Source organism: Callospermophilus lateralis, chromosome 1, assembly GCF_048772815.1.
Source record: "Callospermophilus lateralis isolate mCalLat2 chromosome 1, mCalLat2.hap1, whole genome shotgun sequence".
Classification (NCBI taxonomy): Eukaryota; Metazoa; Chordata; class Mammalia; order Rodentia; family Sciuridae; genus Callospermophilus; species Callospermophilus lateralis.
This window is the reverse complement of record NC_135305.1, coordinates 95076327-95346188: the sequence shown is the minus strand read 5'-3', so window position 1 is coordinate 95346188 and position 269862 is coordinate 95076327. Positions and strand designations below refer to the sequence as shown.

Sequence of the window (269862 nt, the reverse complement as noted above, 5' to 3'; positions counted from 1 at the left end):
ACTCCATGATGTATTTATACCATATTTTCTTCATCATTCATATGCTGACACTTAAGCTGGTTCCATGACTTGGCTGTTGTGAACTGTGTCTGCTATAAAAATGGGTATGCATGTATCCTTGACTTAATTCTTTCGAATAAATACCAAAGAGTCATGTAACTGGGTCGTTTGGTGGTTCTATGCTTAGTCTTTTGAGGAACCTCCATACTGATTTCCATTTAATGGAGACTGAGCATTTCTAATCCAAAAATCCAAAATCCAAAAGGCTCAAAAATATGAAGCTTTCTGAACACCAACATAACACAAGTAGAAAATTCCACATCTGCCATCACATGACATGTTACAGTCAAAACATGGGTGCACTAAAAATAGAATATAAAGCTACTTTCAGGCTATACATACAGGTATACATGACAAAATAAAGTTTTTTTTTTTGTTTAGACCTGGGTTCCATTCCCAAGATATAATTACATATATGCAAATATTCCCAAAAAAATCTGAAATCCAGGATATTCTGATTCCAAGCATTTCAGACAAGAGATGCCCAACCTGTATGATTACTATTTTAATCAGTAGACTTTGAAGTCAAAAAATTGCCCTCCTTCATGTGGGTGGGGTTCATCCAATCAACTGATAAAAAGAAAAAAGATTGAGGTATACCAAAGAGGAAAAAAACACTGCCTTTAGATTCAAGACTCCAACATCAACTCCTGCCAGAATTTATAGCCTGCTGGCCAGTCCTAAAAATTTCATACTTGCCAGTCTCCATAATCATGTGACCCAACTCCTTAAAATAAATCTCTTCATATATTAATGCATATCTTATTGGTTCTATTTCTTGAAGTAACAGCACCAAGATATACAAAAATATCAATGAAACAGAAAGCTTAGAAGATGTGGGAACTTTATATAGGATAAAGATGGCACAACACTTTTATAATATTTTATAAAATGTAAATATGCCATTTTCAAAAAAAAAAACTCTTGAGGAAAACATTCTTGTAAATTTCCAGTGTACTCGACTTCCTAAACTTAAGACAAACTACTTTCCTTAAAAAAAAAAAAAAAAAAAAGCCACCAAACAGACACACTTAAAATAAAAAGAACACAGAAAACCAAATTGAAGAACAGGCAAAAGAAATGGAAAAAACTAACTGGGTGCAGTGGTGCATGCCTGCCATTCCAGCAGCTTAGGAGGCTGAGACAGGAGGATCTCAAGCTCAAAGCCAGACTCAGCAATTTAGGGAGTCCCTGAGCAATTCAGTGAGACCCTGTCTCTAAAATAAAATACAAAAAGGGCTGGAAATTTGGTTCAGTGGTTAAGTGCCCCTGAGTTCAATCCCTGGAGAAGGAGAGAGGGAGAGAGGAAGAGAGGGGGAGAGGGGAAGAGGGGGAAGAGAGGGGGAGAGGGGAAGAGGGGGAAGAGAGGGGGAGAGGGGAAGAGGGGGAGAGAGGGAGCGGGGGAGAGGGGGAGAGAGTGGGAGAGGGGGAGAGAGTGGGAGAGGGAGGGAAGGAAGGAAGGAAAGAAGGAACGAAAGAAAGAGAGGGAGGAAGGGAGGGAAAAAGTTATCTATGACACATGAAACATTAAGATCTATAAGTTCTCAAATCAGAAAATGTCAGAGGAACAGGCAATTACAAAAGAAATGGCAAAAATACAATAAAACATGAAACCTCAACATATGGAAAAAAGTATTAATTCTCTTATTAGTTGGGCAAAATGGAAAAATAATAAGACTTTCAGTAAACAAGGTACTCACAAAATTTTTATTAGAATGCCAACTGGAATAAGCTTTTCTATGTTAATTTTTGGCTATAACTATTAACATAAAAAAGCTTTATCATTTAATCTAGCAATTCCCTTTTAGGAATATATGCAATACAAGTCTAAACAAACACACACAGATTTACAGTGAATGATGTTTGGTAAAAAACTGTTAGTGAAAGCTAAAAATCAATAACCTAACGAATTGGTAGAGACATATGACCTACCCAAATTGAGCTGGAAGAACATAGAAAATTTAAAACAGATCAATTTCAAGCAATGAAATTGAAGATGCCATGAAAAGCCTACCAAGAAAGAAAAGCCCAGGACCAGATGGGTTCTCATCTGAGTTCTACCAGACCTTCAAAGAAAAACCAACACCAATTCTCCTCAAATTATTCTCAAAATAGAAAAGCAGGGAACCCTTCCAAATTCATTCTATGAAATTAGTATCACCCTGATAGCAAAACCAGATAAAGACACATCAAGGAAAGAAAATTTCAGACCAATATCCCTGATGAACATAGATACAAAAACCACCATTTGACATAGCTATGCCACTCCTCCCATATATCCAAAGGACTTAAAATCATTTTAATATAGTGACACAGTCACATTATTGTTCACAGCAGCTCAATTCACAATAGCTAAGCTATGGAACCAACCAGGGGCCCTTCAATAGATGAATGGATAAAGAAAATGTGGTACATATACACAATGGAATATTACTCAGACATAAAGAACAGTTAAATTATGGCATCTGTAAATGGATGGAACTGGAGGCTATCATGCTAAATGCAATAAGCCAATCCCAAAAAACCAAAGGCCTAATGTTCTCTGATATGCAGATGCCGACCACAACAGGGGGTGGGGTGAGGGGAGTACAGGTTCACCACACTGGATAGGGGGAAATTGGGAAAAAGGGAATAGGAAAGACAATAGGATGAATCTGACATAATCTTTCCTATGGTCATGTATAAGTACACAACCAGTGTTAACTCCACATCATATACAACAAGAGAGAATGGAAAGTTATACTCCATGAATGTATAATTTGTCAAAATACATCCTACTGTCATGTATAACTAAAAAGAACAATTTTTTTTTAAATTTAAAAAATAAAAATTAAAATTTTTTTTTAAAAATCAATAACCTGAATACATTTACAAGGGAAAAGTTAATAAAATACATCCAAGTTACAGAACTACAATATTCTTTTTTTTTTTTTTTGGGGGGGGGGGTAGTAGAAAGGAATGAACCCACAGCCTTGCACTCAAAACAAGCACTCTTTATCACTGAACTACATACATCCCCAGCTCTCTTTCTAAATTGCTATATAATGGTATAAAAAGGTGTCTATTTAGCACAATGTCAAAGTGGCCCTCAATTTCGTAAACATTAAAGTATAAATAATGTGTATGCTTGTTATGCACCAAAAAAAAAAAAAAAAATTGGAAAGTAACTGAAAGATGGAAAGACCCATGACTCTTCAGGCACACTACAGTATTTGTATCTCCTACATTCTACATATGCATATGTTCCCCTTCTACTTACTTATGATTTTTATTTCTATATTTCCAGTGTTTACTAAACCAAATGTTAAATCACTACATTTAAAAAAGGGTTTTTACCTTTTTGAAAGGTAAAAAAAAAAAAATCCCATTTAAGTTACATTTTTTACAGTGAGGCTTTTTTTCTTTCATTTATTTTTTTCTTATTGCTTGTTTACATCCTCTTATGGTAAACCTAATACGAACTATGCCTGTTTAAAAGAACAGTTATGTCACAGTTTATATTTCTCTTCAACTCCTCAAGAATGACACCTGGGGTCTGGGGTTTTGGCTTAGTGACAGAGAAATTGCCTAGCACATGTCAGGCACTGGTTCGATTCCCAGTACCACATTAAAAAAAAAAAAAGTAAAACAAAATAAAGGTATAAAAAATACTTAAAAAAAAAAAAAAAAGATATGACACCTGGCACAAAACCTCTCAACCTATAACATGTGACAAAAACGGAAGGGGGTTGCTGTCTTATGTGGACTGCATAATGGCTCAACTATTATATAAAGTCTCTCCTATGACATGTTATATTCTAAGAGAAATATTCCAAAATATGGGCTGACTCTAATGTTAAGCATAAATAAAAAATGGTTAACTATTTAATAAGTTTCATATGTTGTCACATATAAAATACTTTCAATACTTTAAAAAAAGCTGAAACACGTAATTATTTCCTTGTAACACACAAGGCTCAAAGAAAATGAAGAACTTACTCATCACACTACTGCTAAGAGGCAAAAGTAAAACAATTGCTTGACTGTCCTGTCCCTCTTTTCACCATAAAGAAATAGTGGCTAATTATTTGCTTCCTCTTAAGAAGGTTCAACAATTGTACAGCAAGGTAATAGGTCTTTATTTTTTTTTTATTTTTATTTTTTTAGTTGTAAGTGGACCCAATGCCTTTACTTTATTTGTTTATTTTTATGTGGTGCTGAGGACCAAATCCAGTGCCTTACTCACCCTAGGTGAGTGCTTTACCACTGAGTCACAACCCCAGCCCAGTAGCTCTTTTTAAATTACATGCCCCGCTGGGGTTGTAGCTCAGTGGTAAAGCACTTGCCTAGCATGTATGAGGCACTGGGTTCGATTCTCAGTACCACATATAAATAAATAAATAAAATAAAGGTCCATCAACAACCAAAAAAATATTTTTTTAAAAAATTACATTCCCTAGGACTGGGGTTGTGGCTCAGTGGTAGAGCACTTGCCTAGCATATGTGAGGCACTGGGTTTGATTCTCAGCACCACATACCGATAAATAAATAAAATTTAAAAATTTGAAAAAAAAAATTACATTCCCTAAATGGTACTCTGCCACTTCCATCAGTCACCACCTGCATTTCTCCCAATGTACAGTTTACCTGCAGAAGTCTGTCTTATTAGAGCATCTGCTCCTTAGCTTTCTCTTGTATGCTCCATTTCTAACCCACATAACTGCTTGTTATTTATGTTTCTCTTATTGCCTGATCCAGACTTTTACTCATCTGACTTCCTTTCCATGCCTGTGATCACAATCTGTGTCTCACTTTTCTCCTTTTAACAGGTTAATCAATCACTCACAGCTAATCAGATGTGACTGAAGTTTTTCATGTTTCTTGAAAACTTTTACTACTAATACAGACTGAGTACAGTGCAGTGTCATGACTGTTATCCCAGCAACTTGGGAAGTAGAAACAAGAGGGTCACAAGTTCAGGGCTAGCCTGAGCACTTAGAAGACCCTATTTCAAAAGAAAAAGAAAAAAAGACTGGAGACAGCTCTATTGTAGAGCATCCCTGGGTTCAATTCCCAGAACCACTGAAGAAAATGGAGATGTTCCCAAACTCTCAAAAAGTTTTTTAAATTTATTTTTGATGATTTCTGGATAAATACCATTGCAGATGTGTGATCTCCACATAATGAAATTATACTACAGCAACTTAGCAAGGCTCTAAGCAACTTAATGAGATCCATTTCAAAATAAAAAAAATTAAAGGGGGAAGGCGTGGGGTCTGGGGATGTGGCTCAGTAGTTAAGTGCCCCTGGGCTAAATCCCTGGTACCAGGAAAAAGAAAAAAAAAGGGGGGATGGGGAGAAGAGGAGGAGGAGGAGAAATAAATTACACTAGTGAACTAAAATATTCATTTTTTTCAAACCTCCATCCTTTCTTAAAAAAAAAAAAAAAACCTACTTAGTTATCTAGTCCTGTCCTCATCATCAACCACCTAGCACCAAACTATAATAATAGCTTATTTATGTTAAACGTCACATTCAGGGTGAAGTGCTTCACATGTATTATTAAACTGAAAAACCACAACAAACCTATTGGGTCGGTATTATTGCTCTACTTTTCCAGATAAGGAAAACACAAAGTACAAAAAGAAACAAGGATTCAAATTCATGCTCATATTATACATATTACTATTATCTTTTAACACCTGTACCAAAATCACATACAGGTTTTAAGTAACTCTTACTTGAAATATTAGGGACAAAAAACATGTGGATTTCAAAATTTGAAATATTTATATGAATAGAATAAGGTATATTGGGGATGGAACCCAAAATGTGAAATTCATTTATGTTTCATATATGCCTTATATGCATCACTTGAAGGTAATTTTATAACATATTTTTAATAAATAATTTAATAATTAAACAAAGTTTTATGGTTTGGAGTTTGCCATCTCTGGTACCACGTTGGTGCTTAGTTTCTGATTTTGGACCTTTATTTTATTTGTTTATATGTGGTGCTGAGAATTGAACCCAGTGATTCACACACGGTCAGCAAGCGCTCTACCACTGAACCACAACCAAAACTACTCTTTATGTTCTTTCAAGACAGTGTTCACTCTACATTTCCTTGTAATCCAGAAAAGGAAGCCATTCCAAACTGATGTGTTTTTTTTTCCCTTCTAATACAATTATTTGGCATATCTTATTAAATATAACTAAAACATCTTATATCATCTGGCTTTACAAAGACACAATCATGAAAAGTTTAACCTAATGTCAGCACCACAGTCCTAATTACTCTAGCTCTACAGTAAGAACTGAAAAGCGAAAAGTTCAGAATCAGTTTGTCAGTTTTGAAAAGAAGCCAGCTGTAATTCTGAGATGAACTGTGTTGAATATGTAGATATTTGGTAGCAGGTGCCATCTTGATAATATCATATTAAGTCTTTTAAGCCATGAAGATGTCTTTCCATTTATTTAATTTCTTTCAATGTTGTTTTCTAGTTTTCAAGATATATAAGTCTTACATTTCTTTTGCCAATCTAATCCCAGATATTTTATTATTCTTTATGATCCCCTAAATTAAACTTTTCTTAATTTCAGATTGGTTTGTTAATTACTTTTATACAGAAAATCTAATTTTTGTATGCTGATCTTGTATCCTGTGCAATCATGCTGAACTCATTTGTTAGTTCTAATGTTTTATGGAATCCACAGAATATTTCTGTTTTCTATACCATGTGCACATGTAAAGATACATACACACACAAAAAACAAACAAACAAACAAACAAAAAAACATTTTACTTCTTCCTTTCTAACTTAAGATACCTTTTATTTCATTTTCTGAAATTTTCATTTCCTAATTACCCTGGCTAGTACCTACAGCACAATGTTAAATAGAAGTGACAGGAGCAGACATCTTGTTTTTCATACATGCCTTTTATCACTGAGGCATTCATTTCCCTTTTCTTCTTAAGCTGCTAAGATACAGTCCTATAATTGGGAATGTACTGCAGCCCTGCTTTTTCTCTAGTTCCCTTTTCTGCTGTTTCAGTTAACCCTCAGACAATCATGTTCAAAAATATTAAATGGGAAATTTCAGAAATAAACAATTGTTAAGTTTTTAAACTGCACATCACTCTGAGTAGTATAATGAAATCTTGCACTGTTAATTCTTCAAGACAAGACTGATCCTTTGTCTCTGGCATATAGGTACTTGTCCATTAGTATTTGTGCACAGAAAAAAGCATAGCTAATACAGGGTTCAGAACTATCCATGATTTTAGGTATCCACTGGGAAGCTTTGAACATATCCTCCACAGATAATAGGAGATTACTGTAAATTGGCACTTTTTCTCTGGAATACAAGTTGGTAAAATATGCCAAGAAATTTCAGAGTGAAATATAATTCCTCCAGATGACATTTGTCATTTCAATAAGCATGTTATTAAATAAGGCAATGAAAGAAGCAGAACCTCTATTCAGTAATAAATAATCATATGTATGTGAGAAAAAAGACACTGGGAAAAATAATACCATCTGGGTCATTTTTCTTTCTTATACTTTATTTTCCAAGTTTACAAAAATAAACATTACTTTTGTAGTCAAGAAAAGAAAACTTAAGCATTCTTCTTTCTCCTCTTCTGTCTGTCCAAAAAAAGGCACTAAATTCTACATAGTAATAGTGATACACAAAAATAGAGTACAGGAGCGTCAAACCATGAAGCCCTGAGCAGAGACCTTCACTGGAAATTTCACATATAATCCCAGATTAAAAAAGAATGTCTAGATGTGACAATTTTATAAATTTTATCTTTTATATGATATCATGAACAAATTTACGTGTGACTTTCACCTTAGGTGGAGGATCTTCTGCTACTGGAGTATTTTATTTTTAATAACAATAACCTGAAGTTCATCTTGTTTTTTGTTTTGTTTTGTTTTGTTTTATTTAGGGGAGAGAAAGAGAGTAGGCCAATTTACATTGGCTAAGGAAAAATTCCATAGCAAACCTCTTACTGGTAAGTCCAACAAGCCTATATTGCTTATTTTTTTCCACTTCATTTGAAACTGAATACCAATAACTAAAACTTTAACAATTATAGGCTAACTAAATTAACTTTATTAACTTGGAAAATGATTATAATAAAAAGTTTATAATAAAAGCATGTTAACTTTTTGGGAAAGGGCCTAGACAGAAACAGGTTTGTTATTCCTATATATTAGTGTGATTTGTATCCTAGCAGTGCTGATCCTTCTGGTTTCCAGAAACTAGTTTGAGTCATGAACCAGAGAAGCCTTAGATTCAATGCTGGGATGATGGAAACATTCCATAACTACACTATCCAAAATGTAGCCAGTAGGCATTTGTAGTTACAAAGCATTTGAAACACAGCTAATGGAAATTGAGCCAATAAGTCAAGAAACCGTACTTTTAATTGTATCTAATTTTAATTATTTTAAATTTAAATAGCCAAATGTGGCTGGTAGTTACTTTACTGGATAGCCCAAGTCTAGGACCTGGCACAGTATACATTTATGGAATGAAAGAATAAAGAAACCAATCAATCTTAAAAGAGTTCAGGTTTTTAAGAAAATGAACAGGTAACTTTGAAGCAAGGTATTCTTTAAAGAATATGTGCCAACCTTTCACTGCCTCAGAATGCTCTCTTCTCTTGCTATCCAAATTGTACCCACTTTTAACATGTTACACTCATTCCACATAATTTTTCCATCTGTACATTATTAAATTATCAATTGTGTGCTGCACACTATGAACACAAAATAAAATTCAGTCCCTGGCCTCAGAAATGCAACATGAATAAGATATAAATACATACAACATGTTGAAGTAGAAATTACTAATATCAAACTATGTACAATATGCAATACAAGTGCAAAGGAGCACCTAATACTCCAGTAGGAATCACAAACTATAGAAGTGACAACTGTTAACAAGAATACTTCCCTGAAAGGCAGTGACATGATGCCACAATCATTTACTTTTGAATATTATTTTCTTTATTTTTAGGAAAATTCTAAATTAAAAGAGTATTCAAATTTCCTTGTTATACAAACACTAATCTTCAAAGTATCATAGCTAAATGAATGAGAACATAATAACTATAATGGATTGTAGTTATCCAGGATACATGTTAACAATGTTTTTAAGTATCAAAACACTGTTTTGTTGAAGTGATATTAGCATTTTTGTGTTTTTAAATCTGATTACTAACATATTTACATCTTGAAGTGGCAATCAATGACTCACTTTTTAATTTTATACTGCACACAACTATAAAACACAAAATCTCTACCTAGAGAATTGTAAACCGAGTTAAAATTTCTAATATTAATTGAATATTATTGTACTCAGAAGTATTTTTATTTAGCTTTATAATTCTCATTGGAAGGAAGAAAGTAACAAAGCTTCTTTTGCAAAATAACTCACAATCAAGTTCACAGACTTCTTTAACAGTAAAACATGAACACAAATATTAAAATTATTACAAATAACTGCCATCTCACTCTCTTTCCATACATGAAGAAACTGAGCATTATAAGGAACAGGAAATGTTTTCTTTGAAACAAAATCCCCACACCATGCTAACAATAAAAAGATTTAAAAACAGACAAAAGGTAGGACTGGACTGCCCAAAGATGAACAAAGTACTTGGAAAAAATTTAATTTTAATTTCAAAAAAACTTCGTTAGCATTTGTAAAGTGTTATATTCATGACTTGGTATAATAATTGTTCCAGTTTTTAAAAATGTTTTTAATTGACATAAAAATAGCACATATTTATGGAGTAGTATGTTATACTTCAATGTATACTATATAATGTTCAAATCAGGGTAAGTATACCTATACCCTCAAACATTTCTTTGTGGTGAAACTTTCAAAATCCTTTCCTCTGGCTTTTTTGAAAACTACAATACATAATCTACAGTCAGTCACCTGTGCAACACACATCAGAACTTACTGCTCCTATTAATTGTGACTTAAGACTCCTTAATCAACTTTTCCCCATTCTTCCCTCCTCTCTACTCTCACCAGCCTCTATTCTACTGTAAACTTCCAGGAAATCAACTTTTTAAAATCCCACGAGTGAAAACATGTAGTAGTCGTCCTTGTGTTTGGCTTATTTCACATAACACAACATCCATGTTGCCACAAATGATAGGATTCCATTCTTTTCTATGGTTGAATGATATTCTACTGTGTATATATATCTAATTTTATCTACTCACCAGTTGATAGACTATTAATTTCTTTCATTTCTTGACTATTGTTAATAGTGCTACAATAAACACAGAATGCAAATGTTTCTTGAATGTACTGCCTTCACTTCTGTCATTTATGTACCCACCAGTGGGATGTGGGACCATGGTTTTATTTTTAATTTTTTGAGGACTCTCCCTACTGTAATGACTACAGTGATTTACAATTCCACCAATAATGTATAAAGGTTGTCCTTTCTCTACATCCTCACTAGTACTTATTATGTTTTGTCTTTTTGGTTAATAACCATTCTTACTGAAGTGAGGTGATATCTCATTCTGTTTTTTTAATATACACTTTTTTAACTTGTAGTTGAACACAGTACCTTTATTTTATTTATTTTTATGTGGTGCTGAGGATCAAACCCAGGGCCTTGCACTTGCTAGGCGAGCACTCTACTGCTGAGCCACAACCCCAGCCCCATCTCATTCTAGTTTTGATTTGCACTTCCCTGATGCTCACTGGTGTGGAGCACTTTTTTTCATATAACTGTTGTTCATTTGTACGTCTTCTTTTAAACCCTTTGTGTTCATGACAATGATATTTGTTTTTAAGAACATATTTCTTTTAACTTTCCATGATTAATTTTTCCTCATTTTTAGGTATAGCCTAGTTTTTATCATTGTTTTTCCCCCTTTTGCAGTGCCAGATATTTACCCCATGGCCTCACACCTCACATATAAGTGGTCTGAACCGAGCTATAGCCCCCAGTCCCAAACCAAGTTTTTAAAAAGCACCTTAATTTATATATATATATATGTGTGTGTGTGTGTGTGTGTGTGTGTATATATATACACACACACACATTAGTTAATGGCCTGTGCTATAATGCTGCAAATGTTTATTTTCTGTAAGTTAGTATTTTTACTTAATTTTTGTATTATTTATAATTTCCATATGTAAATATATAGTCTTACTCTTTCACATATTATTAATCCTATCAAACTTATATTAGACTAGCCCTCAGAGTTAGAAACATACCCAAACTGTTTTCCTGCTCCTGTATGGCAATCACAATTAGTATAATGTCACAGAGCTGGCATGATCAGGATTAGAATCCAAGAAACGCAAACCTACTTCCCTTTGCACCAAATCATGCTGCCCCATAACAGGTCTCATCAAATTTATTAGATTAAAAAAAAGGATTATGTTTCAAATTTTACACTTCTCCTTATTCTATTAATAATATCCTTAACTAATACCTGGTACCTAAATGTAACTTTCTCACTCTAATTTATCCTGATTTATACAATTACAAATAGGATTACAGTAGAGAAATTGGGAAAGGTACAAATATATGAAAATCTGTAACTACAGAGCTATATATATGCAGAATTCAAATCAAAACAAAACAAAGGCTTTAAAGAATTTCTAATCTGGTAAGAAAAAATAATTATGATCACAAATATAATATACTTGAAGGTACATAAATATTTTATAAGTTCAGAGGTTGTAGCAGTCTTTTTTTTTTTTAATATTTATTTTTTAGTTTTTGGCAGACACAACATCTTTGTCTATATGTGGTGCTGAGGAACGTACCCGGGCCGCGCGCATGCCAGGCGAGCGTGCTACCACTTGAGCCACACCCTCAGCCCTGTAGCAGTCTTTTAAAAATAATAAAGCATAGATGGAATTATAATAAGTAGCTTATTCATTCTGCAGCTAGTCATTTAATACCTTCTATGGTCAAATCATTGAGCTAAGTAGGGGGCATAACAATAATAAAACAAATATGCTTCCCATCTTCATAAGGAGAAACAATTAAGTAATAAACTAATGTAATTAATCTCAGTGGGAAAAAGATATTTTAAACTGTTTATCTACAAGCCATAGAAAGTGGGAAGACTGGTCAGGTAAGGCCTAATGAATGAAGCATCATTCAGGATAAGACCTGACCTTGATCTCCAGGTAAGAAGTCAGCTTTTCACACTGTGTGTGTGAGCATGTATGTGTCTTAAAGAGGTCTAATCCCATAAAGCAGCACATGTAATGAATTAAACATAATGACTTGAAGGTATAAAAAGTTCACTATCCATGTGATTGAAGGTTGTTGAGCAATCAAAAATGATAAAGATGGATTGAGAAAAGTAGTAATTCCACAGATGAAAGTGATTGAAGGTGATTCCACAGATCAAAGAAGTGGCAGATTCAGGATATATTGGGATAAAAGCAAATATATTATTTGGCTATAGGATGAGATTAATGCAAATAACATTTCTAAATCACCTTCTTGTTTAAGGTCTTAACTCAATATTTACTACTTGGTAAGAGATAGGTTTCCCTTTCATGTATAAAAGGACTAAAAGCCTTATTAATAGGATCATAATGCTAAAAATTCAAGTTACACATTTTAACTTAACTCAAACCAGTACCCTAGTTTCTACTGCACAATAAATAATAATGGGAAATAAGTTTAAAAGATAAACCATGTTAAATATCAAGCTAAGAAATACAGGCTTTATTTAAGGACAAAAAAATTGGTTATTAAAATCTACATACATACCTTTGTCCTTCTTAAAATCCAAAGCATCTTCTTTATCAGTCACTATTTCCTTCATATTGATAATACTCTGGTGTGTAAGCTGCCGGAGAATTTTAATTTCTCGAATGGCTGTAATTGGAAAGCCTTCTTTTTCATTATCCAAACGCACTTTTTTTAAGGCTACCATTTCTCCTATTAAAAGGTTAAATAAAATCAAGTTACCAGCTAACAAAAACAGATGACAATTTGCTTAATTTTAAATTTATTTTAATTCATAATTTCTGTTTTTATCTCTTAAAATTATAAACCCTAGGGCTGGGTTGTAGCTCGGTGGTAGAGCACTGGCCTAGCATGTGTGAGGCCCTGGGTTCAATCCCCAGCACCATATAAAATTAAATGAACAAAATAAAGGTATTATGTCCACCTACAACTAAAAATATTTTTTTAAAATTATAATCCGTAAATTACACTTTAGTTTCCAACATACCAAATAATAATTGTAGTTTAAGAAATTAAGTCTCTCAAATAAATTACAGAATATTTATACAACTCAAGAAATACAACTATTGGGAAGAATGAGCTAGGTCTATACATTTGTTGTTTTATATTCTCCAGTGGATATATTTAGTGAAAAAAAACAAGATGCTAAAGAGTGAATATATTATACTACCATCCGTTTTTTTTACAAAGAAACAAAGGGTTAATATTCTTATATATACATAAAATATGAGAGAAAATATCCTCAAATATATCACTTAACCAAAGCTAACCAGTCATCTAGTAGTAAAACTGAGATTTAAAGTCTGGTTAGCTGTCTCAAAATATGTCTTTTTTCCTCCCACTATATTAAACTGTCTCATAATTTAGATATGAGTAGAATGTTTTCTTTAAGGAGGCTGACACACAGTGGGGTAGGGAGGGGGAGCACGGGAATAACAGACGAACTCTAGATAGGGTAGAGGGGTGGGAGGGGAAGGGAGGGTGCAGGGGGTTAGCAAGGATGGTGAAATGTGATGGACATCATTATTCAAAGTACATGTATGAAGACACGAATTGGTGTGAACATACTTTATATACAACCAGAGATATGAAAACTTGTGCTATATATATATATGTAATAAGAATTGTAATGCATTCTGCTGTCATTTATTTTTTAAAAATCAACTAAAAAACAAAAAAATAATTTAGATATGAAAGGGTTTTGTATCAGACAAGATCTAATTAATAACACACATGGACACACACAAAACCTATCACAAGCTGCGTATCCATATTTAAAGGTTGAGTATCAACTGGTATAAGAAAAAATTCATACAAAAATAAAAGTATGTTCATTTCACTTTGGAGAAAAAAGAATTCTGTTCTTATAAATTTTCTGAAAGAAAAAAGTTTAATAATTTTTATCATTAAATCTTATTATATTTAATTTTACATCTTTCTATAACACAGTATGCTTCCTTGGTTTATTAAAGTTTTTTAAAGTTATAATCTAATCTCTTTTTGCTAATTGTTATTCTATACTGTAACTGATACATTACAGTTAATTCCCATACAACTGCCTCCTCTATTCTAAATGTCCTCAAAGAGCTGGCAATTTTAATCTATTGGTTTATGTCAACAAAGAATTGTAAGTAAAGAAATTTAAATACTACTTCTATGCATTATTGAATGCTTCCGACACAGCTACATTTTCTCTCCTTGCGAGTCTTATAAAACTTCCTCCCAGGTTACATTCTGAAAGATTAAGCTGGCAAATCTGGCCTCCAAGGATAATTTCCACAGGGGGGAAATTTTTTTTCTTCTTCTTCTTCTTCTTTTTTTTTTTAAACTATAGACAAATTCAAATCAAGATACTTTTCCTCCAATTACTAATAGGTTAAGGGTTTGGAGGTGTATGTATGTGTGTCTGTGTGTGTGCCTATGTGCGTGTATTTTATTCATGAAAACAGGAAAAAAAAAAACCCTAAACTGCATCATACAGAACATCACAAATATTAAAGAAACATTTTTGAAAATACATATGTATATACAACCACTTACATGTACACATTTCTTATGTAAGTGAATACAAAATAAAATTAAAACAAGATAAAGAAACAGTAAATTGGAATTTCACATTTTTGCAAATTCCTAAAGCTATATATAGAAGAGAAACACAAAGTAAGTATATTCCACAGACCCAAAGATACCCAGAACTTAGCATTCTTACCAGTGTCTTTATCCCTGGCTTTGTAAACTTGTCCATAAGTACCTTCTCCAATAATTCCGATGATATCAAATTTATCCACACAGCGTTTTCCCCAGTCAATATCTTTTTCTTTGATTTCTCCATAGCGAGGCCCACATATTCTATTAAATACAGTTCTTAAGTTTTCATATACAATCAAGCAGATTGAACCAACTTTTTAATAAATCAATATCCATCCTGTACCTAATCTTATATCCATTGTTTTCCATTGAATATAGTGATTGTCTATTCAAGACAAATTAGACTGATTGGACATAAGCTATAAAAACCAAGGTATGATTTCAACATACTGACTCTTCTGTAGACTAGTACTTAAGCCAGGAAAGAGAAGTAGCATAGCATTTATTAAGGGATTTCAGAAATAAAATATAACTCCAATCAAAGCAACAATAGTAGAAAGAGTCAAAGTTCTGTACCCTAACCTCCAGAAAATTTTATCTTTCATTCACTGACAATATATTTATGCTATTGAAAACAAACACAAAAATCTAACTATAAACCCTAATGACAAATTTAGATTTTGAAACTAGATGAAATAGTCTTAAAAATGGAAACATTAGAAAAGAATCTGTTTAAGAGGCACCAACAGCAATCCACAGAGAATATATGATACTTATGCACTGTTCAAAAAAGATATTATTTTGTGAAATTTTAATATTGCAGAAGATCACAGAAAGTCAAAGAATAAAGCTGTGATAATTAAGGAGGCCACTTTTAAAGTTTCCTAGCTTTCTACTTACACTAAAAAGACTTCCTACTCTTATATTAGATGCTACCTAAATAGGAATTCTAAAGTAAAATATAACTCAAAAGTCTCACACTTTCCTTTGGTTAAGAATTTTTAAAAGTTAGTCAGTGTTTTATCTCTTAGAACTAATGAGAAGGTTTCAAGAAAAAAATTCTACCTAGGCACTTGTAGCTAATTTATTATACAGGTTTCAAACTTTCTCCCATACAATCTCTTGCAAAGAATGCATTTAGTTATGTGGGAAAGGAGTTGTACACATAGCAAAATAACAGCTTGCCCAGTACTAATTTTGTTTGAGTTCAATGAACACTGACTTCCACCTTGTCTAATTTCAGTGTTTCTGTGTTATTTAACTCTATTATAAAATTATCTTTAACACACATAATACCCCAAGAAATTAATACATTAAAAACACTGAAAGAAAATTTAACTTGGTTTTATTAGTTAATATAGATAAGTTTACAATTATAAAATTTTTTATTCAAAACTCTAATGAAACTTGTTTATCATTTTTACGTTGAAAAAATAAATATACTTTACATTCTAAATTTTAATTTTGTGTTTTGTAAATTTATAATGGCCAGAATTGTTTCTGGTCAATTTAAGAGCAGGTAAAAAGCAAGCACATACTTAGGCCTCCTTTTACTATGTAACTGTGTTGCTGTTTTCTTTTCCTCTGGACTCTTTGAAAGATCATCTCCTCCTGGTAGCTCAGGGGGCAGTGGTAAATCAGCAAGTAGACATCGGAGTTTCTTCTCTACTTCTTTTTTAACGGCTTTTACTGAAATATTTCCTCTTAAGCTTAAAAAAAAGGGGGGGGCGCACACAAATAAAACACCAAAATTTTTTTGTGCTCACATTTTTACATTTAAGCAGCATGCAATGGCCATGACTTTTCCATTCTATTTCACATTACAAGACACTAACTGGAGGATAACTAAGGAGGACGACGACAACGGGGACGACAGTAATCCGAATTTCTCTACTTTCCAACTAAATTATATACTATATTCAACTGAAAATTACAAAATTTAGAGGTAAAATGACAGAATTAGGAAAAAACTAAAGAAATCTGTACAAAGTAGGAACTTGAGTTAATATATTAATATTGATTTGATTATAACAAATTTAGCTTACAAAGATAGGATACTAATAAGAAAGATGGAAATAAGGAAAATGAGGACTCTACAGAATCCTTTTAACTTTTCTGCAGATCTAAAACTGCTCTAAAAAATAATGTTGATCTTAAAAAACAATATATCCTTAATTTCAAAACTGTAATTAAAACTGAAAAATCAACTAATCAACTAACACCCTTGCAGAAAAACTCATTCATTTTGTTATCATCTAGACTGATTTCAGTGGAGAAGCAAAAGATGTTTTCCTATAAGAAATAAATAAAACTACATGCTACATATAAATAACATGCTATTTCTTATCATGCATCTAAATAACTATAAACAACAACTAATTCATTTTTAGGTTCTCTAAATTAGCCGACGATTCTTCTAAAACTTTTTTTTAAGCCTCCAGCTCACTAAAATTACATGTGAAACTTAAGCTCAGTGAACTCGTAAAATTATCGAACTAACTAAGAGCTATGATTTTTATATTATATCTTAACTTGATGCTTGATGATTTTTAAATTTCCCAGATAACCAGAAAATTCGTATTCTGATAATGGCATGTTAAAGAGAATCTTATAATCAAAATAAAATTTGGATTTTTATATACTTTCAAAGCAGTTATGCATCTGATAATGAAAAAAATTAGTGAGACTATAGTGCTATGGTCCAAAATTAATAAAAATGTTATCAATGTAAAACCTTTAAGTTTTCATTTGCTCCTCTATTCATACTGAACAATATTATTATGAGAACAAATAGATCCTTTCACACCATCTGATAAAAACTACTTACCAGAATAAAACTGTACCTTTTCTTAATAACCCTGTTACTCACTGGAAGATTCTTTAATGAGGAAAACACACTAAAGAGAAATCAGTTAAAGCAGTATATCACACAGCCCACTCTCAATTTTACTGACTCTCCATTCAACAAATATTGTGAACTTCTACCTACTAGGTGTTATAAGGTATTTAAGACTTAACAACAATAACAACAAATATATTACACTATAGTTCCTTTGAGATAGGACTTTACCGTTTGTAAGACAAAATCAGGTAAGTAGAAGGATAAAGTACTACACAAATGGATTCCCAGAATAGTGTGGTAGTTAAAGGAGAGAAAAGCTTCTTTCTAGAAAATATCCCACTTGAATAATGAAAATATGCCTATCTGAAATCATTTCATTAGAAAACTGTAGCCTCTGACCTGTAATTATACTTTAGCCAAAAATTTTAATTTGTGTGAAGATTCAAATGTACACTGGAAAGAGAGATTACAAGTCATAATTTAACTTACAATTCAAAAAATTTTTAATTTAAAAAGATACTTCTATTCAGATGTTATCACATGAATTATCAAATACTACATTGGAAGAATAACATTACATAACTGAAAATACTGCATTTTTACTAAATACTTGCATAACAAAAAAGAAAATGATTTTTTAAAGTTTCCATATTCTATAAAACAAAGCTTAATAAGAAATGTCAGACCAATATAAAAATAAAAATAAAATATTTGACTACAGAACATAAAATTAGAGCTGAACAAATGGAAAAAAAGAATGTTTTTTTGTTTGGGAAATGGTGAAACTGTAAAGCTGTCTGTCTATAAAATACCCTACTACATTTAACAGAGACCCAAACAAAACCTAAGCAAATTTTTTTTTAATGCAACTTAACAAGCTGATTTATTAAAAAATCTGTTTTTAAGAATAAGGTCAAAAGCACCAATCACAGTGATGCACACCTGTAATCCCAGTGACTCAGGAGGCTGAGATGGGAGGATCACAAGTTAAAGGCCAGCCAGAGCAACTTAGTGAGAACCTTTCTCAAAAAGTAAAAAGAGCTGGGGAAGTAGTTCAGTGGTAGAGTGCCCCTGGGTTCAATCCCAGTACCAAACTAAAAAAAAAAAAAAAGGGGAATAAAGGCAAAATAATTACAAAGAAACTTTCTGAAAAAGAAAAATTAAGAGATATTTGTCCTGTCAAAAAAAGAAAATGGTGAGGGTTGGGACTGTAGCTCAGTGGGTATGAGCCTCAGCACCATATAAAAATAAAATAAAGTCATTATATCCCTCTACAACTAAAAAAATATATATTTTTTAAAAACAGCTAATTTAAAAAGATCAGGAAGGCTGGTTGAAATCAAAGAACTTACTTGATGTATCCAATGTTCTCTAATAACCTATAAATTGTCAATGTTTTTAAATCAGAAGATTTACATAAATATTCAGATTCCTGGCTTCCATTTTAAAAAAACAAGCTTGGGGGGCTGGGGTTGTGGCTCAGTGGCAGAGCGCTTGCCTCGCGCACTGTGAGGCCCTGAGTTCGATCCTCAGCACCACATAAAAATAAACAAACAAAACAAAGATTTAAAAAAAAAAAAAAAAAAAGAATAGAAAAGCAAGCTTCATAACACTGGGACCAGTCTTGTACAGCAGCATTCAAGTTGGGTCTCAACAGCAGAGATGTTCACTAATCATTAATTTATTCCCGTCCCTTCAAATTTATATTATGTTTGCCTCTAGTGAAAGCTAATATTTCATGTAGCTAAAGATGTTAAAACAGTAAGGTACTAGCAAGGGAATAAAACATGTCAACAGAAAAATTATAGAGTTATCTGTAAGAATATTTATACATGGAATTTCAAATTAGTCAGGTTCTATAAACAATATTGGTAACAACACTGAATTGGGTGAGAGTAGAGAATCAACTTTTTCCTTGTTCACACCATAGCTAAAAACAATGTATGAGTTAATCTTTTTTAACTTGATAAATCTGCAAATTTTAAAAGAAAAAAATAATAGGTTTGATTACATTAAAGTGGAAAATATCAATATAACAACAACAAAATGTCAAAAAGCAATACACTCTAAGAAGCAAAGGTCAAAATTCCTAACGTAAGAACACCTAAAAAGATAAATTATTAAGCTAAATGTGGTGGTAAATGACTCTTCAGTGACTCAGGAGGCTGAGGCAGGAGGATCACAAGTTTAAAGCCACTTGCAAATTAGCAAGGCTCTGAGCAACTTAAGGAGACTGTCTCAAAACAAAAAAATAATAAAGGACAGAGTCACAGCTCAGCCTTTAAGCACCCCTCGTTCAATGCCTGATATCAAAATATAATAAAACAAAACCCAATTATTAAAAGGGACACAACTTTAAGAAAAATTCAGCAAAGGACAGTAACAAACAATTCACTGGAAATAATAACCAATAAATAAATATACCCCATTATCAATCAGGAAAATGCAAAATTCACTATCCATGTTGTTAAAATAATTCCACACATATGATTATATAAATTGGTATACAGCATTATTAAGATACAATGTGGGCCAGGTGCAGTGGCACAAGCCTGTAATCCCAGCTTGGAGGCTGAAGCAGCAGAATCCAAATTTCACAGCCAGACTCAACAACTTAGAGAAACCCTGTCTTAAAATATAAAATAAAAATGGGCTGGGGATGTGGCTCAATAGTTAAGTATCTGTGGATTCAATCCCTGATAGAAAACAAAAAACAAATAATGAAGATACAACTTAGCAGTGCCTACCAATTTTTAAATGCATATACTTTAACATGCACCTATCCTATAAAATTACTATCACATAACTGTTAACATATAGATAGTTTATAACAATTATAGAAAAAATAAATAGTGAAAAGCATAATGCAGCCATTTCTTTTTTCTCCCTTTTCTCTTATTCGAGGTACTAGGGAAATGAACCCAGACCCTAGCAGGTGTTAATAAACAAGTGCTACACCACTTAGCTACATCCCCAGCCCTTTTTATTCTATTATTCAGACAGGGTTTCACTAAGTTACCTAGACTGGCCTAGAACTTGGCATTTTCCTTCTCTGCCTCCCTAGTAGCGGGACTATAGATATGTATGTGCCACACCTGACTTATGCATCCATTTCTATAGATAAGAATACTGGACGTAAACCTATCAAAACCAACATGGAAAGATCTAACACCCTAAATGCAAAAAGAAAGAAACATTATACTTGGTATGATCCTAAAAAAAGAAAAGAAAATGATATTACATGAAAACACGATGATAAGAGTCTATCTTATATTGGACAAATAGTCTACAGTTTTGGAAGAGAAGTAGAATTCAAAGTTATCTGGCTAAGAAGCAATAAAGCACTAAAAAATAATGAGGTCAGCTGGGCATGGTGGCACACTCCTGTAATCCCAGCAGCTTGGGAGGCTGAGACAGAAGGATCCCAAGTTCAGAGCCAGCCTCAGCAATGGTGAGGTACTAAGTAATTCAGTGAAACCTCCCCTCTAAATAAAATGCTAAGCAACTCAGTGAGACCTTCTCTCTAAATAAAATACAAAATAGGGCTGAGGATGTGGCTCAGTGGTCAAGTGCCCCTAAATTCAATCCCCGGTATCCCAAAAAATAAAAAATGAGGTCATTGGGCTGGGGATGTGGCTCAAGCGGTAACTTGCTTGCCTGGCATGCGTGCGGCCCGGGTTCGATCCTCAGCACCACATGCAGACAAAGATGTTGTGTCTGCCGAAAACTAAAAAATAAATATTAAAAAAAAAAAAAAATGAGGTCATATATAAAGTATAAAAGAATCAGTTTAAAGGAGCTCCCCACTGGCCAAATTTCAGATAATTCAAGCATCAGAAATAACAGTGATGATGGGCATGGTGGGACATGTCTGTAATCCCAGTAACTCAGGAGGCTGAAGTAGAAGGATCACAAGTTCAAGGCCAGTCTCAACAAATCAGAAAGGCCCTACACAACTTAGTGAGACCCTGTCTCAAAAGAAAAAATAAAAATGGCTGGGGATGTATTTCAGTGGTAAAGGGTCACTGGGTTCAATCCCCAGTACCAAAAATAAAAATAGTGACTTACAGTAACAGAGAATAAAATTCCACAAGACTAGAACGATTAAATCAGGTGGAGAGGCATTTATATTAGCTTTATTAACAGCTGGTATGAAGAGGAATGATAGAATTAGAAAAACACTATCTGTATGGAGCCCCTACTATAGTTTTAACTGATTTAAGACAAATATCAATAATGGGTGTGAAATTATTAGATGACAGGTTGTTAGAGAAAAAAATACTCAAAACACTACAAAGTACAACTTACCTCTACTTGCAAAGAGGAAAATGTACCTTATATATGGGGAGATCTTGAGTTTGGTTATCACCTTAACCAAGTGACTGCATCACTATTACTAAAATAGACATGATTTTTTTTTCTTTTTCTTCTTTTTTTGGGAGGATGGGGGCAAAATTTTGAGGGGATTGAACCCAGGACTTGGTCAGTGTCAGGCAAGGACTCTACCACTGAACTATATACCTAGCCTCACATACAACATTTTGTTCCTCCTGTAGTAACAGTTTTAAGTACACAAAATCACCTAAATATTCTCGCAAAAACAATAACAAAACGTTTATTCTTAATCCAATCAAGGCCTACCTAATCTCCAATTCACAAGAAATAGAAGGGCTCGAGAGGAACAAATTAAATGACAGTAAGAATAATCAGACAAATCCAGAAGTTTCTTTGAAAAGTGGAGGGGTTGGGTGGGGGGTTCCAGACAAATTTAAATATGAATAGGTAGTAAATGATGTTATGCCACTCTTAATTTTCTTAGGTAATTGATGGTAATATGACTGAAAAGGAGCCTGGACTCATTCTTGAGAGACAAATGAAGTATTTAAGAGTAAAGTATCATGACAGCTACCACTTATCTTCCTATAGTCTAGCAAAAAGTACTACACACACATACATCTCCTATATTAGTCCTCTTAATTAACTAGAGATAGAACATGAGCATATAAAGGAAAATGCTAACACCTGCTGAATATATTTAGAGGTTATACAGATGTTAGTTTTATTATTCTTTCAACTTTTTAAAATTTCTGAATATTTATTTAAAAAAAAAAAGATGTAAGAGAGAAGGAGATAATTGACTTGGTCATCCAATAAAGTGAAATGTAACAATGTACTAAAGGAGTACAGATTTGCAAAATCGAAAGGTCATGCAAAACACAAAGTCTTTTGCTAATTTTTGTGAGACATAAACAAAAACAGTTCACCAGGAATAGGAGAGGCATATTTAAAGAAAGCAAAAATAAGATACTTTCCCTAAAATATGCCTAACAAGATCATACAAACCATTCTCTTTTAAAATTTACATGGAATAAGTAAATAAAGATTTCTTCTACCTTCAGGTTTCCTAAAGCACATTCTAACAGAAAAGATGATTTCTTTAAAGTATACAAGATTATAAAAACAAAATTTTAAACACGAAATGACGGTTACTTTAAGGTACATGGGGGAGAAGAAATGGGGAGGCTGGCTGTGAGTGGTTTCTGCATTATAAAAGGATGAAAGAAGAGCAGGCAGGAGCCAACAATAGTTTCTCTCTTACAAACAGAGCTCTAGGTCTGTAATACAACATTGTTACAGTATTAGACAATATGCTCATTTTCACTTTCCTAGTTGTAAAATAATCTAACATAATCTATAATCTGAGTTAGGAAAAGATTAAACTAAAAAGTAATAAATCCATAAAGAATGTGATAAATTAATAAGGCCACCAAAGAAAATTAGAAATAACTGAGATAAGGCTGAGGGTGTAAAGCTCTGTGGTAGAATTCTTGCCTCACATGTACCAGACCCTGGGTACAATTTCCCAGCATCACAAAACAAACAACAAAAAACAGAAACAAATAAATGAGAATACAATTATGAGATTCATATCACACAGGGAAGAGTCTCACAAAATGACCCAGTTATGATAGTTATCATAATGGATAACTAAGTCAAAGAGAATATTGGCATTTCTAATACTCATCTTAAGATATTGTATTATATCCCAAGACAGTGGCAATTTTTTCCAAACTTCTCAGCATAAACGATAATTCTGATATGTTATAAGCAAAGATGTACATAATAAAGAAAATTCATTCACTTAAGTCTTTCTAAACTAACTTTGGAGGTAGGGATTAAGGGAAGTTAAATCATTTCTTACTCCAAATGATATTTTTCCTTTTAACAGTTACTGTCAGTTTGTTTGCACTTACCTATCAGCATCTTTATCTTCAGGCAGCATAGGAGGCAAAGGTAATGGTGGTAATGTAGAAGTCACTAAAGACACATGTTGCTCCTTCTCTTTAGCTCCTATGCTTGGCGTAAGTGGTTTGGTTTTCTCTTTAAGAGATACTGGTTCCTCCTTTGTAGCAGCAGATTTACTCTCCTTCCCAACTACAACTGTTTTCTTGGTGGCTTTATCTACAATCAAGTTATTGTCTACCTTTGTTACCTGAAGAGGTGGCTTTGTTTTTGCCTTATCATTTTTTAAAGTTCCACCACTTGAGGGAGAAGGTGCATGCTCAGTTTTAAGTTTCTTCACATCCTTCACATGGTTTGTCTGTGATACACTGGCACCAGTTTCTGTGTTCCCCTTGGTAGGTGTAGAAGTGTTTGAGGCTTTTGCAGCTTTGGCAGCTGCTTCAGCAGCCTTAGCTGCCTCAGCAGCCTTAGCTGCCTCAGCAGCTCGTGCTGCCTCTGCAGCTCGTGCTTTTTTATTCTTGTTCAATTCAGCTGCCAGGCTACTCTTCAGAGTTAGTGTGCTGGGAGAAATGCTAGAATGACGACTTCTGGATCTAGACAATCTGTGCCTGCTACGAGATCTTGAATGCCTAGATGAATATGGACTTCTGCTTCGGGATTTAGCAGATCGTCTGGTGGAAAATAATTAAGATTTAGTTAGTAACTGAAAAAGTTAGTCTAAAATTTACAAAGAGTGCTAACTTAAGTTTGTGAAATGAAATGAAGCTTATTTAATTTCAAAATTATAATATAGCTTTCCTGGAAGACTTTTTAAAAATCAAAAAATGGTTTATAGTTAAAATATGATCCAGTGAGGTTGGGGATGTGGCTCAGCGGTAGAGCACTTGCCTAGCATGTACAAGGTTCCAGGTTCAATCTCCAGCACCACCAAAATAAATAAGTGTGTGTGTGTGTGTGTGTGTATGAATGATCCAGTAACTATAATTTTCTTGAAAATAGAATGTTCCTTCTCTGGCCTATAAATGCTCAAAGGTGAAACTGGATTAAAATATACCTTAGTAATAAAAAGAAAAGACTGTAAAAATCAGGAGGAAAAAAATGACAAAGCATCACTGTTATCTCGGAAAACAGAAGTAAGCAATGAGGATATATCAATTTACCAGGAAAACAGTTTCTACATTTCCAAATACCCATAAGTTCAGAAGTAAGTAGTATTCTGCCTATGTCAAAAATGAAAAAGACAAAAGCTACCATCAGGGAATGAATGAATGAATGAATGAATGAATGAATAAATAAATTAAAAAAATAGTTTCTGAAGATTAATTTCAGAAAGATAGTTACACACTGACTAAAATATGCATATGCATTATCACTTCACCCACATAAACACAAAATGGCACAAAATGTATACAGTCAAAAATTATACAAAATGGCTTATATGCATGACTTCATTCAGGAAATACAATGAAAAAAACCCATACAACCATTCTCAATCTGAAGTGCTATTGATAACCTTTTCATAAATAAATGGCAAAAAAACTTATATGTATGTATAAAACTGAGTCTTGAAAGTGTTTGACAATTATTACTTTATTTTACCATAATACAATAAAAAACAGGGGCTGAGATTGTGGCTCAGTGGTAGAGTACTTGCCTAGTACATGTGAGGCCCTGGGTTCGATCCTCAGCACCACATTAAAAAAATAATAAACAAATAAAATTAAGAATTATTAAAAAAAAAAAAAAAAACTAGGTAAGTGTTATACTCCAAGGCCCGGAGTTCAATCTTCAGCACCATAAAAAATATACCTATATGTATATATATGATGGAAACCAAAGTTCCAAAACAAATTAGCACAGCATCAAGTGAAATGAAGCTGAGTTTTCAAAGCTTTTCAAAGCTTTTCCAAAGCTTTTCAAAGCCACACATTATGAAAATAAAACAATTTAATACACTCACAGGACAAAGACTCTTGATACTATTTCTGCATGTTACTTAATGGCCAAATTAGCCTAATAAAGTACATACATTTAACAGATGAGAAACTTATGTGTAATATTGTTACCTGAAATCAGAGTCACATTCCTTAGTAGTTGTGTTGGTTATTATTTTATTACTATCTTATCTAGCAAATACTCTTCTGCCTTATTCTGTACCCAAGTACACTAACTACAACAGATTCATCTGGGTTCCAGAGCTGTCTGACCAGAAGGCAAAGAAAGGCTAAATTATCTCTTCCCAGCTCCCTCTCTTTTCTCCACAGTTCTAACCAGACTCCAACAGCACAGTATTTTTCTTGCCACTTCAAAGTTCCTTGTTACTAGCAAAAACATACCTTATAAATTCCCTTAATCCACACCACCTCTGCAGTTTCTTCATTAAAACCTCTTGAATCATCTAAATTGGATCCCATTTACTTCTAGAACCTTGACTGACCTCATTGTATATCAGGTCTTAAAATCAGATTGTTAAACAAAATTAGGTAGGCCAACCCAATGAACATATTGCCATGAAAACAGCTCTTACTGAAATTCTGTAAAAATTATAGGAATAAGGTAATTGAAATTTTGTAGAAATTATGGGGAGAGGGTAAGTAAATGAAGAAAAGAAACTATAGGGGCTGGGGTTGTGGCTCAGCAGTAGAGCTCTTGCCTAGCACATTCGAGGTGCTGGCTTCGATCCTCAGCACCACATAAAAATAATAAATAAAATAAAGGTATAGTGTCCAACTATAACTAAAAAATAAAATATTTTAAAAAAGAAACTATAGGACTCCATAATTAAAATCAGACAAAGTAAGACAAAGTAATTGGAAATTTCTGTGTATAGCTGACACTAATAATATTGTGGAAGGAGGTGTTAAAAAATATTCTGCACCGGCTGGGTCCAGGAGATAGCTGTGTAAGTTGAAGGACGTCGGCTGTCGAATTTGTGGCTTTAACAAGATTGAAATAATGGCAGATCCAGAAAATGATGCCCAATTCCAGTTCACTGATATTAAAAAATATTTCAACTCTTATACTCTCACTGGTAGAATGAATTGTGTACTGGCTACATATGGAGGCATTGCTTTGGCTGTCTTATACTTCAAGCTAAGATCTAAAAAAACTCCAGCTGTGAAAGCAACATAAATGGATTCTAAAATGTGTGACCTCATCTGTTAAGTTCCCATCCCTGGAGAAGCTAATGTCAACTCATTATGTAATACTCAATTTGTACAATAAATTATGAACCTGGAAAAAAATTTAAAAAAAAACATTCTGCATTATAATATGAAAACAAAATGATGATTAAGGTTAGGTTAAACTCAAATGCAATTCAATTTTTCTCTCATCCTTTCAAAAATAAGTATGTGTGGAGGGCCAATTAGTGTTCAGCATTGAGACAGCACTTCAAACAAACTGGGTACTTTATGTTAAGATTGTTTCAGATTAATGGGAACACTATCTTAGAAAATAATCCAATACTTGCTTATTATTAAGTATTCTTATGCACCAATTTAAAATTACCAATAAGCTTACAATTATTCATGCAAATTAGCAGAAATGCTTGGTTAAATGTGAAGTCATTAAGTTGGTTGCAAAATAACTTGGGTATCTTTAATATGGAAACAAATGTTATAAAACATCTGGCCATATTTTTAATTTCCTCTCCCTTCAAACTCTGTTGATTTTAAAACAAGTCTGGTGTAAGTCACATTTCTATCCCCTGATTATATATTGGAGAGCAGTAGGAGAAAGCAAAGAGACCACCATCTCATCAAAGGTAACAGGACAAAAGGCTTAGAAAGCAACTTTTCTAAAATGAACTTTCCAACACTAGCAAAACTATCAGTTTCGTACAAACACAACAAATTATATTTAATGGAGATATTTATGAATGAATCCTGTCTAAGAAAAGACATATAAAAACAGGTCAAATCCCAACAAATTAATTCTTCTGGTTTATTGAAGTATTCTCTTACAAACAAGATCTGAATAAAAGAACTATCAGTTAACTTAGAAATTTTCTATTCTATAAAAAAGGGTATTCTGAATATGACATGGTACTTGAATGCTATACCAAATGATTTTAGATTTACCCTCCATTCCTCCCAAACGCCTCTATTTCTTTACAAAATTTCCTTATCTTATATCCTAAAAACTTTCATTCTCTCAGAAATTGCAAACTTGCTAATAAATTCTAATAATATATTTACTGCTTAAAACAAACATGGTCTGGGAACGTAAAATTAAGTATAAACACAAAACTCAAGTTTAGGTCATTATCTAATTTAATACTTAAGCCATACAAAGTTATGAGGGTGAGAGAGAAGTGTTCTTTAAAACTTTATTAACAAATTATACCATTATAATGTCTTACTAAAAGACTTGGAACAGGGTAGTACTACACATCAAGTCTAACCTTTTAATTATTTTAATATTTCTATTTTCTATTTTCTTGAATCCACAATGAACACATATTAGTTGTTTCTTGATTGTTTTCAATGATTTTAAAAGGACCTCTTTAAAAAAGTTAGTCAGGTATGGCAGCATACACCTGTCACCTCAGCTACTCTGAAGGCTCAAGCAAGAGGATTTCAAGTTCAAGGCCAGCCTCAGCACTTTAATGAGACTGTTTCAAAGTAAAAAATATGTAGTTCAGTGATAAGAGTGCCAGAGACTCAATCTCCAGTAACACACACACACACACACACACACACACACACACACACAGTTAAGAAAATTCACTATTTTTATAAGAGTTTTTCCTAAATTCACACAACTCAAATAGAACCAGGATTAAGCTAATTAGTCTTCCTTAGAAAGAGAACATGGTATACTGCTCACTCAATTATATTAGGCTCTCCAAAAATCCAGGTCTTCTGAAAATTGTGCCTAATAAGCAAAAACAAATTCTGACAGCTTTATCCCTCACACCACCACTACCACACCACCATCACAGCTCCTGTCATGCAAACTTTTCTCCACAGTTATGACCAGACTCCAAAAGTACTATATTTTTCTTACCCCTTTGGAGTTCCTTGTTACTAGTTAAAAAAAAAAAAAAAAAAAAAATCCCCAGTGAGTTCCTTTGACCTACCCCCTTCTGTGGTTCCTTCATTAAGTCTCTTGAAATGTAAATTGGATTCATTTCTTTCTACAAACTTGACTCATCTAGCTGTACACCAGGACTTAAACCCAGATTTTTAAGTGCCTACATCCAAATTTTGAGCTTCCTAAGAGTTTTACTATAGTAATGTCCAAATCTTTATTATATAAAATATTTGAGAACAGAATCATCCAATAGACCTTTATGGGATAATAGACATGTTCTACACGTGTGGTGTTCAATACAGTAGCCAGTATCTATATTATTTTTGAACCTAAAGTTTCTATCTGCTTTTTTCACGTTCTAAAAACTCTGTTGATGGCAAGACACGATGGTACACGCCTATAATCCCAGCATCTCAGAAGGCTGAGGCAGGAGGATTGGAAATTAGAAAGATTGCCTTAGCAAGATCCTCAGCAACTTAGCAAGACCCTGTCTCAAAAAAATAAAATAAAAAGGGCTGGGGAAGTAGTTCAGGGATAGAAAGCCCCTGTGTTCAATTCCCAGTACCAAAGTAAATTAATATTAATTAAAATTTTAAAACCCTGTTAACTTCCTAAATAGGGATGCAAATGCTTACTGAACTGAAAAGCACTGTTGCACTAAATATAAAGTGGTATTACTTTTTCAAAAACTCATTTCCCTCAAGCATCCCTTTCACTACCTTCTTAGTCAAAACTCTTTACATATTATATCTCTGCTCCATTTATTTTTACAGACACCATAACCAAACTAATCCATACTGTTCACTGATTATTACATGTCCCACACTCACTCATTTTCCTTTCTCGCTAGCTATTCCAAACTTTCACAATTTTCTTCTAACTCACAACCTCTTTCCAAAACTATCAGGCATGACCTCTTACACGCAAATTTTATATTTCCATCCACCTCATTTCAGAGAAGTGTTCCTCTACCTCCTAAAACTAACTCCTCTGTATTGCTATGGATCCCATACTCTGTAGAATAGTATTGTCCAAAGACCAGTAGCAGAGCTTGCCAGAAATGCTGTCCCTCAGACCCCAGATCAGACCTACTAAAATCACAACCAGCATTTTAACAATATCCCCATTAAAGTTTGAAAGACAGTATGCTAGACTCCACTATGGCTGTAACTGGCTTACTTACTCGATCACTTCTAAATCTTTGCCGTTCAATTCTATTTTCCCCTCAAGAAATAAATAATCCAAGTCTTTAAGAACTTTAAAAACAGACATGGGATGGGGGAGTAAGTGATGATACTTGCTGTTGTATTTTTCTCAATCCTTCCAGTTATAGAAAAATTCTCATTTCCTATAAACTTCTAAAAAAAATACAATCTGGGTTATATCCTCACTGAAATCTTACTATATTCTTTCTCTCACAACAATTTATTTTATAATTATATAACTTAAATGATCACCTTAATATTGCTGAATAACCTATCACCCTCCTCACTCCCAATTATCACACATGTACCTTCAGCATAATATAGCTAAAACTATTAGATATCCTCTTCAAATCCACCTTCTTTCTCCTTAAATATATTCTATTCCTGGCAATGGCACACAGCAAAGGAGCAGAAACATGGAAGTTATTCTATATTCTACATAGTCCCCTTTCTTCCCTTCTTCCACACCCAATTGATCTCCAAGTCCTACCAACTCTACATTTTAAACATCTCTCCAATTTTCAAGACAGTTTATTCCAAAACTACTATTACACATTTGCTCTACATCAACATTCACTTGGTCCAGTGCAATAGTTTCTTTACCATCTTCCTTCTCAAATCTACACCCTTTCTAATTGACTCCATCCTGCCACCTAAATAATCTTTTAATTACCACTCTAACAAAACTTTAAAAAAATTTTTTTCCTACAAAAATTCTTTCTAGCCAGGGCATACACATAAAGTCCTTGTCCAGTCAAGCTAAAACATAAAATGCCAGGCTTATAACATCTCACACTTCTCTCTTCACCTCATTTATCTGCTAAATAAAGGAATTTTTTTTATCTCGACATAGTGTCTACCATCTCTATGAGTCTTCCCTTAATGTAAGGCAGCCAGAAATGTTCCTTGTTCCATGAACCTATGACACTTGGCTCAAATCTCATCGGAAAAAAACATAATTAAATAAGCTATCTTCCCCAATATAACCGAGATTATTTTTATGTTCCTAGACTTGGCCTAGCACAAACTTCATAATTGCAGGTGCTCAATATTTGCACCAGTAAATACACTGTTAATGGTATTCCTATTGAATGGAATTCACCTCCTTAGCCCACCAACAAGGTGTTGCATGGTCTTTCTAGTCCTAATCTCACTTTCTCTATCAAGTACTAGATTTGCCCAACAGTTCCATGTCTTTACTTCCATAGATTTGCCCCCAAGTGTACCACTTTTCCTCTATCTTCTACTGAAATCTTACCCATCTTTTAATGCCTAGAACAACTGTCCTTCCTTCTTCAAAAAGCCTTACCAGGCAGTGTGAGGCACTGCATTTGATTCTCGGCACCACATATAAATAAAGGTCTATTAATAACTAAATATATATATATATATATATATATATATATATATATATATTACAAAAAAAAAAAAAGCCTTACCACTAGCTCCAAGCAAGAAGCACACTCTCTTTTCTTTGAATCTCATAGCATTTTACCTTTTTTTTGAGGGGGTGGGAGGTGGTACTGAAGATCAAACCCAAGTGCACTCTGAGCTACATACCCAGCACTTTCTATTTTTTGTTCTGAGACAGGATCTCATTAAATTGCCCAGGCTGGTCTTGAACCTGCTGTTCGGCACTCTGAGCTCCCTGAGGAACTGGGATTATAGGCATGTAACCCTGCACCTGGCTTTTTCTGCATTCTTATTATGGCCAGGTTCACTCTTAACTTTGTATTTTAGATATTTATCACATTCTTAGAGGAACAGAATCTGAGTCTCATTTACTTTTATATCACTCCACCAGCCAATAGCTTAATGCCAGACGGACGGCGTTTTTTTTTTTTTTAATAAACAAATATACACACTGAACCTGACAGTCTATGAAACACATTTATGAGAATATTTAATTTGCCTTACTCTTCACAGCAACCAAACTTCAGAGAAAGATGATAGCAGAACTAAAATAAAGAGATTAAGAAATTTCTTTAGAGGTTACAAACCATGAACAGAAAGAGCCTAAGTTTTCCAATTCAAAGGCTGCAACTATTTATTGCCATCACACCATTCTATTTCTCCTCCATTTATTTCTTACATATCTTTTACAGCTAAGGTTAAATTCTGACCTCCTCCATAACCTCCTCATTTGCTAAAATTATATTAGCATTTATCACAGATTGTCTTCTATTTCATGTCTTTATCTTTTAACATAAACCAGATTATGCCACACCTTTGCCAAAAATTCTCCAATGGATTATTACTGCAACTAGAATAAAAACCAAACTGTGTACTATGACTCACAAGACTTAAATTGCCTCTCATCTTTATTACACCCTCTTTCACTCACTAGTCTCCAGGCACCCTGACCCTCTTTCTGATTCTTTGAAAAAACAAGCTTCTTTCTGAATTGGTGCCTTAGAACAAATTGTTTTTTTTCCCTGGAATTTATTTTCCCCTTGTGCCAGGGATTGAACCCAAAGACACTTAGCCACTGAGCCACATTTCCAGCCCTTTTTATTTTTTGAGACACTAAGTTGCTTAGGGCCTCTCTAAGTCGCTGAGACTGGATCCTCCTGCATCAGCCTTCTAAATCACTGGGATTACAGGCAGGGGCCGCTACTCCTGGCTATTGGAATGTTTAAATCATCACATGACAGGCTCTTTTTTAATCATTCCAACATTAATGCATACATTATTCATTACTAAACATTGTCCATAGGTTTCTTCAGGGCACAGAATATAAGGATACCAATATGGCAAATCATTACACACTAACTAGAAAATAGGAGCTTTCCTCTATTCCAAGCCCCTAGGATAATAGTGGATAGTTATATATGCTTAAATAGGAGGTCAACCAAGGCACTTAAAAAAAATCTTTCTTGACATAAAAACCTAGATTTTTCAAAATACCGATTCCCCCACACACACCCCCAGCATTGGAGATTGAACCTAGGAGTGTTTTACTCAGCCCCTTTTATTTTTTTATTTTGAGACAGTGTCGCACTAGGTTATTAAGGCTGGCTTCAAACGGCAAACCTCCTGCCTCAGCCTCCTGAATAGTTGGGATTACAAACATATGCTGTTGCACCAGGCTCATGGCCATTATTCTTCATTAAAAAAAAAAAAAATTAAAATCCAATGCTAAGTATTTTGTGTAGAAAGTCTAAATTTCCCTCCACAATCAGGAATAAAACAAAGTCCATTCCTGCCACTTCTGCATCATACTTGAGGTTCTAACCATTGCAACAGGCAAGAAAAATAAATAAAAGGAATCCAGATTGGAGGGAAAAAAAAACAGAAGTATTTTCACTTGATAAATTTTGTATGTAGACAAATCCTAAGGAATCCACTAAAAAAAAAAAAAGAAGAAGAAGAAGAAGTAATAAATGAGTCAGCAAAGTATCAGAATTACATGGTCAATATAAGAGGGTACACAATTTTAAGTCTACATGCTGACAATGACAACCAAAATGAAACAATCCCCATTACGATAGCCTTATTAAAAAAAAAAAAAAAAAAAAAAGTTGGGTATGGTCAGGCATAGTAACTCACTGCTATAATACCTTCAGCTCAGGAGGCTGAGGCTGGAGGATCAGATCACAAGTTCAAAACCAGCCTCATCAACTTAGTAATGCCTTAAACAATTTAGCAATCCTGTCTCAAAATAAAAAAAATTAAGCTCCCCTGGGTTCAATCTGTGGTACCTCATAATAATAATAATAATAATAATAATAATAATAATAACAACAAGAAAAAGAAGAAGAAGAAGAAGGAGGAGAAGGTGGAGGAGAAGGAGAAGGAGAAGGAGGAGAAGGAGAAGAAGAAGAAGTAATAGTAGTAGTAGTAGTAGTAGTGTAGTAGTAGTAGTGTGTGGTGGTGAATGCCTGTACTCTTAACTACTAGGGAGGCTGAGGCAGAGGATTTCATGTGTGAGGCCAGTCTTCGAAACTTAGTGAGACCCTTTCTCAAAAAAAAAAAAGGACTAGAGGTATAAATCAGTGGTAAAGGGCCAATAGGCTAAATCCCCAATATGGGGTAGGGGCTGACAGACAACAGCCTTAAAAAGAAAAAGAATGCCTAAGGATTTAATAAAAAAAAGTTCAAGACTTATACCCTGAAAACCACAAACACACTGAAAGACATTACAAAAAGTCTAAGGGCGGGGCTGGGGATGTGGCTCAAGCGGTATCACCCTCCCCTGGCATGGGTGCGGCCCGGGTTCGATCCTCAGCACCACAAACAAACAAGGATGTTGTGTCTGCCGAAAACTAAAATGTAAATAAAATATTAAAAAAAAAAAAGTCTAAGGGAAAGACATTCCATGTTCACATATTAGATGTTAATAAATTTAAATTCAATGTACTCTCTCTCTCTTTTTTTTTTTTTTTTTTTTTGGTACCAGGGATTGAACTCAGGGGCACTCAACCACTGAGTCACATCCCCAGTCCTATTCTGTATTTTCTTTGTAGACAGGGTCTCACTGAGTTGCTTAGTGTTTTGCCTTTGCTGAGGTTGGCTTTGAACTTTAGATCCTCCTGCCTCACCCTCTTGAGCCATTGGGATTACAGGCGTGTGCCACCGTTCCCCGCTCAAAGTACTCTTGTATCTATAAACAAACTGCTTTTTTTATTTTTTAGCACCAACTGTCAAGTTGATACTAAAACTGTGGAAATCCAAAAAACCCAAATAGTCAAAATAATCTTTTTGGAAAACTCACTTCCTAATTTCAAAACTTAATGCAAAATTAAATAAGACTATGAGGTACTAGCATGAGAATGATTAAAATAATAAATCAATGGATTAGAACTTAGAATTCAGAAATAAGCCCTCAGCTTATGGTCAGTTGATTTTTTTTAATGTGTCAATATTCCTTTATTTATTTTTTAGTTGCAGATGGACCCAATACCTTTATTTCATTTATTTATTTTTATGTGGTGCTGAGGATCAAACCCAGTGCCTCACACGCGCTAGGCAAGCGCTCTACCACTAATCTACAGCCCCAGCCTGGTCAGTCGATTTTGACAAGAATGCCAAGACAGCTGAATGGGAAAAAAATCTTTTCAACAAGTAGTAATGATACAATTAAATGTCCACATGCAAAGGAATGAAAGTAGATTTCTTTCTCCTACAAAAATTCAAAAATGGGGGGTGAGGGTTGCGGCTCAATGGTGGGTTCGATCCTCAGCACCACATAAAATAAATGAAGGTATTGGATTTAGGCAAACTATATATTTGGTAAAGGACTTATATCTAATACTTAAAAAAAAAAAAAAAAAGACCTCCAAGACTCAGCAATAAGAACACAATCAAATTTTTAAATGAAAAAAGGATTTGAATAGACATTTCTCAAAAAAAGATAAAACAAGTGGCCAAAACACATGAGAGGACGCTCAACTTCACTACTCATTAAACAAATGCAAATCAAATAATAATGAGATACCATTTTGAAAAGGGTTCTTTTTTTTTTTAAATCTTATTATTTATTTATTTTTTGATGGGGTTCTTCTTTTTTTTGAACTGGGGGTCAAACTCCAGGGCTTTGCAAAATGAGATACTATTTTCAACACCACTTTTGTGGTAGATGTGGAGAAAGGGGAATACTTATCTATTGCTGATGTCAATATAAAAATGATGCAGCCACTTTGGAAAACAGTGTGGCAGTTCTTCAAAATGTTAAATTACCATATGACCGAACAATCCTATGGAAATATCCCAGAGAAATAAAAACATGCATACACTCATGTGAAGATTATACACAAATACTCACAGGAGCATAAATCATTACATCCAAAAAGCTAACAACCCAAATGTCTATCAATTGACCAAAAAAAAAAGGTGCTATTATCCATACAGAAAAATCTTATTAAGCCATAAAAAGGTATAGCTTACTGATATATGCTCAACACAGATGAGCCTTGAAAACATGTTTAAGTTAAAGAAGCTAGTCACAGAAGACCATGCACTGAATGATTCCATTTAAATGATATGTCCAAAATAAGTAAATCCATAAAGACATAAAATAGATTGACGGTGGCCAGGTGTTAGAAGAGGTGGGAATAGAGTCTATAACTGGAGTTTCTTTTGGGGGTAATTAAAATGCTCTAATATTAATGGTGATGGATGCAAAACTGTGAATATACTAAAAACCAATGAACTGTACAATTTATAAGAGCAACTGGCAGCTAAGTAAGTGATGCACAGCTATGGTCCCAACAACTTGAGAGGTTGACGGGAGATTCACTAGAAGTTCATGACTAGCCAAGGCAAGACAGTAAGAGACTATTAATAGCCTCAAAACTAATAATAATAAAAATTAAATTAATAAGAATAAACTGTATAGTATATGAATCACATATACTATGTTATTTTTAAAACTAGAAAAAAATTTTAAAAAGAAATATTTCATGTTGATTCTAAAAGTTTACTTCCTTCTGCCACATTAAAAGCAAAAGGAAAAGAAAAGACACATGGCTGACTTTCTGCAGATTAGCTCAAACAAACAAGTTCTGGTCCACTGAGCATAAACTGTTTCATGTTTCAATGAACCATGCCTTGAGATGTATTTCTGAAAGTGAGAAAAAGGAAAGTTGGTAAGAAGAGTAACAGGGGATGGCGCAGTGGTGCACACCCTATAATCCCAGTGGCTCCACAGGCTGAGGCAGGAGGATCTCAAGTTCAAAGCAACTTAATGAGGGCCAAAGCGACTCAGTGAGAACCTATCTCTAATGAAAATACAAAAAAGGTCTGGGTATGTGGCTCAGTAATTAAGTACCCCTGAAATCAATCCCCAGTACCAAAAAAAAAAAAAAAAAAAAATGTAGTAGTAGCAGGAGACTTCATACTTGGAGGACGCCACACTCCACACTTGATTTGTACAAAGTCACATACTTGGTCCCTCTCTAGTCACTGAGAGTTTATTCATGGTCTATCTCTAAACCTTAATATTAACAGGCTTAAAAAAAACCTTTGGCACTGGACATTTTCTTATCCTAATAAAGTTAACATCACTTGCTGAGTACCTACTGAAACCTACAATACTAGGTGTGTACGAGATACTAAGATTACAAAAGAAGCTCATAGTATTTACAATCAAGTTGCTAAAGCAAAAACAAGACTAGAAATTCTCATCAAACTATGCAAAGCCAGACACTGAACAAGCTGAAGTAGCGAAAGGAAAAAATGTTGATTCAGGTTTCCATATTCTGCAAAAGCATCTTTCAAAATACATACATACTTTCAGACATACAAAACAGCAGACTTGAATAATAAAAAGCTCATTCCTCTGGCCAGAGGAAAAGGACACTATATGTAAACTTGAATCTACACAAAGGAACAAAAAGCATCTGAAAAGGTAAATAAGTAAATAGTGACTCCACATTTTTAAATTTCATATTTATATAACATGAATGTGAACAATATTTAGAAATAAAACACAACAAAAGTTGTACAAGAGTCAGGCCCAGTGGCATGTGCCTATAATCTTGGCAACTGGGAAGGGTGAGGCCTTCCCAACTTAGCAAGACTGTCTGAAAATAAAAATAAAAAGGTTGCGGATGTAGATCAGTGGTTAAGCGTCCTTAGGTTCAATCCCTGGTAACAACAACAACAAAAAAGAATTGTACAAGAGAGGAAAACAATGAAAGTGTGCTACTGTGATGTCACATTATACATGAATGTAGACAGATAAATGAAAGATGAGGGGGCTGGGGATGTGACTCAAGCGGTAGCGCGCTCGCCTGGCATGCGTGCAGCCCGGGTTCGATTCTCAGCACCACATACAAACAAGGATGTTGTGTCCGCCGATAACTAAAAAATAAATATTAAAATTCTCTCTCTTTCCCTCTCTCACTCTCTCTTTAAAAAAAAAAAAACAACCAAGGAGAAAATTTTTGTGACTATGGATTGGGCAAATTCTTTTTTTTTAAACACAAAAAGTATAAGTCATAAAAGGAAAAAAAAACTGTTGGCCTTCATAAAAATTTTAAACTTTTGCTCTTCAAAAGTGTTGTTAAGAAAATTGATCAAACTGTGAGAAAACATTTGCAAAATACTGTGATGGGCACGGTGTCACACACCTATATTCTAACTATTCAGGAAGCTGAGGCATGAGGATTGAAAATTTGATCCTGCCTCAAAATAAAAATAAGAAGGGGTGGATATGCAGCTTAATGGTAGAGCACTCCAGGATTAAATTCCCAGTGCTTTAAAAAAAAAAAAAAATCTGTATCTAGAATACATACAGAATTCTTACAATAGCCCAACTTTAAAAGATGATCAACATTATTAGAGAACTGAATACAAAACCACAATGGGATAACTTTACAAATCCACTAGAATGGCTAATTAAAGACTGAAAAAAAAATGGAACTCTTGGTGAGGATGTGAAACATCTGTAAAGCTCATACACAGCTGATCCAGAATACAAAATTGACAGCCATTTTGGAAAATTTTGCAGTTTAGAAAGTGAAATAATCAAAATACAACACAGCAATCCCACTCCTAACTTCCTCAAGACAGCCTGGATTAATGACTTAAGTTCTAAAACTGCAAAAGTAGAAGAAGAAAAAAGAGGGGAAAAGCTCCCCAACACTGATGTGAGGAAAGATTTTTTGGCTACAATCCCAAAAGCACAGTTAATGATGGCAAAAATAAACAAATGGGACTACATCAAACTAAAAAGCTTCTGCACATCAAAGGAAGAAATTAACAGAGTGAAGAAACAATCCACTACTTGAGAGAAAATATTTGTATACCATACCTGAGAGAAGTCAACATCCAAAATATATAAGAAACTCCAAACAATTCAATAGGGAAAAAAAATTCCCAAATTAAAAAGGTACAAAGGACCTAAATAAACATTTCTCAAAAGAAGGCATACAAATGGCCAGGAAGTAAGTACATGGAAAAAATGCTCACCATTACTAATCATCATGGAAATGCAAATTGAAAAACCACAAAGGAAAAAAAAAAAAAAGAAAAACCACAAAGAAATATCACTTCACATCTAGCAGAATAGCTATTATTAAAAAGAGAAAAGGTAAGTGTTGGTGAGGATGTGCAGAAAAGGGAACTCTTTTGCATTGTTGGTACAAATATAAATTAATATAGCTGTTATAGAAAACAGTATGGAGGTTCCTCAAAACAATAAAAATAAAATTACCACACAATCAGCAATTCCACTTCTGGATATAAATCCAAAGGAACTTAACTAAGTCTGCTAGAGAAGTATCTGTACTCCCATGTTCACTGCAGTTTTACTCACAATAGGAAATAATTCACAATAACTCACATAGGTGGCCATTCTCAGATGAATGAATAAAGAAAATGTGGTATGGGCTGGGGTTGTGGCTCAGTGGTAGAGCACTCACCTAACAAGAGTGAGGCCCTGGTTTCAATCCTCAGCACCACATAAAAATAGATAAATAAAACAAAGATATCGTGTCCAACTGCAACTAAAAAATAAATATTTAAATTAAAAAAAGAAAAAGAAAAAGAAAATGTGGTATGTACACACTATGGAATACTATTCAGCCTAAAAAAAAAAAAAAAAAAAAAAGGAAATCCTATCATTTACAACAAGGATGAACCTAAGGACATTCTGCAAGCCAGGCACAAAAAAGACCCCATTGCATGATTTCACTGTTATACAGTATCTTAAAAAGTTGATTTTTGACTTTATAGACTTTCTACAGAAGCAGAGACTAGACTGTTGTTTAAAGAGGCTGGAGGAGGAGGATAAATAGGGAAAGGGGACAGGCTGAGCAAAGTTTCAGCTAAACAGAGAAATAAGATTTAGTGAGCTATTATTGCACAGAATGGTGATTATTATAATAATGCACTTTGTATTTCAAAATTGCTAAGTGTACATACAAAATGTTTTCACCAGAAAAATTTAAAGATGTGATTGATTTTTTAATTACCCCTAATGCAATCATTCCATAATAGAAACATATATCAAAACTTCACGTTGTACCCCCAAAATAGATACAATTAATATTTTGATTCAAAATAAAATTTGGCCAGGGATGGTGGCACATGCCTGTAATCTTAGCAATTCAGAAGGCCAAGGCAGGAGGATCTGAAGTTCGAGGCCAGCCTCAGCAAATTAGTGAGCTGTTAAGCAACTTCATTAAGACCCTACCTCAAAATAAAAATAAAAGAACTGGGGATGTAATTCAGTGATAAAACATTCCTGGGTTCAATCTCCAGTACCAATAAATAAATAAATAAGTTTTTTTCTGTCAGTAATTTTTAGAAGGGCTGGGGTTATGGCTCAGCGGTACATATGAGGCGGTAGGTTCGATCCTCAGCACCATATAAAAATAAATAAATAAAATAAATATATTGTATCCAACTACAAATTAAAAAATAATGATTTTTAGAAAAAGAATACAATGAAAGTGGTATTTTAAGACCAGTCTAAATGCTGAAAATGGGAGGGTTCTACAGAAAGTCCAAAAGCAAACAATAAATCCCTAAACTATGGAGTTTCCAAATTAAGTAGAAGTGGACTAAAGCCAGGCATGGTGGCACACACCTGTAATCCCACTGGCTCTGGAAGCTCCGACAATAGGATCACAAGTTCAAAGCCAGCCTCAGCAACTAAGCAAAACCCTAAGCAACTTAGCATGACCCAGTTTCAAAACAAAAATATAAAAAAAGGCTGGCCCTCAGTTCAATCCTTGATACCAAAAAAAAGTACTAAAAGTACTAAAGACCACTGTAAAAGGAATTACGAAATAAGTAATTCATTAAAACTTGGCAAGGATAAAGATAAGTATTACTAAAGTTTTAACATTGGCTACCTGGGAGAAACTACTGTTTTACTTAATACAGGTGCTGACACACAAATCAAAAACTTAAAAATAAAACATTACATAATAAGTTAAAAGGAAAAAAACCTCATGCAATGTTCCTGCAATGCAACAAAATAGTATCTAATAAGCAAAGGCCTCTTTTAAGAAAAATGAATCAAGAAAATAAGAGTATCCAACACATGAAAATACATTCAAGCCTTTTTAGATATCAGAGAAGTACGAATAAAAACAATATGGAGTGTCTGACAAGTCCAAGTGTTGGTGAAACTGAAGAACTGGCACTAATGAGAAAAGTAAATTGGTAAAACCGCAGGGCGATTTGACAAGTCTATCAAAATTTCTAACATGCGTACTATCATTGACTCAGTGATTTTACTCCTAAGAAATCCAATCTAGAAGACAGTTGGAAAAATTTACAAAAAATTTACTATTAATACATAACACATAGCAAAACTAATAAATATACTAAAAGTTCATCATAGTGGATTTGGTCAAATTATGCTACACTCTTACAACAGAATGCTAGAAGCCAATGAAAAGAATAGACTAAGTAGTACTTTGGACAAAGCAGCACTGTAGCATGTTCTTTTTTAAAAAATATTTTTGTTTGTTTTAATTAGTTATACATGACAGTAGAATGCATTTATGCACTTTGATATATCATACATGGATGGGATATAATTTCTCATTTTTCTAAGGGCACATGTTGCAAAATCATATTGGTCATGTAGTCACATATACATAAAGTAATAATGTCTGTTTTATTCTACTATCTTTCCTATCCCCACATCCCCTCCCTTCCCCTCCCACCACTTCCCTTTACCTAATCTAAGGTGAGGCTATTCTTCCATAGTCCCCCACATCCCTGCCTTATTGTGAATTAGCATCCGAATATTAGAGAAAACATTTGGCCTTTGGTTTTGTAGAACCGGCTTATTTGGCTTAGCATGATATTCTCCAACTCCAGCCATTTACAAATGCCATAATTTCACTGTTCTTTAAAGCTGAGTAATATTCCATTGGGTATATACATACATTACATTTTATTTATCCATTCACCTATTGAGGGACAACTAGGTTGGCTCCATAGGCATTCATCAAGAATACAGGCAACAATAAATGTTGGCAAGGATGTGGTGAAAAAGGTATACTCATACATTGCTGGTGGGGCTGCAAATTGGTGCAACCACTATGGAAAACAGTATGGAGATTCCTCAGAAAACTGGGAATGGAACCACCATTTGATGCAGCTATCCCACTCCTTGGTTTATACCCAAAGGACTTAAAATCAGCATACTATCATGATGCAGCCACATCAATATTTATAGCATGTTCTTATTTATGTAAGTCTAGATGAACGTTCAAGATGTAAAGTGTGATCATCTCAGGTGGCTGGATTTAGAGGCCCTTTTTCTTACACTTTTCTATGCTAAATGAAAATTTCTGCCATGAGCCTGTATTGTCTTCGTAAACAGGTGAAAAATAATAGTAGCAGCAAAAAAAAAAAAAAAAAAAGGAAAGACTCCAAAAAGAGATGAAATAGTTAATCTTAAATACATTGTGTTTAGAGTGCCAAAATATTCCAGCAAAAGTGCTCTATGCAATGGCAACAAACAGTAGAGAGGCAGATAACCCATTTACCACTTTCAGTTCCTCTTACTACCCTTTTCATTTCCATTTTATGCAAACTCCAGTTTTTATTTACATTTTATTCTCTAGTACACACCCATTTTATCTTCCAAATATGTTAAGAAAAGTAAATTATCCCATAACTTAAACATGTAGAAATTTAAGAAACAATGTCATTGCAAATGAGTAATGTATTAAAGCTTGATACTTTTGCTTCTAACACCTACTTCAAAGCCTTTAAATCTCTAAATATAAGGAAAAAAAACAAGACCAAAAGTAACAACTACCACCACCACCAAAAACAAAAAAGAAAAAAGAATATCCACAAAAAAGAACAGAATAAGGGATTAGATTAGAATAATCTTAAGTATAAATCGAAAGCAACAGTCATTTTCAACTGATTTTTCAGAACCAGTTACACTTTTCCAGAGTTGGAAAATAAAAAAATTTTGATGTAATCTGAATTTCCACCTTAAAGATTAATTCAAATTCACCAAGAAAAACAGGTCATTTATCTTGATCAGTGTAACAGAATGCAAATATAAAGAGTAGATCTGAACACATATTCATAATAAAGTAACTACTAGCTCCCTCTACTCATTCCAGTAAAGCAGAAAAGGGAGATTCTTAAATCCCTTATTTATAAATTAGAACAATTATTTCCCCAATCCTAGAGTATACATGAACCAAATAAGCAAGGAAGTTTAGAGATAAAACTGGTATGTGTTGATTATTTTGCATTACTCTATGGAGAAAAAATGTGTTTAAAACTACTTAAACTACTACTAATAAATGTGTCTTGGAATTTGTCTTCTAGAAGCTTATAATCTTGCAGGTAAAACACAATTGAAGCTGTCAAACTAATTAAAATATTAACTAGAATTTTTAAAAGTTCTATAACAAAGATAAAGCAAAATGCTATGGGAACACAGGGGGAAAATTACAACTTTTTCAAGATGAATGAAGAAAGTCTTCAAAATGGGATCTGAAATGCGTTTTTGAAGGCAAAGAAGATGAAAAGAGTTTGAAGTTATCTCTTACCATTTCAAGCTAAAAGATCAGTAAATATAAAAATACAAAGAAGTAAAAGTATGTAATAAGAGTTCTGATGAGGGGGCCAGAACTTGAAGTCATTAACTGACAATGCATTATGAAATTCAGACTTAATTCTACATAATGGAAGGGACATTATCTAATCATGTTTCTAAACTAGATCAAACTAGGAAGAACAGAATGATAGCGCTAATAGGAGGTTCACTGATTTAAAATGATGGCCTGCACTAAAGTGCTAGAAATGGAAAAGCAGGAATAAATATTAATGTTTAGAGAAAAGAAATATGAGGAGGACCGACTAGATGTAAAAGTGAGATCTAGGGGCTGAGTTGTAGTTCAGTTCCTCTCACTACCCTTTTCATTCCATTTTATGCAAATTCCAGTTTTTATTTATATTTTATTCTCATCAAAATAAAAAAAGTAGCATTTTCTCCCTTTTCTGATAATTTACTTTTCTTAACATATTTGGAAGATGAAATGGGTGTGTACAGTACTTGCCTAGCATGTGTGAGGCACTAGGTTTGATCCTCAGCACCACATAAAAATAAATGAAGAGTACTGTGTTCATCTACAATTAAAAATATATATACTAAAAAAAAAATAAAAAATAAAAAGCTAGGTCTATAAGACTCTTGAGAGAAGGAGCAACATATAAGGACATCTTCTGAGAGACGACTTTAAACAGCTCAATCCAATTTCCAACTCGTGAGAATTTATCCACTTATTCTAGTATCCTATATTTTTGATACTTTTTCTACCAAGTACATATCAAGACAGTAAATTTTATGAGAAATACGAGTTCTTTTAAAATTTGAAAATATCTTCATTTTACATAATTTTGAACAATAGTTTTCAGGATAAAACATTCATAACAGAGGTACTTCCATAGAATAGGCTAAAAAGTAACATAGTTCCACTTATTATATTTAGGATGGACCTATATTCTTAAGATTCTCAGTGTCTTGATATTATTCCATAATAAAGCTTTCTGCTGCTTCTTGATGATATGGAATTTCCAAAGATAAAAAGAACCAATTGTATATAAAAATTAATCATACTGACTTAAGATCAACACATCCCACAGCAAAACAATCTTCAAAAACTAATTATAATATCTTAAAGAAATATTTTAGGCCAATCTTTGTGAAGACAAAGTAGAAAAGTAGAATATCCAAAAGCTTTAAATCCTCTCAAGTGTTCATAAAATTACAAATTGGAGCTGGAGGTATAGTTCTAGGTAGAGAGGTGGCCACAAGCAAGAGGTTCCATTTTAGTACCTCAAATACAACAACAAAAAAAACCTATGAATTAATAAAGATAAGCTGACACGTGGAAAAATAAGAATTCATACCCCATTTGAATCAAATGTATGATATATGTCAAGATCACTGCAATGTTTTGAGCAACCAATTAAAAAAAAAGAAAAAAGATAAGCTGAATGAATGTTTAGAGAAAAAAAGCATTTTTTAAAAAAATTCTCAAAACACTGAAAAAATGGTCAAAGAATAGAAATTAACATATAAACACCCAATGGGTTGAATGTTAGCAAAACAGGTCATTTAGAAGATAGCCAGCTTCCTGAATGCCAGATGAGGCTCAATACAACACAATATGAAGACATGTACTTTTTTTTGGTTGTGATAGTAGGGAGTAACTCAGGATTGAACTCAGGAGCATTCAACAACTGCGCCAAATTCCCAGCTCTATTTTGTATTTTATTTAGAGACAGAATCTCACTAAGTTTTGTAGTGCCTCACTTTTGCTGAGGCTGGCTTTGAATTCATCATCCTCCTGTCTCGGTCTCCTGAGCTGCTAGGATTACAGGTGTGCACCACGGTGCCCAGCAAAGACCATGTACTTTTTAAAAGGCTCAGGATTTGAATCTAAGCTGACCTTAGAACAAATTAACTTTTTAGAGATTCTATTTCCCACTCCATCAATAAGAATGCTTCCAACTATCTATCACAAGGATTTGTAGGCAAATGTAATGGTAGGTATTTATAAATGCTTGGCAAACAGTAAAACACTATACTAAGTACCATTTTCTCCCTTTCCTGAACAGCCCTTCTTTTCAATACACTTCATATTTATTGTAAGGCCAATCAGAAAGATTAAGTGACTACACACCTCAATCAAGTATAAAAAAAATTTAAACAAGTTACAGAGGGGGAAATAAAGCTAAGGAAGAATTGATGAAAAGAAATGCACCCATCTGATTCTAATGTATGATATGTCAAGATCATTGTACTGTCATGTGTAACTAATTAAAACAAATTAAAAAAAAAAAAAAAAAAGAAAAAAAAAAATCCAGACTGGAAAAGAAGTAAAACCGTCTCTTTTTGCAGGTAACATGATCTTATATACAGAAAAATCCTAAGGAATTCCCAAATAAAATATTAGAGATAATAATTGAATTCAACAAGATGACAACATCAAAGGTCATACACAAAAATCAGTTGTATTTCTGCACACTAACATTGAAAAAATAAAATTATAAAAAACAAAACAACAACAAAAAAAAGAAATGCACATGCTGAGGACTGAAAATACAAAAAAAAAAAAAGGGCAAAAAACAGGTTGTGAAGTAGAATGGAGAAGAATAATTTTCTAGGATGTAACATCAAAAAATATCTTTTTCCCATAGTTTCAATACTAATTTAGATGAGTATGCATTTCCTTAAAAATATCTGCACTGACAATTCATTAATATGTAAAGTCTGCATGGACAGAAGAAAAGATCACAATGCTTTTTCTTACAGCATAACACTCAGTCTATAATAAACATTTAAATGAAGTACATAATCACATCCAGCAAACTGGGGAGGCTGAGGCAGGAGGTCTACAAGTTCAAAGCCAGACTCAGCAATTTAGTGAGGCCCTAAGTAACTCAGTGAGACACTGTCTTAAAAATTAAAAAAGGCTGGCAGGGGGTATAGCTCAGTGGTAAAAGCACTAGGGTCCAATCACTAGTCTCCCCAAAAAGTATGTAATCCAGATCCACAATAAGTTTGCATATTCAATAAAACACCATCACCCATTCACTTGCCTATTCAACAATTATTTATTAAGCACCTATATGTGCCAAATACAAAACTGAGCACTAAGAATTCAATAGTAGGCAAGACAGGACAGTCTTCATGGAGCTTATAACGGAGCAGTCTGCTCATTAACAAACATGGAACACCTACCATTATTATTACATTTTAGAAGTAAATATAAAACTTTTTTGCATTAAACTGGACAAGTGAGTTCAATTATTTGTTCCTAAACAATAATAATTACATGTGTTAGCTTTAAAAAATCTTTCAGTTTTTCAATCAGCTATTTTAACTGTTAATTCTGGGTACCACATTTGAAGTAGGACATTTAACCAATACATAATATATTGTAAAAAAAAAAAAAAAAAAAAAAAAAAATCTGAACCACACCTTAAGAAAAGTTTTATGGCTCAGTTTTAAAAAACTAGTTTGCGCTGTACCATTCCAAAGTTACATGGACATGGATTTTTATTTCATATGAACAATTCTAACAATTCAAGCTATTCAATAATAATTCAACCATCTTAGATTTCCATAGGGCTGTTTACAAAAAAGTTTTTCACTTGCTCCTTAAAAAGCCAAAAACAAAAAACATTTCCCCATTACAGTTGAGTACACTCAGTTTTCAAAAGTCTTGCTAAAGAACTAGCCAAACCAGTGCCAGAACTCAAGTCCAAAATGTAATGGAACAGGCCGACTCAAAGGAATGTATTTCCTACCTCTAAATGTACTCAGTACACACCAAATGGTCAACTGTCAGGAATGTTGGCCAAGATATTCAAAAGCTTATTCCAAACTCAATTCTTTAGAAATATTGATGGTCAATACACGCACCATGAAATGATTCAGTAATGAATATCCTTTAAAATGTAAGCTCCATGAGGACAATGACTTTGTCTTTCTCCCCCTCTATATTCCAGTCACTAAAACAGTACTGAGCACATGTGTTCAGGTATTTGCAAAATATAGATAAACCTAATCATATAAACCATTACTAAATAAAATACTTATAGTATTATACAAAATAAGGCCTTACTAACACATCTAGCAACTAAAAATTTTAAAAATACAAAATCATTCTTTTGCACAGTCCAGCCCATCTAGGAGGCTGGGACGGGGGATTAAAGTTTGAGGCCTGCCTGGGCAACTTAGCAAAACCGTCTCAAAATAAAATTTTAAAAAGGGTTGGAATACAGGTTAGTAGTAGTGTACTCTGCATCCATTTCCCAATACTGTGAAAATAAATAATACAAAAAATGAAAAAATGTTTAATCTATTCCTAAAATGACATCACATAATTAAAATCACTAACTGAAATCCTGAAACTTGCCCTATTCAGTTAACAAAACAAATCCAACTGTGAAAATGCAAACCATTTGCCAAATCTAAAATACTATAATACAAAGTAAAATATAAAGCTTCATATAATGAACAAAAAAGTATAGAAACAATAAAAGATATAATTGCTAAATTTGTTGAAAAAGTTGTCAATAAAGATGTTCTTTTTTTTCCCCCTTTGGTAGTTATAGATGCCTTTATTTTATTTGTTTCATTTTTATGTGGTGCTGCCTCGAACATGGTAGGCAAATGTTCTGCCACTGAGCTACAGCCCCAGCCTTCAATGAAGATATTCTTAAGCTATCAACAGGCCACGTTAAGTATTCGAACACTGTAAGAATAAAGAAATTTTTGTAGATCTTTTGATTTAAAGACAAACTCACGTTCAGATTTCTACTCTCATCACATCCTTATAAACACTTATGATGCTGACACTTCAAAGAGATCTGCAAATTTTACAGATACACAGATTGTATTGAGTTAGATTCCACATACCTCATACTTGATGTACTTAGTACCCACCTGGGCTTACTGAAAACTAAAAACAATAGGAAAATAACAGCAATCCAAATGTTATTTTTGCAATACCTTAAATCATAGGGCCTACAATTTCCAAATAGCTTAAGGAAACTAAGAATCACAAAACCTACAAAATATTCAAAAAGGTTTTAATTCACTTGGCTTAGTGGCTAAGCATATGTCAATACACTTTTTTTTTTTTTTTTTTTTTTTGGAGAATACTATTGCATCACAAGAAGGCAGAATAGCTACATAAAAGTTTTACTCTAATTTAAAGATTAAATTATAACCCTTTAAATTTTTCTGAACAAAGATCCTGATACTTAAAGGCCTAGTTAACTTTACAGTAAGCAATTTCAGGTTTATATGGTAGGCAAATGTTCTAATCCATTCACTTGTTTACACTGGGTTACACTACCTAGATTTATAACGTTATTGGCAATTGAGAGTGATCACAAACCAACAGAGAAACCACAACCTTGTCGTTTTCTACTTCTTAAAATGACGACTTTGAAAGATCACGTAAAAAGCTATACCCACACAATATCACAAAATAAATTATTTTCAGAATTTATTACTATCAACTTCCACTTAAACACCTCACATAGTAAAAGGATAAACTTTATAGAAAAGCTGCTTTTCCCTATCCCTGAATATTACAAAATATTTGCAATCCATTTCTAATTCTGACATCATCACCCGATTGTGATTAGCTTTTGGTCCCTAAACTGCAGTCCACTCCTAATCGCCAACAGTGAAACCTCTTCTTACTGAGCTTTCAAAATTAAAACAATTTAAACTAACTGGGCTGGAGAAGGTAAGAGCTTTTCAGAAATACCTGTTAATATGTTAAAGCAACAAGTCTAAAACTCTGAACTCTTAGAAATCTTCACCGCCAGAACAGAAAAGCTCCATTCGCCCGGTTGCCTAGTCCCTCTCACCTCCTAAAAAGTGTCATGTGCGCGCGAATCGCCTACCCCTAATAGATGTCTCACCTAGGTGGTATTCTCTACTCTAGGCTCTGGACTTGGTGGTTTTAAGGAGTCTCATATCACTTTCCTTGACTCCTGGGATTTCCGCCAGTGAAGCCAAAGCAAAGGACAGGGGGGCGGGACTCACCTGAGCACTGGGCTGTAGGGGCTGCGGGAGCGGCGCCAGCTGCTACTGCTGTAGGGACTGGGGGACACGTCGCCACCCCGCTCATAGGAGCTGTGGCGGCTGTAGCTGGGGGAACGGCGGCGGCTGTAGGGGCTCGGGGAGCGCGGCAGCCGCCGAGAATAGGGGCTGCTGCCACCTCCTGCCGGGCTGGGGGACTTGCGGCTCCTCATGCTCTGCGAGGCCCTGTGGGACACCGGGCTGTCGTCCCGGCCGCCCAGAGGGCTCAGGGACCGCTGCCGCCGCCTGTAGGCCTTGGGCTCGGTCTTGTCCTCCCGGTAGGCCTTGGGCGGCTCCTTGTAGGCGGAAGGCGGCTCCTTGGACGACTTAGTCCGGCTCCGGTGGGCCTTCAAGTCTCGGTCCTTGCGGCTGCTGCTGCTGCTGGACGTGGCCGAGGCGCTTTTCCGGCGGCCACCACTGCTGCTGCTGCTGCCGCTCTTGGCGGTCTCGACACGCTCCTCGCCACTGTGGCTGTGGCGGCTGCGGGACTTGGAGGCCTCGCTGCCGCCGCGCTGCCCATCTCGTCGCCGGTGCTCGCGATGGCGTTCCTTACTGCGGCCGCTACTGCTGCGACGTTCCCGGCGGGGCCTGCGCTCCGACCCCTCCCCGCGCCGCTGGGTGCCGGAGGAGGAGGCCGGACTCCCGCCGCTGCCCCCCGTTCCCCCGGCAGCCGTCGCCGCCGTTGCCGCGCTGGCCCCCCCCAGCAGCAGCCCCTGCTCGGACTGGGAGCTCACATCCTCATATTCCACCAGCGGGGTCACACCCCCGCCGCTACTAGCACCGCCACCGCCGTCCTGCTGCGGCTGGGGCAGCGAGAAGACCCGACGCTTCTCCGCCTCCTGCCCGGCGCGGGGCCCGCGGCGCCGCTTCTGCCGCCCTCCTGCGCGCCTCTTGCCTCTCGCCAGCCGCTTGACCTCCAGAGGGGGGCCCGGGCTGAAGCAAGAGGAGGAGGCCGCGGCGGCGGCGGCTGCGGCGGCGGCCGTGCCGGGGGCAGCCAGGAAGAGCAGAGGCGGCGGGGGCGGCGGCGGTTGCAGGAGCTGCGGCTGCAGGAGCGGCAACAGCAGCGGCGGCTGCTGAGGGGACAGGAATCTCCTCCGCTTGCGGCGTTCCTCCAACTTCTTCTCCGCCCAGCTCAGGCCCCCGCCTCCCCCCAGCGCCGTGTCCGAGCTGCTCGGCATCGCCTAGAGCCCGCCGCAGAGCGCGGCGCGGGTGCGGCCTCCTCCCGGGTCAGATCTTGGCCATCGCCCCCTCCGGAAACGGGAACGGCGGCGGAGGGACACTGAGCACCAGGGCCGGCAGGGAGACGCGCCACGATAATCCGGGTCGGGACTCGGGTCCCTAGGATCCAGGTCACAGTGGGGTACGCAGAGGCCTCCGGGCCTGAGGAAAGCAGGAATCCGAAGGGTAGAGCTTCTCGATCGCCTTCGTCGTCCTATCCTCGGCAGCAAAAACACCAAATGCGCCGGGCGCTGGCCCGCGGGGGAGTCCGGAGTCCTCCAAGTGCCCCCGGGGGTGGGGGAGCGGCCTCCGCCGCGCTCTGGGCTCCGGGAGCGCAACGCGGAAGTACCACCTTCGTCGCCGCTTCACTCCATCGCGCCCTGACGTTAGGAGCGAGTTCAGGGGAGGGGAGTGGGCGAGACAACAACACGCCTCCGCCGCCTGCTCCTCCGCGTCGACGTCGTCCTCCTGTGGTGGCGGCGACACCCCGCGGTCGCCTCGGAAGTGGCCTGGGCCTGACAACAAGTCCCGGCCTAAGGCCTCGCGCACTCTAGCGGCCCGCCGGGACGGGCGCCGGGGCGGGGCGAGGCGGGGGCGACCGGGCTGCGGCTCACGGTTGGGGCGGCAAGTGTGTGGGTCTGGGCGGGGGGTTGTTTCCGGGGAGATGGGGGTTGGGGGCGTTTCTGAGTCTGTGGCTGTGGCTGTGGGTACGGGCCTTGACTTTCTTCTTCCTTCGCCACCACCAACAGAAGCAGCGGAGGTGTCCCTTTCCTTCGCTCCCCCCCCACTCCACGAGGAAGCTCTGGATGTGCAGCTGCCGACCCCGATTCGCTCCTCCCCTTCCCTCTGCGCTCCTCGTTAGGAGGAGGGCTACGGGACTTGGTGGTGGGGCCCTAACCTCCACAACCCCTCCTTCTCGCCTTGCTCTCTCGGCTTTTCCCCTCAGCCCAGACGCAAGTCCGGGAGCGCGCACGCACGTCACGCTCCGACAAAGCTGAAGGTGAGTGGCGGCGAGGGCAGGGGAGGCGGGAACAAAGTTGCCGCGCACTGGCGTACTCGCTCTCGCCAGGGTCCGCCTTTCCGCACCGGAAGTGGCGTAAAGCACAAACCTTTGCTTCCGGTAAGGGTGGGACTTTGTGAAGAAGGGTTAAAGAAAGGAGAGGAGTCGTGCTCCTCCCACTGCTGTCGCTTGAGGCTCTCCCAGTGGTGGCACGCCCATCATGCCTGTTGCTTTGAGTCCTGGGCGAATTGCCGGCTTCGGCCCTGATTCTCCGCAGACGCCTCACTGCCTGTCTGTTAAGTGAAAGGTCATGGAGCGAACAAGCATCTCCTGGACTCTGGGAGGAATAATGTGTTTTTAGTAGGAGGATGACCTACTAAATCACCCCGTTTTCAGCCTTCAGCCAAGCCCGGGATGGGAACAACTGCAACCCGCAAAAGAGGACAGAGATGAACTTAGGTTAACTACTCTCACGTACTCCCAAATTTCAGGATCTATCTTAACCTAAAAATACACTTACTAAGATCGGTGACATTAAAGTTTACTTAAGAAAAAAACTAAGTCGATCTAGGGGATAAATGGAATGTCAAGAGAGACTACTGAAAAAAATCCCAGAATTTTCGGAGGGCCTTAAATAAAATATCTTGTAAAAATCAGGGCCATCCTCCTAGTTCTTCACCCACTTTCACTTTAATATTTAAAGCTATAGGGCTTCCAAACATAACCATGTAGTGTCCTCACATCGCATTTCTTGTTTTAGTAGGATTGCCCTTCAATTATAGGCTGGGTACTCAGGATAATTAGATTAAAATTTAAATGGCTTATTGGCTTTTAATACGGAAAACTAAATAGTCTGTTCAAGAACTATACGTAGTCATCCCTTTGCAAGTTTATATGTTCAGATCATCAGTTAATTCTTGGTTCTTTTTTAATAATTTTGGTTTTTTTGTTTTGTTTTGTTTTAGGTGGACACAGTATCTATTTATTTTTATGTGGTGCTGAGGATGGAACCCAGTGCCTCGCACATGCCAGGCCAGCGCGCTACCAATTGAGCCGCATCCCCACCCCTTAATTCTTGGTTCTTAAACACTTGGTAACTCTCCAACATTCATGGTACAAATAATTTTAATCAGCTTGATGTCACTTTATCACAGATTGGACTGAACCTAAATTAAGACTTCACTGACAGAATACAAAGGGTTTTGTTTGCTAAAGGATAAAGGAAAGGGAATATAGGTAATCAAGTCAGAGTATTTCCCAGATGACGTCCACACAGTGGGACCTGTGCAACCAGAAAAAAAAAAAAAAAATGGAAAGACATTGGGAAACTGAATAGAAAAATAGAAGATGTCTAAACCAATTTTTCCCTTGAATGTATTGCAAAATAAACATCCTGTAGTCATCCTTCTACTAAAAACTATTCAAGTAGCTTTTTCCAAAATATGCGTTCGCTCTGCCCCATCCTCCCATTTTTAAAAGCCTGGAATAATATAACAAAGAGAACGCAGAAGTTTATCTAGCAGTTCCCCAAATCCATAACCAGTTTCACTTGAGAGTGTTATCTATCTTATACGTTAAAAAAACTTGATCCATAAGTGTGTAGTTCCCAGTACTAAAATATTTTTTAATATCTTTATTTTGTTTATTTATTTTTTATATTTATTTTTTAATTGGACACAATATCATTATTTTATTTATTTATTTTTATGTGGTGCTAAGGATCAACCCAGGGCATAGCACATGTTAGGTGGGTGCTCTGCCGCTGAGCCACAATCCCAACCCTTGTTTATTTATTTTTATGTAGTGCAGAGGATTGAACCCAGTGCCTCACATGTGTGAGGCAAGTGCTCTGCCACTGAACCACAACCCCAGCCCTCTAAAATATTTTTAATGTGGTTCTGTCACCCACATGTTTCCTCAAAGATTTTATCTTGGGAACTGGTCCTGGTGGAGCAGCCTGTAATCCCAGCTACTTGGGAGCCTGAGGCAGGAGAATCACAAATTTGAGACCAGCCTGGGCAACTTAGCCAGATCCTATATCAAAATAAAATAAATATGGCTATAGCTCAGTGTTTTAATGTTTGGGGTGTTCAATCCACCACACACACACACAAATATATAGATATAGATATAGATATATCTTGGGAAGGGGGTTCTGTGAATAGAGCATTTTGAGCTCACTACTCAAATGTGTATTTTTAAATACTCCTAATTAATGGTTTTCAAACTCCAGAAAATAGAAATGGCTTCACATTAAAGGCTAGGTGTTTCTATAAGCCTATTTTTGCCTGCATGGAAAGATTTGAAATTGCCACTGGGAATATATTCTTGTATTTTGCTGTTTTGTTTTTTTGTATGTGGTTGTGTGTTTTTGTTTTTGTTTTGCTTTGCTTTTTAAGTGAGATGGTAAGTTTTTTACTTTCTTTGTTTATCTGATAGGTCATATCATACCATATCAGCTATTCTTAAAAGCATACTCTGGTAGTAAGACCCTTTCAGTGAATATACATAATTAGAACTATTTTCATAATAATGAGAAATAGTTTCTCTTTTTTTAACTGTCATTCTCTCACAAATATATAGTAGAGTTTTCCAGGGGCATTATGATGCATGATGACATCATCATTCTGATAGTAAATGGAATGTGTGCTTGTGATGTCATATTTTTTCTAGAATATTCTAACGTATTTAGTTTCTAAAATGCATAAAATTTGGAATATCTGCATAAGTCAGTGAATCAGTATTTTCCAAATGAACAATGGATGGTGTTACAAAATGAGTAAAAAGATTCATTGAAAGTGCAAGATGGACATGGGGTTTAATGTAGCAAAGTATAAAAAGATCATTGACATTTCATATTTCACTTGTAAGGAACCTATAAGAAACTACCATGCTGTTTTGTTATATTATCAGAGAATAACCATAGTTATCTAGAAAAGCTATTAAAATACTCCTCCCTTTTGCAACAACATTTCTTATTCATGTATTTCCACCAAAACCACATATTGCAACAAATAGCATAAAAAGGCAGATCTGAGGATCTAGTTTCAGTTACATTAAACTAGGCAATAAAGAGATTTGCAGAAAAGTAAAACAATAAGCTTCGTATCTAAATATTTTGTTTTCATTGAAATGGGTTAATTTATAATGTGGCCATTGTTATTTTAAATAAATGAATGCTTTTTTAATTTTCTCAATTTTTATTTCTAATATAGTAAATATTGGTAAATATGACTCATGCACAAAAATTTTTTTGTAGTCTTCACAATTTTTTAAAACTAAATGACCTCAGACCAAATGCTATACTAAATCATAAAATATTATGATTCTTCCCTTAATGCTTTTAATAGTAAAAACAGTCCATAATGTTAAGAACATATAAGTCACACACTATCATTACAAAATCTTGTAACTAGGAACTTTGGCAGTGTCTACCAATATTGTTCCCTTTAGAGGAGTTGGTCGTTTGACTTACAATTAAGATTTTCCTCAACCTTGAAAAAATTTTAAACTCTCATTTGAGCCCTCTATTCTCTCATAAGAAAGCATGTCAGATGTTAAAAGAAGATCGTGCTTAGACAATGGAACTTTTCAATTTAATAATTAAAACTAAGACTGGCTAATATTTACTGAACACTTATCATGTTTCAGACTCTGTGCTAACTGCTGTATTTTCTCATTTAATCTTCTCAAAAGAACAATACTTTTGGGTTTGCCTGGAGTGGTCCTGGTTTATGCCACTTGTTCAAGCATAATAATAATGCTCCTTTCAATGACATAAATTTCCCAGTTTAGACATAAATTATGTGATCACTGTACTGTAAAAATTATTATGAGTTTACAAATGAGGGAAGTAAGGCAGAGAGAGATTGGCCCAAACTAAACTTTTGTTAAGTTGGATCTGAGATCCTAAGCCTGGTCTGTCTGGCTTTGAATCCATGCTTTTAAGAATACAAGTTGTTTCACAGTGATATTAGTGCTCCTGAGCTTTATACTGAATACAATTATGGTAATATATTCCTGATGTAAAATAAGAAAGTATAGCTGGACACAGTAGCACACACCTATAATCTCAACAATTTGGAAGCCTGAAGCAGGAAGATCACATGGTTCAGGCTAGCTTGGGCAACTTAGTCACACCCTGATTCAAAAAATGAAAAGGTTTGGGGAATGTAGTTAAGTGGTAGAGCACCCATGTGTTCAATCACTATTGCCAGAAGGGAGGGAGAGGAAAAAAAGAAGGTAGGAAGAAAAAAGGAAAGGAAAGAGAGACCCAAACTACTACATTTACTCTATACCATGCACTCCATGTTATGATACAGCAAGAAAGCACTCACCAGATGATGGGCAGGTGCTGGTTCTATTCGCTTGGATTTACCAGCACTCAGAACCATAAATTTATAAATACTTTATAAATCACCCAGTCTGGGGTATTCTGTTGTAATAAAAAAAAGACTAAGTCAAAAATAATTTATTTAAAAATTTATAACTAGAAAGATCAGTTTCAATAGTAAAACTCTGAAGTAATAGATTTGCTTCCCCCCTGTTCATCTTTTACAAAGTTCATCATACTAGCAACATTTTGCAAGAGAGCAATGTTGCTTCTATGGGTTAGAAAATGTTTATTCTTGCTGAATCAGTAAAGCTGAAGTGTACTTGTTTGTAAAACAGGAATAGTGGAGTAAACTTCTAGTTGTCTTCCTTTAAGGTATTTCCTTGTTTACAAAGGATACCAGGATTTGTTGGGGGTATTAGTGTGCCTAGCTAAAAACAAAACAAAACCTACATCTACCAGCATTCTTTGCAGTTGAGGAATGTGACAAGCTTGTCAAATCTTAATTGAAAGTTCTTGAATGAAGCTTTTGGAAATGCTTAAAATGGAAGGTCAGTTTAGTTACCTGTGACTTCTTCCCTTCACCCTTACATATTTGCACCTGTAACTCAAATGCAATTCTGGAGTTTGAGGAGCCATCATGTGACTACAAAGAAACAAACACAGGCTACGAATGACTGTAAAGGAAAGATAGAAGGGCCTGCCTCCCCCAGGACATCATAGATTTAAACCAATCCTTAACTAAAAAAGAATTGTTAATGTGTTTAAGTCATTGATTTTTTCAATTCTATTACAGCTAAATTAAATTCCTAAATATTTTGGTATAACCCCACATTTCCATCCACTTCCATGAATGGCAATACTCCTTCCCACTCATCCTAAATATAGCCTCAGAATCCTTCACACACAAAGCAAGATAGATAGTACCAGAGTTAAAATTATTTTTTATTTCCATCCCAGAATCACTTTGTGATTATGTGCTGAATTTGTTGGTCCAAAACCTTAGGATACATGCCCTAGAACAAAACTATATATGTTACAACTATAATATACTAGTTATGCCTTAGTTGTAAAGGGAAATCCATGCATTGAAGTATGTCAAAATGTTAAAGGAACATATGTTATTGGGATAAATATTCTGTTAATGTTTAATTTTACAAGAATCTGCATATTTCTAGAAGATTGGTATTCAAGAATGCTTAGAAACTCAACTGCAGAATAAGAATATTAAATTATTAATTACATCAATTAAAAATTGGACATAAAGTATAAGCAAACATGAACAATTCATCTATGTTTTTAAATTTCTCATAAGTAGAGTCATTAACATCTTTAAATATACTGTTAGTGAAACAGGTCACAGAAAATAATTCTTACCAGAACTTTTTTAAAAAGTATTTTTAGTTGTAAATGGACACAATATCTTTATTTATTTATTTTTTATGTGGTGCTGAGAATCAAACCCAATGCCCAACACATGCTAGGCAAGCACTCTACCACTGAGCCACAACCCCAGCCCCCTACCAGAACTTTTAACTGGTAATGTGATTCTTATTTACAGAACATTACAACAGGAGTATTAGAATCAACATTTATATCTATAGTGAGTTGATTTTCAACAAATGTGCTGAAACAATTCACTGGGGAAGAATAGTCTTCCACAAATGGTGCTGGGACAACTAGATATCATATGCAAAAGAATGAAGTTGGACCCCAACCTGATACCATATAAAAAAAAAAAAAATGGATCAAGGGGGCTGAGGATATAGCTCAGTTGGCCGAGTGCTTTCTAGCATGCACAAGGCCCTGGGTTCAATCCCCAGAACCACCAAAAAAAAAATAAACAATTAAAAATGTTTTAAAAATGGGTCAGAGACCTAAATGTAAAAGCTAGAATTATATAACTCAGAGAAGAAAACCTAGGAATAAATCTTTGCAACTCTGAGTTACACAAAACTTTCTCAGATAAAATGCCAAAAGCATATATGACAAAAGGAAAGGTAGAGGGGCTGGGGTTGTGGCTCAGCGGTAGAGCACTCTCTTAGCACATGCGAGGCCCTGGGTTCGATCCTCAGCACCACATAAAAATAAATAAATAAAGTAAAGGTATTGTGTCCAACTACAACTAAAAATAACTTTTTTTCAAAAAAGGAAAGGTAGATACATTGGACTACATCAAAAGATCTTTTGCTGTTGTTGTTCTTGAAATGATACCATCAAGAAAGTAAAAAAACAAACCATAAATTTGCAAGCTATATATCATATATTTGACATATTATGTATCCAGAATACATAAAGAATTCCAATAGCTCAATAATAGATAAATAACCCAGTTAAAAATAGTTAAAGGGTTATGCAAAATGAGTATGTTCTAGAAGTACAATGTACAACACAGTGACAATAGCCAATAGAGAAATTCAAATCAAGACCATAATGAGATGCATTTCAAACACCAGGATGACTACAATCAGTAGTTAAATTTTGTTAACCATATGGAGACATTGCTAGTGGGAAGATTGAAATGGTACAGCCACTTTAGAAAACAGTTTGGGCTGGGGATATAGCTCAATTGGTAGAGTGCTTGCCTTGCATTGCATAAGGCTGTGGGTTCAATCCCCAGCACTGCAGGGAGGGGAACAGTTTGGCAGTTTCTCAAAATGCTAAACCTAGAATTACCATATGACCTAGCAATTCCATTACTAGGCATATACCCAAGACTTTTGAAAATATATTTCTACACAACATGTGAATACATGTTTATAGTAGCATAAATTATAATAGGCAAAATGTGAAAACAACCCAAATATCTATCAACTGACAAAAAGATAAATGAAATGTGGCATATCCATATGGTGGAATGTTTTTTCAGCAATAAAAAAGAAGACATTTCTGATCCATGCTATGACATGCATGAACCTTGAAAACAATATGCAAAATGAAAAAAAAAAAAAAAAAAACCTTAGTTTCTTTCTTTTAATCATCACCTCACACCTCTCGCCTTTGCTTCTTGGCCACTGGGAAGTAAGTAACTTCTTCCACCAGGCACTCTTGCCATGATGTTCTAACTGATTACAAGCATAGAACAACAGGACCATCTGACCATGGACTGAAAACTCCAAAACTTAGAACCAAAATGAATCTCTCCTCTTTTAAACTGGTTTTCTCAATGGTTTCCCCCACACAGACACAGTGACAGAAAGCTAACAAGGGGATTTCCTTTTGTTTATGTCTATCTCCAAATTTCTCTTTTTCAGAATATCAGTCATGTTGGATTAATGACTTTTCCTCTTCTGGTATGACCTCATCTTAACTAATACCTCTGCAATAAATTTGTAAGGCCACATTTTGAGGTATTCAAGATTAGAACTTAAACATAGAATTTTTGAGGGGACACAATGCAATCCATAACAATAGAAAAAAGTGTCACTAAGAAAATTTGTAAGATGGGAGGAAAATGAAAAAAATCTATGAGACAAAACAGAGGAAAAGGTAGGAAAAAAAATCAAATATCCTGGTTTTACAAAATAGCAAGAGCAACATGAGATACTGACAAAAGTTTATGAAACACGAAATAAGAGTTTTGGACATTTTATTTAAAAGTTATAAAGGTAAACAATGGCATGGCTAGCAAACTGAAATGCTTACAAGAGTCAAGTAGGTCACATAAATGAAAAGCAGGGCTCAGGTATCAGTGCACGTGTTTACCTTGTGGATGTAATGAGAACTTTGGAATCTTCCTGATTCCCAGAGTGTAGTCACTTGACCGGTTTTGAGTCAGTTATTGGGATAGGGGCCTTATTTGTCTTGTGCCATGTTAGTTAGTATCCCCACCAAATTCATGTCCACCTGGAAACTCAGAAATTTATCTTATTTGGAAATAGGCTCTTCACATACATAATTAAGATGTTAAGATGAAGTCCAATGGGGAAAAATCCACAATAACATATAGGCAGATATTTGAGTGATACAACTATAAGCCAGGAAATACCAAGAATTGCTGCAGCAACTAAAAGTAGTTAGAGGCAAGGAAGGATTTCTAACCAGAGTTCCCCTCCTCCTTTGGGTACTGGGGAATGACTCAGGGATGCTTAACCACTGAGCAACATCCCCAGCCCTTTCCCTAGAGCTTTTGATGGGAGCACAGTCCCTTCTGCTGACATCTTGATTATGGAGCTGTACCCTCCAGAACTGCAAGAGAATAAATTTCTGGGTTTTTTTCCAGCAACCTATTTTGTGGTACTTTGTTATAGCAATACTATGAAACTAAGATATGCCACAACTAAGTTTTTGTGAAAAACTAAGCATTTAAATTTTTTAAAAATGATAAATCTTGCAAATTTTTAATCTTGTCTTTTTTTTTTTTTTTAACTCTCTATAATCTCAACAAAACACATCTACAGTCAGATCCAGCCTGTAGGCCATCTGTTTGCAAACTGCAGTACAGTAACTAAATACAAATAGGGATATGACTAACAGGATTTAGTAAGGAGGTAAGTGAACTGAGGTGTGGTATAAGTTTATTAAATCTTCAATGATATTAGCAGGAAGTAAAAATTTGAACTGGAAAATGGTATAGGGAGTGGGATAGGGGGATAGGTGACCATTGCTTTTATTATAAGTTCTTCTATAGTCTTTGATTTTTTTTTTTTTTTTTTTTTTGGTACTGGAGATTGAGCCCAGAGTGGATTTTACCACTGAACCACATCCCCAGCCCTTTTTATTTTATTTTTTTATTTTGAAACAGAGACTTGCTAAGTTGGAGAGGGCCTCACTATGTTGCTAAGGTTGGCCTTGAACTTTCAATCCTCTGCCTCAGCCTCCTAAGTCCCTGGGATTGCAGGTATACATTATCATGTTTGGCCTCCCCCCCTCACTTCAGCCCTCAGCAATACAGAAGCCAACAGTTTGGGAAAGTTTGGAGGAATATCAATAGCATCATTTCTTTCTGGAGAAAAATAGGCCTTAGCATCTTTCAAAGAACAGGCAAAATGTATATGTTTTCACCATAGATGTTTCCCAGATGTTGATGATGATGATGATGATGATGATGATTTTCCTGTTCTGGGTATTGAACCCAGAGTGCCCTGCATGCTAGGCATGTGCTCTACCCATGAACTGCATCCTCAACTCCAGAATTTGTCTTTTTTGAAGGTCACAAGAGTCTTTAATTCTGAGTGTGTTTTAAACTATGGAAATGAAATTACTGAAAATTGTGTCTGTTAAGTCTTACAATACTGATAAACTAAAAAAACTAAGAATACATTTTGGTGATTTCATTTTTCAGTCACTTATGAAAAACCCTTAAAAGTGACATCTATGTTCCATGGAGCTATTTGTGCTCTTCAAAAAAAAAGAAATATTGATCCTCTAAGTATATAACTATTCATGACATATGGCATGACTAATGATTTCAAATGGTAAATCCAAAGGAATTAAACCATAGAGATTGTACAAAAGGTAAAATCATCTCTAGAACAATACACAGATTATCTTGAAATTCTTGTTTTTATTTAAAAAAAAAAAACCTACTAACATATTAGCATGGTATATTTCCATGAAGTTTGCAAGTTTAATTGATATAATTGGGCAGTTACTCAAGAGCTCTAGTATGTCTCTGAGAGCAATATTAAGAAATTAAAATTAAATTAAGCTTGAGAAATAGGTTTATTACATGTTGCTTTCTCCCAAGCCATTTAGGAAAATGGAACTATGTTCTTCAATCTAATCACCATACTAGTTCTTTACCCAAAGGCAAATCTGTTTAAGACCTTCTCATAATTTAAATCCTTTTCTGGATCTCTATCACCTGCAAGATAGCATCAGGTCTTTCTAGATCTGATCATTGTTCATCCTCTGGCCTCACCCCTCTCTCTCTAATCAGTGCAAATATGGTAATGCTAGCTCCTGAACCTGAGTTTCTGGACATGGAGTTCTTTCACAATCCTCTTTACCATAGCTAAGTCCTGCTTGTCCATGAAAGTTCAACTTGGGTCTACCATTCACCAGGAAGCAACCCTGTAAATTACTCCAATTTGGGGTTGTATGCCATCTTGAAATTTTCCTAGCATCTTTTTGGATAACACATCAAAGTTAGGCTTCTTCATTCATTGTCTTCTAACATTGATCTCACATTTGTAACTTTATGACATTAAAAAAAAATACTGGTCTTTATTGAGAATGTTTTCAAATAATGGCTTTAGTTCTCAGCTCATTTACATAATGGACAAATCCTAAACCTGATGAATAATCAAGTCCCTGTTTGTTCTTTCTAACCCCACCCCCAGATCCCTTTATAATTCAATTACCCTATTATAATTCCCCACATAGGATTTCCCAGACTTCAATATCAGAATTATACAAAATAGCAAAAAAAAAAAAAAAAAAAAAAAAAACTGAAAAAAATTCTATGATGGAAGGAGGACTGTTTTCTCATAGAATAATAATCTCACTTATAGCCAAATTTCCTACCTTTCCTTTTACTTTTCCTATGACTTGAATGTAAGTTTCCCCAAAGCTTGAATTATATTCCATTTCTTGGCTTTTGTATAAAATAGTAGACATTCACTGACTATTTATCAATGATTATGATTTAAAAAATAAACAACTTAATCTGTGCTGGGTGCAGTCACCTGGATCTGTAATTCCAGCTACTCAGGACCCTGAGGCAGGAGAATGACAAATTTGAGGCCAGCCTCAGCAACTTCATGGGACCCTATGTCAAAATAAAAAGTTAAAAGGCCTGGGAGTCCGATGCAGTCTCTTTCACTGTGATAATCTTTTTGTTTGAATTCTTGGCCACCACTCAGGACATCATGGCTAGGCGTTAACTATGTTATCCCGACAAAACATGGGCTGCGCTTACACGGGCATTTCCGTGGGCCAAACCACTGGCTACTTTGGGGGCAATGTTTTGGTTTGGGCCCTTGAATCAGCCAACTATTGTAACAAATATTTGCCATTTCAGCCTCAACCAAGGAGAATTGTTACTCTTTCTGAGTTTCTTTTTTTTCCCCCCCCCTGGGGAACTATATTTTTAAATAATAACATTAGTTGCCTTTCTGAAAAAAGAAAACAAAGAAGTATCGGTAGTAAAAGAAGAAACACAAGGGATCACAGACACTTAAAGCCGCTTTTTGCAATTATAAAAATGCCAACAGTTCTGACATTTTTGCCTTCTGATTCTAACTTCAAAGATTGGTTTTTCAGCAGCAGATGCAGTAACAGGACTGAAATTGGTAGAAGAGGGAGTACCAAAGAACATTTAGCCCTACTGGTGGTTCCTCTACAGATAATATTGCCTCTGATTATCAGCAAATTCACTGCAGGTCCACAGTGCACAGGAGTATGAAATAATATTTTAAGCAGGGAAATTATTAATATACAAAGCCAAATGTTGAAAAGTAATAACCTTTAGATACAATCATACTTTTTCCTTGTCTTTTCAATGTATTTAAAGTTTTCTTAATGTCAGGAAATTGGTTCTGAAACAGCTACTCTGGTCTTTTTATTTGATCTATGTCTTTTTAATTTACTGACCAAAGCATGTTTTAAGCTGCAATGCAGTAGTCATGAGTGGAAACCACACAGTCAAGTACTGTTATCAGTACCTGTCATTGAACTGTATTAAAACCTTGGTGTAGCGTATGACAGGATTCATGAAGGTTAAATGGTGTGCCCTATTTGAAAAAAAATATATAAAAAAAGATGAAAAGATTATCAATTCAGGGCTGGGGATGTGGCTCAAGCGGTAATGCGCTCGCCTGGCATGCGTGTGGGCCCGGGTTCGATCCTCAGCACCACATACAAACAAAGATGTTATGTCCGCCGAAAACTAAAAAATAAATATTAAAAAAAAAAAAAGAATATCAATTCAAATATAGAGAAAACCAGAAATGCTGTGGGACTTTTTTTCTTTTGTTATTGTTGTTGTTGTTATATCTGAAAAACCCAGAATGACAAATGTCTTTGATTTAAACAAAATTCTTAAAAAAGAAAAGAAAAGAAAATTCAAACTGACCAGAAAAGAAAACTGGTCTAAATCTGAGAAAAAAACTTTAAGTTACATGTCATTGACTTTCTTTTAAAGTACTTTCAAAAATATGGACTATTCCCTGCTCTTTTCCTTTTTTCTTTGGATTTATAAAAATATATAATTTTTAATATCATCAGCAAACCTGAATTGCCATTTTTGCATGTTTTTCTAAGTCCAGTAATTTTATAGCAGTTTCAGTACATTGAGAATCTTACTGAATACATTCACACATAAGAACTTGTTTATATTTCAAAACACTCTTGGGAGGCAGGTATTATTATTATCATCCCTTCTTCACAGACCTAAAAATAAAATTCAAAGAAATCATGTAATTTTTTCAAGATCACACAACTAGCAAGGAACAGAAACTTAAGTGATATCTGTAAGTATTGAGAAAGAAAAGGAGATGAAATGGGAATAGAAGTCTATAGAATAGTTTGGAAATATTTTTTTTTTTGCATTCCACTGTTATGTATTTAAAAAGGTAATAAAATCAATAAAAAGTTTTAAAAAATATTTTTATAGTTTTTTGTAAAAGGACAACTCATTAATGCTTCATGAGATTTAAAAAAAAAAAAAAAAGCATATGCATTTTCATTCTCTGACCACTGCCCCAAAAAGTCCTGGATGATTTTTTAAAAATAAAGGCTTTTCATTATGAGCATTGATGACAAAGATTTGTTGAGTCCTATTATATCTACGGAGGACACTAATCTGGACACAAGACCATAGAGACATAAAACATTGTTTCCCCTCTGACAGCACAGTTTCTCTCTCTTTTGGTGGAAAGTGTGTTTGAAATGTGTTTATACAGCATCCCATTACCCCATATTTGAGATTCTTCTTTCCCTCCAAAATAAAAAATTAAAAAAAAAAAAATCCTTAAGGCTAGTTCATGTGAGTGTTCACATCAGTAGTAGCCACCATTCAGCTCCTCATGAAGGAACCAATATAGATTGCCATTGTACCTTTGGCCCTGCCCCACATTTCAGGTTAGGGTAGGGGAGTAACTGGAGAGGCAGCCCTGGATGTCTAGGATACCAGACTCAATCTAACATTGGATGGCCTTCTCATCCCTTCCAGTATTAGCTTCTCAGGGTAATAACTCTGTTTAACAGGTGCCAGTTTCTGTTTCCATGGCCTGATGAAATCCATAAAGTTAACAAGAAAAGTCTTCAGTTATGAATTGCCTCATCTCTACTCTGCTTCTGGGAACTGACAATCTTCTTTTAAGAGTGCTGCCTACCTCCATCACATTAACGTCACTCCGGTATTGCCTTACGGAGTTTGAAGGTTGGAAAGCAGTAACCCTATTTTTACAAGAGTCTTGGTTTCTCTCTGTAATTTCTATAAAGTGCAAAAAAATTAACAGTTCACAGCTCGTTATAATCATTGAGTTCTGCTTCTATCAGTATGGATGGAGGGCCTTTGCTTAATTAATCCCTCCATCTCATTTTCATTTCCTTGCAACACTCAGATCTAAAAGAGGCTTGCTGTCCATAGGAGCTATGTGGCTTAGGTTCTAACAGTCTGAGAGGCAGCTGGATCCAAGGGATTAGAGGTTATGATAGCTGAGCCTGTTACTTGGCATGAGGAAAGTAACAGGCATGAGGAAAACACAGAGGTAGGTCTTGACAAGTCAGAGCAAGTGTGATCTCAAAGATGGCAGCTTTCCTGCTGTGCCTGGCAAATGAGATCAGTTCTGTTGAAAACTATTGGGAAGAATGAGACTTATGTGTATGCTTTGACATATCACTCTGATTCAACGGAAATCATTCATTTTTGAGCACTTCCAAAACTAGTAAACTGTTTTCAGAGCACATCGTTTTCTTAATGTTTATTTTTTTAGTTTTAGGTGGACACAATATCTTTATTTTATTTTTATGTAGTGCTGAGGATCGAACCCAGTGCTTCATGCATGCTAGGTAAGCACTCTACCACTGAGCCACAACCCCAGCCCCACCTCTTAATTTTATAAAATCAATTAAGCAATTTTAGAATTTTACTCTTTATAATACATAGTCAATTTTAACTCACTTTTATGCCTAAATCAATCTCTTTCTCTCTCTCTCTCTCTCTCTCTCTCTGTCCTGGGGCTTAAACCCAGGGGTGCTTTAGCACTGAGCCATATCCCCAGCCCTTTTTATTTTTTAATTTTGAGACAGGGTCACACTAAGTTGCTTAGAGCCTTATTATGTTGCTGAGGCTGCTCTCGAACTTGCACTTCTCCTGCCTCAGCCTCCCTGGTTGCTGAGATTATGGGCATGGGCTGTTGGGCCCTGCCACTCTTAAGTTTTGAAATTCAGTCCTCTGATGGAATTTCAACAAGGACTTGTTTGGGACTGTGGAAGATGTAAGAGATGTTAGATGAATTTGAGTTCTGCCTTTGAAGTCATATTCATTTACCCTTTCTTTGCTCAATTTTCTTATGTGTGAAATGGTGAGAATGCTAGTTGCCTCATTTTGGTATAAAATTCTTATAATAATATTAGGATTGTATACATGAATAGTGTGAGCCAGCATCTGTCTGAGTGGATACTATTGGGATGGTATATGTGAATAATCTGAGTCTGGATATGAGTTTGTGCTATTACCATTTACAGAAGGAGAAAGTGAAGTTTGAAGTACTATCAATACACCACACTGCGTTTGTGCTGCACTCAGGTTCACTCTGCTTCACCTGGCTCTAGCTCTGGACCTTAGCCTCTTGTTCAGTGGATCTCATCTGGTCTCTTAATGCCATGGCTGACTCCCCAAGGTGAGGGCCAAGCTTAGCCTGATGTCCACTGCAGCATTGAATCTTTTGTCTTTTCTTTATTAACTTACTATTAAATTTAATTTTCTTTAAATACATAACTCTCTTTCACTCTCAGCCACTCTGTGGAAGATGAGAAGACCCCCCCCCCACTACCCTGCATTCTAGGGATTCTGTGTATAAAGCCTGATATGGTAAGGATGAAGGATAAAAATAGTATTTATAAATGAGAAGAAGGTAATTATTTCTACATTAACCTTCAGATGCCCCCATCTCCACATCCTTTTGCCCTTTAGAAAAAGCACCACTGGCAGGGATGGGAGTGTATTTCAATGGCAGAGTGATTGCTTAGCTTGTGCAAGGTTCTGGGTTTGATCCGCAGCATGAGAGGGAGATGGTGGGTGGGGGGGGGGGGGAGGCAGGCAGGGCAGGCAGGCAAGCAAGCAAACTTAAGGGGCTAAATGTAGCTCAATGGTAAAGTGTGTTCTTAGCCCTTGCAAGGCCCTGAGTTCAATCCCCATTACCATTTAAAAAGAGAGAGAAAAGAAAGAAAGAAAAAACCACTAGGAATCAGTTTGAGTGTGGACAAATCCTTTCCTCTAGAAAGTCACTCAACTCCCACAATAGAATACGAATCTCTGAGTAAGAAGAAGAGAAGGGATTTGCTCCTCCACCCCCAAGTCAGCCAGTTGGCCACTTTTTGTTGCTATAGGTCCCAAGTGACTTTTTCCATTCATAGGTCTGCTATAGTTGTATTTTTTTATTTATTTTTTCACTATGGGGGATCAAACCCAGAAGCATCCTACCTATAAAACTACATCCCGGCCCTTTTATATTTGAGGCAGGATCTGGCCCATTTATTAAAGAGCACCTTCTAGCTCTCTGGTATCTCCACCTAAGTACTCCAGCAACTTCCATTTGGACCCTATGGTTTGCTGAGAGCCATAGCCGAGTCGGAATGACGCTTGGCATTTTTGCCAGAGTGGTTGAGAGGTGACGCCAGCAAGCCATTGAGATGATAATGGTTATGTTAAGCTGTGTATTCAATTGTATATTAGACCCCACCCCCCTCCACCTTGGCCTGCTACTTTGAAGTTCTCGGCCTACTTTGGAGTTCTCGCTTGGATTCCTGAGAGTTCCCATTGGTTGGGGAAGTGCGGGAGGAGGGATTTCCGGAGGAGGGATTTTTCCGGTTGGTGTGGTGTGTCCCGGGAGAAGGCCGAGTGTGTGGCATTCACGGAAGTTCGGAAATAAAGTTTGTTCCTGCTTCAGTGGCTCGTGATTTGTGCCCAGCCAGACTGTGGCAATGGTTATGGTATCCTAACTCTTTCCTACTACTGTCTTGCTGTATCTTTGTCATTCTCCTTTCCCAACCTAAATTTTATGATCTCTTGCCTTATCCTTAATTCCTTTGCTCCGACCTTGATTAGCATCACCTGATACGAGGATACCTCTCGTTTGCCCTTATGGGTGCACTCTTGATCCTTCTTCACCTGTTCTGTGCCCTAGGAATGTGACATATAAGGTCGTCTGCAATCATTAATAAACCTTTTGCTCTCTGAGTTCTATTTGGGTTCTGCCCACAATAAACCCAGAAGGTGATCAGAGAGAGGAAGGTTAGTGAAGTTAGGATATTTATTCCTCCAGCTTCCAAAGGAGTCACCATCAAATGGCTGCACACCCCTCATTGGAAAGACTCAGCTCCTGAAAGGTCTTCAACTATTCTCTATTTGTAAATAAAAACAGCTGGACCTGGTGGTGCACATCTGCAACCCTAGCAACTCAGGAGGGTGAGGTATAGGATCTCACATTTGAGGCCAGCCTAGGCAACTTAGCAAGACCCTCTCTCAAAATTTTAAAAGGGGGTGGGGGCCAGGAGGTAGCTCAATAATAGAGTGTCCCTGGGTTCAATCCATAGTACTGCAAAATAAACAGACCAAACAACAACAAAGAAAACCTTCCTGAATTACTTCCAAGCCCTGGCAGACACTTGTGACCAAAGCTGCCCATCCTGAACTGGGCATTGTATGCTCCATCAAAACATAAAAATTTAGTTACACACAACAGGTTTCTCATAAAATGGAAATGATATGCCCATCCTTATAAGAAGGTCTATAAACACACAGCATCCTGCACACACAGGTGGCACAGACCCCCATACTTTGTCATCTCTCAGTCCACGCCAGCGCCCTTGTGAGGAGTTCCAAATGGCCAGTTAATAGGGGAGAAGGAAACACAGGCCAGGTTTATAATTATCTGCCTAGTAGGCCATCACTTGCTGGAAATGGACTTCTGCTATACTACACTCTACTAAAGGGTGGTCCTGAGAAACCGGAATGAAAGAATATTTCTATGGACAGAACTCTATATGCTATGTCTTCTTGTGAAAGAAGAGGGTAGCCTGAGGTAGAGACCTATAGTGACACATTCATACTGACTCAAATGGCCATGGACTTGGAAGGACAAATTTTAGGAAATCGGTGACAAGGAGATCTGGGGCACAGGCATATGGATGAAAGTCTTCAAATGGGGACCCCAGCAGTTAGTTTTTCATTGCTATTACAAAATATCTGAAACTGGATACTTTACTAAGAAAAAAAATGTTTGTTTAGGTCATAGTCCTATAGGCTGAAGGTTCAGGATTGGAAGTTCCCATCAATCAGTTCCCATCAATCAGTTCAGCCTTTGATAAAGGCCTAATGGCAGATAATATGTGGCAGGAGCATGTGTGAGAGGGAGGGATCACATTACCAGCCTGGAAGGTGTAGGGGCAAGGGGTCGGGGTGACAGGCAGTTTTACTCCTTTTATAACAACTCTCTCATAAAAACTAACTCAGGGGTCCCACGAAAACTTAGTCCCTTCCAGAGAGCTCCTCCAGTGACCTAAGGCCCTTCCACTAGACCTCATCTCTGTTCAATCACCACTGAGGACCAAGTTTTCCACACATGAACCCTTGGAGGATAAACCACATCCAAACCACAGCAGGTGTAAAATATGGCAACACTCATGCCCTGTGAAACACTCTCTAGTGGGCACCCACTGATAAGAAGACAAGATGCCTTTCCTGTGGCTGTCAGTGAGTTTCTTTCCCCAGCTTCCCTGGGCTTGTGTTTTGGTCAGCTTTTTCACTGCTGTGATTTAAAAAAAAAAAAAAAAACCTGAAACGAACAACTAGAGGAGGAAAAGTTCATTTTGGGGCTCATGATTTAGTCCACATACAGCTGACTCCATTGCTCAGGTCCAAGGTGAGGCAGAACATCATAGAAGAGTGTGGTAGAGGAAAGCGACTTCATGACGCAAGAAACAGAGTGAGAGCTCCCTTCTACAAGACAACATATAAGCCCCAAAAGCACCCTCCCAATGACCCACCTCCTCCAGCCACACCCTACCTGCCTACATCAGTTAATCCACATCAGTTGATCAATTCACTGATTAGGTTACAACTCTCATCTCAATCTGATCAGTCATATATATATTTGTAGATTGACACAATACTTTATTTTTTATGTGGTACTGAGGATCGAACCCATTGCCTCACAGGTGCTAGGCAAGTGCTCTACCACTGAGCCACAAACCCAGCCCTATATTTTCACTTCTGAACATTCCTGCATTGTCTCACACAGGAGCTTTTGGGGGACACCTGTTATATAAACCATAACAGAAAGATAAAAGAGAAAAACAAACCTTGAGGGAGAGTTTCATTTCTCACCTGTTGTCTCTACCAGCAGGTGTTAGAGGAGGGGATTCTGCACCTCAGCCAAGGACATGGGTGCTCATCTTTTCCAGTTCACAAGACACAAAAGTAGCAAGTTGTCATCGTGGGTCACTCAGGACCCATGGGACAATCAGAACCAGACTTCTTGCCCTGGTGAAGAAGTTGGACTCTAATATTCTCTCAGCACTGAGTCCCTAACTCCAGTGATGGGCTTCAGGGGCTTGACCTTGATGATTTTATCTAATAGAAACAGGTGTTCAATTTCAAGTTACTCCTGCTAATGTCGAGTGAATATAGAGATGGACAGAGAGAAATGGAGGCAACAGTTGCTTCATCTCAACAAAACTCACAAAATAATAATTGTTTGGTAGATAGCTTTTTTCTTACCTAAATCAAAATTATTCAGGGAATATGTGTATATTAACTTACATATACTTTTATGACTTCCCATATTCAATTTATTTAACGTTGACTTTTTATATTAATGGTGGGGGCATAATTTAAGATTGATCAATAAAGAATCTTGTTGCAACCTCAGAAACAAAAACCTGGTGGAAGGAAAAAGGGATGCATGAAAGAGCTGGGGAGCTTATGAATTATTTCCTGGGAAAGCAGCCAGGAGGTTCACGCTTGTGCATCCAGTCCAGGACAGTGGTAAAGACTAAGAAGGTGGAGTTGTGCTGACCTTGGGGTGGGGAAGTGGCTGCAGAAATACAGACACTCAGGGATGGGGATGGAACTCAGTGGTAGAGCACTTGCCTAGCATGTTCAAGGCCCGGGGTTTGATACTAGCAAAACACACACAGAAGGAAATGAAGGATAGGAGAAGAAGGAGGAGGAGGAGCAAAAGGAAAGAGAGTGGAATGGAGAGGAGGAGTGGGAAGGAGAAAAGAATAAGAAGGAGGAGGAAGAGAAAGTTATTAGATTGTGCATTAGTAATTGGACTCCAAGCACCAATAGAGGAAAAATTGAGTCAAATCAACTACAAAGATTTGATTCATTTTATAGAAAACCAACAAGTACTCCTAGAGATAGCGTCAGCTTTAGTGGGAAGCATCTGAGAGAAGCCTTGCTTTTGCAAAGTAATGTATAACTCAAAATGTTAAAAATTTTGATTTTTTGGTTTGAGAGGTTGAAACTCGTTCAGGTGAGTGATGCCTTACTCGTGATTGGTCACCAGAGGGCGCCAGAACACCCTTCTCCAAAAAAAAAAAAAAAAAAAAAAAAAGTTTCTGTTTCTAAACCTTCAAGTAAACAAAACAGTTGCCCCAAGTGACGGTCTCCATCGAAGTAACCTCAAGGGCAGAAAGGAGTGGATAGGTAGCCTCTGGAAAAGCCTTCTAAAGCACAGAATCTTGTTGACGTCTTCAGTTTTATTTTAAAAATTATCGTGACTCACCGTGGAGTTTCCGAATACATCCCGGTTTGTTTTAAAATCGCAGTACCGTTTTACACTTTTTATTCCAGGGAATCAGAATGCCCCAGAGTTCGCCTTGCGAATCTCCGTCACCTACAGCCTCTGACTCACACGTTGGAACTCCAGCGAGTGGCTTTCCCCATCTCTGATCTGGACCCACCCACCCTGAAGGTCACAAGCCCTGACGGTGAACTTGGAGATGGGGGCTGTCAGGGCTGAGGACCTCCAAGAATCTCTTAGCATGTGCGAAGTCCTGGGTTTGACAGTCTTCCGCTGTGCTTTTATTCACACAAGGAAAACTGAGGCTCTGAGGAACACAGTCACACTCTAGGTTAGTCTTTTGTAGCCAAAGTGAAAAGCCTTTAAGAAGGGGGCTCGCTCCACCTAAGTGACGGTCTAAAGTCTAAATAAGGATATGAAAGAATCTGAGATCCAGGAAAAGGAGTTCAAAATGCAAAAGAGCCAGCTTGGGAGTGTGAATTCAGAACAATATTTTTTCCGCAAAATTCCAGCATGGTGCTGCCACCCTCTGGACATTTAGGAAAGTAAACTTAAACGCTGCCATAAAAACAGCTTTTCCATCCAAATAATATTTTGTAAAAAGAGCTGACACTGGTTATATTTCTATCATAATATTTTCCCTAATGAGTTTGGTACTTCAGAGCTCTTTGATCATCAGAAAAATTTGAAGGTACACATAAGAAGAGACACGAAAATTTTACAACTAATTACTGAGAAGTTAATCAAAATACTTCACTGTCTTCTAGATACAGCCTATATAAAAGGGAAAGATTTGTGGATCTGAAATATTTTCCAGTAGGAAGTTTTTTTTTTTTTTTTTGGTGCTAGGGAATTGAACCCCAGGGATGCTTTTTATAGCCCCACTCCTCTTTATTTATTTTGAGACAGGGTCTGCTAAGTTGCTGAGGGTCTGACTAAATTGCTGAGACTGGCCTCCAGATTGAAATACTCCTGCCTCAGTCTCCCAAACTGTGGGGATTACAGGCATGTGTCACTGTACTCAGCTCCATCATGAATTGGATACATAATCACTGACTCACAAAACATTCTGAATTAAAATAATAGTAAACACCTGTTGAGTATTTACAGTATGACATATCCATAATTTGTGTGTACAGTTTTATGAATAAAATACAAGTAAAGGACTTTATGGATTCTTTGTACATTTTTTTCTTTTGGGGGTACCAGAGATTGAACCCAGGAGTGTTTAACTTCTGAGTCACATCCTCATCCCTTTTTATATTTTATTTAGAGACAGGGTCACTGAGTTGCTTAGGGGCTCACTAAGTTGCTTAGGCTGACTTTGAACTCTTTTTTTGAAAAATTTTTAATTGATTTTTTAAAAAATAAATGACAGCGGAATGCATTACATTTCTTATTACACATATAGAGCACAATTTTTCATATCTCTGGTTGTATATAAAGTATGTTTATACCAATTCATGTCTTATTAATCCAATATGATGGAGATTTGGGCTTACTTTTTCTTCTAATAGATGTAGTTTCTCTGGTTTAATTCCTAAGTCCTTGATCCACTTTGAGTTGAGTTTTGTGCATGGTGAGAGATAGTGCTTTAATTTCACTTTGTTGCATATGGATTTCCAATTTTCCAAGCACCATGTATTGGCTATCTTTTCTCCAATGCATATTTTTGGCACCTTTGTTTAATATAAGATAATTCTAAATATATGGGTTAGTCTCTGTGTCCTCTATTCTGTACCACTGGTCTACAAATCTATTTTAGTGCCAATACCATGCTGTTTTTGTTACTATTGCTCTGTAGTGTAGTTTAAGCTATGGTATAGTGATGCTACCTGCATCACTCTTCTTGTGAAGGATTACTTTAGCTATTATGGGTCTCTTATTTTTCCAGACGAATTTCATGACTGTTTTTTATATTTCTATGAGGAATGTCATTGGGATTTTGATTGGAATTGCACTAAATCTGTAGAGTGCTTTTGGTAGTATGGTCATTTTGACAATATCAATTCTGCTTATCCGAGAGCAAGGTAGATCTTTCCATTGTCTAAGGTCTTTTTTGATTTCTTTCTTTAGGGTTCTATAGTTTTCATTGTATAGATCTTTCACCTCTTTTGTTAAGTTGATTCCCAACAAGTGTATTATTTTATTTTATTTTTTTTTTTTTTTTGAAGCTATTGTAAATGGGATAGTTTTCCTCATTTCCCTTTTGGAGGATTTGTCAGTGATAATACAGAAATTCCTTTGATTTATGGGTGTTGATTTTATATACTGCTACTTTGCTGAATTTATTTACTAGTTCTAGAAGTTTTCTGGTGGAGCTTTTTGGGTCTTCTAGGCATAGAATCATCTCATCAGCAAATAGTGCTAATTTAAGCTCTTCTTTTTCTATACATATCCCTTTAATTTCTTTCGTCTTTCTAATTGCTTTGGCCAATGTTTAAAGAACTGTGTTAAATAGAAGTGGTGAAAGAGGGCATCCCTGTCTTGTTCCAGGTTTAGAGGGAACGCCTTCAATTTTTCTCTATTTAGAATGATGTTGGCCTGGGGCTTAAAGTAGATAGCCTTTACGATGTTGAGATATGTTCCTGTTATCCCTAGTTTTTCTAGTGTTTTGAACATGAAGGGGTCTGTATTTTGTCAAATGCTTTTTCATATGAGATGATCATATGATGTGATGAATCACATTTATTGATTTCTGTATGTTGAACCAACCTTGCATGCCTGGGATGAATCCCACCTGATTGTGGTGCACGATCTTTTTGATATGTTTTTGTATTCGATTTGCCAGAATTTTATTGAGAATTTTTGCATCTATGTTCATTAGAGATATGGGTCTGAAGTTTTCTTTTTTTATGTGTCTTTGCCTAGTTTTGGAATCAGGGTGATATTGGCATCATAGAATGAGTTTGGAAGTGCTCCCTCTTTTTCTTTTTCTTTCTTTCTTTTTTTTTTAAAGAGAGAGTGGGAGAGAGAGAGAGAGAGAGAGAGAGAGAGAGAGAGAGAGAGAATTTTTAAATATTTATTTATTTACTTTTTTTTTAGTTCTAGGCGGACACAACATCTTTGTTTGTATGTGGTGCTGAGGATCGAACTAAGCGCGCTACTGCTTGAGCCACATCCCCAGCCCGCCTCTTTTTCTATTTCCTGAAATAAATTGCAGAGTGTTGGTGTGATTTCTTATTTAAAGATCTTGTAGAACTCAGCTGTGTGTCCAACTGGTCCTGGGCTTTTCTTGGTTGGTAGACTTCTGATGACATCTTCTATTTCAGCACTTGATATTGGTCTATTTAAACTGTGTATATCATCCTGGTTCAATCTGGGCAAATTGTATGACTTAAGAAATTTGTCGATGCCTTCCATATCTTCTATTTTATTGGAGTATAAGTTTTCAAAATAATTTCTAATTATCCTCTGTATTTCTGTAGTGTCTGTTGTGATATTACCTTTTTCATCATGTATGCTGGTAATTTGATTTTTCTCTCCTTCTCTTCATTAGCATTGATAAGGGTCTGTCAATTTTATTTATTTTTTCAAAGAACCAACTCTTTGTTCTGTCAATTTTTCAATTGTTTCTTTTGTTTAGATTTCATTGATCTCAGCCCTAATTTTAATTATTTGTTGTCTTCTACTGCTTTTGGTGCTGATTTCTTCTTTTTTTCTAGAGTTTTGAGATGTAATGTTAGATCATTTATTTGTTGACTTTTTCTTTTTTTTAAGGAATGAACCTCATACGATGAAGTTTTCTCTTAGTAGTCTTTTCATAGTGTCCCTGAGATTTCAATATGTTGTGTCTATGTTCTCATTTACCTCTAGGAATTTTTAAATCTCCTCCTTGATGTCTTCTGCAACCCATTGTCTTTTCAGTAGCCTACTGTTTGGTCTCCAGGTGTTGGAGTAATTTTTATTTTTTATTTTGTTATTGATTTCCAACTTCATTCCATTATGATCTGATACAATGCAGGGTAGTATCTCTACTTTTTTTTTTGTATTTGCTAAGAGTTTCTTTGCAGCATATTATATGGTGTATTTTATAGAAGGATCCATGTGCTGATGAGAAGAAAGTGTATCTGCTTGATGCAGGTTGAAATATTCTATATATGTCAGTTAAGTGAAAGTTATTAATGTATTATTGAGATCTATAGTTTCTTTATTCAACTTTGGTTTGGAAGATCTATCCAGTGGTGAGAAAGGTGTGTTAAGGTCACCCAAGATTATTGTGTTGTATTCAATTTGACTCTTAAATTTGAGAAGAATTTGTTTGATGATCATAGCTGCTCCATTGTTTGGGGCATATATATTTATGATTTATATATCTTGTATGGTTCCTTTGAGAAGTATGTAATGCCCATCTTTATCCCTTTTCATTAACTTTGGCTTGAAGTCTACTTTATTTGATATGAGGATGGAGACCCTTGCTTGCTTCCATAGTCCTTGTGAGTGGTATGATTTTCCCCAACCTTTCACCTTCAGTCTGTGTATGTCTTTTCCTATCAGATGAGTCTCCTGGAGTAGCATATTGTTAGGTCTTTTTTTTTTTTAATTCAATCTGCTAGTTTATGTCTTTTTTTTTTTTATGTAGTGAGATTCTAAGTAACTTAGTGAGAACCTGTCTCAAATTATTATTATTTTTTTAATTATTTTTTATTGTAGGTTGTTCAAAACATTACATAGTTCTTGATATATTATATTTCACACTTTGATTCAAGTGGGATATGAACTCCCATTTTTACCCCATATACAGATTGCAGAATCACATCAGTTGCACAACTATTGATTTACATATTGCCATTCTGGTGTAGTTTATGTCTTTTGATTGATGAGTTCAAGCCATTAACATTCAAGATTATTATTGAGACATGGATTGTATTCCCAGCCATATTTGTTTATTTTTGTTATTTAACTTGATTTGATTTTCTTCTTTGATTAATTTTTCGTTTAGGGTACTACCTCCTTCTGCTGATTTTCATTGTTGTTTTTCATTTCCTCTTCATAGAATATTTTTCCAAGGATGTTTTGTAGTTCTGGTTTTCTAGCTATAAATTCTTTTAACTTTTGTTTATCATGGAAGGTTTTTATTTCATCATCAAATCTAAAGCTTAATTTTGCTGCATGTAAGATTCTTAGTTGGCATCCATTTTCTTTCAGAGCTTGATATATGTTGTTCCAGGATCTTCTAGCTTTGAGGGTCTGTTTTCCTAATTGGTCTTCCCCTGTATGTAATCTGATTCCTTTCTCTCATGGCTTTTAAAATTCTCTCCTTATTCTGTATGTTGAGCATTTTCATTAAAATGTGCCTTGGTGTGGATCTGTTGTGATTTTGTACATTTGGCATCCTGTAGGCTTATTGAATTTGGATTTCCAATTCATTCTTCATGTTTGGAAAGTTTTTTGATATTATTTCATTGAATAGATTGTTCATTCCTTTGGTTTGGACCTCTATGCCTTCCTCTATCCCAATAACTCTTAAATTCGGTTTTTTTATGCTATTCCATATTTCTTGAATGTTCTGCTCATGGTTTCTTACCATTATCACTGTGTGATCTATGTTCTTTTTAAGATTATGTATTTTGTCTTCATTGTCTGATGTCCTATCTTCCAAGTGGTCTACTCTGTTGGTTATGCTTTCATTTGAGCTTTTAATCTGGTTTATTGTTTCTTTCATTTCAAGGATTTTTTTTTAGCACCTCTATCTCCCTGTTGAGGTGATTTTTTTCGCTTCTTGTATTTGTTTATGTAGCTCCTTGTCAAAGTCATCTTTCACTGCCTGTAGTTGCTCTATTGTATCTTCCTTGAGTTCACGGAACATTTTAACCAGGTACATCCTGAACTCTCTGTCTTTTCTTGAGCTGTGGCTTCAAATGATTCTAATAATGTGATGTCTTAATTTGTCTGAGGACCCCTATACAGCTGCTCTTTCTTCCCTTGTCTTTTCATGTTGCTCGTGTGTCTTCCTTTCCAGCTCTGTGGGTCTGGTGTATTATTGTTTTTACTCTATAGGTTTGTGGTGCTCTTGTAGGGTTCCAAGACTTATCCTTTGTGGGGAAGGACAATGTTAACAGATCCCAATATTAACAATAAATCACCTAAGAACAATTTGTTGTTAAGATATTTACAGTTTAGTCTCAATGTACAGAAATGTTGGATTCAATTATTATCTATAATATAATCAGTAGTTTTGTAAAAAGAGTTTATAGTTTCTGACAGTGAACCATGAACTGGGGATGGGGCATAGGACAATATGCTGAGGAGGTAAGATGTGAGGATATAGAGTAAATATATCTTAGGAAGTGAGAAGGAGAAATCTAATGAAGAAGGTTAGTAGCAATAAAATAGGAAGTAATTTAGAGTAGACAAGTACATGGGAAGACAGCAAAGTACATAAAACAAACACACATATGTATTCAGAAAAATACAGGATGCTAAAATAGTAAAATTTGGAGGGGGAAAGAATAATGAAAGAAGAAAAAAGGGCATATACAACACCTCTATATTATATTATTCAGATGACTTAGTCCTCAGAATCCTATTTCATGCAAAGTTCTTGGTTTCACATGTGTTGGGGATGTGAGGGAAGGATAGAGTAATAGAAGAAAAAGAGAGAAGAAAAAAAATTCTTGAAGGAAGAAGCCAGGATTGTTGCTAGTTTTAGAGATCTATATTTTTCCTGCTTCTCTTCCCATCCAATAGATGGGGTTGTCTATTGTAAGCTGGTGTCTCTGCCCTCAGGATGGTGGAAGTAAGGCTAGTCCTAGTACAAGGCGCCTGGAAGCAGGGAGTGGCACCCGCCAGTCCCTGTAGAGAGACTGCACCTCATAGATCTCTTTTTGGGACAGCTCATATGACTTGGGCACCTGGTACTATCTCCTTATCTTACCTAGAGATTTCCCAGTTCTGGTCTCTCTGTTAGGCTCCAAACTTTAGCCCCGTCTCCCTATCCCTTAGCAGTTCCCAATTGAGAGAAATCTGGGAGTTCTGTTGAGGTGCTGATTGGTGATTATGCTAAGGAGCTCCCTAGCCCTGTGTCTTCTGTTTCTCTGAGGGGTCACAGGTGATTTCTAGAGCAGCTGTATAGGGGTCCTCTAACACTCTCAAGAGATGCAATAGGTGAGATCTAGATCACAGAGCGACATAGAATGCTACCTCCCTCTGGCCCGTCATCTTCATTCTCTGACTTTGAACTCTTGATCCTCCTGCCTCAGACTCCCCACCTCCTGGGATCACAGGTGTGCACCACCATGCCTGGCTCATCTGTACTTTATGCGTACCCCTCACTTCAACCCCTAAAGGTAGATGCCTTTATTATGTTCATTTTACATCCAAAGAAATCAAGACATGGAGATATTGAGTAACTTGCCCAAGGTCACTCAGCAAATAGATGGTGAATTGGAAGTCTGATACATGGCATCTGGCCTGGAATCTCTGAAGTGTAAGTTTTAGGCACCATCCCAGAAGTGAATCAGAAACTTAGGATGGGAACCAGGTGATTTTGCCATGGGAAGAAGTTTGATAACCCCTGACCCTGACTATACTACTTCCAACTTAAGAATATTTAAATAACTCTGGTTCTAGATCTACCCTGAAAATCAATCATACATAGTGTGGAAGACATAATTATACTGTCATTTATGATACTCTAAGTAATTATGGCATATTTAGGATTCAGTGAAAAAGTATATCCGAAACATAATGCTTACGTAATTAAGACCCTTTAAAAATTAGCTACATTTCCCAAACTGCCAAAAATATGTTAAGCAAGTTTGTAACCTCTTTTTGACACAATTTCTTCATCTGTAAAATGAGAATAATACCTATTTTATCAGGCATGTTAGTTTCCTTGAGCTGCCATATAACAAGTTCCACAAACACAATCACTTAAAACAAGATCAATTTTTATTTCAGAGTTCTGGAAATCAAGGTATCGGATAGACCATGCTCCCTTTGAAGTCTCTAAGGAAGGATCCTTCACGCCTTTTTAAAATTTCTGCCAGCAATCCTTGGCTTGTAAATGCATCACTCCAATCTGCCTCCATCCTCACATGGCCTTCTCCTTGAGTTTCCCCTTATAAACAACTAGCCTTAAGGTACATGCTAACCCTGTATGACATCATCTTAACTTGATTACATCTGCAAAAACCTAACTTCCAAATAAGATCTCATTCACAGGTACCAGGGGCTAGAATTTGGACATCTTTTGAGGGTATGCAATTCAACCCACAACATCTCATATTTGGGTGAATAAAACAATCCTCTGGGATGGCCTCAAACTAAAAAAACTTCTTCACAGCAAAGGAAACAATCAAGAATGTGAAGAGAGAATGGGAGAAAATCAGAGCATTAATCTCCAGGATATATAAAGAAATTAAAAAAAAAAACACTAAAAAACAAGTAACCCAATCAATAAATGGTCAAAGGAACTAAAAAGGCACTTTACAGAAGAAATACATATGGTCAATAAATACGTGAAAAAGTGTTCAACATCTCTAGCAATTAGAGAAATGCAAATTAAAACTACACTGAGATGGGGCTGGGGTTGTGGCTTGGTGGCAGAGCACGTGCCTAGCATGTGTGAGGCACTGGGTTCAATTCCCAGCACCATATAAATAAATAAATAAAGTATTATATCCATCTGCAACTAAAAATTTATTAAAAAAAAAAACTACACTGCTATTCCATCTCTTCCATCAGAATACAAGTAACAGGAACTGGAGTTATAGCTCAGTGGTGGAGTGCTTGCCTCATGCATGTGAGGCACTGGCTTTGATCCTCAGCACCAATAAAAATAAATAAAGTAAATAAAGATATTGTGTCAATCTTTTAAAAAAGTTATTTTTAAAAAAGAATGCAAGTAACAATAAATGTTGGCAAGGATGTGGAGGAAAAAGGTACACTCTTACATTGCTGGTGGGACTGCAAACTGGTGTAAGCTCTGGAAGGCAGTATGACAATTCCTCAGAAAGCTTGAAATGGAACCAGCATTTGATCTAGTTATTTGACTCTTTGGAATATACCCAAAGGACTTAAAATCAGCATACTACAGTGACACAGCCACATCAATGTTCATAGCAGCTCAATTCACAACAGCTAAGCTATGGAACCAACCTAGGTACCCTTCAACAAATAAATGGATAAAGAAAATGTTGTATATACACAATGGAATATTACTCAGCCATAAAGAAGAATAAAATCATGGTGTTTGCTGGTGAATGAATGGAACTGGAGACTACATGCTAAATAGTCTATCAAATGTTCTGTCTAATATATGGATGCTGACACACAATAAGGGGGAGAGAGAATAGAAGTTCATTGGATTAGACAAAGGGGAATGAAAGGAAGGGAGGGGGTATGGGTATAAGAAAGACAGTAGGATGAATTGGACATAACTTTCCTATGTTCATACATGAATACATAACCAATGTAACTCCAAATCATATACAACCACAAGAATGGGAAGTTATTCTCAGTATGTATAATGTGTTAAAATACACTCTACTGTCATGTATATCTAAAAAGAACAACCTTAAAAATTAAAAAAAAAAACAGTACCTCTGTGGCAGGGAAGAATCACTTACTAAATGTTAGCAATTATTATTAATATACTAATAGGTTGTCATAGCTCCATTCCAATGAGAATAGTTGAAAAATACTACATGACAAAAGCAGACAGGATTTAAATATTTTCACTTTCTTAGGGTGATCTAATTGTGTACGTTAGTTGTTCTTTGGTCAAACTATGTAAATTATTCAGTCTGTTTTATAGCAAGTTCTCTGTCCATGAAACTTTTTTTAAAATGTGGTTAAGCCCAGTGTAGTGGTCCATGCCTGTAATCCTAGCGGCTCAGGAGGCAGAGGCACGAGGATGGTAAGTTCAAAGCCAGTCTCAGCAAAAAGCAAGGCACTAAGTAAATCAGTAAGATCCTGCCTCTAAATAAAATACAAAATAGGGCTGGGAATGTGGCTCAATGATTGAGTGGCCCTGAGTTCAATCCCCAGTACCCCCTCCATCAAAAAAATGTGATTAAATATACATAAAATTTACCATTCTGTTTTTTTTTCCATTCTAATGGTTTTTAAATGTATAGTTCAGTGACATTAAGTTCACCCTCACTGTCATACTTCTATTACCACCATCAGTCCTCAGAACTCTTTCTGTCTTGGCAAACTGAAACTCTGTCCCCATCAAACAATAACTTTCAATGTCCCTTCCCCTCAACCAACATTCTGCTGTCTCCACCAATTAGACTTCCCTAGGTACCTCCCATAGTGAAATCATACAGCATTTGTCCTTTTGTGCTGGCTTGCTTCACTTAGCACAATATCTTCAAGGTTCCTCTGTGTTGTAGCATGTGTCCAAATTTCCTTTCTTTTAAGGCTGTGTGATATTCCATGTAACACTGTAGGTATGTACTGTTTTGTTTATCGATTCATCTGTCCTTGGACAGTAGGGTTGCTTTCACATTTTGGTATTGCAAACATTGTTCCTAAAAACATAGGTGTACAAATATCTCTTTAATATGTTGCCTTCAGTGCTTTTGAGTATACCTCCAGAAGTGGAATTGCTGAATCATTTAGTAATTTTTTTTAATTTTTTTTTTTATTTTTTGAGGAACCATCATATTGTTTCCATAGTGGTTGCACACTTTACATTCCCACTATCAGAATACAAGGGTCCCAATTCTCTGCATCCTTGCCAACAATGTTATTTTCATTTTATTTTATTTTATGCTTGGATTCTTTTTTCTAGTGCAGGCGATTGAACCAGGGCCTCATGCACAGTAGGCAAGTACTTTGCTACTGAGCTGCCTCCCCAGCCCTGTTTTGATTTTCACAGTAACCATTCTAACGGGAGCGAGGTGGTATCTTATTGTGGTTTTGATTTGCATTTCATTAATGATTTGTGATGTTCAACATGTTTCATGTGCTTATTGGCCATTTGAATATCTTCTTTAGATATTTAAGTTCTTTGCCATTTTTGAATTGGTTTGTTATGATGGTTTTTCTTTCTTTCCTTTTTTTTTTGTTTTAATTGTTGAGTAAAAAAACGAATGCAAGCAAACACAATTATAGTAGCTTCCAATTATAATGAACTGAACTCTAATGAATTAGTATATATTTCAAGAGGATTGCAAAAATAAATTATTAAACTCATGTAAGATGAAAAGTTATGTGCTTAGTGGTAGAGTATTTTCCTAGCACACATGAAGCACTGGGTTCAATCCCTAGCATGAAAAGTTTAAAGGTAAATCTGACTTAAAGCTTAATATACAACTCAAACCAAGTCACCCTTTTAGCTCTTTCCCTTGGTTCTGTTCTGTCCTGAGACAACCTTTCCCAGCATAGCTCTGTTTTACAGTACTAGGGATTGAACCTAGAAACATTTTGCCACTGAGCTACATCTCTAGTTCTTTTTTAATTTTTTATTTTGAGACATAATCTTGCTAAATTGCCCAGGCTGGCCTGAAACTTCTGATCCTCCTGTCTCAGCCTCCCATGTGGCTTACATGCTTGCACCACTATGCCTAGCACAGTACTCTTAAGAGAGAAATTTTGGTCTATCTACTGCCTCTGTTTTGTTTTGTTGCAATTTAATTAATTTGCTGCTAATTAGAACTATTGCAAAAATTAATTAAATTGCAAGTAGCAGTAAATTATTTATTCATTCTATTTCTGAAAAGTCTGTACTCAGGCTCTGTCAGCTTTCTATTAGTATAACACACGCCTGAGATAAAAAAATATAAAAAAAAAAAGGTTTGTTCTGGCTTACAGTTTTAGAGGTTTGTGATCTGTTGTCCCTATTGCTTTGGACCTATAGTGACACATCAGGATGGGAATTCATAGGAATGCAAAGCAGAGTAAAACTGCTCACCTCATGACAGGGACATAAAAGAGACTGAGGTCCCATAATCTCCTCAAGGGCAAAGAGCTAGCTCCCACCTCTTAACAGTTTCTACCACCTCCAATTAGCACCGAGTGGAGGCAAGCCTTTACCAAATGGGTTTCTGGGGGACATTCCAGATGCAAACAATGGCAATGGCAAACACTTGAAACCATTTTACTATGTGTCACTCAAGTAAATGAAATAATCTTAAATGAAATGATCTTAAGCCCAGTTCCAAACCATAGGTTTTTTTTTTTAAATTGTGATTTTTTTTAAAATTGTGATCTTTCTAAAATAACTTAAGTGATATCTTCCCTGCCCCCCCACACCACTTAAGAATTTTTATTGTTAGATTATTTATTTTTCAGAGTTTCTATCTTTCACAGAAACTGGAGGCCTCTTTGTGTAGGGTCATGATTTGTGACTGCTTCACATTTCCTCTTTACCTCATTTTTCTCCTGGTGGTAAAGCTTCTAAATGGTCAATTACCATCATAACAAACCTTAGGCCAGTCAGGTTCTGCTCTCTGCACTGTCTTCTGGGGCAGTTTGTCCTGGTACAAACTCATTTCCTGTTGGAGATCTGAGGTCAAAAGGAGAAAGCATTCTCTGATTCCAAATGCTCTAGTGTTCTTGGTAGCACACATTTGATTCATCCTGTCCCTGAACCTCAAGAAGTCCTTGCCCTTTTTTTTACTTTTCATAATTTACTTTTTTGCCACAGTCTGGCTGGGCACAAATAACCGAGCCGCCACGAAGCACTTGTAGGTTCAAAACAGCAACTCTTTATTGCTGAACTCCACCAGCATGGACCTCCAAAAGACCACCAGAGACCAAGATCGATGTAAACAGCAAAGAGGTGTTTATTTCGAGCTAGCTTCGTCCTCCGCATGCACACACACAGCAACTGGTGACGCTGAGAAGCCCCGAGCCCAAGGTTTACAGCAGTTTTATACATTCTTTGGAGAAGGCAGGGACTTCACATACATCATAGCATCTCTTAGCAAATCATCACACACCGCGGGAAAATCAAATAACAACTCTAAAACATGATTAGCACATTCACTGGTGGGAATAAGTTGGGTAGGGGTGATTGGTCAATACAAAAGGGGTATTCATTTGAACTAATTGGTTTAAGCCAAGAGGGGTGTACGTGCTGAACTACATAGTTTCCCAACATGTTATCAACCACCATAAACTACTGGGAGGGTCATCTGGCATCCCAGATATTTCCCTGTCTCATGCTGATTGGTGGCTGCTAGGGGGTTGCTATGGGTCTCCACCTAGTCTGACTGAGTCAGGGACACCTGGTGCAGCAGATCTTTCCTGTTATTTGTAGATAAACAACTTAGCAGGGTGGGAATGTGCCTAGGAGTGCTCTGTGGGTTTTTCCAAGGACAAAGGCCATGTCCCTTCCTTGGATAGGCTTTGCTCTGAGGTAGAGGCTGGTTTTTCAAGCACTCCACACACGTTCCCTGGGAACACTCTCATCCTCCACTGGGGTCCGCGTCATTCTCCCTCGGAACCGGTGAGAACTCCCTGGGAACTCCAAAGTAGCAGGGTTAGGGCCGGAGCCGCCCTATTGCTGGATAGTAAAGGTCAAATATACAATTGAATACACAGCTTAACATAACCATCATCTCAATGGCTCGCTGGCCACTCCCTTCTGGCAAGCCTAGGCAGCAAGAGCCACCTTATTGCCGCCCTATTGCCGGATAGTAAAGGTCAAATATACAATTGAATACACAGCTTAACATAACCATCATCAGCTTAACATAACCATCATCATCTCTATGGCTCGCTGGCCACTCCCTTCTGGCAATATGCCATGCATCATCCTGACTCAGCTGTGGCCCTCAACACTTTTTATTTTACATACAGCAGAGACCAGCAGTGCCTTTTAAATCAGGCTCTCTCCACTTTTAGTCAACAGCTTAGACAAATACTATAGGAAACTCAGTGAAGACCTCTCTGCAGCTTTTCATTCCTATGGGATTAAAGTAGGAAAATGCAGGAATGTGTTAAAGTATGTGCGGAGGTGGGATGAGCCCTCTGAGGTGGAGGCAGACCCCTGGGTTCTGATCTAGCTATGTGACTTCAGCCAAGGTACTTGATCATAATTCAGATTTTCCAGATATAAGTCATTTGTGATTTATATAATGACAAGGTCAATCATTTTAGATGGACACATCTATTTTATTTGGTTGCAGAAGGGAAGAAAGGAAGACATTAAGATAAACTCAAGATCATTGCACGTCCATGTGCTCTCTTTTAAAATTTCATTTTGAGACAGGGTCCCATAGGTTGCTGAGGCTGGCCTTAAAATTGCCATCACCCTACCTCAACCTCTGGAGATGTGTACAATCATGCCTGGATCCAAGGTCCAAGGCCATTTCTTTAAAAATCTTGTACAAACTATAAACCTTAAAAAGGAAAAGGAAGAAAGGCATGATACCAGTGTTGAGAATCAGGATCCAGTCCCTGTTCTCCTGGTGTTGAAGACTGAACACACAAGAAACACTGAGGCAAGAGCAGAAAGTTTTATTTAAAGGATAGAACAGAGAAAGAGAGAGACAATCCTCCATAGAGGCCTTGCTGGGAGAAACCATACCCTGGAGGCAGGTGACCTTGGCAACGGGTTGGAGGAGAGCAGGAGTGCTCTAGAGGTATTAACTTTTTATTTCCTTTTGAATCAGCCCCCATCTTCCTGACCCAAGCTTTCATTATTTACACTGTCTTTTAGCTGTGGTCTTAATCCACCTCTGATTAAGGTGTAAGGGTCTGGCGAAACGTCTGAGGAAGAGACAACCCAGAGACTGACTCATGCAATTGCAGAAGGGGGTTTACTGGGGATCCATTCCAACGCGCTGGGGCTCCCGGCCCACTCAAGAAGGGCGAGCAGCCAAGAGCCTTGAGCAGGGGTTGAGCAGCGCTTAAGTACACTTCTTGGGGAGGGCGGGGGCTTTGCATACATCAGAACAAATCAGCATGAGGCATGGGAAAATTGAACAACAACTCTGAGACATGATTAGTACATTCATTGGCGGGAACAGATTGGGCAGGGGTGATTGATTATTCCTAAGCGGGTACACATTCAAACTGATTGGTTCGGGCCCTGTATGCTCTAGGCTATGAATCAGCAAAATAGCCTAGTAAGGTGTTGTCTTAACTGCCTCAGGGTGTAGCAGAGGAATTTAACAATACCTGGTCCTTCACTTTTTAACTTCAATTTCTTTTACTCTTACAAAGGGAACCCTTGCTGCTGTAAGTGGAAATGGACCGTGACCACTCTGGCTGACTCAGGCTGAGAGGGGCCAACTTTGAGACAAGCAGTTTGGGTTTACCTTTTAGAAATGTTTTGGATTAGTTGAGAGGTCTGTGGTAAAAGTCCCAGAGCTGCAGGGATGGCAGGGCTAGAAGGTTCATGAAGCTTCCTGTCCTAACCTGAGCATTTATTTGTGTGCACTTCACTTTACAAAATTCACTGTCAACAGAACCAAAAGATAAGATCAATTGCACATGGGTGCTCCAAGCTTTCATGGAAGTAGCATCCCTGAGATTTCACATCTCTACTCCCAAATCCCATGTGTTCATATTATGCTAGAATTCGGGACCCCCAAAGACCACCAGAGACCCAAGATGGATGTAAGCAGCAAAGAGGTGTTTATTGCGAGCTAGCTCGGTCCTCTGCGTGTGCACACACACAGCAACTAGTGACGCTGCATCAGTGTTATACATTTTTTTTGGAGAAGTCTGGGACTTCACATACATCATAGCATCTCTTAGCAAATCATCACACACTGCGGGAAAATTAAATAACAACTCTAAAACATGATTAGCACATTCACTGGTGGGAACAAGTTGGGTAGGGGGTGATTGGTCAATACAAAAGGGGTATTCATTTGAACTGATTGGTTTAAGCCAAGAGGGGTGTACGTGCTGAACTACATGGTTTCCCAACATGTTATCAACCACCATAAACTACTGGGAGGGTCATCTGGCATCCCAGGTACTTCCCTATCTCATGCTGATTGGTGGCTGCTAGGGGGTTGCTATGGGTCTCCACCTAGTCTGACTGAGTCAGGGACACCTGGTGCAGCAGATCTTTCCTGTTATTTGTAGATAAACAACTTAGCAGGGTGGGAATGTGCTTAGGAGTGCTCTGTGGGTTTTTCCAAGGACAAAGGCCATGTCCCTTCCTTGGACAGGCTTTGCTCTGAGATAGAGGCTGGTTTTTCATTCACGGTCTATGACCTTAGGTGTGACCAGCAGAAGCCTTTGGGTGGGCAGGATGCATGGCATGTGGTGAAGCACCCAGCCACTGCTGCAGGCAGGCCCTCTCCTTCCCACTGGCCCAGCTCTTGTTTCCCTGCCCATAGGATCATGGAAATGAAGCCATAGAACACTCTGGAGTCCCCAGTGCCTTGCCGCAGGTGTCTTCTGTAAAGGAAGATGGAAAAGCTCCATAAACTCAACAAGCCAAAACAACCGTTTACCTGTCCGAGATTTTATTAGCAGGACCATAGCGACCAGTCACAGAGGAGAAGGAGTAGAGAGAGAGAGAGAGAGAGAGAGGGGAGGAAAGGGGGAGAGAGAGGAGAGAGAGGAGAGGGAGGAGAGAAGAGGGGGGGAGAGAGAGGAGAGGGGAGAGAGTAAGAGTAAGAGAATGAACACAAACAGGGTATTGATATTTATGGGCTTAACACAGGATTAGGAGGAGTAAGGCGAGTGGGCTGTTACTTCATTGGATGAGAGTTTGTGTCACTTCAGGGATTGGAAGTGTGCCATTCACAGGGATTGGAGGTGACGGTTTGCGTGCCACTCAGTGCCTCATGGACCTAAACTCCCTGAAGAGAAGCAGTCTGGGCGTCATCTTTACCAACATCTTCAACAGCTGCACCCCACACTCCCCACACAATTCATGGAGGGGCCTAAAGACCAGGAAAAGAATTTCTTCTGGCCAAGGTGATCAGTTCAAAGTGAATCAAGTCTATATTTGCTCAAAGGGAGAATCTGTCTATACTAGGTCAAGAGGAATAAGTCCCTACCTACATTGGCTCAAGGCAATTAAGTTCCCAATCTACCCTGATTCAAGGTGAGGGAGTATTTACACTGAGCTGGAGAAGGAGGCACAGTAGTCTAGGCCTTGGAAAGGATGGCTGCTGGGCACTGGCCTTTATCCTGAGGCCTCCGTCTTAAAAACAAACACAAACTGCATTTTTAAAATCTTTGAAACAATTTTATAATTTATGAAAAAAATAAAAATTTCTCCCAAAGTAAGGGGAGAAACAGGACAAAGAGCAGGACAGGGGGACATGAACCAAGGCAAAGTCTCTATGAGGTGTCTTCGCAGGTGGGGGTAGAGGAGACTCCTGGTGGATCCAGATGCGCTCCTGCCTGGAAACCTGTTGGCACACCTCTGTCTTGGGGCTGTTCATTGGTTCTGTTGGTCTTGGCTGTGGATTTCCACTGGAACCACTGTGCTCCTGAACAATGACTGACTGAAGCATGGGATGAAACACAGCTGTCGAAGGCAGGAGAGGATACTCTTCTTCACCCTCCTCCAACCCCTGGTGCAGTGGTGGGTTGGCTCTGTGGAGGAAGCTTGGGAGGAAGAGCTGCAGTCCTCTGTGATCTCCCTACTGGGGCTGGAGGGGTCGGTGGTGCTGGGCACAGGGTGGTGCTGGGAGGCTAGGCTGGGAGGGGGTGTGTCCACCTGGACAAAGCGGAGAGGAATGCCGGGCACGCTGGCACTGCCACCACCCTTCTGCAGAGACAGCTTGGCCTCCTCTGGCTGCTGCTGCTGCTCACAGGGCAAGCGAAGGGCAGGCTCACTGGAGCACTTCCTGGGTTCGACCCTAGGAGGATCTGCAGGGCCTGGGCGAGGCCCTACCACCCGACGCTGTATGGGCTTCTCCTGGCATGTGCAACCCACCTCCTGGGTTCTCTGGCACTTGAGCAGGAGGTAGGTAGCCATGGCATCATCGTATTTCTTATTTGACAGGGACACCCAGATGTTATAGGGGTCGTAACCCATGTCGAACATGGTTGTTATAATGGCAGGATCCGGGTGGGTGGGGAGGGCCTCCCCAGAAGGAGGGGGTGAATCTTCCTTGCCCTGGCTCAGCCATGGGTGGCTCATTATCTGTTTTAGGCTGGGCCTCTGCCTGGGGCGCACCTTCAGAATCTCAAGGATGAGGCTCTGAGCTCCCTTGGAAACATGTGCAGGAATGCCATAGGCTCCCTCCATGATCAGCCTCCTCACCTCCCAAGCACTGTTTGCTATAAATGGGCGGCTCCCTGTCAGCATGAAATAGAGAACCACCCCCAGGCTCCAGATGTCCGCCAAGGGGCCCTCGTATTCCTCCCTCCGGACAACTTCTGGGGCAAAGTATTGGAGAGTGCCCCAGAACCTGCTCAGCTTCTGCCTGGCTGTGAATCTGGTGCTCAGGCCAAAGTCAATGAGTTTCACGGTACCACTGGCATCCAGCACGAAGTTCTCGGGCTTGAGGTCCAGGTGTGCGATGCCCTTCTCATGGCAGTACTGCACAGCACGCACCATCTGCCTGAAGAGTCTGCGGGCCTCCTCCTCGGGCATGCCACCAGGTTCCGAGATGAGGCTCCGAAGATGTCCCCCACCTGCATGCTCCATGATAATGTACATATATTTGAGGGTCTCAATGACCTGGAAGAGTTGGATCACGTTTGGGTGATCCAAGCCCGCCATCATACGGGGTTCAGACAGGAAGGGGAGGTTCCAGCCTACTTTTGCCACAACCTTCACCACAACCTCTGTCCCCGTGAGGCGATGGCGGGCAAGTTTCACCTTGGCGAAGCCCCCTTCCCCAATGTCCCGCAGAAGTTCATAATGGTCGGTGATGGCAGGCTCATAGGAGCCCCGCCCTCGTCTCTCTACACTGCTCTCACTACTCTCACTGCTGATCCTAAAACGGTACACCATCTTTGGATGCTAGCTTAAAAAAAAATAATAAACCAAAACAAATAACTAAAATAAAAAAGCCCCCAAAACGAAAGCAAAGAAACAAAAGGAGAAAAAAATCAAATCAAAAAACCCAGAAGACCACAACCACCAACCACCAATCACCAACCACCAGCCACCAGCCACCAACCACCACAAAACGCACTAACTATCTGGGAGTCCGACAGGTCACTACCAAGAGCTTCCTGTACATATGGACAAAAACCCAGTGGTGGCCACCTCTTATATACCTGCTCTTTGAAATTCCCTCACAATGGCCATGCTGAACCAAGCCCACCCTTTTTACCTTATAAGGACAAAAGTCAAGCTGAACCAGGGCTCGCCCTTATCCCCTTGTAAGGACAAAACACCACCCTGAACCAAGGGCCCTGCCCTCATCTCCTTATAAGGGAACAAGCCAAGCTGAACCAAGGGCCCCACCCTGATCTCATCATAAGGACACAAACCACACTGAACCAAGGGCCATGAGAAACATCAAAGTCCTGCACATGTCAAAACTTCTCTGGTATAAGCACTTCTCCTAGCTTATGAACTATCTTAAGTGAGAACAGGGGTGGATCTTATTTAATTTTAGATGCCCAGAGCCTAGTATAGAATTTAACCCCTTGGAGATTTCCCTTAATGTTGATTCATTGTCCAACTGGGTGGACAAATAGACAGATGGACAGATAAAGAGGTAGGTGGAGAGATGGACAATGGATGGAGGGAAGGAAGGAAGCATGAACAGTTAGATGTATGATTGTGATACTGGTCTTGAAAGTCAGGATGGGGTACTTGTTCCCCTGGGGTGTTGAAGATTAAATACCTGAGAAATGCCGAGGCAAGAGTAAAATGTAAATTTTATTTAAGAGAAGAGAGAGGGTAGGGAGGGTAGGGAACCCAGAGTTGGTGCCCATGGGAGTGGGGCTGTCTTACCCCTTTTATAGATTTATGGTTTCCTTTCTTCCCATGCCTATATGACCAAAAGGTGGAAAACAGCTATTCAGGGGGTGATTGCTTGTATTGGAAAGTCCCACCTTTTCCCTCCTTCAGAGGTGTTAGCAACTTCTTGATGGGGGAAATGCTATCTACTTATTTCCCTTTTTTTGATAATTTCTTTTGCCACTGTCTAAGTTGGTTGGCAGGCTGGATAGATGGATAGATAGGAGGACGTAGTGTTTTGAGCAGTGCCTGATACCCATAAAATAATTTTTTAACTGTATATTTCAGTTGTCTTATAGCATAGGAATACCTTAGTTTCATATACTGAAGAATTTGTCTAAAAATTCTCACTCATTTAACTTATTTTAATACTGTACATGGAATATTGTTTTCCTCATCATAGAAAAAATGTACGCATCATTTTACATGTGATTTGTCTGTGCCGAGAACCTAACTATTCATGCACTCTGCATAAAACCTGCCACCTTATGTTACAATGCTAAACATTAATCCTTTCAAAAATCAAACAATTATTTGGCACAAACTGCCATGAACAGATCTGTTTTTTCCTCAAGAATATTAGATTTTCAAGTATGGGAGTGGAAGAGGCTTCCACTATCATCAAGATCTGTTTTGGATACTATGGTTGAATAGCAAACTGCTTCAAAAATTAGTAGTGAATTATGGTTACAGGTTCTGTTGGGTCAGAAATTAGGACAGAGTACAGGGAGATGGCTTGCCTCTGCTTCAAGTTCTTTGGTATCTCATCTAGGAAGACTCAGAGACATGAGGGGAACTTGATGGCTGGAGGCTAGAATCATTGGGAGTCTCCATTCACATCTCTGGCACCTGGGCTGAGATGTCTTGCACACTGAGCTCTGCAAGATCTTTGACCAGAGTGCATATATGAGTCCTCTCCATGCATCTGTGTGTCCTCCAAACATGGCAGCTTCAGGATAGTTTAACATGTAAGTTGACAGCTTGTAGCTCCAGTACAAGGGTCCAAAGGGCAAGGCAAAAATCTCATTGCTTCTTATCATCCAGCCTTGGTGGTCACATAGTACCACCTCCATCATATTTTATTGTTTGAAGTAGTTACAAGTCTATCCATGTTTCCAGGCAGGAGACATAAGGATAGCCTTATGACGTAAGGATAGCTTTAACCTAAGAAGGGCCTTAGCCTTAGTAACTACATTTTGGAATAAAACTTCAGTCCCCACCAGGCATGCCTATGGAGCCCTCCAATATGGTCATTAGGCATAGCCTGATAAAATAAGTGACCTTCCACAACCCTGATAAAACTCAGAGTGAAGTCTCTGTCATTTGCCTTTGCCCTGATAAACTCAAAAGGCAAGAGTTCAGGGCAGAGACCACCAGATGAAATGGCTTGACCTCAGAATGAAAGACATCACTGAGAAACCTGGTAACAGCTGATAGGGACTGAAAGGGTGGTCAGAAGCCCTCAGATTTAGCATAAATGATGGAGCAAAGGAACAGACATTCAGCCATCCAACACTGAAGCACACAAGCCTGAGAGCCTGACATCCCAACTCTTCTCATCTGCCTAAACCTTTGCCTCATCCTCACTGCTTTCCAACTGTACAGCAGCTTTCTCCTCACCCAGCCATGAACTCCACCCCAGGAAAAGCCTCTATTGGTTCCTGACCTGGTCGCTGCAGTCTGAGTGTGCTTCTGCTAGACTTAAGATCTAAGACTTAAGACTTTGAATCTAGCACTTAAGCTCAGCATGCAGAAGGAATGTCTGTAATAGGTCTGTCATGATTAAGTGTGTTTGCAGTGCTTAGAATTAGCTTAGAATTGTTTGCTTTGAGTTGATCATGACTATTGCAATGCCCAGCATTAAGGATTGTCATTCCTTGATTAATAACCTATAGAGTGAAATTATACCAAGTGATTTGAGTAAATAAAATATTAGAAACGGCAGAAGTCCGTGGACATTCTTTATCTCTCCCCTCAACTACAGATGTCTCACTTTTGCCATCACAACATATAAATCTCACATCTTGATGGGAGGCATGTAAAAGAGTTTTACAGCCGTTTTTAAAACCCCTCATCCATCCCTAAGTGTTAGAAACTTAAGCCTAGCATCTTTATAGAAGAGAAACTTAATTCATTCCATCACCCTTTGGGCCTCATTTTCATTGACATATATCATTCACTTTTTGTGAGAGATCAGATCTTTAGCCTCCCCATCACATCTGGAATGTGCTGGCAACATGGTGGCAAGAAAACTCTACCTCCTTTCCTGAATTTAGTGCTTATCATGGATTATGCCAATTTGAGAGAGGAACCCTTGGCAGTGACTGGACCAGTAGTAGGGAATCTTCCTAATGTTTTGAACACTGACAGAACCCAGGTTCTGTTCAGGGCAAAGAAGTTGGGCAGAGAATAACAGGCTGCAACTGGGCAAGCATGCCCAAAGCAGCGATCCACCCAAACTTCCACTTATCCCTCAGCACTGCTTTTCCTTAGGATCCTGTCCATTGGCCTTAATGCTTCTTCCAGGGTAGAAGATTTTTCTGGAAAGATTCAGAGCCAGGGAAAAGCAGCAGTTTCCTGTCGCCCACGTCCCACGCGGGCAATGGAATCAGGGTCACTCCACATGAAATGGGCTGGCAATGAAAAGACTCAAGCACAGAAATACCTTTTTGGAAGTTCAAGGACTGCTCTGAGGCCTCAGCTCCCATGTTACAGGGCAAGGGGAACAAGGGAGGCAAGAGGCAAGAGAGTGAGCATACCCTGTACCCGTTTTTATTTAGGGGAAAGACATTGGATAGAAAATTCCACCCAAATAAGGCAAGGGATTGTGTTACAGCAAACACAGAGGTGTAGTCCAGTCCCATTGGGTGATATCCACTCCCAGAGCTGCACTCCCTTGCTAAGCAAAGGTGAGGCCCACCTGCCCTGTACTGCGTGCTATGCCAGTTCCCCATTACTCAGGGCTAAGGGGGTGTGCTCTGCTCCAGTTCAGGGTAGCCCCCAACAGTTTCCTGTGGATGCAGATTGTTCGAGACATGTTGTTTGGGGCTAAAGGACTCCTGTGAGAGACTCTTAGCCTCATCAGAGGTCTTTAGAAAATAAGGTGGGTGGGTGCCAATACCTTGGGTTAGGACCCAGAGATCTCGGAACTTCAGACTCACTGGCTCCAGGGAGTTGAAGAGGTCACAATGTGGAATGCCAGGGTTCTGATGACACCCTGACAAGATCTAACACAGTAGTGTACTTTGTTGTCTGAATGAAAGCAAAAGCAGTTGAGCAGGGACGAGTCACTGTTAGACTCAAAATCAAAACAACTCAGAGTGATCCACGAGAACCAGAGGTGTGTCCTGGTTCAGTTGGTGTACCTGCCTGGGACTGAGTGCCAGAGGTGGTGCATCCAGCTGCCCTGAAAGAAAATAATGTGCCTGAGTGTTCTGTAGGCTGTCAGCTGTGGCCAGTAACCCTGTGCTCACCTGGATTCACATCATCTCCTCCACTGGCCCCAAATGAATTACTGTATAAGAGAAAAGGAATGGGGCTGGGGATGTGGCTCAAGCGGTAGCACGCTCTTCTGGCATGTGTGTGGCCCGGGTTCGATCCTCAGCACCACTACAAACAAAGATGTTGTGTCCGCCGAGAACTAAAAAATAAATATTAAAAAAAAATTCTCTCTCTCTCACTCTCTTAAAAAAAAAAAAAGAGAAAAGGAATGTAATAGCCATCTCCACTCACATAGTATCACCCAGTAGCAGCTGGCAGAGTCAGTTTTAGTCTTCTTTGTGTGTGTTGCTCAGAATTTAGGAGGACTTTTACCTAAGTTTGATAATAATCACACTACTTTAATGGAGGCCTGATTAGGTTTACACATTAGAAACTATGTGCATTCTCTGTTTTAATCAACAAAACAATCCTGAATTTAAATATCAATATCCCAAATATTAGTACTTCTAAATATTCATTGGTTTTACATGGTGACAGATACATTTGGAAAATACTGATAGTCTAAACAGTGATTTAGTGGTAATTCTCCAAGAAAGGAATCTACATAGAATTTTCCAAACTTACTTAGTCATAAAGCAACTTGGAGTAACTGGGTATTTTAAGGAACACAAATTTGAAACTTAAATGGATGGTATGGAAGTGAATTGACAGAAAAAATATGGTGTCCTCTGAGGAATTGTCTAAGAAGCATTTTGAAATAAGCCATCATGGAACTCATACCAATGTCTTTGCAAATGGACACTCAGGATATACACGGGATGGCCAGTGACTCCTGAAGGTAGGTATGGTTTATCCTTAGAATTGTGGCATCTACTTTAAAACTCTCCAAAGAATGCTGTGATTGTATCACAGGAGCAAAGAGCTTCATCTGGCTTGTCACTCCCAGGCACATGTGCAAGGTAGAAAGATGCTGAGCCACTGAGATGTTCCCAGGCTGCCCCTCTGCTGTGTCCACCTTCTTTAAGAATGTGGAAGGCTCTTTCCTGAGTGCAACACTACATGGAGGCCAGGACCAAAGCCACTAGGTATATTGACACCCCAGAACCATACAAGCTGCAATCTCTCACTGTTTGTTTTTCCAAATTTGCATCCTAAATACACCCTTTTTTCCTTCTGATATCATCAAAATATTTCAGTCTGTTTTTGCAGCATTTATACATCCTTTATACAACTTCACTCCACCAAATACCTTTGAAGAACTCCCATTTGTGATTAAAACATTCCATATCTTCTTAACTTTCTAGTGCTTCTGATCAGATTAAAATAACCATATGTTTAAGAATTGTGACAGGTCAGGAAGGGAATTTCATATCATATAAAGCAAAGTATCCTTAGTTAAACTCAACACTTTCCTAAAACAAGGCCTTGCTTTGAAAATGATGTAATCATGAAAGTTAGTTTATTCATTAAATTACATATGCATGAATATATGTGAGATGGTGGCAAGCACAGGTCTGAGCAATATCTGACTTATAACATACATTGAACCTTTAGTCTGCTCTGAGGGACCTACTACTACCCACATTTCATGGTGGCCTCTCTCCATCCATAGATACACTTGATCATGTAAGAGTCCTGGATCGTTTACAAGAAGTTCCACATGAGGGCCCAATGTGTGATCTGTTATGGACAGATCCAGATGATTGTGGTTGCTGGGGTATTTCACCACGTGGTGCTGACTACGCATTTGGACAAGACATTTCTGGAACATTTAACCATGCCAATGGTCTCAAACTGGTTTCATGTGCTCACAAATTTGTAATGGAAGGATATAATTGATGTTATGATTGGAATTTGGTTATCATTTTCAGTACACCAAATTCACCAAATTATTGTTATCATTGAGGGAAACCAGTCTGCTATTGTGCAATTAGATGACACTTTAAAATATTCTTTTCTTCTGTTTGATCCAGCACCTCATCGTGGAGAGCCTCATGTTACCCCATGCACCCCAAACTACTTCCGGTAAATTCATCCTGGATACCTGGCTTCAAAAAAAAAAAAATATATATATATACACACACACACTCACACATATATATAAATATATATACATACATACATATTATGTGTGTATATATACAACATATGTATATATACGTATACACATACATATATATACACACACACATATATATATATATATGTTAAAACAAACATAAAAACCAACAGTAATCTGTGTGTTTCTGTAATGAACTGTGATCTGTCTTGGCATTAAATCATATCATAGGCCAAGATCTGCCATACAAATGATGCGCAATTAGCACAATTTGAGACTGAAATTTAGTGTACTATGTTCTAGATTGTTCAGCCTAACAGTATGCCTGCTGCATTTGTAATAACCATTTTCCTCTGTACTGTTCAAGCTAAAAAGGTAATTGACTGCATCTTCTCTGTGCTTATTTACAAATGTTATAGTGTTTAATTGTCATGGATTAATAAGAGTTGGAGTTTTATTTCTATAAAAAATTAACAGGCTGATGTCTACTTAATTCATTACCCTTTATTTTATTGAAGTGTATAATTAATTTAACAAAAAAGTCTTCTTGGGAGTATGTTGTCATAATATACAAATATTTCTCTTAATTTAAACTAAATTATTGTTTTATGTTGATCTGCATATTTCTGTATATTTGTCATGACAGTCCTTGCATCCTGTTTAGTGTACTGAACAAATAAACTTTCCATTTTAAATGACAACGACAAAAAAAGTAGTTATTTTAAATGCTTCCAACTCAAATCATTATCAAAACACTACAAAAACTAAAGTTCTAAAAAAGCTGTATTTTGCAGATTGAGAGCAATTATCTAGATAAATTTAATTGGAGAAAATCTATGTTACATAAACACGATAACACTCATTGTTTTATCTCCTGACTCTTACAAATGATATATATGGTTAAAACAGCATGGTCCAGTATTTTTCCTTGGCTCAAGGAGAAAAAAGACAAGGTATTAAAATGACACACGGGACATCTTTTTAAAAAGTCTCAATTTCTGAGCACTAAGGGAAGGGCAGAAAGAAAATGCTAGAGCATCTCTAGGAGTCCCAGACCTGTAGAGATGCCAGGGCTGGAAGGTGCGTGAAGCCTCCTGTCCAAACCAAGAGTTTCTCACTTTTTGTGTGCACTTCACTTTAAAAAATTCACTCAACAAAACCCAAAGATAAGAGCAATTCCAAATGAGTGCACTATGCTTTCATGTAAGTAGCATCCCTGAGATTTCATATTTCTGCTCCCCCAATTCATGTGGTCACTCTCTACAACCTTTAGCAGTGACCAGAGGTGGGCAGGATGCCTGGCATGTAGAGAGACACCCAGCCATTGCTGCAGGAAGACTTGCCCCTACCCATGGCCCAGTTCTTGCCTGACTGACCAAGGTTTGTATCCCACTCTGTCCCCCATACTCCCCACTATGGCTTTTTGGGCATTTGAGCCAAGGGTGACATTTACCAGGTTGCCCAGTACTCTCCCATGTGACCTGGTTTGAAAACTCATCTATGTTCATCTGATTCCTGATTCAGGGATTTGTCACTTAGTAAATAGACACAAAGTCAATTAGCTATGAGAGCTGGTAAGGGATCATTGCCAACCCTACAAAATGGAGGCAAAACAGAGCCCTATTTCACAGTCTTTGTAGAGGGAAGAGTGGACAGATCCACAAGCAAGAAGCAGACAGACCATGAACAAGAGATCATGTGACCACTACAGAAGAAAGGGACAGACTATTACACATTTGGTGTGCATGCCAGTACACATGTATCCTTAGGGTCAACTCCCTTTCCTTGAGATAACTAACTCAGGTGGGTTTCTTTCCTTGACACCAAAAGGGACCTAATGACAGTGGCTCTTTTTCCAATTGCTACCATTGTTTCTAATTAGACAAGAAAAAGTTTATTATTTTAAAACATCCCAGCTTAAATACTGGAAAAGAAATACGGTTTAGAATCAGGTATGGATCAAGGTTTTGTGGAACTTGAAGTGTAAGGGTCGGGTGAAGCGTCGGAGGAAGAGACCACCAAGAGACTGACTTTATGCAATAAGCAGGAGGGAGTTTACTGAGGATCTGATTCAGCGCGCTGAGGCTCCAGGCAGGCTCGCTCAAGAAGGGAGAGCAGCCCAGAGCCCCGAGCAGAGGTCAAGCAGTGTTTAAGTACACTTTTTGGGGAGGGTGGGGCTTTGCATACATCAGAACAAATCATCATGAGGCGCGGGAAAATTGAACAACAACTCTGAGACATGATTAGTACATTCATTGGCGGGAACAGATTGGGCAGGGGTGATTGGTCACCCCTAAGCGGGGTACACATTTAAACTGATTGGTTTAGGTCCTGCAATGTCTACGTGCAAGGCTTCACAGAGTCCCAAGTTATTAGGCAACCAGGGAGTCTATGGAAATATTTACTGGGCAGTTCGGGTATTGTCCTAACAGCTACAGGGATTACAGGTTTTGGGGGTAGCAGAGGAGTTTAACAATACCTAGTCTTTTACTCTTTAACCCAGGCCTCGAAGCTTTACAATGCCCGGTCTTTTACACTTTAACTCAGGCCTTGCAGTTTAGAAGCAGCTTAGAAATTTTACCCTTACAGAAGCTTATACAGATTGTATGATCATCCTGAAGGAGAAGGAGAAGGAGAAGGAGAAGGAGAAGGAGAAGGAAAAGGAGAAAAACCCAAGTGGTATGCAAACCAACCAAAAAAACAAAAATAGTTCTAAGGTTCTAGAAGCCTGTACAAGTAAGAGATGGTGAAGGCTGAGCTTCATTAACTTTATGGCAAATTCAGCTCTGTTAGAAGTGAGAATATGATCCTAAAGAGTTCATGTGACTTTAGAAACTTTTGTTATTTAAATAACAATATTTAAGTTAAATTAAAACTGACCCCACATTACATTATACTACCCTCATGCTTTGGTTGAGTGTCTTAAGCTGCAGCTAGTGAACCTTTAGTGCTCATGACCAGCATTTTTAAAAGGTTGAAATATAATGGAAAAGAGAGGAAACCTCAGGGTGCATCCTGTGATAGAAGGATAACCATTGTCACATGTGCCTTTGTTTCAGTTTTGTAAATATATGTCAGTGTTTCTCAAACTCTTTGGCCTCAGGATCTTTTCATTCTCTTAAAACATACCTAGGACATGCCCCCCACCCAGGCAAAATTTTTGTTTATGTGAGATGTATCTAGTGATATTTACTGTATTTGAAATTAAAATTTTTAATTTTTAAAATTTTTAATTTTTGTACAAATAACTCTGAAGTCACCCAAGGAGGCAGGATGTGAGTCCATCAATTGGCCCAGCAAGCAGAGTGGCGACAACAAAGGGTCCTGCTTCTCTTGCTCTGGCCTGCTGATTGGCTCCATGGCCTGCTGACATGCGTTTGATCTGCTGCCTGCTGGCTAGGACTCTTTGAATTGGGCTGCTGCCTGCAGGAGAGCTTGCACTTTGATCCCTGCTGCTCTGGCTGCTTTTGCTGAGTTCCACCAAGCCTCGGTCACAGGTATAACCAACCTAATTTGTAAGTTTCAATAATTGATGTTTAAGGCCTGGAAAATGAGACCGAGGCCCTCTTTAAAGTAGCCCTGGGTCTTGTCTCAGCTTTTGCCAGATACCATCATGCTGCAAGAGGTCACCCTCTAAAAACCCCTTGGATACCTTCAGTGTCCCTCAAGATTTACAGAGTGAAAATAGCAGTGGATGTTTGAACACTCTTGGACAGCCTGGCAGTCATTGGGCCTGATGGAGCTGCTGGAAGACTGCTGGTTTTCAGCCCTTTGCTGGGACATTCCTAACCAAGGATGGGATCCAAAGGTCGTCATCACATGTCTGGACTTGAGGCAGTCATATGAACACTGGCCTCTGGAGAAAAATCAACCCTATCTGCACGTATTTACAGGTACATGGGTCATTTATTTCCAAGGAACTGGCCATCTGGGCCAGCCAATGGCCACAACAATTCTTTATCCAAGAATGTGCCATGTGGGGTAAAGAACTCTGGGAATCTTGCCTCAGAGATACCTAAAATATAAATCAAGATCACTCAGGTGTCCACACTTACCAAAACCATGGTATGAAGGCTCACCAAGGTACTTCTTATCCCCTCTGAAGTTCCAGACATCATTGGTAGTGATGAAGGCACACATTCCACTTCACTAAAAATTTGATGCTGGGTTCTTCAGTAAGGCACTCAACACAACTCTCACCTCCTTTAACAGCCTCATGCTATAGTCTTCATAGAGCCTGTAATGGCTTACTTGTCACAACTTCAAATTCAACTAAATGATACATGGAATATTTTAGTCATCGGACATCAGGGGTGAATTTTAATAGCTGACACCATTCTTTATATTGGAGGGCTTGATTTCCTTCAACTTCTACCCCTGACCTTTCCCACTGGATTCACATCTGGGCAAACTGAGAAGAAATCTCACATGCTTCCTCTTCTGGCACTGACAAGTTCAGACCACACAAACCCCAGCCAACATGATGGAACCCTTGCCACAGTCTCACCCTTTAAACCTCAAGCCAGTCTCCCCTAACTGCTTTCTCCAGCCATTGATAGACCTCCTTGGCAGGCTGCCCTGCTCTCCTCATAAAGCCTCATTATAAATAATAAATCTCTCCATATACTCTGGGTGGAATGTGATACCATCAGTCTCAATGCCCAACAAAATATTGAGTGGGGATCCACGTACCCACATAGGTTGACAATGACAATAACAAACCTATTATATATTTAGTAAAAATAACACATTAAAAAATTTTAAAATAACTAATCTTGTCATGGTTATTATATGGTACATATCTATATCCTAGCTACTCCAGAGGCTGAGGCAGGAAGATTACAAGTACAAGGCCAGCCTCAACAACTTAACAAGGTCTAATCTCAAAAAGTGGGTGGAAGTTTAGGATGCAACTCAATGGTAGAGTGCAACTGGGTTCAATCCCCAGTACTGGGACGGGGGCGGGGGGAAAGAGAGAAAGAAAGAAAAGAAAAGGAACCCTATGTTTTCCAAACAGAAAAACATTTAGCAAAAAGAACTGACCTTGTATTATAGTACAAAATTAAAATTCTTTTATGTGAAACTTACTAAAAGTTGGAGTCTCATGTCTGCTTCTTTATTCAGTCAAACCAATGTGTGGTTTAAGTGTTGAAAAAAATCTGTTGCATTAGTCAGCTTTCTGTTACTGTGACAAAATACCTGAGATAATCAACTGAAAATAAGGAAAGGTTTATTTTGGCTTGCAATTTCAGAGGTTTCAGTAGATGGTCACTTGGCCTTATTGTTTTGGGCCTACAGTATATCACTTGGAGCACATGCCAGAGGAGACTGTTCTCATGGTAGCTGAGAGGCAAAAAGAGAGATAAGAAGGGGCTAGGATTCCAATATCTCCTTCAAGGGCTTGCTCCCAATTACCCATATCCTCCAACTACTCCCTGTCTCTTCAAGGTTCCACCACCTTCTAACAATGACACAGTGGGGATCAACCAAGCTTCTAACACATGGGTGATTGACAGGAGGCATTTCAGATCCAAACTGTCACATTTTTATAGGCTCATCAATATATAGATGGCAAGAAGAGTATTTTAAGGTTTTTTTTAACTTTTTTTATCATTATGGCTATTCTTTGATACTACCAAAAGTTTCAAGTGTTAATTTCCTAAAGGTTTGTTGTACTGTGGAATCTGAAACCATGTCAATGATCTTTTTATATTCTGTGCATTAAAATCTGCCTTGAACTTTAAATGAATCTTTTATCCATGGTGAATTCTGTGTGTGCGTGCGTGCGGGTGTGTGTATGTGTGTGTGTGTGTGTGGTGCTGGGGATTGAACACAGGGCCTTGTTCATGTGAGGCAGGCATTCTACCAACTGAGATATATCCCCAGTTATCATGGTGAGTTCTTAAAATCATCCATTGATCATTTGAAAATTGTTTTAATACATCATACAAATGTTCAAAAGTTGACACATTTTACTAGGCAGTGTAAAAATTATCTTTATTAATATGACTACAGATCTCATCTAAAAAGTTTTAAAACATTAAGAAACTATCAAGGGCTGGGGTTGTGGCTCAGTGTCAGAGCACTTGCCTAGCATGTGTGAGGCACTGGGTTTAATCCCCAGCACCACATAAAAAATACATAAATAAAATGAAGGTATTGTGTTCATCTACTACTTTTTAAAAAAAGAAAGAAAAGAAGGAAGGAAGGAAGAAATAAAAAAGAAAGAAAGAAACTATCAAGCTCATGGTGCTGGGTACAGCTTTTCCAAAATTCTAATTTTTGTTAGAAAGTTCAAATTTTATCATTAGCAATCAACACTTTTTTTTTTTTTTTTAAAAGATACTGGGGATTGACTGAACCCAGGACTTCTTGCTTGCTAAATAAGCACTCCACTACTAAGCTACCTTCCCAGCTCAGTTGTTTTTCTTAAAGTAACAGGCACTCTTACTTCATTCATTTTCAAGGAAATGCCTGTCAAATACCCATGTCTGAATAACTCTAGTCTATCAGGCATTCTTTCAAGTAAAAATGGTGATCTATGAAAAATGTCATAAGTCAGTTTGCCTCTCAAAAAATGGCTTAAGTACCTCTCTTAGACAACCACTGTACTTCAGTTTATAGCAACAGTGCTTCATGCATATTTGTTTCATCACACAGGAACATCAAATCTAAAGTCCGAAGTCCAAAGTCTCATCTAAACATTACCTAAATTATATTTGAGTGATACCTGGATTATAATTCATCCCAGGTCAAAATTCCTCTCTAGCTGTGACCTGTGAAACCAGAACAACCTATGCTTCCAAAATATGATGGTGAGACAGGCATAAAACAGACATTTTCACTATGAAATGGGAGATAGGAAAGAAGAAAGGGATGATACATCCCTCTGAAGTCCAAAACTTAGTGAGACAAATACCATTAGATTTTCAGGCTTCGGAATAATTCTCTTTCATTTGATGTTCTACCCTCCAGACCCCCTGGAGTGGAATCGCCATTGCTATGGCATGGAGGGATCGCCCCATCTCTTTGGATCTCTGTGGCTTCTCTCCCTATGCTGCTCTGTTGGGTGAAGGCAGCCTTGCTCTCTAGGGCCTGCTGTAATGGAAGTGGCAGTCCTGAGTGTTCTCGGGGTCCTTCTCTTTCCTTGATAAACAATGCATGTTCACAGTGAATAGCTTTATGGACAAATCCTACAAAACCCAAGAATTATGACAGTCTTTCTCCATTCTGTCATACCTTCTCTGTCCCCATTAATTGAAATTGGTAATGTGTCTGCCAGAATAATTCTATCTCTATTTCTGGCTTCTATTGAAATGGCCGATTAAATTCAGGAACCACACTCATGATTTCTTTCTTCTTTTCTTTCTTTCTTTTTTTTTTTTTTTTTTAGTGATGGGAATTGAACCTAGGGACATTCTCCTACTAAACTATATCCCAAGTCCTCTTTTTAAAATTTGAGACAGGGTCTTGCTCAGTAGCCCAGGATCTCAAACTTGAGATCTCAAACTTGAGCCTCAGTCTCTTGAAGTAGCTGGGATTATAGGCACGTGCCACCATAGATCACTGGCTCCCTGTGATCTCCTTATCAAATGGTGTTCAGCCACGTCAGGTTTTCAGAACAGCCTGTTTTATTTTTGCAATATGGATGAACTGAGAATTTTCCAAATTTTTTGTCTAGCTCCTTTTTGCTTAACATTCCTTCTTCAATTCACCTCTCTTGCCTTTTTTACTCTAAGCATTCAGGAGGAACCAAGCTTCCTTTAACACTTCACTTAGAAGTCTATACAACTAATTATCCAGTTTTGTCACATGCAAGTTCTACCTTCCACAAAATACAGAAATGCAGTTCATTCAGTTTTTTTTTTGCCACTTTATAACAAAGATGGTCTTTCTTCCAGCTTCTAATAACATGTTCTTCATTTCCATTTGAGATATCACCAGAATATCTCTTCTAGCATGGTTCTCAAAACCTTGTACCTCTTATCCAATACCCAGTTCTAAATCCACTGCCACAGTTTTAGATATTTGTAACAGCAACACTTTACTCTCGGTACAAAAAAATGTCTAAGGTTCTCCAGTGAAACAGAACAACAGGAAATCTAGATACAGAGAGGGATTTATTTTAATTGGCTTACATGATCATGGAGGCTGAGAAATCCCAAGATATGCCATGGGTAAGCTAAAGACCAGATGGTGTAAAACATTCCAAGACTGAAGGCCTGAGAAGCAGGAGAGCAGAAATTGTTGACTTTTTGTCTAAGTCTGAGTCCAAAGGTGGTCATCAGGCAAAGAGAATGAATTATCCCTTACCCAGTCTTTTATTCTATTTGGGTCTTTAATGGATTGGATGAAACTCAAATGAGAAGGGAAATATGCTTTACTTAGCCTACTGACTTAAATGTCAATCTCACCCAGCAACATCCTCACAGATAAAAAGCATATTGTTTATCATGACCCAGTCAAGATGATTTATAAAATTAACCACCCCACAAAGGTAACATTTTTCTTTTCAAAACAGAGAACAAGATGGTCCCCAAAACTTTAGAGCAGGCAAGATGGGTGTCTTTAAATGCCCAAAGCGGTGTCTGGTGGACAAGAGAGCCTGGTTGGCTCAGTGTAGTTCAGCTGAAGGGAAAGTTCAGGGCAATAAGATTTAACTACCACAGAGGAGTGGAGATGAACTTGGGATCCAGGACAGCAAATTACTTAATCTCTTAAGCTATCTATGCCTACCTTATATATAAAATGAGATTGATAATGGTACCTACCATAAAGCATTATTGTGAGCACTAAATGATATTACATATGAAAGAGTAGAGTCCAGCTTAATAAATTTTAGATAAAGAAAATATGCTAGAAATTTTAACCTGTTTTAAAGCAAAATATTTTTTTTTCATTATTAGAAGTATAACTTACTTGGAAATGGTAAGTGGATGCCTGCAATCCCAGCAATTTGGGAGGCTGAGACAGGAGGATCACAAGTTCCAGGCCAGCTTAGGTAATTTAGCCAGACCCTGCCTCGATATAAAAAATAAAAAGGGTTGGGGTATAGTTCAGTTGGTGAAGTGCCCCTGGGTTAAATCTCCAGTACCACAAAAAATAAAATAAGTATTCAAGCAAGGCCCAGAAGGCCATTGGTTGAGAATGTTGAAATTAAGCCAGGTGTTTTGGCACATGCCTGTAATTCCAGTGAATTAGGAAGCTGAGGCAAGAGGGTCACAAGTTGGAGGCCACCTTTGACAACTTAGGAAAATTAAAAAGGGCTGGGGTATAGATCAGTGGTAGCACATCCTTGAATTCAATCCCCAGTACAAAATAAAATAAAAATAAAAACAAATGAATAAAAAAGGCTGGGAATATAGCTCAGTGGGAGAACACCCGTAGGTTTGATCTCCAGTACTGTAAAAAAAAAAAAAAAAAAGAACAATAAAATTAGAATTTATACACTGTGTTGATCATTTAATAGGAAGACTTTTTTTTTTCATTTTCAAATCTAGGGCCTTGCATGAGCTAGGCAAGCACTCTAATACTGAGCTGCATCTTAGACCTCTGAAGACTTCTATGATCTTTCTACTCAAAATTTGGTCTATGGATCAGCAACATCAATACACCTGCTCTGCTCTTCTGCATCAGACTCTGCATTTTAACAAGATCCCCATGCACTGAGTGTATACATTGCTGCTCTAATACTCCCTCCCCCAGCTCTAAGATTCTGAAATGAAAGTGGCCAGATAATTTGACAGAAGGCTCAGAGGAAGTCTCAGGTTATTAATTAGGTCTCCTAAGTCCACTAACACATTCTATGCCAGACTAAGAGATGTGACACTTTTTTTTAACCCCCCCTTTTTTTTTTCACTTCAAAATTACAACTTATTTTAGAGGTATCTTCATATTGGCATATTCTTTAATGGAAGCATTATAGCAGTACATTCTCTTTTGCTATAAGAAAACTTGAATTTATTCCAATGAAATTGCTATATCAGGGAACTATCTGAGTATAACGTGAATTTCACATTTGCTAGTGTGATTTTGTCAGCAAGAAATGCTAGGTGATTGCAGAGAACTGCAGCCTGCTGAATAGAGTCCAGAAGCTGCACACAGGCACACTTCTTCCAGCCACCCATACTCCTTGCTGTGCTATGGCCACACCCATGCAGGAAACAATTCCATTGCTCAGGGAAGATGAGATCCACCCAATCTGCATTTCACTTTGGCAAATTATAAAGGTCTTTTCCTGGCCAGCTCGGTCCAGAATACTGGTACGTCAAGTCACAATAAGTGGAGACATTTAAAGAGACATTAAAAACTCCCAAATACAAGAAAATCACATCTCCTTCTGACATTAGAGAGGTTCTTTTTCTGAACACTTTGCGGGGGAGCATTCGATTAAAACAGGAGGAAAAGAGTGATAAAATCATGTTGCCAGGAGATGGCGCCTGGCATACAGCTGGGAGCCGGGCCTGCCCTGACTTGGAGGGGAAAAAAGAGGCTGCTGAGATGCAGTCTTCTGGGAAGAGAGGTTCCCAAACATGTTGGCAGCAAGGAAACTTCAGGGGTAGGGGTGGAGGGCAGGTGATCTTAGTAGCCTAATAGCAAACCATAAAACCTGAGGAACAATACCCTCCCCCCCACCCCGCAATTATTTTAACACAAGCTAACTTTTTTTTAACTCCTTGAGGTACACAATACTCATCTAAGATGCATGGACAATTGAAATGTAGTGATGGGACCAAACCAAGATTTAGGTCAGCAAATTTTGCATTATACAAAGCATCTCAGGGTAGCCTGATGTAGGTACAGTCCTTAGTAACACAACTATAACTACAGCAGTTCCCCATCAGTGTTTTCACTTTCTACTGTTTTGGTTTTGGCAATCAACTGTGGTCTGAAAATACCAGATGGAAAATTCCAGATATAAATGATTCATGCAATTTAAATGATATGCCATCCTGAGCAGTGTAATGAAATCTCACACTGTCCAGCTCCTTAAAGTCCAGGATGTGACTCATCCCTTTTGTCTAGCATATCCATGCTGTATATGCTACCCACCTGTTAGTCTTTTAGTAGCTGTCTGGATTATCAGATTGACTGTCATGATGTCATATGCTTGAGCTCAAGTGACCTTTATTTTGCTTATTAATGACCCCAAAGGACAAGAATTGTAGGGCAGCAATTTCAATATACCAAAGAAAAGCTGTAAACTACTTTAAGTAAAAAGGTGAAAGTTCTCATTTTAATTAGGAAAGAAAAAAAATCTTGTACTGAGGTTGTTAAGTCTACAGTCAGAACAAGTTATCTGTGAAACTGTGAAGAAGGGAAAAGAAATTTGTGCTAGTTTCATCATCACACCTCAAACTGCAAACGTTCTGGCCACATGAAAAGTGCTTAGCTAGAATGAAAAGGTGGGGGGAATGGAGAAGTCATTAAATTCGTGATTGTATGTATAGGAAAAATACATAGTATATATAGGGTTTGGTATTACCCATGGTTTCAGACACCAAACGGTGGACCTGGAATATGTTCCCCTGCAAATAAGGGGCTAGTGTATTTTAGGAGAAACAATCCCAGAGGAGGTCTGAAGAGATCCTGGGGAAGGGAATCTCAACTAAGGATGATAGAGTCCTTGATGACGCAAAAGGATTTCAGCACATGTCAGATACTGAGGCACAGAGATTTATTTAGGAAAGTGAGGAGTATACAACCTTCAAAGTAAAATGTAGTCTATCTAAAAAGAAGAAATGCTTTTGGGGCTCAGGCTCCACTTTTTAAAGGAAACTTTGTAAGGACTGGGCATGGGAAGGTATGTGGGTCTTACTTGGTGAAGTTTCCTCAGTTCAGGTCTTCCTGAAGGAAAGATTTCAGTCAAGAACACAGAAAAGGAGAGCTCAAGCCCAGCCCAGATCCACCCACATCAATCTGCGCTGGACCCAGGGCTACAGTAGGCCCGGGTCCATTGCACCAGTGGCAGGCACCAGCTGGAGCTCAGGCTCAGACAAAGTTCTGCCTCTTCAAACCAGCAGACCAATGTAGGAGCTCAGGCCCAGCCCAGATTCACCCACACCGACATAGGTGGGACCCAGGCCCAGGGTAGGTTGGAGTTCGCAAACCCCCTCTATTTGGGAGCCCAATCCTAAACCACTTCCATCTTGGGACCCTGCAGACATCACCATAGCCTTCCCCATGCAGTAGCCCCTACCTTTTTGACAACAGACAGGGCCTAGAAGCAGCTGCATCTCAGAGCAGGTATCCCAAAGACAGTGTAAGGCCCACCCTTTCAGCCCCATCTCTGTAAGACATTGTATCCATCTTGGGGCACCTCCACTATTATCTCGGGTTACCTCTGCTATTGCCGCCACCACCTTTAGTTGCAGTAGCATACATGGAGGGTCACCAGCAGGGTCTGGAGGCCCAACATCAAGGTGAGGTACAGACAATCTGCACGGGTACTACAAGAATACAGGGTAGAAACTGTAATATCTCAGATCCACACTGCAAGAAAGGAAGACACATAGACAACATGAAAACACAAGGGAGGAAAGTGCCTCAAACAAGCCAGTACACTATAATAACAGAACCCATGGACAGCGAAGTTGATGAAATGTCAGAGAAGGAATTCAGAAAGTTCATAATTAAACTGATATGTAAATTAAAGAATGACCTAAATGAGCAAATACAAGCAAAAATTGATCACTCCAACAAACTATAAGAAAGCAAATACAGGTAGCAAAAGATTACTTCAAGAAAGAGATAGAGTCTGAAAAAAAAATAGTCAGAAATCCTTTAATTGAAGGAAACAATAAACCAAATAAAAAACTCAATAGAAAGCATACCCAACAGACAAGATCACTTGGAAGAAAAAATGTCAGATAATGAAGACTCAGTATACAATCTGGAAAATAAAGTTGACCACACAGTGAAGATAGTAAGAAACCATGAACAGAACATCCAAGAATTATGAGACAGCATCAAAAAGACCAAATCTAAGAGTTATTGGGATAGAGGAAGACACAGAGTTTCAAACAAAAGGAATGCATAATCTCTTCAATGAGATAATATCAGAAAATTTCCCAAGCATGAAGAATGAATTGGAAAACCGAATACAAGAGGCTTACAGAATACCAAATGTACAAAATTACAACGTATCTACACAAAGGCACATTATAATGAAAATGCTTAGCATACAGAAAGGATAGAATCTTAAAAGCTGCAAGAGAGAGGAATCAGATCACATATAAGGGGAGACCAATTCATATCTCAGCAGATTTTTTGACTCAGATCCTCAAAGCCAGGAGATTATGGAACAACATATACCAATCTCTAAAAGAAAATGGATTCCAACCAAGAATCTTATATCCAGCAAAATTAAGATTTAGATTTGATGATGAAATAAAAACCTTCCATGATAAACAAAAGTTAAAAGAATTTACAACTAGAAAGCCTGCACTACAGAACATCCTCAGCAAAATAGTCCATGAAGAAGAAATGAAAAACAATGATGAAAATCAGCAGAGGGTGGTATTACACTAAAGGAAAAAATAATCAGAGGAGGAACCAAGTCACCTTAAATACCAAAAATAAACAAAAATGTCTGGGAATACAAATCTCATCTCAATAATAACCCTGAATGTTAATGGCCTAAACTCACCAATCAAAAGACATAGACTAGCAGATTGGATTAAAAAAAAAAAAAGACCTAAAAATATGCTGCCTCTAGGAGATTCATCTGATAGGAAAAGACATACACAGACTGAGGTGAAAGGTTGGGAAAAATCATACCACTCACATGGACTGCGGAAGCAAGCAGATGTTTCCATCCTCATATCAAATAAAGTAGACTTCAAGCTAAAGTTAATCAAAAGGGATAAAGAAAGATACTACTGATCAAGGGAACCATGCACCAACAAGACTTAACAATTATAAATATATATATGCCACAAACAATAGAGCATCTACGTTCATTAAACAAACTCTTCTCAAGTTCAAAAGTCAAATATACCACAACACAATAATCTTGGGTGACTTTAACACACCTCTTTCACCACTGGATAAATCTTCCAAACAAAAGCTGAAGAAGGAAACTATAATAATATAATAATACAATCAATAACTTAGACTTAACTGACATATATAGAATATTTCATCCTTCAATGAGAGAATACACTTTCTTCTCAGGGGTACATGGAACCTTCTCTAAAATAGACCATATACTATGCCACAAAGCAACTCTTAGCAAATACAAAAAAGTGGAGATACTACCCTGCATTCTATCAAATCATAATGGAATGAAATTAGAAATCAATGATAAAATAAGACATAAAAGCTACTCCAACACCTGGAGACTAAATAATTTGCTATGGAATGAACAATGGGTTGCAGAAGACATCAAGGAGAAAATAAAAAATTTTTAGAGGTGAATAAAAATAGATACAACATATTGAAATCTCTAGGACACTATGAAGGCAGTTTTAAGAGGAAAGTTCATTGCATGGAGTTCATTCCTTAAAAGAAGAAAAAGTCAACAAATAAATGACTTTACATTACATCTCAAATATCTAGAAAAAGAAGAACAAATCTATACCAAAAGCAGTAGAAGACAGGAGATAGTTAAAATCAGAGCTAAAATCAATGAAATTGAAATAAATAAATAATTGAAAAAATTGACAAAACAAAAAGTTGGTTCTTTGAAAAAATAAAATTGATAAACCCTTAGCCATGCTAACGAAGAGAAGGAGAGAGAAAACTCAAATTACTCACATACGTGATGAAAAAGATAATATCACAACAGACACTACAGAAACACAGAAGATAATTAGAAATGATTTTGAAAACTTGTACACCAATAAAATAGAAAATATCGAAGAAATTGACAAACTTCTAGAGTCATATGATTTGCCCAAATTGAATCAGGATGTTATACACAATTTAAACAGATCAATTTCAAACAAGGAAATAGAGGACATCATCAGAAGTCTACCATCCAAGAAAAGCTCAGGACCAGATAGATACACAGTCAAGTTCTACAAGACCTTTAAAGAAGAACTAATACCAATACTCTTCAATTTGTTTCAGAAAACAGAAAAAGAGAGAGCACTTCCAAACTCATTCTATGAGGCCAATATCACCCTGATTCCAAAAACAGGCAAAGACACATCAAAGAAAAAAAACTTCAGACCAATACCTCTAATGAACATAGATGCAAAAATTCTTAACAAACTCTGGCAAATGGAATACAAAAACATATCAAAAAGATAGTATACCATGATCAAGTGGGGTTCATTCCAGGAATGCAAGGTTGGTTCAACATACAGAAATCAATAAATGTAATTCATCACTAGACTTAAAGATAAGAACCATATGATCATTTCAATACATGCAGAAAAAGCATTTAACAAAATACAGCACCACTTAATGTTCAAAACACTAAAAAAAAAAAAACAACAACAACAACAACAAAAAAACAAAACAAAAAAACCAAAATCTAGGTATAACAGGAACATATCTCAACATTGTAAAAGCCACTTATGCTAAGTCCCAGGACAACATCATTCTAAGTGGAGAAAAATTGAAAGCATTCCCTCTAAAAACTGGAACACGTCAGGGATGCCTTCTTTCACAACTTCTATTTAACATAATTCTTGAAACACTGGCTAGAGAAATTAGACAGAAGAAAGAAATTAAGGGGATTGGATAGGTAAAGAAGAATTCAAATTAGCACTATTTCTGACAATATGATTCTATATCTAGAAGACCCAAAAAATTCCACCAGAAAACTTCTAGAACTAGTAAATGAATTCAGCAAAGTAGCAGTATATAAAATCAACATCCTATATCATAGGCATTTCTGTATATCAGTGACAAATCCTCTGAAAGGGAAATGAGGGAAGCTACCCTATTTACAATAGCATAAAAAATAAAATAAAATAGTTGGGAATCAATGAAAGAGGAGAAATGCCTCTACAATGAAAACCACAGAATGCTAAAGAAAGAAATCAAAAAAGACCTTAGAAGATAAAAAGATCTACCTTGCTCTTGGATAGGCAGAATTAATATTGTCAAAATGACCATACTACCAAAAGCACTCTACAGATTTAGTGCAATTCCAATCAAAATCTTAATGACATTCCTCATAGAAATAGAAAAAACAGTCATGAAATTCATCTGGAAAAATAAGAGAGCCAGAATAGCTAAAGCAATTTTCCTTAGCAAGAAGAGTGATGCAGGTAGCATCACTGTACCATACCTTAAACTATACTACAGAGCAATAGTAACAAAAACAGCATGGTATTGGCACCAAAATAGGTTTACAGATCAATGGTACAGAATAGAGAACACAGAGACAAAAACCACATATTTTGAGTTACCTTATATTAGACAAAGGCACCAAAAATATGCATTAGAGAAAAGATAGCCTCTTCAACACATGGTGCTTGGAAAATTGGAAATCCATATTCAACAAAGTGAAACTAAAGCACTATCTCTCACCATGCACAAAAGTCAACTCAAAGTGGATCAAGGACCTAGGAATTAAACCAGAGATCTTGCACCTCATGGAAGAAAAAGTAGGCCCAAATCTCCATCATATTGGATTAGGCTCCAACTTCCCTAATAAGACTCCTATAATGAAGAATTAATATCAAGAATCAATAAATGGGATGGATTCAAACTAAAAAGCTTCTTCTCAGCTAAAGAATCAGTGAGGTGAATAGAGAGCCTACAGAATGGGAGCAAATTCTTACCACATGCACATAAGATAGAGCACTAATCTCTAGAATATATAAAGAACTCAAAAATCTTAACACCCCCCCAAAAAAAACCCCAAATAACTCAATCTATAAATGGGCCAAGGAACTGAACAGACTCTTCTCAGAAGATGATATACAATTAATCAACAAATATATGAAAAATGTTCAACATCTCTAGCAATTAGAGAAATTAAAATCAAAACTATTCTAAGATTTCATCTCAATCCAGTCAGGATGGCAGCTTTTAAGAATATAAACAACAATAAGTGTTGGCAAGGATGTGGGGAAAAAGACACACTCATACATTGCTGGTGGGACTGCAAATTTGTGCAGCCAATATGAAAAGCAGTATGGAGAATCTTTGGAAAACTTGGATTGGAACCACCATTTGACCCAGCCATCCCACTCCTCCATCTATACCCAAAGGACTTAAAAACAGCATACTAAAGGGACACAGCCACATGAATGTTTATAGCAGCATAATTCACACTAGCTAAACTGTGGAACCAAACTAAATGCCCTTCAGTAGATGAATGGATAAAGAAAATGTGATATATATATGTGTGTGTCTTTTATATATATATATATAAAACACACACACAATGGAATATTATTCAACATTAAAAGAGAATAAGATAATGACACTTGCAGATAAATGGATGGAGCTAGAGTATATAATGCTAAGTGAAATTAGCTAATCCCAAAAAACCAAATGGTTAATGATTTCCCTGATTCAAGGATGCTGATTCATAATATGCTGCAAGGGGCAGGGAGGGATGGGAGGATTAAATGAGTTCTAGATAGGGCGAGGGGGAAAAGGGGAGGGAGGGGAAGGGAGGGTGTATAGGAGTAGGAAAGATAGTGGAATGTGATGGACATTATTACCCTAAGTACATATATGAAGACAGGAATGGTATGTGTGACTCTACTTTGAGTACAACCAGAGATGTGAAAAATTGTGCTCTGTATGTGTTATATGAATTATAATGCATTCTGCTGTCATATATAACAAATTAAAATTAAAAAAACAACAACAGAAAAAGCATCAAGGGTTTGTTTAATGTTTGTAAATAATGCTCCCACTGTGCAAGAGTTGTCCTCCTGGCTTCTGTGTCATGGACTTTTATGGCTTGTTTGAGATCCTCCCACTGATAGATAACAAGCAAACGGTGAGTGGTGGGAACAAGAGGTTAAGGGGATTGTTCTATAAATGGGGACTGATATTTATAGAATATGTTCTGATCCTGACATATTTTCTTTTAAAAAAACAATTTACCTGAAGCCCTCCCTGGCTTAAGTCAATAAAGATCCTATGTTCCTCAGCAAAGGATCTGTTTTTTTGCAGGAGAAATGAAGGTCCAAAAGCCTCCTCCTTGCTGCTAAGAAGAACAAATTACCCTATGGTGTGTGTGTGGGGGCTACTCTTACGACATTTACACAGACCAGATTCTAGAATTCAGAGAGTGTTGATAATTAGAACTGGTCAGTGTGGGCCAGTAACCCAAAGTTAACCTGGATCTTTATCATGAACAGTGGGGATTTTTAAGTCTGATGCAATCCTGCTGTCTGTCAAAAGTCAAGAGGTGGACCTGGGTGGGACTCTTTGGAAACTTCCCTGGGATTTCCAATAAAACTGGAGGACAGAAGGGGTACCATCCTTCTCCTCTCTAAGAAGATCCACTCTCTCCTTTGAGACCATCCCCTTTTCCCCCTTTTCCTTTTTTCCTATCCCCCTGATAAAGTCATGCCTTCTACTCTGAGCAACATGTCTGAAATAATTGCTGCATGACTGCAAAACCAGGAATGGAGGAACTCTGTGGCTGCCTCAGTACTATGGTGGGCCCTTGCTTTATAACATCACTCCATGAATTATTTATGTGGAGCAGTTACTCTAGTTTCCCACTGTTGTTGTGCATCTGTGCCAATTTTGCTATGTTGGAAATTTTTACAGCATAGATTGTATGCATTTTCTCTAGATTGACATAGAGTTTGATCCTGGGTGGTAATAAAGCCCAGTTTGGTGCCACTCAGTGAAACAGGGCAAAAGACAGGTAGTTAGAGTAGATAATAAATGATAGGGTCGGGAAGGTGGGGAAAGGATTCAAAGAAAAAGAAATGAAATGCTAACACATCCAGAGCATGTCCCCATCACTCCTCCCAATACAAGAATTTGCTAATGAGTACTCCCTGGGTGGCTCTTTTTCTACCTTTTGGTTTGATAGGCAAGATGGGAAAAAACCTGAGAGATCTATAAAGGAGCAAGACACATACCCCCTCCCATGGGCTTCAGCTCTGGGTCCCAGATCCTCTCTGGAGAAGTCTACTATCTCTGTTCTGTCTCAAATAAAACTTGCTTTCTGTGTTTGCTCAGAGTTCTTGGATGTTTAATCTTCAACACTGTGGGGGAGGGGGAAGAACCAGATCCTGATTTCCAGGACTGGTATCACCAGGGTCAGATCCTAAATTTCCTTTTCCCACCTCCCTTGCTGATGTCTGTCTAGCTACCTACTCTAACATTGGCACAACATTAGACTGGTGATCACAAGATGGTTTTGGTGGTCTGGCTGTTCTCAGGATCCTTAGGTTCATGTCTTCTCCATTATCTATTGATCAATAGATAATACTGGAAAATTACCCTATATTATTGATTTCATATCTCTGCTCAATCTATTCTAAAAATACATGTATTAGTGGGCTAATTAACATTGCACAGGTCAATTTTCATAAGTGGGTGAATTTTCAGTAACTAAGATTATGAATGAAGATTTGTAGATTCCCAGAATTCTGGGAGTGGCAAACCTGGGAGGAATATTGGCTTTGGGAATGAAGGTATAAAGAACTTTAGCACAAGGCTTTTAACTTTAAAAGCCTTGTTCTTTTGTCTTCTTTCTACCTATTTTTTTCATCCTACCTCAAAACAAACAAAATTTATAGCTCTAGGTTTGAGTGTAATAATAACTGACATTGAATCTCACCTCTCCTTTTACAAAGGATTGTCAACATCTAAGCTCTTGACACTCCAAGTTATCCTTTTATGCAGGTGGAAACTGAGTAGCCCACAACCAGAGCCTTGGTTTCCAAATCCAGTGCCTGTTCCTCAGACTGATGTGGGCCTCTCCAGGGCTCCTGGTTAAAGTTATACCAAGCCAAGGTTTCTTCAGCAGTTCTCAAAACGTGGTCCTTGAACCAGAATCACTTGGGAGCTTGTTAAAGCATAATTTAGGGATTTCACCCAGTCCTGCTGAATCAGAGAATAGTGGGTAGGCTCAATAATCTGTGTTTTAACAAATGGGTCTGAAAAGTGATGCTTGGAAAGGACTGGGTTACCTTGCCAGACCCTGGAACCTAAGTATCCTCAGTATCCTGATCCTCCACACATACTGCTGAACAGAGATGGAGATTAGAGAAATGATTGGATGGGGTGGAGGGAGTGGAAGGGTGGGCTAGGGCAGGACTATTTTAAAATTTCTCTATAGTTAGTCATAAATCAGTATTCTGGGGGCCTGCTGAGTTTTTCTGCTTCTCTGCATAGCCACACCCTGTCTCCCAGGGAAGTCTATCTGATGTCAGATAAATTTGTATCCAGTTGAGCCCCCTCCCCCCTGCCCCCCCCACCCCTCTCTCCCCACCCATTTCCCTCCTGCAGGCCATCTGGATGCCTCTAACCTTTAGTCTAGTCCCAGCCCAGGTCCTGGCACAAGCTGGCCCTAAGAGGGAGGACTTGAAGGAACACCAGCACCATCCTTCCAGCCCCTACTGCTTGCTGACATCACTTCTAATCATGGTTGCTTGGCTCTTGAAAGCTGAGAACTCCCTGCCTCCCACATGCAGATATCTGACACCTACTCTAGTCTACTGAGGGAGGATCAAACTTCTTCTCTGTGATATCCTTCCCCTTCCCCTTCCCCTTCCCCCTCCCCTCTTGCAGGAAAAGCAAGCCAGTTCTTCCTCTGGGCTCCTGTGATATTCCTTGAGCTTACTTACCTCACAGCATTTGCCTCACTGTTTTGTAATTCTTTATTTACTCTTCTAAAATCCTTCTTGGATTGCCAGTATCTCTGTTTGTTCCTGGTTCAAAGTAGGGGATTGGAAAATGTTCCTTAAATGGAATGAATGTTCGATTCCCTTTTAAACTGGGCTGAGATCAGTATGAGACAGGAATTTGGGCATAAAGGGAGAGATACTGTCTCAAAGGAAGTGCCCATAAATCATTAAAATGTAGGGAACACCCATGAACCACTGAAACAGAAAAAGCACCCATAAACAATTGCAATTTCTGAGCAATGTGCCCTTGATCCCATGCCCTTGGAATACAAGGGCAATGTCCACTGGCATGAAATTATGTAGCTCTATCCTGGCTCCACCTCTAGTTGAAGAGTTCTATAAACCCCTAGACTCTACAACCACTATCAGGTCCCCTCCTGCCCCTGTGGGAGCTCTGTCTCTTTTCTTCTCAGTTGAATAAATCCTACTCTTTTACACTCACTTTTCCTCATCCGTAGATTTTGTTTTTCAAATTCATGAAACAAGAACCAGAAAGAAATAATTGGTGGTGAGCTGCTGGGGTGTGTTGCGACACCAGAGGGCATAGCCCACCATTAAAAGCTGCAACATGCCACTCAACTGTAGTGGAGAAGAATCTGGCTTTGTCAGCTGGGACCCTTGGAGCTGATGCCAGCAGTCATCCCCTGCTGTGAGGAAGTGCTAACACTAAAATGGGCTTTCTCAGTTGCAGAGACCGGCAACTTACACAGACCCCATCTGCCAACAGAAGTGGAGAATCAAGTTTTGTCTCAAACTCGTTTCATTATGATGTTAAAAAGTGTGTGTGTGTGTGTGTGTGTGTGTGTGTGTGTGTGTTTTCCTACTATTATCTGTAAGGTCAGGCAATGGCAGCATCCAAAAGGAGGCAGATTTTAAAAGGCCACTGAAGAAGGCTTTATTGAGATTCACCCGGGGTGGAACTCTATCAGACCAGATAAGAAGAGGATCTGAGGAGAAACCCCATGGGAGCTCAACAGGACTGGAATTTTATAGGCTTACGGCAGGAAGGGAAGGGCTTGGGACAGGAAAAAGGATTTTTAGAGTCCCTTGTCCCAGTGAACTTGGTCGGGGTCAGGTGGGGGACTGGCTGAGATCCAGGATTGGCCAGGAGATCCCGCTGATTGACAAGTGATTCCATCAGTCCCTAATTGATGTTTTTTTGCACCCTGTGGGCTGCTTGGTGCTTTGTTCCTAAGTCACCCCCACCGACCTGACATTATCTTTGAATGTTTTTTTTTTTTTTTCCTTTTTCATTTTCTAGGTAGGAAGCAAAAATGCCAGCTATCCAGCTCAATATTGGACCCAGAAAGCACAGGGCCTGATGACTTAGGTGACTGGTTGCAATACACACAAAAAGAAGCAGACCTGAGACTGGAATTCAATCTTCTACTACAAAGCCTGGCATGATGCCTCTTAGCCAGTGTTACCTGATCCTTGAAGGCTTTAGCTCCTTGGTCTTCACCAACTCGCCCTTGGATACCTTCCAGTTAGGGACAGTGCTTTTCAAGATGGATACTACTGGGTCAACTGATCAGAATCTCCAGTGCTTTGTCCACAGGACTACAGGACCAGGTGGTCCATCCACCTGGTCTCAGACATTGTTTTCCACCATTGTCTCAGCATCCTTCAAGGTCCAGCTCATGCTACTTCTGCACCAGACACCATGCTCATCTCAGTACATTAAGCCTTCACTTGAACAGTGAGGAAATCAAAATGTTTCTGTCCAAAATATGAAGGATGGTAGAGCTAAAGATAATTAGATGCAGGGGGGGAATCTGATCTTCCTTTGCCTGTAAGTATAATCACAAATAATAATAATAAAAAAAAACGGGAGCAGATCTCAAACGGATCATCAAGCTTCCCTTTATTCAACAGTGATGTCAGTCAGGTATCAGAGGGGCTCATTTTCAGTGTGGAAAATGGCCCCCGGTTACAGAAGGAGTTTGTTTTATAGGTTACAATGAGGGTGAATTAATTATTGGAGACTGAAGCAAAATGTGTCCGTTTGGATGGTCAGGAAAAAAATTGTAAAAAGTCTGAAACTTATTGTTACTGGGAAGGGATGAAAGCTCAGCACTCGGTTGGAGTTCACTGTTTAACTTCCTCCTCTGGGACCCACTGTTACCCAGAGCTTCTCTATTTACTTTTCTCCCTCCAGGACTCATTGGTGTGTTTTGATACTGTATTTTGCCATCATCCAGCTCTTTCTTTAGTGATCTGACTAAATCCAATTTCCTTGGTCCAGACTTATTGGTGATAAAATTAGAGTGATGAGAACTCCATTCACCCAGAGGTGGCTTACTGTTACCCATGGAGATTGGATGGCTTGAGGGATAGCTCAGTAGTGTAATGCCAGATTCGTGGGACCCCCAATAGACCTCCAGGAGCCAAATCCGATGTAATCACACAAGAGTCTTTATTGCAAGCTCAAGCCTGGACTCACGACCATTCCTGATGCAGTGGTCACAGGGAGTGAGTCCCGGTCCTTTGTTCAGTGAGATTTTATAGGTTTTTTGGGGGGATACTCTATGCTTCACAACATCACACAACAAATCATCTTATACCTCGAGAAAATCAAACAACAACTCTTAACATTGATTAGCACATTCACTGTCGGGAACAAGTTGGGTAGGGGTGATTGGTTAGTACAAGAAGGGGATTCCTTTGAACTGATTGGTTTAGGCCATGAGGAGTGTACATGCTAAACTACATGGTTTCCTAACGTGTAATCAACCACCATAAACTACTGGGGGGTGGGGTCATCTGGCATCCCAGGTATTTTCCCTGTCTCATGCTGTTTGGTGGTTGCTAGGGGGTTGCTATGGGTCCTCACCTAGCCTAACTGAGTCAGGGACACCTGGTGCCACAGATCTCTCCTGTTATTTGCAGACAAACAACTCAGCAGGGTGGGTGTGTGCTTAGGAGTGCTCTGTGGGTTTTTCCCAGAACAAGGGTCACGCCCCCTTCCTTAGGACAGGCCTTGAGGTAGAAGCTGGTTTCTCAAAAATGGAGTCACATCAGTTTTTCAATAGCTCAGTAGAAAAACACCTCTTCTAGCATGAGTGAGGCCCTGGGTTTAATTCTCACACTGGTGATGCTAGGTTATCCATAGTTTTCGGGGATCCCATTGGTAAGATTGCTTGCATCACTGCCAGACAGATTGCCAATTCCAGTGACACTGTCACCAAAGTGGAGACTATTGTCCCACAAAGACTGCTTCGAACCAGTCACCCACCAGAGACACCCAGATGTGTCCTTCAGACCTAACAGTGATTCTCAATTTTAGCTGCCACTGCAGTTACTTGAGAGGCCTTAAAAAAAATTCATTGCCTGGACCACACATGGACCAACTGCATCAGAATCTCTGGGGACGGGTCCAGGTGTCAGTGTTCTTTAAAACTCCCAGATGATTCCAATATGAAGTCAAAATTAAGAACCACTGTTGAGGGCAGCCGTATATTCCTGTTTTCCCAGCTACTTGGGAGGCTGAGGCAAGAGGATAGCAGAGTTTGACGCCAACCTGAGCAACTCAGCGGGATCCTGTCTCAAACAACAAAACAAAACAAAACGAGAGAGGAAGAAAAAAAAAAAAAAAAAGCAAACGGAAAAACAGACAACAAAAAACGAAAAAGAGTTGTGGATGCAATTCAGTGGTAGAATGACTGGGGTTCAATCCCCAGTATCCCCAGTACCGAAGATGTGTGTGGTGTGGGGAAGGGGGCGGGGGGGGGGGGAGAGGGAGGACAAAAGCTGATGCCCGGTGCCAGCAAGAGATCAGCCTGAGGTCGGGATGCTCCAGACGGCCTGACTCCAGGTCCCGACAGAAGCTGGCGGTGGCCTCGCAACGCCTCGGTCCAGCGCTGGAGCCGTGGGTCAACACCAGCAGGGAGGATCCAGGACTCCGGCTTCCGGATTTCCGGCTCTGCCGAGGCCTCCTCTTCGGCCCTGGAGATCCCTTCTCCAGCAGGGAGGCCCACGTGGGCGGCTCTGCGCAGTCAGCTTGCGGTCGTCAAGGAAACCTCCGCTCGGATTCCCAGAGCCCACAGCGCACCCTCCCTCTTCCTGCCCACTCAAGAGCGTGGTTAAGAAATAGCCACCAATGAGAGAGCGGGATTCCTGTGACGTCAGCGGTAGCTGGGCGGATTTCGAAGAGTAGGTAGAGAGGTCAGTGCAACATCTGGAGCCTTGGCCTGGTGCAGGGTGAGAAATAAGAGCAGGAGTCAGAGAGACACAGCTTCCCTTGGGGCACCTAACGTTCCCACAAACACACCTCTCTTCCCTCCGACCCCCTGCTTCTCAACGCTGGCACTACCATCTCTTATTCTAGGACCTAAGGCTCTTGGGAGGAGCAAGGGTGGAAAGGGATTCCGCATTTCAGAAAAGGCTTAGAGGAAGAATCTGGCTGTAGTCTTTTTAATTCTATGGAAAAAGACTGAGTGTGGTTCAGCCAGCGATTGGATGGGAGGTAAGGGTGGTGACGACTTTTCCTAACTGCAGAGGGTGAGCGAGGAAAGTGTCACCCTGGAAAATAGAGAAGTCAACTCAGTTTACTGCAGTGTCCTGAAGTGGGCAGAGTCAGGAGTGGGGTTTGCCTGGAACCGATTTATTGAAAGCCTGAATGCCTGCCTCTGAGTCTTGCTGGAGATGGCCACCAGGTGGTGAAAAATGAGGATCTGGAATTACAGGAGCCAGGCTGGGCATTCCTACAAGAAAATGAAGCCAGATTTAAAATTAGGTAGTCAGTGTAGTTAGGTAAATCGGGTATAATATCCAGTGAAATCTAAAATGGAGGCCATGTTGAGAATGAATTTCCTGAAAAGCTGAGCAACTTTTTGTTAATGAAGCCCAGGAAACAGCCCCCAACAGACTTGAAGACAGCCCATCCCAAAGAAATGTTAATGAACAGCAAACTTGACTCCGAAATGCCCAGATTACTTCTTTGACCCACCTGTGTCCCAACCCTTCCCACCTACATTCCATCACCAAAAACTATAAAAAGGGAAACACATTCGCCCTTCAATGGATTCCACCTCTTGGGTCCCCTTCTTCCTCCCGGAGAGTCTTTTCTGCTATCCTTTAATAAACTTCTAATTTTCCACTCTGACCTTGCCTCGGTGGGCTTCTCTGGTGCTATTCTTCAAGGTTGGGGAAGCAAAGAATTGTCACCAGTCAACGGTAACAAAAACATCTAATCACTGGTATTTAAGGAAGAGGAGGGAGGTCTTTTGTCAAGGGTCTTTGTCCAGAAGGCTGGGGTATTACCTTTTAGATGGCCATAGAACCTGCTTGGCTCAGCCCAGTTTGGGGAAAGTCCCTGGAAGAAAAGCATCCCTCCCTTCCTCTCTGAGTATGTATTAGGGCCAACCAGGAGCCAGGCACTATTGAAAGGACTGGGGATAGAGTAATGAACAAGACAATAAAGTTCCTGCCACGAAGAAAACTACATTCCAGGATGAGGTAGAATCTGAACTCTATGACTCCATCCTGTACTCTGAAAGTGATCATTTGTGCCAAATGAAGTGAACAGATCATGGCCCTAGGGTGTGTCTTCCCTCCTCTTCTTCTGCTTCTCATTTTTCTTCAGGCAGGGCTGGGGGGGTGTCTGTTAGAAATACCAGGATGCCATGAAGAATCAGACAAGTACATGGAAGTAGCTCAGCAAGATAAAATGTACTTCAGGGTATACTCCTGAAGACTGGCAAACAAGCACACTTGGGTGGGCAGTCCACCTATTTTTATCCCTCTGATAGGAGGAGCTGGGTGGGGAGGGGGGTGGTGATGTTTACAGTCTGAGCAACTGGCTAATTTTTAATTGAGAAGGACAAAGGGAAGGGCGATAGTTACATTGGGTACAGGTTGGGGAGTTCAAAATGGCTACATTTTAACCATATGGTTTTGAAACTTAAATGTTTCCACCTAACCACACATTGTGAACTTTTAAGTTTTAGGTTACAGTAAACATATTTTTGTTACATATTAGGCAACTCAGACTACAGGTTTAACTTTGATAGAAAAGAATAAGTTAATCTTACATGTCTTGCTGTGTTGCCCAAGCTGACCTAAAATTCCTGGGCACAAGGATCCTCCTGCCTCAGCCTCTCAAGTAGCTGGGACTACAGGCAAATATCACAGAGCCCAGCTGAGGGTGTCCTTTGTTAATGGTACTCTGGTAATACCCCCAAACTTATGCCTTCCCTACAATAAGGGCTGAGGCTTTGTGACTACCAGTCCAGATCCCTGCATGGTGTCCATCCCAACCCTCCTTTGTATATGTTCTCTACCCTTTTGGTTTCATCTTCAAGGATTTACCCAGGAAGAACAGGGCTGTTTTTGAGGCAATTCCTCACTCCTGTCCTGAGCTGTTGTTTCTAAGAAGTAAGTGGGACATGGGACAGGGACATGGTGTCAGGGTTTGAGGTCTTTGGGGGCTGATAAGGAAAAATGTACGGCCATCATTACATGGAAGTTGAGAGTAGAACAATAGTTACTGGGGGCTGTGAACACTAGGGGCTGGGATGGAGAAAGGTTGGTTGATGAGTACTAAGTTATTGTTAGATAAGAGCAAGGAGTCTTCGTGTACTATTGCATAGTAGTATGACTATAGATAACAATAATGTCTTATATATTTCAAAAAGTTAGAAGAAAGGACTTTTAATGTTTTCACCCTAAAGTAATAACTGTTTGAGGAGATAGTTATGTTTAGCCTGATTTATTTTACTTTGTTCTTTATAGTTCTAATGACAGTAGAATGTACTTTGATGTATCATACATACATGGAGTACAACTTCCAATTTTGTGGAGTTACACTGGTCATGTATTCTATATATGAACATAGAAATGTTATGTCTGATTCATTCTACTCTTTCCTATTCCCATCCTCCCCACTTACCCCACTCCCTGCTGTCCAATCCAGTAAACCTCCGGCCGGATTTAAACATTATACAATATGAACACATATATCAAAATATCACATGGTATGTCATTAATATGTATATGTTTTATGTGTCAGTTAAAAATAAATGTAATTAATAAAACAAAAGGTATGACTGTGAAAGGTAAGGACACTATTTCAGAAAAACCCAGCCCCTGTGTATGAGAACTGCCTATCACAGGCAAGAGGTGCCATGAGGTGTAAAAAGAGGCAGACAAACACTTCATATGAAGTGCCATTTATGGGGCTTATGACAGCAAAACAGGAGCATTCCCATATTCCAAGGCATGAGGAAAGGGTTTATATGCCAAGTTAGTCAAAGGTGGGCTGTAGCCAGCTGGAAAGTAACTAACCTTTTTCAAAAACTATGAACATGTTCAAAGTCAGTTGAAAAACAGTTGGAGCTTCAGTGTCTGGCATAAAATGCTCTTCTGATCGTCTTAATATTGAGCTTGGGATGCATGCCAGAGTCACCTGGTGGGCAAGATGACAGTAGTCATGTCAAACAGATCTCTACAGACACATAAGCTTACTGGGGAGCACCTGGTCAGGGTTGCTTGACTTCATAGCATGAAACCATTTGGAGGCTTAAGGTAGGGAAGCTATTGTATTAAAGGGAAGAAGGGCTAGGGAACAGCTGGAGAAGAGAGGACTCAGAGAAGGACCTGACGATCTAGGTTATGTCCCTCAGCAGCAAGATGGGAGTCTCCAAAGGGCCATAGCAGCTTGGGGGTCTTATAATTACAAGTATCTGTCTTATCTATTGCTACAATACATGATGAGGTTTTACAGCATATGCAAAGCAGGTAGGCTCTCAATAGCTTAAATTCTGCATTTCAGCTATTTTAAAAATAATAGAATGTGGCAGGCTTTATGGCATCTCATTGTAGGTAATTTTCACCCTCAGAGGACTCCTAAGCTTGCTGTTCTAGGTCCCTGCTGCCTCTTAGACCCCATGCATAATGGGTGAGATTGTGTTCTTAGAATATGGTTCCCTCGTTATCCTCCCACTCAAAAATCTCAACATCTTCCTATTGTCCACTTTGTCCTGATACAGTTCTGTCCAAATCCACTGATTCTTCAGGCCTGTCTGCACTTCCCTTGACCAATTGAAGAGGTCATTTTGCAGCTTCCAGAATGTTGAGTTTTGGGGGATTCGGTGAAATGTCTTTAAACCTCAACACCTGAGGCAGACACTAATGGTTCCATTCTGCTCTGGGCTTCCTCTGTTAAAATCGAGTCTCACATACAGCTACCTGAAATAATGATTGTATTTTCTGGTCTCTTTTTTCTCTATATATTGCCAGATACTTCAGCTTCCTAAGGGTTCTTTAACAAAGTGCTACAAACTAGACAACTTAAAACAACAGAAATTTATTGTCTCAGGTTTTGGATGCTAGAAACTAAAACTCAAAGTGTTATTAGGGCTAGGTGTGAACTGGCACCCTCTTTCTCCACAGAAAAGTCTGAACTTGGCTTCTCTTCACCATGAAATTTTCACCATGGCTGATTTTAGGACTGACAGCAAAAGAGTCTCTACAAAAGAGTTCAGTGTAGATAAGCTTCCTATTTTCATGTCGCCCTGTTTTACTTGGCCACTGGCCGAGAAGACACCAGCACTCCAGGTGCTGGACACCCCCTTACTAGATTTTCACAAACATATGCAGTATAGTAGTTGGTAGAAATGTGCAAACAAGGCCTCTGGCCTTGGGCTGGGCTTCACAGAGATGTCTACATTTTTAAGATAAGTTACATATGGGCTCCATGGTAACAGCTGGCAGGAGGAGGAAATAAAGGGGAAAAGAAGCTCTCCCCTTCTCAGGTGTTGTCTTTGAAGGGTTAACTTGTCCAAAACAATGAAAGAAAAAGCTGCTTTTATGTAAACTTCTGCAGACTGTGAACTTCTGCAGACTGTTCTGAGCCCCTCCCCTTACATACTGGATATAAAACTCTGAAACTCCCTGAACTTGGGGTTCCTGGGATTAATTGATTACAGCAAGAGCTTTGCCTCTGAACCTGGCTGCAGCCAAATAAAACTGTTTCCTGCTATCATCGGTGCCTTGCCAAAAAATTGTCCCTATAACAGGTGCAGTGGCACCTGCCTGTAATCTCAGTTGTTCAGGAGGCTGAGGCAAGAGCATGGAAAGTTTGAGGCCCAGAGAGATTGTGCTTCAAAATTTAAAAAAAGAAAAAAAAAATGAAGGACTGGGGATGTAACTTAGTGGCAGAATGCTTACCTAGCATGCACAGGGCCCTGGGTTCAACCTGCCACCCCCCGCCCCACGCCTTCCCCCAACACACATACACAAAGAAAAAAGAAAAAGTGCCATTAGGGTCATGTTTACTCTGGAATGAGGAATCCTCTCTGACCTCTTCTAACTTCTGGCGTTTCCAGCAATCCTTAGCATTCCTTGGCTTGCAGATGCATCTCTCCAGTCTCTGCTCCCTGCATTGCATACCTGTCTTTCCCCTGGATGTCTCTTTTTTTCCTCTTATTATAAGGATATGAGTTGTTTTGAATCAGATCCTACCCTAGTGACCTCAGCTTAATTACAGCAGCAAAGACCTCTTTCCAAATAAGGTCACATTCACAGGCACTAGGGATAAGAACTTCAACATATCTTTTGAGGAACAGAATTTAGACATTAACAGGTGACTAACTTCTTGTCAAACAGAATGTGATGGGAATATGCAGGAGCTTCCAAAAACTTTTCTTAGGAAGAGCTTTTTTCTTTCTTTGTCACCTCGTCCATTCTGCTGCCCAGAACTTGCATGTTGTCAGATTTTGATGACGGTTTTTTCCCCACTTTGGTACTGGGAATTGAACCTTGGGGTGCTCTACCATTGAGCTTCATTCCGAGTCCGTTTTACTTTTTTAATTTTGAGACAGAATCTTACTAAATTGCCCAGGGTGAACTGGATTTACCAACATCCCCCTGCTTAAATCTCCCCAAGTAGCTGGGGACATAGGCAGATTGCCATCTCACCCAGTTACAATCTCTCTCTCTCTCTCTCTCTCTCTCTCTCTCTCTCTCTCTCTCTTTCTTTCTTTCTTTCTTTCTTTTCCAAGATGAACCTAGGGATGCTTAATCAATGATCCACATCCCCAGCCATTCCCCTCTACTTAAAAATTTTTTCTGAGAGCCATAGCCAAGTAGGAATGATGCATGGCATTTTTGGGTTGAAAGGTGACCCTGCTCAGGGATTAGGGTGACTCTGGGTTTAGGGTGGATCCTGCTGGAATAGGGCGACTCCAGGTTTAGGGTGGATCCTGCTGTAATAGGGCGGCTCCAGGATTAGAGCGGATCCTGCTGGGATTAGGGCATATCCTGCTGCCTCAGGTGCCCGCTCCTTGAGTTCCCGTTGAGTTCTTGTGGGGTTCTGAGAGAATTGGTGTGCAGAGCCCGGTGGAAGGAGTGTATTTTTCCCAGAACGTGCGTGTAGAGTACCGGTGAGAGTTCGGGAATAAAGAGTTGCTGTTTGAATCTACAAGGCGGTGTGGTGGCTCGATTATTTTGTGCTCAGACAGACTGCGGCATTGGCAGCCTGTGCGGGGAACGTCTGAAGCTTAGAGGTAAGTGAAATTGCTGGCCCCTGAGGGAAGGCAAGAGAATGGGTGACCATTTAAAAAAACAATGTGTTCTTGTTTTGATTTATTTTGTTTTTGTTTCAAGCTGCCTATCCCTAGAACTTTCTCAGGCAAACTGGGAAAACTGGTTAGCTCAAGGTTTGAAGTTTTTCAACCCTGAGGAAGAGAAAATTGATACAATGATTTTTTATTCCGTTTTTGTTTCATTCAGTTTTGGTTTTGTTTTGTGTTATCTTATTGGGTTGTGTTATCTTTATAGTAGATTAGAAATTAGTAAAAAACAAACTGAAAGAGTGTTAAGTAAATTGTTAGAGGTCCAGACTATGGTAGAAAACATGTTAGATCAAGTAAAAGAGAAGTTCTCTCCAGCTAGTCAGATAGAGGAAGAAAATTTAAAGGAAAAAAGCTTAGAGGAGAAACAGCTATCAGGGGGAAGCTACAACAGGAGGCTGCTACTAACTTCGTTCTATCACCAGAGGGTATAATTCAACCAACAGCTCCACCTATAGAAACAGCTGAGTGGCCCGCAACCCCTGTAGTTGATAGATGGAATCCTGAGGCAGGACCTCAAAGACTAGCATGCCCTGTACTTGAGCAGGCAGGAGGGCAACAAATTCACCATGCTTTAGATTTCAAAACAGTGAAGCAGTTAAAGGAGGCTGTAACAACCTATGGTCCCCAAGCACCCTTCACTGTAAGCATGGTCGAATCCATTACCAACTTGGACATGACGCCAGCAGACTGGGCTAACATGTGTAAATCTGTGCTAAATGGAGGACAATATTTGTTATGGAAGGTTGCCAATGAGGAATTTTGCACGGAGACAACTAGGCAAAATGTAGCAGCCGGTTACCCTCAAAGAAATCTAGATATGTTGTTAGGAAAAGGACCTTATGAGGGTCAACGGCAACAAATTGAATATGATCCTGCTATATATGCACAAATTGCTGCAGACGCAGTTAGGGCATGAAGACTTTACAAGGACATGGAGATTTACAAGGCCAGTTATCTAAGGTGATACAGAGAGCTAATAAACCTTACGCTGAATTTGTAGATAGGCTTATTCAAACAGCTTCCAGAATTTTTGGGATACAGAACAAGCAATGCCATTAATAAAGCAACTGGCTTATGACCAAGCAAATCATTACTGCAGAGAGGTCATTAGACCATGGAGACATGAAGATTTAAACACATATATTAAATTATGTAGAGACATTAATGAATAAGGGCAAGTCTTGGCAGCTGCAGTACAACAGGCTTTAGATGCTAGGCCAAAAACATGCTACAATTGTGAACAAACAGGACATTTTAAAAGGAATTGCCCCATAGGAAAAGGGTTTAACAAAACTAGGTATCAAAGGAATAGAATACCGGGTATTTGCCCACGATGCCGTAGAGGGAGACGTTGGGCTAATGAATGCTGTTCTCAAACAACCATAGAGGGAACTCCTTATCAAAAACAGACAAGGACCAGGTATTTACCCACGATATCATGGAGAAAGGCATCAGGCTCCATTGTCAAAAAACGGACGGGGGGCCCAATGCTCTGAGGCCCACAACCACAAATATACAGGGCAGTGGAGGAACCCAGCAACACCATCAGGGTAGTGCCCAGGACCCATTGTCCATTAAATCCCTCATCAGACAAACCAGAGGGAGCGCAGGGTTGGACATCTGCGCCTCTGCCAGAGCAGTACTAACTCCAGAGATGGGAGTTCAAATCATTCCCACAGGAGTAAAAGGACCTCTTACCCAAGGAACAGTAGGCTTATTATTGGGACACAGTTCTTCTACACTAAAAGGACTTATGATAAGTCCTGGGGTAATTGATCCCAATTATGTAGGTGAAATAAAAATTATAGCTAGTTCTCCAAGAGGTATATCAGTAATTTCACCACAGTTATTAATAATACCCAGCCTACATGATAAATTTTCCAGTCGTAGTGTAGAAAGAGGTTCCAGGGGATTAGGCTCCACAGGTGTAGATTGGGCTATGCTGTCTTTAAATTTACATTCTCGCCCAATGCTAAAAATAAATATTCAAGGACATGAATTTAATGGACTACTGGACACAGGTGCTGACCTTAGCATCATATCTTGTCAAGAATGGCCAAAACATGGACTGGGGATGTGGCTCAAGCGGTAGCGCGCTCACCTGCCATGCGTGCGGCCCGAGTTCGATCCTCAGCACCACATACAAACAAAGATGTTGTGTCCGCCGAAAACTAAGAAATAAATATTAATATCCTCTCTCTCTCTCTCTCTAAAAAAATATACATAAAAAAAAAAAGAATGGCCAAAACATTGGCCATTACAACAAGCCACTCAAACGCTTCGAAGCCTAGGAGTGGCGACTAATCCCCATAGAAGTGCAATGGTATTAGATTGGAAGGATCCTGAAGGATGTGAAGGAACTATACAGCCATATGTATTGGATCATCTTCCTATAAATTTATGGGGACGAGATGTCCTAGATCAATTAGGTTTGACGTTAACAAATAACATCAATCCTAATGCGCCCACTACTAGGGCTAGACAAGGTTTTAGGAAAGAAAAAAGATTAGGATAACAAGAACAAGGTATAGCAGCACCAATTCAAATAGATCAAGGAATAAATAGACATGGATTGGGTTTTCAGAAGGGGCCATTGAGACAATAAAAATTACTTGGAAATCAGAAAGACCAGTATGGGATCCTCAGTGGCCCCTGACTAAAGAAAAGATACAAGTAGCCCATGACCTGGTCAAACAACAATTAGCGGAAGGACATATACAACCTTCTGTATCTCCCCATAATACTCCCATTTTTGTCATCAAAAAGAAATCTGGTAAGTGGAGATTATGCAAGATTTAAGAGCCATTAATAATGAGATGGTTATTATGGGACCTGCTCAATCAGGGATTCCTCAATTGTCTGATTTGCAAAAAACCTTGTACATTTTAGCTATAGATATTAAAGATTGTTTTTTTTTTCAATTCCAATTCATCCTGAGGATAGTCCACGTTTTGCATTTACTATCCCTGCACTGAATCATGAAGGTCCTGATCAGAGATATGAATGGAAAGTACTCCCTCAAGGGATGGCTAACAGCCCAACTATGTGTCAAATTTATGTTAACAAAGCAATCCAGCCACTTAGAAATCAAAACACTGAACTACAAATATTTCACTATATGGATGATGTATTATTAGCACATAAAGATAAAAACTCATTGCTGGAATGCTATGCCACACTTACAAACTTATTAAAAAATTATAATCTAGAGATAGCAATAGATAAAGTACAATTAAATTTTCCAATTAATTATTTAGGAGTTCTATTATCCTCAACCATGGTCCATCCACCAAAAATTCAAATACGAGTAGTTCAACTCAAATCACTTAACGACTTTCAAAAGTTATTGGAAGACATAAATTGGATAAGGCCTTATCTAGGCATACCAACAGGAGAGTTGGGACCTTTATTTGATATCCTAAAAGGTCCATCAGATCCAAATTCACCCCGCATGTTAACGCCTAAAGCAAGAAAGGGATTAAAAATTATTGAAACATATATGGAAAATATGCATTTCGATAGAATTGATATAAGTTTGCCTTTATTATTTATTGTACTACCAACAAAAAATATTCCTACAGGAGTATTTTGGCAAGAAGGTCCATTATTGTGGATACATTTATCTTATTCTCCTAACACTATTCTTACTAGGTATCCTGAGACTGTAGGACAATTAATACTCAAAAGAATAAAAGCAGAGTAGGGAGTGTTTGGAATTTCTCCCAATAAAATTATTACTCCATATACTATGGATCAAATTGATGAGTTAGCTAATGAGTTAAATACTTGGGCAATAATCATGTGTAAATCTAATGTTTCATTTGATAATCACTTACCATCTATTCCTTTGTTGTCTTTTTGGTCTAAGAATCCTGTAGTTTTTCCAAAAATGACAAGAAACACCCCTATCATAATGCTCCAAATATATTCACTGATGGGTCAAATAATGGTACAGCAGCATTAGTTACCCCTGATCAAACTTTTACATTTTTAGTACCAAACAATCAGCTCAAAAGGTAGAGCTTAATGCAGTTTTACAAGCTTTTGTGATGTTTAAAGATTTTGTATTTAATTTATTTTCTGATAGTCAGTATATAGTCAATGCTATAGTATCCCTTGAAGATGCTGGCAGGATTTCTCCTTCCTCTACTGTTTTCTCTTTGTTTTCCACTATACAAAGTCTAATCTGGGGCTGGGAATGTGGCTCAAGCGGTAGCGTGCTTGCCTGGCATGGGTGCTGCCTGGGTTCGATCCTCAGCACCACATACAAACAAAGATGTTGTGTCTGCCAAAAAATAAAATGTAAATAAAATATTTTTTAAAAAAGTCTAATCTGGAACAGAAAAATCCATTCTTTATAGGACATATCAGGGCACATACAGGATTGCCTAGAGCCCTTAGTTTGGGCAATGATTTAGCAGATAAAACTACACATGACATACATATTTTTTCTACACTAGAAGAAGCTATAAATTTTCATAAAAGTTTCCATGTCAATGCTAATACTTTATAAAAGCGTTTAAAAATAACTAAGGAACAAGCCAGACATATAATAAAACAATGTCAACATTGTGTGACCTTTTTACCACAAGTTAATCTTGGAGTCAATTCTAGAGGATTGATACCTAACCATATTTGGCAGATGGATGTCACACACTTGCCAGAATTTGGAACATTAAAATATTTGCATGTTACAGTTGATACTTCTTCCGGATTTTTGATGGGCTCCCTTCATGCCAGAGAAAAAACTAAAGATGTTATAGCTCATTGCTTACAAAATTTTGCCACTGTGGGTGTTCCAAAACAGTTAAAAACAGATAATGGTCCTATACTTCTAACTCTTTTAAACAATTTTGCTCATCATTTGGCATTACTCACATAACAGGAATTCCATACAATCCTCAGGGACAAGGCATAGTTGAAAGAGCTCATCAAACTATTAAAATGTACTTATTAAAGCAAAAAGAGGGAATTGGGAAGGGGTATATATCCCCCAATGATAAACTTAAAATAATCCTTTTTACTCTAAACTTTTTAAATTTGGATTCATCAGGACTTAGTGCTGCGGAAAGGCATATGTATCCAAAAAATGTACATAAGCCTAAGGTACTTTGGAAGGATATTCTAACAGGACAATGGAAAGGTCCTGACCCAGTGATTGTCTGGAGTCGGGTTTCTGTTTGTGTGTTTCCACAGGGAGAACAGCAGCCAATTTAGATTCCAGAGAGACTAACCAAAGCAATTTCTACAGACCAAAAAGAAGATGATTTGACTCAAATCCATAACAGCTGATATCCAGAGCTCCAGCTTGACTATTCTTACATCTGCGACAGTGATTAACCAGTATACTTTTTTTCAATATCTATTTTATTATTGCCTTTTCCCACATCATAAAGTTCTATTTTATTTTTTGAGCTCATACAGTACCGCAGTCTGACTGGGCACAATTCAGGAGCCACTTGTCAAAAGAAACTAATTTTATTTTTAGAACCACACAGGCCAAACAAAACAGCTCCTCAGGAAAAACCCTCAGAGCCCAACTGCCACCACTGGCTTCCCACAAGCCATTCTTCAACCACCAGCCTCTCCACCTCCCACAATCCTCCTGCTCTTGAGGCCAATTGGCTGGGTCGTATGGGCGGAGCCAAAAAAGTCACCCAATGAGCAGCTCCGTGGCCTGAAAGGGCAGGGAAATAGTCCAATGAGCATCACCGCAGAGGAGCCAATCAGCTAGATTCCTGGGGCCGCTGTGAGCCAATCATCAGCTGGTAGTCTGAAAGGGTGGGGAAACAGCTCAATGAGCATCTCCAATGAGCATCACCGCAGAGGAGCCAATCAGCTAGATGTTGCTGGGGCCACTGTGAGCCAATTATCAGCTGGCAGTCTGAAAGTTTGCTGGGGCCCCTTCGGCTGTGACTCTCAACATCTCCCCCTCTCTGTTTAAACAACAAGCATGTGGCTTAGGGACCGTGCCTGCCTTAGGTTGTCCAATAGTACATATGGTTCTTACCCGTTATCGGATGAGCTGACCTCAAGGCGTCAGCCTCCTGTCTTAGGTTGGTACCATTGTAATTGGATCTTACCCGTCACTGACTACCGGTCCAGTATACAGCCACACCTGTGGAGAGGTTTTTGTAACAGCGGGGGGGTGAGGTTCTTTGCCTCACCTCTGTTGGCCCCCAAATTTTAGCTGAATGGTCATGACAAGCAGAAGGGAGGAAGATACACCAAGCCAATTGATGGCTCCTTTTGGAAAAATTGTACCACTGATGACACCATCAGCATAAATACCCCAACACTACCACAAGTCGCTGCACCAACAGATAGTTCACAATGCATACAAGTGAGTTCACAATGCATACAAGTGACACATAGTCCAGGCAAGTTCTGCAAGCAGTTCAGTGATGGCTATTGCAGAAGCTGTAGATTGGTTTTATCTTTGTCTTCACTGGCACTGGGATGAAGATAGGAATTCTGGCAATAATGGCTAAAGAAAAAATTATGTAACATTCCAGAAGGCACTAAAAGAAAACAATTTTCTTAACAATTTACATTATCTTGAAGAGAATTATTAAATATAATGAAAAGGAAAGGTGAAATTAAACAAACAGATCTGTTAACCTCCTTTTTTGTTCACATATTAAAAGAATCTTTAACAGTTGTTTACCCAATTTAAATTAAACCATTTAAGTCACGTGAATAAAAAAAAGTTATTTGGATCCATTTTTTCATGAGCGCTCATCATATATGATATATGGACATACGTACATTCAAACATATAACACAAAACACAAGTGTGCACACATAATATAATACATACAACACATAACATAATAGTAAAGGCCTTATAACTTTTTACAGGTGAAATCTCCATTTCAATATTTAAAAACTCTATAGTCAAAAAAATAGAACTGATCAACAAAACATTAACCTAGGTCTGTATGAGCTCAAAAAACAAAATAGAACTTCATGCTATGGGAAAGGGCAATAATAAAATAGATATTGAAAAAAGCATTCTGGTTCTGTCGCAGATGTAAGAATAACCAAACTGGAGTTCTGGATATCAGCTGTTATGGATTTGAGCCAAATCATCTTATTTTTGGTCTGTAGAAATCGCTTTAGTTAATCTCTCTGGAATCCAAATCAGCTGCTGTTCTCCCTGTGGAAACACATAAGCAGACCCCCGACTCCAGGCAATCACTGGGTCAGGACCTTAGTTAATCTCTCTGGAATCCAAATCGGCTGCTGTTCTCCCTGTGGAAACACACAAACAGACCCCCGACTCCAGACAATTACTGGGTCAGGACCTTTCCATTGTCCTGTTAGAATATCCTTCCAAAGTACCTTGGGCTTATGTACATTTTTTGGACACATATGCCTTTCCATAGCACTAAGCCCTGATGAATCCAAATTTAAAAAGTTTAGAGCAAAAAGAGTTATTTTAAGTTTAACTTTGGGGAATATATACCCCTCTCAATTCCTTCTTTTTGCTTTAATAAGTACATTTTAATAGTTTGATGAGCTCTTTCAACTATGCCTTGTCCCTGTGGATTGTATGGGATTCCTGTTATATGAGTAATGCCAAATGATGAGCAAAATTGTTTAAAGGAGGTAGAAGTATAACCAGGGGCATTATCTGTTTTTAACTGTTTTGGGCAATGATTTAGCAGATAAAACTACACATGAGATACATATTTTCTCTACACTAGAAGAAACTATAAATTTTCATAAAAAGTTCCATGTCAATGCTAATACTTTACAAAAGTGTTTTAAAATAACTAAGGAAGAAGCTAGACAAATAATAAAACAATGTCAAAATTGTGTGACCTTTTTACCACAAGTTAATCTTGGAATCAATCCTAGAGGATTGATACCTAACCATGTTTGGCAGATGGACGTCACACACTTGCCAGAATTTGGAAAATTGAAATATTTGCATGTTACAGTTGATACTTCTTCTGGATTTTTGATGGGCTCCCTTCATGCCGGAGAAAAAACTAAAGATGTTATAGCTCGTTGCTTACAAAATTTTGCCACTGTGGGCGTTCCAAAACAGTTAAAACAGTTTTATTTTTAGAACCACACAGACACAATACAGACATATGTTAATGTTTTTCTGATCAGTTTTATTTTTTGACTGTGGGGTTTTTAAACATTGCAATGGAGATTTCACCTAGGTAAAGCTACAAGGCCTTTACTATTGTCTTATGTGTTGTACGTTTGTGTGCACACTTGTGTTTTGTGTTGTATGTCTGTGTGTGCGTATGTCCATATATCATATATGAGGAGCGCTCATGAAAAAATGGATCCGAATTTTTTTTTCACGTGATTTTAATGGTTTAATTTAAATTGGGTAAACAGCTGTTGAGGATTGTTTTAAGATGTGTACCAATAAGGAGGTTAACAGATCTGTTTGTTTACTTTCACCTTTCCTTTTCATTATATTTAATAATTCTGTTCAGGATAATGTAAATTGCTCAGAAAATTGTTTTCTTAGTACCTGTTGGAATGTTACATATTTTTTTTTAGCCATCATTGCCAGAATTCCTATCTTCATCCCAGTGCCGGTGAAGACAAAGATAAAACCAAACTACAGCTTCTATGATAGCTATCACTGTATAAACTGATGCATCAACATCAACATCAGCATCAACAAGTAATGCTCAATCAAGGAGTTGATTTACTTTGCGAGGAAATAGACATATTGATAGATTCCTCCGCTTTGAACTGCTTGCAGAACTTGCCTGGACTCTGTATCACTTGTATGCATTGTGAACTATCTGTTTGTGCAGCGAGTTGTGGTAGTGCTGGCCTATCTTTGCTGATGGTGTCACCGGTGATACAATTTTTCCAAAGAAGCCGTCAATTGGCTTGGTGTCGTGGCATTTCTGTATCCTCCTCCCTTCTGCTAGTGATGGTCTAAAATTTGGGGGCCAACAGAGGTGAGGCAAAGAACCTCACCCCCCCACTGGCACCAAGGCCACATTTGGGGGCCAACAGAGGTGAGGCAAAGAACCTCACCACCCCACTGGTGCATAGGCCTATCCACAAGTATGGCTGTATGCTGGACCGGTAGTCAGTGACGGGTATGATCCAATTGCAGTGGTACCAACCTAAGACAGGAGGTTGACGCCTAGAGGTCAGCTCATCCGATGACAGGTAAGGACCATATGTTGAACTGGACAACCTAACAGGCACGGTCCCTAAGCCACATTGCTTGTTGTTTATTTAAACAGAAGTGGGGAGATGCTGAGAGCCATAGCCAAGTAGGAATGACGCATGGCATTTTTGGGTTGAAAGGTGACCCTGCTCAGGGATTAGGGTGGCTCCGAGTTTAGGGTGAATCCTGCTGGAATAGGGTGGATCCAGGTTTAGGGTGGATCCTGCTGGGATTAGGGCATATCCTGCTGCCTCAGGCACCTGCTCCTTGAGTTCCTGTTGAGTTCTGGCGGGGTTCTGAGAGAATTGGTGCGCAGAGCCCTGTGGAGGGAGTGTATTTTTCCCAGAACGTGCGTGTAGAGTGCCAGTGAGAGTTTAGGAATAAAGAGTTGCTGTTTGAATGTACAAGGCAGTGTGGTGGCTCGGTTATTTTGTGCCCAGACAGACTGCGGCAAATTTTGTTTTGAGAAAGGGCCTCACTGAGTTGCTTAGGGCCTCACTAAGTTACTGAGGCTGGCTTTGAATTTTTGATCCTCCTGACTCAGAGTCCCAAGCTGATGGGATAATAGGTATGTGCCAATGTGCCCAGCTGATGTGGGTTTTCCATCCCTGGACAACCTACCTGTACTTTTACTTTTTTTTTTCTGAGTGTAATATTTTATTTTCTGTTGTATGAAATGAAAGCCAAGAAACCATCAAGTTAATTTAAGAAGCAAATATTTACTCTTTGAAGAAAAATACAAATGGTGGTATTTTTATAATAGATTACTAAATTTTATATTATATGAACCAAAATCACTGCTCTTATCTATATGTTTACCCAGTTCTCATACACACACTTCATACTATTCCAGGCTTGTGGCATCTCAATGAGGTTGGGTTTCTCCTTGGCATTACCAAGGGTTATTAAGCATAAGTCTTTTTGCTTTTAGGACTTCAAACTAATTTGGTGATTCTGTCATGCATTCCCCTTGTCAGTGTCTAATCTCTAGCTTCTCTTCTGACTTTTTTCGTCCTTCCTTGAATTCGGAGAGTCTTAATCTCTCCAAGGTCAGGAAAAACAACAACAACCAAAAAACTATTCCTGTACATCCATCCAAATTTATTAATCTTGCCATAAATTGCCTACACTGAGTTCCCTGAGGATTTTTTTTTACTTTTGAGAGTCAAAAACATTGTCTCTCATTCTGTTGTCTCAAAGATGTAGTTTGAAAACCAAAATCCAGAATGGACATTTTTTTGTGTGCTTCTCTACCTATCTTTCCTTGAGGCTATGAGTCTAGAATGTTGTAGTTGAAATTCAAGTAGGGGAAAGATTACAAGAGACCAGGAATGACTGGGAATCAGGACACATTGGCTACTTTATCAAATATGATCCTGCCGCATGAGCATTCACACAGACGAAGTATCAGAAAATGCCAGTGTTTGAAAGTCTTTAAGAATTTCCCCTCAAAGAAGAGTTCTATATTCAAATAATTTTGAGGAAATATTCAGAGCTTTTAATATGCTAATATGCACTCTGAATTATATTAAATTTGTGGTATTTCTTAAATTTATTTTCCCTCCAGAACCATTGTCAACACATCAAAGATGGTTTCTAGGAAAAAACATGAAAATCTGTCTCAAACGATGGTCTTTGGGGGAACTGGGGAAAGAAGTAGGTTTCTTTTTCACTATACATTATATCTTTTATTTATTTATTGCTTTTGCTTACTGTGTGCATGTAATGTAATTAAAATAGATAAAAACACATTGTGGAAGCTTACATGAACCCAGAGCTGGATATTCAACTGATAGCTTATATAACTGAATCCTCAGAAATACAGCTACCAGCCTAACTGGTAACTGGGGTTATCTTAAGAAATATTCCTCAGAGCCTGGACATAGCATCCCAAGGATTTGAAAGACTAAGGCAGGAAGAGTCAAATTCCAGCAATGTAGTGAAACCCTGTCTCAAAATAAAAGGCTAGGATGTAGCTCAGTGGTAGAGAGCCCCCGAGGTCCATCCCCAATATGGGGGCAGAGTGGGGGATATCCCACCAAAGCTCTCATTGAGCCAAATGTAAAGGCAAAATCCAGATTCTGCTACAATTCAAGCAGTGAAATACAACCTGTAGTTTGGAACAGTAATATGCCAATATCATTGTCCTAGTTTTGATATTGTATTGCACCCATGAGATGTAACAATGATATAAGAATGACATTGAGGATACTATAAAATAGAAAAGCAAGAAAAATAAAATAAAAATAATAAAACATTTAATTGATTTGGTGTGTAACTGGAGTGACTCAATTAAAACAAAAACCAAAAAACAACTCTAAACTGCAGCTGGAGTAGAGACTGTTGGGATTTAGAAGGATCTTTAAGAGATCCTCATTCAATGTCCATTTCCCCTGTGTGAGGCATGGCACTAGCACAGGGGAATCAAAACTAAGTAGGTCTCAGTCTCTTGCTTCAAATGGAGCTTATCAAAAATGTGTCTGGAAAGAGCCTTTCCCCTACCCTGGCCTCACTGTGTGTGTCCAGAGGCTGGGAATGGGGATAAGGCAAGGAAAATTTGTCCACGAAGCAGCTGAACTGAAGTTATCAATTTAGTTTTGGAAAATAAAAGAGCTTTGGGTCACCTGGAACCCCAAGGACTGGGAGACTACATTTCAGATGACCTGTAGACATTAAAAATAGGAGGGGTTGGCCAGTTTGAATGGCAGTGGATCCTGGATTTCGTCCTAGAAAAGCCTTTCTGATTGTCAGCCCTCTAATCACGTATATATCCCCATATATGGAAACACACACACACACACACACACACACACACACACATTCACACACTCACACATATACACTCTCACATCTATATTTAGCATTCTAGATACAGAGCCACCCAGCCTCTATTTTAAATTCCAGTAAAAGGAGAAACAACCATTTCAGGGGAGATAGAATTTCAATTTTGAGCAATTTTAATTCTATTTTAAATTTTTTATTGGAAAATAATTAAAGGCTTGCAAGAAAGTACAAAATTAGTAGAGCCCCTTTCCCTGAATATTGACATTTTATTTGGGTGCAGTACTGTATCAAAACCAGGAAATTGACAATGCCATGTTATTGTGCTATACTACAAGTATTATTTCACCACTTTTTAAAAAAATGTCAAAACTTCATTCATTTTTGGGGCTGGGGTTGTGGCTCAGTAGTAAGGTGCTTGCCTGGCATGTGTGAGGCACTGGGTTCTATCCTTAGCACCACATAAAAATAAAAAAATTAAAGGTTTTGTGTCCATCTATAGCTAATTTTTTAAAAAGTGCAATTATTTGTGTGTATGTATGTACTTTGATACAATTTTATCCCATGTAGAAATTTGGGTAACCACTATCACAATTAAGGTACAGAACTATTTCCTCACTGTAATCAGCTCCTTCCTGATACCTCTTTATATTCCCACCCACCACGTCATTTCCCCTCTCTCCCCTGGAAACTACTCCTAAAAACGTAAAATGTTACAGCTAGAAACAACTCATCTTTTCTCTATCTCTAGAGAGAGAAGGTCTACTCTACTGTCATGTATACGTAAAACGAACAAATAAAATAAAAAATAAAAAGAACAAAGAAAAAAATAGAGAAGGTCATATAGAGGGAATCATACAGCATGCAATCTGTAAATATAACAGCATTTTAAATGTATAATTCACTTACCATACAATTCATCCATTACAAGTGTAAAATTCAGGGTTGGGATGTAAGCTCAGTGGTAGAATGTGTGCTTAGCATGCGTGAGGCCCTGCATTCAAACACCAGCAACCCCCAAACCGTGGATAATTCAGTGGTTTTTAACATATTAAGAGAGTTGTGTGTTGAGAACCACAGCCGAGTTGGGATGGCGCCTGGCATTTTGCCAGAAGGAGTGGTTGAGAGGTGACTCCAGTGAGCCATTAAAATGATGATAATTAAGTTAAGCTGTTTATAATTGCTGTGACTGGATGATGCTGGATTGAAACAGGCTGTGTATTCAGTTGTATATAGCCCCCTGCTGTCTGGCAGTAGGGCGGCTCCTGCTGCCTCAGGTGCCATCTACTTTTGAGTTCTTGCGGAGTTCCCCCGTTGAGTTCACGTTGAGTTCTCCCGGAGTCCGGTTGTGGGGCAGGGGGGGCGGGGGTGGGGTGGGGGGAGTTTCCGGGGATTGCGTGTGGAGTGCCGGTGGAGTTCGGGCAATAAAGGAGTTCCCAGCCAGACTGTGGTAGTTGTGCAACTATCATTACAATCAATTTTAGAAAAATTTCATCACTCCAAAAGAAAACTTATACCAATTTCTCCCAAACTCCTGTCTCTAGACAATAACTATTACTTTCTAGTTCTATAGACTTGCCTATTCTGGATGATTCATATAAATAGAATCTGCAATATGTGGTCTTTTATTACTGGCTTCTTTCACATAAGCATGTTTTCAAGGTTTATTTATGCTGAACGGACTGCATTCCTTTCTCTTGCTGAATAATTACAGTCAATTGCACGGATTGGCCATATTTTGTTTATCTATTAAACAGTTAATGGACATTTGGATTGTTTCCATTCTTTAAACAATTTTGCTGTGAACACTTGCATATAAGATTTTATGTTGGACACAAGTTTTAATTCTTTCAGATATATAATCAGGACTGGAATTACTGAACAAATGATAACTCTATTTATGTCTTAACTTTTTCAGGAACTGCCCATCTGCTTTCCAAGCAGCTGTACCATTTTACATTTCCAACAGCAGTGTATAAGAGTTCTGAATTCTTCACATCCTTACCAATACTTGTTATCATCTGTTTTTTTGCTTGAAGTCCTCCCAGGTGGTATGAAGGAGGATCTCATGATTTTAATTGGTGATTTTCCTAATAATTAATGATGTTGAGTGTCTTTTGATGCTTTATTGTCCATTTGTACATCTTCTTTGGAGAAAAGCCTAATCAGATTCTGTGCCCATTTAAAAATGGTCCAGTTCAGTTGTAAGAGGGTTTCTCAAATGTATTCTAGATACTCCCTTATCAGATACTGTATGTGATTTGCAAATATTTTCTGACATTCCATGGGTTGTCTTCATGCTTTCTTGTTGGTATTCTTTGTAGTATCAAAAATTTTAATTTTGATGTTCATTTTATTTATGAGTTTTTTCTTTTGTTGTTTGTGTTTTTCATATTACCTCTTAGAAGGCTTTTATTTATGTGATGTCATAAAGACTATTATATTTTCTTCTGGCAGTTTTATACTTTGAATTTTCATTGAGTTAGGGGCTGGGGATGTGGCTCAAGAGGTAGCGCACTCACCTGGCATGCGTGTGGCCCGGGTTCGATCCTCAGCACCACATACAAACAAAGATGTTGTGCCCGCTGATAACTAAAAAATAAATATTAAAATTCTCTCTCTCTACCTCTCTCTCTCTCTCTCTCTCTCTCTAAAAAAAAAATTTTCATTGAGTTAATTTTCATGTATGGTTTGAAGAAAAAAGTCCAATTTCTTTTCTTTTTCTCTCTCTCTTTTTTTTTTTTTTGTAGTACTGGGGATTGAACCCAGGGACACTCCACCCTTTTAATTTTTTTTTAAATTTTGAGACAGGATCTTGCTAAATTGTTTAGGATCTTGCTAAATTGCTGAGACTGGCCTCAAACTTGTAATCCTCCTGCCTCAGCCTCCTGTTGCTGGGATTACAGGCATGTGCCACTGCACCTGGCAAGTATGAAACCTTTTGAAAGTGACTTGAGGAGTGTGGAGACAGATTAATGTCTCCCTAAAGATATTTATGTTTTAATATCAGGAACCACTGAAAATGTAGGCTATATGGTAAAAAGAAATACAGTCAACTCACTAGCTGACTGTAAAATAGTGAGATTATCCTGCAGGATGAAAGGATAATGGAGAGGGGGTGAGGGGGGATGCTGTGGGGAGAGTGCAGTATGAGAAGGACTAGACCCAATGCTTTTGGTTTTGAAGATGGAGGAAGATGACTTTGAGTCAAGCATTGTAGACAGACTCAAGAAGCTGGAAAAGACAGATTGTCTTAGAACTCTTACAGTCTTAGAAGGACACCTGACACCTAGTCCAGTGAAACCCATTTTAGATTTCTGACCACCAGAACTGTAAGATGATTTGAGTAAGTGGTAATTTTTTTTGCAGCAGCCACAGAAAATAAAAATAAGATCCATTAAGATCTTCCCTTTTTATTGATGAGTAGTATTCCATTTTACAGATATACCAAAGTTTGTGAGACTTTTGCCCATTAAACCCAACCCAACATTTGGTTGTTCCTAGCATTGTGTTATTATTGATAAAGCTGCCTTTAACATTATTTTGTGCAAGTTTTTGTGTGAGCATACATTTTGATGTCATTCTTTTTAAGAGTGCAATTGTTGGGTCATTCACATTTAGTTTTCTAAGAAATTATCAAACTATTTTTCAGAGAGTCTGTGTCATCTTATATCTTTGTCAGCATTTGGTATTATCAAAATCTATTATTTTACTTGCAATAGATGTATATTAATAGCTCATGGCTTTAATCTGCATTTTGCTAATGGCTAATGATGTTGAATATCTTGTCGTGTGCTTATTTGCCATCTTTTCATCTGCTTAATATGAGTAAATATTTCTATACTGTTTGTGTCTTCTGTAATTTTCTAGTTGTATTTTTTTAAATGTTGAGTTTTGAGAGTTCTATGTGTGGTCTAGATAATTATAGAGTCTGTCAGATATGTGGTAGCCAAATACTTTAATTTTTTAAAAAATTATGTGATTAGTACATGAATACATCCTCCATTAAAAAAAAATAAGATAGATGAATTTAAATCCTCACCAGACATGCTGACCTATAATCCCAGATATGCAGGAGGCTGAAGCAGTAATATCACAAGTTCAAGGCCAACCTCAGAAACTTAGCGAGACCCTGTCTCAAAAATAAAAGATAGGGCTGGGGATGTGGCTCAAGTGGTAGCGCGCTCGCCTGGAATGCGTGCAGCCCAGGTTCCATCCTCAGCACCACATACAAACAAAGATGTTGTGTCCGCCGAAAACTAAAAAAAAAAAAAAAAAAATTAAAAAAATTCTCTCTCTCTCTCTCTCTCTCTCTCTCTCTTTAAAAAAAAATATTAAAATGTACTTGTAAGTACCCTTTAAAAAAATAAAAGATAAAAACACCTCTGGGTTCAATTCCTGATGCTGAAAAAACATTTAAACCCTCAAATTCTTCTTACCTTTTCCATCATCCTCCCAGGTAGCCATTATGATGCACTTAAAATTTATCCATCTAGATTTTTTTTTTTTGGTGTGGTACTGGGAATTGAACCCAGGACTTTCTTCATACAAGGCAAGCACTCTACCAACTGAGCTATATTCCCAGCCCCTCCATCTAGATCTTAAAACAAAACAAAACAAAAACTTATATATATATATATATATATATATATATATATATTTATATATATATATATATATATATATTATATATATATTTATATATGTGTATATACACACATAGATATAGATGTATACACATACACATACCTTGCAGATATATATTATATATTACATTTTATATATATAATATGCAATATATATTCCATAGAATGCGTTGGGTGTTCTTTTGTTTATGGGTTTTACACAAAGGTTATTGTACTGTTTTCATTGTCCAAGATGAATTTTTTTGGCCCAATAATATTTTAGAGCTCTCTTTGTACATACTAGGCAAGTGCTATACTGCTGAGCTACACACTAACATATCTACCTATCTCTGTGTGTGTGTGTGTGTGTGTGTGTGTGTGTTTGTGTGTGTATCTCCACCCATCCATTTATCTATATAATTTTTTTCCTGTACTGGTGATTAAACCTAGGGGCATTCTATCACTGAACTACATCTCAGCCCCTTTTTAAAAATTATTTTATTATTTTGAGACAGGGTCTTGCTAAGTTGCTGAGACTGGCCCCACATTTGAGATCCTCTTGTCTCAACCTCCCAAATGTTGTTAAATACTTCTAGTCCATTCCTTTATACTGCTATGTAGTAATGCATTCCTAGACATTTTGGTAATTTCCAGTGTTCCTCTATGTAAACAGTGCTACAGTGTGTCACCTTGTACTTGACTCTGGGTACATGTGCAATTATTTCTATAGAGAAGGTATTGAAAGATGGAATTCTGCAAGTGTGAAAGATGTGCTTTCCTGCAGGGACTTTACACAAGCTAGGCAAGGGCTCTACCACTGAACTACACCCCCAAGTCCATTTTTATATTTTAATAGATCCTGAGCAAATTGCTCTTCTAGATGTGTTTCTCTACACCTTGGCCAACAACCACAAAGTTTTTGAATATAAGACCCACTATTGAGCTTGGTGCACTGGTACATGCCTGTAATCCCAGCATTATAGGGAGGCTCTAAGCAATTTAGCAAGAGCCTGTCTCAAAAATAAAATGTGAAAAAGGGCGGAGGATGTGGCTCAGTTGTTAAGCACCCCTGGGTTCAACCCCTGGTAAAAGAAGAAGGAGAAGGAGAAGAGAAGGAGGAGGAGGAGGAGGAGGAGGAGGAGGAGGAGGAGGAGGAGGAGGAGGAGGAGGAGGAGAAGAAACTACTATTGGCTGGGCATGGTGACACACATCCATAATCCCAGCTATTTAGTAGATTGAGGCAGGAGAATCACAAGTTTGAACCCTGCTTGTGAAACTTAGTTAGACCTTGTCTCAAAAATAAAAAAGACTGGAGTTTAGCTCAGTGGAAGAACACTTGCCTAAACTTGTACCAAGTTTGATTATAGTGCCAGAAAAAAACAATTTTTAAACAAAGACCCACTCTTCTGTATCTGACCTGTCTACCAACTGCAAAGAAGGAGGATGTGTAGATCTTGAACAAAAGCACAATTCAGACACAGGGGGTGGGACAGGGTAGGGGGGTGGGAATGGGACACTGAGTGACTGAGTGCCTTCTACCTCCCAGGACTGGAAGGTGTACTTTGAGTTCATCCCTTTTGGGAACCGTCACAGACCAGAGAAGACCAAAGAGACATGAGGACTAAGTTCAGGGTGGATCCTGCATTGAACCCTGAAATAGAAATGTGGAAAAAGTGGTGGAATCTAATAAACTCTGTAACTTAAATAGTTGAAAGTCAATCTATTGGTTGTTGTACCCTGGTTATGCTGCCACTGGGGGAAGCTGGGGGAGGGATATGCAAGAGCTTTCTGTACAATCTGTGCAATTTTCTGTCAGTCTAAAATTATTCCAAAACAGACATTTATGAAAGACTTGAACATGTAATTAAAGCATAACCACATTTGGATTCTGATTCAAACAAACCAACTGTATGAAGAACTTTTGGGGGAAGAAATAACAAAATTTGAAGATAGGCTGGGTATTAGATAATATTAAGGATATTGTTAATTTTGTTAGCTGTGACAATATTATGTGTATATACAAAAGTAATCTTGACCTGCTGAAAGTGGGTGCTGAAGTACTTATAGATTAAGGTAAAATGTGTGTGTGTGTGTGTGTGTGTGTGTGAGAGAGAGAGAGAGAGAGAGAGAGAGAGAGAGAGAGAGAGAGATATGCTGGGGATCAAATGTAGGGCTTTGTACATACTAGGCAAGTGCTGTACTGCTGAGCTACTAACATATCTACCTGTGTGTGTGTGTGTGTGTGTGTGTGTGTGTGTGTGTGTGTGTATACCCATCCATCCATTCATTTATCTATATAATTTTTTTCCTGTACTGGTGATTGAACTTAGGGGCATTCTATCACTGAACTATATCTCAGCCCTCTTTTTAAAATTATTTTATTATTTTGAGACAGGGTCTTGCTAAGTTGCTGAAGCTGACCCCAAACTTGTGATCCTCCTGTCTCAAACTCCTAAATTGCTAGGATTACAGGCATGTGCCATAGTGCCTGCCCCCTCATGATTTGTTTAAAAACATCCAGAAACAAACAAACAAACAAAAAAAAAAAACAATGGAAATTTTTATGGGTAAAATGATATAATTTCTTGGGGCTACTTTAAAATGTTTCAGGAAAAAAAAGGAGTGGTTAGGGAAAGACTTTAGCAAAATGTTGACATTCTTAAAACTGGATGAAAAGTATGTGGAGTGTTTATTATACTCTTCTTTCTATTCTTATGAATGATTTGAATGATTAAGATTTTCCCATGACAGAGCTGGTATAACTCAGTAGTAGAGAGCTTGCTTAGCATGCATAGGACCCTGGATTTGATCCCAAGCCCTGAAAAACAAACAAACAAAAAGGCTTAGTAGAAAGTTAAATAGTCCCACCGCACTATTAAAGTTAATGAAAGCCTGGTGTGGTAGCACATACCTATAATACTAGGCTGGGGAGACTGTTGCAAGTTTAAGGACAGCCTCAGCAACTTAATGAGCCCTGCCTCAAAATAAAAAGAGTTGGAGAATAAGGAGGCTGATTCATAGTGGGATAGGGAGTGGGAGCATGGGAGGAATAGACGAACTCTAGATAGGGCAGAGGGGTTGGAGGGGAAGGGAAAGGACATGGGGTAATTAATGATGGAGGAATGTGATGATCATTACTATCCAAAGTACCTGTATGAAGACACGAATTGGTGTGAATATACTATGCATACAAGCAGAGATACAAAAAATGTGCTCTATATATGTAATAAGAATTGTAATGCATTCTGCTGTCATATATAAATAAAAATAATAATAAAAATTAAATTTAAAAAAGAGCTGGAGATGTAGCTTAGTGATTAAGTGCCCCTGGGTTCAATCCCCAGTACTACCAAAAAAAAAAAAAAAAAAAAAAAAGAAAGAAAGAAAGAAAAGAAAAAAAGGAAGAAAGAAAGAAAAAGAAAAAGAAACTACCTAATCAGTTAATCCCTACTTCTTCCTTCTTACAGGAGTTTTTTCATACCCTGATGGTACTTCCCATGTTGATTTCCACTGGTCACAGAATTTATTGCTCTTCCTTTCAATCTGAAGATTCCTTGTAGACAGAAGAGTCCTATTCACTGTTCTGTCTCTGCACCAACCCTCTTCACTCCATCGAACACTGTGAGTCTCATTGAGCTCCTTTGCACCAGGCCCTGAGCCACCCTGGGGACATGATGAAGAGTAAAAGCATTGAATCTACAGATCAGGGGAGCCCTCAAATATTAATTAAATAATTATGCTAAAAAATGTACAGTTGTTGCTAAACATTGTGTAGGAGGATGCGCAGAGTTACTAGACAGGGACTGGATCAGGCAGGGTGCTCCAAGGAGGCCTCCCTCAGAAAATAATGACCAGTTGGAAGGATGAGTCTTCAGTCTGAAAGATGAGAAGGTATGAACCTCATTTGTCAGGATGCTCTTGGCTTCAAGTAACAGAAACACCAACTCAACTAGCTCACATAATTAGGAAAATGCATCATCACATATAAGATGTCCAGAAAGAACTCAGCGGTTCAACAATATCATCAAGAACCCGGGTTCATGTCGGGTGTGGTGGCACATGCCTGTAATCCCAGCTGCTTGGGAGGCTGAGACAGGAGATTGTGAGCATAAAGCCAGCCTCAGCAAAAGTAAGGTGCTACAACTCAGTGAGACCCTGTCTCTAAATAAAATACAAAAAATAAAAACAAAATAAAAAAAAAATAGGGTTAGGGAATGTGGCTCAGTGGCTGAGTGCTCCTGAGTTCAATTCTGGGTACCCACCCCCCTCCAAAAAAGAACACAGATTCACGGTTGGGGGTGTGGCTAAGTGGTCAGTGCTCGCCTGGCATATGCAAGTCCTTGGGTTTGATCCCCAGCACCACAAAAAAATAACTCAGGTCTCATCTTCCTGCTGTGGTCAGTGTGTCAGCTTGTGTTATGAGCTGTCATTCACACTGTCAGATGTTATGTGCAGAGGCAACAATGGCCAACAGGATAGGAGTCACTACATCCCGCCCATCTATTTTTTTTTTTTTTTTTTTTTTTTTTTAGCAGAAAACTTGTCCCTGAAGTCAGGAAGCAGGCATTCCCCAAGTCCTATTGGCCGGAAGCACATGACACCCAATCCCATCAATGGCAAGGGGGATGACCATTCTGTTAGCTTAGACCAATCAAGAATGAGTCATCAGATTGGAATTAGATTGAGTTTGGGGCCTATCTCCATAGAGAAAAAAGAGTAGGTTCCTGAACAAAATTGGGCTCTTCCTGAAAGGAAGAGGAGGTGGTGGGGAATAAATCATGGGTAGGAAATCAATGACATTTGCTATACTAGCCAAAGAGAAAAGAAGAGGAGCTTCCTGGCAGTGAGACTAGCATATACAAAGACCTAAATTGGGAAGTTACAAGGAAATAGCATGGCTGAGATATGGAGTGCAAGGGGAGGGAGCCCAGCGCAAAATGGGGAGAACTTGCAGGCCCGCTCGGGCAGGACCCAGTAGGCACTATCATTACTGTCCTGTTGTGCTGTAACAAATTACCACAAATTCAGTATCTTAAAAACAACAGTATTTTATTGCTTCTTGGCCTTTTTGATTAAGATCAAGTGTAGCTAAATATATTATTCTATCTCTATTCAGTAAAAAGTTTTGTACTTGTATTTCACGTTATTAAGAAAGTGATGTTGAAAAAAAAGATCAAGTGAAGCATCTGTTCTTATTGGTTTAATATCAGATATGTTCTCTATCTGCAGACAATATATTAAATGGATTTTTGGAGCAGCGGGGTGGAATAAGAGTTTGCACCCTATACTCCATGCATTTACCTGGTATCACAGTTCAGGAATGGAGCACCCCCTTGAAAGATTAAAATAACAAATTGCACGTGTGCGCACACACACACACACACAACTTTATTATCTTACAGATCTGGAGGTCAGAAGCCTAAAGTGGGTTTTTATGAGGCCAAAATCAGGATGTTGGCATAACTATGTTCCTTCTGGAGGATCTAGGGGCGAATCTGCCATTTCCCCGTGCCTAATGACTTCCTGCATTCCTTGGCTCATGGCACCCTGTCACCCAGCTGTCTGCTTTTATTGTCCTCTCTCTCTGACTCTCTCACTTTGACCCTCTGCTTTCCTCTTTCAAAGTACCCTGTGATTACATTGGATCCACTAGGTAACCCAAGATTTTCTGCTCATCTCAAGATCCTTTACTTATATACATCTGCAAAGTCCCTTTTGCCATGTAAGATAAAAACATGTCAACAAGTTCTGGGGATTAGGACATGGACATCTCTGGGGGCTTGTCACACATTTTTGGAATCCTGTGTTTATCCCAGAAGGAAGGGGATGTAACAGAAGTATTTTAAGCAAAGGGAAGCCATGATCAGACCTCCTTCAATGCATCCCTCCAGTGACCTAACTTCTTCCCACAAGGACTCACCTGCTCAAAGCTTCATTACCCCCCAATAGCACCATGCTGGGGATCAAACCTTCACCACATGTACCTTTGTGGGGGGCATTTATGACAAACTATAAAGCTAGACAAATCTGCAAGCTCTTGTAGCTGGCACTTCAGATTGTTTTTTAAAAACTTCTTGGATGAAATTCTTAAGCAATGCTTAACTGTAAGCATTGTTCCCTGCCAACCAAGAGTGAGAATGTGGAATGGCCCCAGTCTGTCAATGAGTAGAAGTGCTCTGAAGGCCTCCTCCGGGAGCTTTCATATCAAGGGCCAAAGAGAATCTCTATCCCCACATTGTTCCTCAAGTTTGCCTCTCCTCAATGCTCTGGGCCTCCAGTGAGGCTGAGATAGGAACTGGTGGCTCTTTCTCTCTTTTCCTTTCAGAAGACATTTATTGTAAGTGGCAAGGTGCATCTATTTTAAAATTTCTCTTCTTGCTTTTTAAAAAAGGATTTTGAGAATTGACACTAGTGACTATACATTTTAAGGGGTACAGTGTGATACTTATTAATATATGAATACGATGTGTAGTAAATCAGATGGGATAACTGACATATCTGTCATCTCAGATGTTTATCATTTCTTTGGTTAACAACATTTATAATCCTATTAGCCGTGTTGAAATGTTCACTGTGGTGACCATAATCAGCCTACTGTGCTATAGAACACTGTAATTTGTTGTTGTTCCTCTCCAGCGGCACCTCTGTACCCGTTAATCATTCTCTTTTCACCCTACCCTGCTTCCTAGACTCTGGTAACCATTATTCAATTTTCTACTTGAGATCAACTTTACCTTCCTGTGGCTGTACCTCTGACTTGATCTTTTTTCCAGTATCTTCATACTCTACATTCTATCTCACTTGCCAATTTTGATGAGTGGTACTAAGGGAGGGTAGAAAAAGCATGAAGCACCCAGTGTTCTATAATCCCAGTTGCTTGGGAGGCTGAGGCCAGGTTGCAAGTCAAGGTCAATCTGGGCAATTTAGTAACATCTTGTCTAAACAAACAAAGAAGTGCTGGGGATGTAGCTCAGTGGTAGAGTGCTTGCCTAGCCTGTGTGAGGCCCTGGTTTCCATCCCCAATACTGCAAAAGGGAACCTGTCTCTACATTCATTTTTCTGGCCCCATGATTTGTCACTGATGGGTCTTTTAAAGATTCAGTGAGTCCAGAAGTGGGGCAACCTGAGTCTGGTTGATTAAAAAAATTCTGATTCAAAAAATACATGCCCTGTAATAAAAATGGGTTACTACTTGTACAATCCTCACAATACTTCAGGATTTAGTCAATAAAATGCTGGTTTTACAATCAGGAACCTGATATTCAAGGAAAGTCCTCCAGGCCAATGAGAAGGCATGGAGGCCAAATTTGAATTTTGGTTCCTCAGGCTCTGGGAATCCTCAGACTCAGCTGAGCCATCTCCATTTAAAGCACCCTCAGCCCGCACCCAGAGCTTGGAAATGTAAATGAGAAAAGCTGGAATTAGAAGACAGAAGACCCGCATTTTGTTGTTCTTTTCAGTTATACATGATGGTAGAAACTATTTTGATATATTTATACAATCATAGAATATATCTTATTCTTGGCTGGGGATGTGGCTCAAGCCGTAGCGCGCTCGCCTGGCATGCGTGCGTCCCGGGTTCGATCCTCAGCACCACATACAAACAAAGATGTTGTGTCGGCCGAAAACTAAAAAATAAATATTAAAAAAAAAAAAGAATATATCTTATTCTAAATAGAATCCCAGTCTTGTGGATGTACACAAGTGAGATTCACTGTGGTGTATTCATATAAATAAGACCTGCGTTTTAATTTGGGTTTTTATATTACTCATGGGATCCTGTCTCATTCATTCTTTCTTCTGAACTGTGAACTGAGGGAATGGCTTTTAAGGTCCCTTCTAAGACAATTCCTAGGATCCTAGGAAAACTGTCTTAATCCTTCCATCAAATCTCACATCAATTATGAAGATCAGTCCATAAGCCAGAATTGCTACACGATGATGCAACCATCAGGGTACAACCTGGAATTCCACCACACATCTGCTGCAGGCCTGTTTGCAGAGCTCCAGAAATTGGCTTTCACACCAGCTCCTTTCCCTTCCAGTTCAACAAGCCTCTACACTTCTTTTTTGGCTGTTTCAAACACTCTGCCCTTAGGAGTATTTTATAATGGCTTGATGCTTACAAGTATCTAAACAAGCTGTTTTGTTTTCCTTGGCATTCTGATAAAGGCAATCTTATCCTTCTACAGGATTAACTATGCAAGTTATCACGGTTTACAGCCTCTTTTAAACAGATGTTAAATGCCCCTCACCTTCTCATTCCTAGAAATGGTGTCTGGGTGTTGATTGAGAATGCAGATGACTAAAGATCTCTCCCTACCACTTTGCCATGCATTTACAGGCAGTCCTCTACACAGCTACATGCAGAGCTGCTGGAGCAAAGGACTGGGAAATTATTTTCAGTTAAATAAACATGAAACGAAAGCTCCAGGCTGCCAAAGGCAGGCTGCCTCTTTACTGATGTTATGGAAAAAAGCACAGTAAGGCCTGACTCTGCAGCTGACTTCTGCACAAGGTTTTCCCTCCCAACACTTATCTTAGCAAGCAGAAGAGGCCTCTTTGCTGTTTACATGGCAACATCTGCAAAGCTTTCTGAAGACAATCCCTTGAATGAATAAGAAATCCCCAGTTATTTCCCACCTTAGTACTAAATGAAAAATTGACTATAGTCTGAGCTCCACTCTGTTTCTCTTCGGTGTAGTGAGTAAGGACATGGTTTCAGGAAATTGATTGCTTGCTCCCAATCCCAGTTAATAACTGTCAGCTTCAGCGGGTGCAGTGGGGCATGCCTGTAATTCTAGCAACTCAGGAGGCTGAGACAGGAGGTTTGCAAGTTCAAAGCCAATCTCAATGAAAAGGGAGACACTGAGCAACTCAATGAGACCTTGTCTCTAAATAAAATACAAAATAGGGCTGGGGATGTAGCTCAGTGGTTGAGTGTCCCTGAGTTCAATCCCTGGTACCAAAAAAAAAAAAAAGTTAGCTTCCTGGCCTTTGGTCAGTTACTCCAATTATCTGTTTCTGTGTGTGCAAAATATGGGTCAATGAAGGCACTCATCTCATTGGATTAAGTATTACATTTAAATATAGATACAGACCTTACATGTAGATGTGCTAGGAGGGCAGCTAGCCAGAGTTAAGAACTAGACTTAAGTTTCTGATCTTTTGATTAAAAAAAAATTTTTTTTAACACTGGGATTGACCCCAGGAGTGCTCTACCACTGAGCAACACACCCCCAGTCCTCTTTATTTTTGAGACAGGGTCTTAGTTGCTCAGGCCTGACCTCAAGCTTTCGATACTAGCACTTCAGCCTCAGAGTTGCTGGAATTATAGGCGTGTGCAAACACACCAGGCTTGCCTTTAACTTTACTTCCTCTCCTTGATTTTGAAAGTAATTTGCAAAAAGAGACTAGTGGGTTAATAAAAAGGATTACTCTGGCACCTCTACAGGAATTTTAGTAAATGTTTTGCTGGTTTACCCTTACAGTACTAATAAGGTTGCCAAATAATTGAGACCAAACATGCTAATTCAGTCTGAGAGGAGAACTTAACTTTGTTTGGTGTGTAGTATTTAATATCATTCCATGTTAGTGCTAAGAATGGGTCCGCACAGTGAAATCTGAATTATGCCAATTACAACTTGACTTTGTGTTCAATACTAAGCCACTGTTTGTAACTTGAAATCTGGCATTATACAAAGGATGTCCCCAAACTGATGGCTCAAAAGATTGTTTCTCAGGGGTGGAATTGTGGCTCAGTTATAGAGCGCTTGCCTAGCATGTATGATGCACTGTGTTCAAGTCTCAGCACCACATATAAATAAATAATATAAAGATCTATCAACAACTAAAAAAAAATTAAAAAAAAAAAAGATTGTCCCTCAAATCTCTGATGAGGATGACCCCAGGCTGGGGTTGTGGCTCAGTGGTAGAGCACTTGCCCCACACATGTGAGGTACTGGATTCGAATTTCAGCACCACATATAAATAAATGAATAAAATAAAGGTCCATAAACAATTAAAAATATATATAAAAAGATGCCCCCGTCAACAAACTGTCATATTGTAAACATCAAGTAACACCACAAACATTTTAAAAAAGGAAGTTTATTGGTCTTTAAATGGCTCAAATTGCAAATAAACGATCGGGTAGTGGCATCAGCCGAAGACATGTGATGCATCTTTGTCAGTTGGCTTCATAGCACCTCAGTACCCAGGAGAGGAAAGGTCTCAAAGCAAAGTCACGATGTTAGTGGTTAGGACCCCTGGTTCAATAAGACTGCAATGAGTACACTGGAGACTGCTGGGCCTGCTGGCCAGCGCGACACTGGTAACTTTAATTCTGCACATGGCATAGCTCATGAGGAATATGAAATGAAAGATGTACATCTCAAACCCTTAAGGACAAATATTTAACATGACAAGCTGGATGTCATATCTAAAGAGTTGAGTTCCTAAAAAGCCTATTTTTGATAACTTTACATACACACCTGTTCTCTGGAATGCCTGAACACATCTTTGACCTTTTAAAACATTAGGACTGAGCAACAGAAAGATAAACTTTGCTCAATCAACTGTCTTAGCCACATCCTAAAGAGGATAAGAAAAATCTGATAGTGGTAAACTTCCCATTGAAATTATGTTCCCAAATAACACACTAGAATTTTTCCCGTGGAAACACCATACGATGGTGATCCAGTCTAATGTTTGATCTGTGAGCCAAACATTTTCTGCACTATACCTGTGTTTGATTGGTTGATGTTAACTTTAGAAAAATGTACTTACAGTGTTCTTCACTATGAACATAAACAGACTACAAATACTAATAATTTCCATAAAGCCAAACTGTAACCTCATGAGAACAAATTCAGAAGAGGACAGGTGGCAAGTATGAATATTTCCCGAAGTGTTCTAGTGCAATTTGCATAGCACTGTTGACTTTTTCCTGTGCCCTGTTCCCAGGAGATTAGAAGCTTAACACTTAAATGCTCACCACTTATAGAAAGTGATTTCCAGGAACCAGCATCTTAAGAGAAAAAAAAGATTCACTCAAACATAACTGGTGCTGAATCCTCATAGTCTAAAATTATCTTACAAGTACATGCTGGCCCTTCCTTTACTACCTTATAGTTTATTTAAAAGCAATCAAGGAGCTCTGGAACCTTATTCTTAAGAACCAGAGTATGGCACACATTTTTAATTTGGACAGACTCCTAGCAGATAGTAATTTCTCAAGAATCCTCTATACAAAAGCTGCACTTCATCTAAGCAAGGTAAGATCTTCTCTCACCAGGACTCCTGGGGCAGTGAGTGGGCCCACAGTACCAGTGAGAACACACTAAAATGTAACTGGGCATTTTTCATTTTCAAAATTAAGGCATATTCAAAATTTTCCATGTACAAGTTTATACCACTTTTCTAAGTTAATCACCAGGTAGTTAATGCAGATCCACAAATTACTCTCAGTTTAACCATATGCAACAACCATGCCAATAACTTTTTCTTCTATATTTTGCATAACAATGGTTAAAAAAGTGGTACAGTTTTAACTATCATGTTCACAATTGTCATTTTTTCAAGGCAGTAGAAGACCAAGACATTTTAAAATGATATAAAATTTAAACTTTATAATAAACACCAGAGAAAGTGGTCTTTACTCCCATTCCCCACCCCCATTTCACCTCTTTTAACAGTTCAAGAAAGACTGCCCGAGAAACACAAGCTCACACGCTACATTCAGGACTGTGATAAATGTAGGCAATTATGAAGTTAAGTTGAACTTTGCTTCATGGTGAAGCCACGTTAATTTCTTTTTTAAGTGAATTTGACTTTCAGTGCAGTTCCAATTCATGCTTTTAGTGATACATAACAATTTCCAAAATGTTAAAGTAATTTCAGTCAATTGAGCCTTCAATGGCAATGCTTATAAATTATATTTATTAGTATGGTCAAGATAAGAAAGGAGTTTGGGCTTTGATTATAAAATGCAGCATCTTTCTCTGATTCTCTTGGCTAAACTTTTCCTCTTCTTTTTTCCATTCTTTTCTTTGCTGTCTTCCATCTTTCTGGCTCGAATTTCCCTCATTAAATCAAAAAACACCTAGACAGAAGAAAATAAAGTAAAATAAGCAAACAATATGAACTTAAATCTCAGTAATTAAATCTTGAGAATAATAGAAAAATAAAGATTTGAGAGTTTTTTTTTTTTTTTGGCAGTGGGGGCAGTGCTGGGCAGAGTGTTGCCTGTGCTGGGCAAGTGTTCACCCACACGCCCAGCCCTAAGAGCTCTTTTTGGAGAAGAAAAAACTACAGTCTGAAAAATTAAAGTCTGATTTTCCCAGTACCTTGAGAAAATGAGAAAATTGGAACATTTTCTGAATTATACTTTAAATCATAAAATGGTAAAAATGTTCATGTAATATTCCTATTCCAATTTTCAGGATAAAAATGAAAAAAAAGAAAACTCAATGGGATTATATCTGAGTACTTTAGATTTAGAAAACTCAATGGGATTATATCTGAGTACTTTAGTATTCTATTAATTCACATTTAATAGTGATTAATTTGTAAAATAAAATTTACACTTAATACTAATCATAAGGCAGGGGTTGTGGCTGAGTGATAGAATGCTTGCTGAGAAAACACGAGGTCCTGGGTTTGATCCTCAGCACCACATAAAAATAAATAAACTGAAGGAATTGTGTCCAACTACAACTAAAAAATAAAAATATATAAAAAAACTAATCATATTTAGTGACTCATTTTCTTCAGCCCCATTTTAAAGAAATATTCAGAAAAGGAGATAAGGAAAAAGATGCTTTATCATTTTGATACCTTTTTTTTACACTATATTTGAGAATTTATGAATTTGTGTCTAATGTCTAGGAATTAACAAATAATGACTTCAGGAATGATAACTAAAAATTCCTAGTACAACAATTCAATAATTAAATTTCAATTACAAATGTTCTTGTTCTCTTAACAGAGAGGGGCCTGGAAGGATATGGATTTGCACTATACATAATTGGTTATGAGTGTGTGTATGATAATGAATAATCTATATAGTTCACAATTTTACACTCTAAAATTAAAAGAATAGCTATTATAGAATTAACAAATTTAATGAGACTAAAAACAAGCAAAAAATATGAAGATAATGGATGTTGTAAGTAAACAAGTATGTGTATGTAGTGACCAACATGCTTTTCCTAACATGCATTTAACTCTGTAATGGAAACTTTAACTGAAAAAAACAAGGTGCAGAATAGCATAGACAGCTACATGTTCGTGTGTGTGCAGAACAGGAATTCACACACATTTGCTTTCTCTTGAAAAAAGAAACAATGAAATGAAAACCAAACGCTAATAATTTTATTTTCAAGAGGAAGGGAAGAAGGTAGAGGGATTAGTGAAGGACCTCTGCATATACCTTGTTATACTATACAACTTCTTTGGAAATGTAAATGTTTTATACATTCAAAAAATGCACTTAACACACAAAAAGCAATCCCTAAAAGCTGAAAACTTATAAAATAAGACTGAGTATATTCCAAGTTGGTGACATAATCATGTAGAGGAAAGGATTATTTCAAGGGTCTCTAAGACATAGTATCTATTATAAGATTAATATTTCATATGCTAAGAATAAAAATGAGAACAAAACTCCAATGAATAGAGGGCTGAAGGAACTCAGCACTTGTCTCACAAATGTGAGGCCCTGGGTTGGGTCCCCAGCACCACTTTGAAGAAAACAAAAACGAAAACAAAACAAACAATAATCCCAACAAATAAAAATAAGTCCTAGACTTCACTTTATAGTTTATTTGATTTTGTGTGTGTGTGTGTGTGTGTGGTACATTGTCTTTATTTGCATTATCCTGCAGTATATATAAAACACTTTCAAAGAATAACAACACTGTTACTGGGAAATACACAGTATGTAGTGTATTCTTACCTACTCGGATGGCTCAAGCAGGAGGACTGCAGGCTTGAGACAAGCCTTGACAGCTTAGAAAGATCCTGTCTCAAAATTTAAAGAAGAGCTTGGTATGTAGTTCAATGGTATAATGCTTACCTAGCAGATGCAAGGCCTTGGTTCAATCCCTATTTCTGTCAAAACAAAGCAAAACCATGCACAAAAAGAATGAAATAGACATAAAATTCACTAGTTGTTGCTCAACTTCTACTTCATCAGAGATGGAATTTTGGAAGCCCTCTACTTCAAATCCAGTGCTGACTAGCTGCGGCAGGAACCCTCCATCCTAACTAAATGTAATTACTACAGTACTGCTTTCTCATGCAGATACACAACTATAAAAAAGGATATTACAAGAAGGTTTAATTTCTAATTTTTGTTTAGTCTCGACAATAAATTTTCAAGGAATCCCTATCAGAAACCTCCGAGGTCATTTTTTCTAAAAAACAATGGGAAACTTTTAAAGTCTGCATCAACCAATTTAATGAGTTAAAGCTGAAGAAAGTCCTACTTCAAATGCCAATTAAATGAAATGAATAACTAGGGATAGGAATAAAGAACTAGTTTTGATGAACCAGACAAATGACAATCCCCTAGACACAGGGCTTCTTCCAACTTATTTTATTACAGACACTCTAAATATTATTTCTCTCCCTCTATCTTCTTCTCCTCTTGTCTTCCTCATTCTCTTTTCTCATTTTAGGGCAATACATTATGTACAAAATTTGTTTTTTCTATGGGCTGGGGATACAGTTCAGTTGGTAGAGTGCTTGCCTCACATGCACAAGGCTATGGATTCATTCCCTAGCACCACACACACACACACACATACACACACACACACACCAAAAAAAAAACAAAAAAAAGAAAGAGAAAAAAATTGTCCTTTCTAATTCTGCATACCATAAGAAATCACTCTTCTCACATAAATAAAAATAAAACCCAGAAAAAATAAATACACAGGCTCTTGTTTAACTTTTTTTGCCTTCACTAGTTTCTTCATTTTTAGTTAGTACCCCTACTTCACAGGATAGACAATATTATATTTTCAAATGGGTTAAGGATCGCCTATAAAAACCAAATGCAGAAATAAAGTAAAAAATTGAATAAATTTTTAAAAAGTTTAGAATGGTATTCTTTTTTGTTAATTATTTATTTATTCTAATTTGTTATACATGATGGTAGAATGCAATTCATTTCATATTATACATATAGAGCATAATTTTCCAAGTCACTGATTGTACATAAAGTATTTTCACACTATTCGTGTCTTCATACACATACTTAGGGTAATAATCTCTAACTTATTCCACCATAATTCCTACCCCCTTTCCTCCTCCCTTCCCTACTCTCCCCTTTGCCCTATCTAAAGTTCTTCCATTCTTCCCATGCTCCTCTTCCATTGCCATTATGAGTCAGCATCTTCATATCAAAGAAAACATTCAGCTTTTGGTTTTCTGGGATTGGCTTATTTCACTTAGCATTATATTTTCCAGCTCCATCCATTTACCTGCAAATGCCATGATTTTCTTCTCTTTTAATGCTGAGTAAGTTCCATATTTTCTTTATCCACTCATCTACTGAAAGGCATCTGGGTTGGTTCCACAATTTAGCTATTGTGCATTGTGCTGTTATAAACATTGATATGGCTGTGCCCCTGAAGTCTGCTGTTTTTAAGTCCTTTGGGTATAAGCCGAGGAGCAGGATAACTGGGTCAAAGGTAGTTCCATTCCCAGTTTTCCAAGGAATCTCTATACTGCTTTCCAGATTGGAAATTTGCAGTCACACCAGCAATGTATGAGTGTACCTTTTCCCCCACAACCTTGCCAACACTTACTATTGTCTGGATTCTTAAAAGCTGCCATTCTGTCTGGAGTGAGATGAAATCTTAGAGTAGTTTTGATTTGCATTTCTCTAATTGCTAGAGATGTTGAACGTTTTTCCATATTTTGATGATTAATTATATATCCTCTTCTGAGAAGTGTCTGTTCAGTTCCTTAGCCCACTTATTGATTGGGTTATTTGTTTTTTGGTGTTAAGATTTTTGAGCACTTTATATATCCTAGAGATTAGAGCTCTATCTGATGTGCTTGTGGTAAAACATTTGCTCCCATTCTGTAGGCTCTCTATTCACCACACTGATTGTTTCTTTTGCTGAAAAGAAGCTTTTTAGTTTGAATACATTCCATTTATTAATTTTTGGTTTTAATTCTTGCACTACAGGAGTTTTATTAAGAAGTTGGGGCCTAATCTGACATGATGGAGATTTGGGTCTACTTTTTCTTCCATTAGGTGCAAGGTCTCTGGTTTAATTCCTAGGTCCTTGATCCACTTTGAGTTGAGTTTTGTGCTGGTGGTAGATATTCTTTCTAAGCAAGCTAAGAGCTCAGAAATCATAAAGGAAAATAGAAATATATTTGATAACATAATCTTTAAGGTTTTCCATGCCAAAAGACAAAATAAGCCCAATAAAAAGATATAGTACAGATTAGGAGGCAATATTTACAACATATGTAAATGGACAAAGGGTCAATGTCCTTAATAAAAAATGGACTCAGTAATCCAAAAGATAAACAATTCATTTAATAAATGGGCAGAAGAAAGGGATTTCAGATAATCCAGTCAGTGAGTCAATCAAAAGATGTGCAGGGCTGGGGTTGCAGCTCAGAGGTAGAGTGCTTGCCTAGAACATGTGAGGCTTTCTGGGTTCACTCCCAGTACTGCACCCCAACTACCCCCCCCCCAAAAGCAGAAAATGTAGCAATCAGAAAACAAATTAAAAATTAAAATATCTTAATGGTATTTTTAAAGGTTGTTTTAATTTGGGCTGGCAAGGCTGTATGGTAAAATGTTTCTCCACACACTGTTGGTGGAATGTAAAGGCAGCTGTTCTGGAGGGTAACTTGTTACTACAATTTAAAATGTACACTTGACTTTTCTTTCCTTCCTTTTTTCCTTCTTCTTGGTGATACTGGGGATTACATTCAGGGGCACTCTTATCACTGAGTCAAATTCCCAGTCCTTTTTATTTTTTTATTTTGAGACACAGTCTTGCCTAGGCTGGCCTTGAACTTGGAATTCTCTAGTCTCAGATGCTTGAGTAGCTGGGATTATAGGTGTACACCACAGCTCTCATCTCATCTTTGTCTTTTCTCTTGCACTATTGCAGAAAGTTAACTGAAATACTGTGTGTAACAGAAAAATTGCAAATGACCGAAGTGCCATTAATAGGAAAATGGCAGAAATATGGAAAAACCTAATATGGAACATTTTGTAGATTTTAAAAAGAATGTGGGTATATTTATTTATATGCATTAATGGTAAGAGTGGTATCTATTTGTCTAAAGTTTAAACCAAATTACAGAAACATATGCAAATCCTACTAATATATAGGTAAAATAAGCAAATGTTAATTTTCTTTTATATGTATGTATGCCTGCCTTTAACAACTGGAAAGGTACACCTGTGTTAGCACTAGTTACTACAGAGAGGGCAGGAGAGTGGCATATGGGTGAAGCTATTCACTTTTTCTTCCTATATTTCTGTTATGATTCTTTAAATAAGCATGTATTCATTCATTACTTATACAATAAAAAATTCACAGTAATTTTTAAAAAAATATTTATCTTTTAGTTGTAGTTGGACACAATACCTTTACTTTATTTATTTATTTTTATGTGGTGCTGAGGATCGAAACCAGGGCCTCGCATACACTAGGTGAGTGCTCTACTGCTGAGAGCAACCTTGGCCCCCACAGTAATATTTTTGAAAAAATAAAGCACATATATCCTAAAATTCTTTCCCCAACATAAAATTGACTACTAACATCATAATTATACTTCCTCTATTGACTGACATCTACTTACTTGCTCAAATTCTTTCCATTTTGCCAAGACATTTCTTAAAATCAAGAGCAACCTCAGAGTTACATATTAAGAACTAAAACTAGAGGGTCCTAAAAAGGTCACTGAATGAAGCCAATGAGTGCACAAGTAGTTCACCCAGATGGTCCTCTAACTTCTTGTGATTCCTTTGTGGTAGCCCATGCCCCAGGTTCAACAAATTGGTTTGTTACAACATTTCAGAGTAGAATAAAAACCTGCCTCTTTGAAATTTTTATTTAATAGTTTATTTGGAATCCAGATAAAGATAAAGTGGGGAGCCAGTATTCGTTGTCTGTGACAATGTATGATGCTTCACAACTTCACAGAAGACAATATCGACACTCGCTGTCCCTGAAAATTCACAAATCAGGTTTCTAGAAGTGAATGACATCCAAAATGGAAGACATGATGCCTATTCTGTCTTTTTAAGTAAAAGAATAAGGAAAGATGTGATCTTGCTCCAGTTATGTATCTTTCTGCACTTCAGTTTTCTCATCTAAAAAGTGAACATGAGAAGAGTATCCACCTTTGCCTCATATATATTTAGGATTACATGGTTAGTGCCTGCCACAGTGCCCAGCTCTTATAAGTATTAATAAATATTAGTTCTTCCAACTATTAGATTACTTCTTCAGCCAAAAAATCCCAAGTATAACCTAATTTTAGAAACTGATTAGTTGCTAAAGGTTACTTTTATTTAGCCATTGAAGTAGTCACTTTTCAGGGAATAGCAGCATATGAAATTAGAGTTTTCAGTATAAATTTGTACCTCAGTTTATAAGCAGCCTATGTAATTTAATTTTGTGTTGGAGGTGACCACGAATTGACAGATTATCTTTTCTGAAACTGTCACATCAATATTTTCTATTTGTATTGCCAGAGACTTGACACTCTCTATTAGGAGGCAGATTCTATTCTCAGCCTTCTTCCTGATGCTTGGTGGGATTTTGTGACTACCTTGACTGACAGAACCAGGATGAAATAATGCTGCCCCCCCAAAGACTTGGTAATAAAAGGCAGTGTAGCTTCTGCCTGGTTCTTATTCTCTTGTGACACTTGCCCTTGGAACTGTCAGTGCATTGTGAGAAAGTCCAAGTCAACACACGTGGACAACACACATGGGGAAACCCACATGGATAGGAGCTGAGACATCCCTGGATAAAAGTCAGCATCAACTGGTTGAGCCAGACAAGTATGAACAAGTCTTACAACCTAAATTCAGATACTTACAGACATGAAGTTTTTCAGCTAAGGCATCAAACACTGTAAAGAAGATACGAACAATCTCCAAATGTGCCCTCTCTAAATTCTTAATGTCACACAATCTGCTGTTTTATCTAGGAAATTATTTTGTTCTGCAGCCACAGTAACTAAAACAGCCTCATCCCTTTATTTTTTCTATTTTGAAAAGGTAAAATATGCATATGGCAAAAAGTTCAAATAAAGAAGTCCAGAAGAGTATTTACAGAGAAATGAGCATATACCTGTAATTTAATTCTCTGGTGATGACTACAGGAAGCAAATCCTTACATATTCTTAGGATATACACACATATGGGTGTACATTTATTTAGTTTTCATTTATTGATTGATTACAGTGCTGGGGATTAAACCAGGGCCTCATGCACATAAAGCAAACACTCTACCACTGAGCTACAACCCCCAGCCCTTCAGTGTACATTTAAAATATAGATAACAACAAACTACAGACACTGTTCTGCACCTTGCTTGTTTCACTCACTTCATGCTGAAGATCATTTCCTGTCAGCACATTTAGTTCTATCTCCATTTCTTTCTTAATGGTTGGGTAGAATTCCATTACATGAACACTTCATAATTTAAACCAGTCTGTTGCTGGCACTTGGATAGCTCTGGTGTTTTTATTTCTATAAATGCCCCAATGTTTACCTTTGAACATACATTTTTGTGAGTATATGATTTTTTTTTTTCTGTAAAATGTAATTTTAGAACTTGAATTGTTGGGTCATGATTTTGACAGATAATCACCACATTGTCCTTCTACCAACATGAGTTTCCTGTTTTTCTATTCTCTTGCCAAGAACGTATTATCAATTTTTTTTGCTTTTTTCCAATGTGTCAGGTTAAAAAAAAGGATATGCCATTACATTTTAAAAATGTACTTCCTGGGGCTGGGGATGTGGCTCAAGCAGTAGCATGCTCACCTGGCATGCGTGCGGCCGGGGTTCAATCCTCAACACCACATACAAACAAAGATGTAATGTCCACCGATAACTAAAAAATAAATATTAAAACTCTCACTCTCTCTCTCTTTCTAAAAAAAAAAAAAAATGTACTTCCTTTTTTATAAGTGAGACTTAATCTTTTTTTCAAGTTTAAAAGCCATTTGTGTTTTCTTTCTGCACCATACCTGTTCCTGATCTTGAACCATTTTCCCTAGACTGTGGGTCTTCTTACTATCCTAATCAAGCCCCATCCCAGACTCAATGATGCAAAATCTCAGGGTAAGACCTAAGGATGGGTGTTTATTAAGCTTTACAGGCAATTAATTTGCACACTGGAGATTAAAAGGCACTGCTATAGAGCCTGGATATTTGGGGAGTGAAGAAAGGTCTCACCTGGAGGCCCTCAAGCAACTGTGCTGCCTCCACCAAGAACACAATCTTCCTAATCACTGGAGGCAGCAGAATGAAATACACTTGGGGAGGCTCCTAGACACCTAGCAGGGGTTCCACATCTGGTTCCCAGGAGGGGCCATTCTGCACAAAGTGGGAACATAAGGAAGAAGGAAACTGAATTTCCTTTTCTACTCAGAGGTAAAAAAAAAAGCACAGGGTAGAGAATATAATAGTAGTAACAGAGATTTAAAAATCCTTTTATTTTGGAGATTACTTTATCTTGGGAGGCACCTTCACATTTTTTTTTAAATAAATACATTTTTAGTTGTGAATGAAACTTTATTTATTTATTTTTATGTGGTGCTGAGAATCGAACCCAGTGCCTCACATATGCTAGGCACTCTACCACTGAGCCACAACCCCAGCCTGGCACCTTCATTCTGAGAACTTAAATGGGCTGCGCAGGCATCAGGTCATGGAGAGAACATTCAGTACTGCCATCTTGGGACTTCTACAATTCCTTTTCAACTAGGCAGCCCCATCAGAATTAGAAAAACAGGCAGAAAAACATCAGAATAAGAAAAACAGAATGCCGTCAGTGTTACAAAAAAAAAAAAAAAAAAGAAAGTACAATCAGCTATAGTAACTCACGTTTTAAAGTCTCTTGGGAAGTTAAAGACAAGGTCATGTAAGAAATTCCTAACACGTTTTACTTAAGAATGCTGCAAAGATAAATTATTAACTTGTATTAAAATTCTATTTAAATCTCATAACACTCTAGACAAAATGGAGCTGAGTTAAAGCAAATCAGTCTATTTTTAACATGATGTAGTATTAAAGAGAGCCACATTTTACCTTGTCAACATTAGCTCGTGTTTTAGCAGATGTTTCCACATAGTTGACATTCCACTGGTCGGCTCTGTTTTTTGCCTCTTCTACAGAAACCTGCCTTTTATCTTCTAAATCTGATTTGTTACCCACCAGTAGAAATGGAACATTCTCATCTTCTTTTACTCTTAAAATCTGCTCCCTGGATAAGAGAAAATGAGAAATATTAACATGACTTCTACATGATAAAAAAATAGCAACTAGCTATCTGCAATCAGCATGTTTATAATTATATATCTATTTCTATAAGCAACAAGCTTATCTATTACATCATAGAAAATAATAAATACTTCTTATTCTATCATCAATTATCTGAGATGCACATTCACTTCAGTAATGATAGAAAAATAAACCAGTTGGGAATATAAACATAACAAGCAGAGGTGCAAAACAAAAAGTATCAAGTACAACCTTCCCTAAATGTTTTCGTATTTTTAAAATGACCTTTTTATTTCGGAAGGTTTTTTAAAATTTACAGAAAAGCTGAGATCATAGCATGAAAAGTTTCCACTATCATTAACATCGTTTATTAGTATGAGTATGTGTACCAAAATGAATAAATCAATAATGATACATTATTATTTAAGCCCAAACTTTATTGGACATTCTTAGTTTGAACCTAACATCCTTTTTCTGTTCTGGGAGCCCATCCAGGATACCACATGACATTTAGTCTCATTAGAATTCACTTGGCTGTAATAGTTCTCAGATTATCCTTGTTTTTGATGACCTTAATAGTTTTGAGGAGTGCTGGTTAGGGTAATTTGTAGAATGTCTCCTAGCAGGGATTTGTGCAATGTTTTTCTCATGACTGGAGTTATGGGATTTTGGGAGGAAGATCACACATCATATCAAAGGTCCCACAAAATATTTTTAAAGTCTCACACATGCCAGAAATTATAGGAAGTAGCTCCTCAGCATAGATTTTTCATTTAAAGGTAAATTATATAATATGAAGTGTCACCAATTTGTAAGTATTGTGGTTCTGCTCTTCTTAATCATGTGACTCTGAGAAAAGTACTCTTTGTTGCCATTTCCTTTTCTATAAAATGGGATCAACAATACCTTCCTTATATGGTTGCTATGAGGAGTAAATGTAAAGTGCTTATAACTGCATGGCACATAATAAACATTCAATAAATGCTATTAGCTGTTATTATGATTATCTACTGGAGGAAGATGTTAAGTTTACTTTTTACATCAACACAAAATTTATGTTAACTTGCTTAGAGTCACAAATGAGTAAGTAGATCAAGAATTTGAACCCAAGAAATTTAACTCCAGAAAACACATTCAACTTCTATGCTAGATACCACAGGGATTCTCATAACAGGATTATGAAGGGAACAAACCCTGACCAAGAAGGCTTAGTTCCCAAAACTTCTTCATCATGAAAGACCCCTATCTCTGATACAGAGTAAACAACAAGGGGTCTGGCATTATGGTGAGGTTCTCCATATTATATGATACTTTCCTGCCTGCTGCTATTATGATACAGTGATCAGACCATACCTTTCTGAAAAAAAAAAAAAGATTTTTACATTGTTTCAGCTGAGGGCTATATTTAATAGTAGTAAAATAATGAGTGATATAACAACATACTGTCATAGGATAGTTTATATGATTTAAAAATAATGCCCTAATGCTGGGGATATAGCTCAGTTGGTAGAATGCTTGCCTCCCATGCTCAAGATCCTGGGTTTGATCTCCAGCACCACAAAAAACAAACCTGTTAAATCATTAAAAAAGAATAAATACTAGAGAATATGCTATATTTTAAATAGAAAACATGACATTCTATTTAAAAATATGAAATGTGGTAGTCATGTGGTTTTATAAAAAACTTGTCATTAGTTTAATGAGCACCAACCAGTATAGTATCACTGATAAACTCAGAGATATAGGGTAGACCTCCTGGATTTTAATTCTCTGCTATTAACTGCATGACCTGGGTAGGACAAATGACTTAATTTCTCTGTGTTTAAGTTTCTTCATTAAAAGATGTGGAAATAATACTTTTAGAAAGTAAAATTTAAGAATTCACTAATAAACATTATTTATGTACTCTCAAGAAAACTGCCAAGTATAAGGCTACGATGCCAGGTCATAGTCCTGACTTTTGAGAAATGTATAGGTTAGAACTTATGAAACACAGTAGTATCTACCTCTTAGGGTTGTTTGATAAGTGAACTGATTTATGTAAGTAATTAGAACAGTGGCACATGGTAATTGCTACATGAATATCAGGTAGTGTTACTGTTATTACTTCATTTGCCTAATTACTGATATGTAGCAAATATTCTAACAGACTCAATGCTTGCAACAAATTCCCTGAACCTGAATTCTCAATTAGAACAAAAATTGTTCTAATATATATGGACTATGAACCACACAGAAAGTCACATCCATTTTTCACTGATTTGTATTTACTTTAAAAATCCTTTTAAAAAATAAAAATGTTAAAAAGCATAATATTTGGGTATTATAGGCTAAACTGTACAGTTACAGTTACACAGTGCTATGTTTCCTGTCACTCAAATGATACCTTGCAAAAAGCATGTCAATACTCACCATCATTGCTTTACATTTATGATGTACTTGTGAAGAGGATTTTAGTCAACCAAAACCTTTTTCCAGGGTTGGTAATGATAAATGTGCTGAGACTTTCTTAACTACCATCCGTCATGATCTATAGCCTGAACTAAGATAACAACTGACCTTCCACTCAGTCTCAATAACCACCAGGAAGGTGAGTCTAACTCAAATGTTCATGACTCTAGTGCTTGTGGTCACATATGTATATACTCATTAATTACCTACTAAGCTACTTTTAGTCAGATGCTGCAGGAAGACCTATACTAAAATTATGGCATGATTAATAGTATCAGAAACATGACCATGAAAAATCTGGAATATACTGGCCAGAGGTGAGAAGACAATATTCTTTAGAAATAATAGTTTTATTAGTTACTTTTCTGGGTGTCAGAGAAACGTATTGCTGTGTCTATAGCCTTCATACACATTTTCCTTAATGTTATGCTATTAGAGAACTTTAAAATAGAAAAGTTCTTTTACAATCTGGTCAAACTTCTTCATTTTTGTTGTAAGGAAAGAGAGCACCAAGGTAAAGAGTTTTCAAATCAAATAAAATTTTTATTAAATGTGTACTGTATTGTTATATGATCACAACTGTATCAACAGTGAGTACCAGAGATGGGGATGGGTAAAAAAGGGGTTCTGCTTTCCAGACATTTTAACCTTATCAGGGAAAACATAATCAAGCTCAGTAAAAAAGTGTGATACCATGTGGAGTGCCTACTGTAACCATTCTCACAAATGTCTTTCTCATTGCTGGTGAGTAACTGGGGTCATTTTTATTTATGGGAAGGGCACTACATTGGAGCCATACAAGAAGAGTAATGAATCATCCTTATTTTTTGTAACAGTAATAGCCCAAGATTCTCTCTTGGCATAAAAATACCTTATTCCCTTGAAATACCACATTGGCTTTAGTAACTATGGTGACAAATTTATTCCATTACCTAGAACAGGACCTGCTACATAATCAACTCTCATATTTATTGAATGAATGAATAAGCACTGACATTTATATAACTTTCAACATGTCTCCCAGGTTTGCAAGTTATTAGATCTGCCACCCTTTGCATTCTATCGTATATGAAATTCCTTGTAGAAACCAACAAACTTAATTTTACAAACACATCTATATTTTACAGTTTCTCAATGATGTACCTTTTTACAAAGACAGTTAACTTAGAATCCTTTAAGTTCTTGAGACGTTCAAGTGTACATAATAAGGAATGCTGTGTATAAGCACTGGTTCAGTTTTTTGTACAACTATTGAAATGCCATTTTTCTCATCTGTGGAATCCTTCTCTTTCAGGCTCATCTACTTTGTGACTCCTTTCCCATGCTGGATCCTTGTAGTGATCACTGCCAGTGTTTCCCTACATTATCCTGTATTTAATTATATTATTATTTAATTATAATATTAATTATAAATATTTACTTATGCTTGCTTTTGCTTTACATATTCAACTTGGTTGTGTAAATTTTGAAATTAGAGGATATATTATATCCTTCTTTTGTGTCCCCCTATAACCAAAGCTGATATGTAACACAGAAATAAAAATATGTAATTAAAGAACATGTTTAATTATGCATAAAGTATTTGCAAGAGTACTTAAGAACCTTATTTATACCAAACTTTTCTTAGATAAATAGAGGAACCTCTCTCCCATTCACCAAAACTGTCCCTGCTAAACCAAAGATTTTTAATTAAGCAAATAGTAAATAAGACATATTGTAGAATACAACCTAGTGGGCCAGTCTACAATGATTATTTCTATTTTACAAATTCAGTCCATAAAATTATTTCTATGCTAAAAATTCAGGGCACATGAATTGTGAGGAGAATGGCAAAAATATGCCTGCTGAGTGTTACAAAATGCTCCTAAATCAATGTCTAACCCAAAAAAGACTTAAAAGCTGGAAAAGCTCAATATATTGATTATTCACTATCAGGGCAGTAGTACTTTAAAGAGAAATACTTCAGGAATGCATAAAGGAACTTTGGATACTTGAAGCTGCCATAAACTCAAGCTCTAATATAGCTGGCACTAGGATGGCTGTAAGATTATGTAAAGTTTCCTGAATATTGTGTATACATACACAGTGGACAGAATCATATACTAATACTGAAGTGAGAAATAAACACAATTAGAGATATAGTAAAAGACTAACAATCAAGAAGTTCTTGTTGTCCCCTTTTTTCTGGAGAACTGTTGTGCAGTATGTTATGAGCAATATCATTCACAAACATACCTGAAGTCGGCTGTGGCTGCAAAAGATTCCATTTCTGTAATAGAGAAGACACAGAGAAACCCTTCCCCACTCCGGAAGTAGTTGTCTCTAATTGCGGCATAGTCCTCCTGTCCAGCTGTGTCTAAGATATCAATCTGTACTTCCTCCCCATCCAGCACCACCTTCTTCCTATAGCTGTCTGCTTTGGTAGGTTCATAGTCCTCCACAAACTAGAAAAAAATGAAAAACATGTCTATTTTTTAAGGGTACTTTTGCTTTTTAAAACTTCTTACTTTGAAATATTTAATTATAAAAAATGGGGGATGAACTGTTATTACCACTAGACTGCTTACAGCTTGAAAATTATGCCTTTTGCTTTCTTAAAAAAATACTATACATGTCAAAACTATTAAACATATATTTTATTAAATTTATAAGAACACCTTTCTATGAGATGCTAAATATAAATTTTTGTGCTAGAACTGTGGAAATAACTTATAGGTCAATATTTAGGTAAGTATGAAAGTACCATTAAGTCTATTCTTTCTCCAAAATGAAATGAATAAAAGTGACTCATGCTACTCTATAGGAGGTCAAAGCTTGGACTTGTGAGAGTTCTTCCCAAACTTGATTTTTCAAATAATACAATTAAGCAACTTTACATTCCTGCTCCTATCATCAACTTCATAAATTTCTTTCATGTATCTTAATGAACCCTTTGACAACACTGTTAGCACATATGTATGAACACACATGTATACACAGTTATTTTGTGGGTTTTTTTTACTAGCTTTTATAAATATTTTTATCATCTGATATTTTCTTATTTGCTTAATTTCCATATCCCACCACTAGAATTTAACCCTTGAGAGCAAAGACTTTGGATATGCTTCTCAGCGCTATATCTTTAAAGCCTAGAATAGCATCTAGACTGGTGGACACTCATAAACAATTAATTAGAAAATGGACAGTATTTTGTAACTGCAAAAGTTATTCAACATTTTACCACATTTATATTCTAACACCGTGCTTAAACATCATCAAAAGTTAGGCATGTGGATATTCTTACTTTTGGCTTCTTTACTGTCAAGAAGGGGACTGATAAAAGGATTAGTTTGAGAAAAGACTGTCAAATGAATAGTGTGAAAAACAACTGAATGAATGAATCAGTAATTTCATTTGAAGTACCACTTCAATCCTCCTTCTCCCTAAACTTTTTTTCATAGTCATTTGCAACAATCAGGAAAATGAATGAATCTGAGGGTTTGGAGTGTGTGTGAAAGAAATGTAAATTACAGACATTAAAAAAAAGACTTGGGGTGGTGAAATTTGCTGGATTATGTTTTGCAGAAAGCCAGGTATAATACTTGTAATACTTGCCCTTCTTGGGCTAAGTGGATAATCTCTCTGAGGTTTTTTTCTTCCTTGTGAAATGGTGGTGCCATTACTTACCATGCAGGATTGTTATGAGAATTAAGTAAAAAAGAGTACATTGCCACCATAAAACCTGGTTTCTACTGAGAGGAAGTGCTGAGGATAAATGTTTAAATTGAATTATTAACTCTTAAATCATTAAGACTTGATGGTGGTCCTCTAGGAAAAGAATATATTGTTTTATATAGGCTGAAATCTTAACTGAAGGATAATAAAATCTGATATAAATACATGCACATAAATTTGTAGCCTAATAATTACAAATTTTAGTGATATGGTCTTTACCTGGTTAAAGATGTATGATGCCACATCAAATCCAAAATAAAAACTAACTTTTCCATTGAGATCATTAAAGAACATTTTATATATGTTAACCTCAAGTCTCAATAAGGTTCTGCATCTACCAGTCCTATTAATTCAAGGTGGGAGTCTTCATTAAAAGGACTAAAATTTAAGACCTAAAGTAGATTACTTTAAAAAAAAAAAAAAAAGAATACTGTTTTCAGTTTTGTTCTGTTTTTAAAGTCTGAGGTTTTTAAGGATCTTGAGTTCTTGACTTGTAAAATGAAGTCCTATACATATGTTGGCTCTGAACTTAAAAATGGAAAAATACATTGAGTAGCTTTTAAGGATCCAAGGAATCTATACAAAATAACACCAAAACTAAGCTAGTGAATATTCTCTCAAAGCCAAACTTTGATACTCAATATGAAGTTAGTGCTTACCTCATCATACATGAACTGAAGAGTCAAAGCAGACTTGCCTACACCACCACTTCCCACCATGATGACTTTGTGTAAGGCCAAAGAATTCTGACCTTTGGGCTTATTTGCAGCCATTGTGTGTTGTTGCGTTTTCACTGGAGGATTAAGAAGGATCTAAGAAGAATGAAAGGACAAGTAACGCTCAGTATATTCTTTTTCAGAATTCCAGTGTAGGAAAGAGATATGATGTCCCTAGGGTTCATGATACTAGTTTTCATTCTGCAGTGATTATAAACAGATGGCAAATGAAGTGTGCTCACTTAGGGAAAGAATCACTTATCAGAGAATGCCATGACAATGAAACAAGCAAATGACTCGAGGGCATTTCTCTTATAATCATTTCCATAATGAGCTGTGAGCAAATGTGGAGTTCCCAGTGCAATCACATGCTGGCAATAACAAGGTACTTGTTACACTGGAATACATTCACACAAATTATGAAAACAGGTTAAAGAATCACTGTTTCATATTAATCCATATTGGCAATACTTAGAGAGATGCTCTTTCTGATTTCAGGAAGAAATAAATGACCAAAAAAAAAGACTGCCATGCCTTAGGTTAAGGAACTCACTGAAAGGCTTGTCATGTTACAAGACAGACCACATTCCAACAACTTGGCAACAGAACTATAAATTGAATACAACACTGCATGCTCAAAAGTACCATTACTAAAACATTTGTGTTTCCTGGAGTGGACAATCTAAATTAAATACTTGGGCCTAACATGCCCTCACTTTCCTCAGACTATGCATTTGTTTAAGACATTTAGGTGTTCAGTGTGGAGAAGACCAGATTTCTACAGAAGCTGTAGTAATAGTACTCAGTCACCTTTGGCCATGGTACTGGGCATTAGGGGAAAAAAGGCTGCAGGGTCTCGAGCAATCTCAAGTGTACATGGAGGCCCAAAGAGACTTTTTTGTTATTAGAGAATAGAGGGGATGTTTCTGACTTGTTTAGGTTACAGATAGTTTTTCTAAGCAGCTCACAGAACTATGCCCAACCCTGCTTACTTCCCTATCTGTGCCCATCTTTCTTAGCTCAGCTACATCAAACATATGCTGGTCTCCTTCTGTTCCTTAAATTCTTTCCTCTGCCTCTCGCCTTTGCCATGTAGTTTTCCTCTGTTTGGCATATTTTTATTTGATCTGGCTAACTTCTGGTCTCACCTTACCTGAAACTCTCAATACAAATAAGGCTTTCCCCTGCCCTGTATTCTCAGATAACATCTGCTACGTTTCTTTTAAAGCCCTTTATCACAACTTGAAATCACTGAATTGTGTAGTTGTTCTATATGGGTCTTCTCTGGTACAGAATACTAGAAACAATCTGAGTGTAGGACCTATTTGGTTTAACTTATGCTTAATATAACCAACATGACTTGGTGAAATTAGTCATTCAGTGCATGTCTGTTCAATGAATGATTACAAATGTAGATAGCCAGACTTAACTTTGAGGAATGCTTCAGACCCAATTGATGTAAAGCAGCTACTGCTGCCTATTACAAGTAAAGGCCACAGATATGTGCCTAACGTATCAGTTGTATTGGAATTTAAGAGTGAGGCCTTATTTCAAGTCTCACCCAGAAGTTATACCTATATGTCTATTTGTGACCAACACAGAAAAGCAGCAGGGCATGTAATTCAGTGGTAGGGCACTTGTCCATTACTGAAAAACATTCAAACAAACCACAATCCTAGTATTCATTTACCAGCATGAGCATGTTAACACACTTCCTTTGAGACTGCCTTCACTATACTCAGCAAAACTGAGCTAACACCATACATGCAATTTTTGATTCAGTTATTATTATTACATCATAATGATTAGAGCAGAAGCAGCTTGAACTATGAAGGTATGACAAAAAGTAATCTACATTTTTAGGCTAAGGGTTCAATACAACTCAAAGATGAAGCCCCATCTTTTCATCTGGGTACTGAGAACATGGTCATTAGATTCTGAATGATCATCACTACTCAAAAATAGTAATAATGGGCTGGGGTTGTAGCTCAGTGGTAGAGCATTTGCCTAGCATGTGCGAGGCACTGGATTCAATTCTCAGCACTGCATATAACTAAATGAATAAAATAAAGAACAACAACAACAAAAAAGTAATAATGAAAGTACTACAGATTACTAACCAAAAATCTGAAAGATACCAAGTCTGAAACAGTTTATGGCGGGGGGGGGGGGTTTGTCAACTGCTGGTGTTTCTAAACAAATAAGAAAATGATTTCTTTTCACTATTATGATCCCAAGTTGCTGGTAGCTACAATCATTTTATGGCTATGTAACTTTTATTTTTAAAACAGTAAGTACCACATATGCTCAGGGTGTTACCAAATCAATTAATACTCTAAGGTGTGTGTTTATGTGTGTGTGTGCATGCACACGCAGGGGTGGGAGGAAGTGTGGGGGGGAAGAGAGAGAGGGAGAGGGCGAGGGAGGGAGGGGGAGAGAGAGAGAGAGAGAGGGAGAAAGGGAGGGAGGGAGGGAGAGAGCATGAGCAAACATTAAGCAGTTACACCAAATGGGTTAAAACACTTTTTCTTCCAGATCAATTTAAAATATAGTCTGTGACTCAGAAATAGACAAAGATTTCTAAGGACATTTTTCCAAAGTACAGACATTCCCTAATAATGATGAGTGGCACATCAAAGATTTCTAAGAGACCATCCAGGAAAAGCAATTCCCACCAAGGAAATATTCCTTGCTCCCATTAAATAAACCTGGTACTATACAACTTAGCTGCTTAATACTGGCATGTTAATATTCTGTTGCTGTGACAAAATACCTGAGAAAATCCACTTAACAGGTAAAAGATTTATTTTGGCTTGTGGTTTCAGAGGTTTAAGAACATGATTACTTGGTCATATTGTTTTTGGCCTGTGGTGAGGCAAAATATCATGACAGAGATGGCATGGTACAGCAAACGTGCTCACCTCATGGTGGCTGGGAAGCAAATAGAAGGAGAGGAGGGGCTGGGTCCAATACCCCTTTCATAGCATGCTCCCAATCACCTAACTTCCTTACGTTAAATCACACCTGCTAAAGGTTCTATAACCTCCCAATAGTGTCAGAGGCTGGGCACTAAGCCTTCAACAAATGATCTTTGTAGGACATTGAAGATACAAACTGAAATACTAGATGTTGTTTTAAATGGTAAGCAGCCAATGCCTTTTCCTACTAGAGCTTAAAGATACATACACAAATAAGAAAATTCTATTAGTCCTATGTGCAATGAAAAAAATAAGAAGGTAATGAGATAAAGAGTTGATATAGAAGGAGGCTATCCCAGGAGTCCATGCAAGAGAGGAAAGAGATTCAGGATGCAGTGGCATTAGCAAAAATAATAAGAATACTAGCTTCACCACTACAACTAGTACAAGTATAATTACTACTACTAGCTATCCTGGGGATAATAAAAATAAACATTTATTGACCACTCCCTAAGTGTTAGACATTATTCTGAGCACTCTGTACATGCTAACTTGAGTACCATACTCCATATATTAACAATCCTCTGAGGTATATGCTATTTCAACTTCATATAATAAATAAGAAATCCAGGTCACTAATGTTGTCCTGCTCAAGGCCAGGTTAGGATGGAGAATCAATTGACAGGATTTGCTAGTTGATTGGATGGGGATGGGTAGCAGTGGCAGGAGTACCTTCTAAGCTTTTGGCCCAAATATCTGAATGTGTGGTGGTACATTACCTAAGATGGAGAAAGGCTAGCAAGAAACAGGTCTAAGAAAGAAATCAAAAGATCTGCCTATATTGTAGACACCTAATTGGAGTTCTTTAGTAGGAATTTGGATATTTTAGTCCAGAGTTCTGGGATCAGGATAGAGATAGAAACAAAACTTTGAATATCAATTTACAGTCTAAATTTAAATTCACAAAACTGAACAAACTGATTCTCTAAGGGATAAGATTGAGATGAATATGAGGAAGCAGAGGAAGGGGCCCTGAGACAACATGATAGGTTGGTTTAGAAGGAGGAAATTGAGTGATCCTAGTTATCAAAGCTTGTTAACTCAATCATGCTGAGGCTGAGACGAGATACAGTGACAAGAGAAACAGAACAGATACTAACTGGTTACTAGTTTTGGCAAAATGGAGACTGATGGTGACTTTAGGAAGTGCTATCTCACCAATAAGGCAAGAATGGAATGGGCTAAAGAGTAGGTTTAGAAATGAATTCTTACTCTTTAAGAGGAATGGAGAAATGGGGTTAGAGTTAATGTTATCAGGAACAAAGTTTGTTGTTTGGTTACTTTTTAATATTTTTAATGTTTATAGAGTAATCATCCAAAAAGGGGGAGAATTTAATGGTGCAAAAGAGAGGATGACTTGAGGAGCGAAGTCCCAGAGTGGACCAACAAGTGGAGACCCAGACCTTACAGAAGTAGGGATATTTCTTCCTTTGTAATGGGAAGTGAGTTCAAGCAAAGAACAAGTGTATATAAGGGCAAGCAGCATCCGGATTTCTTCAATAAAATATGATCACACACATAATTTAGTGAAGGTTGAGACTTCTAAAGCAAGCTTACTTTAGACCAATGGGAAAGAATATACAGAAATATATCTAAATATAATACTATAGTACAGTAACAAAGGTAGTATTTTAAACAGAGAGGAGAAGGATGGAAAATAATTCAATAAATGGTGTTAGGACAACTAGTGAGTTATCTGGAAAAAATAAAGTTGGATCTATTCTCCAACAACTTAAAGTCTAAGTAAATCAAAGAATTAAATGATAATAAAGGCATAGAGAGAAAAAGCAAAACCACAAAACAACTATCTTATAACTTTAGGCTGGAGAAGACCTAAAATTAAAAAGTTAGAAAATGTTTGATAAATTTTTAACTCTCAAAATAAATTTCTACATGACAAAATCATCTATAAACTAAGTAAAAAAAATAAATAAATTGGGGATTTTTTCACCCATTTCATCGAAAAAATAATTTCCCTATAAGAGGAGTTACTATAACAAACATCAACAGCCGGAAATTGTGCAAAACATACAAAGAGTCTCAGAAAAGGAAATATGAACAGCTGTAAATACTTTCAATCTCACAGATAAGAGGAATACAAACAAAACTAAATTGGGATACCATTGTTTTACTCATCAGATTGATAAAAATGTTTGCAAAGGTAAGCAAATCAGCTCTCTTGGGCTGTTTCTATATGGCCTATGAGTTAAGAAAAGACTTTATGTTAGGCTGTGATGGTGCACACCAGTAATCCCAGCCACTGGGGAAGTTGAGGCAGGAAGATGTCAAGTTAGAAGCAAGCCTTGGCAACTTGGCAAGACCCTGTTTTAAATAAAAATAAAATGGTCTGAAAATAAAAATAAAACAAAGATATAGCTCAGTGGTAGAAAGCTCCTGAGTTCAATTCCTATTACCACAAAAATAAACAACAATACAATGTTTTTTGTTTTTTTTTTTTCCTGAGGGTTATAAATAAAACAAAACCTAGAAGAATTTGCAACAGAGAATGTATGTGGCCTGGAAGCCTAAAATACTGGGCCCTCGACATTAAATATTTGTCTATCGGTGGTGTAAAGAAATAGGCACATTCCATCATGTTTGTGGAAAACATAAATCTGATACATGGAATAATATGTCACCATAAAATATGGGGAAGCTCTATGTATTGATATAGAAGGAGCTCAAACATTAAGTGAAAAACAAAATAAGAAGTAGAAAAATGTATCTTATATACTATGAACTGCTAAAAGATAAAATCAAAAAGGAATACTTAGGATATGTTTGTTTATATATTTGATAGGACATAAAAATAGTAATAGGATGTTTAGGAGAATGGAAACTGTCACTGGGAGACAGAAATGGGAAACAAACTTGTATATCACTTCGTACATTTTGACTTTTGCATCATGTTAACATACAACTTATTTTTTAAAATAAAATTAAAATTAGTCATAAATAATACAAGGCTGTTTCTTGCACTCACTTGCCATATGAGTATACTCAACTGTCTTCTTTTTTAGTTGGCCATGGATCTTTTATTTTCTTTATTTATGTGTGGTACAGAGGATTGAACCCAGGGCTTTATAGGTGTCAGGCAAGCACTCTACCACTGAGCTACTAGTCCAGCCCCCTTAACTACCTTCTTGACACCTTATATAAATTGAGAATGGTAGGAATGAATCTGAATTTTAATTAAAATATACCTTATACATGTGTGCATGCATTTGTATTTTTCTTCAAATGAGACAGGGATCTTTAAGAGTTTCAAATTGTTTGATTTATTTGATTTCTCAATTATTTTCTACATCTTACTGTTCAACCTTTCAAACTGTTATTTTCAAATATACAGACCCTATTTGGTTATGGGTGGGCTTTAAGACTTCAACCCCACTGTTTTTCTCTGCTCTATCCATAAGCTAAATACCTGCATCATGTTCATATGGTTTACTTTAATTATAAGCTGAGTTGTTTCCTTTCTTTTTTTTCCTCCCTTTTCCCCACATGCCCTTGTCCTCACCCCCTCCAAATACACTGAGTGCCTACCTTTTACAAGACACTCTTCTAGGGGCTGGGGATGTAGCTCAAGTGGCAGCGCTCTCGCCTGGCATGCGTGCGGCCCGGGTTCGATCCTCAGCACCACATACAGACAAAGATGTTGTGTCCGCCAAATACTAAAAAAATAAATATTAAAATTCTCTCTCTCTCTCCCTCTTTCTCACTCTCTCTCACTCTTAAAAAAAAAAAAAAAGAGACACTCTTCTAGGATGTTAAGGATATGGAGTTGAATTCCACAGGCCTAGAGTTCCTGATCTCATGTATTTAGTTAACAAATGCCACACTGTACTAGTTTCCTATTGCCACTTTAACAAATAACCACAAACTTAATGGCTCAAAAAACTGAAATTGATTCTCTTATAGTTCAGATGCTAGAAATCCAAAGTGAATCAAATAAGGGTCTAAAAATCTATGTGTCACCAGGCTGATTTCTCCTGAAGGGTCCAGGGGAGAATCTGTTACTTACCTCTTTTACTTCTAGATACCACAGCAGTCCTTCCTTGGCCTCTGGCTACACCACTACAACCTATGCATCTGTGGCCATGTTGCAGTATCTTCTAGTGTAGTCAAACCTCCCTGTACTCCCCACTTATAAGGACACTTGTGATTCAATAAGGGCCCATCCAGATAATTCTGAATAAAATCCCTGTGTCAAAATTATTAACTTACTCTCATCTGCAAAATCCCCTTTTGCCACATAGGAGAGCATTCACAGGTTCCAACCTACCACACACAGGAAGTGTGTCAAGGAGCTTTGGACCACAAATCTCCAATTTGAACTCTAAGATATCCATATGAAACTTTAAGAAAATTTTTAAGAAATAATCTAGTTTCTAACACTTAACTAAAGAAAACTACCAAGATCTCAAAACTTCCTGTCTACCAGAACAAAACCCCCAATGTTCATTATATTTCTAGAGTTCATTATCATCTTCAGAATTCTGTAATAAAGAAGCTCATCATGAGGCTTAATCTAACAAAAATATTGATTGGTAAAAGTTGTGAGAGATTTAAAAGCACTTCCCTCTCCTGATGTAAACAGTAAATAAGTTTCTAGTAAATCATTCCAATCACAAGCAGATAGAGGCCAAATTAATAAAGATCTCTTAAAATTTAATGCAAAGTATTTCATATAAACAACTCACATATGACACTTCCTATCTTCATTAAGAATACCCAATCAAAAAGTTGAAGGCATTTGGATAAAATAAACAGTTTACAAGAGTTAGAATAAACTCAACCAAAACAACAACAACAACAACAAAATCAAGATATACCATTCTATTTTGAAAGGATTTAGAGTGATTTAGGCTTAGGTTTATAACCAGGCCCAGATAAAATCACAGGTGTATTTTCATAGCTGTTTATAGAACAGATGACATTAATACTATTTAATGTTCTCAGAGAAAAATTTCAAGTTCCTTCTGGAAAGCTAGCCTAACATTAATTCGAAGTCCTAACAAAAGAAAGCAGACTGACTGACTTATCATGTGAATATAAAATTTCTAAATAAAAATGTAAACAAAGAGAATCCAGCATATTAAAAGACTGAATCAAGTGACCAGGTGGGAGTCAACAAGTCATGCAAGACTATTTTCTCAACTTTTTATATTTTGTAATACTACTGGAGCTATAAGCTTATATATAACTGGAATTCTGAAATAAATCAGAGCTGTGACTTAATAAAAATGATATTGATTAAGGAGTTCCTATTTTTAATCCCAGTTCTGCTTCTGATGGATTGATTTTGAGCAACTGACTTCTCTGAGCTCATTTTGAGCTGCAAAATAGAGGAAACAGTCCAGACCAGTGCTGTGCAATAAAACTCACAACTGATGGTAATATTCTCTGTTCTGTCCAAAATGGAAGTTACTAGCTAAATGTGGTAAATGAATGCTTGAAATGTGGCTGGTATAACTAAGGAACTGAATTTTAAATTTTATTTAATTCTAATTAATTAAAATAGCTACTGACTAATGGCTACCATAATGGATAAGAGAAGTTTAAACTCCCTTTCACTCTTTCACTTAGCAAGCATTTGAGTACCTACAATATTCCAGGCATCAGGGAAGGTGGGAAGGTGGGTCCTTATAATCAATGTCTTTGTCCTCAAGGAGTTAACAGAAAAAAACTACATAAGACCTGCTGATGTGTGTGCTTTAATAAGCATATGCAAAAAACACCATGTACTCCCAGAAGAAAAAGCAATAACTGAAAGCACATTATCTCTAAAGTCCTCTCTGGCTTTAAGATTATATGAATTAAATTCAACAAGTATCTATGAGCACCTATTCTCTGTCTAGCTTTTTTTTTTTTTTAATTAGTTCTATCTCAGTACAGCATTTTCACCCAGAGGTAGCACTAACAAGTACTATCAGCACTCTCATTTTGTTGATTGATTGATTCAATATTTAGTATCCTTAGAGTGTGTTTTAATTTGTAATTGACATACTGTAAATGGACACCTAGTGTGATGTTTCAATACATGGACACAAGATGGAATGATCAGATCTGGATAACTGGCATATCAGCTCAAACATTTATCGTTTTTTTCACATTAGTATTTCATTTTTTAAATTGTAGTTGGACATGATACCTTTATTTATTTATTTTTATGTGGTGCTGAGGATCAAACCCAGGGTCTTGCACATGCCAGGCGAGCACTCTACTGCTGAGCCACAACCCTAACCTCATTCTGGATTTAAAAAAAAAAAAAAAAAGTTTCTGTCTTTTTATTGAGTTTTAAGAGTTGTTTATATATTCTGAAGTCAAATCCTTTATCAGAAATGTATTTTGAAAATATTTTCTTCCACTTTGTGGTTTATCTTTTCATTTTCTTAACCTGATTTCTGTCTAACTTTGATGATGTCCAACTGAACAGTTTTTTTTTTTTAATGTTTCATGCTTTTAGTGTCCCAAAAATCTGACAAGTTTTAAGGGACAAAGAAGCTACTATATTATGACTATTTATAATTAAAGCTTTATCATTTAGTTATTAAAAAGAGAAGGTTATTAATTATTAAAAAGAGAAGATGGAAGAAAGACCAGACAAAATATAATATTCAGTAGTAACTGGCAACCTAAACCTTTAGCAGTTCCTTCATCCACTTAAAAATATGCAATCAAATTTTGTAGGAACAAATATTCAAAGTAAGAAAGTTCCTGAGATATTGTTTCGCTTTTGAAATGCAGCAATTTAATATTTTTAAATTAACCTGAATAAGGAGAACACAAAGTAAGAACAAAGACTAAACTAAGTAAAGAAATATAGTTTTAAGGGCATGGTAGTTGAAAAGCTGCTTTAAGATAGCTTTATACTTTGCATTATCTGCAAAATTAAGTTTGTTTCACTTGCCAAACAAGATGTCAGACATCAAAGCACAGACTTTTTTGGATCCTCCTGACTCAGCCACCTGAGCTGCGAAGCATACCACTTCACCTAGTGAAGTATGGACCCTTAAAATCAGAAAGCTTCAAATTACTTTACCTCTCTGAAACACAGTTAAGATTAATAAAACAGCACATACAAACTACCTAATACATAAGTATTTTTAAAAGCTAACTTAAACATTTTGGCATCTTTTTAGAATCTCCTACTTTTATATGCAACACAGCCTGCAGTCAGTACAAAATTACCAAAAGTAGCACAAAGGTAAAGTCCTTACCATGGTTAAAATGAATGAAAATTTTCTAGAACATATGAGAAAATTATGGCTAAATGAGACTTGAAAGGCAAAGCATTAGCAAACCAAATGAACCTGAGAATGATGGTGAGAAGTGATGCCATACAAAGAAAAAGATCTAGAAATGAACTCTGTAAGCTATATATTTAGATTTTTATACTTAGGGCAATGGAGAACACCAGGAATTTTAAAGTGAGAGTCTATTATTTAGAAGGCAAAAACAAGTGGAGACTAGAGAGTGATAATGACTCTGGACTATGGGGGAAGGATGGATGGATTCCAAGGATATTAAGAAAAAAAAGAAAGAATCAACCAAACTAGGGGATAAATTACATACAAGTGGTGAAAGGAAGAGAACATTCAAGCCAAATAATCAACTTTCTGGCTTGAGTGGAAATGAGTAAGAAGGGAAACAGAGCAGCTTTCTGGGCTTAAGGTTGTGGGTGGGAGTGAGAGAAGAGCTGATGCAAGAAAACGATGGAAATCAGCATTGACCTTTATTTATTTTTTTGAGGTACTGGGGACTGAACCCAGGGACACTCTACCACTGAACTACATCCCTAACCCCTTTTGAGATGGCCTTGGCTAAGTTGCCCAGGCTGGTAATTTGACCCTGAGATCCTCCTGCCCCAGCCTCCCAAATAGCTGGAGCTAGAGGATGCACAGCTGGGCCCAGACACTGTTGATATTTTAAAATATCAAAATATTTTAAAAGAAGAATATAAGTATTTCTTAAGTATAAGCGGTTTTGGTACACCAGCCCCAGTGGTTTTGCCACCACATGACTCTGAATGTTTTCAGCAATACTGGGAAGTAACAGAGTAGAACCTCAAAGATGGAGAGTAAGACCAATAAGCTGTATTTACTTACAACTATTTTAACATTTGTCCTTAAATTGTGCTTTTAAAATTAAGCTGATGTAGTTTAGGAAAATATTAATAATTGTTAATTCAAAATAAGTTGCTGATGTAGTTTAGAAAAGTACTAATAATTATTAATTGTAAAGAATATACATATATATTGAATTTTGAATCATGTGAATATATATTTGAAAATTAAATACACTTTTTTTTTTTTACTAAATTTAACAGCCACAAAGTTGAAAAAAAATATTCAAGCTGGAAGTGTAAAAAAAAAAAAATCCAATTTTAAAAAGTATAATTTACATTCTGTGCATGAGCTATAAATTAAGTGTATACATAGTCCACTTGTTTCTCTTATTGATATACTTATGAAGTTGATGTTCACTAATTTGCTAATTAAAACAATTCAATCAGAATAAAACAACTAGACCAACCATACTTGAATTATTGAACTTGAAAATAAGTAGAATAGTAAAGGCCTTAGGTTCAATCCCCAGCAACTGGGGCAGGGGGCAGTTACTTGTCTAGGACTCGCATATAACCATATACTGAAAAAATATTAATAAAAGGTTGATTAGTAAACAGTATTAGCATGTGAAATTTTTTAAAAGAACAATCTAAGTAAGGTTTCTGATTTATAAAAAGATATGTTATATTTTGCTTTGTAATACGTGTTCTCTCTGTATAGTGGACTCTCTGATCTTTTAATTTGCCCTTGGATTTCTTTGTCATTTTTTTCTTATGCCCACCAATATATAGTCAGGTACTGTACTGGGCATTGAGAGGGACTGGAGTGGGGTTATTTAGATATCAGGATCCCTAGCTTTACGGGTCTTAGAATCAAGTACAGAAATGCAAACAATGCAGGTTGGTGGTGTATTAAATTGTAATATACAATTTTGTCTTCTGCATCCCTTCCTTCTTACGTCACACTTTTCGGTTGTTTTGTTGACTTCAAATCTGTAATTTTATTTTTTTGAGACATGTTTTGTTATGTTGTCTAGAATGGTCCTGCACTCATGGGCCCAAATGATTCTCTTGCCTCAGTGTCCTAAGTAGCTGGGACTTTAGGCATGTGCCACCATACTCAGCCATAATTAATTTTTAATGGTTATGTAATCTCTCATCCTGCAGATTTACAGCAGCTTATTCAACAAATTCCACAATATAATGCTGTTTTAAAATTCCTTAATATTATAATAGATGACCACCTATTTCTACATCTAAAATGCTTTCAATGAGACAGATTCTAAGAAATAGAAATGAATGAATGGATTAAGGTTCATCACACATATTGTTCAATTGCTCTTTCAGAGTAGTGTACCCTAGTATCTACAATTGTTCACAACATCTTACTAGCAATGGGTAATTTTGTTAAAATCTGTCAATTATATGCAGGGAAGAAGATCTGTTATTTCTAATTATATCTTGGATTACTTAAAGAGGGTAAACATTTTTTTCTAAGCATTTATATATTTTGTGAATTATTAGTCCATATATTTACTCACCTGGCAACAGGATGTGATGTATTGTATTTTATGTAATTTCATGTCACCAGTCTGTTTTCTTTTTTTCTGGCTCTCCTAGTTCACTGAGCAGTTTTCTCTCTGACTGAGTAGATCTGCTTGCCACAACAGATCAGGAAGAGACCATATACGTTCATATGGCTTCACTTTATGATCAGTGGACAGTGAACAAATCTGACAGGTTGGATTTCTTCTCTAAATATCAAAACATGGAGTTTATCAAGTGCTAACATTTTCATTAGAACTCTTTAGTTTTCCCAGACTGAAAGTTCAAAAAGAAATTGTTTTTGGAAGTTGATTTCCAAAATTAGCATGGGAACTGATGTTGCCATCATTGTATGGGTTGCCTGAGTAGGTAGGATATACAGCTGGCTTTTAATATAAACCCCTTTAATTAATATCATGTCCTATTAGCTCTTCTCTGTTCCTATGAGCTCATCATTAAGGTTTCTTCAGGACTCCAAGAGAAAAATAGATTCCATTAGCCATCCTCACTCATGGGTATGCTGAACTGGGGTTTCCTCCACCCTGCTTCAACTATTAACATCATCTTCTAGAACCAGTAAAGTCTCTGCTTTGCTGATGGTCACTCCATCTGTTCCCATTCTCAGTGCTGTTATGGCTTTACAAATTTCCATCTGTAATTTTTTTCTGTCAGTTTCACAGGGAGTTGGGGATGAGAGGAACAGATGCCTGAATTTAGTCTATTGGCTTTCACTACAAATTTGAGTTAAAATCCTGATGAGACTGGATTTGGAACACTCAATATTTCAAATTTGCACCTATGAAAAATCTCAAAGACTTTCAATTAAAATTAGCTTGCGCTTTAAAGAATACTACTATTTGGCACCACCTTTAAAAATAAGTCAGTTTCCTAATATGGATGATCAAAAAAAATCATAAAAAGTTTCACTAGATTAGGCACTCTCAGCATAAAAAGGCATGGGAATGGGTACAATGGGATAGAAAAGAAAGGAGAGCCAGTATCTTCACTGCAATTAGGAAAGGCTGAAATGACTTTTTTTTTCCCTCTCAAAATATTTTTTTTCACAGCAGTGGGACAGGTTGGCTAACATTCAAAATTTATATGAGGACATACTGATCAATCAAGACCTTGAAAGTTACCCACTAAAATCATTTTTACTAACCAGGAATTTAAAACTGAAAATTGACTCTAGAGCCAAAAAGATTCCCTTTGTGCCAATTAATCTTTACTAAAATCCTCTTAAATATTACCTGCTGAAATACTACCTTGTGGAACTGTGGTTGAATAACGAATTCTTTTTAAGGAATAACAAGGAGAAAAATGGAGAGGAAAGAAAGGAAGGAAATGGAGGGGGATAATATAAAGTAGTAATTTAAAATTCTGACTTGCTACACATAGCAACATACACCTGTCCAGTGAGGTTAACATCTTGGTATATAGTATAAAAGATGCTTACTGTATACCAAAGTATACAGTAAATGCAAATGTTACTTTTTATATTTAAAAAAATCCCCTGACAATGAATATAATAAACTTACTACCTGAAATTACGTTTAATGAATACTATCACCAGTTGAATTTTCTATCACACATCTGTTTATCCCAGGCTCATTTTCATGGATTATCTTGAATGTGGTTGTACTCCAAATCCTACCATCAGTGTTGATTTGATCACTCCCTGACAGGCACAGGCACCTGTAGAATTTGAGCTCAACACTTTTTCATGATTTTACAGGTAACACATGCTCAACATATAAAACTTGGAGAGTGAAGAGAAGAGGGGAAATGTTACCTTGTTACCTCTCTGGACCTATCACCAAATATTAAAATTTTTATCTTCTTTTCAGACCATTTTGTACAGAGCATTCAACCAACCATACCGTTTAGGGACTGGTGGGAAAATACCAAGTAAAGCAGAAGTCAGGGGAGAAAACAGGGATATTTAAAAAACCCACAATACCTAGAAAAGACAGTATCCCTGGGGGAAAATGTCCATGTCAGACATCTTTTCAACTATTTAACTATTAACTAACTATTTAACTATTTAACTAACTCCGAATCCTCTCAGAACAACTTTATATCTGTTTTCCACATTTAATGGGTGAGGAAACTGAGCCAGAGAGAACTTTAAAAACATGTCCAGGGTTACATTATTGATGTGAAGCCTGAAAAAAAAAAAATTCCAGATCCTAAGTGATTACCATCTAAACATTTCTATGGCTATAGAAGAGGCAAGAAAGAATTGAAATTGTACAGGGATTGGAGCCCAGATAGTTTTACAGGAAATTTCTTCTAAACAAAAAAGGTAATTCTCATAGGTAGCAGAGAAAAGCTATCCAAATCATTTTATAAAGTCAGTGATGTTGCCAGGCTTGGTAGCATACACCTGTAAACCCAGGTAACTGGGAGGCTGAGATAGAAAGATCACAAGTTCAAGGACCACTTGCCAATTTAGTGAGACCCTGCCTCAAAGAAAGGGGGAGGGTTATAGCTCAGTGGTATAGTACCCCTGGGATTAATCTGCAATACCACAAATAAACAAAGTGAGGCCAAAATAGCAACAATCACACCAAAAAAACCTATTACAACCTTATTTATAGATGTAGAAATTTCATAAAAAAACCAACAACTAAATCTTATTTCTCAGTAAAAGAATAATCCATCTGGGCATGGTGGCACACACCTGCAATCCCAGTGAGTCAGGAGGATCATGAATTTGAGGCCAGCCTCAGGAACCTGGCAAGAATTTATCTCAAAATAAAAAGGAATGGGGACATAGCTTAGCATTCCTGAATCCAGTCCCCAGTATCATCATCATATCATCATCACTACCCATTATAGTTTAGAATCTTTTATTGCAGAAATATGAGTTTACTATTAAGAATTGTATGGCTGGGAAAATGGCACACATCTGTAAAAAGTGATTTGAGAGGCTGAGGCAGGAGGATTACAAGTTTAAGACCAGTCCTAGGAACTTAGCAGATGCTATCTTATAATAAAAAAGGTTGGTGAGGTAGCTCAGGGGTAGAGAATTTGCCTAGCATGTAAGAGGCCATGGTCTGATTCCCTAGCACAGATGAGATTGAGCAAGAGAAAGAGAGCATGCATACACACACATGATATTAAAATACTATCTCATGAGTAGGCCCAGTGAGAAAATCTACATGATCAATGCAAAAAAAAAAAAAAGACATTAGATAAAATTCAGTATTCCTTCAAAATAAAAATTCTTGAGTTAAACACTAGCAGCTGCACTTTGTGAAGTGTATGCATGTGTATATTTCTAATGAAATGCACCACAAATTTGCTTAGTGAGACCCTGTCTCAAAACAAAAATAAAAAGAATTGGGGATGTGACTCAATGGTAAAGCACCCCTGGGTTAAATTCCAGTACCAAAAAAAAAAAATATTATAACACCAAACAAGAGGTGGGCAAAAATATACCTAGACTGTATAGGGTGGTGAAAGGGACAGAGTGAAAGAAGAGAGGCAGAGTCATGGATGCCACAGTGCAAATCATTATTATGTCTGGGGTTACAGGTGGACTAATGTTGGCAGAAGAGACCAGAGAACATTAATTTTAGACAAGCTCCACATTTAGCAATTATGTATGTGTTCAAAGAAGGGAAAATCTTCTTTAGTTGTTTTCTAACAGGAAGAATATGGACTGCAATGCATGTCCTATTGCTCTAATTTAGAGAGGGAGGGGGGAAAAGGGAGAGAGAAAGAGATATTGCGGGGGGGGGGGGGCTTCTTTTAAGGAGTTTATGTGGTATAGTCTTGGCTCATCAGGAATGATCTGGTATCACACAGACTGGGTAGCAGGCCTAGGCACAAATAAACTTCCCATCTTTTAAAGTTTTATCACTGGAAATCAATCACATATTTGAAATTCAAATATTAAACAAGTTCATCTAAATTCAAAATAATGGCTGCAAGGAAAGTTGCATCACCTTATTATCATTTAAGGCTTACAGGCTTTAACTAACATAGAGACCAGTTCAATTGCTAAACAGGTAATGTTTTAGAAGGTCTAATTCTCACAAATAGTAGGCTTTTCGTGGGGACCTCCTACGACACAGTACTACTTTTTTAGTACACTTGTCTACTTCTTCCAATTTTACAATATGATATGATTTTAACAAGCTGTTTTCATTTTTACCAAGATGTTTTACTGCAAGATTTTTTTAAGTCAAGTAAATATAACGAAACTGAAAAACTTTTTTAAAGAAGGAAGCTTTAAAAAAAAAATCAGTCATTCATTTCTTTTTTTTTTTAAAGGGAGAGAGAGAGGAGAGAGAATTTTAATAATTATTTTTCAGTTTTTGGCGGACACAACATCGTTGTTTGTATTTGGTGCTGAGGATCGAACCCAGGCCGAACGCATGCCAGGCGAGCGCGCTACCGCTTGAGCCATATCCCCAGCCCCTCATTCATTTCTCATATGTGGAAATAAGGGCTCAGAAGAAACACAAGAAGTTTTACAGAGTTGTTGTGGAGTTACAATTGGAACTGGTCCAGGATGATGAGACTCAAGAGTCAGATCGAACATATTTGTTTTACTTAGAGTGGAACTAGTACCCTCTCATAGGCTTCCATATTCAGCAATGTGTCATACTAGAGAAGTGAGTTTAAGTAACTGAGCCTGAATTTAACTTCCTGCAGAACTGGCCACAAAATGATCCAGAGGTTTCATGTTGTGTTAGGTGTTCAAACACATAAGCTACATTCCCAGCCCTTTTAAAACTTTGAGACAGGGTCTCACTAAATTGCTGAGGTTGACTTTGAACTTGCGATCCTCCTGTCTCAGCCTCTGGAGTTGCTAGGATTACAGGTGAGTGCCACTGCACCTGGCCGCACACATGGTCTTGGTTGCACAGCGACAGATGCTTTATGAAGATACAGACTTGTTTCAGTAAACTCTTTCACAACAAGTCATCCAGTTGCCAGACAATTAGTTGCAACTTATAAACCACTTTTTTCCATTTCTGGGTTCTTGCTGCTGTCACAAATCAGTAATGGCCTTGTAACCAATCCCAAATTAGTTGAGCCTTGACTCTGAAGGTTTGAAAAAAAGAAAAAGATTAAAGCTGTTACATGCTATTTTATAAGATTTCAATTGAGAATTACAAGCATGACCAGATGACGTCTGTATTTGTTAAATTTCAGTAGAATAAATTCTTAAACCTATAGTTTCCACTCTCATAACCCAAGAAACATTTTGAATTGATAGTTACATTTCAGATGACAGGATGTAACTATAATGAATAGAGCATGATAATGCATGTAAAATAGCAGAGTATAGATTTAAATACCAAAGTAACCACAAAGTTCCTTATATGAATGTTGCCTGCATTTTTATGTAAGCTCAACCTATCACATTAAAAAGTGAAATTAGTTTGGCACACCTTGCTAAAATCTTCAGAATGCACATGGTTATAAATTAAAGTCTCAATTCCTTAATACAATTTCTCATGTGATCTGACACTGCTCATTTCCCTTTTTACTCCTTGCCCCTTAAACCTTTTATACTTTGATCCTGGTATGTTGTACAATTTCTACTAATGTAATTTGTAATCAATTTGGGTACATTTAGGTTAAATGATAACAAGCAAAATGGACATGTAGTAGCTAAACAGTGGAAGATTAACAGACCCTGTAGGGACTGGCAGGACATGATATGAATAAAAAAACAGAAGGTACACTTGAAATTAATTTACATGAATTACAATATTTTTGAAACTCTATTTTCATATCTACATATCATTCTAAATAGGAATAATAGGCTGAATTTACAGCATGAAGAATAGATTAAGGCATGGGAAAAGAAAACACTGTCTATCAAGTTTACTTAACTGATATGCTATTCTATATAAATTTTAGAATTTTATTTGTAACACCTTTATTAAAGTACAACATATAATAAATTGCACATATTTAAAAATTTGTACAATTGTAATTTTTCCCTTCCCCTTCACTTCTTCTCCCCATACAATGATCTGCTTTCTGTATTTATAGTCAGAATTTTCTAGAGCTGTATAAATACGAAATTATGCAATACAGACTACTTCTCTTATACTGACTTCTTTAGAACTTTAAATGATTTTTCTTTCCTTCCTCATTTCTTTCTTTCCTTGGTACCCGGGGTGCTCAACTATTGCATTACATGCCCTGCCCTTTATATTTTCAGTTTTAACACAGGGTCTTGCTAAGTTGCCAAGGCTGACCTTGAATTTGCAAGTCTCCTGCCTTTAGTCTCTCAAATCACTGGGATTACAGGTATATGCCACTGTGCCTGGCAAATTTAATTTTTAAACTGATACGTAAAACTGTACATATTAATGTGGAAATATGTACTGTTCTGATTTTTTTTCTCCCAGCATAATTTTGAGAATCATCCATTTTGCTTGCATTATTAATAGTTCATTTCCTTTTATTGCTAAGTAGCATTCCACAGTATAGATATTCTGTAATTTGTTACCCAATCGCTCATTAATGAACATTTAGGTTGTTTATTGTTTTCAACATCTGTTGACAAATGGGTCAAAGGCAATATAGTAATGAAAAGATAATCTTTTCAATAATGATGCTGGGACAATTAAATATCCATACATGAAAAAATGAACCTTATAGCATATAAAAAGTAACTGAAAATGGACCATTCTAAATGTAAAAACTGTCAGGGGTAGCACTGCATGCCTGTAATGCCAGAAAATCGGAAAACTGAGGCAGGAGGATTGCAATTTCAAGGCTAGCCTTAGCAACTTAGCAAGGCCCTGTCTCAAAATAAAAAATAAAAAGCAGTGGGATATAATATAGCTCAGTGGTAGAGTGATTCTGGGTTCAATCCCCATTATAGCATTAAAAAAACAAAAACAAAACAAAACAAAACAAAAAACCCTAACTAAATGTAAAACCTAAAATCACAAAACTTCTAGAAGAAAACACAGAATTAGTTATGAGACTTTCAGTTAGATACTGATTTCTTAGTTTCAACACCAAAGGTAAAATTTATAAAAGATCAAATGGAGAAAATAGACTTCATGAAAAATTAAAACTTCTTTTCTTTAAAATACTGTTTAAGAAAACGAAAGGATAAGCCACAGACTGAGAGATAATTTTTAGAATTTAAAGCTAGAACTACTGTGGAAAAGACAAAAATAGGCAGATTTTGGCTGACTAGCAGGATCTTTCTGATTAATTACTATAAAAAAATAAAATGAGCTGTAAGGGTTCATCAAAGAATTCAAGCAGAGAAACAAAGGGAGTTGGAGTCTGAGTTCCTTCTTATTCTATATAATACTTTAGCTATTTCTAAGATGACCAATTTAATGCATATTTGATATAGTATTATTCAATGATAAAAAGAAGCAATTATATTCTTGATCCATACACTTCAATCAAAATATTTTAAATTACAACATTAATAGGGTGAGATGAATATGTCCATTAAGGTAAGGGAAGTTTTAAACAAAACTTTTGTGCAGTGTTTACTCTCTTCTGACTGTTTCTCAGGTCAGAGTGGTTTTTTTGGTGGTTTCATGGCATTCCAATCATAAATACTATCCGTGCTTCTCACTATATTAATTATTAGGAGATTTTCTACAACAGCGTTATCTTTTTCATCTGCAAATAACTAGTATATACATATGCATTTAAAAAAGAAAACTAGAAAATGACTTTGAAGAAGAGTTCATCATTATTGGTAAAATTCTGAGTTATCCTTGGCCCTCTTTCACAGGAACAGGAACAGGAACCCTATTCAATATTCCTGATTTAAAGGGATGAGCAGGGAAGGGAGTGCCAGCAAAGCAGACAAGTCAGACTGTTCACACACCTGATAAGGCTATGCTATATTGCTTTAAATTACAATATAATGCACTAAGGACAAATAAACACTGGATTTAGAAGCTAAATCAGCTTTTATGAGATCACTATTCAGACCCCCCCCATTAAAATAAAATTATCTGAGATAATTCTGCTGAGTTGAAGAAACATTTCAAGCAATTTTTTATAATAAATTAATACAACCATATTGATTTTATATAAGGTTTGACTACAATAAAAATTGGTTCTTCTAATGAGACAGTCATTTACTAAAATCACTGCATAGCAAGCGGCAAATCTCTGCAAAACTTGCTTCTTATCTCATGTGATGGATATTAGAATTGCTATATTCTTATGTCCAGAAAAACGGATTGCACTATAAATATAACATATTTATAGTGACTACACTGTTTTTGTAATTAACTAAGACTATGAATATCCCAGTCTTCCCTGAGAACCTAATAAACGTCAACGGACCCTAATCCAGAAGCACTATTATGTTCCTATTTTAAAACTATTTTAAAACTAATATAAATGTTACAGATCTTAAATCCAGTTCCTTCTGCCAAACTCACATGTAAATTATTAGTGAGAAATGATATTTAGAAGGGCAAAATGGCTATCAGAATCATGATTGTGCACAGAGAATTAATGATAGATATTTATTGTAACATTATTCATAATCACAAAAAAAGTGTTGTTATAGACAGCCATACAATGGAATAATACAAGAGTCACTTAAAAATAATGAGTACTGAATGCCACTGCAAAATATTTAGGAAAATGCGAAAGCTGCTTACAAAGAGCATTTACATATGAACTTTGTTTTTAACAGATATGAACTCGTACAAATAGGAAAAAAATTTGACAACAAAATAACATCTGAGTAACCTGATCAGGGAAATACACAAAATGTTTAATTTCCAGGGCTTTTTACTGATCTATATCCCATTCACAGTTGTCTACTATGATGTTACTTTTGCAATCAGGAAAAACAAAGCAAAACTTTAAAAAAGAAAAGATATTTAAATAGCTTGTATGGTTATAATATAACCAAACTGTCACAAATAGTTGTACTGGGCAATTATGGAAACACTGGTCACATGGCACAGCTGGAAATACACAAAGTAATACAAAATTTTATAAACACTTAAGCCCCCCAACAATCCCTACATCCCAGTACTCATATCTATATGTAGGCGCCTCCTATATTTTACCAGAGCTGGTCTACATGATCAAAATATTACAGCAGAAGTGAAGACACATCATTTCCAGGATTAGGTTATAAAAGAAAGAGAATTCTGTCTTTGGCGTTCTTTCTCATTACTTTACTTGGGGGAAACAATGTCGTGAGCAGTTATGCAGAAAGGCCCATGTGGCAAAGAACAAAGCCTCCTGCCAATAGCCATGAGTGAACTAGGAAGCAGATTCTCTATCCCCAGCTGACAACTTGATAAAAGCTTAATGAGATACTGAGTCAGAATCATGTAGCTAAGCTGCCTACAGATTTCTGATCCCAGAAACTATGAGAGAAATATTTGTTGTTTCAGCAGCTACGATTGGGATAATGTATAACACAGCACTAGATAACTGTACAGTTAGTTTGCAGTTTTGGAGACTAAGGACTTTTCCAAGAACCAAGTTTAGGAAAAAGCACCTAAGCTGCAAGTCATTTTGCTCTAAATTTCAAGGTTTTTATTTCCGGTTGGATCAAAACCAGAACAGTTATCTGAATACCTTCTTTGAAATGTTCAGTTTCCTAGATTTGTCTTCCACTTCTTCCATCCTATCTTGTTTTTATTTTTTGGATACAATACAGGATTTATTGGTGTGTGTGAAATTAAGAAGGGGACAGCACAGCGAAAGCTTTCATGAGTACAAGACCTGCCACTTGTCTGGGGGACCATGACTGGGAACATACTGACTCACAGCCATCAGAAATGAGATGCTTCTCAGCCACCAGGTCTTCAAATTCATCAGCATTAAACTTGGTAAAGTCCCACTTCTTTGAGATGTGCATCTTCTGACGGCCGGGGAACTTGAACTTGGCCCTGTGTAGGGCCTCAATCACATGTTCCTTATTCTGCAGCTTGGTGCAGACGGACATGATGACTTGGCCAATGTGAACCCTGGCCACTGTGCCCTGGGGTTTCCCAAAGGCACCCCATACCTGTCTGCAGTCCAGACTGGGGACATCATGAGATCAGAAATATGAATATCCACTTGCTGTCTCCAAGCCTACTCTCACTGGATCTTTAAGTCACCAATGATCTCCACATTGCCAATTTTTAATATTCATTATACTTCACTTATTATAGTAGTAGCCCCAGATAATCATTCCCTCTTTCTTTAAACATCCTCTAAATCAAAGACGATATCATAATTACTTGGTTTTTCACTAATCTCCATGGCTGCTCCTTTTTTATTCACTTCACTCTAAATATTGGTGGAACTAGCAGTTTAGCTTGGACCTCTTTTTTTCTGCCTACATTCATCCCCTTGAAGATTTCACTCAGTTTTTAGGCTGTTTGTGCTGCTATCATAAAGTAACTGAGACTGGGTAATTTATAAAAATAGAAATCTATTTCTTACAGTCCTAGAGACTGGAAGTCCAAGATCAAGATGCCACAGGTTTGATGTTTAGAGAGGGCTACTCTATTTCAAGATGGTATCTGGTAGTGGCACATGGTGGTGCCCACTGTAATCCCAGGTACTCAGGAGGCTAAGGTAGGAGGATCACAAGTTTAAGACTATTCTAGGCAACTTAGTGAGAACTTGCCTTAAATAGCTGAAAAAACAATGGTAGAGCACTCTTGGGTTCAATCTTCAGTACTATGTCGAAATAAAGTAAAATAAAATAAAAATATTTTTTTTAAAAAATGAAAAAAAGAAAAGAACCTTGTTATTGTATCCTCTGGAGGGGACAAACTCTGTGTCCTGGCATGGCAGAAGAGCAAAAGTTTCCTCCAGTCCTTACTACTGTTGCATTGGGGATTAAATTCCAATATGAATTTTGGGGATGACATTCCAATCACAGCACTCAGTATACCATCTATATGAGGATGACACCCAAATTTATACTTTCAGATTCCACCTGTCTCCTAAATTACATTCAGGTCCAAGTGCTTATTTAATACCTCAAACTGGCTAAACTCCAAACTGTCCAAAACTCAACTCTTGATTTACTTACTCCAATCTGTCTCTCTTTTACTTTCCCTCTGTCAGTAAATGGCAACCCTACTCTTCAAGTAGCTTATGTCAAAGCCCTCAGCCCTTAGTGTCATTTTTTTTTGTTGTTGTTGTTCTAATTAGTTATACAAGACAGTAGAATGCATTTTTAAATTGTAGATGGACACAATATCTTTATTTTTATTTATTTATTTTTATGTGGTACTTAGGATCAAACCTAGGGCCTCACGCATGCAAGGCAAGGGCTCTATCACTGAGCTATAACCCCAGCCCAGTAGAATACATTTTGACACATATTACAAAAATGGAGTATAAGTTCTCATTCTTCTGGTTGTACATGATGTAGAATCACACTGGTTATGTAATCATTTATGTACAAGGGTAATAATGTCCGGTTCATTCTACTATCCTTTTTACCCCCACCATATCCCCTCCTCTTCCTTCACTCCCCTCTACCTAATCCAAAGTACCTCTATTCTTCTCTAGCACCCCCTTATTATGAATTGGCATCCTTATATCAGAGAAAACATTCAGCCTTTGATTTGGGGGGATTGGCTTATTTTGCTTAGCATGATATTTTCCAGCTCCATTCATTTACCTGCAAATTTCATTCTTCTTTAAGGCTTAGTAATGTTTGATTATGTATATATACCACATTTCCTTTATCCATTCATCTGTTGAAGGGCATCAAGGTTGGTTCCACAGTTTGGCTATTGTAAACTGAGCTGCTATAAACACTGATGTAGTGCATCACTATAGTATGCTGATTTTAAGTCCTTTGGATATAAACCGAGGAGAGGGATAGCTATGTCAAATGGTAGTTCCATTCCAAGTGTTCTGAGGAAACTCCATTTTGCTTTCCATAATGGTTATACCAATTTGCACTCCCATCAGCAATGTATGAGTGTATCCTTCCCCCCACAACCTTGCCAACATTTATTGTTAGTTGTATTCTTGATAATTGCCATTCTGACTAGAGTGAGATGGAATCTCAGTGTAGTTCTGATTTGCATTTCTCTAATTGTTAGAGAAATGTATTTCTTCTTTTTTTTTTTTAAGAAAGAGTTAGAGAGAGAGAGAGAATTTTTTAATGTTTATTTTCTAGTTTTCGGCGGACACAACATCTTTGTTTGTATGTGGTGCTGAGGATCGAACCTGGGCCGCCACATGCCAGGTGAGCGCGCTACCGCTGGAGCCACATCCCCAGTCCTGTATTTCTTCTTGAAATGATAAAATGTATTTCTTCTTCTGTGAAGTGCTTGTTCAGTTCCTTTGCCCATTTATTGATTAGGTTATTTGGGTTTTTTGGTGTTGAGTTCTTTATATATCCTGGAGATTAAGGTTGTATCTGAAGTGCATGTGGTAAAGATTTTCTCCCAATCTGTAGGCTCTCTCTTTACATTCTTGATTGTTTCTTTTGCTGTGAAGCAGCTTTTTAGTTTGAATCCACCCCATTTATAGATTCTTGATTTTATTTCTTGCGCCTTAGGAGTCTTGTTAAGGAAGTCAGTTCCTAAACCAAGATGGTGAAGATTTGGGCCTTTTCTTAGGTGTAGGGTCTATGCTTAAGTTTTTGATCTACTTTGAGTTGTGTGCAGGGTTAGAGATAGGGGTTTAATTTCATTTTGTTACATATGGATTTCTAGTTTTCTCAGCACCATTTCTTGAAGAGGCTATCTTTTTACATTCTTATCTTTTCACATCTTATCTGCTGGCAAATTTGACAGCTTTACCCTCAAAATATACACCACTCCTGAGAAGACTTCCTTTATTATCCCAAATAAAGTTTTACAATGGTCTGTAGAACCCTAAATTCGTTTGTCATTCCTTCTACTGAGATAAATACATGGCTCATCCCTTCATGTCCTTTAGGACATTGTTGTATAAGAACATAAGATCCAAGTGGATAAGGATTTTGTACAGTTTTTTTGCTGTTCTATCTCCATAACCTTGGATAGTTCCTGACAACGTAATAAATCCTTAAGAAATATCTGTTGAAAGACTAAGTTAACTAAGTTAACAAATAGGGGGGAAAAAACTCTAAGTTGACGGAAAACTTTTTATTAAAACAAATTTTATATATTAACTCATTTCTTATTTTCACTGAATTTTAAACATAATCAAAGCCTCTGATTGTACATTAGAGCAGAAAGAGGGCTAAAATTTGAGGCAATGGACCTATGTTCTACTGCACACCTGCCTCTAAAGAAACTGGGGTTTTGCTACTTACAAACCTCTAAGACCATGGTTTTCAGACCCATAAAATGAGAGGACTGAATACAGTCCTTGGTTCCTTGAAAATCTATGAAACTACAAAATTCTGTATATGACTTCAGAGGCTTATGCTGTGACATCATCTATAAGGGTGTATTGATAAGTCTGACCTCTTGGACACATCATACCAGCTACACGGCAGGGTCACACCAGTTGATAAGTTGGTGAAAAAAAAAAAAAACATCTATTAAAGGGATTGTTTAAGGCTTTATGCTTCATACTTAAAAACATCTCTCTGTCTTCAACACTAACAAGGACAAGTAGGTAGGAATTTTCAGTTTTTTATTTATTTTTATTTATTTTTTTATTAGTTGCTCATGACAATACAATGATCTTGACAGACCATATAAAGGAGCCCCCTTCCCCACAAAGTTATAAAACATTGCCTTTGCCCATTTGGGCTGCTAGAATAAAATATCATAGCCTGGATAGCTTATGAACAACAGAAATTTCTCATAGTTCTGGAGGGTAGCAAGTCCAAAATCAAAGGGCTGGTAGTCTTCTCACTGAGGATGGCTGTCTTCTCACTGTAACCCCATATGACGGAAAGATTGAGGGATCCCTTTGGGGCCTCTTTAAAAGGGAACCAATTCCATGAGGACAGAGTCCTCATGATCTAATTACCTCCCAAAGGCCTCCCACTTCCTAATACCTTGGAAGTCAGAATATTAACATATGGATTTGGGGGAACATAAATAGTCAGCCCATTCCAAACAAACCCAAGGTCACACAGCTAATAAATGTCTAAGCCGAAATTCAAATACAGAACTGTGGAACTTCAAATCTACATTATTTCCAACATACTACAATACCTCAGCTTTTAGTTGCAGGCCACACAAATATACTATAATAGCCATTTATACCTAAGGAACCATTTGATCAGATCTAAGCAACTGTACTCTGTCTTTAATATATTTACAGAAATCGTTTTATACAATAAAAGATAGTCCCTGAATTCAGAGTAAACTCTGAATTTTGAAAGCCATACAGATTTCCTACTACAACAAATGTGTTTATAAGTAAAGAGGAAACAGTTTTATAAATGAAGATATTCCTACTTATATTTAAAGGAAACAATGCTAAAATTTATGAACAAATGCCTATGGTATTCTAATATTCTATGGTATTTATTTATCAAAATGACATAAGGCAAGCATCAGACAGATGAAAAAAAAAGATTGCACAAAGGATTATGCATCTTGTCCTCAAATTCAATATTAACAGTCATCAGAGTAGAGGCCATCTGTTTCCAATTGCTACTGCTCATATCTATTTGGATAGTCATAGATAACTCCAACTCAAAATGATTAAAACAATTTGTTTTTCCTCCCATATTCCCCATCTCAGTGGGTGGTGTCACCATTCATTCAGGCTCAGGTACCCACACCAGAAACTTGAGTTACTCTAAATTCTTCCTCCCTAACTCTTCATATGCAGTTAACCCCAAATCCTATAGACTCTACTCCTTACTATTTCAAATTATCTTTCTTAATATCCCTAGCCCTATCGAGGACACCACCGTATCAGCCTGGGTCATCCTAAGAATCATGTTAATTTGGGAGAATCTGCTTCCAAGGTATTTCACTCATGTGGCTGTTGGTAGACTTCAGTTCCTTACCATTTGGGCCTCTACACTGGGCTGCATAAATATCTTCATAATGTGACAGTGGGCTTCCTCCAGATTGAGTCATCCATTACAGCAAGGCAGAAGCTGCAATGGCTCTTATGACATGGCCTTGAAAATTACATTTACCCAATATCCTTTTGATTCCATAGGTCAGCCCATTCATTGTGAAAGGAGCTATACAAGGGTGTGAATATTGAGAGGCAAATCTTTGGTGAGCATCTTGAAGCATGACTACCACAAAGAACTTTGCATAGAAAATTATGAAACTGCTAAGAAAACTTGAAGACCTAAATAATTCTTTAGGTCATATTTATGGATTAGAGCACACATTATTGTAAAAACATCAATCCTTCCCAAATGTATATACAAATTCAACACAGCCCAATAAAAACTCCAGCAGGGGGTTGGTGGAAACTTCTAAGCCGATTTTAAAATTTAGTAATGCTAAACAACCTTGAAGAACAGCATCAAAGTATGCAGGCGCTGACAAACTAGGATACCTGTTTTTGTAAATACAGTTTTATTGGGACAGAGCTGGCCTCATTTGTATACATGTTTTTTAAAGCTACTTCCTTGTACAATAGCAGAAATGAGTAGCTAGAACAAAGATCAAAGAGACTGGAAAGCCTAAAATATTTACTATCTGGAGACTGAGGAAGTAGCTTGGTGGTACAGTATTGCCTAGCATGAATGAAGCCCTGAGTTCAATCACCTCATTAAAAAATTAATAATGAAAAAATTTACTATTTTGCCTTTTTGGTATAAGTGTATAGATAAAGCAGGAGTTGGAAGGCTTTTTCTGCTGTAAATGTAAATGTGTAAAACATATCCCTTTTAAAAGATAACCTTACCTGAACACTAAATTGAAAATTGACTTCTAATTTGTTTAAATTTTCCAGTTCCACTGGATTTTGAACATATTTATTAAAAATACAAAACAAAAAAGAGCATATTTTGATGAGTTTTAAGGAACTGACCAACCTCAAGTAAAATGAAAATTAGCAAGCCAAATTTCATTAAAAATCTGTGCTTAACTATTTGACAAAACTGAAAACCTAGGATTATTATTACTAAGAAAATCCAGCTAACAACATAATTCTTCCATTCTGATCTGTATATATTTTATGTGGCATCCATTCAACCATAATGATCAGAAAAACAAATATAAAACAGGCTGAATCTAAAACCAGGCCTCTCAATTACCATATCACAAAGTGTTACCCTTCATTAGAATAAAGAAGACTCCATGTAAGCAGGGATTTTGTACATTTTCTGTATTTCCAGCAGAAGAAAGAGGATCTAGATAATTATTTGTTGTACGAATGAACCAAGAGTTTCAAAATATTTAATAAAAAGTACATTATTATTTTCACAAAACAATGTTTTAGTGCCAATGCACTGTTTTTATATGACTAAAAATAAAATATTAAATTTTATAATTATTTATCTAAACTCTTTATTTCCTATTTTTAATTGGTGCATTATAATTATATAATGTGGTAATTATTTTTTAATTTATACCTTATGATTTATAATGGATATCACATAACTGCACAGCAATACACAGATATGACCCAAAGTAAATATACACATGGGAGGTTCTGGATTTAAGTACTAAATGGCATCCGTGACCATAAAGAGATTGCTTCTCTGCAGTAGACATCTTCAAAATGAACTAGATCATAACTAGGAGAAAACAAATTTAAGAAGACACTGAGACTTAGAAACTTTTAGAGAAACTTGATAGTAATTTTTATCTGTTCAACTTAATTAAAAAGTAGGCTTGTTTTTGTCTTTGTAATATTTCATCCTCATTATAATTCATTTTTATTATATTTTATAAAAATATCTTCTATGTAATGAAAATTAAAAGTAATACTTCACCAGAGATGATTTTAGGAGCACTATTGCAGATAACAGGCAAAAGTCTGTCTAAAGGCATATCTGATCAAAATGCTTCTTAAATTTTTTTCAATGATTTCCCAATAGTCTTGAGATAAGGCCCACAGCCCTCAGAACCCTCTCCTACCAAGCTCTTTCTTTCTTTCTCCTCTCAATTCCTTAGAAATACACTATGCTCGCTCTAAATTCATGGTATATATTCCCCAGTCCTGAACACCCAGTGTCCAACTAAACTTGACATATGTCTTTTATCAAACTCCTATTCATTTTCCTTGTGGTCACTTTTGGAAAGCTTTTACTAATCCTTAAGCTTAGGTTAAGTGCCTGGCATATAATAGGTATTTATTCATTTAACAGACATTTAATTAAGATCTATACTCATGTCATCACAACATCTAATAAAGGCTCTATACTACTATTCAAAACTTTACACTTTATTGACAATAAATGAATATCTATTAGCTTCAAATATTAAAGAAAGAACTATTATTTCTAAATAAAACAAAACAAAAACAAACCTCAATTACTACCATTCTTCCCTTTCTCATTTAATTTACAAGGCCACAACTGTCAATGCCAATATCCCCAGTTTGGGGATACAGAAAACATAAATTAATAACAACTTTCATATGTCTGACTTAAAAGGGAACATCCTTTCTTAATTCCTGTGCCCTCACTTCCCATACTGTTACATAAATTTGCAGGACAGTTTTATGAGCTATTATAATAAAAATAGCCACAAAAAGGAAAACTGCTGTTTTTCACAAATGAGTCCACAAAAATGAATTCTGAACTCAAATGATGTTACGATTATAACCCCAATGTTTTAAACTCAAAGCACTTTTCACTTTTAAGATCTAGGAAAATAACTGCAAAGTCTGATTGCATCATACCTCTTAATCTGCTGACATACAGAAACAACAAAATATAATTTACAAGCTGAATCTGGGTTTCCTGAATACACGTATTCTATTTTGCCCCCTCCAAAAAAATGCTTTTAATATGAAGTTACTAAAACCTCACTAAAAGCACAGATAAGCTTACCATTTTATAATCTCAATAACAGTGATACTCTGAAAAGGATTAATTCTAGGTTTTAAACGCTTTAAAAAAAGGCAGCATAAATTTTCTGGTCTGTACATTTTAATCTTGTTGAAAAATAAATTTTCGATATCTGCATCAAAGATTTAAAGATGTAATAAAATTAGTTTGCATCCATAAAAATAAAGGGCAATACTCTGACCATTTATGGCAAAACTGCACTGAAAAAACAGCTGGGTTTTGGAAGAAAATAAGATGAAAGATAAAGTATTTTTCAGAGTAACAGAGTAGATTTAACCCTAGACATTTGTTTAAAAAAGAGATTTGGTTTTGTGTCAGAAAGAGAAGAATGCTCAGCAGAAAATAAATACAATGTGCTAATTTGAAAAAAAAAAAAAAAACGTATTTCTGGAGTAATACAATCTTACTCTTTTAATTCTGAATCCAAAAGAAAACAACTGTTTTTTTAAAAATTTTTTTTAAAGAGAGAGAGAATTTTTTTAATATTTATTTTTTAGTTTTTGGTGGACACAACATCTTTATTTTATTTTTATGTGGTGCTGAGGATCGAACCCAGCGCCCCGTGAATGCCAGGCAAGCGCGCTACCGCTTGAGCCACAACCCCAGCCTCAAGAAAGCAACTGTTAACCAGATTGTTTAACAAGTACTCATGAACATTCTTATATGAAAAAGTAAAGTGTGTTTCACTGAGGATAACAGCATTCTCTAAGTACTTAAAAACTGGTAACAGAAGAAATGGACCCGAATGTGCACACAGGGGAAGTCAAACTGGGATAAACGTGAACACATTTAAGATGGGAAAACCTTCAAAATCCCTTCTTTGAACTTTTTGAAAGATTCAGTACATTATTGTTTTCCATAGTTACCTTATTATAAAATAACACACTGAGTTGTATTCAACAAAGTTTATGAGTTCATAATTTTATCTGTCTCACAAATTCCTTAATTTAACTGAGTAATTCTTTAAAAAATTCTTGATGACTCAAAATCATTACGGTCAATTGTAATCCTGTTCTTAGAGGCTCTTATGTATTCAAGGCAGTTTTCCTTGGTTAAAAACCCTATAATGTGGCACTCTGAATTTTTCTATAGGCATTTTACAGTCTTTCTGCCTCTTGCCTCCTTTTTTAAAAGTTGTTCCTCAGTGTTCACTACAGTTTACCTGCCTGCCCTCAGCAGCATCCCCCCAATCCCACCCAATGTTTGGAAACAAACTATACAAGACTCACTGTTATAAGATACAAAGTAAGAGTTAAGTAGGTTCTGGGTGATGCCCAATTATTCTCCTGGGCAGTAGATGCATGACAGTCCTCAGTAGCATTTCTTTCTTTCTTTTGGATACTGGGGATCAAACCCAAAACATGTTAGGCAAGAGCTCTATCACTATCACTGAGATACATCTCCAGGCTGGACCTTGCCATTTCTAATTTGGATGCTCAAAAGTGTCCTTGGCTTTTAATTTTTTTTTTTTTTTTAGAGTTCACTTCCTATTTCTTAATGGTGCAGTCTTAAGTTTCCTCACCTTCTACTTCACAGAACCTCACAGAGTTGTACAAGATTAATTGTTGTGTGAGATAATTAAATGGAAACAAGAAATCTGAAATTATTTAGATCAGGGAATATCCACAGAAGGACTCTGCAGATTTCAGTAAATTCCTCCTCCCTTTTCACGTGTGGTTCACATTTAATATAAAACTTGAACTCCAAATTAGTGAATGCCACTGTATTGTTTTTAGAAGGTTGTGATTACGATGGTTAGAAATGAAAGAAATGAAGGATGTGTGACCTGAACTGGCACACCACTTGGGAAGCCAGAAAGAGAGTTTGACTGCCAGCTTCCATTATCTGAATAAACGTATACGTTATACAACTGCTCACGATTCTGTCACTATATATGCTGTTTAATTAGTGCTCAAAAATATGTTTTATACTAAGTGCTGTTCCAGATAACAAAATAAGGAAGAAGTCAGAAGATAATACATCTTAGTTCAAACAAGGACAGATTTTTAAATGTAAGCATCCAAAAATGAAGATTTCCATATGATCACTGTAATTATTTAGAATGGCTAGGGCTGGAGATGTAGCTCAGTGGTAAAGTGCTTGTCTAGCGCGATGTTTCAATACCGGCACCACAAAAGAATGGCTAATGGTTGGATAGTTTTGAGATTTAAGGAAAGGGAATGAAGAAAATGAAAATTTCTCACCCCAAAATATGTCTCTGACATAAAAATTATTTCAGAGCTAAAGACAACTGAGAGGTAGCAAACCAAAGAATAACACTCTCTATCTTCCCTGTTTCTGAATTCTGAGGACAGGACATAAATTCTCCTTTACTGGAGACAACTCTAACTCCACCAGGGGAATCTGCAAACAAGTCTTACTCCATTGTTTCCTTCCATACGTTTATCTTCTTACAGATTCCTACCCTTGGAAGCCTAAAAACCCTTTCTAAGTCCTGTCATTTCTCCACAAATTTATTGTTCTTTGTTGAAGATTCTATAAGCCAGAGTTCTAAGCCACTGCTTTGAGCTGTTTTCATTGGAGTTTCTCCTATATGATATGCACTGTGTTTAGTTTTAGGGGTCTGCACCAATGAGAAAAAGTAAAATGGGTAGAAGTGATCTGTAGCTCCACAGGGGAAAGAATATACTAGATGATGTTTTAAGATCTGTTCCTTCTCTGAGAAATGTGTTATTCAGACAATCCAAGACCAGAAATTTTCATTTTTGTATTAATTTTCATGCTGAAAATAAATTCTGAAGGGTACTATATGGAAGAGATGCAAGATCCAAAGTTATTTGATCAGCTATATAAGCAAATACCATTTGCTTATAAACATATCCATTAAGGGCTTACATAAGAAATTCTTAGGTGAAAATTTTTTTTCCTTTTTGAGCAGGAAAATCATAACTACATCAATAGCACCATTACCATTGCTGTACATATCAAACACCCAGTGTAATGAAAAGGAACTGGGAACTATTCTTACTTTTTAAAACATCACTTCAAAGATGAATCATGTAACATATGGACACTGACAGAGCTTGAGAATCCAAGTTAAGTGAATGCAGAGGGGAAGCAAACTAATTATAAAAAATTGATTTCAGCAATCTGTAGAAATGTAGGAACTCTAAGACAGTTGGATATAACCCCCACTCAGAAAGCTAAAGAAAATTACATAAAACAATGTCCATAAAAAGTGTGAATAGGGGCCAGTCACAATTATCAATTGCTGTTATTGTTCTCAATGTAGGTGCCCTTACCTCCCTGGGAGGTAGAAAAAGGTATGTCGAATATTTTACCTAAAATCAAGTATCACGTGTGTTTATATAAGAAAACAGTGCTTCTAGTAAAGTCCAATTTAAATCAAAATTAATGAGATAACAAACATGATTTAAAAAAAAATTATTCCAGATATCAACCTTCTATTTATTACTTTGGGCTCAATCTCCTAAAAGTGAGAAAAATGATGAATATCCTAAGGAAGTAGACATAATTCATAGGTGTAACCAAAATAAGACTGTTGAGTAGAGGTCAATAAATTGTCCCATCTAGAAGAACACCCATCCCACCTATACCTCTTGTCCTATAAAAAGATTAAATGAGATGATGTATACAAAAGCAGTGCTAAGTTTTTTCCATTTTAAAAAAATATAGTCACACTCTATACTAGGTTATACACAGTTTGATGAAACTTACATCATTTTTGGTTATTCTGGTTATAATTGGTGCTCCTCAATTTTATAATAAACATTATGCTAATATTCACTTAAAGACACTGTCAGTGTTCATTACGAATAATTCTTCCTCATTACTTTTAGACATTTTGTCTTATTACTCGCTAGGCCACAATTTCTAACAATGTATTTATAACAATATAAAGTATTAACAGTCTGAAACACATTAAATGCCAACAGAAAACAAGTCTTGTTAATGAACCAAAAGCAAAGTTCACCTAGAAGTTGAAATGAAGTCACATTTATAGTTTCTGTAATAAAGAAAGTATTCTTGGCATTGAATCAAACTAAACTATCTAAGAAGAAAAAGACACAATATACTAAAATATAAACTATTTTGAACACAAAGGACAGCCAAGACAAAGTGACCTAGACGCTGACAGAAATCATACCCACTAACATCACTACAATAAAAAGGATGGACAATTATAAAGTGTTGGTGAAGATGTGAAAAAAAGTGGGAACTCTCATTCACTGTTGGTTTTTCCATATTTTTACCAACTGATACAGTTGCTTTGGCAGTTTCTCCAAATGTGAAACATAGAATTATCATATGACCCAGCAATTCTACTCCTAGATATATATGCAAGAGAAATAAAAACATGTCCATGAAAAGTCATATACATCAATGTTCATGCAACATTATTTAATATAAGAAACACCCAAATGTCCAGAGATTGATGAATGGATAAACAAAATATAGCATATTCACACAATGGAACATAATTCAGTCATTTAAAAAAAAAATGGAGTACTGAAGCCAGGCATGTGGCACATTCCTATAATGCATCAGCTCAGAAGACTGAGGCAGGAGGATTGCAAGTTCAAAGCCAACCTGAGCAATTTAGCAAATTAGTGAGACCCTAAAAGACATGTGGGCATGTGGCTTAGTGGTTAAGTGCCCCTGGGTTCAATCCTTGGTACCAAATAAATAAATATATAAATATGGAGTATTCATACATGCTACAACATGGATAAACCTTAAAAATACTATGCTGAACAAAGTAGCCAGACAGAAAAGACCACATATTGTATGACTCCATTTATGAAATCTTAAAATGTCCACAGTATGCAAACCTGATAGGAAGTAGATTACTAGCTGGTTTAGGCAGAAAAAAGTCCGGAGTGATGGCTAATGAGCATGGCTTTCTTCTTGGTTGAGAAATGAACATATTCAGGAATTAGAGGTAATGGTTGTACAACTTGTAACTATACTAAAAACTACTTTTAAAAGGTGAATTTTACAGTATGTGAACTATATCTCAATAAATCTGTTATTGAACAAATCAGCCTCTTCACTGGAAAAAGAAAAAAAAAGACAATTCACAGAAAAAAGAAAAACAATACCAAAAAAAAAAAAAAAAGACTGAATAAAAAGTTTGAACAGTTGTTACCAGATAAATATAAGCTTTAAAACAATGACAAGACTGGGTTTTAAGAACTGAACCAAAGCAAAGGATAAGGAGAGATAAACTGAGCAAATGATCAAGTTTTATTTTATTCTTAGCAAGAAAGATACCACAAGCAGCAAATAAGAATAAATGAAGTAACAGGCAAAGAGAATAATCTTAGCTGTAGTACTAGACAGGAGAAATAAGGAGACCTTGGAGACTAAAAGGGCAGTGGGAAAGTTAACCAATTAGCCAAGCATTTAAGTGAAAAGGGCTGGTGTCTCAGAAACCTAAGTCATCAGAGGATGGAGGTATTCCTTCATGGACTACATGTCTGAGGCAGAAAGATGAGAAGAGCCAGATTTCCCTCAGACTAAAAATGCAAGGGAGAGGAAGAAAATAAGACAAAAAAGAGGAAACAAAAGATCACTCTCCAAGCCCTGCCACTGGCGTGGTAGCATGTACCAGAGGATAAGACTGTCATCTATCTCTCTAAGGCAGGAAGTCCCTACACACCAACCCAAGTACAAATTTCATGCCAGTGAGACAGCAAGTCTCAAAGAGAAAAAGGCTATATGGATCATAGGAAAGATGGGGATAGAATGCTGCCCACAGACCAGATGGGCTCACTTGAGTGAGAGCTCATGCACCTGAGGGGAAGAAGAGATAACTACACCACCTGCTAGCACTCCTGCGGCAGGAAGACAAGAGGTCACACACAGACAGGGGAAGTTCTAGGAAGGAGCTCTTTAACTAAGGCCAAAAAAATTAATAAATGTTCTACTACTCAGCACTCCTGGGAGAGGAAAGATTCAGAATGACAGACAACAGGATATCGACTGAGAGTTAATGTACAGATCTATATAATCTTAAAATTATAAGAATCTTCAGAAAATAAGCAACTTTAACTTTCTGGATGAATTTGATGGCAATGAAATTAAAACATTCTCCAGAACTTAGTAGATTGAGCACTGGTGTGTGTCCACCATTGCCAGGTAAATGGAATGTGTGCAAGCTGTAGGGTCAACACCTGATTTCATACTAACACAGCATTCCAGCCAGAGAAATGAGTTGGCATACACAAATTCTGGAGTAAGAACTGCCTTAAAGCTTGATGACTCAGGCTCTACAATCTTGTCCATAACCACCCCATAGCCATGCATTCTGAACCATCCCCTCTGGGTAAGTTCATCTAACAGTAAACCTGCTTTGCCATATGCCCTAGAGACCCAAGAACAGAACCACTACAAAGTGAGCCTAATTCATCTGCAAAGTACAGAGCTTAAAGGAGAACCCCTACATTTTCATAGCTGTAGCCTAAAAGAGAAAAGGAAATTACTTTGTGGCATTCATGATTAGCTGGGCAGAAATGACAATCAAGTCCAGAAGAAGCAAGAAGAAAACTCGAGATTGTGGTATGCACTATGAAACGACAGAACAGTTTTTACCTAGCTTTACCAGTAAGAGTGGAGGCAGAAGAATCAAAAGTTCGAGGGTAGCTTGGGCAACTAAGTGAGTCCCTGTCTCAAAATAAAAAATGAAAAGAACTGGGGATATAGCTCAGTGGTAGAGTTTCCCTGAGTTCAATTCCCAGTTCTGCAAAAAAGGAAGAGAGAGAGACAGACAGACAGACAGACACACACAGACAGTGAAGGACTACAACCTGTGAAAGGCATATTCATAGTTAAATCCAGATACAAATGTATGCATGTGTATTCCAAGAGAAGAAGATGCAATGAAGGAATCAGCATCTCTATTAAAGACACTGTTACACTACTACTTAACACAATTCTGGAAATACCAGCCAATATAATTAGATAAGATAAACACGAAAAGGAAGAGGGGAAAAACCCTTTATTTATAGTTGAAATGATAGTATACCTGGAAAGCCTAAGAAAAGCAATGATAAAAGTAACTTAAGAATTTGGTAAGGTAGTAGCAAAACATGCAAAAATCAATATTTATATACACGAATAATAACCATTTAAAAGTTTTAATTGATAAGAAAACTTTGAAATAGCAACAAAAAAATACTTAGGAATAAGCAGAACAAGAAATAGTCAACAGGGTATGTTGGCATATGCCTGTAATCCCAGCTACTAGGGAGGCTGAAGCAAGAGGATCACAAGTTTGAGGATAGCCTTGGCAATAAATAAAAAGGGATTGGGATGTGGCTCAATGGTAGAGTGCTCCTGGATTCAATCCCCAGTACTGAGGAAGGTGGGGGCGGGGGGTATTTAAGACTTATGTGAAGAAACTGTAAGTCTTTCCTCAAAGACACAAAAGTAGAATTAAGAAAATAAAGACAAGGCTTGTTCTAGGTTAAGACTCTCAACATTATCTTGATGTCAATTCTAAGTTAAATCTTGAAGGTTGATGCAATCCCAATAAAAATAGCAATGAGGTTTTTTTTGTTTGTTTTTATTTTTTGTTTCTTAAATAGAATTAAGACAACTGGAAGCTAAAGGTCATATGGAAATAAAGAGGAGCCAGGAAAACACTGAAGAGGAGGTACCATAATGGGGGAATACCTGTACCAGGCAACATACTACAATAAAACTACTAAGCTTCTATGTACTAAAATATTCTACAACACTTCTATGATTAGAACAATATAATACTGCTTCATGAATGGTCAGACAATCCAACAGAATAAAATACACCCAACTACATACAATATGTGACAAATGGGGCACAGATTATTTTTTAAAAATTAATGGCATTGGGCTGGGGATGTGGCTCAAGCGGTAGCGCGCTTGCCTGGCATGCGTGTGGCCCGGGTTCGATCCTCAGCACCACATACAAAGATGTTGTGTCCGCCGAAAACTAAAAAATAAATATTAAAAAAATTCTCTCTCTCTCTCTCTCTTTAAAAAAAATCACTAATAAATAATTTTAAAAAAATTAATGGCATTGACAGCCAATTGGAAAATGATAAATTAGATCCATTCCTCACACCACACATAGAAATATACACCAAATGGAACTAAATGTGAAAAATAGAGCTACATGAGTATTAGAAGAAAGCATGTGTGGATTACTCTGACCTGAGGTTAGGAAAAGATTTTCTAACTATGACTGAACTCCAGATGTAGTAAATTTAAGGTTAACATATTTGACTATGCAAAATATACTCTTACATGATAAAACACAAGCAATGCCAAAAGATGAGTGGGCAAAACAAAATTTACAACATAAGCCAAAGTTAAATAGCTAATATTCTTGTTATGGTTTAAATGTGAGGTGTCCCCCAAAAGTTCATGTGTAAGAAATGCAAGAAAGTTCAGACATGAAATGGTCTGGTTATGAAAGATTTAACCTAATCAGTATATATTAATGCCCTGACAGGGATTAACTGGTGGTGACTGTAAGCAGGCAGGGTGTGGCTAAAGGTGGTATGTCATTGGGAGTGTCCCTTTGGGGTTTATATTTTGTCCCTGGTGAGAAAGATAGTCTCTCTGCTTCCTGATTGTCCTGTTCTGAGCTGCTTTCCTCAGTCATGCTCTTCTGCCCTGATGCCCTGCTCACCTTGGACCCAGTGCAACTGAGTCAGCTATCTAGGACTGAAACCTCTGAAACCAGGTTTTTTAGGTCACAGTGGCAAAAAAGATGAAACAATTCTTTAATTCTTTTAAGCCAAGAGGGTAAAAAAGACCAAAATATCATATAGAAGGTGGGCAAATACCCTACACAATATTAAGAAATATTATAATAATCCTTAAGCATATTAATGCTTTCATTTGTAATAAGAAAAATACAAATGAAAACTGCACTTAGATAACATTTCTTACCTACTAGATTGGCAAAAATTCAAAAGCTGACAGTATACTCTTTTGGTGAGGCTCTGGGTAACAGGCACTCATATACTACTGGCAGGAATGCAAAACAGTACAACCCCACAGAGAGAAGTATTTGGCAATATCTAACAAACCGATATGCATTTATCCTGAAGATTTGCTTCCAACAATACAAAGATATACACATGCAAAACTTTTAATTCTAAAAATCATTATAATTTAGTACAATATTGGAAATTACTTAAATGTCCAAGTAGGACACTGAAAAAAAAAATCATGGTATACACAATGGACTACTATGTGATATCTATAATGAAAGTTACTTTGGTTTATGTGTATTATTTTCTCAAACAGTTACTAAGTTGTTAGGCAATAAATACTCATTAAGTTATCTGGGCCTAACCATTCAATAAATTAAACTGTTAGTGTTTCTTTCTTTTCTTTTGCCCCACACCTCCCATTTTAGGGATTGAACCCAGGGGCACTCTATCACTGAGCTACATCCCTAGCCCTTTTTAATTTTATTTTTATTTTAAGACAGGGTCTTGCCAAATTGCCTAGGCTGGCCTTGAATTAGCAATTCTCCTGCCTAAGCCTCCTAAATCAATGGGATTACAGGCATGTGTGCCCGGTGGGAATTTTTGATAAAGGCCTGTGAGAGCCTTTAAGAGAGAAGTTGTGTTTGTGTAGTTATGAGATTATTATGAACTGAGGTCAACAAAATTTACAGTATGCTAATGAAGGTACATGCCAGCACACAATAGAAGAAAGAAGCCCAGTCTCAAAGTTGTTTCTAATTGTCTTCTGTTTTGCTTTGTTGTTTGTGGGATGGGGTCCAGAGAAAGGAACCTAATCAAAATACAAAACCTAACTGGAGTCTGAAGAACTAGCAGGAGTATAATAGACTGGGGGAAGGAATGACTTTCAGGAAGAGAAAATAAGAGAATAAGTAAACACTAGCTCTCCAGGAGCTCTGTATTGCTAGAACTGAATATCATGGAAGGAAAGAGGAGGCTAGAGAGCTAGTCAGGTAAGGAGTACAACTGGAAGGTTTTGTATACATGATTGAGGATAAAAGGACTTTTATTAACGGGCAAACAAGAAGCCACAAAAGAATTTTAAGCAAGAAAGTGCCATGATTATTCTAACCAAGTGCAAAAAAAGAGATTAGAAGGTAGTCAATCACAGGCTAGAGGACAGCTGCAGTAATCTAGAATAAATCTAGACAGGGTGACTATACTAAAGCATTTGCCAGTCAGTGCGGCAACCTTCATTTTCAATGGATTACTATGCTAGTTAATGGATTGCATAAAAAGACAGATTCTGTTGCGTAGATGGCCACAATTACAATCTTTGTGGAAACTGGCGATCTTTGCTCCATCTTAAGAATGCATCTAGGAGTTAAAAGTCATTTCATAATCTTGTTGAGTTTTGCTGTTCAAAATGGCATTGTCAAACCCTGATACTTAGTTTCAAAAGTGAGTTTAGCAATTGAAATTGGATCCCAGACATTGAATTTATGTGTGATAAATATTTCATCTATTGCATCTAATACAGGACACTAGTTGTGAAAGTTTTTGAGAGAAGTGTCATAATATTTTATAGAAGCTTACTTTTCTTGATGTGTACAGGCTATTCTCTTGACTTTGAGGAAATAAGCATTTGCCTTCACGTATAATTAAATCAAAGTCTCAAAGTTGTTCTAAAATTTACTCTACAGCTTTTAAAAACTCAGTTTTTATTAAAAAATAATATATATGCATATGTATATATATATGTGTGTGTGTGTGTGTGTGTGTGTGTGTGTGTATATATATATATATATATATATATATATATATATATATATATATATATATATGAAAACCAAATCTTTTTGAATGCAATAAAGGTAGTAAAAAGGTGTCTAAGAAAAAAAATAGCTGTTACTTATGGGAGCAAGGTAATGAACAAGATGTTTTTTACTTAGAGCTTTATCTTCTTTTTTTAAACCAAAAAATGAACACATACTTCAAATTAACTCCATTTGACAATGCATTTATTTTAAAAATACTAGGATTAAAAACAGTGAAGAGAATTCCACTAGCACTGAATAACAATTAGACCCTTAAAAACAACTCTAAAACCCTTAGGCTTCCATACTAATCTCAAAGAGAAAATAACTTATAGTCTCAAGTGATAAAAAACAGACTTAGCGCACCTCTCTCCCCCCACCTTAATCATTCTTCCTTCTGTCTCATAACTTCTCCCCATCTCCATTAGTGGAAGAAAGAACCAGAAAACAATATGATGTCAAGGAAATGTCACAACAAACAGGTGTATGGTTCTCTCCTCAAACAAGAACTGTTCAGATACATCAGAGGAAATAAGCAGTAATCAAAAACCAGAGCTGAGTTCCTAATACTCTATCAGAACACCAAGAAGAACAATGCCCAGATATTTTTCATCATGGCACACAAACTGTACATGTGGGCATAATAACACTGTATTTATAGGTATACTGGAGACAGAGAACTGTTATTATCAAGAGGATTGTTGAATTAAAGAAGGAAAATCTAAACTCCAAAAAGTGGAAATGCTGCTGAGATAAGAAATCGCAGGCTTCTCTCTCTGTATTGTGAGAATTAAAACATTTTATAAAACAATAAAATTATTACCCATCTCTCCCTCTCTCTTTAAAAATCACAATTTTTTCCCTAATAATATTCACAGCTTTTATTCCAGTATTTTACAAGTGATTTTCCTTGTCACTCATTTACAAAAGGACACGAGTGCAACACTGATAGGCCCACACGTAAAAAGTGATACTGGTACATTCCCTCATGTTCTGTAGAAACTGAGCTTGGAAAACCAGTGGAAGACCATCAAAAGATACTTGGAGAGGAAAGACAGTGGCACCTGGATCCTATTTGGATCTCCCTGAAGTAAAAATAATCCATCCATCTGTAGAAAAAAAATCTTCCCTCATAAATGATAGACAAGATTCTTTCCTATAATTATCGTGTTTTTTTTTCCCCTGAAAGCCACACCAAAAAAAAAAAAAAAAAAAAAAAATGCTGTAATGAAGTACTGCTTCAAAATAAATGATACAGATGACTGCACACTCAGCAGACACTAGAGAACAGCATCTGGATCTCAGAGCAGAAATGTGAAAGTGGCTATTGGTAAATCACATCAAGGTCATATCAGGATGTCAGAGGATTTCACGTATCCATGGGAAGAATGAGCCACTATAACCAATTCTGTGATGCATAACAGTTTCCAAACAATATTAACTCCCGATTTCCTCTCTTTGATTAAAACAGAGTATGGATATTGACTCCACATATAAATTAATAGCCTACTGCCAGGAAATCTCTTCCTGCTAACCTGGATAGGCCCAAGCAGTGAGCATTTAACACTACTAGAATACAAGTTATATTGCCCAATCAAAATCCCCCAAATATAACTGAACCTTTCAGGAAAGGATTGAGTATTGAAAGGCAAAGAATTCTTTCTGAATTGTTCTTGAATGAAGAATATACCGACAAAGCAAAATCTGTATGCACCAAAAACCTGAAATGAACAAAAGAAAACAAAAAATCCTGATCTAACAAAATAAATGACATCTGGAAGGTAACTGTGAGATCACCCAGGCATTCAATCACTCAGTGCCAGAAATGTGTGAAAATCTTTGGTGTTCTAGGCACACTGCATGGAAACACAGTGATGAGTAAGACATGGCTCCTGCCCTGAAAAATTCAAGGTCTAAAAACAACATTTTAAGAGTCACAAGAGTCATTTCATAATAACTTACTGAGACAAAAACATTGTAATAAACATAAACATATTACAAAAAATAATAAACATTTATTATATGCATAATCTTATTATACATTTAAATGTATAATAAAATATAATAATTTTATTATATTTTATTATTACATTTAAATGTATAATAAGATACATTTAAATACATTAAAAGACAAAAGTTAAAAGGAATGCCTTCCATCATGAAGAGTTTACTAATGAAATTTTTATCCAATTTTTGGAACATAAAGTTGTAATTTATTTCCAGGAAAGTAATAACTTATGACATGTGGTATTAGAAAGGTTTTTCCAGACACACATCAAACATTTGTAAAATTAGGTGCTTTTCAGTTTGACAGGTAGGGCGTGGCACTGGAATTCTCACAAAGCTTCAATGACACTTGAATGAGCTCTCACAGGTCTGAACATTCAGGTTTCCAAGCAAAGGCCAGTTAACTCTCTAATTCCCCCTAAACCTTGAAACAACACTACCACCTCTGAGCGCTGTCACCCCCGCCCACTCTCTCTCTCACACACACACCTAGGCAAAAGCACACAAATCTCATCTTCCACTTCTGGAAATCTTTCAGGAACGATGCACATAAGGAACATCCCTCACCCAAAATGCCTACATTCTTTTCCTCCTTTTAGAGGCTAGGTTATCCTAATATAGATAGGCTACAGCTGTGCAACACCCCGAGGCCAGCTATTCCGTTCAGAAAGGAGCATCTAACGACTTCAGTCTTAAAAAACCATTCCTTCAACTGGCACAAAACCCTGGCCGAGATGCTTTAAAAACAACTGCTCTAGTACGGACAAGGAGTGGAAAGAAAGGGAAGGAGAAAAGAGGTGGAGTGAGGTACGGGGACTGCGGCGGCGGCGATGAGTCCCCTCAGGTCGCGGGCACCGCCCGAGAGGGGACCTCAGCCACGGACCAGAGATGCGGGGTGACCTTCCGAAGAGGCCAACTCCGAGCAGCTTCCCGGCTCAGGGGACCTCGCCACAGCCTCCTAGTCTCAGGGGCGCACTCGACAGCACATCCGCGAACGCGGCGTCCGGGATTCCAGCCGGAGCTCGCCCCGCACTCGTCCCAGAGCAGAACACAGATGAGCAATCTCGGCAGCGGAACGCTACGCCTGGGCCTCAGCCCTCCGCCGCCGGACACACCCCCCGCCGCCGCCACGGCGGCCCCAGCCCCACCCGGGGCGGCCCGGGCGGGCATCGCTCACCTGCACCGCGAGCCGGTCCGCCGCCCCGCCGGTTCCCGAAGCCGCGGGTGCGCTAGCCCCTCTGGCTGGAGGGTACTTGGCCCTTGTTGTCTGGGAAGCTCCACGCCGGGAGCGGCAGAAGGAAGAATCGGACGAGCGGCGGCAGAGCCCGGGCGGCTGGTGGAGGAGGAGGACTTCGGCGCTCGGCTCTGGGGAGATCCACCCTCCCGCTGGCCGCTCTGCAGCAGCAGCCGCAGATCACTTCCGGGGCGCTGGGGAGCGGGGCGGAGCCGGAGAGGGAGCGACTTCCTGTCCGCGGGCGCAGAGGAGGGTAATCGCTGGCCAGGGACGAAGAACAATGGCACGGAGGGTTCAGGCTAGCTTGTCTCCGCCCTCTGCTGAGGTCGGTCTGGCTTTCTTTGGGGCGGCTCCACCCTCGGATCTCTGCGCCCGATGAGGTGAAGTCACCTCCCGGGGGTCCGGGAGTGGCCGCGGCCCTCGCGGAGTTCCCGGATCTCGGCGCCGAGATGTCCTTGTCTCTTTTCTGGGGACCAGGAAGAGGTTCTCGGGGAGAGTAGGGGAGAAGGAGGCCGCCATCTTGCTTCTTGGGGGCAGCCCCTTCTCCCCAGGCTTATTAGGGTAGAGGCTGCTGTGTTCTGTGGCCGGCATTTTCCAGAGTGAATCCAGGGACTTTCCTTGTCGCAGGCCGACTTCTAGGAGGTGGGTTAGTCATCTGCGGTGGAAGGAGAATCTCGGTGTCTGCCATGGGCCTCATATTTAACTGCTGACCTTTAGAAAACTGACCTCCGCGAAGGGTCTGTGATTCCTTTCAAACTGGGCTTGGGTCCTCTTTGACACTTTAAGTGTGGTGTCAGTAGGCTGTGAGATACTCCTGTGGCTTCACGACAGCAACTTAGTATCTTAAATTAGAAGTTTCACCAAATCGGTTGAAATTTACGTTCTTCCACAGGTTCGAAATAGATCTTTAGATGCCCAACAGATCTTATCTGTTGACTTTATTTGTTCTCTTATCCCTTCTCTCCCCCCTCCAAATTTAGTAATAACTACATGCTTGGCATTTACCCATTCAAGGAATGCCTAGTTAAGTGGGCATGACAGACATGAAAGCAAATAATGGTTGGAACTGTGGTATATCAAGGTATATAGAGAAGAGAACCTACTAACTCTAACTTAAACTTTTAAAGATAAATAGGCAGTTTTCCAGCATAAATAGAGGAGATGGCAAATCTTAATAAAAGACATGCAGCACAGGGTCAAATAATTGAGGAGGCTGAGTGACAAGTCCCAATGTTCAAGCCTGGGTCGCTGAAAAAGAAGCAGACAAGCCAAATCATGAATCTTTTTTTAAAATATATCCTTGTGACACAATGCGGGAGGAATGACCCTGGAAAGATTTACAATTTAAGTTATTCTTTTATTGGTGTAGGGTAAACAGAGAGTCTCTAGACCAGAATAGGGACCCTGTGAGTGGTGATCAACATCCAAAGGAGATGAGATCCTAAAATATGTAGGAGATCATATCAGTTGATTGCCGTGAGCAGCTAGAGGTTGAGAATGGAAGTGGCAAGGAAAATAACCTTGTTTTGCTCTTATGGAAGGGCAGGATAATGGTGTATTTCACCAAATGAGATAAGGATGAGTTGCGGGACACTTTTCTTTTTTTGCATAAAATGAAAAATGAGTTCAGTTTTGGACTTTGTGAGTTTGAAGTAAGACTGGGGTTTAGAGTTCTGGGGAGGAGGTTGGTTGAAGCTAGAAACACTACAGGCTTATATTACCACATTCAAGCAGACTGCAGTCTCACTTCATTGAGCACAGTTTCAAAACCACTCCCTCCTTCCCGGTCTTGTCTTGGGAAATTTTATGAAATACTCTATTTAAAAAACAAAAAATCCCCATGTGGTGATACGTGCCCATCCAATGCTTAGACCATTAATCTGTGCTTAATGGCCTAAGAACCATAAAAGGTCAGGTGTACCAGAAACTGAATATGACAGTGCTAACTAGTATAGCATCATAAACTCATAAGGTGAAATATTGTCTATGTTGATGTTTTAATAAAAACATTTAAAATCTACTGGGTACAATGCTACTGGTCTGTAATCCCAGCTGTTTGGGAGACTGGGGAAGGAGGATTGTAAATTTGAAGCCATCTTGGGCAACTTAGCAAGACCCCATCTAAAAATAAAATAAAAAGGGCTGGGGATATAGCTCAATGGTAGAGTGCTTATGCAGGGCCCCTACATTCATCTCAAGTATTTAAATAGTTGACAATAGCTTAAACTAGACGCAGACCAAGGGTTGAGGATGATGGCTGCACCAATATCTGCTGAAGGAAGAACTAGAAGGAGGATGACTTCAAGAGTGAGCAATAGGAACACTATGAAAGACAACCTCGAATTTATTAGTCTGTCTCAGCTGCTTCTTGGTTGTTCATAGCTATGCTAACCTAGCATAATGCAGTCAGAAATAGAATAGTTCATTTTGAGTAGAGGCTTCAGAAAGCTACAAGTAACGAAGGCACTATAAATAATAGCTATAGCAGCAAACCAAAGACTATTAGTTTTGAATTTTATATTCCTGTAAAGCAGTATTTTCCAACCTACCAAGTAAGAAATCCATTCAGTTACTTTTAGTTCTTAGATTGTTTAAATACATTATTCTCAATTTTCCTAAAAGAAAAATACATTTAAGTATATTAACTGTATAGGGCTGGGGTTGTGGCTCAGTTGTAGAGCGCTTGTTTCACATGTGTGAGACACTGGGTTTGATTCTCAGCACAGCATATAAATAAATGAATAAAATAAAGGTCCATCGACAACTAAAAATATATATTTAAAAAAACAACTATATAATGGATAATATACTGAACTAAAAATGAGAACAATTAACTTGAGTCCTTTTTTATTAGTTGTTCACCTTATGACTCTAGCTAAAGCATTTAACCTTCTATGCCCTAGTTTCTCTGACTATAAAATAAAGATAATAACAACTTTCTACCAGTCTGCCTCTCAGAGATATTATAAGAAGTAACAATGCTATAAGAGTTCTTTGAGGTACTTAGATGAAATAGAAGTATAAGTACATGTTAACAATTGGCATAAATAACAATAGAACTCACGAACATTTCTTAATTTGCTGCCTAGGCAACTCCAAAGAACATGATAAATCCGGATTTATAATAGGCTTAGAATTCTTGACTTGTGAATTTACTTATTATTATTTATGATCAAACCTTAGTAACACATATATTTGCCAAAGCAAAAAATGGGAATCTTTATTAACCACAGTTACTGTGTTCACTGCTACTCACAGGTAATATATGCCTTGGGAAAAAACATGGTATGTATGGTGGTTTTGTCAGAATCAGGTTTCAGAGTTAATGATTAGTCTGTAACATTACTCATGCTTCTATAGAATAAAATTGAAATGCAGGTATGTTTATTTGAAACATTGAGATGAATGTTCCTGTGAGCTTTTCATCATTTGCATCACTGACTGATGAGAAATACATAGTGAAATATATAGTCCTGTGTGATGTTGTCCAGTGTCCATCCTGAAAGTAGATGAATTTTCTTTTTCTTTTTCTTTTTTTTTTTTTCAGTAGATTGGTGGCTTTAGGTTTTCTTTTTTGAAAGATGTATGTATATATGTATATGTACATATACATGTATGTATATATGTATATTTATGTATAAATATGATGTATGCATATTTATTTTTATATACAGGATTACCATATGCCACTTCATAAAAATATTATATGAAAGTACATTACATGTAAATCTAGTAACAATAACAATAGCCTCATAGATCTATTTCGGGCCAGATAAGGTCCCCCAAAGTTGTTGGTTAATAGTAATTTGTCACCATTGGTGAAAAAAGTTATAGTACATGTTCAGTTATTAGAATTTTGAACACTATCTGTAAGACCCATGCTGCCTCAACTTTGTGTTATTTAATTTTGTTTTCACTACCGTTCCATACTTTCACTCATCTGTTATTACCTCTTTACTATTTTGTACTTTTTACCATGGTCTTCAGATAACAGTTCTACCAAAACATACTTATAATATAGGCATTTCTGGCTAATTATTGTTGATTACTTGTATAATCTCTAAAATTCAGTCAAACAATATTTTGTAATCTTAAAGTACAATTCTTATGTTTAAGGCTATGGTTACCAGCCTTTGTTTTATTTGTCTTTGTATGTCTCATGGTATGAGACTGCATACTCCAAAAATATTTTTAGGAATGAATAAAAAGTATATTGTGATATTTAGCTGAATAAAAAAATAATAAAGCTATAAACCACCTTAGACACTTTTAGGGGCATGTAGGAGGATGTGTGAATGAATTTTATAACATTCATGTTTTGTTTTATACTTTAAGTTGGTGGGACAATTGAGAAATGAAGGAAGAGAATTAATTTTCTATTTATTGAATATTTATTGAAATACTGTATTTCAGATACTGTACCAACCATCTTACAAAAGAATGAATGACTATTTAGGTCCCATAAATTTGGTTTGAATCTTGAGAGTCACAGAAAATAGTATTAATACTAATAAGTAGGACATTTGAACAAATCCTATTACTTCTGTCTTTTTTATACTTATACTCTATTTTATTATAATAATTGAAAACTGTAATCAAAAGATTTTTGAAATATACCTATCTCTTCATCCCTTATTCTTTTTATGATACAAGGCCATCATTCAATCTCTATTTTGGATCTTGACTCCTCTTGTCTATTTGGGGTTCTTGCTACATCAGTTATTCTCTTTCTGCTGTCAGCTTCTCACTCTTCACTGGTTTCTTGCTATTAGCATTCTCATAAGTTTAATAAGAATTTTAAATGTTTAAAATGTCTTCCTTATGCATAACCTCCCTCTAGCTTCTTTTCAAATCCTCATTCTTTGTTGTAAAAGAAACTTTCTGAGAGAATTTTCTATGCTTGCTATTTCTACTTTCTCAATTCTACTTTACTCTTAAACCTTTTATAATCAGGCTTTTACCCCAACACTGCTCTGAAACTGTACTTGATAAAGTCACCAACATCATCCCTATTATAAGATGCCTCTTAGTTCTTAATGTCTTAACAGTATTTGAAGCTGCTTATTGTTCTTTGCTTTTTTGAAACAATCTCTTCTCTTGTTTTCTGTAATACCATACTTCACTGTTTATTTTCTTTCACTGTCCTTTGGTGTTTCTGCTAAGCTTGAAACTCTCATATTGGATTCCCTATCTAAAATTTCTTGTGTGTTTTATAGGTGTTAAGCTCAAACTCTATATGTCTAATTGAACTGAACTGATAATACCCAAGTGCCCAAAGCCAGAGAATCTGTTTTCTTTGAATTGTTCCTTTATTCTGCAATATCCACTCAATTATCATGCACTATTAAATTTTCCTCCTTATTATAGCTTAAAATATTCTATTGCTATGCCACTTCCTTAATCCAAGCTGCTATTACCTCCTTACTGTTATTACTATAGATTAGATTCAATGGGTTCAGTCTTTTCCTGCTCTAAAACCAACCTTAGTAGTACAACCATTGTGGTTCAGAACACAGATACTATCTTTTAACTCCTCCACTTGTGTTCCTTTAATACTTCCATCAATCTCAGGAAAGCCTGGAATTGTTTGTCCTCCTTTATTCACCAGGGAGAGAAGAACTTCATCTGTTTTGTGTACTATTATTCTCCTTATATTGGTTCAGTATTGATTGTTGGATGAATGAACCTTGGGAAAATATTATAAAGTTCCCTCTCTCTTAATTAAAAGGTAAGCTGGGTTACACTGCAGTGATAGAAAACTTCAAAATCTGAGTGACTTAACATCATAAAAGCTATTGCTTGCTAGGCTAAATGTACAGTTTACATAATTATGAGGCAGCTGTTAGAGGCACCAATCACTGTAGACAGAAGAACCTGACGAATTTTATGATGTAAGATTTAAAGTGACATATTTCTACTCATAATTTGTTGACAAAGCAAATCACACATTATGCTTATTCACAGTGGGTAACCAAGCCGCATGCCCGATGGAGAGGGAAATACGAACATTTGTGTGTAGCACAATGATAACATGTTTTTTCCCCTGTTTGGGTTGCATATGACATAAATCCAGCTTAAACTAATTCAAGGAATGATAGGGGAAACATCCTTATCAATGATGAGGGAGGGGCCTGGGCATGTAGCTTAGTGGTAGAGCATTTGCCTAGCAGGCATAAAGCTTTGGATTTTATCCCCAGCACTGCAAAACAAACTAATGATAATAATGAGGGTGGGTGTGATCCACACACCATAATCCCTGCCACTCAGGAGGCTGAGATGGTCACAGGTTCAAGGTGCCTCAGCAAATTAGCAATATCCTGTCTTCAAAAGGTCTGGGTTCAATCCCTAGTACTTCAGGGGTGAAAAGGTTGCGGGGGGATGATGGAATAGATCATAAAATTGAAATAATTCATAAAACACTGACAGTGAAGGAGTGCGTCTGGTTTCCATTGATAATTGCTTCCAGGACTCTATGAATCTTTTCTTACTATTCTTCCAGTTTCCTCTGTCCACATGCCCATTGTACCTTTCAATTTTTACCTGATGGTTCCCACCATGCCAGAGAAGGCTAAATGTTGCTGCCCCCTCTCCCCTGTATCCTTAGCAGATCCTGAGTCATGGCTCTGAGTGTTTTTTATGAGTCATGTGTCCCTTTGGACCAGCCATCTGAGCCAGGAGACAGTTATAGAGCACAAATATATGAGAACTGCCATCTACCCATCAAAAATGGAGAACTTCATGGTTAATTTTATGTGTCACCTTTGGCTAAATTATATAGCCAGTTACTTAATCAGACCCTGTTTTAATAAACTTTTTCACTGCTATAACTAAAAGACCTGACCAGAACAATTTTAAAGAGGGAAAAGTTTATTTGAGGCTCATGGGTTCGGAGGTCTTAGTCTATAGACAACAGACTCCATTCCTCGGGACTCAAGGTGAGGCAAGATATCATGGTGTAAAAGTGTGGCAGAGGGAAGCAGTTCACCTGGTAATCCATAAACAGAGAAAGACTCCACTTGCCAGATACAAATATATATACCTCCAACCCCAAAGCCATGACCCCAGTGTCCCACTCCTCCAGCCACATCCTACCTATCTTCAATTAGCACTCAATCCCATCAGGTGATTAATTCACTGATTGGGTTAAGGCTCTCACAACCCAATCATTTCTCTTCTGAATCCTCTTGGATTGTCTCACCTGAGCTTTTGGGGGGACACCTCATATCCAAACATAACAGACCCTAATCTGGATGTTTCTGTGTAGGGATTTTGCACAGTGACTAACTCCTAAAAAAAAAAAAAAGTTGACTTTAAGGTGATTACCTCAGCCTAGGTGCCTTGATGAATGGATAAGAAAAATGGATACATACTCACAACTGGCATATTATTCAGCCATAAAAAGAATAAACGCATCATTTTCAGGAAAACATGGAACTGGAGATCATAATGTTAAGGGAAATTTGGGGGACACAAATACAGGTATCATGTTTTCTCATGTGGAATCTAGGGGGAAAGAGGCATGAAAGTAAGAGGAGAAGAGGAATGGGATAGAGGAATGAGGATGGGAGGGTAAGAGAAGGTAGAGGGGAATGGATATGATCAAAGTATGTTATTTACATGTACCAGTATACCATGATGAAACTTTATTACTTTAAAATTAAAATGTACCAATGGGAGAAAAAAAGAAGAAAAGGAGATTATCCTCCATGGTGTTGCTGGACCTCCCTAAATGGCTGGAGGGATTATGAGCAAAAGCAAGTTTCCTGGAGAAAAAATCCTGCCTCAAGATTGTAGTGTCACCTGGGTGTGGTGGTGTGTGCCTATAATCCCAGAGGCTTGGGAGCCTGAGATAGGAGGGTTGTGAATTTAAAGCCAGCCTTAGCAACTTAGCGAGGCCCTAAGCAACTCAGAGAGACCCTGTCTCTAAATAAAAAAATACAAAAAAGGCCTGGAGATGTGGCTTAGTGGTTAAGTGCCCCTGAGTTCAATCCCTGGTACCAAAAAAAAAAAAAAAAAAAAAACAGATTGCAGTGTCATCTTGGAATACAACTGAGTTTCAGCCTGCCCTATGGATCTATGCATTTTGGATTTGCCAGTTGCTACAATCATATAAACCAATTCATGGTGTGTGTTTGTATGTGTGTTTGGTTTTGTTTCCCTGGGAAACCTCAACTGATACAGGGATCATTCCAGGATGTGATAGATTCACTGAATTGGGAGCCAGGTAGCTGCACCAATAGAATTATAAGTGACAGTAAAAGATACACAGAAGAATGAAAAATAAAAAAAAAAGGAGGTAGGAATAATGAAAAGTACATGTGATGAATAATATTAGAATGTGGCTATGCATTGACTTGTAAGTAATTTTAAGTTACCTAACCTTGTCCCAAAGCATAATAAGGAATCACCATAGAAGTTCAAGCATATAAGTATATTAAAATTGTCATTCCTTTGTCATTCAGATTAAGTAATTCCTTCATTTCCAATTACTCTTGTCACAGAAGGTTTCTATAATTTCATGTTTTAGCATGTTTTATTTTTTCTTATCTAACATTCTTTCCACTAGTGTTTTTATCTTCTAAATAAATATATTAGTTTCTTATTGCTACTGTAACAAATTAGCACAAATTTAGTGGCTCAACACAAAAACAAATATATTATTTTATAGGTCTGGAGTTCAGAAGTATTAAACTTCCCTCTAGGGGAGAATCTATTCTTTGCTTCTTCCAGCTTCCAGAAGCTGCAGCTATTCCTTACCTGGCCTTCTATTTTCAAAGTCAGCAATCTCATCAGTGTTATTTTGCTTTTGTCATCCCACTTCCTCTGTGACTCAACCTCTTACCTCCTTTTTATAAGGACTATTGTGATTGCATTGGGTTTACCAGATGATCCAGGAGTGTTTCCCCATCTTAGGATCATTAATCATATCTAGCAAATCATTTTTTCTTGTGAAATAACATATTCATAAGTTTGTTATTAGGACATGAACATCTTCAGGTGGGGGTGTTATTCAGACAACCGCAATAAATAATTTTTAAACCAATATCACAAATATGTAAGTTTAAAAAAATCAAATAATATTGAGAGTCCCTTTCTCCAAGGCAAGTATTTTTAGCTTTGTGTGTGCATATGCAGAGGATTGAACACAGGACCCAGGATTGTTCTTCCACTTAACCATATCCCTAGACATTTTTATTCTTTATTTTGAGACGGTTTTGCTAAGTTGTCAAGACTGTCCTTGAACTTGTGATCTTCTATATCAGCATACCTAGTCAGTGGGATTACAGGTGAGTGACAGTGTACCCAGTTAGCTTTTTATATCTGTTTCTTCTACTCTTCATCTTTCTCAACAGTGGGCTAACACTGTCATTTCTTTTTTTTTTTTTAAATCAATTTTAGAAATTATCTGTTGACTTCTTATTTTAATAGACAATTTTATAGATGAAGATTTGGCATCCAACTTTCCCCATAATTTTTTTTTTTTGTCTTGGGGATTGAACCCACAGGTATTTTGCCATTGAGCTACATCCCAGTTCTTTTTAATTTTTATTTTGAGAAAGGTCTAGCAAAGTTGTTTAGGGGCTTGCTAAATTCCTGAGGCTGGCCTTGAACTGAAATCCTCCTGCCTCAACCTCCCAAGTCCCTGGGATTGTAGGCATGCACCACCATACCTGGCTTCCCCATCATTTTTTGATAAGCCAATAATCAATGTTCATATCATTATGATGTTGTAAATGTTTTTTTACTGCATTGTCAAATAGAAAAGAATGATTTCATTTCCTTTTCTAAAGACATGACTTTGCATATTTGTCTTGTTTCATTTGTATACATAATTTATATATATAATTATCTATTTCTGTATATAAGTTTCTAATTAGATTTTCTTAATGCTTTCTAAACATTTCATTGTATTATCCATTAAGTCTCCTTTTTCCTGGGGGTCAGTCCTCCTGATTTCTGTCCTAGTGATTCTCTAGGTCTACAGAAGAGGTCTTTTCCTGTAGTTTGCATTAAAGAGGGAAACAATGAGTAGAAAAGTGTTAAACCAAGATGCAAAGAAAAGACTACAATTTTAAATCAAATTAAAGCAAGCTTGTAATTCCGACCAGCTGGGACTGCCTCTCCTGAAATCCTTGGGTTAGAAGACAGTACGCCAGTTCTCTAGGAGTGCAGTTTTATAGCACAAAAAGTTGCAAAAGGGGAGTGTCTTGAGAATTTACAGATAACAGGATTTTGACAAGCAAAATACAAAGGCAGGTAGGAAGGTAATGGTCTAAATGGTTCAACACTTGGGGAGTAAATTTAGATCCCAACATCAAAATTTATGAGGCACCACTAAGGTTCCAGAGAGGGTTGTTATTTGGTCAGGGAAAATCAGAATTTATGAGGTGCCACTAAGTTTTCAGAGAGGGTAGTTATCTGGTCAGGGAAAACCAGGCATGGGTGAGTTCATGGCACAGGCAGGCATTCCAAGCAAGTTTAGAAATCGCAGTAATTTATAGTAAAACAGAAATTAACTTTTCATGATTTTGTGACGAGATGGCTCCCAATCTTAAAAATGGAATTAGGTTCATTAAAAAGATGATGAAAACTTTTTTGAGAGTTATATTTCTGATTTGTTGGACTGACTATTGTTTAAATGTTCTATGGTGATAGGAAAGATTTTAAAAAATCTGACTGAAATCTTTATGCTTATAAACAGGCCTGAGTTTGATATAAAATAGATCTTGCCTCAGTATTTCTAACAACCAAGTAAGACGCAGAGAGAACATTGGTTTTTTTAAATTAAGTATATTATAATTTCTTCAGTTACAAGCCCATAGTCTTTTGTATAACAAATTAAAGAATTGTTAAAAGCAATTGTTTATACTTTAAATCTGAATGCCTTCAGAAGACTTGGCTTGATACTGAAATTCCGAAAAATGTAAAATTTTAATCAGACCATAATCATGTATAAATAAAATGTTAAATAGTATTAGTCTTTTTCCTGACTTTCCACTGACAAGAAATCAGTATAAGAAGTAAGTCATTCTATAAATATTTGTTGAGTAGTTCTTATGGTCCAGATACCAATTGTCCTGAGGGTTCTTATGTTTACCAATTTTTCTTTCTCTCTTTGTTTTCAATCTTTCTGGGTTTTCTTTTTTTTCCATTCTAAAAATCATCCATTAAATTTCATCTCCCACTCTAACTACTTTTTAACTTCCTTTCTCACTTTGTACTTCTTGTCGGTCAGTGGTCATTTGCTCAACATAGGTGACTTATAAGTATTCTCAAGGACTCTGCCACATGCAACATCTCAATTTTTTAACTTCTCTAGCGTGCTGTGCTGAATATTGTATTTTATTTTTATTTTCTGGTGGTTCTGGGGATTGAACCCAGAGACTTGTGCATGCTAGGTAAGTGCTCTACCAACTGCGCCATATCCCCAGTCCTGTGCTGAATATTTTATAGGCATTCAAGATAGTATTGACTATTGAAAGATTTTAGAATTATAGGTAAATATAGCTTTGTTTCTAAGCCAATTTTTAAAAATTGCATGTTTTTATATCCACATGACAATGGCACCACCTCTGTTGATTTTAAAGTTATTCAGTAGTTCTTGTAGTTAAATTAATTTTGCTGACAAAACTAAAAAAATCAAGGGAAGGTGAATATCTGCTAAGATCTTTGGTTTTTGGCCTGATGGCTATTAAAAATAAACTAATGCATATGGCTATTAAAACATATGCATTAGTTATGTATTACTTCTGTGACAAGTTACCACAAACTTAATGGTCTAAAACAACACAAATTATTATCTTACTGTTCTTTAGATTGGAAGTTCAACATGTATCTTCCTGGGCTAAAATCCTAGAAGCTGCCCAACACTCTTGGCTCATGGCCCCTTTCCTTCACTGGGCTAACAGTGCCAGATCAAGTTCATATGTGTTGCCATTTCACTGGCTCTCACTTCCAATTCCATATTCTACTTTTAAGAATTATGTTAGGCCCAAATGTTTAATCTAGGATACTTCCCTATTTTAAAGCCAGTCAATTATCAATCTTATTTCCTTCTGCAACGTTAATTTCCCTTTGCTATTTAACCTAACACATTCCAAGGGTTAGTATATAGGCATCTTTGGAGGGGAATTATTCTGTCTACATAACAAACTAAGAAGAGAAACCAGACAATCCTAAAAAGGGGGGAAATTATGGCATTAAGTAAACATTATAATATGGAGTAGTAAATGTAATAAAGAACCATTCAAGAGAGGATAGCCTCTCTTGGTAATTCTTAATATTTTCATAGAATTATGAGACTGAGAAGAACTTGGATATGCTGTGTAATTATTGATAGAAAGCAAAACATCAAAGCTAATTTGTATTGTAAAAAAAATAGCATTTCAGAAAAGAAAAAAATTTTATCACTTATCTCTTGAAAGATTTGAGCTTAAAATTATGACAGAAGGCAAATTTATGCAAATAATTCTGAAATGAGAAAGTGTATTTTCTTAAATTCAATGCAATTATGAAAAAGGATTATATTTTGCAGGCACATAAGTTGATGATTTTGGGATTTTAAATTGTTTAAGTTAAATATAAATGACTTCTTATGACTATAATGCTCTCTTGGATTTGTGTTTTAGTGCTATTTTGGTATTATGTCTGGGATTTTCTAATTTGCCTCTAAACTTAGGTAGAAAATACTAAGCACATCCTCATGTGTATACATAAATATAGCAAATTGGATGATGTTTTCTATAGCCCACCATCCACCTAGTTCCACTTCCGTGCTCAGCAAAAGTCACCAGGATGGAGTAGATTTGTGAAGCATAGAAGAACAATTTCACTTTTTCTTTTTGTTCTTAATGGGAGCCAGGGACTCATCATTGTCAAAAAGAATGAGATTAGAATTTTCTATTCCTTTTATGTTTGCATGAGGTTTCCCAATGTTAAACCAAAAACTTAACTACAGTGCATGTTTAATACATCAACATTCTTTTGCCAAAAATATATTAAATGAAATTTGAAGTCTAAATCCCAAATAGCTCTATTTTGAAATGATCATTTAAAAATACAATCTACATCTCCTTTCCCTATTTCTACTTTTGATTTTTTTCACTTTTAATTTTGTTATATATGACAATGGAATGCATTACAATTCATATTACATATAGAGCACAATTTTTCATATCTCTGGTTATACACAAAGTAGAGTCACACCTCTCGTGTCGTGTCTTCATACATGTACTTGGAGTAATGATGTCCATCTCATTCCACCATCTTTCCTACCCCTGTGACTCCTCATTTCCCTCCCTTCCCTTTTCCCCTTTGCCCTATCTAGAGTTCATCTAATTTTCCTGTGCCCCATCACCACCACATTATGAATCAGCATCCTTAAATCAGAGAAAACATTTGGCATTTTTGGGGGGTGGGGATTGGCTTATTCACTTAGCATTATATTCTCCAACTCCATCTATTTACCTGCAAATGCCATGATTTTATTCTCTTTTGATGCTGAGTAATATTTCATTGTGTATATATACTACATTTTCTTTATCCATTCATCTACTGAAGGACATCTATTCATTGTGAATTGTGCTGTTATAAATTTGATGTGGCTATGACCATGTAATATACTGTTTTTAAGTCCTTTGGGTATAAGCCAAGGCATGGGATAGCTGGGTCAAATGGTGGTTTGGTTCCCAGTTTTCCAAGGATTCTCCATACTGCTTTCCATATTGGCTGCACCAATTTGCAGTCCCACCAGCAAGGTATGAGTGTACCTTTTTCCCCACATCCTTGCCAACACTTATTGTTTTTTGTATTCTAAATAGCTGCCATTCTGACTGGTGTGATACGAAATCTTAGAGTAGTTTTGATTTGCATTGCTGGAGATGTTGAACATTTTTCATATATTTGCTAATTGATTGTATATCATCTTCTGAGAAGTGTCTGTTCTGTTCCTTAGCCCATTTATGGATTGAGTTATTTGGGTTTTTGGTGTTAAGATTTTTGAGTTTTTTATATATTCTAGAGATTAGTGCTCTATCTGATGTGCATTGGTAAGAATTTGCTCCCATTCTGTGAGCTCTCTATTCACCTCACTGATTGTTTCTTTTGCTGAAAAAGAAGCTTTTTAGTTTGAATCCATCCCATATATTGATTCTTGATATTAATTCTTCATTATAGGAGTCTTATTAAGGAAGTTGGGGCCTATTCTGACATGATGGAGATTTGGGCCTATTTTTACTTCCATTAGGTGCAAGGTCCAAGGCCTCTGTTTTAATTCCTAGGTCCTTGGTTCACTTTGAGTTGAGTTTTGTGCATGGTAAGAGATAATTTCACTTTGTTGCATATGGGTTTCCAGTTTTCCCTGCACCATTTGTTGAAGAGGCTATCTTTTCTCCAATATACATTTTTGGCACATTTGTCTAATATAAGGTAACTGCAATTATGTGGGTTAGTCTGTGTCCTCTATTCAGTACCATTGATCTACAAGTCTATTTTGGTGCAAGTACCATGCTGTTTTTGTTAGTATTGCTCTGTAGTATAGTTTAAGGTCTGGGAGCTAGATCCCTAGCTCAGTTGGTAGAGTGCTTGCCTTGCATGCACAAGGTCCTGGGTTCAATCCCCAGTACCAGTACCAGTATCACATACACACACAAAAACAACAACAACAAAAACAAACCTTGTAAGGTCTGGTATAGTGATGCCACCTGCTTCACTCTTCTTCTAAGGTTTGCTTTAGCTATTCTGGGTCTCTTATTTTTTAAGATGAATTTCATAACTGCTCTTTGTATTTCTATGAGAAATGTCACTGGAATTTTGATTGGAATTGCATTAAATCTGTATAGTGCTTTTGGTAGTATGGTCATTTAGACAATATTAATTCTGCCTATCCAAGAACAAGGTAGATATTTCCATTTTCTAAGGTCTTCTTTAATTTCTTTCTTTAGTGTTCTGTAGTTTTTGTTGTAGAGGTCTTTCACCTCTTTTGTTAAATTGATTCCCAAGTATTTTATTTTATTTTCTGATCAGTAACATATCTAAACATTGTAAAATCTATCTATGCTAAGCCCCAGGCCAACATCATTCTAAATGGAGAAAAATAGAAAGCATTCTTTCTAATATCTGGAACAAGACAGGGATGCCCTCTTTCACCATTTCTATTTAACACAGTTCTTGAAACACTGGCCACAGCAATTAGATGAAAGAAATTGAAGGGATACAGATAGGTAAAAAATAACTCAAATTAGCACTATTTGCTGATGATATGATTGTATACCTAGAAGGCCCAAAAAATTCCACCAGAAAACTTCTAGAACTAGTAAATGAATTCAGCAAAGTAGCAGGATATAAAAATCAACACCCACAAATCAAAGGCATTTCTGTATATCAGTGACAAATCCTCTGAAAGGGAAACAAGGAAAACTACTCCATTTACAATAGCCTCAAAAAAAATGAAATACTTAGGAATCGACTTTCGATTTTTTGTGATTAAATTTTCTTTTTTTGGACACATACACAAAATAAAGCCAGAAGTCCCACAAGAGCTGGGCATGGTGGTACATGCCTATAATCCCAGCAGCTCTGGAGGCTGAGGCTTGAGGATCAAAAGTTCAAAGTCAGCCTCAGCAATTTAGTGAGACCCTGAGCAACTTAGAGAGACCCTGTCTCAAAATTTAAACAAATAAAAAAGGGCTGGGGATGTGACTCAGTGGTTAAGTGCCCCTGCATTCAGTCCCTAGTATAAAAAAAAAAAGTCCAAAGGCAAAAAATGTGAGAACAGTATATTAAGATAATAACAAAATTTTAAAATCATAGGAGAGTTTTAAGGTGGTCTAGATCAGAAAATTTCTTAAAAATTGATTTGCCATGATTCCTGAATGTAGTCAAGACCCTTTAGTCCATATTTTCCCATTTTCCAGTAGAAAGAACTCAGTGATGATGAATGAATCAATAAAAAGTAAAGTAGAATTAGAATTCTAGTTATTCTCAAAATCCAACAGTACTTGGAAGCATGCATATTCACCTATAAGAACTGGAGAAAGTATTGATTTGGGAGGAGTTCTTAGCCCGTATATTAATCAGGATTCTCCAGAGAAATAGCACCAGCAAAGGGTATGCTTGTATATATATGATGAGGAGACCGGTAGGAATTGGCTTATCTGATAACGGAGACTGAGATATCCCAAGGTTTATAGGCAACAAGCTGCAAACCCAGTAGAGCTCATATGTAGTTCTAGCCTGAGCCCCAAACCTGAGAACCAGGAGAGCAGATGGTATAACTTCAAGTCAGAAAGCCAGCAGTCTCAGGACCAAGATTTGCCAGTTTTAATATGAGACTAAAAGCAGGAAAATACCAAAGCCCCAGTTTAATGAGTCAGGCACAGGAGTTTTCTCTTACTTGAGGAAAGTTAGCATTTGTATTTTACTCAGGCCCTCCAAAAATGAGGGTTACCCACATTGGGGAAGGCAACCTGGTTTTTTCAGTGTTCTTGTTCAAATGTTAATGCCATCCCAAAACATTCTCACAGACACACCTACAATGTATGACCAAATATCTGGGAACTCCAAAACTCAGTCAAGTTTACACATAATACTACTTAATCAAATTAGTTTTAATCTAATGCAAGCTGAGGCAGGATAAAGGCCTTTTCTTGGAATCTTCTTATAAATGTGTAATCCAAGTACTTTATATAAATGATTTCCAAACACTCCTAATATATATTTATAATATCGTTTATAATATCGGTATCTGTCACATATTAATATTGCAGTCCTGCAGTTTTCTTTAAGATTCACATGTCAGTGATGATATACTGTATAATGAGAAACTCTTTGATTCTGTTAGGTATCTGCTTATCCCCCTGATGACTCAGGTGAATGCAATAGACATGAATCCTGTTTGGTCTAAAGTAATTAAGGGTCCAGAATGGAAACAATCCTCCCTGTCAGAATATTGGTTTAATGACATATTATTATATATGTGATAAAGTTCTGTCCAATTAAAAGTATAGGAAGGTTGCTTGCCTAGCATGCATAAGGTCCTTCCGCACCACCAAAAAAAAAAAAAAAAAAGAGAGAGAGAGAAAGGAAATATAGGAAGGTCAAGTGGAGTTGCTTCTTGGCAAGATTTATCTCATTTATAAGAAGATCCCAAGAAAAGGCCTTTATCCTGCCTCAGGATTTAAACATGGATGTGTCACAGGAACTGCTACAGCATTTTGCTATAAGCTGAAAATATCGGAGTGAATATATTGAAAGACTCTACATCCTTCATACCAACCAACCCTTCCTCCATATTTCCTGCTCTTTAGTTTCTGTCATATCATATAATGAACTCCCTTATTATTTAAGTGAAGTTGAATCAGGGATTCTTTTCTGTTCCTTGCAACCAAAGTCATCTTGATAAATTTTGCCCTCAAACCTTTCAAAAATTGAGTTAATACTCATCTCACAGTTGGTGGAAAAATCCAATGTTTCTTTTAATTCTTTCAAGCTGACTTTCTTTAAATCAATATTTTTTCATACCAAACTCTTGAGCACTGTTCTGATCCAGCCATGGAACATGACTTTTTCTCAAAAAAATCTATTCATATTAGACATAAAAAGTTTTTTGACAGGATATGTGTGTATGCACATGCTTTTATTAAAAGTTTAGGCTAAGGGAATAGAGTTTATATTACTCCAGTAAAACATCTTAAAATGAACTTTTAGGTATTCTTGGTGGGGATACTGGGGATTGAACCCAATAATTTTACCATTGAGATACCTCCCTAGCCCTTTTTATTTTATTTTGTTTTACTTTGAGGCAGGATCTTGCTAAGTTGCTTAGGGACTCACTGAGTTGCTGAGGCTGGCCTTGAACTTGTGATCCTCTTGTCTCCTCTTCCCAAATTGTTGGGATTGCATGCATGTGCCACCATGCCTGTTTTTATTTTCAAATCAATTTAGTTTTCTACTTATTTAGGGTCTCTGGTTTAGTTTTGCATAACAAAACTCATACATGCTCTGCTAAATTAAGAACATTTATTTACCTTGAATCTTACTTGGGGAGCATAGAAAAATTGGCAGAAACTTGGAAATTTCAGTCTTCTTTCTTTCCCTTGTGTAAGATTCTGCAAATGAAAGGACACTACATGGGGAGTGCAGTCATCCTGCTTATCCACAATGATTGGTTCCAGAGCCCCTATGAGTACCTAAATCCACTGATGCTCAAATTCCTTACACAGAATGGTGTAGTATTTGCATATAACCTATGCAAATCCTACTACGTAGTTTAAATTTTGTCTCTAAATTACTTAAGATAGTGTGTAAGTACTATGCAAATAGCTGTCATACTGTGTTGTTTAGGGAAAAATAACGAGAGAAAAAAAGCCTGTATATGTTCAGTACAGATGTAATTCTTTCCCATATATTTTCAACTGAAGTAGTTTGAACCTGAGATGCAGAACTGTGGACATAGGACTGTTATGGCAGCCCTAGCAAACCCATATGGCAAGTTAGTTGCATCATTTTGGTGGTTTCAATATAATCCAAAAGAGAGCTTTAGTTGATATTATTTTATATAAACAGGCATTATCCAGACCAAACAAAACCAAATGTAAAACGAAATTGCTTTTAAAAAATGTTTTTTAGTTGTAGATGAACACAATACCTTTATTTATCTATCTTTATGTTGTGTTGAGGATCGAACCCAGGGCCTCACACATGCTAGGCTCTACCAATGAGCCACAACCCTGGCCCCAAATTACTTTTTGATTAGGCATAATTCTAAAAAGTTTTCTAAGTAAGTTTTTTGGGAACCAACAGCATAGTGCGAAGTTCTAGGCTGGGAGCATGCTAATTTTTTTGGCTTTATTGCTATGTTGGTAGAGACAGTAAGCAGATTGAAAATAGTAGTAGAACAGTTACCATTGTTTAATTTTACTCAAATCAAAGTTCAGTTAATATCTTTAATACTATTACAAAAATATTGTGAAAGGTTTACTAATACCAGTTCACAAAATTTCTGATTATGGTAGTATTTTTCATTCTCAAGGACATGTGATTATAAATGTAATAGTAAAGAATAGTCCAATTTCCCTGAATTAACTGATCTTTTTTTTTTGTATTAAATCTCATTTGAATTAAGTAGGCACTTGATAGGAACATTATACAGATCTGACATTGATATGAAATTAGATAAGTTTCAAGTATTTTTATGAATATTTTAACTCTGAGAGGCATAATAATAAAGAGATACCCCAAAAGTGGTTGCATGTTGAAGACAGTGAATAGTAAGTAAGTTAAAGAAAAAAATGAATGGACTAAAATAGCAAGTTCATGTTAAAAACTGGGCCACACAAGGATAATTAATAAGGATTTTTGTGGAGTAGCAATTGTCCTGGGATCATATTTGTCACTTCTATCCTTTTAAGGAACAAATTAGAGGGCTTCAAAGAGATAGGACAGAAAGACTTAAAAGAACATCTGGTTAGAGATGCTTTATTAAATGCAGCATTGACTAAGACTAAGCCTAGGGAGTTTGTCCCTGCAAAACCTCCAATCTGCTACTGCCAGAAAGGTACTACCTTCCAGCCCAGTCCAGCCAATAGACTGCTGCAGCAAAAGCAGTGACACTGCTTGGCTTCCTTGATACCTAATAGACCTACAGGGATAGACAATAAGTTTCTAAGATTTTTATTGTATTTTACTTAATTATTTTTATTTTGGTAATTGAACCCAGGGGTACTCTACCACTATACTACATTCCCAGTCCTTTTTATTTTATTTTTCGAGACAGAGTCTCACTAAGTTGCCCAGACTAGCCTCAAACTTGAAATCCTCCTGCCTCAGCCTTTCAGGCATATGCCACTGGGCCCAGCAGTTCTTGAGATTTTTGTTTACAAAACTCTTATCATGAATAGAAACTGATGATGAAATGAGGTTTTTCCAGGTTGTAAGCTCTGTAGCATCAGGAAAAATTCAAAGTTTCTGAGAAGATTGTCTTAAATAATAGAAATTGTCCACTCTAGTCCAGTATTTGACCTTGAGTATATCAATAACTATTTTTCCAAATAAGGTTACATTCTGAAGGATTGGGGTTAGGACTTTAATATATGAGTTTTGGGTGACACAACTCAACCTGTAGCACTCATAATTAAAATTATGTTTTATAATAATGGTTCTTACATTTCTTTACTGTCTGTGTAAAAGGCACTAGGCACTGGGAATAAAATAATAAATGATAGTTCTTTTTCTTCAAGAAACATCAGTTCATGGACTCCTGCCCCTTCATTGATAGCCTTTTGACTTTTAAGGACATGAAATAAAAAGAGGACTATAAATTATTAAAGACTATGGCAGTGTGGGAAGCCATTCTCGCACATGATTGGGCACCTCCCTGATTGGGTGTGAGTGGTTCTGGCCAAACTGTGTCAGAACTAATCCCCACCCTTTCCAAGTGTGAGAGAACACTATGCAAACTTCAGCATGCAAATTATCTCATTTAATCCTTACAACAATATGAAAGGACAGGAGGTATTATCATTGTCCCTGTTTACAGATGGGGAAACTCAGGCACTGAGAAGCCTAGCAAGTGGCAGAGTGAGGATTTAAAACTAAGATGGTCTGCCCCTGAGCTACACTGCTATAAAACCCCTATAGTATAAATCTTCTAATAATGGGAAGACTTGAAAAAAATGTCTTCATCTTTGAACAGTGACATAAAGTAATATCATCTAATTTCTTCTTTTTCCCTTTGTTATTTTCTTTTTTTTAATCACCAACATTTATTTTTCACCAACAATCACAAATCCATTTATTTTTTCCATCAACATTTCTTCCTAAAAAAGACTTTTCCATCATACTCCCCCTGCTCCTTTCCAGAGAGGGACTCCCTTTCTATCCAGAAACTGAATTGACTCCACAGAACAGGGTTCTCTACTGGGAAATGGGGAAATGTTTGGCCTATTACTCTAGGATGAAGAACAGAAAACCTCTCATCTTTTAGAGGTAAAAACTTTTGAAATGTGGAGAGGTGGAGTAAAGTTCATTTCAGAAAACAAAACAAAACAATCCTGTTTTTCTGGGTCATATCTATTATCCTACCCTGCCACTACTAGCAAAAACCCAGTATCTTCACTGACACTGGTTTCCATTTGTATGGTGACAGTAAATAAGGGTTTGCTGGTTGATCAGAGATATTTTCCTCTCAGGATCTAAAGAAAAAAGAAAACTCAGCAATGTTTCTGCTTATGACCTGAAGGAAAGTATAACTCAGTAATGCTATTTTGGGGAAGAAAAGTGAGATATATTAAACTTAGGTAAGTTGGTTCTTAGAGATCTGATAATTTTCCAAAATTAACCTCATGGTAAATTAAACACTTTCCCAATTATATATCCCAATCTCTCTCTCTATTCTAATAAATGACAAGATTCTGAGAGAAACATTAATAATATTTGATTATGTGGTATATCACAAGCAATTACAGAAAGTGTGTATCTACAGTAAATATTTTCTTTTACAATTCTAAAGTCTTTAATAGGATCCTTTTACTGTGAAGAAGATCCCATTTTAGGGACATGATTTGCATTTTCATTGTTAAATAATGGCAAGTACTACCGCAACGTGACTTACTATAGAAATGTCTTTTAAAAGTCTAGGTGCAAATTGCCTTTGGAAGCACAGATTTTTTTTAAAAGCCAATTTCAGTAATGTAGAATCATATTTGCTTCCAGAATCTTTCTCTTGAAATATCTTTAGTCATATTGTATTAACATGTTAATGTCCCCACATTTGTTGTGTCTTGGGCACATGTGTTTAGCAAACATGTATTGAGTATTTTATTACAAGTACTGACTAAAGGGCCAGGATACAAAGTTCAGTACGATATGGAGCATATTCTTAAGAAGGAAATTGTCTAATGCAGAAGACAGGTAGGTAAATGGGCAATTTCAGTACAATGTGGGGAATAATATATGATGCAAATATGCACAGGGAGCATAAGACAGCCAGCTGGTGAGGTGAGCAGGGTCAGGATAGTAGTTCAGGAGAAGAAAACATTGGAGCTACACAATGAGTAACTGTTGTTAAAAGTGACTTACAAGCCAAGTGCAGTAGCACACACCTGTAATCCCAGTGGCTAGGGAGACTGAGACAAGAGGATCACGAGTTCAAAACCAGCCTCAGCAATTTAGCGAGGCACTAAGCAACTCAGTGAGACCCTGTCTCTAAACAAAATACAAAATAGGGCTGGGGATGTGGCTCAAAGGTTAAGTGCCCCTGAGTTCAATCCCCAGTAGTCAAAAAACAAAACAACAACAACAACAAAAGTGACTTACAGATTTCTAGATCTAGTAAGATTTGATTTTGTCAGTTCCCAAATGTTTCAAGTGACAAATGCAAATTTGAAAAGAAACATTTTTGGGGGCAGTACTGGGAATGAACCCAGGGGTACTTTACCACTGAGCTATATAACCAGAACCCTCTTTTATTTTACGACAGGGTCTTGCTAAATTCCTGAAGCTAACATTGACCTTGTGATTCTCCTGCCTCAGCCTTTCAGGTCACTGGGATTATAGGTGTGCACCACTGTGCCAAGCAAGAATCATTATTTTGATGATGGGAAACTCAGCCAGCATGTGACCGATTTTGTCTTTTCTAGCTCAACTATCAAGGCCAGACATCATGAAAATGATGTAGTCAATGGAGAAAGTTAATGTTAGCTGATTGAGTTAGAGAAAGAAATATGCTATATATAGATTTGGCCAGAAAAAAACAAAAAAGGTCTGATTCCTTCTCATTTCAGGATGAGGTAAAACAGTTTCCAGATGAGTTCCTTGAATGCTGAATCTCTGTTTTTTTCATCTTTAAATTCAATCATTCCAGGCTTGAAACTCACCAATGTAACTGTTCAACACCATCATCAACAGCTTTGAATAGATTCAATGATATCTCAAATGATTGTACTTGAGAGTAGGAGGTGAGGGCACCATTTCCCTCTCTATCTGCAGTAGAGTAGTTACTGAGAAAGTTGTTTAGGAACTCTTCATTCATTCACTCAGATGTTATTCATCCTTAAAAAAGATTATAGTATGAAAGGTAAATTATAGGTTGAGAATTATTTGTCCAAAATGTTTGGGATCAGAAATGCTTTGGATTCAGGAATGCTTGCATATATATAATGAGATATGATAGGAATAGAACCCAAATTTCAAAATGAAATTCATTTATGTTTCACATACTTTACTCACAGCTCAAAGATAATGTTATACTATATTTTAGTGCACTTGGGTTTTAACTGCAACCTGTCACATGAGGTCAGGTATAGAATTTTCCACTAGTAGTGTCAGCACTTTACAAGTTTTGGACTTTGAATCATCAGAGGAACTCAGTATGTATATCTTAAGGTATTTTTAAAAAGTCATTTACATCATACCCCAAAATCTTTCCCCCTAGGCCAACATAGTTTTCCACATGAAGGGTTTTTGAATTGAATTGACTTCATGGGTTGAGTTCCTCGGCAATATTTTTCATTCTCAGACGTGTCCCAGGATCCTTTTCCTTTCTCCTCTGAGGTTATGCTACTGGATGTGAACTCAAATCCCTTTATTCAGAAACTTACCATGTGAACTTCCATAAAAACACTGTGTAAAATATCGGGCTGGGGATGTGGCTCAAGTGGTAGAGCGCCCGCCTGGCATGCGTGTGGCTGGGGTTCGATCTTCAGCACTACATACAAAGATGTGTCCGCCAAAAACTAAAAAATAAATATTAAAAAATTCTCTCTCTTTCTCTCTTTTTTAAAAAAGCACTGTATAAAATCTTCATCAATTAAAAAGAATAATAGAATGGAAGGCCTGGAAATGTTCCCAGAAATGTCCTTCTCAACCTTAAAAAAAAAGAGAAAGAAAAAAACAAACCCTAGTCTACAATATTTCTACTCATAGGAATAAAATTTAAACGTAAGTTAGGATAAACAAAAGGTCTTATTAGTATGTAGGTTCTGAAGAAAAAGTACTCTAGTGGCTTCTTATTAACAGAAAGGCTAGATAGGAGTCCTCCTAACTAATTTGGTCCTCTAGATCCTCTTTAAAAAAAAGCTTTTTTTTTTTTTTTTTTAAAAAAGCTTTATCTCTAAAAGAAGGGGGAAAACAAAGCATGTTTTGATGGGGAGTAACAGGATTGACATAAGTAAATAAGCAAATAGAAAATACATATTTCCATTATATATTTGGAGCAGATTTTTTCTTAATTGAAGAAAAAATGAGGCTCCATTTCCATTAGTGATGAAGTAGCATACATCAATCCAATCATCTCACAAGCAACCCTTATAACTCTGGACAAAATATGAAAAACAATGACATGAAGACATTGAAAAGTGACCAAAGCAGATAGAAAATGGAGTGGAATCAACCTTGGAAGAATGGAAGAATGGGGTGAGTTTTCCATTTTTTAAGACTAAACTTGAGGGAAAGCTTTAGTCTGCAATATACAGGATACCTCCGGCCCAGAAACTTGTAAACTTGTAGGTTAAGAATTCAGAGTCAGAGTCTGGGGAAACCACAGCCAGAAAGTGAAGGAGAATATTCCAGAAAGCAGTGAGCCAAAACAAAACAAAAACCCTCAACTGAGCAGGTTTCAGCTACTGTTCATCACAGAGATACAGAGGAGATAAGAGTTTAAGGTTTAAGTTCTGCCAAGTAATTACATACTATTAAACCAAAATCAATATTCTTGAGAAGAACATGACAAAGCTCAGAATTTATATACCATATCGTGCATTTACCATGTCTAGGATACAACCCCAAATTCCTAGACATAAGAAGACACAGGATAATGTGACCAGTGCTCAAAGGAAAAGGCAGTCACTGAATACCAATTATAGGCTGCTTCCTGTATAAGAAGACAAGGATTTCAAGGCAGTTCTTATAAATTATACTTGAGAAGGGTAAAGGAAATATAATTTTAAAAAATATTTTGGTTGTTGATGGACCTTTATTTTATTTATTTATTTATATGTGGTGCTGAGAATTGAACCCAGTGCCTCACACATGCCACTGAGCCATAACTCTAACCCAGGCAATATAATTTTAATGAATGAACATATAGGAATTGACAGCAGAGAAACAAAACCCACAAATAACCAAATAGAAGTTCTAGAACTAGATATTAAAATGTCTAATTTTTTTTAAAAAAATCACTGGATAGGCTTAACTACAGATTAGAGAAAGCAGAAGAAAGAATTAGTATTCTTGGTGATAGATCAATGGAAATTATCCAATCTGGAAAAAAAAAAGAAAGAAAAAGAAGGAGAAATCTTGGGAAAAATTAGCAGAGCCCCAGTGACTTGATAACAATACTGAGAGTTCTAACACATGTAATTAGAATTACAGAAGGGGAAGGAGGGAGAAAGGGAGAGAAAGGAGGGTAGGAAGACAGAGAATGAATATGATATTATGACTGAAAATTTGAAGAAAATGGCCAATGTGTTTCCAAACTTGATGAAATATATAAGATAGTGGGTTTGTGTGTGTGTGTGTGTGTGTGTGTGTGTGTGTGTGTTTTTGCAGCATAAGTACAAAAAGAACTACACCTCGGCATATCATAATCAAATTACTGGAAACCAAAATCAAAGATAACACCTTTAAGGAGAAAACCAGGACATTGTAAACAGGGCAACAAGGATATGTATAACACCTCACTTTTTAACCAGAAACCAGAAGGCAATGAAAGTTGCTGAAAGGAAATGGGGGGGGGGGGGGGGAAATAAACCTTAGAATTTATCTATTTCCTATCTAAAGTATGTAGAATTCTTCCTCTAGGAAAAAAATATCCCCAAAGAAATGCAAATTAAAACAAAGAGACATCACTGCATACCTGCAATGGCCAAAATCCAGAACCCAGACATGAAATGCTAGTGAGAATAGGGAGATACAGATATCTCTTGGTTTTTGTTTTTGCACTGGGAATTGAACCCAGGAATGCTCTACCACTGAGTTACATTCCCAGTCCTTTTTGTTTTTTATTTTGAGACAGCATCTTGCTTTATGTTGCTGAGGCTCGTCTCAAATTGTGTGATCCTCCTCTCTTAGTCTCCTGAGTCACTAGGGTTACAGGCATGTGCCACCACACCCAGTGAGCTACAGGAACTCTTGCTTATTGCAGGTGGGAATGAAAAAATGGTAGTGACGTTTGGGTAATATCTTACAAAATTAAACAAGCTTATCATATGGTCAGCAATTATATTTCTTGGTATTTACCCAGAGCAATTAAAAATGTATGTCCACACAAGAACATGTAAGCAGATGTTTATGGAGGCTTCATAATTGCCAAAAACTGGAGAAAATCTTTGTTATACTTTAGTAGGTAAATGGAACTGTGATACATCAACAATTGAATATTATTCAGTGCTAACAAGAAATGAGCTATCAAACCACAAAAGATATGGAGGACATTTCAATGCATATTACTAAGTGGAAGGATTTGATCTAAAATGCCACATACTATATGATTCCAAATATATGACATTGTGGCGATGATAAAAACCATGGAGAAAATATATAGATCAATGGTTGCCAGGAGTTAGGTGGAGAGAGAAGCATGAATAAATAGGGCAAAGAGGATGTTTTTAGGGCAATGAAACTATATAATACTATAATGGTGGATTACATGTCATATATTTGTCCAAACCCATAGAATACACAACACCAAGAGTGAACCTTGGGGCAAACCATGCACTCTGGGTAAAAATGTGTCAGTTCAGGTTCAACAAGAGTAACTTATGGGGGCTGGGGCTGTGACTCAGTGGTAGAGTGCTCACCTGGCACACATGAAGCACTGGGTTTGATCCTCAGCACCACATAAAAATAAAATAAAGGTATTGTGTCTACCTACAACTAGAAAAATATACATAAAAAAGTAATTTACGTGCCATTCTGGTGATGTTGATAACCAGGGAGTCTGTGCATATATAGGGACAAGAAGTATGTGGGAACTCTTTGTACCTTCTGTTCAATTTTGCTATGAACCCAAACTTCTTTAAAAAGTAAAGTTTGTTAAGAAATCCTTAGAAAATGAAAGTGAAATAAAGGTACTTTAAGGGTTTTTTTTCGGGGGGGGGTGGGAGGCTGGAACCAGGGATTGAACTCAGGGGTCCTCAACCACTAAGCCACATCTCCAGCTCTATTTTGTATTTTATTTAGAGGCAGGGTCTCACTGAGTTGCTTAGCACCTCACTATTGCTGAGGCTGGCTTTGAACTCTGATCCTCCCATCTCCTCCTCCCTGGCTGCTGGGATTACAGGCATGGTCCACTGGGCCTGGTTTAAAGGTACTTAAAAAGAAATGAAAACTAAAAGAATTCATTGTCAGTGAACTGACACCACAAAAAAAAAAAAAAAAAAAAAAAGAATTATTTATTACTATGTGTCAAATAGTATCCTTCATGTATTGTGCCTTAGTTTGTGTATTCCAAAGCCAACTCTGAAACTGTTAAAATAATTAAAAGTTATATTGGGAATCTTAATTGGATTATTGTGGTATATGTGGTATCTAACGTAGTGCTTTAGTAATTAATATACTAAGTACTTAAATTTATATTATGTACAACAAAATTGATTCATATACACATGATTTTCTTGTTGATGGGGCTTGTCTTTACTGAAATTACATTCTTTGTGTTCTGAATTTCTCTGCTTCTACAATCACATGCTGTAAAGTACTACACATAAATATTTTATTAGTGACAGATGTCAGGTGTTTTCTTCCTCTATGTCCTAAGGTTTGGAAAGGGACTTTTGGTGAGTCATTGTCTTGGTCTCTGTGGTGATGTATGACCTTATGTCTGTCTACTGCCTCCCCAGCATTGCTTCCTGAAATCAGGCTGCAGTTCCCTAAATGCTGACAGCTTGCAGCTGCTTTGGTTCCATCCTGGCTGCTGCTGCTATTTCTGGGAATTACCCTCGATAGGCCTCCTGGGAAACAGGAGTGTATTTTGTAATGGAGATGTAAGGTACTTAAGTAAATTACCTTTAATTATGGAAAACATAAAGGCTTGAAACTGAATAAGTGATCAAAACTGATTATCCTTTTATTAACAGCAGTTAAGAGGAATACAAATTTAAATACAGAAGTCCTATCTTCACATTAAAAAAAAAAAAAAACCTAAAACAGTTACTAAATCACATACTAAATCTAAAAAAGCTGATTTATTTTTTGTAAAAAAATTTTGAGAAAATGATAGTTTTTATTACATTAAAAATAATATAAGCATTTAATTAATTTTAATAAAAGTAAAAATCAATTTGGGTATGTATTATTACCAGTAAAATTATGGCATTTGCTCGTAAATGGATGGAGTTGGAGAATATCATGCTAAGCGAAGTAAGCCAATCCCCCCCAAAAAAGACCAAATGTTCTCTAATAAGTGAATGCTGATCCCTAACAGGGAAGGGGGAGGCATGGGAAAAATGGAGGAACTTTGGGCAAAGGGGAGGAAGGGTGCAAGGAGGAGACAGTGGAAAAAATTCATTCTAGGCACCATAACCATTATGGTTTAGATATGATGTGTCCCCCCAAAGCTCATGTTTGAAACAATGCAAGAATTTTCAGAGGTAAAAGATTAGATTATGAGAGGTATAACCTCATCAGTAGATTAATCCACTGGTAAGGATTAACTAGGTGGTAGCTGTAGGCAGGTAGGGTATGGCTGGGGGAAGTAGGTCACTGGGGCTGTGACTTTTTGGTCCTTGGTGAGTGGAGCTCTCTCTGGTTCCTGGTTGCTGCTTTCCTCTGCCATGTCCTTATGCCATGGAGCGATAGTCAACTGCTATAGAATCAGTTGATTGTGGAAAGAACCTCTGAAACTGTGAACCAAAATAAACTTTTTCTCTATGTTGTTCTGTTAAGGTCTTTTTGTCACAGTGGTCACAGTTGATTAAAACTAATAGAGGGCTGGGGTTGTGACTCAGCAGTAGAGCTCTTGCCTAGCACATGCAAGGCCCAGGGTTGGATCCTCAGCACCATATATAAATAAATAAAATAAAGGTATTGTGTCCAACTACACTAAAAAATAAGTATTAAAAAACAGTAACAGATACTTACAAGGACATAGATTATTTAGGAAATAGCACATGTTTCTATCACTGATGTGTGAGTATCTTTGGTTGTACTGATTGGAGATCACATTGCAAAGGAAGGCTGGTATTCATTGCTTTACAGTCATAGAGACAACAAGTAAGATAACGGTATAGTCAAACTTAAATTTTAGAAAGATTTTTCTGTTAGATAACTAGTCAGCCATGAGCAAGAAGGTGTGGGAAGGAAAACAAAGGGCAGTAACTTATAGGAAGGACATCAGGCATATACATCAAAGACAAGTCATAGATTATAGAACCAGGAATCTCAGGGAACCTTAACAAAACAAACATCTGGAAAATGGGTATGTCAAACCATAGATAATTGCATAAGTCACACCCATACCTTGTTACTAGGTCATCAGGACTCTCCCAAAGGAAATTTAATGAGGGTTCTACAAAAGGGGGAATGCAAAACTAAGAATGAAAGAACTCAAAACTTAAAAAAAAACCCAAAACACCCAGATTCTGTAAAAGCCATACTGTTCTCTCCAGAGGCAGTGTGTATGGTGCCTATCTCATTACCTTCATTTCTCACCTTTATAATCAACTCCTGTCTATACTCTGATGACTCACTGGACAATCTTCCTGTGGGATTGCAAGAACTTGTAGCTATAGATACCGGCAGCTACTTCAGCTCTGCTGGCAGGTCTCCTCTGCAACACTTCTGGTAATGTGGAGCACAGGGAAGCCAGGAGGATTATGCCAAGAGGCCCGGCAAAAATTGGTAAAGGACTGAATTAAAGCAATAGGAGTTAAAATCTACAGGTTTTACAGCTGACCCTGTGAATGACTGAGCATTCAGTTAAAACTTCTTTTATTAGGACTATGTTGGATACACACTAACAAATAGTTTTACCTTTATCTTTTTTGTTTTTCTTCATTGCTGGAAATTGAACACAGGACATTACACACGATAAGCAAGTGTTTTACCATTGAGCTACATCCCTACCCCTGATTATTTTTCTCAAATCCATTCAATTATCAAACACTATCTCTTATTAGATATTAGACTTCTGTCTGCCTGATGGTGTTCACAAGATAACCTAAATTACTGATAAGGTTTTTTTTTTTTTTTGGTACTGGGAATTGAACCCAGGGCACTTAACCACTGAGTCACATCCACACACTGAGTCACATTCACAGCCCTTTTTTGTTAAAATATTTTTTTCAGTTGTAGATGGACACAATACCTTTATTTTGTTCATTTTTTTTTATATGGCGCCTAGGATCGAACCTAGTACCTCATGCATGCTAGGCAAGTGCTCTACCACTGAGACACAATCCCACCCGCTCCTGTCAATGGTCACTGACAGTATGGACAAGGTCCCAGTGGTGAAGGCTAGAGTCACCCATAGTATCATGAATTCTCTGATCACAAAACAGACCCAGGAGAGCATTTAGCATTTTGAGCAACAGATAAGGCTGAGACATGCTGGCTACACAACCCACAAGGGCCTTACCATGGAGAAGACCAAGTGCCTCTGATGGCAAAAGTATTCCACAAACTGCAGAGTGGAAAGATAACAAAAGAGAAGCAGCCTGCATGAACCCAGTCTATCCCAAGCAGTACCCCTCCCTGTTCTTCTAAGCAAAGGCCTAGAGGCTGGTTAATTTCTCATTTCTTTACAGCTTTGCTTGGCCAAATCCTAGCACCATGGATTCTGGAAGTGGGAATAAGGACAGAAATTCTTCAGAAAGGAGTTTTTTTTTTGGGGGGGGGGGAAAGGGGGAGACCAAGACCTTTTTAGATGTCTGATTCTGGAGTTTACCATCCAGGCCTTCAAAAGAGCCTAGAAGCCCTCCCCAATGGAACTGATCTGTGCACAGGTCATCCCAATGGATGAAGCCACCCAGAATGGATGTCCCAGAGATAGAAGAGCAGAAACAGTTGTCATCGACCTTAATATCAAACCCTGTGTTTTAGTTAGCTTTTTCATGGTTGTAACCAAAATATTCAACAAGAACAACTCAGAGGAGGAAAAGCTTATTGGGGCTCATAGTTTTTTTTAATTTTTTTGTTTTTTTTTATTGGTTATTCAAAACATTACAAAGATTGCAGAATCACATTGGTTACATAGTTTTAGCGGTCTTAGTCCAAAGACAGTGGGGTCCATTGCTCTGGGCCCAAGGTGAGGCAGCACATCATGAGGGAAGAGCCCATCAGAGAGAAGTTGCTCAGCTCCTGGCAGGGTCAAGAAGCAGGGAATGGGGGGAAGGGGCCACAGGGAAGAAGCACCCTTTCAGTGCACACCTCCAAAGACCATTTCCAGTTATGCCCCACCTGCCCACAGTTACCACCAAGTCAGTCCATTCTGATTAAGTCACAGCTCCCACAATTCAGTCATTTTACCTATGAATATTTCTGCATTAACACAGGAGATTTTGGGGGACTCCCATATCCAAACCATAATGTTTGCATGTGCTCATACCTACAGGAATCTAGAGTGCTTTCTATTCCAGGAACTTTGAATGGAAGTTTTCTTGTTCATGCCTCTTTTACTTTGTCTCTGACAGAGGAATATATTATATTATATTCCTATGAATATTTTGTTTACATAAGGAGCTTACCTCATAGAGAATATTATATAGTATAGTATATTTATAAAAAAAAAACCTCTCAAACTGAGGCTAGACTAGAGCAATAATTGATTCTGAGAAACATTGGCACAAAGCTTATGCTTGTGTGGAAGAAACCATTTTGTGCTACTTTAAATCAGACTTAAAAAAAAATCTTATCAGTGATGTTTTTCATTATCTATTTTTATTTCATTAATCCTAGACTTTGATCATTGCTTACTGGATAAATAATGTTTATACATTTCTAAAACCTAGGTTTCTTGATTCTTTGTACCATCATCACTGTGAGCATTGATACATCATGGAAAAGAGGTGCCTACTGATAAGTTTGGGTGACCTTCCCTTCTTGACTCTGGTAGGGCTATGCTCCAGCCTTGCTAGTTAGGGGGGCATGTTTGAGGTGTGGGATGCAATTACTGTCTAGACTTGGCAGGGATCCCTCTTTCTAGGCTTAAACTGGAGTCTCCCTCCTTTTTGGTCAACTTAAGGAATCACTGTCCTGCAGTCAGTTCTTCCTGTCTCATGGTACCTCTCAGGCCACTGCTTTTGGAGAGATGCTTCTCTTTTATAAGTCACAAAACAGTCACTAGTCTTACATATCTGTTCTTGTACTTTATATTTTTTTAATATTTATTTTTTATGTTTTTTAAGTGGACACAATATCTTTATTTTACATTTATGTGGTGCTGAGGATCGAACTCAGTGCCTCAAGCATGCTAGGCGAGCACTCTACCACTGAGCTACAACCCCAGCTCCTCTTGTACTTTAAAGTAAGATTAATTTAACTCCAATTTGATTGGAAATTTCCTAAAGGAAGAAAGTTAAGTCTACTGGTTTGATATTGATATATGTATGTTAAACTTATTTTAATTTTTTTGCAGTGCTGGGGATTGAACCTAGGGCTTGCACATGACAGGTAGATGGTCTACCACTTAGCCACCCTCAACCCCTGAATGTTAAACGTTTTTAGAGTAAAGAAGATGGTAAGTACAGTTACATTATAGACTTAAGGTTCATGTGAAATTAGTGTCATCTGTCATCTTGTTTTGACTTCTTTATCCAGGTCACAGATTGAAACTTTTTTGGAGGAGAGAGAGAAGAATTCAAAACTTTTTTATAATGAAAGCATTTTTTTTAACCAAAATGATTCTCATTCTCATACATTTAATCAACATGTTTTACAGCAGAAAAGAAATAGACTGCATTTTTATTTCTCCTCACTGTGTACATGTTTGTTGTCTTGAACACTGTCTCAGATACTTTCTGGTTTTGTTTTGGGTAGCATTCTGTTTATATAAAGAGCTGACCTTCTCATAGAGAAGCCCTGGAGTCTAAAATTGTCAGAACAAATAATTTATTTGTGTCTTCTATTGTGATCTCATTTTGACAATAAAAATCCTTACTCTATTCTCAAAGATAAACAACACACTAATTTATAAGTTAGTTTCTATCACTTCTGAAACTATGTGTCTTATTTTATAATAAAAAGTACTTTACTTTAAGCTAAAACTAAATTGTATAATTTTTAAAGTATATTCTAAAAGCAGAGTGACTTTCCAATGCTCCAGGAGACATTTGTGTAAATTAAAAATCTATTTATAATTATCTAAGTCTACAACCTAACCCTATCTTAAATATAAATATATTATTATTTTGTCTTAATTTATTGCTTTTCCAGATTATAAAATAATTAGGCTCCTCATAGAATATTTGAATATTATAGAAACATTGTAGAAAATATTACTTAAGAAAAGTACATCTTGGCTAGGGCTATATCTCAGTGGTGGAACACTTGCCTAGCATACACAAGGCTCTGGGTTTAATCCCCAGCACCCCCCACCCCTCAAGTAAATCTTCCATGTCCTCACCTTTTATGGACTGAATTTTATCCCCCATAATTCATGTTGAAGCCCTGCCCCCAGTACCTCAGAATAGAAGAATGTGACTGTATTTTGAGTTAGGATCTTTAAAGAAGCGACAAAATGAGGCCATTAGAGTGGGCCCTAATCCAATCAGACTGGTGTTCTTAGTTTGGGCAGATAAAGAGACACCAGAGATGTTTGTGTGTACATAGAGAAAATCATGTGAGGACACAGAGATGATTGCCATTTGCAGGCCAAGATGAGGCCTCAGGAGAAACCAAATCAGCCTGACACCTTGATCTTGTACTGCGAGCCTCCAGAACTGTGAGCAAATAAATGTCTATGAAAAGCCTCCCAATCTGTGGTATCTCATGATGACATCCTAGCAAACAAATAGTCCGTTGCTAGTGCTTTTTCCATTATAAAACAAAATATCTGAGACTATGTAACTCATTAAGAAAAGTTTACTTGGCTTAAAGTTTTGAAGCTGAAAGTCCAAATAGCATAGTGCCAGCTTCATGTAAGGGCCCATTAGCTGCACTGGCTGGAGTGCATGCAAGAAGGAAATATCACATGTCAAGACAGGAAGCCAGATGGTGGGGAGTGGCCAGGCTTGATCTTTTATAACAGCTGGTTTTTATAAGAACTAACTTCAGGATCTCATGAGAACTATCTTAATCTATTGACTGCAGTAACCTACCTGTTGGTTCTACTTCTTTAAAGGTCCTGCCACCTCAACACTGCTACAGTGGGGACTAAGCCTCCAACACATGAACAATTGAGGGACAAATCACATCCAAACCCGAGTCATTGGGAATACAGGTAGGCACCCTTGTGCCTGGCTAAAATATATTTTTATGCTAACATTTGCAAATGTTGAAAACATTTTCTTCTTTTCCTTCCCTCCTTTTCTTTTAAAATACTTATGGAGAAAAATAATCATGCTAATTCCCTTTAACTACACGAGTAGAAGCTTGGCTGTGTCTGAGTCATGTCAATTTCATGATAGTTAAAGTTGTCTAAAGATGGTTAAACCCCTTGCTAAATTGTCAGGATAAAATATGACAATAATAGCTAATGTTTAGTGAGCATTGAATACATTCAAGGTTCTTTCCTAAGCATTCTACATGTTCAGATTCATTTATTGATGTGTATGTGTGTGTGTGTGTGTGTGTGTGTGTGTGTCGGGGGGTTGGGATATAGCTCAGTGATAGAGTACATGCATGTATGTACCCACAACGCATGTGGACCCAGCACCAGCAAATCAATCAATAACCAATCAAACACAGAGATTTATTTTTTTTAAATTATCTTATGAGATAAGCACTATTTGAGAGATGAAGAAAAAGAACAAGAAGGAGAACTGACTAGTAAGTGATTGGAGCTGTGCTTCCAAGCAGACAATCTGGCTTTTAGGACTGTCATTTTTAGCCACTACAGGATACTAAGTAAGCACTTACAAGGTGCCTGACACCAAGCAAGCATTTTACCTATGTTATTGTATGCAATCCTCACAGAAATAATGACATTACTACCAATACTTCCATTTTACAGATTTTATAGATTTGGAAACTAAGAGGCTCATATTGCTTGATAAATAGATGCCATATGCTTTCTGTTTATTAAAGTGTACAAAATAATAGCAAACATGACCCAAGTTTTCCCAATTTTGAATTTGATCTTTTTCTTTGAAAACAGAAGCAACCTGTGACAAATTCAATGAAGAGCTTTATTTTTATTTGGTAAGACAAGGTAGCTCCAGAAATTAAGAATAAAGAAAGCTAATTATTAAGAATTATTTCTTAATTCTTAATTAAGAAAACTAATTCATTTACACTACTGAGAATAGAATCAGATACCACACTGTTGGTATACAAGTTGGTATTATCTGAAGTAAAATTTTAACATGAGTTAGAAAATTCACTACAGGCAAATATGGATGGCTTTTAGCTTAAAAAACACCTTTTTTTTCTTCCACTTAAAATTTAAACTTTTCTGTTACTATTTTTTTTTGAATCTGTTACTATTATAAAATACAGGAGATAATCAACTTAAAAAGAGGAAAGATTTATTTTGGCTTATGGTTTCAGAGGTTTCAGCCCATGGTCACTGCTTTTGGGCCTGTGGAGAATGTCATGTCAGGGGAACATGGTAGAGCAAAGCTGCTCACCCCATGGTGGCCAGGAGGCAAAGGGTGCTGATATCCCAATGTCCCCTTCAAGGACATGCTTGACATGCTTGTCAGTCTCCTGATACCTGTTTTCACCTCCCCCACCTCCCAATAGTGCTTCAGGCTGGTGACAAAGCCTTTAACACATGGGACTTTGAAGGATATTTAAGATCCAAACTATAACTATAAAATACTATGTATAATTTAAGAAATAAACTTACAGTTTTGATATGATTTGAAAAACATATTGTATTGTCCCACCCCCACCACATCTTTTTCTGATCCAGTGTTTTGAATTAAGTTCTTTTGCTTTCTTCCCCAGAAGAAACTTTCAGGAAAGTGCACAAGGTAGTTCTTCTTAAAAATGAATACCTTTTCAAACATTTTTCTTTTCTTATTATAAAAAGTGTTCACAACAAAAGATCATTCTGAAAAAGAAAACAAGTCATATAGTCCTACCACATTAATACAATAATTACTGTAACAGAGAATGATCTTCCATTTTATCTGTTAAATACACATTTTAAATATAATGTATCCACACATTTCAACATTAAATAGTGACTTTCAGTTAAATATATACCATAAATATTTTGCTTATTTCTATAGTTCTCATAATGATAACTTATAATGGGTATTTCAAATTTAAGCTAACATAATTAACAATTTTTAAATTGTTGGCCATAGGATGTTTCTAATTTTACTCTGCATAGAATGTGGCAATGGATTATCTTTGTACTGAAAGTTTCTTTTACCATCTATTTATTTTCTTAGATCAAATTTCTAAATCTGGAATTTTTAAGGCAAATGGGTTAAAATATCTTTGATTTGAGACATATTCTGTTCTAAAAATTCAAAAGCTACACTGATTTTTTATTAAGTTTCTTTGTCACCTTCTCTAGTCATCCTTTCCATCAACTGAACATCATTCATCATCAGCAATTCACTTTGCCTGCCTTTCTCAAGTTGTCCCCTGGTTACGTCCTTGCGGAAAATGTAACCTGCGGTGAGGTCAGGAGTATAATGTTCACACTGGAAAGGTAGAGGCCTCCGAGCAGCTTAGTGAAAATGGATCAGATCTCTGATCTCAGTGTTGCTATTACCTTTCATGAAGGGTACCTTTTGTTCCAGCACTGAAAAATAAAAATGCTCTCTAAGCTAACAAATGGGGTGGGTCATAATGGATACTGCCAGATTTCAGACATTATATGAAACTCATAGAAGCCTATGAAAAGATTAAAATCAGACTATTAATATATCATTTGGCATCTTGAATAGCAGAACACTGATTTCAAATGAAAATGTTTAATTAGTTCCCACTTGGGATTTGAATGTCTAAATGCATTTAAGTGAGTTTTCCTTCCAAAAATTAACTCCATAGCAATAATTTCTAGTATAACTGAGAGATTAGAAATTTATGGTTATTTTTTATTTTTATAATTTTGGTACTGGGAACTGAACTCAGGGGCACTTAACCACTGAGCCACATCCCCAGCCCTTTTTTGTATTTTATTTAGAGACAGGGTCTCACTGAGTTACTCAGGGCCTCACTAAGTTACTGAAGCTAGCTTTGAACTTGTGATCCTCCTACCTTAGTCTCCCCAGCCACTGGGTTTACAGGAGTGTGCCACCTTGCCTGGCCTGGTTAGTTTTTAATAAGCAAACAATTTGGCATTTTCACTTTATAATTTATAGTTACAAGTTAGAGAGTCCCTGGTTATTTCAAGATCTGATTATGGGAGAAAAGTGTTTGCAATGTCTCCAAATAAGAAAAAAGAGAGCTATTTTATTTTCAGGTATTTACATTATACCCTTATATCAGTCCAGTTTTTTTTTTTTTCAAAGACTACAAATACTATCATTGTAAAATGACTGTCATTATTATAAGGGATTTAGCAAATATTTGTTTTATGTTTAAAAATTCCATCTTAGAACCACATACTTCAAAAAATAATAAAGCCATAGATAATAGTGATTATGCAATTCATAAGGAAAAGCTTAACTATTAGATGGAATGAGTTGTATTTGTTATGAGAAAAACCTATCGGGTTGTAGATTTCTTGACTTAAAAAAAAAGGCATTATGATATGTTTGAGTGGGTTAAAAAAGTTGCTGTCTACTTCTACTTTAAACCCTGAAAAGCTGTACTTGTGTGGGAGAGAGAGAGAGAGCAAAACAGTGAGAAATGAAGAGATGGATTAGAATTGTTTCTAATGGTTTAGGCAGTCCTGCCTGGCAAGCAGAGTTCCATGCCTGTGAAATTATAATTTTACATGGTTTCTTACTGAATTCTATATGCTTTGGGTTCTTAGTTTTTTTAGGACTCAAAGCTTTGGCGTATAGAAGGTCTTTTTTTTTTCCCCCTTACAAACTGGCTTCTTTATGATTGGTTATTTTGATTTAGTATAAGTCTCAGCTTAGAATTATAAACAGGGGGCGCCCTAATTTCTTGTTTGTTGACATACCCAGAAAATTCTCCCCACCTACCCAATCTTACAAGTGATTCAATCTATCTGGCATAGCTCTAGGGATAATTGTTAGCTTCTCATTTTTCTGACAGTGAAGTCTAAGGTCTAAAGGGCAGTTACCTAGGAAACACATACTGTACTAACATATCAGGGTACACGAGCACCACCCAGTGGCCTTGAATTCATCAGTTTTTGGGAAAGACAGAATCCAAAGGCCTCTCTAAAGCTGAACTGCCTATTAACATATGAAAGCACTAGGATCCAAATTCTCTAGAACTGAATCTGTAGGTAGTTCTGATTGTACTTTGCTGACCTTCTTTCTGGAAAGATAAGACTATTAATGGGACAAGAAAATGGAGTGTTTTGCATGCTGAGTACTCTTGGCTCTTTTTGGCAAATATGTAGCAGTATGTAAGAGGTGAGCTAACACTCTTTTTTTTTTTTTTTTTTTTTTTAAGTAGGAATATATGAATGGTAAAGACACATTATCATGAAATGAATGACTTGGATTTTCCTCCTGTGAGGAAGTATGAAGTCTAAGGAGTCTAAGGAGAATTTAGTTTCTGTTTATGTTGAACATCTTTCTATACCACATTCTAAATGATCGAGATTCTCTCCCCCAGTAAGCAGGAATGGTATTTTTCCAGTTTTAGATGTAGAGAAAACAAATTTCTGAGAAACTTTCATTTATTATTATTCACATTTATTATAAAAATAATACTTGTGGAGTGGGGAAGTCTTGAAAAATGCAGTAGAAATACCAAGTAGAAACAGCAAGGGGAAAATATAGTTCATAGTTCCCCCACTAAACATGATCGCTGCTACTTTGTTATTATTTAGTGAGCATCTACCTTGAGCACAAATTCTGGGGCTAGACTTAACATAGGTTTAAATCTCAACCAGGTCATTTCATAGCTGTGAACTGGACAACTTGTTCAGCCTTCTTCATACTTTTTTTTTTTTCTTATCATAGAATGGGATAATAATAGTACTGTGGCATAGGGTTGTTATGAGAATTAAACAAATTAAATATATAAAGTTTTTAGAACAGTGCCTGTATACAGTAAGCACTGTTGGCTATTACTTGCTCTATTTCCTCCTCTTGTTTCAGCTCCTTCTTAGCATCATTAAAACTATGCACCAGGCATCCTGCTAGAAACGAATAATTTATTAAACTGTTTTCATCCAGGTTTTTCTTTTGTGTAGTTTCTTTTTGTACTTTCTTAATGGGTGAGACTTACTAAAATATAATTTTATGTGTTTTAGGCCTTTACATTATATTGCAGTATAATTTTTTTCTTTTAGCAGTACTGGGGATTGAACTTAGGGGTGCTCTACCACTGAGCTACATTCCTAGGCCTTTAAAAGATTTTTAGACAGTTTTGTTAAGTTGTTGAAGCTGGCCTCAAACTTATGATTCTTGCCTCAGACTCCCAACTTGTCAGGATTATAGACATGCACCCACTGTGCCCAACTCAGAAGTATAGTTTTTAATGACTGATAAGTGCTATTGTCTTAATGTTAGTATTTAGCCTGGTATAAGATAATACAATTTGGATACATGGATTTTTAAGATTAATATAAAAAATGAGGAGGAACAATGGACTTTTTTTTTTAAAATAAGGCAAACATAAAGGTTTGTTTTGTCTTCTAAAAACAAAAGGATGTATGATGTATTTTGGAATCCTATATTTCTTGTTATATTGTCATTTTGCCTAGTAGACTCATTTTTTTCCCTCGGTTCATCGAATATTACATATGCATCTGTTATAGGATATGATGCTAAATGCTGTCGATGTTACCCCTTCTTGGAGAATTCTGAAGTTAGGAGATACTCAAAGTGATACAGAGGGTATATTGGGGAAATAAACTAACTCTTTGACTGATTAAGTTGAAATTTAAGCTAGCATTGAAGGATAAATAAGCACTTTCTGGGAAAGAAGAATGGAGAATGAAGTATTCTCAGCAGAAGAGTCAGCAATGAGTAAAACTGGAGGTTGGGAGTAGCTCTATTATGTCCCAAAAGAATTGTAGTATTGTATAATAAGTGTGGAGTGCATGGTGGGGTAAAAGCAGGCAGAAAGAGAAATAAGACTCACAATGCTGCTTGGGCTCAGAACTGAAATTCATGTTTATAATTTACTTAGTAGAAAAAAAGAGAAATAAGTCAGGGTTTTTTTTTTATGTTATTTTCAGTTGTAGATGGACACAATGCCTTCATTTTCTTTATTTATAGGTGGCACTGAGGATCAAACCCAGTGTCTCACATGTGCCAGGCAAGCACTCTACCACTGAGCTACAACCCCAGTCCTAAATTGAGGTTTTAAATCAGGGAAATAAACTATTTCAGGAAGATAATAGTGACAAGGAAAAGAAAAAAGAAATGACCTAAATTGGAAGTACTAACAGTAATGAGGCAAAAACAATTTAAAATCTGATGATTCAAATGAAAGATCAGATTCAAAATGTTCTGAAGATGTAAAAATATTCAATTGACAATTAAGTAGGATGTGGTGGCAAAGGAAAGGCAGAGAAAGACAAAGATTTCTAGCTTTGTGTGAACAGAGATGATGTTAATAGATTGAAAATACAAAAGGCAAAGTAAAGGTCTGGGAATGTCGCTCAGTGGTAGAGCACTTGCCTAGTTCTGGGTTCAATCTCCAGTTTCACACACATGCACAGGCACACAAAATAAATTGGGAGGGAAATGAGAGGGAAAGGGAATAGGAAATCTGTTTAGAAATGCTGTTTATGCTAAGCCACTGAAATAGGCATAAGAAGTGGGCAGTTGCAAATTTATGTCTGGAGCTTGGGAGAAGGATGGGGTTGAAATATTAGCTTTGGGATATTCAGTGTAATTGAAACCATAGGAGGTGGTGAGGTTCTCTGCTTAAGAGTGTAAAAACAAAAAAAGGTCCAAGAATAAAACTCTGGGGAATCCTCACAGTTAAGGGGAAGACAGAAAAGGGGAGAGTTAGCAAATGATAGGTAATAGTAACACCTAGGACAAAAAGAAAAACTACTGCTGCGGAATACAAGCAGAAGGAATTGTAAGGTTTGTTGGTTGTGTCCATTGTTGGAGAGACAAGTGGTAGGACCGAGAACAAGCCAGTAATGGGCAGATGTGTGACTTTAGCTATCAGCATCCTTAGCAAAAAGCAACTTAAAGTGGAAGTATGAATAGGAAGTAAACATTTGAATGGTGATAACAGATTCTTGTGCAGTTTAGCAACATTATGGCTAACAATGGGTCACAAAGAAACAATGGTGGTCCTATAAAATTACATCACCTAGTGACATCATAACCATCTTAGTTGAAGCACATTCAAATGTTCACACAATAAAATCACCCGATGATACGTTTCTCAGAATGCATTCCATGAAGTGATGTGACTGTAAATGAGATTAAGATGCAAGTAGGTGAATCCAGTTGCTTATCTCCTGTTCACATACCATAAAAAAATTTTATGTCCTCAGCAGTTCCAGCAATTGAAATGTCAGGAAATGGAGCTCCCCGATTTGTTAAAAAATATACCCAGAACAAAATATGTATGTATATACCCAGATATGTCAACACCTAGAAATAACTTACTATAGATGCAGTTTCTGCTTCTAAAAAACATATTACTCAGCCTAATGTCCGGGTCCTTGGCCTTGACACTCTAGCTGTGCTGGTTCTGGGGCAATCTTGCCTTTTCAGTTATATTCATCTATAGTCTTCTCATGGGAAGACCTGATATGCCTACAAACATATAAACCAAGGCAAAAGAAAAAAAAAATCAAAAGTTAAGCAAGACTTCCTTTGCTCTTGTTGGTTCTAGTGCAGAGGCTTATCATCAACTCAGCGAATTCTTTTGACTTCATTTTCTATAAACATTTCTACAAACAGGCTCTATGTAATCAATGGTGACAAGGGATATTATCTTTTGGGAATCTTATTGGGGAAGCCCAGATAAAATCTCAATAACATCATTAAGTTTTTACTCAGTGTGACCTTCTTGCGATAATATCATTAGAGATAGATATTTCACAAGTAATATGCAGGACAGAACAAAAACAAGACTTGAGATTGCTTTTAATATTCTGTGTGGATTTTAGATTTTGGTTGCATCTAAAAATATGGAATAATATATAACAAGATGAATTAGTAAATCTCTAAAATGGTGTTCATATCTGGATATGGGCACATTTTTTAAAACCAGGTACCAAATGTCACTTTGATAGCTTCAGCAGGTTTTTATAAAACCTGAAACTCTATGGCATTCTTTTTTAAAAAATATATTTTTAGTAGTAGGTGAACACAATACCTTCATTTTTATGTGGTGCTGAGGATCTAACCCAATGCCCCACTCATGCCAGGAGAGCGCTGTACTGCTGAGCCACAACCCCAGCGCTATGGTATTCTTATTTCAAAATTTGTTGCCTCAATTTTTCAGAGTTCTGTGAACTCTAAGAGGGCTCTAAGATCATAGTACATTTTCTTTGTCCCTTGAAGACATTTTAGCAGATTCTCTCACTATAGTGATATATCTTTTAGCATGTATGGTACATAAAAATACTGATGAAATAGCAGCTAAGGCTACCAATGAAGGACAATTACCAGGGTGCCTCTCAAGTTGGCTACCTTATATAAATTTGTATTTCAGGTGGAAAAAAGTGACGAAAAATTATTTTCCAAGTTTAGTACATGCTTAGATCCTCAAGTAAATATTTGAATCTTTAATTTATGCTAGACTAAAAAATTCACTTTAAGGTAATATAGGAGCCAGTTGTTTTTTATGTGAATTTTAAGCAAAACAGCCATTTAGAATAATCTGGAATATTAAGTAACACTAATAACTCTTTACTATTTGGAAAAACTAGGTACTTGAGAATGAAATGGATTTTCTGTATTCTTTATGGAATGTCATTATTTTGGTGGTGCTGGGGATTGAACCCAGGATCTTGTGCGGCAAGCATTCTACCAACTGAGCTACATCCCCAACCCTCTAATTTTTAATCAATATGTAACTAAAGTGAATTTTGACATTTTACTTTTAATTGTTTAATCAACAATATTAAGACTGTTTTCAATATAAACCTGTATATCTATACATATATTTATTTCTGTGTCTATAATGTTAGTCATCAGGTTACTTTTGGTAACTTAGGTCTGATTAGTTGGTGATGAGGTCTTGAACCCCCTGATTGTGATGGAAGTAGAAAGTAGTGTTAGGTTCTTACAAAATGTTTGATTCTTGTTAGCTTTTGTTAATGAGTATAAAAATGTTCAATTTTGATATTTGAAAATGATGACAACTGGAATTTCTGAGCATATCTTAAACTACAAAAGAATTACCAGTGACACAGAAAAAGCTTATAGTATAATAGTGTTAATGTTGAAGTCATTGCAAACTTCCATGAAGGATAACAACATCTGAAGTGTTCAGAGCAGAAATAGTATTAATTCTGGTTACCCTATTAGGAAACAAAATGCTCTGAGACATTCCTTAGAAAAGGGAACATAATTTTTATAGTTGTTTGAGGTGCTGCAAAACATCTATTGATATTCCCAACTGTTTAACTAAACTGGCTGTCTGTTCTAAAATCCAAGCAAGGTTTGGGTTTTCAGAATGTGAATGCTCCTGTGTTGTACAACATTCTAAATATGAACAATCTTTCCCACTAGGACTCTTGCCACAGTTTTTGTTAAACTCAGCATTATTTTCACAGAGTCTTTCATCTTTAGTTTCATCAATCTTTTTCTCCTCTGGAACTACATGACAAAGGTCCATGTCCTCAATGGAATCCAATAAATCTACAACATGAGGCTGTGAAGTGATTGATTTCAGATGTTTGAGCACATACTCTTCACATTGGCCAACTGCATCCAGAAGACTATTTATTTCACTGATCAAAGTTGAACTATTATCATGAAGGTGACACCAGGAGAGCAAAGCACTGAATGAAAATACAAACAAGAATTAAAAAGGTAAAAAATTAAAGTCATAGGCTTTTAGAATGTTTGAGGCTAAGCCCTACAAATCTCTTTCAGATGACATCATGCAAAATGTATTAATGATAATAATGTCAGTCAAAAGCAGAAGTTAATAATGGTAAAATAGGATTTAAAAATAAGGACATTATTTTTTAATACAAATTAGACTTAATCATGTATTTATAATCCATATTTCCTCTTTCACAGCTCTATAACTACTTTTCACATTTTAGACTTTCCCTAATAACTATAACTTCTACAGAGGTATACAACCTGGAGAAAGATCAGTAAAACAAGTTTCTCCTTTAAGGACATCAAACCGTTCCTGAACTAGTGATTCTTAATCTTGGCAACCACCCATTAGAATCATCTAAGGAGCTACGAACAATTACCTTGAAAAAGGTAAGAATTCTAGTCCTAACAGATTTAACATATGTTTTACTTTTCTAATATGGACAATATTGTTTTATTATTTTACATTTCAGAAATAAAACAATGGTTATTATGAAAAGTAATTATTTTGTTTGTTTTTAGTTTTGGTGCTGGGGATTGAACCCAGGACCTTGAGCATGCTAAGCACTCTAATGCTTAGATACATCCCCAGCTGAAAAGTAATGTTTTAATAATGGAATCAACAGACATAAAAGATTTAGCAGTAAGTTTTCTAAGCCTATAAAAGATTAATTTAACTTGATGATGTGAAGATGAACAATTAATAATTTTCCTATTGTTGTAAACTATAAATCCAGTTAAATTTTCTAAGACTATGAACTTGATAATTTTGTTTTGATCTTTCTTTCATCTTCTATCCTATTCTAAAACTATGAACACAATAATTTTTTGTTTTGATTTCTTTCATCTTCTATCCTGTTATAAAATTAGATTCTTTGAAATATTTTATGCCTTTCTCTACTGAGGAGAGTTTGAAATGTATAAAGCATCAAAGAGGATAAACCTGTCTGTCATGTTCTTAGCTCCATGTGTCATCTGACCACTTGGCTTTGTTATATGCCATTATTGCTATGAAATCCTGACAGGTACTCAGTGCTCAGGACAAAAACAAATGGAATAATTTTTCAATTACTATAATTTTCATTATGTACTTCTAGTCTAGAGGTCCATCATATTGTGCTCTGCCATATGTACAAACACTAAAAGCTTTATTCAAAATCTTAACTTCTTTTAATTAGAGATTGATGGTAGTTTGGGTAGCAAAAGTATATATATTTTCCTATCATTTGTTTACAAAAATGGATAACTTCTGGTTTACACATTCAAGTGAATGAACTAATAATGATTTTTACTTTTTGTTTGCTTTTTTTTTGTACTGGAGAATGAACCCTGGGGTGCTTTACCACTGAGCTATATCCCCAGCTCTTCTTAAAAATTTAAAAATTTTTGACACAGGGTCTTGCTATGTTGCTTAGGACCTTGCTAAAGTGCTGAGGCTGGCCTTGAAATTGTGATCCTCCTGGCTCAGCCTCCTGAGTTGCTGAGATTATAGGTGCGCACCAGTTAGTCCAGCTAATTTTCACTTTTTGAAGGCAGTGTAATTCAATTTTGTGCATTCAATACCAGGGAAAGCACTTTAGTTTAAATACTTTATTTTTACTTTTTTATATTACTTTCATAAAAATTCACCAGTAGTAATGACATTATAATTTAAAATTACCTCAACGTTCCTCTGAGTTGTCCATAGTTTATAATGACTTCTGCACCTTCCTTATAACCTTGATTGAAGCCCTGTTGGAGAGTAACTGCTTTGCCAGCATCTAGTCCATCTCTATAACCTTCCTAAAAATAAAGAATTGTGATTGTAATTAACACCAAGTGAAGCATATGCAGGCAAAAATAAAGAATTGTGATTGTAATTAACACCAAGTGAACCATATGCAGGCTTTTCAAGAAAGGCATAGTACTAATTTAGAAAACTGTGAAATAGGCCTTTACTATGCCATTGGACATATAATGGCATCCCACTTTTGAAGTCTAGATTTAATAAGCAAATTTTAAACACTTGATTCTTACACAATTTTAAACAATGTCTTCACAGAAAAGAAACATGGAAAATTATGTCTGGCCCCTTGGCAATGAACTGGAATGGTATAGGTGGGTAAGGAGGCCAGTAAAGTAGCAAAAAAGTAAACTTTTAGAAAAAGAAAATGGGAAATTTGGCTTTAGAATTTTAGTTGATTACTAACTTTGACTAAAATGCAAATTTTCTGTGGATAGAGATTTTGTCTTGCATCTCTCAAGGGTGTCACAGCACTCGGTATTTACTGGACTAGCACCAGTCTCAAAAAAAGCATTTCTGAAAGGGACAATATGGCTGTTGGGCCAAGTTAAATAATATTTTACTGAAACATTAAATTAGGGAAAATTCCTAACTACAGCTCTAAGGGCATAATAAGACAGGCAAAAATATTATGTGGATGCAAATCTTATCATTTAGTTCTTATCCAGAATTAAGTTCTGAGTGCTTTATCTGAAAATTAAGCTTGTTCTCAATGAATAATGAGACAAAGAAAGAACACTTTGTATTTACCAAATAAAAAAGAAACCAACTTTTAATATTGCCTTACCTAGCCACCAGTGTTTCATACCAGCTTTCCCCTACTGTCCCCTTGACAACATTCTTAAGCTCAATCTTTTCCATATGCCTTTGTGTTCCCCACCCATTCAAGCACACTGTGTCCTTGATAGCCATAATTAGTATAGTCAGTGTACATTACTCCCCCACCCCTTTCCTTGAGATCCTCATCAAAGTGCAAACTCTTCGAAGTCTGGATAGTTTTAAAGTAGGTCCCAGCTTGTAACGCAGCCCTCAGGTTCACAAAGACCGCGCAGTAATCTTCCCTGCCTCCCACTCCTGCGTGAATGCCCTAACTGTAGGCTGTTGGAGTGGAAGATAGGGACTTGTTAATATACACACTCAACCACCAGCTGGTTCAGACACATACTAGATGTTATCTTTTTTTGTGTGCTGCCGGGGATTGAACCTCGAATCTTATGTATGCATGTGAGGCAAGCACTCTACCAACTGAGCGACACCCCCAGCTCTAGATGTTTAACTAGATATTGGTGAATGAATGGGTCCTCTATTCCTGCTTTGCCCTTTGCGTGAGTAAAATAAGTCAGGCTATAATGCGTTGTTTCACACGCTTTCAAGGAACCCGCTGGGAAATCCTAGCAGGACGCGGGCCAGACTGGCAATCAAGCCATAAGGAGGGCAGCAGGCCAAGCTGGGAACACTCTGGACACAGCTTCTTCACAACTCCGCACATTCCTCCCGCAACCCGGGACCCTAGGGTGTGCCCACGGCCTCCACTCAGGTTTACTTTGACTCGTCTCTGCATGTGATTCCGCCATTCTCGCTGCACCAGGAGCGACTCGTCCGCTTCCTCGTCAAACACGTCCTCTTCGTCAGCAGCGCTCGGAGTGGAGGACGCAGCTTGAACCCACGACATCACCGAGGCAACGACAAGGGTCGCAGACCTCCGGAAGCGCAGGCACGTTCTTCCGGCGCGAGGGGCGGGGCGAAGTGGGCGGGCCTCGCTCGGAGGCGGCTGTGCGCGGACCCTGGGCTGTGTCTGCGCTTCGCTCGTGTTCTTTGGCTACTTCTGGATCTGGTGGTTCTCAGTGTTTTGGGCCTCCTTCGGTTGACCCCTGTTAGTTGTGGGCGAGTCGCATTCCTCCCTCACGGGACTAAGCAGCCGTGATCTCCGCGGAAGGCAGCCGAGACCCTCGGTGTAACACTTTATGTTCCCATAACAGCTCCACGCCATATGGGTTTTGCAGGCCCGCGCGTGCGTGAAACCATTCCGGGTGATTAAGGTGATGGTCGACTATTGTCCAGCCACTGTCTTCTAGAATTTCCCTCGGTATTTTGAGGGATTTGACCACCCGACATCTTTTTATTTTTTTTTTTAATTTTTTAGTTGTTGTTTCAATAATTGGACACAATACTTTTATTTTATTTATTTATTTTTATGTGATGCTGAGGATCAAACTCAGCGCCTTGCACGTGCTAGGCGAGTGCTGTACCACTGAACCACAACTCCAGCTCGACCACCCGACATCTTTTAACTGTTAGGAGAGTAATCAAAACAATAGGTCAAAAAGTTGATTTGGCGCCTGATTTGAGGAGGAAGAGCATGAGGAAAAGATTGACATTAAACAAAGACGATTGGGGGGAGAGAAAGGGAGAGAGAAGGGAAAACATATGGAAATGGTAGGAGACCCTCAATGTTACACAAAATTACATAGAAGAGGTTGTGAGGGGAAAGGGGAGGAAACAAGGGAGAGAATTGAACAACAAGCACATGAGGTAGAGAGGGAAGATGGGAGGGGAGGGGGGATAGTAGGGGATAGGAAAGGTAGCAGAAAACAACAGTCACTAATATGCCATTATGTAAAAAGGTGAGTGTGTAACAGATGTGATTCTGCAATACGTATTTGGGGTAAAAATGGGAGTTCATAATCCAATTGAGTCAAATGTATGAAAGATGATATATCATGAGCTTTGTAATGCTTTGAACAACCAATAAAAATTAAAAAAAAATCTAAAGTCAATTAAAAAAAAAAAAGAGTATATTTGTACAACCAATACATTTTTTCCCATTGATTCACATCATCTGTCTCTGCCTCCCATTCCTGCTCATATAGTATAAATGTAGACTGTTGGCTCCGTGAGGGTAAGGGCTTCTTGTTAATATACACTTAAGCGCCAGTACGTTCTCAAACATACTAGACGATGAACCAGATGTTGGTGAATGAATGGGTATCAGTAGTATGCCTGCTTTGCCCTTTGTGTGAATAAAATGAATTATGTGATAATAATGGTTTATTCATCTGATATATTTTCTTCAGTACCTACTTTGTGTCAGGCACAATTTAAGGCTTTTAAGATACATGAGTGAATAATACAGGTAAAAATTTCTAGCCCTTGTGAACTTTGTATAGTGTATAATTAACAGAGGCTAAACAATAAGCAATATATAAGTAACTCATGTAGGTTGTTTGAAGATCGTAAATGATAAATGGTACAAAAAGAATTTTAAACAAGCAAAGTAACAAAGTGTAAGGAAGTGGGTGGTTGGTGCAGGTACAATTTTACTTTTATTTTTTTGCTGGGGATTGAATCCAGGAGACCTTGTGCATGCATGTTCCACCCCAAGCTTCAAGGTCACAATTGTAAATCCTCAAAAAGAATTTTGTAACCCACAATATAAATACATAGATATATACCAAATATAAAATATGTATATATAATATAAACTATGTAAAGATATAGACATATGTTAATTAGAAACAATGAAAGCAATAAATATAACAATTGAAATGAATAAAATACAAACTTGTATAAATAAACCCCAAAGCTGGTTCTTTGAAAACACCATGTCTCTGATTAAAACAAAACAAAACAAAATTGTACAAGATAGGAATTAGAAGGGAGGTAACCATCGATGGAAAAGAATATTAAAATATTATAAATTACTAATTAAAACTCAAGAATATTACAGTTCAAAATCTAGGAGATGTGAGTGACTCCTTAAAAATATTGACCTGTAAAGTAGAAAACTTGAAGAGATTAATTACCATAGAAAAATTGGAGATGGTACAATCAGATATTAAGACATTTCCTCTAGAAAATAGAGGGCATCTGATGATAATTATTATTATTTAATGTTCTTTTGGAGACCAATGAATGCAGTAAGAGAGGTAAACAAAGTAATCTGTATAAATGTTGGATAATGAGTGGTGAAGTTATTTCTTTTGCTGTTTATATAATTTATGCCTAAGAAATGCTAAGAACTTCAGTTAAAAACAACAGAATAAGGGAATTTGATAAGGTTTTTGGATATCAGAAAAACAGACAATACTCCCTTTCTTTTTTCATTTTTATTATCTAGAGATATAAATAAGTATTCCTTTTGTCATGCCAAAAAATAAGGTATTTATTTACATATCTATTTAGAATTTAGTATATATTTGGTATAGTATTTATAAATGTCAGAAACACATTAAAAATCAGGTAGTGGGCTGGGGATGTGGCTCAAGTGGTAGCTCACCCACCTGGCATGCATGAGGCACTGGGTTCGATCCTCAACACCACATAAAAATAAAATAAAGATATTGTGTCCACCTAAAACTAAAACATAAATATAAAAATATTCAGGTAGTAAAATGTAGACATTTTTAGTGTACAGTTTTATGAGTTTTAGCAAATGTATATTCCTGTACAACCGCCACCCAATCAAGATACAGAAAATTTCCATTATCCCAGACATTTCCTCATACTCATTTCCAATCCATCCCTCACCCCCAGTACCTCTGATCTGATTTCTATCACTATAGTTTTGCCACAATATAAATCCATAGATATATACCAAATATAAAATATGTATATATCTATACATATAGATCTTCCTAGAAATGGGATCACATATGTCCTTTAAAAGTGTTTGGTTTCTTTAACTAAACATAATGTTTTTGAGATTCTTTCATGTGTTTCTATGTCCAGTAATTTTTAATTGCTAAATATTTAAATATTGTTTTCATTGTGTGGATATGCCATAATTTTTCCACTTGTCTATGGTTAATGGACATCTATATTGTTTCCAGTTTTGCACTTTTCTGAATAAAGCTGCTATGAACATTCTTGAATGTATAATCTTGTGTGAGTGTGTATGTGTGGTATTGGGAATTGAATCAAGGAGTGCTCTACTCCTGTATTATATCCACAGTCCTTTTTATTTTTTGTTGTGAGACAGGGTCTCATTAAGTTCCCCAGACTGGTCTCAAACTTTTGATCATCCTGCCTTAGTCTCCCAAGTAGGTGAGATTACAGGAATGGACTACTACACGTGGCTTTGTATCTTTAAAAATGAAATCTCTGCCCATTAAAAAGTTGAATTATCTCCTTAATGTGTTTTAAAGGTTTTGTATGTATTCTGGACATAAGACCTGTGTCAGATGCATGTGTTACAAAATATTCTTTGTATATATAATTATATCTATCAGGATACAGATATAGAGAAAGAATTAGGAGTGTCAAGTGTATGAGGGTTACTAGAGACTCAGGAGCATAATGTCTGTGAAGGACACAAAGAGGTCAGGCATGGTGGCATAATATGTCTTTAATCCCAGTGTCTCAGGAGGCTGAGGCAGGAGAATCTCGAGTTCAAAACCAGGCTCACCAATTTAGTGAGGCCCTAAGCAACTTGGGGAGACCTCTTTCAAAATAAAAAAATAAAAAGAACTGGGATGTAATTCAGTGGTTAAGTGCCTTGTGTTCAATCCCTGGTACCAAAAAAATCAAACAAAAAAAGAGGGAGCATGGTTAGGCAGGGTAAGCCTTCAGGAGGTGATGCTG

General features: G+C 37.2%; 4 protein-coding genes, 1 long non-coding RNA gene and 3 pseudogenes across 11 annotated transcripts in view; 4 read left to right on the top strand and 4 right to left on the bottom strand.

The window, feature by feature from the left end:
• Positions 1 to 51509, bottom strand: part of Cdk13 (cyclin dependent kinase 13) — a 97933-nt gene extending 46424 nt beyond the window's left edge. For both annotated transcript variants that reach the window (XM_076836367.2, XM_076836371.2), the window contains exons 1-5: positions 49731 to 51509; positions 23990 to 24649; positions 16432 to 16602; positions 15015 to 15154; positions 12827 to 12997 (exon numbers count right to left, since the gene is read on the bottom strand). In XM_076836367.2, coding sequence (XP_076692482.1) covers positions 12827 to 12997; positions 15015 to 15154; positions 16432 to 16602; positions 23990 to 24649; positions 49731 to 50944 — 2356 coding nt within the window. In that variant the 5' untranslated portion in view covers positions 50945 to 51509. The remainder of the gene's footprint in view (positions 1 to 12826; positions 12998 to 15014; positions 15155 to 16431; positions 16603 to 23989; positions 24650 to 49730) is intronic.
• On the top strand, positions 26862 to 27217 carry LOC143405765 (ATP synthase F(0) complex subunit k, mitochondrial pseudogene; annotated as a pseudogene).
• A 38039-nt stretch (positions 51510 to 89548) lies between the features above and the next one.
• On the bottom strand, positions 89549 to 91075 carry LOC143397674 (sperm motility kinase 4A-like). The gene has a single exon (XM_076854035.2). It carries the CDS (start codon positions 91073 to 91075, stop codon positions 89549 to 89551), a length of 1527 nt encoding a protein of 508 aa, XP_076710150.2.
• Positions 91076 to 150563: 59488 nt separating this feature from the next.
• Positions 150564 to 150798, top strand: LOC143383970 (U2 spliceosomal RNA; annotated as a pseudogene).
• Positions 150799 to 155558: 4760 nt separating this feature from the next.
• On the bottom strand, positions 155559 to 218481 carry Rala (RAS like proto-oncogene A). Of its 4 annotated transcripts, none has more exons than XM_076836363.2 (6): positions 218266 to 218481; positions 173794 to 173946; positions 171656 to 171864; positions 166778 to 166952; positions 164557 to 164589; positions 157387 to 157567 (listed from the first exon to the last, which is right to left on the bottom strand). In XM_076836363.2, exons 2-5 carry the CDS (start codon positions 173905 to 173907, stop codon positions 164575 to 164577), a joined length of 513 nt encoding a protein of 170 aa, XP_076692478.1. In that variant the 5' UTR covers positions 173908 to 173946; positions 218266 to 218481; the 3' UTR covers positions 157387 to 157567; positions 164557 to 164574. The 4 variants fall into 4 exon arrangements, with proteins under 4 accessions (XP_076692467.1, XP_076692475.1, XP_076692478.1 ...); XM_076836365.2 differs by lacking the exon at positions 164557 to 164589 and adding an exon at positions 159542 to 159576 and having other exon boundaries at positions 157526 to 157567; XM_076836352.2 differs by lacking the exon at positions 164557 to 164589 and having other exon boundaries at positions 155559 to 157567.
• Positions 218482 to 218542: 61 nt separating this feature from the next.
• On the top strand, positions 218543 to 266866 carry LOC143382289 (uncharacterized). 3 transcript variants are annotated; one of them, XR_013088957.2, is made up of 6 exons: positions 218543 to 218647; positions 250892 to 250993; positions 252596 to 252694; positions 262279 to 262481; positions 262798 to 262889; positions 265657 to 266866. It is a non-coding gene; the product is annotated as an uncharacterized LOC143382289 (long non-coding RNA). The 3 variants fall into 3 exon arrangements; XR_013088952.2 differs by having other exon boundaries at positions 262223 to 262481; XR_013088954.2 differs by lacking the exon at positions 218543 to 218647 and adding an exon at positions 218708 to 218964 and having other exon boundaries at positions 262223 to 262481.
• LOC143411890 (putative monooxygenase p33MONOX pseudogene) lies at positions 248745 to 250835 on the top strand (annotated as a pseudogene).
• On the bottom strand, positions 257033 to 265998 carry Yae1 (YAE1 maturation factor of ABCE1). Its single transcript, XM_076836331.2, has 3 exons — positions 265826 to 265998; positions 264160 to 264281; positions 257033 to 262450 (listed from the first exon to the last, which is right to left on the bottom strand). The coding sequence occupies exons 1-3, from the start codon at positions 265952 to 265954 to the stop codon at positions 262021 to 262023; spliced, it is 681 nt and encodes a 226-aa protein (XP_076692446.1). The 5' UTR covers positions 265955 to 265998; the 3' UTR covers positions 257033 to 262020.
• Positions 266867 to 269862: the final 2996 nt, after the last annotated feature.

Excerpts from the sequence above, each read along its gene's own strand:
- Yae1 (XM_076836331.2), bottom strand. The coding sequence starts at position 265,954 with ATGTCGTGGGTTCAAGCTGCGTCCTCCACTCCGAGCGCTGCTGACGAA. Across the intron at positions 264,282-265,825 it reads ACATGCAGAGACGAGTCAAA|GAAGGTTATAGAGATGGACT; the intron begins GTAAACCTGAGT and ends CTTTATTTTTAG. Across the intron at positions 262,451-264,159 it reads CAACTCAGAGGAACGTTGAG|TGCTTTGCTCTCCTGGTGTC; the intron begins GTAATTTTAAAT and ends ATTTTCATTCAG.
- LOC143397674 (XM_076854035.2), bottom strand. The coding sequence starts at position 91,075 with ATGGTGTACCGTTTTAGGATCAGCAGTGAGAGTAGTGAGAGCAGTGTA.
- Rala (XM_076836352.2), bottom strand. The coding sequence starts at position 173,907 with ATGGCTGCAAATAAGCCCAAAGGTCAGAATTCTTTGGCCTTACACAAA. Across the intron at positions 166,953-171,655 it reads GCAGCCACAGCCGACTTCAG|GGAGCAGATTTTAAGAGTAA; the intron begins GTATGTTTGTGA and ends TCTCTTATCCAG. Across the intron at positions 157,568-166,777 it reads CACGAGCTAATGTTGACAAG|GTGTTTTTTGATTTAATGAG; the intron begins GTAAAATGTGGC and ends TCTTCTGTCTAG.